This window comes from Sciurus vulgaris (genome assembly GCF_902686455.1).
Source record: "Sciurus vulgaris genome assembly, chromosome: 17".
NCBI classification, from domain to species: Eukaryota; Metazoa; Chordata; class Mammalia; order Rodentia; family Sciuridae; genus Sciurus; species Sciurus vulgaris.
The window spans coordinates 28,609,328-28,896,008 of NC_136478.1; the positions used below are offsets into that span (position 1 = coordinate 28,609,328).

At 46.9% G+C, this 286,681-nt stretch overlaps 5 protein-coding genes across 14 annotated transcripts; 4 read left to right on the forward strand and 1 right to left on the reverse strand.

Moving 5' to 3' along the window:
- The first annotated feature begins 3,830 nt into the window (after positions 1–3,830).
- Positions 3,831–30,991, forward strand: LOC306649065 (carboxylesterase 1D-like). Of its 2 annotated transcripts, none has more exons than XM_079119697.1 (14): positions 3,831–3,950; positions 7,809–8,016; positions 11,150–11,294; positions 13,865–13,998; positions 16,112–16,265; positions 17,992–18,096; positions 18,768–18,872; positions 21,338–21,376; positions 23,302–23,442; positions 24,459–24,539; positions 24,782–24,929; positions 28,969–29,100; positions 30,277–30,349; positions 30,624–30,991. In XM_079119697.1, exons 1-14 carry the CDS (start codon positions 3,842–3,844, stop codon positions 30,793–30,795), a joined length of 1,746 nt encoding a protein of 581 aa, XP_078975823.1. In that variant the 5' UTR covers positions 3,831–3,841; the 3' UTR covers positions 30,796–30,991. The 2 variants fall into 2 exon arrangements, with proteins under 2 accessions (XP_078975823.1, XP_078975824.1); XM_079119698.1 differs by having other exon boundaries at positions 7,812–8,016.
- Positions 30,992–55,429: 24,438 nt separating this feature from the next.
- Positions 55,430–217,964, forward strand: LOC306649067 (liver carboxylesterase 1-like). 6 transcript variants are annotated; one of them, XM_079119702.1, is made up of 14 exons: positions 55,444–55,594; positions 59,832–60,036; positions 62,278–62,422; positions 65,263–65,396; positions 66,938–67,091; positions 68,613–68,717; positions 69,486–69,590; positions 72,175–72,213; positions 75,082–75,222; positions 76,730–76,810; positions 77,039–77,186; positions 86,252–86,383; positions 87,305–87,377; positions 87,640–88,011. In XM_079119702.1, the coding sequence occupies exons 1-14, from the start codon at positions 55,543–55,545 to the stop codon at positions 87,821–87,823; spliced, it is 1,698 nt and encodes a 565-aa protein (XP_078975828.1). In that variant the 5' UTR covers positions 55,444–55,542; the 3' UTR covers positions 87,824–88,011. The 6 variants fall into 6 exon arrangements, with proteins under 6 accessions (XP_078975830.1, XP_078975828.1, XP_078975827.1 ...); XM_079119701.1 differs by having other exon boundaries at positions 55,453–55,594; positions 59,829–60,036; XM_079119706.1 differs by lacking the exons at positions 55,444–55,594; positions 59,832–60,036; positions 62,278–62,422; ... (9 more) ...; positions 87,305–87,377; positions 87,640–88,011 and adding exons at positions 143,198–143,393; positions 171,567–171,774; positions 174,326–174,470; ... (9 more) ...; positions 217,301–217,373; positions 217,617–217,964.
- Positions 96,629–125,771, forward strand: LOC306649064 (liver carboxylesterase 1-like). 3 transcript variants are annotated; one of them, XM_079119694.1, is made up of 14 exons: positions 96,629–96,770; positions 100,646–100,853; positions 103,769–103,913; positions 104,613–104,746; positions 107,142–107,295; positions 108,791–108,895; positions 109,582–109,686; positions 111,637–111,675; positions 114,662–114,802; positions 115,453–115,533; positions 115,756–115,903; positions 122,544–122,675; positions 123,920–123,992; positions 124,269–125,771. In XM_079119694.1, exons 1-14 carry the CDS (start codon positions 96,719–96,721, stop codon positions 124,450–124,452), a joined length of 1,701 nt encoding a protein of 566 aa, XP_078975820.1. In that variant the 5' UTR covers positions 96,629–96,718; the 3' UTR covers positions 124,453–125,771. The 3 variants fall into 3 exon arrangements, with proteins under 3 accessions (XP_078975820.1, XP_078975821.1, XP_078975822.1); XM_079119696.1 differs by having other exon boundaries at positions 96,655–96,770; positions 100,649–100,853; XM_079119695.1 differs by lacking the exon at positions 111,637–111,675.
- On the forward strand, positions 179,570–197,821 carry LOC306647668 (liver carboxylesterase-like; the record flags this gene model as incomplete). The annotated part of the gene is made up of 10 exons (XM_079117181.1): positions 179,570–179,640; positions 179,719–179,872; positions 181,305–181,409; positions 183,489–183,593; positions 185,207–185,245; positions 190,548–190,688; positions 192,284–192,364; positions 192,613–192,760; positions 196,320–196,451; positions 197,754–197,821. The coding sequence occupies exons 1-10, from the start codon at positions 179,606–179,608 to the stop codon at positions 197,819–197,821; spliced, it is 1,008 nt and encodes a 335-aa protein (XP_078973307.1). The 5' UTR covers positions 179,570–179,605.
- Positions 217,965–235,624: 17,660 nt separating the features above from the next.
- Positions 235,625–279,417, reverse strand: SLC6A2 (solute carrier family 6 member 2). Of its 2 annotated transcripts, none has more exons than XM_079119692.1 (15): positions 279,231–279,417; positions 277,858–278,180; positions 267,990–268,121; positions 265,927–266,164; positions 256,915–257,053; positions 249,288–249,422; positions 247,530–247,633; positions 246,267–246,391; positions 244,563–244,675; positions 243,551–243,679; positions 242,975–243,074; positions 241,870–241,970; positions 241,367–241,534; positions 239,834–239,905; positions 235,625–239,213 (listed from the first exon to the last, which is right to left on the reverse strand). In XM_079119692.1, exons 2-15 carry the CDS (start codon positions 278,126–278,128, stop codon positions 239,190–239,192), a joined length of 1,851 nt encoding a protein of 616 aa, XP_078975818.1. In that variant the 5' UTR covers positions 278,129–278,180; positions 279,231–279,417; the 3' UTR covers positions 235,625–239,189. The 2 variants fall into 2 exon arrangements, with proteins under 2 accessions (XP_078975818.1, XP_078975819.1); XM_079119693.1 differs by lacking the exon at positions 279,231–279,417 and adding an exon at positions 278,676–278,932.
- Between the last annotated feature and the right edge of the window lie 7,264 nt (positions 279,418–286,681).

Below are 286,681 nucleotides of genomic sequence, written 5' to 3' on the forward strand. Positions count from 1 at the left end.
TAAGTCCTCTTGGTGTCTGCCTGTGTGCCGAGTCTCCTCTTCATATGAGGACACCACACATATTAGATTAGGGTCCACCTTAATGGCTTCATTTTAGTGGCATCTGCTTTTAAAGACTCTCTCTCCAAATAGAGTCACATTCTGAGGTACTGGAGGTTAGAGTTTCACTAATGAAATTCAGTCCATTACAGCATACGCTCAGTGCATGGCCTGGACGTGGGTCATTTGGAAGCAGACTCGAGATAAGGATTCAAGAGCAGGTAGTTGATTTGGGGAGATGTGGGAAATAGCGATGGGGTGAGAGCGTGAGGTGGAGAAGGGAGAGCTGCTCATAAGGTGTCCTACTGCTGCCACTTCTCACTGTGGCTCACTGGAGCTCAAGACGAGGGGGAAACTGTGGGGGAAGAACATGGTTTTGAAAGTTAGTCTGTCCGAAAGGTGAGGGCGCTGGGTGATTTATACACCAAGTGCATTCAGCTGTCAACTGAGAGCCACTCCAGGGACAGGAGGGTCCTTAGGTCCCTGGAACGGCTGGCCTGCCATGCTTTGCTTCACTTCAGGAGATCCTTGAAGCAGAAAGGAGCTTCCTGCAGGAGGAAGTCATTGGATGCCATCTGAGGCTCCTGAGCTGTGCCGTGAGGCCCAAGGGGAACGGCGTCTACTGCGCATTGTTCTGAAGGCCACGCTCAGGTCTGGGCGAGTGTGTGCACGCCTGCTTGGGAAGGAATAGAGATGCGATTGGCAAAGTCCCTCTGTCACTGATCATGAGATTTTGCGATCTTCCTGCCTCTGCCAGGGTTGGCTACCCAAAGCTGCACAGGGGCTCAGACGCGATGGAGATGTTTTCTTGCCCACATGATGCCCAGGACACTGTCGTAGATCAGGGAGCAGCTGTCATCCAAGTACGAATCACAGTCGGGTACCTTCCTGGTCCCCGAGGGCCTCGGAGCCATGCCTCCAGCTGGCTGCAGCGGGGGAGCCAGTGTGGAGAAGGCCCAGCTGCTTCCACGCTATGCTGGCCGGGACACAACCCTGCCTTATGTGCCCCTGGGCCGCTGGCCTCAGCCAATCTCATGACTGTGGCTGAATACCAGGGGGACCGGGCCACGCAGTCATTCCTGGCTGGGCAGTGCTGTTGCAGCAGGAAGTCCCCAGTGGGGAAGGGAGATCATGGAGTCTGAATGGTTGGCCAGCACCACGGGCTCCTCCATGAACCCTGGGGCTCCTGCTTCCAGCTACCTGCCACCTTCAGAATAGTGCACAATCTGCCAGTGTCCATCCTCCCTGGCACCCCAGAAAATCCAGAGGGATCAGCAGGAAGTTTTGAGCACTTTAAAGGGGTCGAAATGAAGAAGATCCTGGAGAGACAGGCCACACCATATCTCCCACAGGCTCGGCAAATGTGTGCTTGGTGTCCACAAAGTTGGTTTGTCAAAAGCATTTGGCGCCACGCCAGAGTGGTTAAGAGCAAGGGCTGGGTCGGCACCGGGTTTTGTCTGGTGCTCAGCTCTTCTCTGGGTGATGCATGAGCCTGCCCCACCTCCTCAACCACACCGAGCCTCAGTGACACCGACAGTTCCATTCTTGTCCCCAGAGCCCATCTAATAACAAGGACAAGATTTTGAGAAAAAGGAAAATGAAGTGTTACTGATTTGCTAGCAAAGGAGAACCCAGTGGACTCGGGTCTCAAAGTGTGTGATTCTCACTGCCCCGGGAACACAGGGTTTTCACAAGAGGAATGCAAAGGCTGGGATCCGGATATTATCAGTAGATAGAATTAATTAATGACCAGCTGGTGTCCTTGAGCAAGCCATTGCTTCAGTTTCCAGGTTTGCAGTTTTTATTCTTGTGGGCGGTGAAGGACAAGATAGATTGGCCTGGCTTGGGAAAAGGGTTAGTCTTTTCTTCCTGCTGTTAGGGAGGGGAAGAGCGGAAGGAGTTTTAAGACAAGCCACCTGACGCTGAGCAGCAAGGTTTGTACGAAAAGTGTAAAGTAGACCCCAGTTACATCAGGAGCTCTGAGGATGCACCACTGTGCACACAGCCACCTGAGCCCTCTGTGCCCCACAGTAAGTGCTCAAGAAATGTTGGTCAAATGATTGTGTCAGTAAATATAAGTGGAAAATACTAGCTACTAAACACTCACTATCACAGTCAAGAAATTGCTCTTGTAATACCAATTAGATGTCAATTTTCCAATGCAAATAAAGATGTATATTATTACTAAAATTGGATCACTTTATACAGAACTGGACTTAAAATTCTTATTTTATTGAATGACATTAACTACTGAATGAAAAAAATAAAAGCTGGTCTATCCTCATCATGGAGTGCTGTTCCCCAGAAGAACGACTCGTGGGCTGTCATGCATGAGGCCCTGCGTTTCCTCCTCAGCACCGCAAAAAAACAAACAAAGGAACAATCACCAACAGAAGAACGGCATGCTGCAGTGTAGATACAGCATAAAAACAGTGCGCGCAATGAAAGAAGCCAGGCATAAAAAGCCGCAGGTTGGATGATTCTATTTATGTGAAATTTCCAGAGAAGGCAAAATCTACAAATACAAAAAAAGATTCATGATCACTAGGGAGCAGGGGAGAGGGAACAAGGAGACAGGGAATGTGAAGAGGTTTCCTTCTGGAGCCATGAAATGTTCTAGGACTGGAGAGTGGCCATGTTTGCACGGCTTTTTAGCACACTCAAAACTGCTGAGCGGTAATTTTAGCCCATATTTTCCATTTTCTTGGGTGCATACCTAGGATTTCTATCCCTGGGCCACGTGGGAAGTCTGTTTAACTGTAGGAGAAACTGGCAAATGGTCTCTGAAGCAGCCTTCAGTTTTATAATGTGTGCTTTCTCCCTTCACCATGTATTCTGACATCTTTTCATGTCACCACACAGAGCTGTGCATCCCACTTTGCTGGCATATGAAGCATTTCCTTAGCCAGCTGTAACAGAGTGCATTTACATAAATTCCTACGTTGGGCATTCAGTGATCCAAGAAAGAGGCCTTGAACATGTTCCTTGTGTCCTCAGCGATTTCTAAACAACTTTCCCAGGTGCACCCGAAGCCTTCTGTATCCTCCTGACTCAGTGTTTCCACAAGTGTCCCCGCCCCACACCTGTCTTGTCTGCTACCTGGCCAAAAGGTAGACCAAGGGTTCATTTGACACCTCGGCAAGGGCCAGGCATTTTAGCAAATGTTAGAAGAGTGAAAAAAAAAAACAAGCAAACCAATGGATTTATGATAAGAATATTCTGCCCCAAATCCTTGCTCTGAAAGGTAGTGAATTCCCTGGTCTTGGTTGTATGTGACAGGAGGCTGGGCTACTTGGCAGAAATATTGTAAGCTAATTTAAGCATCAGAAAGAGATTGGATGAAGTGTTGGGCCACTTCCAAACTTGAAAGCCTAGAACTCTAGGAAATACAAGCCCAGCAAAGCCAAAGCCAAGAGTTCTGTGCCGATTTCCCAGCTGAGCGGATTTGGGGCCGTGAGTTGCTCTAAAATGTCGCAGCTTGTTTTGAAGACCCCAGACCAAAGCTTTGCCCTGTCTGAAGACCTCTACCTGCTGTGTCTGACCATGGGAACATCCTAGTACACTGAGGTTAGAAGTCTATAAGGGAGAAATTCTCATGTGAGAGATCATTGGACAAATTATTGCTCTTTGTAATCTGAGGGAGTGTTAGATAAGAGAGGATAAACTCCAGGTGGGAGTGGCTGGGAGGTCTGACTGGATGTCCCAAGAGCTTTTAGAAACAGTTTTTTTTGTCATTTTCGATTATGCAATTGGGCTGGGTAGGCGGGACTTGGGGTGGGTCTCAAGCTGTGGGCTGGGACTAATGTGTTGCCTGCAAACAGTGCAGAGACTTCCTTGGCCCCAGAGCTGTCCTTCCACGATGTGGCTCTATACTCTGGTGTTGACCTTTTTATCTGCTTGCACAGCTTGGGGTGAGTCCTTCTGAAATACAGACACCAGGGGCCACCTTTGGAAATCCCTCACCTGCACGGAAGTGGGTGGAGATACGTTTGGGAAAAGGCATGGTCGCTCCTGTCCCTCACTCTGGATGTGGAGCAGTTGAGCCCAGCCAGCCTGGGTGGGCCAGGTGCATGGGAGGATCAACACCCTGAGACCCCAGGTGCAGACATCAGGCAAGGGGAGGCAATGGGAAACCAACCTCGGGCCTCACACATGAGGAATGAAGAGAGCTGTTTCCCTTTACCTGGATCATTAGTCCAGATCTGGGGAGACCATGAAGGATGATGCCTTTGCATAGTATTAAAAGCATCAACTCAGGGATGAAGTCAGGGTCGGAATCCCAGCCCAGCACTTCCAAGCCGGGTGTCCTTGTGCCAGGTACTGTACTTAGTTGTGCCTGGTTACCCAGTCTCTAAAATATGAATGAAATCATCTCTACCTCCTCAGGCTGTAGTGAGGATGAAATGGATGTTTCTTTCTAAAGCACTTAGATGGTGCCTGGTCCAGAGAAGTACAGAAAAGGGATTGATAAATAGAGGGGATGGTTTGAAATGCAGTGTGTTAATAGGAAATTGGACAGAGGGTAAAAATCAGACCAGGAGTCCTTGACCATTGAAAAGATAGTTTGTCACTCACAGTTCCCAGGAGGTTGGTCACACCACTGAACTCAGTCAGGAGGCAGAGGGAGAGTGGGGACTGTGGGTGAGGCCTTTGCTGTTATTTCCTGGAAAAAAGGAGGTGAGGCCGGGTAAGCAGGTTGGTTCTTGAGGGTTTTGGGGGAACTTGAACACAGGGACTATCTCTGGTAATCTGGAACTTGGCTCTGGGTGATTGGGCAGATGGATCCTAGCTCAATTACAGGAGGTGATTGAGGTTGGGTTCTGGATTGGTTGGACCCTTAAAGTGACAGTTCCTCTAGGATTAGCAAGGTCCCTCCTTAAAGGCATCAGGTACAAAACATAAATCCATGGTTTATACAGGGGTTCAGTGAGGTACCTCGACATACGTCAGTGCCATTTTATGGACAAAGAAATCAAGATTCAGAGGGAATCGTACTTTCCCAAGTTCACCGGGAAAAGCATACACTGATCTAACTCTGGCTCCTGAATCCAGGGTTAGTGCTCTGGACATCAGTGCCTTTGACAGTCCAGGTATATCTGAATTTTATCTTCTCCCTCCCGGGACTGAGTGTAAGGCAGAGTGAAAAAGGAACCAAATTTGAAATAGAATATTCCTTTATGCTGGTTAAGTATTTCCATCTTTAGAAGTTCACACAGGCCACTCTCAAATCCTGTTTACACGTCTGTTTAGTGAGCATATAAACACTTACCTAGCAAGACTTTTTTTTTTTTTTTTTGAGGAGTAATGTAAAGGAACTGGAATGTACATCTGGAACACAGTAAGTGCTCACTATGTGTATTCTGTAGGTAACAGTAACTGCCATTGTTAGCCTCTTGTTTATACCTTCCATCCCATCTGCTCATATTTCCATCATGTACAATCTGGCTTCTACCCACTATATCTGGGTTGAAGGTCATCATTGAGATAACAGGCCACACACAGTGATTTCTGCTCAGACTTCACCCTCCTCCATGTCCTTAAAGTACTCAGCACTCAGCCAGCCCCTCCCTCTCCTCCCTGGGCTCCTGAGGCTCTGCCCTCCTCCTGCCACCTCTCTGGAGGGTGCTCCCAATCTCAGCTGAAGCTGCCTCTGTGCTTCCCTCTCAGCTCCTGCTCTCCTGTCACCCTGGCCCCTGCAGTGAGTCACACATATCCATGGTGTGCACCCTCACCTTCCGGTGGACGACCCCCTGTCCCCTCACAGAGCTCCTTCCCATCTGGAGGTGCCCTGGTCCTGTGGCCTCTTGCCAGGATATCTCACTGACTTCCCCAGTGACCCTGCCTAACACAGAGCCAGGTTCACACGCTTGCTCTTCAGTCTGCTTTCCTTCACAAACAGTCCCATCTGGTTAACAACCAAGTCCTCTTACAAATTCCTCATTTATCTCCATTAAAACTTTCTCCTAATTATAAAAAAGCAATCTATATTCAGTGTAGAAATCTTAGAATGCACCAAGATGAAAGCAACCTGTGCTGCCTGCATCCATGGACATCTCCATGGACAAGCTTCCCTGGAAAGACAGCTTGCTAGCAATTAGTCATCTGCCAAAGGAAACAAGTATGGGGTAAGCTGTTAATGGCATGAGGTGTGGACATGGTTGTGTAACCTGGTTTCCACGAGAGTGCCCAGTGGTTTGGGCTGCTCCTCTTGATGCCCAGGTGCTCCTACACTTAAGGGGAGGGGTTATGTTCTGATAAGCTTATGATCTTAAATGTAAAAGAATCACAAGTCAAAATGTTGTAAGTTGGGGGCTAAATGTCCACGTCCTCACAAATTTCACCTTGGTGCTATTTTTTTTTTTTTTTTTTTGAGAGAGTCTCATTTTTTTTTTTTAATTTTAAAATTTTATTTGTTCTAATTAGTTGTACATGACAGTAGAATGCATTTATACATTTTGATAGATCATATATAAATAAAGTGTAATCTCTCATTTTTCTGACTATACATAGTGCAGGATCACGTAATTCGCTACAAAAACAAAAACAGCCTCCATGTGCACATATGAAACTATGAGACATGCATACTGTTTTGGAAATTGACTTCCCATGAAGATTTTCCAAGGCCATTGATTCTGCTTCTGTTAGAACAAGTCTGGATTCTTCTTCTTTCCTGTCCACACACTTTGAGGAGAATGTGGACAAATTGACTTTATGCAAAGAGGAGCATTGTGGAGGACAGAAGGGTAGTAACCGGGTCCCGTGATGGGTGCTCTGAGAACCTGAGGTCATTGAGGCCAGACAGGAGAGGACTCCAGGGGTGGCCATGGTCGAGTGTCTGAAATCCACCTGCCACAGCTTAGCTCCCTCTGGTCAGGTGAGAAAGTTGCAGGGAGGTGAGGAACACTTACATCCTCCACAAGAATGGAGGGAATGGAGCAGACAGGAACCTGATGCCCAGTCTCTATCCACTAATATGTGGCTCTGCTTAGAGCTAGCGGAATATTCTAGAAGAGTCTTATTTCCTTTACTGTATAATTGCTCCTGCTGCTTGTTTGTCCACTAAGTGAAACCCGATGCCTTAGCCTGGCACTTGAGGCCCTTCCTGACCAGCACCTGCTCATTCCAGAGTGTTAGCTCCCCTCCACCTGGACTCCCCCTGTCTCCACAGCCCATCACCAGTTCCCAGCCAGGCCCTGTGTCTCCCTGTCTCTGATTATCTGGACTCTGCACTCTCTCTTATTCCTGTTTAGCCCCCTTTCCATCTCCCTCATTCTCCCCTACACTCTGCAAGTCCCAGCTCCCTGTGATCAGAAGGCCTTGCTCCCTCTTCTCCCTCCTGCAGCCCCTCGCTGGTCCCCCCACCAGAACATGCCTCCTTCTTCCCAGCATCAAATCAAGTATGTCTTCTCCCCAGAAGGTCAGCCCTCCTGAGAACAGGGCCCCCTCATGGTCATCTCCTCAACCAGCATGCAGCTCTGCACCAGGAGCCTAGTGGGTCCATGCCTCTAGAAGCTTCTATGAGGGAAACAAAGGCCTTGTTCATTCCCAGAAGCCCTCCTTTTTTCATTGACTTTTGTCTGGACACATTTGTACCTTAATCCTCAGTTCTTCACTAAACCCTTTTAGTTGGGCTGGATATTTTCCTTATCCTAAGGCCTAGAGGGTATAGATGACTTTTTCAATGTCACATGCCTAGAATGTGGCAAAACCCACCTGGAGCCCAGGACTAGCCTTTCCCCTCTAATGTCCTCATTTGCACCCATGTCCAGCAGGACACCCTTCCTCGCCACCCGTGGTGGACACCGTGTATGGCAAAGTCCTGGGGAAGTACGTCAGCCTGGAGGGATCTGCCCAGCCTGTGGCCGTTTTCCTGGGGGTCCCTTTTGCCAAGCCCCCTCTAGGATCCCTGAGGTTCGCTCCACCACAGCCTGCAGAGCCCTGGAGCTCCGTGAAGAACACCACCTCCTACCCTCCTATGTAAGTGGGTGGCCTGTCTGGGGGGTGGTCTCTCAGTGCTGCAGGAAGGGGTGGAGGCCGTCCTCTGCTTGGCTCTGCCTCCTTCTGGAATGCTCGGGAACACTGTGGAGCCCTGAGACAGCCCAGACCTCTCGGGATGTCAAGAGCCCTTCATCCAGCACGTGGTTCTTGAGTATTCTGTGTCACCCTGTTCTCAGTTCTTAGAATCCATCAGTGAGCCAAAGAAAGATCCTCCCTCCATGGAGCTTACGTTCCTGGAGGGGAAGGGAGTGGGATAGTAGAAAATACTCCAGGTAAAAAGTGAAGTGTGCGATGTGCTAGAATCTGCTTAGTGGTCAGTACTTTGGAAAAAGAGCTGTTGAGCAGGTGCGAGAGCTAAGAAGTCGTGACCTCATCTTTTTTGTATTGAACTTGGCAGGCTGGGAGTGGGGTGGTTGAAGCTGTGTGCTGGGGTGCATTGGAGGGCCACTGTGGCAAGTTCTCAATGCCCAGGGGGTGTCTAACTGGAGCCACGGACGAAGCAAAGGTTTTAGTGCCCTGGAACCCTGGCCAGTGGGGTACAAGCCCAAGATTCCAGACATCCTCACGACTACCCCGGAGCACCTCAGACACCTGCAAGGGTCAGAGCTGACGTGGGGCTTCTTTTCCTCCTCATGGTACTTCTGGGAACGTCCAGGCTCCCACCTTCGGCTGCTGTCTTTCCCTCCTTTCTTCCGAAAGTTAGTTTTCAGTCTTTTAAATTCCCGGCTGCAAGTGTCATGCATGCATATTGCAAATAACTAGGAAATCGAGAGAAGCAAAGGTAAGAAAATGAAAATCCACACTTGGAATGGACCCACCTTTTGACCCAGCTATCCCACCCCTCGGTTTATACCCAAAGGACCTAAAATCAGCAAACTACAGTAACACAGCCACGTCAATGTTTATAGCAGCTCAGTTCACAATAGCTAGATTGTGGAACCAACCTAGATGCCCAACCTAGATGAATGGATAAAGAAACTCTGGTGTATATACACAATGGAATACTATTCAGCCATAAAGAAGAATAATATTATGGCATTTGCAAATAAATGGATGGAATTGGAGAATATCATGCTAAGTGAAATAAGCCAAGCCCCCAAAACCAAAGGCTGAATGTTTTCCCTGATAAGTGGAGAATAATATATAATGGGGGTGGGGGTGGGGAATGAGAGAAGAATGGGGGAACTTTAGAATATGTAGAAGGAAATGAGAGGGAGGGGGGTATGAAAAATGGTGGAATGAGACAGACATCATTATCCTATGTACATGTATGATTACACAAATGGTATGAATCTACATTGTGCACAACCATAGAAACGAAATGATAGACCCATTTGTGTAAAATGAATCAAAATGCAATCTGAAAAAAATTAAAAGCTAAATAAAAAAACTAATAATAATAATAATAAAAAAATGAAAATCCCATGCAGTCCCACTATCCAGGAAGACTGCTGTTAATCTTGGAGATCCTGTCTCCCCCGTTGCATCCTTTCTGGCTGGAAACATATCAGCAGTTGGAATGATGGCCTTTCTCATCCACCAGTATATCATCAACTTTCTGTGCCTTTAGAGATCCCAACCTGGCATTAAATGGCTGCATTAAATTTGGCATTGAGATGCAATTGATTTACTGCATCTCTTGTTTGAAGTCATGAAGTTGGTCTTGATGTTTTTGACATTATCAGCAACACTCTTTGGAACATCATGTAGCTAAATCATGACACCTATTTATGGATAGTTTAGAGTAAGTTCCAAGAAATGGAATTTCTGAGTCAAAGACTGTGCACCTTTTGTTAAATTTCCCTCAAGAAATAACCTATGAATGTTCCTACCACTGATATTTGAAAACATCCATGCAGCAGACCCTTAGCAATGCTTGATTTATTAACAGAATGCTTTTGGACAATTAGGGAAACAAAGTAGTAATAGATTCATCATGATGACGATGCATATCATTTTGGTCTTTATTTCGCATACCTTGCAGCTGGTCTTTATTTTGCATTACTCATAGAGTTGAACGCTTTTCCTTTTGACATTTGAGTTTCTATCTTTTTGAGTCATATTACTGTTGCACTTGGAGATCTGGAAACAACTCCCGAGAGTTCTTTTCTGGCTCCATTTCTGCCACTTGACAGTTGTGTCCTCCTGGCACCCATGTGCCTCAGTGACCTCTTCTACACACGAGGGACTGCAGTGCCTGTCTTCTGGGTTCATTGTGATCCAGAAATGGTGCTTAGAATGCACTTGGAAATATAAACATTACATCGCATGGCTCTTTTTGGTTCTGTGACCTTGGGCAAGTTGTGTAACCTCTCTGTGACTCAGTTTTCTGATCTGTAAAATGGGAATAATAACAGGCTCTCATACCTTCGGGCTGATTGAAACTTAAAGGAACTAGTACATGAAAATAATTCGAATCAGGGCCTGGCACATTGAGAGAACTCAATAATGTTATCAATTCCATTCTAAGTTGGGTCTTGGAGACTGCTTCTCAGGGCAGCCAGCAGTGATTGCCTGGCATAGGTCCATGATAGAATCTTAACATGCCATGGCTCCAAGATCCTTAGGGAAAGCACTCCCATCATTTAGACTTGGTACATTGGAACCCAGAGCAGGATAGCAATTCATCCAAGGTCACCCAGCACATGGGACTGAAACAGGACTAGACTGTGGTTTTGCTGAGGTTGTCCCACCAGGATGTCACCCCTAGCCAGTTTCAGGATAGATGTATTCTATCTTGGTTGCTGGAAGTCTCCCATGGTTACCTGCTGGAGGAATGCAGTCATCCTGCAGCCCCCAAATTAGTGGGGACCATATCCTGGCACTGCCGGAAATGTCATTTCCAGGCCAGGTCAGCGCAGGGGCAGCCTCCGTTCCTTGGCCCAGGCCATCCCACAAGCTCTGGAAAGGGAAAAATGGCTAAGTCCATCTCACTCTGCATGATCTTGGAAGACGCAAAAGAACCCCGTGGCTCCCACCAAACCCCCAGTGAGCGTCTCACCTACTTCAGTGTCTCAAGTCCAGTCCACTTAAAAGCTTAAGGTCTGGCCCCAGGTGACACTTCAGTCTCCATCTGCTTGAACCTCAAAGCCCCTTCTTTCTCCCCTCCCAGGTGCTCCCAAGATGCAGTTGCAGGGCAGAGGGTCTCAGATCTCCTTACCAACAGAAAGGAGAACGTTCCCCTCAAGTTCTCTGAGGACTGCCTGTACCTAAATATTTACACTCCCGCAGACTTGACAAAGAGAAGCAGGCTGCCGGTAAGCATGGGCCCCCCTTGTCAACACTTATGAGTTTCAGTGTCTGGGATCTGTGGGTGCAGACAGGAAGGGGATGAAGGCAGCTTGGGTGAAAGGCGCCAAGGGCCACCGTGACTCAGGACCCAGAGGTCCTGTAACCACACTCAGGAAAAACAGGAGGTTCTTACCTGAGTTCCCCCTGGCCACCTCAGCCGCTGGGGGAGAATAGAGCAATATCTGGAATGCACATTTCAATTTTTTCAACTTCTCTCACAATAACAGAAGGACAAGAACGTTACTATTAGTTTCTAGATTAAGAATCTGATCTTCAGAGCAGATAGTTTCAAATAAGTTAGAGCTGGAAGAAATCTTAGAGGAAATCCACTCTTCCTTTTTCTCAGGTAGAGAAACTGAGACCCTGATAGGGGAGGGAGGCCACACAGAAGGGTGACAGGTCAGGAGCTCGGACTCCTCATCTTTAAACCAACGTCCCTGAGCACAGACTGGGAAGTGCAGCACGTGGTCACCTTTCCACCTCAAACCCGTGACCACTTCCACTGTCCCCTGGACACTGTCACTGTCCCTTGACAGAGGTATAGGTGGGCAGGAGCGGAGACTGGAATGACCCCAGAAGCACTGTCCTTGCTTTGGCCAAGCATCTGGGGTTTTATTGGAGCTCATTTTCCTCACTAGTTCCCTTTGGCTCAGGCTGACATCAGGTGAGTCAGCGTTTTCCAAGAAGGAAGGGCCAGGGGTGCGGGGCCGGCTGCCAGGTGCAGGCTGGAGGGAGAGGGGTCTGCTGGAAAAGACGTCATCCCTGAGTTGGAAAAAAGAGGGGTGTCAACTCAGCTCCCAGCCAGGCCAGTCTCCCCGGAACACTCTGGCATGGTTCCCAGGAGCTGGGGCGGAGGTTTGAACTTGGGACTTTTGAAGCTGGTCCCACGTGAGCTTGTTAGACACAGGAGGCGGGATGGGTTCCCTCATTCACACACTTTTTCACTCATGCTGCTGTTATGTGCTCTGTGGCCCCATCTGCACAACTGACCTTTGGGCTTGGAGAGAGCAGGAGATGGCGCCTTTCCCAGCAGCCCCTGCCCTCCAGATCTTGCCCTCTGGTGCACACAGGCCCTGACTTCTTCAGCCTGTCTCTGCTGACCTGCCCTTGGGCTCAGCCTTCACTCAGATGACCCCGACTCAATCCCTCCCTGGAGGAAGCAGGGATCAGAGGTGCAGGAGAAACGGGCTCTGGGAGCTGGAGGCAGGAGACCCTCCAGCTGTGGACACAGGTTCTAGAACTCCAAGGTCTGGGTTTAGATCCTGGACCTGCATTGGCCTGGCTGAGAGTCTTGGGCAAGATCTGGACTTCCCTCAGCCTCTGCTTCCTCTAGCGGGAAGAATCCCGTGAGAGTATCTGATGCTGATGGTCAGGCTGCACCTCAGGGCTGGCTGAGTGCGCAGAGGGAGCCTCCTGGAACACGGCTCAGAGCTGCGGCAGGACCTTCCTCCTGCCCTCCAGAGGACTCAAGTGCTGGGGCTGTGGCCAGGGGCTGCAGGAAGTTGGGCAACTCGACACGTGGACTCTGGGGCCAGTCAGTCTGGTTCAACCACTTATTAGCTGTGGGACTTTGGGCAGGGGAATCCTCACATTTCCTGTCCAATGAAACAAAATTAGTCAATATTAGTGTTTACCGTAGAAAGTTTATTTCAAAGTATTTAGAACAGTACTTGCTACATAGTTCATGTTATGAGTTCTTTTCTTATCATAAGTATTATTATAATGTCCATTCTCTTTTCTTCCTTGCTGTATGAACTCTTTAAATGCAAGAGTTATGAACTATGAGTTATAATGCCCACTCTTACCCTCCAGCCTTATCACAGTCCCTGGCCCCCAGCGAGCTTTTGAATAATGTTGGTCAAGTGACTGAAGACTTCCTGGAGTAGGTGGATGCGAGGTGTTCTTAGGGGAGGGGTGACATCTGGATGTGCAGGGGAGGCAGAGGCAGGCACATAGGAAGGGTCACCAGGCGGGTGGGGTTGTGATGTCTGAGATCATCGTTCTTGCACAGGGAAGTTTAATGCCTCACTGGAGTTAGCTGAGATGAAGCTCAGGTACAAGTGCAGCCCCTTGCTTATGTCCAGCTGGTTGGATGGTCCAGGTGCAAGGACCATGGAAGTACCGGGGAGAACTCGGTGTTCTTGGTCGTTGCAGTTCCGGTGATGACATTGCATTTCCTTCTCATGGGAAAGGAAGCAAGGTCAGCGCCACAGGGGAGCTCAGGGAAGGCTGTGCTGGCAGCTGGCAGCGGGCCATGCCCCCAGGCTGTTCATTGCACACAGGGGCTCACGTGACTTTTAAGGGAGGGCATGGCACATGGGTCTGGCACAAGGGCAGGTGCACGGAGTCGGGTGGTCCCTGGGCCTGAGCTGGGGGAGTTGGGGAGGAGAGATACTGCCTTTTGCAACCTTGCTGGACTCTGGCGGATCTTGCTGTTGGTCTCCATGAGTCACAGCCAAGATGTAGGTGACAAATCTCTGAGGTCTTCTGCAATTCTGCTTCCTATAACTAGTATGGCTGTGTCCCTGTCGTCCAGGTGATGGTGTGGATCCACGGAGGTGGACTGGTGGTGGGTGGGGCATCCACCTATGATGGACTGGTCCTCTCTGCCCTCGAAAATGTGGTGGTGGTGACCATCCAGTACCGCCTGGGCATCTGGGGGTTCTTCAGGTAAGGCACTGGACTCTCCTCTCTGTGCAAGGGCCCCTGCATTGATCTGCCTTCTGTTGATAGAACAAAATAGCTAGGGTGGGTATAAAGAAAAGAGGCTCGTCTCACTCGCGGTTTTAAGGGCCTTCATTGGATTGACCTCTGTAGAAGGCCCTGTTATACTGTGTCACAACACGGGAGAGGGACATAAAGGGACTCTGAGGGACTCTGTACATCAGAACTCACCAGTGAGCTGGGGAGCCAGAAAGGGGGGCATGGAGCAGCCTTGCTGTTTTTGTAACAACTCACTCTCTCCAGAACTAACCGGGTCCTGTGAGCTCTGTTACTCCCTCTAAGAGTGGCACCCCAATGACCCAATCACCTTCCACCAGACCTCCTCTGTTAGAGGTTCCATAACTGCTTGACACTGACACAAAAAGGAGCAGAAGCTGTAGCACATGATCCCCTGGGAGACAAACCACAACCAAACCACAGAAGCCACCAAAGCACAGAAGCGAGGACTCAATTCTAGTCATGTCATTGCTCATGGTGTCCTTGGCTAAGTCCCTTCATTATTGGACCCCACCTACCCTCTCACTCCCCAGCACACTTGACCACTTGCTCCCAGGCTTTGGCACGTGCAGTTCCCTCTGCCTGGCGTGGCTGCGCTAGCCGCCTAGTCATCCTGCAAGGCCCAGGCCTCGTGCTGGGGTGTCTCTGGAATGCTCGCGCTCTTTACCTGCGCTGCTCCAGCACGCACGGTTCTCTGCTGTCAGTGAGCTTGCAGCCCAGTGGTTCAGGGCCACGCACTGCTCACGGGAAAGGAAGAAGGGGCTCACTGAAGGCCGCGCTGGCAGGATTGCGGGCCCTGCCCCAGGCTGCTCTGGAGGAGGCCAGTCGTTACCACAGGGGCTCAGTGCAGGCGGTGACCTCTCGGCAGCAGCCACAGCGTATCACTCACACTCACACACTGTCACCGCCACCTCCCAGCTGGCTGCTCCTTCCCAGCTCCTCCAAGGCCCCCCGCTGCTCCCCATGCTCAGGCGCCTGCGTCTCCCTCTCCACTGACTCCCTGAGTGACCCAGCAGCACTTCCCAGCTCCCTGCTGTGGCCCATCCCTGGAACCCAGTGGCCTCCTTTAGCTGCCTCCTCCCCCTCGCCTGGTGTGCACAGGGCACCTCCCCTGCACAGGGACAGAGGCCCTCCACACCACGCCCTCCCCAGCTCGGGCTTTCCTGCTTCCCCACGAGGCCCCTGTGCTGCTGCTGGCAGCTCCGTCCTCCTGGACGCTCAGGATGAAGGGCCGGACGGCCCAGAGCCTCCTCTGTTCTCACCCCCGTCCGTGGGCCAGCCGATCCTCATGGCTCCTGCTTTTAAAATATGCTCAAAAGTCCAACTACTTCTCACCTCTATCTCGCTTCCACCCTAATCGAAGTTCCACATTTCTGGTCAGAAATGTAATGCAAGCCACTTACTTTTGAACCCTGGTACTTTTGGATGGTAATGCTCCACACAGTAGGCAGGGTGATCGTGTGAGTCGGTGACCAAATCATGTCATGTCACTACAGACGTCCCCTCCAAGGCCCCACGTGCCCTCTAAGCTGCCTCTCACACCAGCTACCCTCACACTTCCATTCCCTTGGCCCTGGGGCCTTTGCACCTGCTGCTTCTCCTCCCCAGAATTCCCTTCTCTGGACATTAGAAGACCTGTGCTCATTTCGTGTTGGTCTCAACCAACACCAACGCCCCACAGAGGCCTTCCCTGGTCCTGAGACCTGAAATGTCACCCCACTGCCCCACCCCTGCTCTGTCCTTACCTCACATCACCTTCACTGGCGAACATTACACTCTCATTTCATCTGTCTGAGGTCTGGAGTGTGAGCTGAGTGGGGTCAGACTTTGCCTGCTTTGTTCCCAGGTGTGCGCTCACTCTTAGGCCAGTGTAGGGCACATAGTAGGTGCTCACTCAGTACATCATTACTGGAGAATGAATGTAGACTCCATGCAGAACAATGCAGCAGGGATGAGAGGCAGGCGGAGACCCCTGTGTCATGGATGCAGAGCCCCAGCTCACCTCTGGTCCTGTAGCCCTGCCATGACACCTCTGTCCCCACCTCACCCTGCTCTCTCGCAGCACTGGGGATGAGCACTGCCCAGGGAACTGGGGCCACCTGGACCAGGTGGCTGCTCTGCGCTGGGTCCAGGACAACATCGCCAACTTTGGAGGGAACCCGGGCTCTGTGACCATCTTTGGAGAGTCAGCAGGAGGAGAAAGCGTCTCTGTTCTTGTAAGTGCTCCTGGCTCCTGCCCTCCCCAGGCTGCTGAGGCTGCTGCTGGGACCTCTTGGAGACCAGCCGATCCAGCCACAGGCCCCTTGGCACAAGACTGGATTCAGCACTGACTTTGCTCACCACCAACTTCAGATGGTGGGGAGCCCAGGCCCAGACTCTCCTTGGCCTCCAGGAAACTGAGCTCAGTTTTATGTCCAAGTCAGAAGCATTTCCAGCCCAGCCTGTAACAGTGACTTTTCTCCTCCTCTGATTTAATGGAGTTCTCGCAGCACTGGGGATGAGCACTGCCCAGGGAACTGGGGCCACCTGGACCAGGTGGCTGCTCTGCGCTGGGTCCAGGATTAAGTCCTCTTCTTAATCACTGTGACATTAGGGCTCACCTCACTTCTCTTGGGAAATAGGGGTGGGTATAAGTTACAAGGAGAAGGACCAAAGATATCCTTTAGATAAAGGATCCTTGGCTCCAAGGCAGATGTCTATGTTGAGAGGACTGGAGCACCGAGGGCAGCGGGACCTTCTCCTAAGGTGGCCTGGTGACATGCCCAAGCCCAAGAGGGAGGGCAGCAATCTCTGGGACTCTGGAACAATTTGCACTGGGGAAGGTAGGTGAGAGGACACAGGGGTGGGAGATGACAGGGGACGGATGGAGCATGGATGTGGGTCACAGACATAACCTGGGTTCTGAGATTTCCTGCTGGTGAGGGGACTAGGGCTTGGGGACGCTGGGGGAAGATATAGGTGGTGCTGGGAGGTGTGAGAAACCCTCTAGTACCTCAAGGTGAGCAGAACATAGTCAGGTTACTGGATTTTACAAACGTGTAGTTTTCATAGTTGAATAATCACAGGAAAAACTTTATATGTTTTTTTAAGGAAGAGGATAAGGAAACATTGATAAAAATAAGAAGAAAAGAGTCACCTACAACCCCACAACCCAAAGATAGTGACTGTGGGCATTGTGACATGTATTTTTCCACAGTGTTATCTATCTGTCTGTCTATCCATCTGTCCATCTATCCATCCATCATCTTTACCCATCCTCTCTTTCTGTTCTCTGTCCAGGTTGCTTTTTTTTTTTTAACAAAAATTTCCCTTAACATATTAGCATAACATGAATATTTCCCTTAATATTAATCATTCTTATGTAATATTATTTTTTATAATCATAAAACATTCTATCATAAGAACATTTACCCAATTTCACAATCCTGGACTTTGGGTTGCTTCCATTTTTTTTGCCATGTTAATAAGCATGAACATCTGTAGATATCTCTGTGTACCTCCGTGATCTTTTTTTTTTTTTGCAATGGGCTTGGCAGGCACGTGCACTGCCATTGAGTTACACGCCCAGCTCTTCCTTCTGTGATCACTTTTCTGAGGCTGAATTTTGAGTAGTGGAAATCTACAACGTAAAGTGGCTAGGAGTTGCCCAGCTGGTTCCCCAGTACTTTGATGTCATGATGAGCGTGTGTCAGACACTTGCTGTCGCACTCCTAACTCTGGGATCTGGCCTCTTCCTGTTGAGTTTCCCTTAGGAAAGGGGGGCCCATGTGGAGCCTGGGAAACAGGCCAGCATAGGGGAGGAAGTGTCACGTCCAAGGAGTGCCAGAGTCTTCGAGTGAATGGGCCCAGGCAGAGGGGCAGTCGGAGGGAGCCTGAAAGACACATGAGTCACTGACCTTCACCTTGTGAACATGAACCTCTTCCTCTCCACTCCCCTGCCAGGTGTTGTCTCCCCTGGCCAAGAACCTCTTCCACAGGGCCATTTCTGAGAGTGGCGTGGCCCTCACTCCTGGTCTGGTCGGGAAGGACATCAAGCCCGTGGCTGAGGTAAGTCTCACCCCAGACAGCTCCCAAGCCCTTTCTTGTGTTCTCCTGGAATCCTCAGGGGTCCTTTATCTTGTAGAACTCAGCTGTCATGCTCACAGGCTACCATACCCGTGATTGGCTTAGTGAGAGCAGCTCCTTTAGGGCCACATTTAAAAAACATTGTGCGCTCTCTGAAGGGCCAAGTGTCTTATGCAGGCCTTTGACAATTCTGCACAAGCTTTAGTGTGTGGGGACATGGCACACTTTTAAGCCTGTCATATACATTAATTCTTCTCATTAGACAAGTGTGACCATTAGCCTTAGCTTTGGGTGGGAAAACCGAGTCCAAATGATGAGTAAGTGGTGGAGCTGGGAGTTAATCTCTGAGTGGTGTTCTGGATTCCGTGCTCCTTACCACCGCTCCACTCAGACTCTCTTCAGACATAACTTTGAGAACATCACACCCATTTTAACAAGGATAAGGTAGTGGAGACACAGATAGATAACTGCTTCATGTCACAATTCCAGTTAGTAACAGAGGCAGCACTCTATGGAGAGCAGAACCCACACCAGCTGTTCTAGAGTGTTTTCAGCAGCTCCCGGTCACCTTCAGAAGTCGACCTGCCATGGAACTCTTCTGTCTGTATTGGGACATGGCTCTTGAACTCTGCTGTTACCTGTGATCTCTGCAGAAAATTGCCATTACTGCTGGGTGTAAAACCACCACGTCAGCAGTCATGGTTCACTGCCTGCGCCAGAAGACCGAGGAAGAGCTCTTGGAGACCACCCTGAAAATGGTAGGTGCCTCCATGCTGGTGCCCCTCCGCTGTGCACTGGACCCTGGGCTTCACTGGATGAGCTGCCCCCTGACCAGGGAAAATGAACTGGGATAGTTTCTCCCACCCATCATGATCCAAGTTGGGAATTTCATTTTTTTTTCTATTTTATTATGAAAGACTTCAAACGTTAAAAAAAAAAAAAAAAAAGTTTGATAATAACAAGATAATGATAATCCATAAGTTCTTTCAAAACTTAATATTTCACCATAGGTGTTTCAGATGTGTATTAATAAATAATACAAGTAACAACCACACTGAATTTGGGGGGTTTTCAGAAAGGAGTCACAATTTTTCTTGGTTGATTTAGAAGCTGTTTTAATTATAACACAGTAGTAGTCAAGATTTCTAGATTTTCTGAGACTCTGTTTCATTTAGTATTCAAGACAATCACCTGTCATCTATCCATCCATCCATCTATCCATCTATCCATCCATCCATCCATCCATCCATCCATCCATCCATCCATCCATCTATCCATCCATCCATCCATTTATCCATATATTGATATTATTTCATTAGTCTAGTGTTGACCCATCCTTACCTTTTTCATCTATTTTTAATCTGTCTGTCATCCACGAATCATCTGTCCAACATACGTCTTACACTTCATCATCCAGTCCTCCAAAAGCAATGATCCACCTATCTATCATCTATTTGGCGATTTTCACCTTTCATCCATGTGTCCATCCAAATTACCAAGAGTGCTTGTATTAACCAACTCACTTCCTCATTCTCTGCCTCCCTCCCTCCCTCCATGCTAAGTGTGCGGGAGAGCAGCATCAGGAGAGGTGATGCAGACATAAATTGAACATTGTTCCTGCTCAAAAGGGACAATACAAGGAGAAATGCAGCCATATCTTTAGTGATTTGATGTGGCGGAAGTATAGAGAGGAGACACATTCTTTACAGTCATTATGAGTGCTTCTCAGGGAAAGTGACATTTGAGGATTGATGGATCATCATGACAGTCTGTCATCACAGAGAACTTAGTAGGACAAACATCCAGAGGCACTATTCCCTAAGGAGGGGAAGGTGTGACTGTGAGCTCAAGAGGCACTTGAGCCCCTGGTCTCTCCATCTTGACCTTGGACACTGGACAATACTTCTGAACCCACAGGATAGGCTGCTAGCACAGTGCTTTAAAGTTTTCAAAAAATTAAGACATAGCTGTTTTATAGTACCTGGAAAGAAGCAAATAGTATAGCCATCCTCTATGGGGCACAAAGGAACAAGGTTATATGGAAAGAGATGGTGACCTTGGAGAAACGAAGAGACCTAAAATCCTGGAATCCCAGGACATCCTTCTGAGGTCTTCTGAAATTTTGTGAAACTGTTTACATGACTAACTATTGGCCCAGTACACACGTGCACACACACGTACACACGTACACACACACACACACACACACACACACACACACACACCCCACTTCTGGCTGGTAGGGCTACAGCTTGTAATGAAGGAACCCCAGTGGACCCTCCACATGTAGGGCAGGCCAGTCGGTGTGGTGTGACCTTTCCATCACCACGATCTTCCTGAACACAGCAAAGGAAACGTGTTGGAATGTGCTTCTATGAGCTTGCTCAAATGGTAGTTTTCTACTGCATGATGAGAAAACGCATTTCAGGGTGACTTGAACTGCAACAACAACAGAATACATATCGTAAGGGAATCTCCAGGTAAGTGAAGAGTTCACCAGCAGATGGCTTAAGGCATGGCTGGGTCCAGGTGCTCTGAAGATAGTGTTGAGAATCTGCCTGTCTGTATCCCTCAGCTTGCCAGTCTTCCTTGTTGGCTTCTCTCTGAAGTAGACTTGTACCTGGGGAAGGATAAGACAATAGCATTCTAGACATGTGTCCTATATGTTTAGAGACTGTCTCCAAAGCTTCAGCAATAAGTTTGGGGTAAACTCTGATGGGCCGACACAGGTTTGTACCCATCCTTGTGTATGTTCAGGGACTTGGAGCACCAAGTTACCCCAGGTAACATTTACATTTCTGAAGTCATGGGAGGAAGTGGGGAAGAGGGAGTAATGCCCTCTCCCACTGGTTCATCCTGCTCTGGAACTACCTCATCCACACCAGTGCCCATGGACCAATGCATATGTTTCCCCCAGGGGACAACAGGGGTTTCAATGCCAGTAAGAACAAGTAGGGGAAAGGATAAAGAGGAGGCAGCACTGAATGTAGAAGTCCTCCCCAGAGCTCCGGGGACCCTGACTCTTGTTCCCAGTCTCTCCTTCCCTTGCTGGTCCCTGCCCCTCCCACATCTTACTGTTCTGCCCTGTGCTCATGCCCAGTGGAGTCTGTGTAGTGTCCTCTTCTTCTGGGTGGTAGATCCTCACAGCTCAGGGGCACAGTTCAAAGGATCAGCTTTTATACGAGGAAGCTTCTCACTCATATCCTCTCCTTTACCTTCACAGAAATTTGTTACTATTGATTTGCTTGGAGACACCAGACAGGTAAGGACCTTCAGCTTCTTAATTACAGGTTCAAATCTTATTAGTGCATTTAAGCTCCAATTTGCTATGAATGAAAGTATTCTCCTTTGTGGACTCACATTGCTGAGGTCCAGAGAGTGGAAATCACTTGACAGAGTAACATAGCCCAGAGGAGAGGAGGCCGGATTGGGACCCACTCCTATGACTCTCAGTGCAGTGTTCCCAGTCACACATTATATATCTGCAGGGATGAGCTACCCTCTTCTCATTTACATTTCCTGTGGGAAAAGTCTACTCTAGAACACTCTCAGGATGCAGAAATGAATGGATTGGGGGCTTAGAAGCCTTCCTTATGGAGGACAGATGTTCTAGGAGGTCACAGGGCAAATTTGCTGTGCAGGAGGGACATCTAAGATTTCAGGCCTTAGGACACCACCTTCCTCCCAGGATCCAGGAAACCTCAAAGGTCTCCTCCCATCTCCTTCCTCCTCCCCTCTCACCTCTCAACAGTTGCCAGGGTCTGGAGAACTTAGCTTGGCGCCATCTTGCGATTCTTGTTCTCTCCTCCCTCCCTGGGGATCCTAGCACTTTTCTTGATCTTATGAGGATGAAACGACATCTATTCAGACGTTCATTAAAGTGTTAAGAAGCACTTAATCTGTTGAAGGAAATGATTTAGCAACAGGGACATGGCAGTGACACAGACAAGATTCCCTGCCTTCCTGGAGTCTTCCATTCTGGTGCGGGGAGATTGCAATAGAAAAATCAATAAACTAGGTGGTGTGTTGGAGGATGGTCAGAGTTAAGATAAAAAAAGAAATTGGGAAACAGGAACCGAGTCAGCCAATGGTTTGCATATAAACATCAGGTTTGCATATGCTCATCAGTGGGTGGCCTGATGAGCAGGTGACCTAGGAGGTGAGCTCTGATGGAGGGAAGGAAGCCACCTGTCAGGAAAACTGGAGGAGGAGGAGTGTTCCTGGGAGAGGGAACAATCACGGCAAAGACCCTGATGCTCTGTGCGTGCAGAGCAGCAAGAAGTTGAGTTGCATGAGTTCATGTTCCTTTCAGGTCAATCAGACCAAGGGTGTTTCTAGGCATAGGAAGCTGTGTCCTTGGAGAGAAAATACATGTGACAGATAAACTTTGTTCAGGCTGGGTTATGATACTCTTGGCCATGAATTCAGTATTAATGAATCAAGAATATAGTACATCCAATGAAGAAGTGGAGGTTTGCCTGTCTGTAAGTGAGGTCAGTCTAGAAAGTTGTCATATAATATCTTTAGTGTGAGACACAACCGTGGAAAAGATGGAGAAGCAGCTGCATTTTAAAAAAACAGAGTGGACAGCCGTGTTGTGAGGCAGAAGCAATTTGCAGTTATGTTACCGAAGACTGAGGAAATGTTAAGTGAATCCCAGCTGGTGTTTTATTATAGATGGATTCTGCATGTGACAAATTCTTTGTAAGGGGCCTGTATCTTATGACATGTCTAAACAGGCACCCACGTGAAAACAAGAGTGATGAGAAGGTTGTGGCCAGGGGCTCAGGGGGCCTCAATTCTGGAGTTCCCTGAGGACCAATGGCCCAGTCATTTAGTAATTCAGCACTCATTGCAATTTGACAAACAGGACTACTAGTGTGAGAAATGACTGAGTGTGTATTTCAAATTGAAATAGATATTATAATTATTTAATGCACTATATACTTTGGGTGAGGATTTCCCCTTTCCCTGCCACTATCATGTTACTTTCCCTGGCTTTCTAGTAGAACTTCTGCCCTCGGTGTGTCACAGACTTAGGTCTCTTGCTAGGATTCTGAGTTTTGTGGGCCCTGCCCACAGTCATGGAAGTCTATGGTGCTGGCCGAGTCCTCAGGCAGGCAGAGAGGGATGTGGAGTCTCCTGTGGAGGAAGAACCTCATTCATCTCTCTGCTCTTTTTTCCCAGAGCACGCCCTTTGTGCCCTCTGTGATTGATGGAGTTGTGCTGCCCAGGGCACCAGAAGAGATTCTGGCTGAGAAGACTTTCAACACTGTCCCCTACATTGTGGGAATCAACAAGCAAGAGTTCGGCTGGGTTTTGCCCATGGTGAGAATGTTCACACCTCTCAGACGGACACACCCCCATCCCCGCCTTCCCTCTGACATCTGGACCAGAATGACTTTTTTCTCCAAGGCCACTCTGAGTCTGGGGAAGCTTAGCCCTTGGTCTGAGTGGACCTGGGACATTTCTTTGTAAATCTTCTCTGGGATGGTATAGCTCTGTCTTGCGTGGTACAGCCCTGGGGACCCTTCTCCCCAAACACTCTGTGATTGTCTTCCTATTAAAGAATCCTGAAATGTCCAGGATGGGAGGATGGAAATGATAATTGTGCAGAAGGAAAAACGGGGAAGTAGGAAGGTTAAATCTGGGGCGCAGCAACTTCCTCCTTGGGCTCGGATTCATGGGCCCTAGAGATCCCCACAGGTGCTCTTGGGTGCTTCTCTGGAAAGAGTCAGAAGAAGTTGCTTGTGCCTGAGTTAAAACTGATTCCTAAAAGACAGGTTTTGGCTGCAGAAAATCCTGTTTTGACTTGAAAGCATGGAGATTTCTCAGGTAGGCGTTTTAGGGGGCCTAGGTCATCCTAGGCAATGGCCTTAGGCTGGAAAAGCCAGGTTAGGGTTGGGTCAAGTCTCTGAGTGCAGAGGTTGAACAGGATCTTCACAGGTTAAGAGTTCTGCAGTTCTCCCTTCAGAAGGATTTCAGAGGTTATGCCAAAGGAAAAAAATTCTTCACGATGGGTTTCGGCTTTTGAGAATCTGTGTGCGTGGTGTGTGGTCTGTGCTCTCTGTTCCTGGACTCTCTGCTTCAGCACTACCCTAGCCTCAATTTCCCTCACCACCTGGATGACCATTGTGCTCCCCAGCCTTGTATATGTATAAAGCCATTCCCTTTGTACGCCTTGAATTTCTATATACAAGCCCATTTATTTGATTTTTTTTTTCAAACTAACGAATCAACCATGCACATCAAGACCCCCAAAAGAATCTTCACAGGCATTGGCTTGCTTGGTTCTTCTTGTTAATTCCAGATGATTCACAAATGCTTCACCCCCTTTTTAATAGATGTTTGGATTTCCCATCTCTGAAGGCAAGCTGGACCGGAAGACAGCCACCTCACTCATGCACAAGATCTGCCCTTTTCTAGTAAGGAGTCGAAAGAGTCATGGGAATAGGCTGAGAAGCAACGAACAGCTGGGTCCTCGCCCGAGTCCCAGACCAACTCAGTGGCAGAAAAAGTCTGAGACCTGGTTCCAGCCCCATGTTTCTGCCTTTCCCTGCTCAACACCCCAGGAGGGATTTGCCCAGGGACTGGGGGGTTCACATCAAGCGAGCCTTCTGCATTGCTCTCCAGACGGGGTGGGGGCCTCTTTCTTGATGCATTTCAGGAGATTCCTGAGGAACTGACTCAAGTGATCACTGAGAAGTTCTTTCGAGGGACAGACGACCCTGTCCAAATCAAAGACCTGTTCCTGGAGTTGATGGCAGATGTGATATTTTGTATCCCATCTGTGACTTTGGCCCGTGGCCACAGAGGTGAGTCACAGAGGTGGCATAGGAGAGGGACACTGCCACCTGCCAACATTCAGTCACCTAAGGGCAAAGAGAGTGGAGGGTGAGCAAGTATAGTACACTAAGCTGATCAGGGGGCTGGGGGACACATTCATGTGACTTTTTAAAATCACAAATTGACAACACGTGTACTCATTTGTATGAGTGCAGTGTGGTTAAGATGTTTGAATACGTGCTTCAATCACTCCATCGTACTGGCTAACTGATCCATCTCCTCAAAGCCTTGCTGTTTTTTTGCATTGAGAACACTTGACATTTCCTTTCAGTAGCAATTCAATGCCAAATACTCTATTAACTGTGTTCTCCATACTGTGAAACAGAGGAAAAAAGAAAAGAAAAAGAAAAAGGTTTCCCCAGATATTTCTTACTCTACCATTACCCTCCTTTCCTCCTCTCTCACCTGTTACCACTGTTTTGTTCTTTCTTTCACGAGTTCTGCTCGAGCTGTAAGTGGTCACCTATGGTGCTTGTCTTTCTGAGCCTTATGTCCCTCAGCATATTGGTCCCCATTTGCATGCATGTTGTTCCAGAATGGCATTTTTCTTTTCATTTTTAGGACCAAATAGTCTTCCATTATGTATCTCTACCATATTTTCATCTGTTGATAGACATAGTTAATTTCATAATTTGGCTTTTGTGAGTGGTTCTTCAGTGAACGTGGGGTTGTAGACATCTCTTCAACAAACTCCTTTCAAATCTTTTGGGTAAACACCCAGAAGTGGGTTTCCTGGATTGCAAGGTAATTCCGTTTTTAGTTTTTCAACAGCCCCCATCTTCTTCAACATCTATACCAACAGTATCAAAGTGTTCCCTTTTCTTTTCATTCTTGTTCATCTTTTTTCTTTATTCTTTTTTGGTACCTGGAATTGAACCAGAGGTGCTCCGCCACTGAGCTACAACCTAGACCTTTTTATTTTGAGACAGGGCCTCGCTAAGTTGCTGAGGCTGGCTTTGAACTTGCAATCCTCCTACCTCAGCCTCCTGAGCTGCTGGGATTACAGGTGTGCACCACTGTGCCAGGCCAACCTTTTTCCTCTTCCATTCTTTTTAATAAAAGTCATTGGGACTGGAGTGGGATGATATCTCATGGTGATTATAATTTTTTTTCTAGTGATTAGTGATGTTGAACATGTTTTCATCTATCTGTTGTCCTTTTATGCATCTTCTTTTGAGAAACATCTATACGGGTCCCTTTCCCACTATTTAATTGGGTGTTCTGTTTTCTTGCTCTTGTCTGAAAGCCCTACATAACTTGTATTTAACTCTTTAATGCATGTATGGCTTGCAAACATTTTCTCCCCGTTTGCAGATTGATTCTGCCCACTGTTACTTGTTTTCCTTACTTGAAGAAGCTGTACAGTTTGATGAAATCTCATTTGTGAATTTTCACTTGTGTTGCCCCCAATTTTGAAATCAAATTCAGAGTCATTGCCTAGACTAATGTCATAGGATTTTTCCTGTTTTCTTCTATCAGTCTTTGAATTTCTGATATTAAATTTGTCTTTAATTTTTTAGTGATTTTTGTTCACGGTGTGAGATAAGTTCAATTTCATATTTCTGCAGGTCAAAATCCAGTTTCCCTATATTATTTATCAAAGAGACTGTCTTTTCCCATTTTTGTATTCTTAACACCTTTGTCAAAAATCAGTTGCCTGTGTGTGCCTGGGTTCATATCTGGGCTCTCTATTCTGTTCCATTGGTCAATGTGTAGACTTTTTTTCCATTTCTTCCAATACCATACTATCTTAGCTATCATAGTTTTTAGCGTACTTTGAAATCAACCAGTGTTATATCTCCAGCTTTGCTCTTTTCACTCGTGATTACCTTGATTCAGTTTTTTTGTTTGCTTTCTATGAATTTTACCTTTTTTTCTATCTCTCTGAAGAATGATGTTGAGATTTTGATAGCAATCGCATGGAACCAGTAGATCACTTTGTGTAGCATGGTTATTTTAACAATCTTGCTTTTTCCAAACCCTGAACATTCAGTATCTTTTTTTGCATTTGTGTTTTCTTCAGTTTCCTTCATTAATGTCTTACAGATTTCAGTGTACAGAAAACAGTACTTCAGTTAAGTTTATTCCCATTGGTGTTATGTAACTACTATACGTGGGATTGTTTTCTTGATTTCTTTTTTTGGATAGTTCATTGCGAGTGTATAGAGATGCTACTGAATTTTGCGTGTTGATTTTGTATCCTGCAATTTTGCCATATGTATTTGCTAGTTCTAACCATCTTTCAGGGGAATCTGTAGGGTTTTCTACACATAAGATCATGTCATCATTGAACAGAAACGATTTCATATCTGTCTTTCCTGGTAGGATGTCTCTTTTTTCTAGGTTTTTATTTGAAGTCTGTTTTCTGATGTAATGAGAGCTGCCTCTACTCTCTTTTGGTTTTTGTTCCATATCTATTTCCATCCCTTCACCTTAAGGCTACATACATCTTTATTTTATTTATTTATTTATTTATTTATTTATTTTTTATTGCAAACAAATGGGATACATGTTGTTTCTCTGTTTGTACATGGCGTAAAGGCATACCATTTGTGTAATCATTAATTTACATAGGGTAATGTTGTTTGATTCATTCTGTTATTTTTTCCCTTCCCCCACCCCTCCCACCCCTCTTTTCCCTCTATACAGTACTTTCTTCCTCCATACTTGCCCCCCTCCCTAACCCTAACTCTAACCCTAACACTAACCCTTCCCTCCCCCCCATTATGTGTCATCCTCCACTTATTAGTGATATCATTTGTCCTTTGGCTTTTTGAGATTGGCTTATCTCACTTAGCATGATATTCTCCAATTTCATCCATTTGCCTGCAAATGCCATAATTTTGTCATTCTTTACTACATACATCTTTAAAGCTGAGGTGAGTCTCCTGTGGGAAACATATATATGTTCCTGTATTTTAATCCAGTCCCTGACCTTTTTGTAGGAAAATTTAATCCATTTATATTCGAGGCAATTAACGATAGGGAGGGATTTACTCAGTCCATTTTGTTAGTTGTTTTTATGGTTGTTTTTAAAATACCCTGTTCTTTTTTCCTCCTCCCACTGTCTTCCTTTATTCCTTGAGGATTTTCCATTGTGGTTTGCTTTGAATTCTTTCTATTTCTGTTTTGTGCTTCTATTAAAGATTTTTGCTTTGTGGTTACCCTAAAACTTATTTATAACATCTTACACTTACACCAGCCTATTTTAAGATAACTTTTATCACATATAACAATTCTGTACTTTATCCCCACGTTATATTTTGATATCAGAATTCATATATGAATTTTATGTTTGAATTTGTCATATAATTTATTTAACTTATCATTTTATTTATATCATTGACTTTTGTACTTTCATATATTTAGTTTTAATAGTGTCTTTGTTTCAGTTTAAAGAACTATTTTGTACACAACCTATAGAGTGTATCCAGAGGTGATGAACTCCATAAGCTTTTATGTGGAAAAATTGTTCTTTCTCTCTCATTTCTGAAAGACAACTTTCTTGGACACAGTATTCCTGAGATGCAAGAAATGGAATATTGCATTTCTGCATATATTTTCATTTAAATATCCTCATTTTTAGATAAGCAGCCTGGATTTGCTTCACTCTTCTCTCAGTGGGAGAGAACAACCCTGGAAATGCTCAAAATGGAGCTGAAGAGAAGACACCTACCAGGTTGTCTTGAAATGAATGAGCTCTAGTGTATTTTCAGTGAACTCACCTAGTGTCTTTAGTTGATACATTATGTACTTCCATTATGTAAAACAACAGACAAAAATTTTTAGCAGAAATGCAAAGTAAAAATTACAAAGACTTCAAAGCATACCCCTACAGAAACATCTGACCCAAATTCCATCTCTGCAGCCCTAAGTAAGTCACTGTGCTTTCCTGAAACTGTTTCTCTCCCACACTGATACCCAGGGGTTTCCTGCACAGCCAGAGACCTTGAACCCTCCAGTTTGTGTCTGGTGATGTGAACTGTGCACAAATCCATGTTTTCTCAGATGCTGGAGCCCCCACCTACATGTATGAGTTTGAGTATCGCCCGAGCTTTACATCAGACATAAAACCCAAGACGGTGATAGGAGACCATGGAGATGAAGTCTACTCCGTCTTTGGGGCCCCATTTTTAAAAGGTAACAGCTCTGTGCTGGCTGTGAGCTTGCAGTCAGGAGGATGGGTTCCAGTCTTGCTTTGGTGGCCTTGAGCAAGTTTTCCCGTTGTCCCAGGCTTCACTTCTGACTCACTGTAACAGGGCTGAGCTACGCAGGGCAGTTCCCAGTTTTTCTCCTGCTACTGTGGAAGTAGGAGGGATATTCATGTACTCTAAGCCAGAGTCACTCTCAGAATCCTGACCTGTGACATCAATAACAGAGGTGGTGGGCCACCTGCAGGGCACTGTTCTAGGTCAAGAACACCACTCCTTGGTTTTCCACTCAAAGAAGCATATTAGAATGTGAGTAGGGCTAAGGTCAGAACTGTGCTCGATTTGAATCCAGTGCCATATGTATCTGTCAGTAAGTCTTAATATATCCAATTGTGTACATTATTACCTATATTTGATAGTATAACACCTTTTCAACACTTCACAAGTGTCTTAAGTAAATGAACGCTCAGCAGCTGCACATGACTTTTGAGCCACCTCATGACTGTTTATGGCACACCTGCACCTTTGGGTGTCCCCCAGTTGGGTGTCTCTTTAGCATCATTGCAGTCTGATCTTTCTCAGATTCCATGAAAATGTGAGTGTGTTTTGAAAACTGAGAAAATACCCGAGAGCTAGCCATCCTTCAAAGTAGAGGCATTTGGACACTGAGTGGGGAGTGACAGGGCAGGCGGGCACAGAAGATGGTCAGCTTACAGATGGACTGCATGCCTGTGGCCGAGTCCCAGACTAGCTGTTCTTAAGCTGAAAGTGCACTCCAGGTGACGGGGTCTTCCTGAAATACAGACTGACTCAGGAGGCAAAGAACCTTCCTTTGTTCGTTCGTTCGTTCGTTCGTTCGTTCCTTCCTTCCTTCCTTCCTTCCTTCCTTCCTTCCTTCCTTCCTTCCTCTCTTATTACCTCCCCCCTTCTCTCCCCCCTTTCTTTCTTTCTTTCTCATTATACTCATATATAATGGTGGGATGCATTATGCCATATCTGTGTAGGAACATAACATCATTCGATTAATCTCATTCTCTAGTACCTCCCCCCCGCCACCCCTTCTTCTAAGAGTCTGTATTTCCTATAAGCTCCTAGGTAATGCTGCTGCTGCTAGCCCATGAAGCTCGCTTGAAATAGCAAAGAGTTTTTCCCTTCTTTCCCTCAGAGGTAGCCTCAGAAGAGGAGACCAACCTCAGCAAGATGGTGATGAGATTCTGGGCCAACTTTGCTCGCAATGGGTGAGACTGGGGGCCAAGAGGGAGCAGGGTTGGGGGGTGGGGTGGCCTGTAGTGGGGCCTACTTATTGGGAAAGAGTGAGTTTTAAAGTTTGACTGACCAAATCCCTGACCCTGTGACCACAGCTTGGTGACAGTGCACAGGCTGCTCCAAGAGATAGAGAGCTGTCTGTCCCTGGAGGTGCCTGTGCCTCTTGGCAGAAGATCCAGGCAAGTCTCAGAGTATTGTTGGGACCACTAACAACTTTGTGTGATTTCTGTTTGATTCCATTTCTAGGAACCCAAATGGGGAGGGGTTACCCCATTGGCCACAATATGACCAGAGGGAAGGGTACCTACAGATTGGTGCCACCACCCAAGCAGCCCAGGGGCTAAAAGACAAGGAAATGGCTTACTGGACTGAGCTCAGGGCCCAGAAGCCTCCTCAGAGAGGACACATGGAACTGTGAATGGAGGCAGAGCCAGCCTTGGAAGACCAGAGGAGCACAACAGGGGTATTTTGCAGGAGGTGTGTGTAGATCTAAGAGACATCTTATTGTGCATCCTGGAGGATTGTGTGGTGTAAGCGAGGAGAGTCTGGGAGGGGAAATTTTTGTGCTTGTGGCCTTGATTTGGAGAATAAATGTTCATTTGGAGACCAAAACAGAGACTGTCTTGAACTGGAGATGAGTCCATCCTCTCAGATGTCATCATACATGTGAGAAGAATCACCGTCAAATATTTAGTCCAGTGCTGAAGGCCAAATGTGGACTAATATGAGAATATAAAATCATAGGAAGCCACAGTCCTACAGGGGAGCTCACTCCCACAGACTCCTCTCCAAGGACATCTCCAGGGGCTCTTAAGAAGGACTGGGGACAGATTGTAAAACGAGAGATGGCTTATCTCTGGGGTGGAGATGTGAAGTCCTGCTCAGACCACCCTGCCTTCCATGTCCTAAGTCCTATAACCATTAGAGAGAAAAACTATGAACTTTCCTTCAAGATTCCTGTGATTCTATTGAGACCGAAGAAAAGGAAAATTTAAAAAATCTGTATCTGGAGGAAAACCAGCAGGAAACTGTCCTGGGTTGGATCGTTATTGATCTTTTCCTGCCCAGAAGGGTCAGCATCACTGAGAACAGCCCATCTCCACATCTCCACATCTGAGGATCACAGGGTCCCTGGGCCTGGAGCCACTCCAGAATGTACCTTGAGTCAGCAGATACAAGGTACCAAGTACCAGAAATCTGCTGGGGGAGAGCAGAAGTGTGGAGGCCCCCCTATGAAGGGCAGGTGCACAAGGTGGGCCTGATGCTGTAGTTGGGACAGGATATTAAAAACAAACAAACAGAAACCCTTCCTCACACTAGTGCTCTAGAACAAGTAGAGTGCAAGGTCACACCAGGAGAGTTGAAGCAGGTGGTGCACTTAAGTTATCCAAGGCGATAGCAAAACCCAAGCCCTGCTCATCTCCTGTTCTAGTTTGATTCAACTCCTCCAACACACATGCACGCGCACACACATATCTTACACACACACACACACACACACACACACACGCGCGCGCGCATTCACCAATTTAACTCACACTCCAATTCTTAATATCACGTATTTCATATTATGACACATGGCATTATGTCAAGTAATAAATAAAAAATTACAAACTCATAGAAAAAGCAAGAGAAAACCATTCCCAAGAGACAAAGTAATCAGCAGAGCTACATTCAGAGATGACCTAGGTGTCAGAACTAACAGACCGGGAATTTAAAATGACTATGTGGGAAATGTATACCAACACATGGACATTTGCAGCAGAGACAGAAAAACTACAAGCAAGTCCAAATGTTAGAATTTAAGAACAATAGAAACAGGTGGTAACTTCTTTTAAGGTAGTTAGTTATCAATATACTTTCTGTGGCTTGGTAAGAATGAGTGAACCATAAGATAAGTAAAGGTAAATATTAGTCAATGTAAATTACTCAATTTAAATAAAAGGAGGAACAGGAGTGGAAAGAGGATCAATGAGCTGTGGGATAATATCTAAATGTCTAACTTATTTGTAACTTGCATCTCAGAAAGAAAACAGAAAAAAGGGGCAGAAAAAAATTTTGTTGAAAGGATAATGACAGAGAATGTTCTGAAATGAATGAAAGACATCAAAGCATAGATCCAAGAAGATCAGAATGCTGAGTAGGAGTTAAAAACCAAGAATAGCATACATGTCCAGACAGCCAGTGAGAAAACACTGAAGACAGCTTGAGAGAAAAAAAATACCTACAGAAAAAGAAAGAAAAGTATTACAGCTGACAAAGATTTTTTTTAAATTTTCCTTTATTCTACTAGTATGGTATATTACAGTAATTGTTTTTGAAACTTTAATGAGATCTAATTGATTTTGTATGTTGTCAGGTCTAGTTTTCTAGTATTATATTGAGGATTTCTTCTGTCTGGCATAGTGGTATGGACTGGGAAGTGTTCTTGTCTTTTCTATTTACTAACAGTTTTGAATGTTTGTGAAGGACAGGTGTTACTTTCCATCAAAGGTTGGCTAAATATTTCAGTGATGCCCAAAGGTACTGGAGTATTCTTTACATGAAGATTTCTAATCAATTTAATCTCTTTACTTGTCATTATTATCTATTAACATATTCTATTTCTTCCTTAGTTTGTTTTGAGAATTTTTATTTTATTTGAACTAGTTTATAACTTGTAGTAGTCCATATTGTCATCAAGCACTCTCTAAAGCAAAATGATACCAATGAGCTGCAGGTTTGGAGCATATGTAAGGGCAAAATTACACTGAAATAGTGCAGGGGTTTCAAGATGGAAATTTAAACCCACTGTTTTAAGGTTCTTATACTTGTAGCTGAGATGGTTGTTTGAAGGTACAGTGTGATTGTGCAAAGATGAATATTGAATAATCATTCAAGGATGAATATTGAATAATACACAGGATAACTGCTGCAGACTTTCCCAAAGAGATCTGAATAATAACCTGATAGTTGAGAAAAAATGGGATTATAAAAATCTTTAATCCAAAAACAAGAAGGAAAGTTCTGCTAAGATGACCGAGCTTAATCCAACCACGTCACTAATTATAATAAATAAAAATAATTGACACAATAATTAAGAAATTGGCAGATTGCATTAAAAAAGCAAAACCCAACCATGTGCTGTATCATAAGGTGTCTGACTCTCCTTTCTGGTATTTGCCTGTTGATAGCTTCTAAGCCACCTGCCTCTCCCAACCCTTCTTGCCCTTATCTGGAAAAGCTGATAAGCAAGACTGGGTGCAGGTGCTGTTGTTTTTTTCTTGGTCTATGCTTGTGTGCCAAAAGAATATTTAAATCTCATAAAGCTTGTGATGGCCCCCATCCCTGACCACACCCTCACAAGGCTCCCGAGCCAGTGTCCTTTCCTTGCTCTCTTGGTCCACGTTGGACTTTCTTAGGAGGCCCATCCTAGCCCCGCAGAGACCTTGGTTTAGACAGTGTTTAGGTGGCTGTGACCCAAACATCCAATAAGAACAACTTGGGGAGGGGGGAATTTTGTTTGGGGCTCATGGTCTCAGAGGTCTTAGTTCACAGATGGTGACTCCATTGCTCTGGGCCCAAGGTGGGGCAGCACATCATGGGGAAAGGGTCCAGCAGAGGAAAGCTGCTCAGCTCATGGCAATGTTGGGAAGAGGGGTTCGGGAGACAGGGAACAGATCCCAGGGAAGATTCACCCTTCCAGGGAACACCCCAGTGACCCGCCTCTTCCAGTTACATCCCGCCTGCCTACAGTTGCCACTTAGTCATTTGGTTCAAACTAGGAAGGGTGATTAAGTTACAGTCTCACTACCAATTACTTTACCTCTGAACATTCCTGCACCAACACAGGAACACTTTGGAGGTCGCCTCACATCCAAACCATAACATTCTGCCTCTGGCCCTCATGTCCATCTCACAGTGCAAAATGCAGGTAGTCCATCTCTGAGTCCCATAGTCTCAACAGTTTACATATTGCCCAAAAGTCCAAGTTCAAATTTACCTGAGACTAAGGTAAACTCAAGACTGTGGGTCCCTGTAAAAATCAAAAGCAAGTTAGATATATCCCATACACAATGGCACAGAATAAACATTCCCTTTCCACAAAGGAGGGATAGGGGCATAGAAAGAAGGTGTGCAACCAAAAAAAGAGAAAGGGACCAAACCCAGCCAGGCAAACAGGTTCTGGAACTCCCACTCCAGCTTCTAGGACACTTGGCTGTGATGTTATTGTCAAAGGATGTGGGCAGCCCTGCCCCTTTGGCTCTGTTGGTTACCGTGCAAAAGGCCTCTCTTCCAGTTTGGCTCTCTCGGCAATCAGCAGTTTTTCTTGGTGGACAGACCACGTTACTGGCATCTCTTAATTCCTAGGGTCTTGTTTCTCTCCGAAACCTCACGAGCACAGTCTGCGTTCCTATCAGCATTCTGTTCTTCTGAACTCCCGCCAGAACCACTCATTAAGCTCTGCTTAGAACATTCTGGAGTGTTTCCAGCCTGCACCTCTAAACTCTTCACAATTCCTTCCACAAACCAGGTCCAAATTCTTCTGAACCACACAGTCAAATCAGACATAGCAGTGACCTCACTTCTTGGTACTGACTTCTGTTTTAGTTATCTTTGGTGTTTCTGTGACCAAAATTCCTGATGAGAACAACTTAGAGGAAGAAAAGTGTATTTGGGGCTCACTGTTTCAGAGGTCTCAGTCCAAAGAGGGCCACCTCCATTGCTCTGGGCCCAACGTGAGGCAGCACGTCACGGGTAAATGATCCAGTGGAGGAAAGCTGCTCATATCATGGCAGGGTCAGGGAGCAGAGGTCGGGGAAAGACCACAGGGACGATGCACCTCTCTGGGGCCTGCCCCAGTGACCCACCCTCCTCCAGTCATGTCCCACCTGCTGATGCCACCACACAGTCATTCGAACTAGGATGGACTGACTGGATTACAGCTCTCAAGATCCAGCTACTTTACCTCTGAATATTCCTGCATTGACAGGAGCATTTGTAGGGACACCTCACACCAGACATAACAAGCCATGACAGACCTCAATCATGCAAGTAACCAAACTCATTCTTACTTAAGGGCTGAGGAGTAGCAGCATCAGCCCAGACTTCCAAGGTAAACTTTGAGTGGAATTGTAAATGTAAGGACATAAAGAGGCTAAAAATAAAAGGAAGAAACAGATCACCACATAGATGTTCAAAAGGAAAGCTGGGTGTCTCTAGTACTAGCACGAGGTGAATATTAGATAAAAAGGCCCTTCAGGTAATGACAAAGGGGTCAGTTCACTGAGAAGACGTGACTATTCTCAATGAAGACACACCTAAGGAGAGGTTCTTGGGTTTTATACACCCAAGAACAGGCGCTGGGAGAATTTGAGCACAGCCACTTTCAGGGGGAAGGTGACCCCAGGAAGCATTCAGAGCAGAAAGGAGAAGAGAGACAGGCAGGGAGCCAGCAGCTGCAGTGTGCTGTGAGCAGGTTCCTAGTGGACACTTGGGACTATGTCCCAGTGGGGACCCACGGGAGACTATCTAAAATCAACCCAGAGCTGTTCGGTAGAGAGTGGAGAAAGGTGGATCTCGATACACCAATTCCATCTGTCATTGACCAAGGGCTGCTTTACTGCCCCAGGAAGTGGAGCCATGACAGGTGCACACTGGTAGGAACTCTGTGGCTTCCGATGTTGAGCAGGCTAACTTCCACATTGATACTTAGGAAGTAACGGAAATCATCAGTCAACCCATTTTAAAAATGACATTACACACATTGTGTATGTATGGCTCACGTTCCAGGACCCTTGAATATGCTTGCAATTCTAGCAGGTATCTTGCCAGGCGGAACCCATTTCCAGAGGGCCTTCTTCCCTCCCTCCTCCTGTCTACAGGTAACCAGATGTTTCAGAGTTACAGTTGGCATGTAAATGAATACAGTGTTTGCTTTTTGTTTTTCATTTAAATCAAGATTTTCCATCAGGGGTTTATATAGAGTCATTGCTTAAAGGGCTTTCCCCAAATTCCAACGGTCAGACCACACCCCAGTCCAACTGAAGCAGGATGTTCTTGGATGGGACCCAGACATCCATACTTTCAGCCTGTGGTCATTCTGATGCACACATGGCTAAGAGCCACGATCTCTGGACAGTGTGGCCTATGTATTCTCCATGTTGTTAGGTGCTCTAAAGAAATAAATAAAATCTTCCTAAATATTGTGGCATTTAAGGACATACTTTAATGAAACTTTGAGAATGAGTACTTTCATTTTTAATTTACTTTAACTTACAAAAATACAGAAGTTATACATATTAATGGAGTACCACATATGTGTAATGTCCCATACACATATACATTACATAATGTTTATTTTTTTAATTTTTTTTTTTTGGTTTTTTAAAAGTATAATTGTGATAAGTACCCTTTAGTTTGACATTCTTTTTTTTTTTTTCTTTTTTTTTTTATTGTAAACAAATGGGATACATGTTGTTTCTCTGTTTGTACATGGCGTAAAGGCATACCATTTGTGTAATCATAAATTTACATAGAGCAATGTTGTTTGATTCATTGTTATTTTTTCCCTTCCCCCCACCCCTCCCACCCCTCTTTACCCTCTATACAGTAGTTCCTTCCTCCATTCTTGCCCCCCTCCCTAACCCTAACTCTAACCCTTCCCTCCCCCCCCATTATGTGTCATCCTCCACTTATTAGCGATATCATTCGTCCTTTGGCTTTTTGAGATCGGCCTATCTCACTTAGCATGATATTCTCCAATTTCATCCATTTGCCTGCAAATGTCATAATTTTATCATTCTTTATGGCTGAGTAATATTCCATTGTATATATATACCACAGTTTCTTTATCCACTCATCAATTGAAGGGCATCTAGGTTGGTTCCACAGTCTGGCTATTGTGAATTGAGCAGCTATGAACATTGATGTGGCTGTATTTCTGTAGTATGCAGATTTTAAGTCCTTTGGGTATAGGCCAAGGAGTGGGATAGCTGGGTCAAATGGTGGTTACATTCCAAGTTTTCTAAGGAATCTCCACACTGCTTTCCATAGTGGCTGCACTAATTTGCAGCCCCACCAGCAGTGTATGAGTGTACCTTTCTCCCCACATCCTCGCCAACACCTGTTGTTGCTCGTATTCTTGATAATCGCCATTCTAATTGGGGTGAGATGGAATCTTAGGGTGGTTTTGATTTGCATTTCTCTTATTACTAGAGATGTTGAACATTTTTTCCATATGTTTGTTGATTGCTTATAGATCTTCTTCTGTGAAGTGTCTATTCATTTCCTTAGCCCATTTGTTGACTGGACTATTTGAATTCTTGGAGTAGAGTTTTTTGAGTTCTTTATAGATTCTGGAGATTAGTGCTCTATCTGAAGTATGATTGGCAAAGATATTCTCCCACTCTGTAGGCTCTTTCTTCGCATTGCTGATAGTTTCCTTTGCTGAGAGAAAGCTTTTTAGTTTGAATCTATCCCAGTGGTTGATTCTAGCTTTTATTTCTTGTGCTATGGGAGTCCTGTTAAGGAAGTCTGGTCCTAGACCAACAAGGTGAAGATTTGGACCTACTTTTTCTTCTATAATCTGCAGGGTCTCTGGTCTGATTCCGAGGTCCTTAATCCATTTTGAGTTTAGTTTCGTGCATGGTGAGAGATATGGGTTTAGTTTCATTCTGTTGCATATGGATTTCCAATTCTCCCAGCACCATTTGTTGAAGAGGCTATCTTTTCTCCATTGCATATTTTTGGCCCCTTTGTCTAGTATGAGAAAATTGTATTTATTTGGGTTTGTGTCCGTGTCCTCTATTCTGTACCATTGATCTACCTTTCTATTTTGGTACCAATACCATGCCGTTTTTGTTACTATTGCTTTGTAGTAGAGTTGAAGATCTGGTATTGCAATACCCCCTGTTTCACTCTTCCTGCTAAGGATTGCTTTAGCTATTCTGGGTTTCTTATTCTTCTAGATGAATTTCATAATTGCCTGCTCTATTTCTGTAAGGTACGTCATTGGGATTTTAATTGGAATTGCATTGAATTTGTATAGCACTTTAGGTAGTATGGCCATTTTGACAATATTAATTCTTCCTATCCAAGAACATGGAAGATCTTTCCATCTTCTAAGGTGTTCTTTAATTTCTTTCTTTAGTGTTGTATAGTTCTCATTGTAGAGGTCTTTCACCTCTTTTGTGAGATTGATTCCCAAGTATTTTATTTTTTTCGAGGCTATTGTGAATGGGGTAGTTTTCCTAATTTCTCTTTCTGAAGATTCATCACTTATGTATAAAAATGCGTTGGATTTATGGGCATTGATCTTGTAACCTGCTACTTTACTGAAATCACTTATGAGTTCTAAGAGTTTTCTGGTGGAATTTCCAGGTTCCTCTAATATATAATCATGTCATCAGCGAACAGGGATAGTTTGAGTTCTTCTTTTCCAATTCGTATCCCTTTAATTTCTTTGGTTTGTCTAATTGCTCTGGCCAGAGTCTCAAGAACGATGTTGAATAGAAGTGGTGAAAGAGGGCATCCCTGCCTTGTTCCAGTTTTTAGGGGGAATGCTTTCAGTTTTTCACCATTTAGAATGATATTAGCCATGGGCTTAGCATAAATGGCCTTTACAATGTTAAGGAATGTTCCCACTATCCCTATTTTTTCTAGTGTTTTGAGCATGAAGGGGTGCTGTATTTTATCAAATGCTTTTTCTGCATCTATTGAAATAATCATGTGATTCTTGACTTTAAGTCTATTAATATGGTGAATTACGTTTATTGATTTCCTGATGTTGAACCAACCTTGCATCCCTGGGATGAAACCCACTTGATCATGGTGCACTATCTTTTTAATATGTTTTTGTATGCGATTTGCTAAAATTTTGTTGAGAATTTTTGCGTCGATGTTCATTAAGGATATTGGTCTGAAATTTTCTTTCCTTGATGAGTCTCTGTCTGGTTTAGGTATCAGTGTGATATTGGCTTCACAGAATGAGTTTGGGAGGGTTCCCTCCTCTTCTATTTTATGGAATACTTTGAGAAGTATTGGAATGAGCTCTTCCTTAAAGGTTTTGTAGAACTCGGCTGAGAACCCATCTGGTCCCGGACTTTTCTTTGTTGGTAGGCTTTTGATGATTTCTTCTATTTCAGTACTTGAAATTGGTCTATTTAAATTGTTTATGTCCTCCTCATTCAGTTTAGGCAATTCATATGTCTCTAGAAACCTGTTGATGTCTTCGAAATTTTCTATTTTGTTGGAGTATAGATTTTCAAAATAGCTTCTAATTATGTTTTGTATTTCCATCCTGTCTGTTGTGATATTTCCTTGTTCATTCCGAATTTTAGTGATTTGGGTTTTCTCTCGTCTTCTCTTTGTTAGTGTGGCTAAGGTTTATCAATTTTGTTTATTTTTTCGAAGAACCAACTATTTATTTTGTCAATTTTTTGTATTGTTTCTTTTGTTTCAATTTCATTGATTTCAGCTCTGAGTTTAACTATTTCCTGTCTTCTACTACTTTTGGTGCTGTTGTGTTCTTCTTTTTCTAAGGCTTTGAGCTGTAGTGTTAGGTTGTTTATTTGTTGAGTTTTACTTCTTTTATTAAATGCGCTCCATGAAATAAATTTCCCTCTAAGTACTGCTTTCATAGTGTCCCAGAGATTTTGATATGATATTTCTTTGTTCTCATTTACCTCTAAGAATTTTTTAATTTCCTTCCTAATATCTTCTGTTATCCATTCATCATATAATAGCATATTGTTTAATCTCCAGATGTTGGAATAGTTTCTGTGTTTTACTCTTTCATTTATTCTAACTTCAATCCATTATGATCTGATAGAATACATGCTAGTGTCTCTATCTTCTTGTATTTGCTAACATTAGCTTTGTGGCATAATATATGGTCTATTTTAGAGAAGGATCCATGTGCTGCTGAGAAGAAAGTGTATTCACTCTTGGTTGGATGGTATATTCTATAAATGTCCGTTAAGTCTAAATTATTGATTGTGTTGTTGAGATCTATGGTTTCTTTGTTCAATTTTTGTCTGGAAGATCTGTCCAGTGGTGAGAGCGGCGTGTTAAAATCACCTAGTATTATTGTGTTGTGGTCTATTTGGTTTCTGAAATTGAGAAGGATTTGTTTGACATACATAGATGAGCCACTGTTTGGGGCATAGATGTTTATGATTGTTATATCTTGCTGATTTATGCTTCCCTTAAGCAGTATGAAATGACCTTCTTTATCCCTTCTGACTAACTTTGGCTTGAAGTCCACATTATCGGAAATGAGGATGGATACTCCAGCTTTTTTGCTGAGTCCATGTGCATGGTATGTTTTTTCCCCATCCTTTCACCTTTAATCTATGGGTATCTTTTTCTATGAGGTGAGTCTCTTGCAGGCAACATATTGTTGGATCTTTCTTTTTAATCCAGTCTGCCAGTCTATGTCTTTTGATTGATGAATTCAGGCCATTAACATTCAGGGTTATTATAGAGAAATGATTTGGTTTTCCCGGTCATTTGGTTCATTTTTAAAATTTTGTTTATTTATTTGTTTGACACAACTTGTTTCCTCCTTTATTTGACAATTCCTTTAGGATAATTCCTCCCTTTGCTGATTTGCTTCTTTGTTTTTCATCTCTTCCTCATGGAATATTTTGTTGAGAATGTTCTGTAATGCTGGCTTTCTTTTTGTAAATTCTTTTAGCTTTTGTTTATCATGGAAGGATTTTATTTCATCGTCAAATTTGAAGGTAAGTTTTGCTGGGTATAAGATTCTTGGTTGGCATCCATTTTCTTTCAGGGCTTGAAAAATGTTGTTCCAGGACCTTCTAGCTTTTAGGGTCTGGATTGAAAAATCTGCTGATATGCGTATTGGTTTCCCCCTGAATGTAATTTGGTTCTTTTCTCTCACAGCCTTTAAAATTCTGTCTTTATTTTGTATGTTAGGTATTTTCATTATAATGTGCCTTGGTGTGGGTCTGTTGTAATTTTGTGTATTTGGAGTCCTGTAAGCCTCTTGAACTTGATTTTCCATTTCATTCTTCAGATTTGGGAAATTTTCTGATATTATTTCATTGAATAGGTTGTTCATTCCTTTGGCTTGTTTCTCTAGACCTTCCTCAATCCCAATAATTCTTAAATTTGGCCTTTTCATGATATCCCATAGTTCTTGTAGATTCTGTTCATGATTTCTTACCATCTTCTCTGTTTGTTCAACTTTGTTTTCAAGGTTAAATATTTTGTCTTCAATGTCTGAGGTTCTGTCTTCCAGGTGTTCTATCCTATTGGATATGCTTTCTATGGAGTTCTTAATTTGGTTTATTGTTTCCTTCATGTCAAGGATTTCTGTTTGGTTTTTTTTCAATATCTCTAACTCTTTATTGAAATGATCTTTTGCTTCCTGTATTTGCTCTTTTAACTGTCGATTGGTGCGATCATTCAATGCTTGCATTTGCTCTTTCATCTCATCGTTTGCTTCTCTGATCATTTTAATTATGTACATTCTGAACTCCTTTTCTGTCATTTCTTCTGCCATGCTGTCATTGGGTTTTATTGATGTAACATCTAGATTTGTTTGCAGCATTTTCTTTCCTTGTTTTCTCATATTGTTCAGATATCAGTGGACCGCTGAGATATTGCAGATTTCCTCTGTTGATTTACAATGACCCTGAAGATTTCTATATATATCCCCTCTTAGCCTTCAGTAGGCTGAAGTCTTGGAGGAAGTTGATAATGCGGTGCTCCACAAGGAAGCTGCCTCTCTAGGAGTGGTGGCCTTCAGGTGGGGTATATTCCCTGCTAGTGGGCAGAGGTGCCTCCACTTGTTGACCAATGGTCATCCAAAGGGGACCTAGGCTGTGGGCTGAGGCAAGGCCTGTTTGGGCCTGTGTCTCTGGTTTTACCGTCCTTGTGGGGAAACCTCACCAGGCAGGGAAGACTCACCCGATGGGGAGGTCTCGCTGGTCAGTTTCCTCCTAGAGGTTCCCCTCAATTTACAGCTACTGCCTGGGCTGGGCTGCCTTCCTCTGCAAGTTTCCAGGGGCCCGGCCCTACCTCCTGGGCCTGGGAGCCTCACCCTTCGCAGATGAATCTCCTTAGGCTGCCCCTCCTCAGAGAATTTGCCCATAGGCCTGGAACCTTCGCTCCGCCCTAAGCCTGTCTCTGTGCGGCTCTTCCACCCAGAAGCCTCCTAGATCCTGGGACCCTGTTCTGCACCTAATCGCCTGGCTGCGTGGCCCCTCCTCTGAGCAGCCACCTGTGGCCCCGAACAATCGCTCTGAGTCCCAGAGACCCGCCACAGGCCTCTTCCTCCAGACAGCCGCCCAGTATGCCGGTGCGGTCACTAGGAGTCCAAGAAACTCACTTCGTGCCTCCTCCTCCCACCAACCACCCGTAGCCCGGGGCAATCAATCACTCCGAGTCGAAGTGACCCTCCCCATTCCTCCTCCTTCTCCAGATAACCCCCCGGGTGTTCAGGAGCAGTCCCTCTGAGTGGCTCTGAATCCACGTGACCCGCTGCACGGGTCCTCTGGGCACCACCCGGAGCTCTGGTGCGGCCACTCAAGACCAAGCGTCCCACCACGCTTCTCCTCCAGGCAGCCCCCCTGTGTTCAGGAGCTGTCACTTTAAGACCAAACAACTCACCACTCGCCTTCTCCTCTGAGCAGCCGCCTGGAGCGCTAATGCAGTCACTGCGAGTCCAAAGGACCCGCCGCGCTCCTCCTCCTCCTTCTCCTACTCCTCCGGGCAGGCCCCGGGGTTCAGAAGTGGTCAGAGTCCAAACAGCTCGCCACACAGCCCCTTCTCTGGCAACCGCCTGTAGCTCTGGTGTAGTCACCCGAATCCAAGCGGCCGCTCCTCTTCCTCCTCGTCCTCAGGGCAGGCCCCGGTGTTCAGAAGCGTCGTTCTGATTCCAAACAGCTCGCCGCGCAGCTTCTCCTCTGGCAACCGCCTGCAGCTCTGGTGCAGTCTCTCCGAATCCATGTGGCCACGCTCCTCTCCTCCTCCTCAGGGCAGGCCCTGGTGTCCTGAGTCCACACAGTTCTCCCCGCCACTCCTCCCCCGGGCAGCCGCCGGAGCCCCAGTGGCTGCTCCGAGTCCCAGCGCTGTGCCCAGCGGCCTCCTCTATGGCACTCCCAGCTGTCCGAGTTTACTGCTCCAGCGGGGGGAGGGGCGTCTCGCCGGCAGTTCTACTTCACAAAGTTTCCTGCGTTCCGGGACCCCCGTCCCATCCGGGATGCCCCCCCATGGGGTGAGAGTCACCTGGCTGCTTTGAGTTGGTCCCAAGCGTCCCAATATCTCCTCTCTTGAATCCTGAGTCCTGGAGCAACACGAAATGCAGCCACCCTCTAGGCCGCCATCTTGAAAACCCCCTACATAATGTTTAAATCAGGTTAAGCACATTTAATTCCTCAAACATTTATCTAAGGTGAAATTTTTCAAAATCTTTTCTTCCAACTTTTTGAAATGTACCATATATTATTGTTATCTATACTTATCATACCATACAAGAGTACCCTGACATTTCTTGTCTCTTTATATTGCTTTTGATTTATAACCTGTTTTCTGCTATTCTAGTATAACTACTTCTGCTTCTGTTTGGATTTGCATGGATACCTTATTGCATCTTTTCACTTCAGTCTCTCTGTGTCCTTGAAGGTAGTTTCTTGTAAGCAATATAGAGTTGGGTTTTAGTTTTTTTTTTTTTTTTTAATTTTTTTAATCCATTCAGTTGCTCTATGTTTTTTAATTGGAGAATTTAATACAGTCACACTTAAGATAATTATTGATAGGTAAGGTCTTACTATAGGGATTATGTAATTTGTTCTCTAGTTTTGTTATAATTCCTTTCTATATTCCTTGGTGGTTGAATGAATTATTCTAGTAGAGTGTTTTGATTCCTCATTTGTTATTATTTTTGTCTATTATAGATTTTTGCCTGTGGTTACCATAAAGTTTTAAAAGCATCTTTTGACTATAGCAATCTATTTCAAAATAATAGCAACTTAACATAATACAATAAGAACAGAAACAAACAAAAGAACAAGAAAATAGAGTAATAAGTAACAAGTAATAAGAAAGTTCTCCAGTTATGTTTTTGAATTTTGCATTTTTGATATTCCATTTTACAACTTTCTAATTACCTATTGCTGAACATATCAATGTAGTTACTATTATTTTAACTATTTTGCTTTTAATGTTCATAGTAAAGAAATTGGATGTGAAGTGTCCCCCAAAAGCTCATGTGTGAGACAATTCAAGAAGAGGAGAAATGATTGGGTTATGAGAGCCTTAACCCAATCAGTGAATCAGTCCCCTGACAAGTTTAATTGAGTGGTAACTGAAGGTGGGTAGGGTGTGACTGGAGGAGGTGGGTCCCTGGGGGAATCTATACCTCAAATGTATATATTTTGTATAAGGCAGGTGGAGTCTCTCTGCTTTCTGATCATCATGTGAACTGCTTCCCTCCACCACACTCTTCCACCATGATGGTCTGCCTTACCTCAAGCTCCAGGGAATGGAGCCAGCTATTTACGGATTTTGGAACTATGAGTCCCCAAAATAAACTTTTCCTCTTCTAAAATTGTGTTTTTCAGATATTTTAATCAGTGATCTTTTACTTTCCTGAACTGGAATATTTGTGTCTTTCTCAAAGTTTGGCAAATTTTCTGATGTTATTTCTTTGCATAAGTTTCCCACCATTTTGGCATTTTCAAGTTCTTCTTGAACCCCAATAACCCAAATATTAACTCTTTTAATACTATCCTAGAGTTCCCATAAACTTTCTTCATTCTTCTTCCTTCATTTTCTCTCATGGTTGTATATTTTCAAATAGTCTCTTTGATCTATCCTGATATTGATACTTTCTTCTTGCCAAGTGTGTTTTCAGTTTGAGGATTCCTGTTTGATTTTGTAAATTGCTTCTCATTGTTAAATTTCTCTGTTAGAGTATTGAAATAGTTCTCTTCCCACCCCATGCTTATTGGGTTTCCTTAAAACAAATCATCTTAAATTGTGAGAGTTATTCCATATTAATTACTGCCTGGTCAGTTTGGGGCACCTGAAAGCTTTTGATACTTTTCGATATGCAACATCATCTGAGTATTGAAGATTAGGTATTTATTCTAGTCTTCCTTATATGACTTATTTGTGCCTGACTTTTCAGAAATTTTCTTGGGTTTACTTCTCTGAGCCTGTGGTCATTTATTCTATTTCAGCACTAGATGAGGTCCCTGTCCAGATTTGCTGGGAGTTTGCTTTTGATGTGTTGTCACTGTTTCAATACTAGATGGTGGTCCAAGGCCAGGTTTGTCCCAAATAGACTGTTGTAATATTGGTCAGAAAGAAACAGGAGAGTACTTAGAAAGAGAGTCTGTCCTCGCAAGCCTTTCTCTAGGGCTAGGGTAGTCCTAGATGTCTTATCTACAGTTATCAACCTGTGGTTTAACACTGTAGGATTCTGCTGGATCTGGGCAGAGTCACTGGGTGGACCAGCCCCAGAATCCTATGTCATGCCTATGAGCACCAATGCACCAAACTATGTCACATGCCGAGTTCACAGCCTATCAAGATCTGCATAACATTGTGTCAAGACCAAGGCCTATGCTTCTGTGGGCTGCCTATCTCTGAGGTGGACTCATGGCCAAGAGTGCTTTAACCAGTCACAAGTGATAACACCTAGAATAGAAATTCAGTAGACAGGGCTATAGGATATTCTCGTTAGGTTTCATCAGTGCAGTACTAAGTTTCCAGACAAACTATTGTGCCTGCTACCCTGTCTTATCCCCATGAAATAGGTTCTTGCACCACACTATGCTGCCTGAGGTTGGGGTAAAATCGGCGAAGATGGTCCCTTGGCTCTCTAGGCTGGTGCTAAGTTGGGTCATACTTGAATCTCACAACTGCAAGAACCTCCACATTCTCAAGGATACATTGGGTTTATATAAGCATCCCTTCTCTCACCCTCACCATGCCCTAGCTGGTGGTGGGACAGGCCAAAATATGAGTCTGTCCCATTGACACACAGGTCTCTGCCTGGTGCCAAGGGAGTTCTAGAACACTATCTGCAAGCACTGGCCTGGCGATAGCTGTTGCCCAATGCTGGGCAACAGTCTATTGGCCATAATGTCTGGATCTCAGCTGGGTTATGCCTGTGTCTCACAGCTGTGGGAGCCTGTGCAGTCTTGGGAGGAGGGCAGTGTGCCCCAGGCCCACACAGAGGCTGGAACTGATGTGGTCAAAGTGTGGGTCTGGGGCACAGGTCTCCACCTGATGCTAGAACCAGTCTAGAGGCTCTGTGAGCTCTGTCCTGTGTATGGACTTTGCTTTCTGCAGGGTGAAAGGCCTAGAATTGGGCTCCAAGACAAGCTCTGGGCTAGCTTTTGTGCCCTACTCCATGCTCTGCCCTCAAGATTAGAGGAGGGGCAAAGGACATGAGAAAGACTAGAAAGTTCAAATCTTCCTTAAAGTGTGTTTTCTGATATTACTTTGTTCATGCTTTCTGTATATATGTTAATGCTTTTTTAACTCTTGGCTGAAGCTGCCTGGGGCTGAGGGAATGGGTATTAGTGTGCTGGTCTGCTCAGTTGATACCTGACAGCCTTCACAACCCCCCTCAACATCCAGGCACTTGAATGCAGTTCCTACCCTGAAGCACAGTCAGGCAACTGCTTCTTTAGCAGTCCAGCCATGCTGCTATCACAACAGATATGGCCCCATCACATGCTCCATAAATGTTCTGGGAGACTTTGCTTTGGCTGCAGTAGTTTCAGAGGCTCTAAAACTTCTCTGAATGATTCTTCCCCTCCGTAGCTCATTCAGATGTCTCCACTTGGGTCTGTGAGGAGCATCTCCCCCACCGAGGACAACCAGGGCAGGTGGATCCAATACATCTGGAAAGACTGGCATGACTGCAAAACTTCTGAAGTTAGCAGACAGGAGACTGAATGCATGAGCCTACACTTTTGGTCTGTAAAGTATCCCTCTTCTCACCCTCATCAGATTGGTCTGTGTAAACCTCCCTCCCATGTATTGCTCCCTTAATGCTGCAGCATTAAGTCCAAATAAAGTCTTTTTCATATGGTTTTACTTTTTCTGTAATTTCTATCTCAAGCAGAGCAAGGTGAGTGGGTCACATTAACAGCTGGTAACACTAAGAGGTGGTAGACTTGGGAATGGTTACAAGCCAGAGAGCTGCAAAGAGCTACAGGAAAGCTGTGAGGAAGCTGCTTGTCTTGACTAGAAGACAAACTAGAGAGCTGTTAGCGCTGGTTGCTAGGAGAACTACAAGAATTGCTATCAACTCTGGCTGTAACAAGATCAGCAGTAAGAGTTCCTAGCATTAAGAGTTGAGAGCTGCTAGGCCCTCAACACTTAGAGCCGTCAACATTTTGGGAGCTTCACTTTGCCTATTTGTGATTTTTTTTTTTTTTATGAATTTAAGCAAAGTACCCTTAGTTGATTGGTTGCAGAGTCAATAAATCACTTGGATGAATAGCTTTGGAAGTTCAATCTGTGGGTTTCAGCCCAGTGATAGGAGTTGTGGGGCTTGGCCCACTGCCAAATTTCACAATGGAAGAACTGGTCCTGTGCGTCTAGACTCCTCCAAATGGGAGCCGCCTCTCTCCACACCAGGCTACTTGGAGATGGGAAAAGGTGATGCTGGTAGCATAATCCTTCTTGTTTTTTTAATGTATTTTCATTTTCTTATACAGTAAGTAGGCACTATGATATTTCACCCAATTTTCTTGGCTTTTGGAGGAGGCACAAATAACTATTCAACTTGGTGTGCCTCTGAGAAGAGATTGCCCATCTTAGCTGAGAATTTTAGCTACCATCTTACTTGACAATTTTTAAATATTAGTTATGGAATCAAGATTTTTCAGAAGAAAATGGAGTTGGATTAAATCCAGGTCTGATGACTGGGAGGCCTGGCCCAGAGAACCAGGCCCAGCCCAGCCAGGCCCCAGCTTGCTGTCTAGCACCCATGCTGCAGTTAACCATCTGTCAACATGTGGAGGTTCCTTTGCCCACCAGCAGGAATTATATCCCACCTAGAGCCACCATCCCTAGAGGGGCAGCACCCTTCTTGGGTCACCACATTATCAATTTTCTCCCAGGCATCAGGCTACTGAAGACTAGGAGGTTTGAATAGTACTGTATAATTTTATTGAAGATTTTTTTTATTAGTAGTAACATTACAATTATTCCTATTATACCTACTATTATTCCTACTTTTCTTTTATTAGTATTTTTCTCATCCTCTCTATTTTCCTCTTATCTATCTGTCTCCTTGGAGACTCTTTTTCCCTTTTCACATGCTAACAATTTCTTTTGATTCCACTTTCACTACTCCTATGACATAGTACCTCTATAGATGCACTTCTTATCTTAATAACATTATATCCTACACCCCTCCCTATCCTCTTTGTCCACCATTAGAAATTGTGGTCTTTATTGAAAACCTGTTGGCTAAGCTGTAGATAATAATTGAACTCATAATCTCTGTTTATTAAGACAATATGGTTAATATCTTAAAAGGGGCTATTTGAGTTAAGGATGCACATTTGTATGGTGTGTTGCTAATATGGATCTCACACTTCAAGGTGAGGTACTGGAAACCTGCAGGGACACTATAAGTCTATAGAGGGGAAACTGCACTACCTCAGATTTGCACTCCTAGAGGGGAAGATACGTGAACAATATGAGAAAACAAGGGAAGAAAGTGTCCCAAACAAACCTAGGCGCTACATCAATAAAATCCAATGACAGCATGGCAGAAGAAATGTCAGAAAGGGAGTTCAGAATGTACATAAGTAAAATGATCAGAGAAGCAAATGATGAGATAAGGGAGCAAATGCACCAATCAACAGTTAAAAGAGCAAATGCAGGGCTGGGGATATAGCTCAGTTGATAGAGTGCGTGCCTTGCAAGCACAAGGCCCAGGGTTCAATCCCCAGCACCGCAAAAAAAAAAAAAAAAAAAAAAAAAAAAAGAGCAAATGCAGGAAACAAAAGATCATTTCAATAAAGAGATAGAGATTCTGAAAAAATAAATAACCAAACAAATCCTTGAAATGAAGGAAACAATAAACCAAATTAAAAACTCCATAGAAAGCATAACCAATAGGTTAGATCGCTTGGAAGACAGAACCTCAGACATTGAAGACAAAATATTTAATCTTGAAAACAAAATTGACCAACTAGAGAAGATGGAAAGAAATCATGAACGGGGCCTCCAAGAATTATGGGATATTATGACAAGATCAAATTTAAGAATTATTGGGATTAAGGAAGGCTACAAACCAAAGGAATGAACAATCTATTCAATGAAATAATATCAGAAAGTTTCCTAAATCTGAAGAATGAAATGGAAAATCAAATACGAGAGGCTTAGAGGACACCAAATGTACAAAATTATAGCAACTCCACTTTAAGGCACAGTATAATGAAAATACCTAACATACCAAATAAAGACAGAAGTTTAAAGGCTGCGAGAGAAAAGAATCAAATTACATTCAGGGGGAAACCTATACGGATATCAGCAGATTTTTCAACCCAGACCCTAAAAGCTAGAAGGGGCTGGAACAACATATTTCAAGCTCTGAAAGAAAATGTATGCCAACCAAGAATCTTATACCCAGCAAAACTTATCTTCAGATTTAATGATGAAATAAAATCCTTCCATGATAAACAAAAGCTAAAAGAATTTACAACTAGAAAGCCATCACCACAGAACATTCTCAGCAAAATATTCCATGAGGAAGAGATGAAAAACAACCATGTAAGTCAGCATAGGGAGGAACTACCCTAAAGGAACAGCCAAATAAAGGAGAAACCAAGTTGTGTTAAAAAAACAAAAATAAGCCAAATGACCAGGAATACAAATCATATCTCAATAATAACCCTGAATGTTAATGACCTAAACTCATCAGTCAAAAGACATAAACTGGCAGAATGGATTAAAAAGAAAGACCCAACAATTTGCTGCCTGCATGAGACTCATCTCATAGAAATAGATACCCACAGACTAGAAGTGAAAGGACGGGAAAAAACATACCACACACACATGGACTAAGTAAAAAAGCGGGAGTATCCATCCTCATATCAGATAAAGCAGACTTCAAACCAAAATTAGTTATAAGGGATAAAGAAGGACATTTCATACTGCTTAAGGGAAGCATAAATCAGCAAGACATAATAATCATAAATATTTATGCCCCAAACAATGGCTCATCCATGTACGTCAAACAAATCCTTCTCAATTCCAGGAACCAAATAGACTATAACACAATAATACTAGGTGACTTTAACATACCTCTCTCACCACTGGACAGATCTTCCAAACAAAAATTGAACAAAGAAACCATAGATCTCAATAACACAATCAATAATTTAGACTTAACAGACATATATAGAATATTCCATCATCAATAAGTGAATACACTTTCTTCTCAGCAGCACATGGATCCTTTTCTAAAATAGACCATATGTTATGCCACAAAGCAGCCCTTAGTAAATACAAAAAAATAGAGATACTGCCTTGTGTTCTATCAGATCATAAAGGAGTGAAATTAAAAATCAAAGACAAAATAAAAACCAGAAACTACTCCAACACTTGGAGATTAAATAATACGCTATTGAATGATGCATGGATAACAGAAGACATCAGGGGGGAAATAAAAAAATTCTTAGAGGTAAATGAGAACAAAGATACAACATATCAAAATCTCTGGGACTCCATGAAAGCAGTACTAAGAGGAAAATTCATAGCATGGAGCACATTCAATAAAAGATAAACAACCTAACACTACAGCTCAAAGCCCTAGAAAAAGAAGAACAGATCAACACCAAAAGTAGTAGAAGACAGGAAATAGTTAAAATCAGAGCTGAAATCAATGAAATGGAAACAAAAGAAACAATCAAAAAATAGACAAAATTAAAAGTTGGTTCTTTGAAAAAATAAACAAAAAATTGATAAACCCTTAGTTACACTAACAAATAAAAAGAGAGAGTAAACACAAATTACTAAAATTCGGAATGAAAAAGGAAATATCCTGAAAGATACTATTGAAATACAAAACATAATTAGAAGCTATTTTGAAAATGTATACTCCAGCAGTAGAAAATCTTGAAGACATCAACAGGTTTCTAGAAACATATGATCCACCCAAACTGAATCAGGAGGACACACAGAATTTAAATAGATCAATTGCAAGCAATGGAATAGAAGTCCTCAAAAGTCTACCAAGAAAGTAAAGTTTGGGACCAGATGAATTCTCAACTGAGTTCTACAAGACCTTCAAAGATGAACTAATTCAAATACTTCTCAAAGTATTCCAGGAAATAGAAGAGGAGGGAACCCTCCCAAACTCATTCTATGAAGCTAACATCGCCCTGATACCCAAACCAGACAGAGACACATCGAGGAAAGAAAACTTCAGACCAATATCCTTAATGAACATAGATGCAAAAATTCTTAACAAAACTTTAGCAAATTGCATACAAAAACATATTAAAAAGATAGTGCACCACGATCAAGTAGATTTCATCCCAGGGATGAAAGTTTGGTTCAACATCTGGAAATCAATAAAGGTAATTCACCACATCAACAGACTTGAAGAATCACATGATTATTTCAATAGATGCAGAAAAAGCATTTGATAAAATACAGCATCCCTTCATGCTCAAAACACTAGAAAAAATAGGGATAGTAAGAACATTCCTCAATATTGTAAAGGCCATTTATGCTAAGCCCATGGCCAACATCATTCTAAATGAAGAAAAACTGAAAGCAATCCCCCTAAAAACTGGAACAAGGCAGGGATGCCCTCTTTCACCACTTCTATTCAACATTGTCCTTGAAACTCTAGTTAGAGCAAATAGACAGACCAAAGAAATTAAAGGGATACAAATAGGAAAAGAAGAACTCAAACTATCCCTATTTGCCTATTTGCCGATGACATGATTCTATAATTAGAGGAGCTGAAAAATTCCACCAGAAAACTTCTAGAACTCATAAATGAATTTGATAAAGTAGCGAATATAAAATCAATGCTCATAAATCTAATGCATTTTTATTCATAAGTGATGAATCCTCTGAAAGAGAAATTAGGAAAACTATTCTATTCACTATAGCCTCAAAAAAAAAAATACTTGGGAATCAATCTAACAAAAGAGGTGAAATACCTCTACAATGAGAACTACAGAACACTAAAGAAAGAAATTAAAGAAAACCTTAGAGGATAGAAAGATCTCCCATGTTCTTGGATAGGCAGAATTAATATTGTCAAAATGGTCATACTACCAAAAGTGCAATACAAATTCAATGCAATTCCAATTAAAATCCCAATGACATACCTCATAGAAATAGAGCAAGCAATCATGAAATTCATTTGGAAGAATAAGAAACCCAGAATAGCTAAAGCAATTCTTAGCAGAAAGAGTGAAGTAGGAGATTTCACAATACCAGAACTTAAACTATATTACAGAGCAATAGTAACAAAAATGGCATGATATTGTCACCAAAATAGACAGATAGATCAATGGTACAGAATAGAGGACACAGAGACAAACCCACATAAATACAGTTTTCTCATACTAGACAAAGTTGCTAAAAACATACAATGGAGAAAAGATAGCCTCTTCAACAAATGGTGCTGGGAAAACTGGAGATCTATATGCAGCAAAATGAAACTAAACCCCTATCTCTCACCCTGTACAAAACTCAACTCAAAATGGATCAAGGACCTCAGAATTAGACCAGAGACCCTGCACCTAATAGAAGACAAAGTAGGTCCAAATTATCATGTCGACTTAGGACCAGACTTCCTTAACATTTCCCCCAAGGCACAATAAATAAAAGCAGGCATCAATAATTGGGATAGATTCAAACTAAAAAACTTTCAGCAAAGGAAACAATCAATAACGTGAAGAGAGAGCCTACAGAGTAGGATAAAATCTTAGTACTTCAGATAGAGTACTAATTTCCAGAATCTACAAAGAACTCAGAAAACTTTACACCAAGAATACCAATAACCCAGTCAACAAATGGGCTGAGGATATGAACAGATGCGTCACAGAAGAAGATCTACAAGCAATCAACAAACATATGAAAAAATGTTCACCATCTTTATTAATAAGAGAAATGCAAATCAAAACTACCCTAAGATTCCATCTCACCCCAATTAGAATGGCGATTATCAAGAATACAAGCAACAACAGGTGTTGGCGAGGATGTGGGGAAAAAGGTACACTCACACATTGCTGGTTGCAGCCACTCTGGAAAGCAGTGTGGAGATTCCTTAGAAAACTTGGAATGGAACCACCATTTGACTCAGTTATCGCACTCCTTGGTTTATACCGAAAGGACTTAAAATCAGCATACTACAGAGATACAGCCACATCAATGTTCATAGCTGCTCAATTCACAATAGCCAGATTGTGGAATCAACCTTGATGTCCTTCAATAGATGAGTGGATAAAGAAACTGTAGTATATATATATACAATGGAATATTACTCAGTCATAAAGAAGAAGAAAATTATGGCATTTGCAGGTAAATGGATGGAGTTGGAGAGTAACACACTAAGTGAGATAAGCCAATCCCAAAAAACCAAAGGTCAAATGATCTCTCTGATAAACAGATGATGATACATATGGGGGGAGGATGGGAGGGAGGCAAGAATGGAGGAAGGATGGATTGTATGGAGGAAAAATAGGGGTGGGGAAGGGGTGGGGGGGAGGAAAAATAGCAGAATGAGACAGACATCGTTTTGCCCTATATACATGTATGATTATACAAATGGTGGGACTCTGCTTTGTGTACAACTGGAGAAACAACAGTTGTAACCCCATTTGTGTACAATGAATCAAAATAAATAAGTTTTAAAAATAAATAAATCCAGGTCCTTTTTAAATTACTTTTTTAATGTTCTATCTATAAATTCACTGCACTAAAGAGCCACGTCACTTCAGACGCATCAGTAATGCAAGTACGTGTCACAGTTCAAAGTCGGCTCTGCTTTTCCATTAATGTAATAACCTCAAACATTTTATCATTACTTTCATTGTAAACAATTTAAGATTTTTCAGAGAGTGTCTTTCCTGCCCCTAATCTTTGATCGGATTCATTAAATTAAATCAGCAAAAAACTTTAGGGACAAACCAGACTAATCTTCACCTGTGTCATTTACCGATGTCCAGCAGGGGGCAGCACTGTAACAGGGATAACGAGCTGCTCTCCACTCAGGCACTGGAGCGGCTGGTGAAGAGATCAGGTAGATTTCAGACAGACAGAAACCAGTATTTTATATGTCGTCCTTTTCCTCTGTAACTTCTGTAATCGGGGAAAGCAGCCATGACCTGCAAAGGCTAAAGTTTCTCACAGAGCAGAGGGTGGAGCCTGAAGGTTTTGCTTTCCTACTTTCTGTACTTACCTGTACTTACCAGGTAGGTGGGTTAATGTTTGAAGAAGGAATGGATAAAATGAATGGCTGCAGGATGAGAGCCAAGGATTTGAGGTATATGGAGTTAATTTCCTGGAAGAATATTTTACCCAAAAGTTGCTGCACCGAATGGTAGTGAGTTTCCTGACCACGGTTGTGGGTGATGGACGCCTGGATCACCATGCAGAAACACTGCAAAGCTAATTTAGACACCAGAAGAGGACTGGATGAAGTGTAAGATCCCTTCCAAATGTCTGAGCCTGGAGCTAGGAGACAGCAGCCCAGGGAGGCGAGGAGATGGTGTCCCGATCTCCCAGCTGAGCCGCTCTGGAGCTGGGCGTTGCTCTAAAGTGTCCCAGCTTGTTCTGAGGTCCCCAGACCTAAAGTTTGCCTTGCTTCAGGGTGCAGTTTGCTGGAGCCTCCTTTGGGAAGCTCAAAGTGCACGGAGGTTAGAGTTCTACCAGGGAGAAGGTCTTATGTAAGAAGTTGTTGGACGAGTCTGTGGCCATCTGTAATCTGAGAGTTTGGTACGGACTGTTCAGAAACAAGAGGGTAGCTCTGGGAAGGCGTGACTTAGAGGTCCCAAGGGATGGCAGAGGGAGGGAGAGCTTTTCTGTCATTTTAGGTTATGCAACTGGCCTGGGCGGGCTGGATTCAGGGGCAGGTCCTGAGCTTGGGGTGGTTTCAGTTTATTGCCTCCAAGCAGCACAGAGACTGCACTGGCCTCAGAGCTGCTGTCCTTCCAAGATGTGGCTCTGTGCTCTGGTCTTGGCCGCTCTCTCTGCTTGCACGGCGTGGGGTGAGTTCCTCTGAATTATGAATACCAGGGGGCACTTTTGGAAATCCTTGTCCTGGGTGGAGATACATAAAGGTCCAAGGCATGCGGCTTCAGTTCCACAGCCTTGCTCTCCCTCTAGTCTTGGACTTGGACCTGGACTTGAAAATAGACTTGGAGTAGCGCAGCCCAGCCAGCCTTGGCCACAACAAGACTCAGGGGAGGATAAACACCCTGACCCACCTGCTGCATGCATCAGGGTCAGGAGGGCAATAAGATAAACTCGAAACTTCACACACGAGGAATTAAGAGAGCACAGGTTTTCCCCTCGATTATGAGTGCAGGTCTGGCCCATGGAGAGTGGCTTAGCAGAATATTAAAAGCATCAACTCAGGAACCCGACTAAGTGAATCCCAGCACTTCCAAGCTGGGCATCCTTGAGCCAGATACTTAACTTAGCTGTGCCTGGGTTACCCTGTCTCTAAAATAGGCATGAAACAGGACCCACCTTATCAGGCTGCAGTGGGGATGAAGTGGGTGGTGCTTTCTGAGCACTTAGAACGGTGTCTGGCCTAGAGAAAGCAGAAAAAGGATAAAAGGGTTGATTTAAAATGGAGCGTGTTATTAGGAAATTTGACATATGGTAATATCAGACCGGAAGCCTTTGACCTTTGGAAAGATAGTTCATCACTCACAGTTCCCAGGAGGTTGGGCACACCACTGGGATGGGAGGAGACACAAAGGACCCACTGAGTTCAGTCAGGAGGTGGAGGGAGAGTGGGCCACTGTGTATAAAGCTGTGGTTTTGTCTGGAAGGAAGAGACAGAGGAAGCTGGTACGGGTTGGCTGGTGGGAATTATTTTAGTGGACTTTGGGGCAAAGGGATTGTTCTATCTGTCTGTTTCCTGGTTCTGGGTGATTTGAGCAGGAGGATACTGGCCCAGGGTGTGAGACCATGATAAAGGAGGTGACTGGGGTGGGGACCCCGAGAGCAGTAGTTCCACAAGGACCATCAAGGTCTCACAAATCAAAGCATTAGATACCGAAAACATGCATGGCTGACACAGTGGTTCAGCAATGGACCCCAGCATACGTCTGAGTCATTTTATGGACAGAGAAACTGAGTTTCAGAGAAATGTACTCTCCCAAGTTCACCTGGAAAATCTTGTGCTGGCCTTTTTCTGGCTCTGACATCCAGAACCAGAGCTCTGGATATCAGTGCCTTGGCAACTGAGGCCCGTCTGTGTATTCTCTTCTCTCTGGCTGTGTGACATTTAGCAGGACTAGGAAATGAGTGTTCGGCAGAGGAGGAAAAGATCCAAAGTTGGAGTGGAACATTTCTTTTTTTCGTATACATTTTATTTTTTATTTGAATTTTTATTTGTTCTAATTAGTTATACATGACAGTAAAATACATTTATGCATTTTGATAAATCATACGTAAATGGAGTATGATTTCTCATTTTGCTGACTGTACACGTTGTAGGGTCACATGGTCATGCAGTCATACGTGTACATGAGGTAATAATGTCTGTTTCACTCTACTGTCCTTCAGATCCCCATACCCCTTCCTCTCCCTTCTCTCCTCTCTACCTAATCTAAAGTAACTCTATTCTTCCCTAGTCTACTCCCCATTGGGAATTAGCATCCACATGTCAGAGAAAACACTCAGCCTTTGTTTTGGGGGGATTGGCTTATTTCACTTAGCATGATATTCTCCAACTCCATCCATTTACCAACAAATGCCACAATTTCATTCTTCTTTAAAGATGAGTAATATTCCATTGCATATGCACACCACATTTTCTTTATCCATTCATCTGTTGAAGGTACAGTACCTAGGTTGGTTTCATAGTTTAGCTATTATGTTGGTTACCCCAGCAAATGCCACCCCCTTTCCATCTAGGAAGTTAATATAGGCCTTCTAAATCCTGTTTGCTCATCTGTTCAGTGGGCATTGTAACACCTGGTGACACTTCTTTAAGGAATGATGTGAAGCAGCTGAAATGCACATCTGGTACACAGTACCAGTATGTGCATATTCCATATGACATAAGAGGTGCCTGCTGGTGTTACTACTTGTTTATGCCTCCCACCCCGTCTGCCCATATTTCCATCCTGGACAATCTGGCTTCTACCCACTTCATCTGGGTTGAATGTGGTCACTGAGCTAACACAGACCAAGTCCAGAGATTTCTGCTCAGCCTTCACCCTCCTTCACCTCACTGAAGCACCCACCCAGCCCCTCCCCCTCCTCCCTGGGCTCCCGAGGCTCCGCCCTCCTCCTGCCACCTCTCTGGAGGGTGCTCCCAATCTCAGCTGAAGCTGCCTCTGTGCTTCCTTCTCAGCTCCTGCCCTCCTGTCACCCTGGCCCCTGCAGTGAGTCACACGCATCCATGGTGTGCACCCTCACCTTCAGGGGGACGACCCCCTGCCCCCTCACCAACCTCCTTCCAGTCTGGAGGTGCCTGGTCCTGTGGCCTCTTGCCAGGGTATCTCACTGACTTCCCCAGGGACCCTGCCTAACACCGAGCCAGGTTCACATGCCTGCTCTTCAGTCTTCTCCCTCCATGGCCCCCATAATCTGGTCTTGGCAGCTACCAAGTCCTCCATCAAAAGTCCTCATATGTGTCTCCATATTTCTTTATAGTTTTTCTCCTCCTAAATATAAAAAAGGAATCTATCTTCAGTCTAGAAATCTGGCTGTGCGCCAAGAAAAAAGCAACCTGCACTGTCTGTATCCATAGACACCTCACCGAATAAGCTTCCCTAGAAGGACATCTCGGTGTCATTGGTAATAATTAGTTACATGTGAAAAGGAAAAAGTGTAGGCTTTGCTCTTTACAACATGAGACATTCACGTGGTTTCGTATCCTGATTTCCATCAAGTTTCCCAGTGCTCTTAGTTATTCATCTTGATATATAAGAAAACCCATAATCTTAACATTTTTAAAAATCCTAAGTTAAGACGTTGTAGATTGTACATCCATGCCTCCAGAACGCTCATCCTGGTGTTATGTGTACAACAAAAATTACAGTATGAAACTGGCTATTGATGCTATTGTAAGTGGATTTCCCATAAAAGACTTCCATTAATTTTTCTTCTGTTAGAACAAGTCTGGATTCTTCTTCTTTTCTGGCCACACATTTGAGGGGAATGTTGACACATCTGTATGCAAAGAGGAGTATTGTGGAGGACAGGAGGGTAGTAACCGTGTCCCGTGATGGGTGCTCTGAGAACCTGAGGTCATTGAGGCCAGACAGGAGAGGACTCCAGGGGTGGCCATGGTCGAGTGTCTGAAATTCACCTGCCACAGCTTAGCTCCCTCTGGTCCCACAGCAGGTGGAACCAGGTCAGGTGAGGAGGCTGCAGAGAGATGAGGAACACTTATCTCCTGTACAAGAAAGGAGGGAATGGACAAGACAACCTGATACCTAGTCTTTCTCTCTTTACAAATGGCCCATCTTAGAACTCATAGAATATTCTAGAAGTTCTTGTGTCCTTCATTTCAAAAGTATTTCTAATGTTTATTTGTCTACTAAGTGAAACCCGATGCCTTAGCCTGGCACTTGAGGCCCTTCCTGACCAGCCCCTGCTCATTCCAGAGTGTTAGCTCCCCTCCACCTGGACTCCCCCTGTCTCCACAGCCCATCACCAGTTCCCAGCCAGGCCCTGTGTCTCCCTGTCTCTGATTATCTGGACTCTGCACTCTCTTTTATTCCTGTTTAGCCCCCCTTCCATCTCCCTCATTCTCCCCTACACTCTGCAAGTCCCAGCTCCCTGTGATCAGAAGGCCTTGCTCCCTCTTCTCCCTCCTGCAGCCCCTCGCTGGTTCCCTCACCAGAACATGCCTCCTTCTTCCCAGCATCAAATCAAGTATGTCTGGGGCTCCTTCTCCCCAGAAGGTCAGCCCTCCTGAGAACAGGGCCCCCTCATGGTCATCTCTTCAACCAGCATGCAGCTCTGCACCAGGAGCCTAGTGGCTCCATGCCTCTAGAAGCTTCTATGAGGGAAACAAAGGCCTTGTTCATTCCCAGAAGCCCTCCTTTTTTCATTGACTTTTGTCTGGACACATTTGTACTTGAATCCTCAGTTCTTCACTAAACCCTTTTAGTTGGGCTGGATATTTTCCTTATCCTAAGGCCTAGAGGGTATAGATGACTTTTTCAATGTCACATGCCTAGAATGTGGCAAAACCCACCTGGAGCCCAGGACTAGCCTTTCCCCTCTAATGTCCTCATTTGCACCCATGTCCAGCAGGACACCCTTCCTCGCCACCCGTGGTGGACACCGTGTATGGCAAAGTCCTGGGGAAGTACATCAGCCTGGAGGGATCTGCCCAGCCTGTGGCCGTTTTCCTGGGGGTCCCTTTTGCCAAGCCCCCTCTGGGATCCCTGAGGTTTGCTCCACCACAGCCTGCAGAGCCCTGGAGCTCCGTGAAGAACACCACCTCCTACCCTCCTATGTAAGTGGGTGGCCTGTCTCGGGGGGTGGTCTCTCAGTGCTGCAGAAAGGGGTGGAGCCGTCCTCTGCTTGGCTCTGCCTTCTTCTGGAATGCTCGGGAACACTGCAGAGTCCTGAGACAGCCCAGACCTCTCGGGGATGTCAAGAGCCCTTCATCCAGCACGTGGTTCTTGAGTATTCTGTGTCACCCTGTTCTCAGTTCTTAGAATCCATTTGTGGACGGAAGATCCCTGTCTTGGTGAAGCTTTCATTCCAGAAAGGAGAGACAGCTAATAAACAATGTGCAAAGTAAAAAATATATCATGTGCTATGTTAGAATGTGATTAGTGCTTTGTAAAAGGAATTATTGAGCCAGTGAGGGAGATCTGAAGTCTATTTCTTCTTGGTTTGGTGGGGACATGGGGTGGGCAGAGGTGCTTGCAGGCAGCACTGACCTGACACCTTCTCAACTCCTAGGTTGATCTAGAGACCTAGTCATGACAGAGCAGTGGTTGGTCTGCCCAGTCACTCTGGCTACCTGGGCACAGAAGTTCCAAGGTTTCCAATGGCCTCCCAGACACCCCCAGAGCACTTAGACCCTCAGCCAAATATTTCCGAGGGTGTCCAGTTTCCCTCTTCCAGGCACCTTCTTCCCTTATCTTTCTTTACAAAATAATATGCACTGTTTTTACTTCCTGGTTGTAAGGGTGCTACATACACATTCCAGATAAGTTAGAGAAGAACTTAGAGAAGCAAGGGCAGAAGCAGGAAATTCACGTATAATTTCACCAGCCAGGGAGAATTGCTCCCAACACGGTTGGTCGTGTTTCCAGTCTGTCACCGGATGTATCCTTCCTCCCTTGGAAACGGATCCTACGTACACACAGTGGGAATCACCACCTTGCTCATGAATCATGAAGATCACTTTGCGCCCTTAAGTATCTCAGCCTGACGTTAAATAGCTGCATAAAATTGGGTATTGAAATGTAATTGATTAAATTAACATTTGATTTGGATTCATCAAGTTGTTTTCAATGTTCTTGACATTATAAATACCACCACAATGAACATGTTGTAACTAAATCATCACATGCATTCATGGATATTTTAGGAAAAGTCCCAAGAAGTGACATTTCTGAGTCAAAGCATCTGCACATTTTGGTAATCCCCCCCCCCCAACTGCAAGATATTCCAACTGTGTACACACCTTACACTGACATATGGAAACCTTCATTCAGGAGACCCTGGCCAAATGCCTGGGTTTATAAAAGAATGCCTTTTGGCTCTTGGGTAAACAAAATAATAACATGTAATAACAATGATAAATATAATGTTGGTCTTTATTTTACATTTATCTAGATATTAGTGATTTCTCTCCTTTGACATTTGAATTTCAATCTTTGCAAATCCTATGTCCATTGCTTTTGGAGATCTAGGAAAATATTCCTGAGGATGGAAATCTGAAAGTTACTTTTGCTGGTTCCGCTTCTGCCAGTTGACAGCTGTGTCCTCCTGAGTGGCTCAGTTACCTCTTCTCACAGGGGGTAGAAACACTTGCCTTCTGATCCTTTGAGATTGGGAGATGTTGCTTAGAACGTACTTGGAAATATAAGTCCTATGTAGAGTGGATGTTGTTGGCTACCTGACCTCAGGCAGGTTGTGTAACCTCCCTGTGACTCAAATTTCTCTTCTGTCAAATGTAATGATAGAATCCATGTCCAAAGCTGATCTGAGGCTTCAAGGAGTTGGTAGATCAGAAGAACTTTAGGTCGGAAGAACTTCAGTCAGTGCTTGGCAACTGGGAGAATTCAGCAAATGTCACCAACTTCATTCAATGTTGGATTCTAGAGATCTCTTAACAGGATGTTTGCTTGGGATAGGTTGATGACAGAACCTTAGAAGTCCAGGGTTGCAGGATCCTTAGAGAAAGCGTTCCCCTCATTTACTCTGAGCAGGTAGGGACACAGAGCAGGATAGCAATTCACCCAAGGTCACAGAGCACATCAGTGGCTGAAGCAGGCAACCGCAACGTCCTACAGGATCCAGGAAGAGGAGAAATGCCAGGCCCCCCTCACTCTGCACCATCTCAGGAGACTCAAGGGGGTCCCATGAGTCCCACCAAACCGCCAGTGAGCCTCTCACCCACTCCAGTGCCTCAGGTGCAGTGACAGCAGCTCCACTGAGAGGCTTAAACCCCAGTGCCCAGGTGCACTTCCTGCCTCCACCTCACTGAATCTCTGAGCCCTCCTTTCTCCCCTCCCAGGTGCTCCCAAGATGCAGTGGCGGGGCAGGTGCTCTCCGAGCTCTTTACCAACAGAAAGGAGAACATTCCGCTCACCTTCTCTGAAGACTGCCTTTACCTGAATATTTACACTCCTGCAGACCTGAGAGGGAGAAGCAGGCTGCCGGTAAGTGTGGCCCCTCGCCAGGACTTCTGAGCCCCAGCACTGGGGAGCCACTAGTGCGGGCAGGACAGGGATGAAGGCCTGGGGTGAGGGGCACCCCAGGCCGTGATGAGTCAGGGGTCCCGAGCTTCCTTCACTACAGGAAAGACAAGTTGTCTTCACCTTGGTTTCCCCTGGCGACCTCAGCGTCTGGGGGAGAGTGCCGCACATCAGGAATGCACATCTCCATGTTCTCTCACACTCACAGAAAGACAAGAATGGCTACTCTTCGTCACTAGATTAAGACTCTGAACCTCAGGGCAGATAAGACCATTTCAAATAAGTCAGAGCTTCAGGACCTTGGAGAAAACTCAAACAACCCAGCCCTCCTCTTCAGGTAGAGAAAGTGACGCCCGGATGGGGGAGGGAGGCCACACAGAAGGGTGGCAGGACCGGAGCTTGGGCTCCTCATCTTTAAACCAATGTGCCTGAGCACAGACTGGGAAGTGCAGCACATGGGTCACCTTTTCACAGCAAAACCCCTGTGACCACTTCCCTGTCCCCTGAGAGGGGCATGGGCAGCAGAGCCTGGGACCGTCTCGGAAGCCCATTCCTTGCCTTTGGCCAAACATCTGGAAGGCCCCTGTAGCTCATTCCCTTCCTGATTGTCCAATGCCCATGAGTCAGCATTTCCCCAGCAAAGGGAGGGCCAGAAATGGGGCAGGCTGCCAGGTGCAGGCTGGCAGGCAGAGAGGACCTGCTGGAAAAGAAGCCACACCTGGGACAGAAAAAGGAGGGGCATCAGCACCCAGCCAGGCCCCCAGGAACCCCCCAGCATGGTTCCCAGGAGTGGTGGAGGAGGTTGGAACTTGGGGATGAAAGTTGGTCTTACAGGAGCTTTGTAAGTCACAAGAAGGTGGGGACAGTGATTCCCTCGTTCGTTCATTCATTCATTCTTCTATATGGACTCGGTTAGACTTGGGGTCAGGGAAAGTAGGGGCATGGAACCATTCCCACACAGCCCCTGCCTTCCAGGGTCTTGCCATCTGCTCTGCACAGGAGCACTATAGCTTCTCCACGATGTCACTGCCAGCCAGTCCTTGGGCTCAGCCTTCACTCATGGATGAACTTGACTCAGTCCAGCCCCTGGAGGCAGGAGACCCTCCAGTTGAGGACACAGGTTCTAGAACACCAGGGTCTGGGCTTAGATCCTGGGTCTGCCTTGGCCTGGTTGAGTGTCTTGGGCAAGTTTTCAACTTCCCTCAGCCTCTGCTTCCTCTAGTGGCAAGAATCCCGTGAGAGTATCTGATGCTGATGGTCAGGCTGCACCTCAGGGCTGGCTGAGTGTGCAGGGCGAGCCTCCTGGAACACGGCTCAGAGCTGCAGCGAGACCTTCCTCCTGCCCTAACAGCTCAGCATGTGGCCTCTGGGAACAGGTGGTCTGGTTCAAGTAGCACTTGCACTTATCAGCTGCAGAGTCTCAGGCAGGTGAAGTGACCCAGCTTTCCTGTCAAATAGCACAGCATTAACACATTCTGCATGGATAAGTTATTTTTAGGACTTAGGACAGTTTCTCTTGCCCACTTGCCATTATGCGCACTTGCTTCTTGTTAGCAGTATTATGACAACATCACTGTGTCCACTCTCATTTCTTCCCTGTCAGGTGAGCTCTTTAAAGTCAGGAACCATGAATTAAGAACTGTACTATCCACTCTCTTCTTTAAGTCTCATCATAGTCCCTGGCCCATGGTGGATCCTCAGGTAATGTTAGTGGCATGGTCAAAGGCTTCCTGGAGGAGGTGGATGTGAGGTGGGATTAGGAGGTTGGGGTGCCTTTGAGGTTGCAGAAGAGGCACAGGGAGTCACATCAGGAAGGTGTACCATTGGGGCTGCATGGGATTTCCACAATGACCATTCCTGCCTTGAGAAGTTCACTACCCACAGCCCAAGTCGGGCCAGGCCAGTGGGATAGGTTGCTGAGATCAAAGGAGACCCCCAGAGAAGGGAGGTAAGATATAAGGTTTCCTGAAAAAACACTTCCTGGGAAGGTCCTGTTGGGTATATACTTTTCTAGAAATTCCAGTGGCCATGGACTGGACTGGTGCTTACTCTGCTTCTCTAGAAAGGAGCATCTGAGTTCATGGTGACCTTTTGTTCAGTGATGGCCAGCTGGACAAGCACTCTGTTCTTCCTTAGTCACCACAGGGAGGGGGCTCTGCAGGTTAAGGTTCAGAGCAAGTTAGTTGAGCTTACGTTGTACCATTGTATGACCAGCATCCCGAGGAACTTGGCGTGCCTGCAAGAAAGCAGCTCTCCACAGATGACACGAACCCGCTGGCGTGTGTGAGAACAAGCCAGTGCCCTTCAAGACAGCGCTTATCTAGGCGTCTGGCCCAGGCCAGCTCTCATCGTCCCCTGGACTTGGCAGGGTTCTGGGAACAAAATTGGGCATTTTAGGTACATGATGTTTGACTGTTCTCCTAGAAGCCAAGGATGACCCATGCAGAAGTTTAATTCCTCACAAAATGTTATCCAAGATGATGCTGAAATGCAAGTGCTGCCCACGGTCATGTGAAGCAACAGGACTGCGGGGTGTCGGGGAGGATACAGCATCCTTGCCCCATGCTGTTGACATTTCAGTTTTCAGCACCTCAGGAGGGACAGGGCACATAGGTCTGGAGAAAAGGCAGGTGCGCTGGGTGGAGCAGTGGTCCATTTTGCAACCTTGCTGGGTTCTGCAAGAATTTGAATAATGGCCTCCACAAGTCACAGCCAAGATGTAGGTGACCGAATCAGACACCCTCTGGAGTCCTTCCCAATTCTGTTTCCTATCACATGTATGGCTGCACTGTTTTTTTCCCCAGGTGATGGTGTGGATCCACGGAGGTGGACTGGTGGTGGGCGGGGCATCCACCTATGATGGACTGGCCCTCTCTGCCCATGAGAATGTGGTGGTGGTGACCATCCAGTACCGCCTGGGCATCTGGGGGTTCTTCAGGTAAGATGCTGGACTCTCCTCTCTGCACAGGGGCCCCTGCATTGATTTGTTTTCTATTGATATAATAAAGTACATGAGGCTGGATAAATATAAAGAACATAAATTTATTCAGCCCAATTCAAGGTTGGTGGTCTCAGTAGATGGGCCTCTGGTGTGGGTCCTTGGGCTCTACATGGGGGGGAAACGGAAAGGGAATCCACAGGGTACAGAAGAGGTCATGTGGTGGGAAAGGAGAGGAGATATCACAATCTTTTTTCCACAGCTCCCTCTCTCCAGAACTGAGCAGGGGTCTGTAGCTCTATGTTAGTCCTTCCAAGGACTGCACCTCAGTGAGCTGGTCACTCTCCACTAGGCTGCATCTTTTAAAGCCTCAGACACCTCCTAATACTGCCACACGAGGGACGGAGGCTGTCACACATGAGCCCTGAGGCAAACCACATCCAAACTAGACCCAGCTCTGTCATGTCCACACCCATGGCATCTTTCTTTAGCTGCCTCCTCCCCCTCGCCTGGTGTGCACAGGGCACCTCCCCTGCACAGGGACAGACGCGCCCTTGACACCACACCCTTGACACCTCCCCTGCACAGGGACAGACGCGCCCTCGACACCACGCCCTCCCCAGCTCAGGCTCTCCCCTTCCCCACGAGGCCCCTGTGCCCCTGCTGGCAGCTCCGTCCTCCTGGGCGCTCAGGATGAAGGGCCGGGCAGCCCGGAGCCTCCTCTGTTCTCACCCCTGTTCGTGGGCCAGCTGATCCCCATGGCTCCTGCCCCATGTGCTCAGAATCCGGCTGCTTCTCACCACTCCCACGTCGCTGCCCATGTCTCTGGCCTGGATCACGGTTATGATCGTATTCACAAACCTGTGACCGAACATGGTGGCTGTTCCACGGTGGCCAGAGAGATCACGGGAGGCACAGGTTGAGGTCACCCTGCCTCTGCTGAGGGCTCCCAGGTTACACAGGATGGGACACAGAAGTCCCCTCCAAGGCCCCACGTGCCCTGTAAGCTGCCTCTCACACCAGCTACCCTCACACTTCCATTCCCTTGGCCCTGGGGCCTTTGCACCTGCTGCTTCTCCTCCCCAGAATTCCCTTCTCTGGACATTAGAAGACCTGTGCTCATTTCATGTTGGTCTCAACCAACACCAACGCCCCACAGAGGCCTTCCCTGGTCCTGAGACCTGAAATGTCACCCCACTGCCCCACCCCTGCTCTGTCCTTACCTCACATCACCTTCACTGGCGAACATTACACTCTCATTTCATCTGTCTGAGGTCTGGAGTGTGAGCTGAGTGGGGTCAGACTTTGCCTGCTTTGTTCCCAGGTATGTGCTCACTCTTAGGCCAGTGTAGGGCACATAGTAGGTGCTCACTCAGTTCATCGTTGCTGGAGAATGAATGTAGACTCCATGCAGAACAATGCAGCAGGGATGAGAGGCAGGTGGAGACCCCTGTGTCATGGATGCAGAGCCCCCAGCTCACCTCTGGTCCTGTAGCCCTGCCATGACACCTCTGTCCCCACCTCACCCTGCTCTCTCGCAGCACTGGGGATGAGCACTGCCCAGGGAACTGGGGCCACCTGGACCAGGTGGCTGCTCTGCGCTGGGTCCAGGACAACATCGCCAACTTTGGAGGGAACCCGGGCTCTGTGACCATCTTTGGAGAGTCAGCAGGAGGAGAAAGCGTCTCTGTTCTTGTAAGTGCTCCTGGCTCCTGCCCTCCCCAGGCTGCTGAGGCTGCTGCTGGGACCTCTTGGAGCCGACTCCGTCATCGGCACCTTTAGTTACAAGATCTGGATTCAGGGCTGACTCTGCTCACTGCCTGGCCTCAGATGGTGGGGAGCCCAGGCCCAGACCCTCCCTGGCCTCCAGGAAGCTGAGCTCAGCTCTCTGTCCTGGGCCAGCAGCACCTCCAGCTGGATCTGTGATAGTGACCTTCCTCCTCCTCTGGTTTGATGGAGTTCTCTTTCCCTTCCTGATCGTTTTAACCTCAGGACCCAGCTCACTTCTGTCGGGAAGCAGGGTGGGTATAAATGACAGTGAGAAGAGGCGAGGATGGGAGTTTGTTTGGCTCCAGGGCAGGATCTACACATTGAGGGGGCTTGTTAGCCAAGAGAGGGCAGGGCTTCTTCTGAGATTTTCTTATGTCTTGTCCCTGCCCAAGAAGTAGGGCAGAATTTGAAATGGAATGGGGAGGGATCACACCTGGGATGTGTGTAGGGACAGAACCCAGGGATGGAGGATGTCTTGGTAGTGTTGGCAAAGAGACCGTGTGGACCCAGAAGCTACAGAAGGTGCAGGGTCCAAAGAAACCTTCCTTCCCCTCTCAGCTAAGCCGAGTGTCAGCCCAATCTCTGCAGTTTTCAAGCATATATTGGTTTCCTAGTTGAATGAATATTCAGGGGAAAATGTCTACATATTTTTTAAAGTAGAGAAAAAGAAAAAATACACATAAGCCCAAAGAAAATAGTTTATAATCCTCCTACCCAGGGGCAATTACTGTTGAAATTTTGACACGTATATCTGTTTTTTTTTTTTTAACCACAGTTTTCTATCTCTTTCCGTCTCCGTCTCTTTCATCCATCCATCAACTCTCACTTTCTTTCTTTCTGTCATCTATCTGTTGTTTTTTACCCCCCAAATTTTTATAATCTCTAGTGTAACATCAAGATTTAGCTTAATATTAGACATCTTACATAGTATTATCTTTAATTAATAATTTAATAATTGTTTAGTATTCCATGATAAAGAATAAAAATTATGTATTTATCTGATCTCATCATATTAAAACATATTTTGGATTATTTCCAATTGTCACTATGATAATCCGTGTGGGCATTCCGAGAAACGTTGGTGAGCTCCCACGATCCTTTTTCTTCAGACACATTCTGAGTAACAGAAATGTCAAAAGAGAGTTTGTGGGTAGGAAGGCCCAGCTGTCTTCCAACTGTTTTGATAGTCACGATGAGCCTGTGCCACACACTTCCTGTTCTGTGCCTCTCTCTGTGCTCTGGTTTCATGCTGCAGAGGTTCTCTTAGGAAAGCTGGCCCCAGGGCAGGCCTGGTTAGCAGGCTGGGATAGGTGAGGAGCTGTTTCCTCACCCCCAGACTCTCCAGGTGAATGGTCAGGGCAGAGGAAGAAGTAGAGGGAACCTGAAAGAGCAGGTGAATTGTTGACCCTGTGAACATGAACCTTCTCCTCTCCACTGTCCTGCCAGGTGTTGTCTCCCCTGGCCAAGAACCTCTTCCACAGGGCCATTTCTGAGAGTGGAGTGGCCCTCACTGCTGCTTTGATCAGGAAGGACATCAAGCCGGTGGCTGAGGTGGGTCTCATCCTGGACATCTCCCGGAATTTTCTTCTGCTCTATTAAATTCCTTGGGGAACTTTCCTGTGGTGCTCACCAGAAATGCTCCAAGCATCAGTAAAGCAAGAATGACTGAGTAGCAAGGCCTCCTTTAGAATTCATATTTAAATCACCTTGCACATGTTTTGAAGCCTCTTCATGGGGATTGTCCTATCTAGAGTTCCTACAATTATACCTGAGCTCTAGCATGCAGGAGACATGGTACAAATGTCAGCATGTCACATGTATGAACTCTTCTTACTAGATTAGTGTAATCATTACCATCATTTATGGGTGGGGGAAATGAGGCACACAGAGACTGAATGGCTTGCATGAGGCCAAGTAGCAAGTTAAGGGAGGAGGTGGATTTGACAGTGGAATTTCCTATTTCAAGTTCCTAATCCCCAACCACACAGTCTCTTTTGAGGCATTGAACTTTGAGCGCATAGTGCCTGATTTATTTAGTTATTTATTCACTTTTATGGTGCTGGGAATGGATATTGTGTTCATTTTAATAGTGATAAGTGGAAGATACTGAGATGTTATGCAAGAGTCTTATGCCACCAATCCAATTACTAATAGAGATAACATTCATGGGACCCAGAACCCACACCTACAGGTCTAAGGTATTTTTGGCTGCCCGTTACCTCCTTAAAGAAGTTGACAGTGGCATGAAACTCCTCTGCCTAGGTTGTGGGAGGGAAGGTACACGCCTCTTCAACTTGCTGTTACCTGTGATCTCTGCAGAAAATTGCCATTACTGCTGGGTGTAAAACCACCACGTCAGCAGTCATGGTTCACTGCCTGCGCCAGAAGACCGAGGAAGAGCTCTTGGAGACCACCCTGAAAATGGTAGGTGCCTCCATTCTGGTGGCTCCTCCCCTGTGCACTTGGCTCTGAGTTTCACTGGCTGAGCTGTTCCCTGCCCAGGACAAACTACCTGGACAGTGTGTTACATCTCAGCAACAGTGTCAGCTGCCTAATCCAAATTGAGAAATGTATTTTTCCACTTTTATTGTGAAATACCTCAAATGTCAAAAATGTCCAACAATAATATGATGAAAATTGCATAATGTCCTCCAGATCTTTTAACATTTAACATTTTGCCATTCTTCTCTTCACATGTATTTTAAGAAACTGAAAAATTCATATATCCACATGTAACTGTCATCCTAAATTTTAGGGATGAGACTATTAACTGAAAAGAATTTTAGAACGATGTCATAATTTTCCTTGGTTGATTGAGAAACTTCATATATTAAAACACAGTAATAGACCAGTTTTCTAGATTTGATGAGACTCAGCCTCAATTAGGACTCCAGAATAGCCCATCCATTCATCTGTCAGCTATCCATTTACCCACTTCACTAATATCCTCTTATCAACCTAGTGTCAATCCATCCATAGCTTTTCATTTTCAACCTGTCCATTATCCATGAGTCATTTAGTCAACATATGTCTATACTACATCATCCCGTCCTCCAGAAGCAATGTACTACCCATCACCAATCTGCTGGCTTTCATCCATTTTCTCATATATGCATCCAGTTCAACTATAGTGCTTATATTGACCACCATCACCCATCCATCCATCTATCCATCCATCTATCCATCCATTCATCCATCCATCCATCCATCTACCCAAAGAATATGGAGAGCTGGTGTCAGGAGAGGTGATGCAGATGTAAATTGAACATAGTGCCTGCTCAGAAGAATTATCCAAGGAGAAACACAGCCACATATTTAATGGGAAAAGTGTAGTGGAAAGACAGAGAAGGGAAACATTCTTTGTAACCAACAGGGGTTCTTCCCAGGGAGAGTGACATTTGAGGATTGATGGATGATCATGGCAGTCTGTCATCACAGAGAAGTTCTGCAGGACAGTATCCAGATAAAACTCTAATTAGGAGCAAGGAGAACTATTCCCTTAAGTGGGGGGAGGTATGACTATGAGCTCAAGAGTTATCTGAGCCCCTGGCTTGTTTGTCTGGACTTCGGACATGGAGGATACTTCTGGACCTGCAGGGCAGGCTGCTAGGACTGTGTTCTGAATAGGTATCTGTGTATCAAGTCCAGTGTGGTTCCAGGGCTTGGGTTCTGATTCATTAGGCTCAAATGAGGTAACCAAAGTATTTCAAGGATTAAGATAAAGCTGTTTTCTAATACCTGGAAAGAGGCAAATAGTCCACTCATTTTCAGTCCAGCACAAAGCAGCAAGTTAATATGGGAATTGATAGTGACTTCAGGAAAATCTAGAGAACCTAAGATCTGAGGACTTCTTTTGTAGATTGTTGGATCATTGAATTCCTTGTAGACATGCTTCCATGATTATTGGCTACTCGTGGTGTATACACACACACACACACACACACACACACACACACACACACACTCATCCCTTCCTGGAGGGCTACAAACCATGATGGAGAAATCCCTAGTGCTCCCTTCCCACATGTATGTCAGACCCAAGAGGTCTAGCACAGCTTTTCAATTGCTGCAATGTTGGTGAACATAGCAAAGACAAATATAGCCTGACATGAGTTTCAAGCTTGTTTGAATCAAATTTTCTCACCCACGATGGGAAAACCCACTTTGAGATCCCTTGGTGGGGAAGAAAAAAAATATTTATTTATATAGTAGCAGTGTCTTCAGGTACGTGAAGAGCTCATGAGCAGATGGCTCCAGCTGCTCTGAAGGTAGTGTGGAGGGTCAGTTGCCTCTATGCCTCAGTCTCCCATTCTTCTTTGTTGGCTTTTCTCTGAGGTAGACTTGTTTCCTGGGGAGCTTAACGATTATAAGTACCTTGGACTCATATCCCATCTTCTTAGAAACTGCCTAGCTGAACAATTTCGGGTGTGGTTGGGTGTAAACTCTTGGGCTGGCACTGGCTTGTACCATCCTGGTACTCTGTATGTTCAGGGACACAGAGCACCCCAGGTCACATTTAGAGACCTGAATGCATGCAGAGGAAGTAGGGAAGTGGGAATTGGGGTGGGAGGTGAGAGGAGGGGACTCTCCCAGGGGCCCACTGCACCTCCAGCCCCATCTCCCACTGAGGCTGACCCATGTCTGTCAAGGCTGCCATCTTGTTTATATGTTTCTGTCAGAGGAAAACTGGGGTGTCGTTGCCAGTCAGAACAAGTAGGGGAAAGGATGAAGAGGAGGATGGCAGTGACAGCAGAGGTCCTCCCAGAGCCCCAGGGACCCTGACTCTGGTTCCCAGGTCTCTCCTTCCCTGGCTGGTGCCTGCTCCCCTCCCCCAACAACGCTACCTGTGGGCATGCCTGTGCCACATTGCAGTGTCCACTGCCTCCCAGCCCAGCCAAAGAGGCACCAGGTGGGAGAACCTGATATCTGTGGGGCACAGCTCACAGGATCAACTTTTGTGCCAGGGAGACTTCTCTCTCAACCATATTCTCTACTTTTGTCTCCACAGAATTTTTTTAGCCTTGATTTATTTGGAGACCCCAGAGAGGTAAGGCTCCTTGATTACAGGTTTTGAGTCTTAAGCCCTTTAAACTCCAATTCATTATGAATGAAAGAATTCTCCTTTGTGGAATCCCAGCCACTCCTTGTGTGTATATTGCTGAGGCCCAGAGAGGGGAGGTCCCTTGCCAGGGTAACACAGCCAGGTGGACCACAGGCAGGACTGGAACCCATTCCCCTGACTCCCAGTCCAGTCTGTACCTCTGAGTCCCTGGACCAAGCTTTCCCCTTCATGTTTACATTTGCTGCTTCCAAAAAGGCCCTGTGGGAAGACCAGCACCAGCCCTTCCATGCTCATGATGCAGAGGTAACAGGAAAAGGGGCAGAGGAGGCTTCAGGACAGATCTCCTGGGAGGCCACAAGTTTGATCAGCTGTGCAGGGAGTGATGTGTTGATGGTGATCAGAATTAAGGTCAAACAATAAATTAGGGACTGGGGACAGAAAGGCCAGTGTTTGAAAATAAATATCAGATTCACAGGATGGCTTGGTGAGCAGGTGAACTTGGAGGAGGGAAGGAAGCCAGCCGTCAGGACAACAGGATGAGGAGTGTTCCTGGGGGAGGGAACAGCAGCTGCAGAGGCCCCTGTGTGTGGAGTGGAGGCTGTGGGGCTGAGAGAGCAGGCTGGAGGCCAAGGAGGTCATGGAGGTGGGGTGGGGTGATCCCTGGAAGGACTTGATTGGCAGGAGTTGGGAGGGGCTCAGAGGGCTGGAACAGAGCAGTGAGCTGATTGTAGACTTTCCCAAGGTCTGTTTCACTGAGAGGCACGGAGAGACCATCTGGGAGGACAATGCACTCCAACTCCCCAGGCAAGGAATCCTGGTGGCTTAGTCCAGAGCCAGAGCAGGGTGGTGAGAAGGGGTTAGAGTCTGGACGTTTTTGAAGGAACAGTGACAGGACTTGCCATGGACAGCAAGGTGTGAGAAGAGTGGAGTGGAGGATGCTCCTGGGTTCTCTGAACCAGGCCTGGCAGGCAGTGCACACGGCCCTCACAGGGCAGCCCGTAGAACCCCCTCGGTGCACAGAGGCAGTTACTATGGTCCTGGCAATTGCCGATGCCACTCCTCCCCTCCCAGGGGCTGTCCTTCCCAGGCCCTCATCTATCTTCTGGATTCCTATCCTGTCCTGTCTCTTCTTTCTCTTCCCTCTTCTATGTCCCATGACAGATGTGCCCTCTGAACCCAAGGAAGAAGGTGTCCTCTCCTTTCTTAACAGCCTGACTTTGCTTCCAAGGCAAATCCGCCTGCCCCCCTGGAGTTGGTTCTTCCAAACACACCTGAGTGCCAGGGATGGGTCAGATATAGTGCAGAAAATGTTCCACGACCGCATCTCACAATCTCTTTGAGGCTCCTGGGTTAGGCCTGCCTACTGACACGATCATGTGATCAAGCCCTTCCTGCTGTGCGACATTCCCAGCCTTTTCTTCGCTGGTCTAGAACGTTGGCTCCCGGAGTCCAGGCAGACGGCCAGCCCTGGTCCGGGGGACTGGCAGGAACCCTCCTTCAGAGGAGCGCTCCTCTGCTGGCTCCCCGCACAGCCCTCTGATCGCACAGCCTTCCCGAGGCAGCAGTAGGGTCACCCCCATCCTGCTCTCTGCTGTCAGCTGTTGAAGGAGGATTGGCTCTTATCTTGTATTTCCCTCCAATTGGGGCTCCAGCCTTAGTGCAGGCCCCTGGAGTGGTGAGGTCAATGCCTCCTTAAAGCTGACCTCTTCCCCGAGACAGCTCATGTTTAAATGTAGACAGGCGTATGCCCTTGGCCTTCATCCATCAAGATCTCTGTGCTTGTGAATTTGTTGACTTGCTAAAATGTACTTGCAACCACCAAATCAACACTGGTGGCACGCTCGTGGCCATTTGCAACACACGCACACAGCAGTGAGGCATTTGAGTCCCGCCATGCCCTCGTTCCCCTCCAAGGCCAAACAAGGAAATGCTCTCCTTGCATCATCTCTCCTCTTGACACATGTCCCTTCTGTGAGGTGTTTGTTGCCACATCTTTTGCACTATTTGCTTTCGTTGGTGATTTTTCCATTTATAATGACTCTCGAGTGTAGTAAAGAAGTGCTGCCTGGTGTCGCTAAGCACGGGAGGCTGGGCTGGGCCTAGGGGAGAAAATGCATGTGGTGGATGGTGCTCTTGGCCATGAGTTCAGAGTCAATGAGTCAGCAACACAGTCCATCCAGAGAGGAAGTGGAGATGTGCCTATCGTAGGTGAGGCCATGCTCAAAAGTGCTGATACGACATTGATGGTGTATGATACAGCTGTGGAAAAGATGGAAAAGCAGGGAACTGTGTGCATCCATGAGATACTGAATTTTGAAAAAAGCATAGTGGACAGCAGATTTGTGAGACAGAGGCTATAGAAATGTCAGTTACACCCTGCAGGATCGAGAAGATGTTAAGCACTCCTTAGCTGGTGTCTTACAATAAATAGTACCTGTAACTAATTCCTTGTAAGAAATCTGTATTACATAAAGCTCTTTAAATAGAAACCTACACACACAATCAGGGTGATGAAGATGTTATGATCAGAGACTCCTGAGACCTTCACTAAGGAACAATCCTTGGGAGGTTTGGTATCCACTCATTCGGGCTTCATGGAGCGTGACAGGTAACTGCTGTGAGCCAGAATCACATTTATATGTGTATAAAACCCACACTTATCACTAAAGCTCCCCAGTTAGACTCTCCTCTCTGTGTCTCATAGACTCAGACTTTCTTGTTAGGACCCTAAGATTCTGTGGTCACTGCTCAGAGCCACGAGGGTCTAAGTGCTGGCCAAGTTCCCACACAGGCAGAGGACCGCAGGTGTCCCGGGAGCAGAGTGACAACACACGCTGTCCGCTCTCTCCCTAGAGCTATCCTTTCCTCCCCACCGTCATTGATGGAAAGCTGCTGCCCAAGACACCACAAGAGCTTTTGGCTGATAAGAAGTTCAACAGGGTCCCCTATATGGTGGGAATCAACAAGCAAGAGTTCGGCTGGCTCATTCCGATGGTGAGAGATAACTGTGCATATGGAAAGCTTTCTGGAAAGGGGGTGCTGAGGAGTTCAGGACAGTTAGATCTGGGGTGCAATAGCTTTCACCTGGGGCATGAGCTCATGGGTCCCACGCTCAGGCACCTGATGGAAAGATTCAGCAGGATTTGCTTCTTCTTGAGTTGAAACTGGCTTACATATATAAACTATTGCAAACCCACAGCAAGAGTCAAAGCTGGACAGTGGTCAAAGAAACAGGACAGGCTTTATTCAGTAACAGGACTGCAATAGCAAAAAGATCCAAGCATGACCTGAACTCAGATCCCTGACAGCAAAGGCTGGAGACATCTCAAGACTGGGGTGTGCTTGAGGAGGCACCTTGGGTGTGAAGGGTGGGTCCACCTGTCTCGACCACAGCATTTCACGATCCATGCTCATCTGCAGGAGAAACAGACTTCTCTTCATGAGAGGAAAGAGAGGTGTTAACTGAAGTTAGGCCTTCATCCTGCCACCAGGATTGGAAAGGAGATTAAGAGTTATCTCCCTCAGCCAGGTACACTGGCACATACATATAATCCCAGCAACTTGGGAGGCTGAGGCAGGAGGATTCCAAGTTCAAGGCCAGCCTCTGCAACTTAGTGAGATGCTCTCAAAATAAAAAATAAAAAGGGCTGGGGGAGGTAGTTTAGTAGTAGAGTGCCCCAAGTTCATCCCCAGTACTGCACAAAAATAAAAAAATAAATAAGCAAAAGGAGTCATCTCCTTAAATGTATACATTTCAAAAAATTTCTTAAAAATTGTTTTAATGGCTCTCTGATTCTCAAGGAAACAGTTTGTGATAAGAAGCCTTCATCACAAAGGAAAAGAGAAACTATTGATAATTGCAGGCTTTCTAAAGTAACTGCTCTAAGAAGGGTTCATGGACCTGTGTGCCCATCACCAGGTTTGGGCTGGAGAAAACCATATTTAGTCATGAGCATTGTGCCTTCACAGGAAGGCATTTTAGGGAACAGGGGTCATTCTGGGTCATGCTCTTAAGCCACTAGAAGCCAGGCTGAAGTTGGGTCGAGTCCTGAGTGCAGAGGTTGAGAGTCGTCAACATGTGGAGAGTTTTGCTATTCTCACTTCAGAGGATTTCAGAGGTTATGACAAAGGACCAGACCATAATGGTGGACTGTCTTCCTTGGCCATTGAGGCTGTGGGGTCCAGTCTGTGCCTTGTCATGAGCCCTCTGCTTCAACACTACCCTGGTCTCAGTTTTCCTTACTGCCTGGATGACCACTATGTCCCCTTGCCTGATAAACATATTTATTTAAGGCTTCGTCTTTCTATTCTTCGAGTTTCTGTGTATAAGTTCTTTTTGTGTGTGTGTGTGTGTGTGTGATTTTTTAAAAACTCATGAAAGACCCATGAACATCTCAAGCCAACGAAGAGCCTTCATTCTTTATCGTTTTTTGGCTGGTTTTTTGTTTGGTTCTTTCTGATAATCCTGATGATTCACAATGCTTAAATCATCTTTTCACAGATGATGGGTTATCCTCTCTCTGAAGGCAAGCTGGACCAGCAGACGGCCACGGCCCTCTTGTGGAAGTCCTACCCCCTTGTTGTAAGACTTGAGGGAATCGTGGGAATCGTGGGAAACAGTGGGATGGGCGCTTGCCCCAAATTACAGACCAATTCAATGCAGAAGAAAGCCTAGGACCCGGGTTTGCATCCCGTGTTCCTGCCTTTCCCTCCTCGCCACCCAGGAGGATCCCATGGAGGAAGCCTTCTTAACTGGCTGGGTAGCTGTGCTGCTCACTGGACAGGTGTGTCTCTTTCTTGATGATTTCAGAACCTCTCTGAGGAACTGATTCCAGTGGCCATTGAGAAGTATTTAGGAGGGACAGACGACCCTGTCAGAAAGAAAGACCTGTTCCTGGATCTGATTGCTGATGTGGTATTTGGTGTCCCATCTGTGATGATAGCACGTGGCCACAGAGGTGAGTCCCAGAGGTTGGACAGTAGCGGGACTAGCCCACCAACTTCAGTGCTCAACCTGCCACCTCCCAGCATGGACAGATGTGGAAACTGCTGAAGGTCAGCACAGGGCCTTGGGTGGGTTCTGTCTGATTTTCCACAGGGCCTGGGAAGGGGTTCTGACCAGAGCATCAGACTCTGAGAAGAGGATCCTAATGCAGGTAGTTAATATGGGAGCTGAGCCCAGCAGACACCAGATGAGAAACTGAGGCAGAAGAGATGGAAGCCATCAATGAGGCACTGCAGTACCCATGTCCACTGTGGACAAGTGGGGCTGGGAGCTCTGGGAAACAAGCAGACAGACACCTCGGGAGCGTCCTGTTGATGGACAAGAGCTGGGCGCTTGTCTCCAATAAACAGTTGGCATTGGTTGGAGGCTGTTCCATGGGTTAATTCTGGGGTGCTATGAGCTCCTGAAAACATGGGCAGAGTATTTCTAATGGCAGGAGAAAAACATGAGCAAAGAGCTATAGATGCTGGAGGAGGAAGTCAGGGCAGCCTGCCCCGGAACAGGCTGAGTGAGGCACTGGCAGCGTCTGTGGCAGGGCTCCTTCCCTGACTTCTGGTGGGATGTGGGACTAGAGGGTGAATGTCGGAGGATGGATCTTGGAAGATTCTCAAGGTCAAGCTTGTTCTGAACTAGGGTTAACCAGTGGAGGTGGGGTAACAGTAGGCTTCAGGTATAGGATCAGGAAGGTGTCCAGGAACAAGAGGACAAAAGAAAGGGTCAGTAGGAAGAGCAGGGGAGGGGTGGTGATTTTCAATGTCTGTGCTGGCTTTTGCCTACCTTGGGCTGTGCCGTGGGGGCTAGCCCAGGGCCTTCCAACATGGACTCAAGGCTGCGGGTGGTGTGAGGTCAGGGATGCGTGAGCTCAGTCTGGGGGTGTCCCCTTTTGATTGCCCACTCTCACTGTTTCTCTGCAGTTGCAGTTATCTGAGAGCAACCACAAATAAGAAGGTCAAGTACGGTGAAGAGGGTGCAGGGTGTTTAGAGAGAGAGAAAGAGAGGGGACCCTCACAGAACTTTAAAATCAAAACAACAAAATATATTTGTGTGAATTCACAGGGCACGGGTGGCACTGCAGTCCATGAATCCAGTGTAGCATGATTACATCAAGTTGATTGACATACCAGGTCCTCAAGTCCTAACGCTTCTCACACTGAGAAGACTTGAAATTTCCTCTCTTAGCAATTTTGAATGGATGGTCCTTTATTATCAACTGTACTCACCACACTGCACGATAGAATGCAAAAAGAGTGCATTAGCCTGACATTTTGTACCCTTTCCCGTCATCTCCCTCTTCCCCTCACCAATCTAACTGCTCTTTTTCTCATGCTTTTATGATTCAGTTGCTTTAGATTTCATACACGAGTGATAAAACGTGATTTTTATCTTTCTGTATCTGACATTTCATGTTATCCAATTTTACCCACATTGTCACAAATGAATTTTTTCTTTTTTAAAAATTTTTTATTTGTTCTAATTAGTTATACATGACAGTAGAATGTTTATGCATTTTATTAAATCTTACATAAATGGAGTATAATTTCTCTTTTTTCTGATTATACATATTGCAGAACTACATCAGTCATGCAGTCATCTGTACATGAGGTAATCTTGTCTGTTTCACTCTACCATCTTTCTGACCTCTATACCCCTTCCCCTCCCTTCGTTCCCTCTACCTAATATAAACTAATATAAAGTAACTCTATTCTTCCCTATCCACCCACTTATTGTGAATTAGCATCTGCCTATCAAAGAAAACATTTGGCCTTTGGTTTTTTGGGATTGGCTTATTTTGCTTAGCATTGATATTCTCCAACTCCATTCATTTGCCATAATTTCATTCTTCTTTAAAGCTGAGTAATATTCCATTGTATATGTATTTATAAGTGTATATATATATATTTTTTTCTTTATCCATTCATCTGTTGAAGGAACTCTAAAGCCCAAGATGTTAAATCAATAATCAATAAATGTAATGAATTCAAACTAAAAAACTTCTTCTCAGCAAAAAGAAATAATCTATAATGTGAAGAGAGAGCTCACAGATTGGGAGAAAATCTTTACCACATGTACCTCAGATAAAGCATTAATCTCTAGAATATATAAAGAAGGTAAAAAACTTAACACCCAAAATACAAATAACCCAATCAATAAACAGGCTAAGGAACTGAACAGACACTTCACAGAAGAAAAACAATTCATCAACAAATATATGAAAAAAAGTTCAACATCTCTAACAATGAGAGAAATGCAAATCAAAACTACTCTAAGATTCCATCTCACTCTAATCAGAATGGCAATTATCTAGATTTTCTTCTTTTTAAGGCTGATTGCATCTATAATATCACATTTTCCTTGTCCATTCATTGGTTGATGGACACTCGGGTTGATTCCTCCACTTGACTCTATTGTGACTGCAGTGAATGTCGGGGTGCAGACAACCCTTCAACACACCCACTTTAAGTATTTGGAGTAAAAATTCAGTAGTGGGATTTCTGAATCATATGACAATCGAATCTTTCATTCTGCAAGGAAACTGCTTTCTTTTACCTTCACACTGATGGTGTAGAAGGATGCCTTTCTCCTTGTCCTTGTTTTCATTCTTTGATGAGAGCCATCCTGAGCAGTGTGAGACGCTATCTCGCTGTGATTTCAGTTTGCATTTTTGCAATCAGTAGCGACATTGAGCATTTGTTAATATATCTGTGGTCCATTTGTACGGGGCATACTATCAGTTTTGAGAAATGTCTATTCAAATCCCTTATCAATTCTTTAACCGGCTGGTTCTCTTGCTGGTGAATTATTCAAATTCCTTCTACATTTTGTCTTATAACTTCTTATCACAGTAGGATGGCAAATATTTTCTCCCAACCTGCAGGTCGTCTCTGCACAGTGTTAGTCATTTTCCTTGCTTTGCTGAAGCTTGTTAGTCTGATATAATTCCAGTTGTCTATTTTCACGTGTACTGCCTGCAGTTTGGCAGTTTTTAAGTCCAAAAAGTCATTGACTCAGATCAATGTCATGTAATTTTTCCTCTATGTTTTCTTCTAGGAGAGTTCTGATCTTACATTTAAGTCTTTAATTCATTTTTATTTGATTTTTTTACAGTGTGAGATAGGGTGCAGTTTCATTTTTAGGCTTGTGGATATCCAGTCTTCTCAACACAACTTATTGAAGAGGCTATTTTATTCCCATTGTGTAGTGTATTCTTGGCAATTCTTTTTTCTTCTTTTGGTACCAGGGATTGAACCCAGAGACACTCAACCACTGAGTCACATCCCCAGTCCTTTTTAAATTTTTTATTTAGAGACAGGGTCTTGCTAAATTTCTTAGGGCCTCGCTTAGTTGCAGAGACTGACTTTAAACTTGGGATCCTCCTGCCTCAGTTTTCTGTGCTGCTGGGATTACAGGCATGTGCCACCACACTCGGCTATTCTTGGCAACTTTGTTGAATGTCAGTTGATTGTATATGCCTGGGTTCATTTTATGAGTTCTCAATTCTGTATAAATTGGTTAGTGTGTGTGTGTGTGTGTGTGTGTGTGTGTGTGTGTTTGTGTGTGTCCCCCCAATTCTATGCTGTTTTAATTACCATAGTTTTGTAATATAGTTGGAAAGCAGGTTATGTAATATCTCCAGTTTTATTCTTTTTGCTCATAATTACCTAGATGAGTCAGGATTCTTTTTTTGTTTGTTTGTTTTTACAGACCGCATTTTGATTCATTGTACACAAATAGGTACAACTTTTCATTTCTGTGATTATACATGTGACTCAGGATTTTTTGTGGTTTCAAATTAATTTAAGATTGTTTTTCTATTTCTATGAAGAATGTCATTGAACTTTGGATAGGAATTGCATTGAAACAGTAGATCTCTGGGTAGTATGAACATCATAATATTAATGTTCCCAGTCCATGAGCATTCTATTTACTTGTTGTCTTCTTCAATTTCTTTTATCTTTATTTTACAGCTTTCATTGTAAATGTATTAAACCTATGTCTTGGTTAAATTTGTTACTAGATATTTCACATTTTTGTGCTAGTAAAAATGGGGTTGTTCTCTTGATTTCTTTTTTGATAGATCAATGTTAGTGCATTGAAATGCTACTAATTATTGTGTTAATTTTGTATCCTGCAACTGTACTCCCTAACTATCAGTGGTTAAGTCTGTAGGATGTTCTGTATAAAATACTATGTTGACCCCCAAACAATGACAACATCATATCTATGTTCCCTATTTAGATGCCTTTTATTTCTTTCTCTTGCCTAATTACTTTGGCAAGGACTTCCACTTCTGTGTTGAATTTAATGGTCATAAGATTAGACATCTTGTTTTATTCCAGATTTTATAGGAAAGATTTTCAATGTTTCAAGACTGAGTTTAATATTAACTGGGGGCTTCTCATCTGGTTTTTCTTGTGTCAAGGAATATTCCTTTTATCTTTAATTTGATAAAATCTTTTATCATGAAAGAATGTTGATTTGATCAAACACTTTTTCTATATCAAATAAGATGATCAATTTTGTCCTTCAATCTACGATGTGAATGTATCACATTTATTTATTTGCATTTGTTCAATCATTTTTGCATCCTAGGAATAAGTCCTACTTGATCATGGTGGAGTATTCTTTTAATGTGCTGTTGAATTCAGTTTTGCTAGTATTTTATTGGAGATTTTTGCATTTATGTTCTTGAAGGACATTGGTCTGTGATTTTCTTATAATGTCCTTGTATTAGTTTAGTGTCAGGTATGCTGTCTTTATAAAAAAATATTTGAAAGCATTCTTTGATTTTTGAAGGAATTTGAGAAGAATTTGAGAAGGAATAATATTAGTTCTTCTTTAAATGTTTTGTGTAATTCATCAGTGAAGTCATCTGGTCTTGAGTTTCTCTTTAATTGATGACTTTTTATCCCTCATTCAGTCTTCTTACTCATTACTGATCTGTTCAGACTATCTATTTCATTTTGATTCAGTCTCGTTTGGTTGTACTGTATTAGGAATTCATTCATTTCTTCTAATTTGATTTCTAGTTTCATTCATTGTTGTCATGAAAGATAATTTTCTTAAAGTTGTAATTATTAATGCCTATTAATTGTCCAAATTCATAGCTTTTAAGGCAACATTTCCATACATGCATACATGTATATATCATGCTTTGATCATACCCTCCCTTTCTACCCTCTCTTACCCTGCCTTCTCTTTTCCCTCTTCCGTTCCTCTTCCCTTTCCACAATAGTTCCTTTTCTACTTTCAGGTCTTTTTTGTTTGTTTGTTTCCACAGATAAGAAAAAGCATCTGATGCTTTCTCTTCTGTCTCTGGATTATTTAATTTGCCATGATGTCCTCCAGTTTGACCCAATTTCCATAAAATGACATGATTTCATTCTTCTTTATGACTGAATCATTCCTCTTTGTGTACACAGACCATATATCTTCATCAGTTCATCTGTTGATGAATCGATCCTGTTTCCATATCTTGGGTTTTGTGACACTACAGTAAATGTGGGTATGCAGGAATCAAAGTTGTGTGCTGACTTCAGTTCCTGTGGATACATACCCAAAAGTGGTGTAACCAGATCATATGGTATGTTCTATTTTCAGCTTTCTAAGGAAGCTCCACATTGTTTTCCACATTCCCGTCAATAGTGTGTGAGAGTTCCTTTCCCTCCAAATCCTCACCAGGATTGCATTTGGGTTTGTTGGTTTTGTTGTTGTTGTTGTTATACAAATTCTGTCTAGGAAGGAGATGGACTCTTCATGTAGTTTTGATTTGCATTTCCATGGTGGCTAATGATGTTGAGCATTTTTTCATGTATTTATTGGCCATTTTCACTTCTTTGGAGAAGTGTCTGATCAGAAATTTTTTGGATTGGATTACTTGTTCATTGTTTTTATTTGAGTTCTTCATATATTCTGGATATTGTCCTGTGTCAGATAAAATGTTGGCAAAGAATTCCTCCCTCTATGAGTCATCTCTACCCTCAGTTGATTATTTCCTTTGCTGTGCAGAAGCTTCCTAACTTGATGTAATCCCACTTGTCAATTCTTGGTTTTGTTTTCTGAGCTATTGGAGTTCTATTCAAGAATTCACTGCCTGTGCCAAGATCTTGCAGCATTCCCCCTGTTCTCCTCTAGTAGTTTAAAAGTTTCAGGCTTTACAATAAGGTCTTTGATCCGTTTTTGTTGATTTTTGTATCAACAACAACAAAAAATAAATAAATAAATAAAAGAATGGATCTACTTTCAGTCTTTTACACATATATACCCAGTTTTCCCAGCACCATTTGTTGAAGAAGCTGTCTTTTTGCCAGTGTAGAATTTTGTAAGCTTTGTCAAGTATCAGAAGGCTGTAGATGCATGAGTTTATTTCTGGGTCCTTTATTATAGTCCATTGGTCTACACATCTATCTTTAAGCCAATATCTGCTCTTTTGTTCTTATGTTTCTATAATATATTTTGAAATCAGGTATTGTGGTGCTTCTGACATTACTCTTCTTCTCAGGATTGCTTTGGCTCTTTGGGGTTTATTTGTGATTCCATATAAATTTTAGGATCATTTTTTTGTTCTCTGAATAATGACATTGGTAATTTGAAAGGGATTGCATTGAATCTGTAGATTGCTTTTGATATCTTGGCTGTTTAAATTATACTGATTCTCAATCCAGAACATAGGAGTTCTTTCTTTCTTCTGATGTATTATTCAATTTTTTCAGTGTTTTAAAATTTTCATTGTAGAGATCTTTCACCTCCTTGGTTGGGTTTATTCCTAGGAATTATTTATGCAATGGCTAATGGGATTATTTTCCTGATTTCTTTATCAGCAAGTTCATTATTGGTATATAGAAAAACTACTAAGTTTGGTATGCTGACTATGTATCCTACTACTTTGCTAAAGTTTTAAGAGTTTCTGCTTAGAAATCTACTGTTATTCTGACAGGGTTGCCTTTAAATATGACTTGGTACATCTTCCTTGCAAACTTTAACATTTTTTCTTTGTTTCTTACTTTTGGCAGTTTAACTATATGCTGTGGAGAGGTTCTTTTCTGTCCTGTTCATTTGGGATTCTAAAACCCTTCTGTATCTGGATGTCCATGTCTTTCCCAAGCTTTGGGAAATTTTCTTCTATTCTTTCACTAAAGAGGTTTTCTATACCTTCAGTCTGTGACTCTTCACCCTCATCTATTCCAACTTTTTTTATTTCTCCCTTATTTCTGAAACACATTTTTACTGGGTAAGGTATTCTATGTTGGTATTTTTTTCCCATCAGTCTCCTCTGATCACAGAATTTCTTCTAAGAAATGTGCTGATGTTGTTTTGGCATATCTGCGTATGTGACCTGTTTCTCATCTCTTCATGCTCTTGGAATATTTTTTGTCTTTGATTTTTGATTGTTTGATCATTTTGTGCATTGGTTCAAGTTGAGTGGAGACGTCTATGCTTTCCATATCTAGGTTTTGGCATCTATCCCAGATTTGAGTTTTAAGTCATTTCTTGAAACATGCTTTCTGGGCCCTTTCCCCGCTCTTCTCCTTCTACAACCCCTCTAAGGCAAATCTGTGGCCTCTTGATAGTGTTCCATTGTCTTTGCTTCTCTTGTTGCTCCTAATGGTAATTTCCCAAACCAATTTTCCTTTGAAGACTTACATTGTGATTATAGGAATTTTATACACATCAGTGTTTTTAGGCAAAAAGCTTTAAAATATTTCTTAGTATGCTTCCTAAGGTAAATTCTCTCATTCACAAAAGTTCATTCATTTCTGGTTAAGCTCTGAATTCCTGTCTAAAATGATCAAATGACCGAGACAAGGTTACGCTTCCTTTCAGCAAGCTCTGTTTGACCTTGAAGTAGATGTTCATTAAATGGATTGGAGAGTCATAGAATAATGCTTCTTCTAAGCAGTACTTCTTGATGAACCAAGGGTGCAGTGGTGCAGACTAAGAGTGATGATTAAGTAACTTATTCTTCATCTTTATATAGTGACAGCATCTATTGTTAAATACATTTGGTGATGAATATTTAATAATAGGAAGTAATGATTATGTCATATTACAAAATAACATATAATATTACACAATTAGGTATATGTGTTAAAATACAGAAGCAGCTTTGTCTGAGTGATGGGATTATAAGTATTGTTTTCCTTTTTTACTTTTTCTGCATTTTTTGATTTTCCTACTGTATCCATGGGGGCATGGAGTTATAAAATTTCTCCAACAGCCTGATTTGGGGCCTAATTCTCCCTCTCCCTGAGTCACTCCTCTGTGAGAAATTATGACCAATGCATCAAGGTTTTCAGGCTAGGGGTCCCTGAATAAGTCTGCAGAAGCAGGGATCAGTGGGTTGGATGATCCAGTCAGCAGGAAAAGTGGCGTCTTCTTGGGACTTGGACAGGGTGGCTTTAGTAGAGCCTGGTTAGGAAGAGGAGGAGCAGAGAGGTGAGGAGAGGCAAGTTTGCCCTCTCTCACCCCTTCCAAGTTTTGAAATTGCCTTATCAATTTAATGCCTTAACACTTTATGGGTTGAAGCAGGAAGCAGGATAGGCAAGGTAACTGAAATATGACTCTGAATTTTGTTGTTTCCTGAAGCACGAGAGACAAGAGCATATTCCATCTCTGCATCTATATTTGTATTTAAGCATCTTCATTTTCAGACAAGCAGCTTGGATTTACCCAATTCTTCTCTGAATGATTGAGAATAACACTGGAAATCATTAGGCTGAAATAGAAAACACCTATTATACTGTAGATATCCTTGAAATGAATGTGCAATTGTGTGTTATCAATGAATACATTCAGTATATCTATTGGGTGCATTGTTTTCATTCACTGAATCATTCAATACAAATATGGCTGAAATTCCACTTCCTCATCAGCTCTGCAGCACTGAGTTGGGGAACTTTCCAAAAACTCTGATCCTCTCCCATGCTGATACCCAGGGGTTTCCTGCACAGCCAGAGCCCTTGAGACCATTCAACTGTGTGTCTGATAACAGGAACTGTGCACAAATCCATGTCTTCTCAGATGCTGGAGCCCCCACCTACATGTATGAATTTCAGTATCGCCCGAGCTTCGCATCAGACACGAGACCCAAGACAGTGATAGGAGACCATGGGGATGAGCTCTTCTCAGTATTTGGGTCTCCATTTTTAAAAGGTAATGGCTTTTTCTGACTATGAGCTTCGAGTTGGGAGGAGTGGGTTCCCATCTTGGTTTGGTGGCCTGGAGCTCATTTGTCCTTCCCTTCTGATCTTAGTTTTCTGACTCACTATATCAGGGTTGAGCTCCATGCTCCTTTTTTCTGCTCTAACATGCATGAAAGATGATGTGTATTCATGTGCCCTGAGCCATAGTCACATTCAGAATCCTGGTCTGTGGCAGCAATAAGAGAGGTTGTATGTCACCTTCAGGACCCTACTCAATGGCAAAAATAGTCCTGCTTGATTTCTACTCAGAAGAGCAGATTAGAATGTGAGGAGGAGGTTAGAATTGTTGCTAACCTGGAATCCAGTGCCATGAGTCTTCATCTATTGATATGTCTAAAATCCACATATTTTTGTCTAGAATATATTTAACAATATAATGTTTAAATAAAACCTCTCACAAATTGTCTTTAATAAATTAACTCTCACCAGTTGCACATGACTCTTGAGCTTTCTCATGACTGTTCAACATGACACACCAGTACCTCTGGACATTGCCCAGTTGGATGATTCCTTAGAACATTGAAAATTCTGATATTTTTCAGAACTATGTAGGATATTGAGAGAAGAAAAGAAGCTAAGAGCCAACAATCCTTCAAGATAGAGGAAACTCCAGGGTGTAGCATAGCAACCCTGAATGGGAAGGAGTAGACAGGTGGGTAGGGAAGACAGAGGCAACTCACCCATTGCTGAGTCCCAGCCCAGCCGTTCTCAAGCTGAAAGAGCACACCAGGTGACAGGGTCTTCTCCACTCAGTAGGTATGGGGTCAGGGTCAGGATTCTGCATTTCATAGAAGCTCCCAGCTGCTGCTGTTGCTGCTGGCCCAGGAAGCACACTTTGAATAATGAAGGATGTTTTTCTTCTTCCCCGTAGAGGGTGCCTCAGAAGCAGAGACCAACCTCAGCAAGATGGTCATGAAATTCTGGGCCGACTTTGCTCGCAATGGGTGAGGCTGGTGGCAAAGAGGGAGCAGGGTTAGTGGGGTTGAGTGCGGTAGGGCCTATTTAATGGAAAGTGATCAAATCCCAAATCTTTTCACTAGAGCCCTCTGACAAGGAATATACAGGCTGCACCAGGAAATGAGGAAATAGTCATCTCTGTATGTGTTTGTGTCTTTGGAAGAGATAAGCCAGGGATTCCTGTAAATCTCAGAGAAATGTGGCGACCAATAGCAGATTTGGGGAATTTATATTTGATTCTGTCCCCAGGAACCCCAATGGAAAGGGACTGCCCCACTGGCCAGAGTACGACCAGAAGGAAGGGTACCTGCAGATCGGCACCACCACCCAGGCAGCCCAGGGGCTGAAAGACAAGGAAGTGACTTTCTGGACTGAGCTCAGGGCCAAGGAGACATCAAAGAAACCTCCCACTAGAGAGCATGTGGAGCTGTGAATGGGTGGCTGAGCCAACCTCAGGAGACTGGCGTCACCAGGCAGTGCATTCCACCAAAACCATCCAGAAAGGCATCTTCTGGGCAGCTGGAGAATTGTGCAGGGGAGTGGGCAGAGGCCAGGGAGCAGGGATGTTGGTACCTGTGGCTTCATTATGGAGAATAAATATTCTTTTGGAGGCCAAAACCATGTCTGTGTCTTGGACTGGAGATGAGTCCATCCTCTCGGAGAGAGGAGGATGAAGAGGGAGGTTCTCCTGGGCAGGGGTGGCTTGGTGAATGATTAACTGCGGAAAATCTAGGCCTCCTAAAGCCTACAGTGTCCCTTACCCTAACCACATCACCCCGGGACCAGTGTCCTTCCACTGCTCTCTGAAGCCACGTTGGAGCTGCTGCAGAGGCCTGCCCTGGCCCCACAGAAACCTCAACAATGCATGTAACAAAGCTCACACTTTTTTGGGGGTCCTATGGAATCATCAGTCTTGACTTCCAAAACAAACTTTGGTGGAAATACATGTAAATGTAAGGACACAGGTAGGTTGGGAGAAGGAAAAAGACACACCACACAGATCTCAAAAGGAAAGTTGGGAGGCTATGTTAATAAAGAGCAAAAAGAAAAATAAGGAAAACAAAGTGGTCAATTCATCATAAATAGGTGACGATCTTCAATGTGGACACACCTCATAATAGTGTCACAGAGGCCCAGCATAATGGGCCTCTACACAAGAGTAGACCCCAAGATAAGGATTTGAGTGTTGTTGTTTCTGGGAGGTGATTTCAGGAAGCACTGAGGAAGGAGTGAAAGGAGGAAGGGCATGTGGGAGTCCATGGATGCAGGAGTGACATGCAGGTTCCTAGAGGAAGAATGAGGTCAGCCCACCTCAAGAGATGATAGAAAACCAACATCAGAGACACTGCAGAGAAGGGAGGAAGGCAGGTGCGTATATACCAGCTCTCATCTGTGACTGCTCAAGGGCAGCTCCGTGGCCCTAGGGAGAGGACCAGGACACAGGCAGGCAAACTGGGAATTCCACAGCCTCTGCTACTACAGAAGGCTTCGTTGATACTGGGAAACGTGAACAACTAGGAAATGGAACTCACCTCATTTAAAAGGATACTATCATATTAAGTGATATTTTGTACATCATTTATATACTGCTAGCAGTTCCAGCATCCTCAAATATGGTTCTAATGTTGGTCCTCTGGTGTCATTTCTCTTCATAGGGACATCAATTCCACTTGATTCAGACACATTCTTAGGACTCATTTAACCTTAATTATCTCCATAAATGCTTTATCTTCAAATACAGTCAGTCATGTTGGAATCTTCAGCATAGGAATTTGAGGAGGATACATAATTAGCTTATAGTCTCTAGTTGGAGGTTATTACAAACAAATCGTGGCCATAATTATTCTAGAGCACGATTTCAAATGAGAATATACATGTATTATTTCCCTTAGATAAATACCTAAGAGTAGCCTTACTGGGTCAGAGTTGCTCCATACATTAACTCTGGCAGAGACCACCCCCCAAATTCTCCTAAAGGATTTGCAACAATATTCCCTCTACCAGCAAAGTAAGAATCATTTGATAAGGCTGTCAATACTTGGTGTTCTCAGAATAACTGCTGCCCTTTGATTCTTTTTTATACTGTAGATCTCCTTGATTAATGTTATTGTATGAAACAATTAATTTACAGAAGTGCATGCCCCTAAATAGGTCACTTACTTAGAAAAGAGGATCACAGATGGTTGGTTGGTAATTTAAGAATCAGGACACCCTTGTCCATCATCATGACCACCACCAAGGTGACCAGGCATGAACTTCATCAAGAATCATCGTTACTGCGGCCCATGTCCTTGAACTTCAGGAAACTTCTTTATTTTGAAACTCAGATATCTGGACAGAAATCACATTAGATTGACCCCTACTGAGGATTACTGATGCTTGGACATAATTAGATGGTTAGAGTTTCAAAAGCCTGTTCTGGGACTGGGGAGCAGAGAGCCTGAGGGGCTTTGCCCTGGTGGTAGATCTCAACAGTGTGTGGGTGTTACTTGCACCCCCATTTATACGGGTCCCTATTACCTTGCAATCCAGAGAGTCCTTTGCTGTCTCCATTCTACATTTGTATTTGCTGGTGGTCTTCCTCCTTCCCACTCACTGACTTTCACCTTCTCTGCTCTAGCCTGGTTGCTCCATTGACCTTCCAGCTTCCAAAATGCTGTCATGGTCTCCTCATTGTTTGTCCGGATGGGTTTGTACTTTTAAAAACTTTACTGTCTTGGGACAGAAATCTACAGATACCCCTTCTTTCACAGGAAATGGTGACTTGTGTTCTTAACATAATATCTCAAAACAATGTTTCTTTGCACTTTTGACAGCTACATTGCAGCCTGGAGTGTGAATACTCAACAAGTTATCCCATCATTTACTGTGGTTGGTCATTGAGAACAGTTCAGATTATTTGCTACTGTCAATCTCCTTCGTGTGAACATCTCACACATCACTGGACTCACTCAGAATTATTCTTCTCAATAGTGTTTTGAAATATAGGTTTAATTATTTTGTAGACATGGCAAGACCATGAAGATACTGCTGTTGAACAGAGTTCGTTACTCTTGGTTCCCAAGTCAAGTGGCACTCTGTGCACGTGGGGGGGGGGGCACATGGGAAAGCAATGGGGTCGTACAGCAGGTGGAAGACCTGTCAACCAGAGGCCTTATTGTGAGAGAGGGAGAGGTTAGGTGAGGAAAGTAGGCTTAGGATTTGTTAGACTGAATAATTCCAGTGGGTTCTGGGACATAGAGGCTGTTCCATCCAGTATCTACCCCAATAGTGATTAAGGCAGGCAGTGGTCCAGAGGATGAGAGCTTAATAAAAAGATGAAGGCCCTGGATTGGATAGTTTGTACAGAAAAGGAATGCTTGGAGGTGAGAGGTTCTCTGTCTTTAGGAATTAGCCAACTCTTGGTCAGCAAGCAGTTTGATATTAAAACATTAGAAGAGAGAAATAAAGAACATAGTTAATATAGTTATCTTGCATAAAGAAGATGCCCCTTTACCAAATTGCCCCCTCAAAAGTATGTTTCTCCATACTCTTGTCAATACTTGGCACCAGGACTGACAGAGTAGTGGAAAAAAATCCTTGCCAGTTCAGTAGGTGCAATTTGAGTAACTGGTTTGAATTTGTACAACTTGGTTTGTATGCTAGTGGCTGGTCAAAGTGACATTTTGTCTGGGTCCAGCAATACCTGCCTGCAGTTCTAGCTACTTAGGAGGCTGAAGCAGGAGGATCACTTGAGCCTAGAAGCTCAAGGTCAGCCTTGGCAGCATAGTGAGATCCCATCTCAAAAAAAAAAAAAAAAATGTACGTGAGTAACTTGAAGACCCTTGAGGACCTTCCGTGTTGGACAGAATGCAGTAAGAGAGTGTAGCGACCACCGTTCCCCTCAACCACCCTATACCTACACAGAGGTGCTCATGGCCTGTGTCCATAGAAGACAAAGTGGGGACAGACAGCACATTAGAGAATCTAGGAAGGGTTGCATTCTCTCTCAACTGTCAATCAGCCCGCAAAATGTCCTGGAGATTTCATCACCCCTGTGACCTTCCAAAGTGAAAAGAGATCAGCACCAATGGATCCCAGGATTAGGCACTTTTGTGCACTTTAACTTAGTAGAAGAGAATGCCACTTATTCTTGTTGAGTCTTGTGCAAGCCGAAAGTGAAGCTTTCCCACGCAGAGGACTTAACCATGTTTGAAAAGGAGGGCTCATCTTCCCCCTTCCAGTGAGTGTCTAGTGTTCCTCTGCTGGTGCTTCCAAAAGTCTTGCCCACTTCTGTCAGATGCTGCCTTTGGAAACACCCTTTTTCATCTTGTAGATCCCTGAATTAAAGCCATTCAATGTTCCCCTATTGTCTGGGCATGAAGTCTTTTCATAGGCTGGCATTCAAGATCTCTCATCTTTCCAGTCCAACTGGCCCCCCAGGAAGTGCCCAAGGCTGCCTGCACCACTGCTAATGTCCTCTCATCTCTACTCCTCCCAAATCCTTCCCATCTCTCCCATCCCTTCCCCCCCAGTACCCTCAGGTGACATCATGGACAGTTTTGAGCATTAACAGATATAAACGCAGATGAATTACTAGGGCAAGAAAACACACAAAACATTTTTCTATTTCGAGAACACTTTTGACCCAGATGTTTATAATATATAGTCAACTTTTATGGAACCCTTTATGGGTTACAATTCAATCCTGGTTTGTATAGATCTAAATTTTTGCATGTCTTGCTCAATTATCTTTTTTTTTTTTTCCTTTTGTATTAAAAGGCTAAAGAAAACCTTGAGAGAGTAACCCTAGCAACTCTGGTTTTACAATCAGGTTCTGGTGATTTGATTCAAACAAATAGAAAATTCATTGTCTATTAAAGTGCAGTGCCTTTATTCCTGGAGTTTGGCAGGGTCTTTCTGATGGTGTACAGACTAAATATAAGGGATATGCATTTATTTTGTTGTGTATTAGAAAAACAATTCCTAATATGAAATCCATCATTTAATGTATATTTGTGGCAAGGATTCCTGGGAGTTCACTAAATCTGTCCCGATTTCTTTAGCCACATACAGACCACACTTCCCAGCCTCCCTTGTGATGGGTCCCTCCCATGGGATGTGATTGGCAGGCCAGAGAGCCTCATTCAGGCCGGACCCTGGAGCCCCCAAGGTCGCTCCTCCATGTTCCTCTGCTTCCAGCTGACTGCAGTGACCACCCATGACAATGGAGGAAACGACAAGTTAAAGATGCAAAGTCACTAGAGTTGAGATTGGAGTCAGCAAACTGCAACTCAAGGGCCAAATCTGGCCCAGTGTCTATTTATAAAAACACAGCTGTATGGAAACACACCCTGCCCATGTGCTAGCATGCTCTCTAGGGCTGCTCCCACTTCAGCAGCAGAGCTGGGGAGTGGCCCTCAAAACCTCCATATTTACCACCCTCCCTTTACAGGAAGCCTGCCAGCACCCGGGTCACAATCCATGAAGACCACGTGGGGGGTGCCACAGCACTCTAGCTCTTCACGTAGGCCAAAGAGGCCACTGAAATTTGGGCCTATTTGCTACTGTAGCTGACCCTCCTCTCGCTCATAACTTCTTCTCACTGAATGCCAGGAGCTTGTGTCCTTCAGGGTGTTATAAGGAGTGCAGCTCCCCCTCCTCCTATAGGCCCAAATTTCTCTCAGACACTCTGACACAATCTTAGAACTGGATTGAGCCCAGGGAGTCTGACCCGCTTTTTATAACGCAGCATCAAGAGCATTGGAAGGTGGAAATGCCGTATAGTTTCAGTCTGATGATCTGAATGTCATCCCTGAAGCTCCAGGAAATGACTGCTGTGATGAGACCCCTCAACAAAACCAGGCGTGTCACCTAGTGTGTCACCATGATGGTGGTCAAGGTTGTTGTAATGTATAAAGCTGCTCCCCTACCCACCAGGTACAGCCATTTTGCCCGCCTCCCAACCACTTGTCAATCTGTGAACATCCTGGCTAGCTACTGGTTCATCAGTCAGCTTGCAAGTATCCTTCTCCGATATTGGTCCCCTGTTAGCCCGGCAGAATTCAACTGCTTACTATAGCTTCCCCGCCATCTTTTTTCCATTCTGTCTATCCTACAACACTTTTCTCTATCTTCCTGGCTTTCCACTCTCTCTAGTGTGCGCCCTTTCTTTTCCTTTCTCTGTTCCTCTCATTTTCCCTCTTACCCTGCAGGGAGACATTGTTTGCTTAATAAATTCCCTTATGTGATTTCCCGTGTCTGGCGTGGTTCCGTGGAAATTCCTTACGGTTGTCACCGTCTATGTTAATAAATGACCAAAGTTCCCTTTTCATACTGAGTGACTTATTTTCAGATCTACATTTCTGTAAACTAAATATATCATTACTTATAATTCCTTACTTACCTTTAATTTTACCATGATTTTATTTAAAAAAAATTCTTTTCCATGCTGACCTTTAATTTATTGCAAGCAATAGAGATCTTCCACCTACAGAAATGGTGTAAAAGACCCTTGCTAAAATAAAGTAAAAATGAAAACCTGTCTTAGAAACTACTAGCCATACCACAGACAATACACTGACATGGTGTCATCGTTTGAATAAACAGAGAGTGAGACTCTTAAATGGATAACATGTACTTGGCACAAGCGGGTGCAGTGCAGTGGGAGCCAGCACCACGTGGAGAGGGTGGCGCATGGAGGCTGGTGGGGGGAGACTCAGGGCAACGTGAGGAGGGTCGCACAAGCTCTCTGGAAGCACTGGTCTTTGGCCACAGCATGAGCAACAGAGGTTTCATGGCCAATGTCAAGGGTGGCACCAGGGCAGGGCTGGGCAGACAGCAGCAGGCTGGGATCCTACAGCACATTCTGTGCCTGAGGTTGTGGTGGCCTTTGGGCAGCCTTGTGGTTCTGGAAGAGTTTTTCCTGTTAGCCCTCATCGTTGGGCACACAGGCGTGAGATCCTCCCTTTCACAATTCCTCAGCTATTCTATTTTCTTTCCTTTCCTTTTCTATTATAATTTTATTTTACTTTATTTTATTTTGTCGAGACTTGAGATGAGTGACTCCATTTAGAATCTGGCAACTTGCACGATGGCAAACAAATGTGACATTAGTGTGAGGAGAATGCAGGTTCCGGAAACACGGCCTGTGTCTCCTGGGCTCCCCAGGGAAACGCTCTGGGATTCTAGCTTCGCAGCGCTCCAGCCATGGTGTAAGGTGTGCGTGAAAGCAGCGTGTGCAGAGCTACCCTCCCCTGAGCTCCTGCTTAGAAAGGATCCCCAAGTGTCACCTGGTGGGTTCCCAGTCTTCTGGTCTCCCAGTGCAGGGTCCTCCAGCACAGTCCCCAACTCATTGACTCCATGACTAGCAGGAGGGCTGGGTGAAGGGCCCAGGAGGACATGGCTTTGCTCTTGTCCGATGCCTGTTCTCCATGTTTGTCTGTTGAGTAAATTAATGGATGTGGGAAGATATGGGGGGTTAATTTGGAACCTGGAGAAGCAAATATTTTCCAAAGTCTTCCTCAACAGTTTAGGACGTTAGGACTATTCCTAGAAGGTTGTTCTCCCAGTCAGATTGTTCCACCTGGGAGAGCTCAGAGATCCCCCAAAGGAAAAGCACGGACCCCAGCCAACTGCAACTTCACACAGGGACGAGTCACCTGTAGCTCAAGTGACTCAGGGGAATTAGGCCTGTTGAGGGACCGTGAGAGCTGGCGTGAGTCTTGGGAGGCTCCCGCTCAGCCCTCATTTCAGCAGAGTCATCATGAGCCAGCCAGAGCATCGGGCTGCAGCCAGGGCAGGCGAGGGCGAGGAGAGGCTGCCTGTGTGTGCTTGAACCACCAGCAGGCCTGCCATTCAGCAGGAGATTGGGAGAGTAATCCAGTCCTGCCTTTGATGTTTCCTAGGAAAGCACCATACAGTGTTCACAGGCTGAGGGTCAGGGCTGCTTGCCAGATTCCAAAGGGCAGCTGGCTAGAGAGAAAGTAGGATGGTAAATGCGTGTATGTGTGTGTGTGTGTAAAAGGTAGGATGGTAAATGCGTGTGTGTGTGTGTGTGTGTTTGTGTGTGTGTGTTGTGCTCAGGAATTGGAAACAGCCTTGTTTTCTACTTACAAGGACCCATCATATCACCCCAAGTGGACAGGAATGGGGAGCTTTTGATTAGGATTTTTTAATGAATTATGCCTCTTTCCCAGATAAAAGTAAGGGAGGAACCCCTACCCAGATTAACCTCTGTAAGAGTCAGTCACTTCTGGGGACACATCCTAGTGTCCCAAAGCCCTCCCCCCCGAGAGGGCTTCCCCACCTCCTGCCACAGGGGTGGAATGAGCATCTCTATTTGAATCTGGGTCTCCAGAAACTTTGTTTCAGCCTGGCCTGTGGTGTTGGGCAGGAGCCCAGGAGCTGATTTGGGGCTGGTGTGTGCTTTCTGATTGTTGGTTACCCAGTGCCTCTTATGTCAATATTGGTCTGCCCTGGGCAACGGTGGGCTTGCTAAGTGACCTCTGCCTAGGCCCTGTCACCTACTCTGGCCTTTTGTAAACTTTCAACCCTGCCCACCTTATCCTGGGCCAATGAACTGATAATGCCACTCTGTACAAAATCCAAGTATTTTGCCTTGTGATTAGGCTGTGAGTTTGAACAGCTCCCTGGTGCATTAAACCTGAGAAGTAGTTACTGGCCCCCAGCCAGTAGAAGTGAAAGGCCTGAGCTCTCGTCCTGACTTTCACATTGAGTTACTGTGTGAACTGAGGCAACCTTACTCCTCTCTGGACCTGAGATTCCTCTGAGCAAGAAGAGAAGAGTTGGGTTGGGATCATACTGCAGTCTGCTTTTGCTGCCATAGCAACATGCCACAGACTAAGTGATTTAAATCACCAGAATTTATTTTCTCAGGGTTCTGGAGGCTGGAGTGCAAGATCAAGGTGCCGGCAGGGTGGTTTTCTCGGAGGGTTTCTTCCTTGGCTTGTGGAAATCTCTCCCCTGTTGCCACTACCCATGGTGAGTCCTGTGTGCACAGGGAAGCTCCCAGTGCACTGAGGTTAGAGTTCTTCAAGGAAGAAACCCATGTGTAATAAGTTGTTGGAAAAATTTGTGGCCATCTATAATCTGAGAGTTAGGTAGGGACTCTTGAGATAAAAAAGGACAAACTGCTTGGGTGTGGCTTAGCAGTCACAATTGGAGAAAGGGGAGCTCTTTTAAAGAGGGAGGCCTATCATTTCAGATTATGCAGTTGGGCTGGATGGGCAAGATTCAGGGTGGGTCTCCAGCCCTGGGGTGGGGCCAATGCACAACTTCTGGGTCACATGGAGTTCTTGTTGCTCTCAGAAGCTGCTGCCTTTCCAGGATGTGCCTCTGTTTTGTGTTCTTGGCCTCTCTTTTTGCTTGCACTGCTTGGGGTGAGTCTATCTGAAATACAAATATCTGTGGGGTAGGGCAGGGGAGGTCAGATATGAAAATCCTTGTCCTGGGCCCAAGTGGGCAGAGATGCATGTAGAGCAAAGGGCATGAGTGTTTGGTCCTACAGCTCTTCCTTTGGAGTTGGACTTGGGAGCAGCCAAACCCAGCCAGCTCTGGTTGTGCTGAGATGCAGTGGAGGGACTGATAAACATTGGGAGACCCCATTTACAGGTGTCAGATGCAGGAGAACATAGAGAAAATTTCATGCTTTGCACATGGGAAATTAATGAGTTCAGTTTCTTTTACCTTGGATGGTCAGTCTCGATCTGGCCAGAGCTGGGTGTCACTGGGTGAGGTAGTTAACTTTACTGTGCCTGAGTTACCCCACCTCTAAATAACCTCACTCATTGGGCTATAGGGAAGATAAAATGGATGCTTCTTTCTAAAGCACTTAGAACATGCTTGGTCTGGAGGAGGTGAAAAGGGGTAAAGATATTGATCTAAAATTCAGTGTTTTATTAGGAAATTTGACATATATCAGACCAGGAGCCCTTGGCCATTGAAAAGATAGTTTTCCACTCACATTTCCAAAGACCACTGGGGTGAGGGTGCACAAGGAGATGTACCAAGGTCAGGCTGGAGGGAGAGAGAGAAGGGGCAGTGGGGGAGGGCCTCTGTTGTGGTTTTTCCTGAAAGGAAGAGGTGAGACAGGAGATTTGGCTAGTTGGGGTTATTTGGGGCACAAGGACTTCTCTGGGTGTCTGTACCTGGTGTAAGCAGGTGGTGTAAGCAGGTGGATACAGGCCCAAGGTATGAGAACCAGATAGAGGTGTGTGAGCTCTTTAGTGTTTGGACCCTGGAGAGACAGTTCCTTCAGGATGAGCAAAGACTTATAGATCAAAGCATTATATACAGAAAATAAATCAGTGTTTGATACACTGGTGCAGCAAGGGACCACGGCATACATCTGTGCCTTTTCATGGGCAGAGGAATTGAGACCCAGAGGGAAATACATTCTCCCAAGTTCAGCTGGCAAATCGTGCCCCAATTTTCTTTAATCCAGAACCAGCTCTGGCCATGGTGGTCTGACAGTCCAGGTCCGGTCTGGACTTTATCTTCTTTCTGACTACACGACACTGTGAGAGGTCTGGAGCTGAGGGCAAGGCAGAGTAAGAAAGGAACCTAATTTGGAGAACATTCCCTCAGTGCTGTTTACCCATGGGAATGCCACCTCATTTCCATATTTAGGAAGTCCCTACTGGCTGCTTCCAAATCCTGTCTGCTCATCTGTTAATTAGGAATATTAACACTTACCTAGCAAGATGTTTTGAGGAATAACGTGAAAGAACTAGAGTCCACATCTGGCACACCATACCAAAAGTGCTCAGTGTATGCACATTCCACAAGATGTTCGAGGTAACCACGGTTGCTTATTTATGCCAGTCCACCTACCCATATTTCCACTCTGGGCAATCTGGCTTCTACCCAGTACATTTGGATAAAAGATTATCACCGAGCTAACTCAGGCCACACCCAGTGATTTCTGCTCAGACTTCACCCTCCTCCACGTCTTTAAAGCACTCAGCACCCACCCAGCCCCTCCTCCTTCTCCCTGGGCTCCCGAGGCTCTGCCCTCCTCCTGCCACCTCTCTGGAGGGTGCTCCCAATCTCAGCTGAAGCTGCCTCTGTGCTTCCTTCTCAGCTCCTGCCCTCCTGTCACCCTGGCCCCTACAGTGAGTCACACACAGCCATGGTGTGCACCCTCACCTTCAGGGGGATGATCCCCTGCCCCCTCACCAACCTCCTTCCAGTCTGGAGGTGCCTGGTCCTGTGGCCTCTTGCCAGGGTATCTCACTGACTTCCCCAGTGACCCTGCCTAACAAGGTTGCTCTTCAGTGTTCTTTCCCTTACTCTGCCCTCATAATCTGGTCAGCTCCCAAGTCCTCCTCAAATTCCTCAGCTATATCTCCATAAAAATATTCTCCTAATTATAAAAAAGAAATGTATCTTCGGCGCAGAAATCTTTGCATGCACAAATTTAAAAAGCAATGGCATCTGCATATAACATAATTATGCATATGTATATATATATTTGTTGTCAGAAATAATTTTTTTTTTTTTTTTTTTTGCGGTGCTGGGGATTGAACCCAGGGCCTTGTGCATGCAAGGCAAGCACTCTACCAACTGAGCTATCTCTCCATCCCCTGTTGTCAGAAATAATAAAAATTAAAAAAAGAAATAATAAAAATTTTAAACAGCGATGTGCACTCCCACCAGCCATAGACATTTAGATATGCTTGATTCCCAGAAAGCATATCTTGACGTTGTTGGTAATACTTAACCACAACAACAAAAGGAAACAATCATGAGGTTCGCTCTTTATCACATGAGGCATGGAAATGGTTTCATAACTTGGCATTCCATATAGCATTTCCTGTGTATTTGCCATTTCTCTTGATTTTCAAGTGCTCCTCCCTTAAGGTGCTGTTATGCCTCGACAAGCACATGATTATAAAACCAAAACAGCCCATAAGTCAGAACATTTTAAGTTGGCGATCATATGTCTATGTCTGCAGAAAGCTCATCCTGGTGTTTTTTGTAATAATTAGCCTCAAGAACAAAGTTAAATGTCCATAGAGTGGAACTGGTCGCTGATACCACGAGACATGGACACTATTTTGTAAACTGGCTTCCCATAAAAACTTTCCCAGACCAATGACTCTTTGGTTAGGCCAAATCTGGATTAAGAATTTTTCTTTTCTGGCCATTCCCTTTATGGGAAGTGTTGACATATTGTCTGTATCTAAAGGGAATTAATTAGGAGGACAAGAGGAAGGTCACCATGTCTGTGATGGGTACGCTGACAAATTCAGGTTATTGAGGCCAGACAAGAGGCGACTTCAGGGGTGACCATGATAGAATGATGGAAATCTACCTGCCTTGGGAAAGATCAGGTGAGTCCACAGCAGATGGAACCAGGTCTGGGAGAAGGTGCAGGGAGATGAGGACCAATGATCTCTTCCACAAGAACAGAGAGAACAGAGCAGACACAAACTGATGCCCAGTCTCTCTCCCCTTTGGTGACCCTGCCAGATCCTCCAAAACAATGTTCTAGAAACTTATTGAGTCCTTTACTCCAGAATTGCTCCTGCTGCTTGTTTGTCCACTAAGTGAAACCCGATGCCTTAGCCTGGCACTTGAGGCCCTTCCTGACCAGCCCCTGCTCATTCCAGAGTTAGCTCCCCTCCACCTGGACTCCCCCTGTCTCCACAGCCCATCACCAGTTCCCAGCCAGGCCCTGTGTCTCCCTGTCTCTGATTATCTGGACTCTGCACTCTCTCTTATTCCTGTTTAGCCCCGCTTCCATCTCCCTCATTCTCCCCTACACTCTGCAAGTCCCAGCTCCCTGTGATCAGAAGGCCTTGCTCCCTCTTCTCCCTCCTGCAGCCCCTCGCTGGTCCCCTCACCAGAACATGCCTCCTTCTTCCCAGCACCAAATCAAGTATGTCTTCTCCCCAGAAGGTCAGCCCTCCTGAGAACAGGGCCCCCTCGTGGTCATCTCCTCAACCAGCATGCAGCTCTGCACCAGGACCCTAGTGGGTCCATGCTTCCAGAAGCTTCTATGAGGGAAACAAAGGCCTTGTTCATTCCCAGAAGCCCTCCTTTTTTCATTGACTTTTGTCTGGACACATTTGTACCTTAATCCTCAGTTCTTCACTAAACCCTTTTAGTTGGGCTGGATATTTTCCTTATCCTAAGGCCTAGAGGGTATAGATGACTTTTTCAATGTCACATGCCTAGAATGTGGCAAAACCCACCTGGAGCCCAGGACTAGCCTTTCCCCTCTAATGTCCTCATTTGCACCCATGTCCAGCAGGACACCCTTCCTCGCCACCCGTGGTGGACACCGTGTATGGCAAAGTCCTGGGGAAGTACGTCAGCCTGGAGGGATCTGCCCAGCCTGTGGCCGTTTTCCTGGGGGTCCCTTTTGCCAAGCCCCCTCTGGGATCCCTGAGGTTCGCTCCACCACAGCCTGCAGAGCCCTGGAGCTCCGTGAAGAACACCACCTCCTACCCTCCTATGTAAGTGGGTGGCCTGTCTGGGGGGTGGTCTCTCAGTGCTGCAGGAAGGGGTGGAGGCCGTCCTCTGCTTGGCTCTGCCTCCTTCTGGAATGCTCGGGAACACTGCGGAGCCCTGAGACAGCCCAGACCTCTCCGGATGTCAAGAGCCCTTCATCCAGCACGTGGTTCTTGAGCAGCCATCGCCTCCCAGGCATGTTGAGGGTTCTTAGAATCCAGTAGTGAACAAGACAAAGATCTCTGCCTCCGTGGGGCTTACATTCCTAGAGGGGGAGAGAGATAATAAATAATATACAAGGCAATAAATGAATTAGGTCATATGTTAGAGTATGAGTAGTGCTTTGATAAAAAGGGAGTTGGGTAGGTGAGGGAGATAAGAAGTTGTCATCTCATCCACATTGTGCCGTGATTGGGGAGCAGACTAGGAAAACATACGTGTTGGGGGCACTGTGCTTTGGAGGGTTGACATGGCAATTTCAGATATCAGAGACGGACTGAGCAAATGCTGGTAAGTCTTGGCACCCTGGCCACCTGGGTACAAACCCAATCCTTCCTGATGATGACAGTCACCCAGGAACTCGCAGACATGTGCAAGTGTCAGTCCTGACATGATTCATCTCCTCAGCAAGGTACTTCTGAGGATGTCCAGGATATCCCACTTCTGACTGCATTCTTTCTTTGCCTTTCTTAAAAGATGCACTGTTCTTACTTCCTGATTGTGTGTGTGTGTGTGTGTGTTTCAGAAAGGTTAGGAAATACAGGGAAGCAAAGTAAGAAAACTACAATTGTGTACTTCTACCACCCAGAGAATATTCCTCTTCCTACTGGAGATTGTTTTAATCAGCTTTTTTATGGCTGTGACCAAGCTACATGTGACAAAAACAACTTAGAGGAGGGCGAGATCATTTGGGGTTTCTGTTTTCAGAGGTTTCAGTCTATGGATGGCCAGCTCCATTGCTCGGCCCCAAGGTGAGGCAACACATCATGGCAGAAGGGTGGGGCAGCCAGGAAGCAGAGGAAGACTGAAGGGGAAAGGGCCATGGGGAAGATGCACCCTTCCAGAGTGGCCCCCAGTGACCCACCTCCTCCAGCCAGGCCTGCCCACAGTTACCACCCAGTCAGTCCATTCAACCTAGGATGGACTGATGAGGTTACAGCCCTCACCATCCAGTCGTTTCACCTCTGAGTGTGCAAAGCATCTGCACAGGAGCTCTGGGGCCACCTCGTATCCACACCATCATGGATCATATTTCCAGTCTTTCTCCTTTGCCTACGCCCCCCCCCCCATTGACAGTAGATCACACATAGAGATGACATGCGTGACTGCTGTGCTCATTGATCAGTACATCATCAACCTCATTCTGCACCCTTAATATCCCTGTCTGACTTTAAATAGCTGTGTTTAATTGGGTATTGAAAGCAATCAATTTACTAATCTCTTATGTAGGATCATTAAGTTGTTTTCATGTTCCTGACATTATAATTAACACTGATCATCATGGTGTAAATAAATCATCACACATATTCATGGATATTTTAAGATAATTTCTAAGAAATCAAGAAGATGCACATTTTGGCAATTTCCCCTCCAGAAATATTTCCAGAAATGTTTCACTCCTCCTTCTACTGATATATGAAAACCTCCAGGCAGCAGACCCAGTCTTGGGTTCACTCAATGAATGCTTTTTGACTATTGGTTATGCAAAACAGGAATATAATAATCATTATAAGCTAATCATAATTTCAGTCTTTCTTTGGTATCTACCTAAATACTAGTGAAGTTGGATGACTCCTTTTATGTCTTAATTTTGAATTTCTGTCATTATGACTCTTATCTCCTTTGCTCTTGGGGGTCTAGGAACAATTTCCAAGGATGGAATTCTAGAAGGCATCTTTTTGGGGTCCATTCTGCTACTTGACAACTATGTCCTTCTGGCACCGGAGTGCCTCAGTCACTTCTGCATACTGGGAACCATTGAGATGCCTGCCTTTTGAGTCCACTGAGATCCAAGAATGTTGCCTATAATCTTTGAAATACATATACTACATAGCATGTAAATTCCTGGCTATGAGACTTTGGGCAGCTTGTATAATGCCTTCATGGCTGTTTTCTGATCTGCAATTGGGGTATAATAATACAACCCAGGCCCTAGGAATAATCTGAGGCCAAAAGAAGTGAGTACCTGAGAAGAATTCATCTCAGGACCTGGCACATCGAGAGAACTCTCTAATGTTACCAATTCCATTCTAAGTTGAATCTTGGAGACCTCCTCTCAGGGCAGCCAAAAATGACTGCCTGGGATAAGCTGAAGTTGGAACCTTAGCATACTAGGTTTGCAAGAGCTCAGAGAAAACACTCGCCTCACTTAGATATGACTGACTGGAACTGAGAGCAGGACAGGAATTTACCCACGGTCACCCAGCATTTCAGTGACTGAGGCAGGAGAAGATTACTCTTCTGCTGAGGTTGTCCAACAACAGTGCCACTCCCCACCTTCTGTGGGCTGAATGTCTGCCACCTAAGGGAGGTCTTCTAGTTGATGAAAGTTTGCCTGGTGGAGAAACAAAGTAGCCCTGAAACCCAGCAGAGAATGTACCCAAGTCCCAGGAGTGCAGGAAATGTCATCTCTCAGGGTAGGTGAGTTTATGGACAGCCCCCTTTTCTTAGCCCAGAGGATCCCATAGGCTCAGGATGGGAAGAGGTCCCAAGTCCCTCTCTGCATGGTCTGGGGAGACTTAAGAGAGTCTCATGGTCCCCACCAAACCCCCAGTGAGCTTCTCACCCACTCCAGTGTCTCAAGTCCAGTGATAGCAGCTCCACTTAGAGGTTTAACCCTGCAGTGCCAGGTCTGGTCTCAGGTGACACTTTCTGCCTCCATCTCCTTGAATCTCTGAGCCCTCCTTTCTTCCCTTCCCAGGTGTTCCCAAGATGCAGTGGCAGGGCAGATCACCTCAGATCTCCTTACCAATGGAAAGGAGAATGTTCCCCTCAAGTTCTCTGAGGACTGCCTTTACCTAAATATTTACACTCCCGCAGACTTGACAAAGAGAAGCAGGCTGCCGGTAAGCATGGGCCCCAAAGATTTGTTTCAATATCTGGGATCTCTGGGTATAGATGGGAAGGAGATGAAGGCAGCTTGGGTGAGGGGCATCCCAGGCCATGATGAGTCCACCTGACTTTGCCAAGACTACTGAGAAGGCAAAGAAGTAGCCAGGATACTCCTTCAGGAAATCATTCCCAAATTTGGTACCCCAATGATAATTATCAATGGGGCAATGAAGCAGACCAGGAAGCCCCACCCAAAAGACACTTGCCGTAATGAAGCTTACTTTCTTGTCAGATCAGCAGTGTGGCTTGTGCTTTGAAGTTTCCTCTTCCTTGTAAATGCCAGGTTTGCACACGAAAGGTGTGGTAAATTAGTCTGCAAGCTTGTTGTGCAAAAGCTGGTTGAATTACTCAGGTGTGAGTACTGTGGGAACTCAATAGCCTTGGTCTTTGCTGCTCCCATGATGACATCCTCCATTTTAAGGACCCTGGGGGGACATGGCGCAAGGGTACAGGTAGAACGGCAGGTGCATCGGTGGAGTGGTGGTCTGGGCTCTCCCAGCTGGGAAGGAAAGAGACTGCCTTTTGTAACCTTGCTGGAGCTTGGGCAATGACCTTCACACAGCATGGTCAAGATGTTGGTGACCAAACCAGACTACTCATGACTTTCCCAATTCTGCTTTTTAAAACCACTGTGTTTTTCCCTTCTTGTCCAGGTGATGGTGTGGATCCATGGAGGTGGACTGGTGGTAGGTGGGGCATCCACCTATGATGGACTGGTCCTCTCTGCCCAAGAAAATGTGGTGGTAGTGACCATCCAGTACCGCCTGGGCATCTGGGGGTTCTTCAGGTAAGGCGCTGGACTCTCCTCTCTGCACCTTTGCACATTAGTCCATGTGTTGGTCTGTTTCCTGTTGGTATTATGAAGTTCCTTAGGCTGGATAAGTACAAAGCAGATAAATGTATTCAGCTCAGCCCCAGATTGGGTGGTACCATCAGGGCAGCCTCTGGTAAAGGCCCATAGAGAAAGAGAAAGGGAATGACAGGTTCAGAGGAGGTCACCCAACAAGACGGGAGGCGGAGCAGGTGGAGGAGGGGCCGTGTTCCTCTTTTGGAAACAACTTCTCCAGAGCTGACGAGGGTCCCATGAGCTCTATGTTAATCACTTCAGGGCGTCAACCCAATGACAAAATAACCTTCCACCAGACCTCATCTTTGAAGAGTTTATTCGAGGAAGATACACTGCCAGGGTGCAGTAGGGACATGGCAAAGACATGTGCCTGCAGCCTCAGACGGGGTCTGGGCTTATCTGCACTCCTGAGTTCTCTGACTGCCTTTGTTCTTTGCCTTATGCTAAATGAGGGATGATTACAGATTTCTGTGCCTTGCTCATAATGCTTATTGCCCATGCACCAAATGCTCATTCTCAGGATTTACACTGGAAACATGAGATGCATGTAATATGTATGAGGCCTTAAGCAGGGAATTCTCCCTTCTAGGTTACTATAGGCCAAACTTGGGGTCTTTGCACATGCTTATTGGGATGTCCCTTAATCACTTTGCAAAACAGGATCTTGCTGTTTACACTTCAGGGAAGTTTGCTTTTTTGATAACTGTAAAGGGCAGGTTGAAAGGCAGGTCCTTAGCCTCACATCAGCTCTGTTCATCAAGGTGGGGAGGTGCCTGGGACTAGGTCCTAATCTCCCTGGCCTTAGACCTACCTTCTCACTCCCAGCCACACTTGTCCACTTGCTTCTGGGCTTTGGCATGTGCTGTTCCCTCTTCCTGTCCAATCCTATGTCCCTGCGAGACCCCACCCTCCAGTTACCACCCGACACACTCTGCTCCTTCCTCCTGCGCTGCCCCGGCACACGCAGTCCTCCCTGTTGACAGTGAGCACGCAGCTGCCGAGTCCAGGGCCACACACTGCTCACGGGAAAGGAAGGAGGGGCTCACCGAAGGCTGCGCTGGCAGGATTGCGGGCCCTGCCCCAGGCTGCTCTGGAGGAGGCCAGTCGTTACCACAGGGGCTCAGCTCAGGCGGTGACCTCTCGGCTGCAGCCACAGCGCATCACTCATACTCACACCACATGGCCCCTGCTCACCGCCACCTCCCAGCTGGCTGCTTCTTCCCAGCTCCTCCGAGGCCCCTGCTGCTCCCCATGCTCAGGCGCCTTCATTTCCCTCTCCACTGACTCCCTGAGTGACCCAGCAGCACTTCCCAGCTCCCTGCTGTGGCCCATCCCTGGAACCCAGCGACCCCCTTTAGCTGCCTCCTCCCCCTCGCCTGGTGTGCACAGGGCACCTCCCCTGCACAGGGACAGACGCCCTCCACAAAACGCCCTCCCCAGCTCAGGCTCTCCCCTTCCCCACGAGGCCCCTGTGCTGCTGCTGGCAGCTCCGTCCTCCTGGGCACTCAGGATGAAGGGCCGGGCGGCCCAGAGCCTCCTCTGTTCTCACCCCCGTCCGTGGGCCAGCTGATCCTCATGGCTCCTGCTTTTAAAATATGCTCAAAAGTCCAACTACTTCTCACCTCTATCTCGCTTCCACCCTAATCGAAGTTCCACATTTCTGGTCAGAAATGTAATGCAAGCCACTTACTTTTGAACCTGTTACTTTTGGATGGTAATGCTCCACACAGTAGTAGGCAGGGTGATCGTGTGAGTCGATGACCAAATCATGTCATGTCACTACAGAAGTCCCCTCCAAGGCCCCACGTGCCCTCTAAGCTGCCTCTCACACCAGCTACCCTCACACTGGGGCCTCCACACCTGCTGCTTCTCCTACCCCAAAATTCTCTTCTCTGGATGTTAAAAGACCTGTGCTCATTTCATGCTGGTCTCAACCAACACCACCACCCCACAGAGGCCTTCCCTGGTCCTGAGACCTGAAATGTCACCCCACTGCCCCACCCCTGCTCTGTCCTTACCTCACATCACCTTCACTGGCGAACATTACACTCTCATTTCATCTGTCTGAGGTCTGGAGTGTGAGCTGAGTGGGGTCAGACTTTGCCTGCTTTGTTCCCAGGTGTGCGCTCACTCTTAGGCCAGTGTAGGGCACACAGTAGGTGCTCACTCAGTACATCATTGCTGGAGAATGAACGTAGACTCCATGCAGAACAATCAGCAGGAATGAGAGGCAGGCGGAGACCCCTGTGTCATGGATGCAGAGCCCCCAGCTCACCTCTGGTCCTGTAGCCCTGCCATGACACCTCTGTCCCCACCTCACCCTGCTCTCTCGCAGCACTGGGGATGAGCACTGCCCAGGGAACTGGGGCCACCTGGACCAGGTGGCTGCTCTGCGCTGGGTTCAGGACAACATCGCCAACTTTGGAGGGAACCCGGGCTCTGTGACCATCTTTGGAGAGTCAGCAGGAGGAGAAAGCGTCTCTGTTCTTGTAAGTGCTCCTGGCTCCTGCCCTCCCCAGGCTGCTGAGGCTGCTGCTGGGACCTCTTGGAGTCGACTCCGTCATCGGCACCTTTAGTTACAAGATCTGGATTCAGGGCTGACTCTGCTCACTGCCTGGCCTCAGATGGTGGGGAGCCCAGGCCCAAACCCTCCCTGGCCTCCAGGAAGCTGAGCTCAGCTCTCTGTCCTGGGCCAGCAGCACCTCCAGCTGGATCTGTGATAGTGACCTTCCTCCTCCTCTGGTTTGATGGAGTTCTCTTTCCCTTCCTGATCGTTTTAACCTCAGGACCCAGCTCAGGACCCAGGGTGGGTATAAATGACAGTGAGAAGAGGTGAGGACGGGAGTTGTGTTTGGCTCCAGGGCAAATCCACACATTGGGGGGACTTGCGTACCAACGGGAGGCCAGGTTTTCCTCTGAGTTTCTCTGATGCCTTGCGCCTGACCAAGAGGAAGGACCACAGTCTCTGGGAATGGGGGGGCACTTGGGCTGGGGGAGGAGGGTGAAAGGGGCAGGGATAGGATGTGGAATGGGGAGGGATGGCACATGGGATGTGGGTCACAGACCCACCCTGGGTGTGAGAAGCCTTGCTAGTGTGGGGACTGGGCCGGGGGCCATGGGGGAAGCTATTGGAGGTGTGGAAGCTGTCAGAAGTCCTCCATCTTCCTCAGAGCTGGGCAGAGAGTCAATTAGATTACTGTACTTTTCAAACATCAACTGATTTTATAGTTGAATACCCAGAGGAAAATGCTTATCTACATATTTTTAGAGAAAAAGGAAAACAATAGAGGAACTGAAGGAAGAAAAGTCATCTCCATTTCCACCACCCAAGGGTAGTCACTGTGGACCTTTGGATATTTATTTGTCTAGTCTTTGCCTTACGTTTTGTCTGTCATCTTTCTCTCTCATCTACTCTATTTTTAATACAAAAACATTCCTCTAATATTGCAGTATAACATCAATATTTCTCTCTAAACGTGAAGTGTTTTTACATAACACTATTTTTTAAGGGTGTCTAGTATTCCCTGGTAAGAAGGAAAAATCTTTTATTTAATCCTTTTAGATAATTAATTCTATTAGATAATCATATTAGAAATGTGGGTTATTTTCAAATTTTACTATTATAAACTGTGTGGGCATTCTTAGAAATTTTTATGGGCTCCATGATCACTTTTCTCATGAAGACTTTTGAGTAATGGAAAGACTAGTACAGAATTTGTGGGTGTCTTCCATGGTGCTGATAGTCATGGTGAGCCCCTGCCACATGCTTCCTGTTCTGTCCCCGTCTCTGTGTTCTGGCTTCTTCCTGCTGAGTTCCCTGGGGAGCAGGGATCCAGGCAGAGGCTGGTGAGAGTCCAGGGCAGGTGAGGAGCTGGCATGAGCCCTCACCCCCAGACGCTCCAGGTGAGTGGTCAGGGAGGGGAGCAGGCGAGTTGCCGACCCGCCCCACGAACATGAACCTCCTCCTCTCCACTCCCCTGCTAGGTGTTGTCTCCCCTGGCCAAGAACCTCTTCCACAGGGCCATTTCAGAGAGTGGCGTGGCCCTCACTCCTGGGCTGCTCAGGAAGGACAACAAGCTTGTGGCTGAGGTAGGTCTCTCCCTGGACAGCTTCTGTGCCCCTTCCTGAGCTCTGCTGGAATCCTTGGGGATCTTTTCTTGTGGTCAGATTTGACAGAGAAGCTCAATGGTCACTAAAGTCAGAAGGGCTGCTTTAGGGTCCTGTTTAAGCCACATTCCACTAGGATCCCTGTAATTCTGCACAAGTTCTAGTATGTGGGAGGCTTGGTAAACACCTCATGTCTTCACAAATCGGAACATTTTTTTTCCCTAAGATAAGTGTAATCATTGTTCTCATCTATGGTTTGGGGAAGCCAAGATACAAAGAGATTAAATGGCTTTCCCAAGGCCAAATAACTACAAAAGGCAGGAGGTGAGATTTAAAAGCAAAGGAATGCTCTTAACACCTACTTCAAATGACTGTCCCAAGGCATTCAACCTTGAAATTATTGTGCCACATTTTTGGGTGTGTATGTGGTTCTAGATGGACACCTGCCAATTGTAACAGAGATAAGCGAATAGAGACAGATGCGGTGGAACTGGCTCAGGCCACAGTTCCAGTCAGTAGGAGGCTACTCTGTGCAACCCTGAACCCCACCTTCTGGTCTAGGGGACTTGGGGCAGCCCCCTGCTACCTTCAGAATTGCCCACCTCTGCCCACTTCGTTGGAGGGAAGGGACCTTGCTCTTGAACTGCTAGTTCCTATGCTCTCTGCAGCAAATCGCTCTGACTGCTGGGTGCAAAACCACCACGTCAGCGGTCATGGTTCACTGCCTGCGCCAGAAGACAGAGGAGGAGCTCCTGGAGACCTCAGTGAAAATGGTAGGTGTCCCCGTTCCAGTGGGTCTCCTCTGTGAACTTGGCCCTGGGTTTCAGCAGTTCAATTGACCTCCTGCCCAAGAGAAAATACCTGGATACGCTCTGACCTCTGCCGAGCAGTGTCAACCTAGGGACCCTGGGGTGAAATTGGGAATTTCATTTCTCCTTCTTTATTGTGAAATACCTCAAATGTCAAAAATGTCCAAGAGCATTGTGAAAAATCAACCCTCTTTCAAAACTTAACACTTTGCTCTTCTCATTTTCAGATGTATTTTAGGAAAGTAAGCATCCCATGAATTCCCAAGTAAGGACCATCCTTAATTAGGTGGATGGGAGTAATAAGCAGTTCTTCAGAATGGTACTACGACTTAGCTTGGTTGACTTGAAGATTTATGAATTTCAACCACAACAGTAGCCCGGTTTTCCAGATTTTCAAGACTGGCTCAGTTATGATTCTAGTGTAGCTGTACATCTACTGATCCATTCACCAATCGGTACCATTCACATATCCATCATTCCATCCATCTAATTCATGAGCATCTTTTCATCCATTTGGTATCAATTCATCCATAAATTTGCATTTATGTCCCTCATCTGTCCCTCACCTGTCTGTCATTCAGCCAGCATGTATCTACACTCCATCACCCAGTCCTCCAAAAACAATGATTCATCCATCACTTAACCCCCAGATTTCACCCATTTATCCTGCACCCATGCAGGTCCCCAGTAGGGCTTGTACGAACCAATCCCACCCACCCATGGATGCGTGCTAAGTGTGTGGAAGGAGGTGGTACCTAGTCTGCCATATACTTAGTGAGTGAAGTGTGGTGGGAGGACTGAGAGGGATCCCATTCACTGTAGTATCAGGGATGCTTCTCGGGGAAAGTGACATTTGAGGATTGATGGATGCTCATAGTAGTCCAGTCTGACATTCCAGAGAAACCCTGCATGACAAACTTCCAGAAAGCACACACACATACATACACACACGTGCATATGCACACACACACACACACACACACACACACAACCAATGGGAACAATTCCCTAATTGGGGAAAGGTGTGACTGTGAGCTCAGGCATTGCCTGAGTCCCGGGCCTCTCTTTCTGGACCTTGGACACGGAGCACACTTCTGGACTAACAGGGAAGGCCCCAAGCACTGTGTTCTGCCCGTATCTCCATGGGTTGAGTCTAATTAGGCCTTGGGGCTTTTGTCCTGGTTTACTCATCAGAATCAAATTAGGTGACCAAGGTATTCCAAGAATCAAGACATAATTGTTTTCTAATACCTGGAAAAAGGTAAATATTTTAGTCATTCTCTATACGCTGCACAGGACCAAGTTTATCTGGAAACAGTAGTCCTATCTGCTGAGGCACCGTCTACCTTGTAAACTTCAGTAGTACACTTGGGGTGAACTCTGTCAGGCTGGCACTGCCTTACATCCATCCCTGCACTAACACCTGTGTGCAGGGACGGGAGCACCCTGGTCACCTGCAGATGCCTGAACCTATGAGGTGTGAGGAGAGAAGAGGGAAACCCAGGCAGGGGAGTGTCTTCCTCCCATTGCCCATCCCACCTCCTGTCCCTCTCCTTGGGAGCTGCCACAGCCCATCACCCCAATCACCATGTTGCCCTTTCCAAAATGAAGTGTGGCGGATGTTACCAGAAGGAAAGAGCTGACAGGACTGGAGCGGAGGATGGTCTGACAGCAGAGGTCCTCCCAGAGCCCCAGGGCCCTGACTCTGGTTCCCCTGAGTCTCCTTCCCTGGCTGGTGCCTGGCCCTCCCCCATCCCACAACTGCACCCTCTGCTCCTGCCAGTGGAATCCATGTTCCCTGGGTCCAGCCAAGGAGGCGCCAGGTGGGAGGACCTGATAGCTACGGGGCACAGGTCAGAGGAGCCGTTTTATACCAGGAAGCTTCTCACCCACATCCTGTCTTTATCTTCACAGAAACATTCTAGTTTTAATTTACATGAAGATCCCAGAGAGGTAAGGCCCTTTGGCTCCTTGATTACAGGTCTTGAGTCTTAAGCCCTTTAAGCTCCAATTCACTATGAATGAAAGAATTCTCCTTTGTGGAACTCCAGCCACTCCTGTGTGCATATTGCTGAGGCCCAGAGAGGGGAGGCCCCTTGCCAGGGTAACACAGCCAGTGGGCCAGAGGCAGGACTGGAACCCGCTCCCCTGCCTCCCAGTGCACTGCTCCCATCTGCACCTGTGTCCCCTGGACCAAGCTCTCCCCTTCATGTTTACATGTGCTGCTTCCCAAAAGGCCCCATGGGAGGACCAGCACCAGCCCTTCCACCCTCAGGATGCAGAGCGAACAGGAAAAGGGGCAGAGGAGGTTTCACTAGGAGGACAGGTTTGATCAGCTGAGCAGGGAGGGACCTGAGGGTCTCAGTCCTGAGGACCCCTCCTCCTCCCAGCCCCAGGGACACTGCCAGGGTGCTCTCACATCTCCCGCTCCCCTTCCCCTCCCAACCTGTGCCAGGGGCTGGTGACATTAGCTGTGCAGCATCTTAGAATCCTGTCCTCTCTCTTCCTCCTGGAGATCCTAGCCCTGCCCTTAAAGGTCTTGGGAGGAGGAAAAGAGATCTATTTGGCCCTTCACCCAAGTGATAGGGAGCACTTCCCGTGTGGCAGACCTGGTTCAGCAGCTGGGATGCAGCAGTGACACAGCCGAGATTCCCTGCATGCTTGGAAGCTTCCACTCCAGCGGGGGAGAGCGCAGCGAAGCATAAACAGGTCCCTCGTGGTGCGTGGAGATGGTCAGCGTTGAGGAAAAATAAACTGGGAAGTGGGAGAGACGGCCAGTGGTCTGAAAGTAATGTCAGCGGAGGCCTGATGAGCAGGTGACCTGGGGGTCGCACTCCGATGGAGGGAAGGAAGCCAGCTGTCAGGACCGCTGGAGGAGGAGTGTTCCTGGGGAGGGAACAGCCACTGCCAGGTCGAGTCAGGAGTCCTATGTGTGGAGTGGAGGTAATGAGCGAGGCAGGAGGTGGAGGCTGAGGAGGTCCCGCCGGTGGGGGAGGGGTGGTCTGGAAGGACTTGGACTGTGGCTCCACAGGGGTCTGGAGGTGCTCAGAGGGCTCTGAACGTCCTTTGAAGGAGTGCCTGCTGGCCTTGGTGGTGGACCGACCATGTCTGAGGTGTAAGGGAAAGGGAGGCAAGACGCCCCCAGGGCCTTCGTCTCGAGCACCGCAAAGCACCTGGCCCTCAGCACAGTCAGCCAGGGTCACCCGCTGTGTGGAGGGCAGCAGCTACTGTCCTTCTGGTTCTGCTGAGGACACTCTCCCCACATGGCCCTCCCTGTCCGTCTCCTGGACTCTTACTATTTCCTGCCTGCACTTTCCCTCCTCACTCCCACGACCCATGGTGTCACAAGACTTGCCCTTCCAGAGTGTGTCACCTCCTTTCTTAATGCTGACCTTGCTTACAACAAAACACACCTGAGTGCCAGCGCTGTGCTGCATGTTCTACAGAAAATGCACCCCTGCCTCTTGCTCCCCCAACCCCAGGCATTGCTCCAAGCCCAGGGCTCTGACATTCCTGTGATTAGCCCTGCATACCTTTGTCCCTTGGCTCCTGCCATTCCCCATTTGTCCTGAAAGCCCACGCAGATGGTCAGCATCTGCTCCACAGGGCCTGCAGAACCTTCCTTCAGATGAGTTGCCCCTCCTGCTGGCTTCTGGGCGGCACTCTCTGAGCTGCACAGCCTTGCTAAGGCGGCAGTACATGCACCCAGATCCTGTCCCCCGCTGTCAGCCCATTGGAGCAGGATTTGGCCCCTGTCTTGATCTTTTAGACCCCTCAAATAGGGAATCAAGCCTCAATTTAGGAACCTTGAGTGCTGAACCCAGTACCTCCTCAAAGCTAAAAGTTTAAAAGAGCTTAAATATAAACAGATGCAGTGGACCCTCAGTAATCGCAGATTCTGTGCTTATGAATTCAATTACTTGGTAAAATGATTTGAACCACCCAATCAATAGCTGCAATGTCTCCGTGGTCAGTTATACACACAGAGCAGTGGGAAGTTTGAGTCATTCTGCCGGGTCCCCTCTGAGCTCAGAGGAGGTGAGACTGCATCTCTTGCTCCTGTGTTCCTCAGCCCGAGGAGGCCGAGATGTGCCCGGTGGAAGAAGAAACATGTGATAGATAAGCTTCGTTTAGGCTTAGGTGACAGTGGCCCTGGCTGTGAGTTCAGTGCTAAGGGGTCCTAAATACTGTACATCCAAAAACAGAAGAGGGGATTTGCCTCAGTGTGGGTGAGGCTGTAAGGTCACCTCTGTGGTGTGTGATACAGCTGTGGAAAAGATGGAAAGGAAGCTGAGCTCATGCATCCATGGGTGATGGATTTTCAAAAAGCTTAGTGAACTATTGTTGTGGAGCAGAAGTCAGAGAAATTTACTACTATGTTACTCAGGGTCGGGACAAAAACAAATCCTTCCCAGCTGGTGTTTTATTCTCAATCAATATTCCATGTAACTAATCCTTGTAAGAAAGATATATCACATGATGTGTCTTTCAGTAGGAAGTCGCACATTAGAAAAAGGGAATCAAAGTGTGTGTCCTGAAGTCCCACAAGGACCTGACTCTAGAATAACCCTGGAGCGAGGACTCAGTATCCACTGATTCAGTGTTCATTGCAACTTTACAGGCATAACTACTCTGAATAACCAGGATGTATTCAATATGCGAAGTCAGTTCTGCTCATTCACAGTAGTTATGTAAAATTTGGGTGAGAATTTGCTTCCCCACTTGCCAACCACCATCACCTTATTACCACCAGCTCCCCAAAGTCCTGTCCTCTGTGTCTCAAGACTTAGAACCTATTGTTAGGACCCTGGGTTTTTGTGCCCAGAGTCACATGGATCTTTGTACCGTCCAATCCCTCAGACAGGCAGGCAGGCAGGCAGGGACATGAATGTTATCTGTGGAGATAAAATCAAACAAATTATCCTGCTTTCTTCACTAGAGCTATCATTCCCTCTGCACTGTAGTTGATGGCGTGGTGCTGCCAAAGATGCCTCAAGAGATTCTGGCTGAAAAGAATTTCAACACTGTCCCCTACGTGGTGGGCATCAACAAGCAAGAGTTTGGCTGGATCCTTCCAACGGTGAGAATATGCACGCATGTTAGACAGAGGTCTCCTCTCAAACTCAGCCATCTTTCCTCTGATTTCCGCTCCCATGAATTCTTCCTTCTCCAAGCCTCCTCTGAGGAAGACAGTATTCCACCCGAAAGCATTGAGCTTTTTCAGGAAGCATTATAAGGACTTTAGAGTCATCCTGGGACATTCTAGAACTTAAGCTACTAGAGGAAAGGGTAGAGTTGGGTCAGGTCTTGAGTGTGGGGTTTGGACAGGGTCATCATACACTGAAAATTTTGCACTTCTCATTTTAGAGGACTTTGGGTTATACCAAAGGAACAAATCATAATGGTGAATTTCAGTTTCCTCGTGCAACTGAGTCTGTGGGGTATCCTCTGTTCTCTCTTTCCCTGAGCCCTTTACTTCCACACTACTCTGGCCTAAATTTCCCTCACTGCCTGAATGACCAATGTGCCTCTAGCCTGTATATTTAAGAAATCCTTTTTCCATTTCTTAGATTCTGAATTTAAGTCCATTCAATTCAAACTCATGAAAAACTAACCACCAAGGTCCAAAGAGAACCTGCATGTATTGGATTGGTTGGTTGGCCAGTTGGGTTCTTTCTCTTAATTCCTGATGATTCACAAATGCTTAATCATTTTTTTTTTTTTTCACAGATGATGGGCTTTCCACTCTCTGAAGGCAAGCTGGACCAGAAGACGGCCACGTCACTCTTGTGGAAGTACTACCGCCTTGTTGTAAGAATATAGGGAGTCAAGAAAGTTGGTTGAGACTAATGGAATGGCAGAACAAAGACTGGGATGAGGAGTCTGTTCCCATTTTTCTGTCTTTCCCACTTCACCACCCCGGGAGGGATTTGCACCAGACTCAGGATGTTCGTGATCAACAAAACCTTCTGAACTTTTAGGGGCAACTGCATTGCTCACCAGGTGGGGGGTAACTTTCTTGATGCATTTCAGGAAATCCCTGAGGAACTGACTTCAGTGGCCACTGAGAAGTATTTAGGAGGAACAGATGATCCTGCCAGAAAGAAAGACCTTTTTCTGGACTTGATGGGAGATGTCATGTTTGCTGTCCCTTCTGTGATGGTGGCCCGTGGGCACAGAGGTGAGTTCCAGTGGTTGGATGTTAGAAGGACTTTGATCCACCAGGTTTGGTGTCTCAACTGACAACTCCAGGCATAGATGGATGTAAAAATTACTGAGAGTCAGGCCTCAAAGGCTGATTCCAAAAGGAATGTGTAGTTTTTCTTCTAGTAGTTTTAGAGTTTCTGTCTTTAACCCATTCTTAGTTGATTTTAATATGGTGTAAGATAAGGATTTATTTTAATTCTTATGCATGTAGAAATACATTTTTCTTGGTACCATTTATAAAAAAGATTGGTGCATATTTTTGGCACCTTTGTTGAAAATAAGTTGAATGTACATTTTTGGGTTCATTACTGAGCTCTCTAGTCTGTCTTATTGGTCATTGTGTGTGTGTGTGTGTGTGTGTGTGTGTGTGTTTGAACAAACATGTGCATGTACACACATGAACCTGTGTGGTGTGTTTATATAGCAAACACCACACCATGTTCTTTAGTTACTATAACTTTGTCATATAATTTGAAATCAAGTAGTGTGATACCTACGGCTTTGTTCTTTTCACTCATAATTGTTGTGATCAAATGGGAATTTTTTAGTTTCATATGAATCTTAGGACTTTTCCTATTGCTATAAAGAATGACATTGGAATATGGATAGGGACTCCATTGATTTGACATATCACTTTGGGTAGTGCGGACATTTTAACAATATTAAGGGTTCCATCCTAAACATGAGATGGATTTCCATTTATTTGTGTCTTCTTCTGTTTCCTTCACCAATGCTTTATAGTTTTCAGTGTACCAATAATATATTTTTGGGGTTAGATTTATTCCTATATATGTAGTATTTTTGCAGCTAGTATAAATGGGGTTTTTTGAATAGTTAATTGTTAGTGTATATAAATGCTTCTGATTTTCCTATGTTCTTTTAACATCCTTCAGCTTTACTGTATTCATTTATTACTTTTAATCTATTTTTTGGTGAGATCTGGAACGTTTTCTATAAGACCGGGTCATAAGCAGATGGTGGTAGTTTAATGTCTGCCTTTCCTCTTTGGATGCCTGTGTTCTCTCTGTTTCTGCATGATTGCTTTGGCAAGGACTTCCAGTACTATGTTGAAAGAAGTGGTAGAAGTGGGTATCTTGTGTTATTGCACATTTTATGGGAAAGGCTTTCAATTTTTCACCACTGAGAGTAATGTTAGCTTTTGGCTTTTTGTATATGATTATTATGATGAGGTACATTCCTTTTATCCTGGATTCAATGACTTTTTTAATCATGGTGATTTTATCATATGCTTTACCAAATGCTTTTTCTGCACCCCTTGTGATGACTATATCTATTTTGCCCAATAAATGTCATGTCTCACATTTATTGCTTTGACTTTGTTCAACCATTTTTTTGCCTCTGAGGGATAAATCCTGCTCATTGAGGGTGAATTATCCTGTTAAAGTGTGGTTGAATTTGGTTTGCTAGTATTTTCTTGAAGAGTTTTGCAACTATGTTCTTGAAGGATATTGGCCTGTGATTTTTCTCTTCTTATAACATCCTTGTCCTATTTTAGTGTCAGGGTAATGCAGTCCTCATAAAGGAAGTACTCTCTCTGATTTTGGAAGAAATTTTGGAAGAATTTGGGAGGGGTTGATATTAGATCTCTTTAAATGTTTGATATAATTCATTGGTGAGGCCATTGGGTCCTGGACTTCTCTTTGATGGGAGAAGTTTGCCCCTGATTCCATTGCCTTACTCACTATTGATCTGTTCACATGGTCTATTTCATCTTGATTCAGTCTTGTCAAGTTGTGATGGATTAGGGATTTATCCATTTCTTCTGGATTATCCAGTCTGTGCATGTATCATTACCCTATGTCCTGTGCTCCTTTGCATTTCCATGGTATCATTTGAAAAGACTCCTTTTTTATCTGCTGGGAACTCTTTTCTCTTGGTTAGTCTACTGAAAAATTTGTCAGTTTTGTTTATCTTTTAAAAATATTGACTCTTGGTTTTGTTGATCTTTTGTATTTTTATACTCTCAACTCATCTATCACCTGCTATTTTTATTGCATTCCTTCTGACTTTGGACTTAGTTTGTTCTCCTTGTTCCCTGAGATTTAACCCTGGGTTGTTTATTTGAGACATTCTTGAAGATGTTGATATTTACTGGCATAACATTTCCTCTTACAATTGCTTTAGTTGTGTGCCACAAATTTTGTTGTGCTGTGTTTCTATTTTTGTTTGTCTAAACATGTTTTTAAATTTCTATTTAATTTCTTCATTGACTCATTGATTATTTAGGGGCCTACTGTTTAATTTTCATGAATTTGCCAATTTTCCAAAATTCATCCTGTTATTGATTTCTGAATTCATTCCAATTATGGTCAGAAAAGATATTTTCCTTAAACTAATAAACATGAATACATATTAATTGTCCCTATGAATGGATTTCACCAAAGATTCCTATGCATGCACATTTCATGCTGCGATCATATCCAATCTCCCTTCCATTTTCTCTTACTTTTCCCTCACTACCCCTTTCTGGTCCCATTTTCTCCTTCACCACTAGTCCATCTTCTACTTTCTCCAAATCATCATCCTTTTAATGGTGAAAGAAATTTTTTAAGGGAAATTTGTCATACTTGTTTTTCTGTGTTTCGCTTCTTTCAATTAACATGGCATTATTCAATTCCATCCATTTTCCTGAAAAATGAAATGATCTTATTCTTCTTTATGACTGAATAATATTCTATTGTCCATATATTCTGTATTTTCTTTATTCATTCACCTGTTGATGGGCATCTAGGCTAATACCATATCTTCACTGTTGTAAATAGTGCTGTGATAAGATTGGAAATGCAGATATCTCCTTGTATGCTGACTTAACTTTTTTTTGGATGTAGAACCAAGAACGGTGTTGCTAGCTCACAATGTGGTTCTATTTTCAGTTTACTAAAGGAACTTCCATACTGTTTTCCATAGTGGCTATACTAATTTACATTCCCAAAGTGTGTTTGGGAAAGGAACTGGGTTCTTTTCTCTCCATAACTTTGCCAGCATTTGCTTTTATTATTTTGTTATAATGGTCATTCTTTCTGGGGTGAGATGGAATCTCCATGTAGTTTTGATTTGCATTTTCCTGATGGCTAAATATGTTGAGCCCTTTTTTATGTTTATTGGCCATTTCTACTTAGTCCTTTGAGATGTGTCTGTTCAGATCATTTGCCCATTTTTGATTGGGTTGTTTGTTATTAATTCATTTGAATTCTTTATATGTCCTGGATATTAATCCTCCATCAGATGAATGACTAGCAAGGATATTCTCCCATTCTCTGGACTGTCTCTTCACTCTGTTGATTGTTTTCTTTGGTGCAGAAGCTGTTTAACTTGTAATGTCATTCGTCCATTCTTGCTTTGGTTTCCTGGCTATTAGTGTCCTATTCAGAAATGCGATGCCTGTGCCAATATCTTACAGTGTTTCCCCAATGTTAACCTCTAATAGTTTTAAGGTATCTGGTTACATAAAAGTTCTTCAATCCATTTAAAGTTGATTGTGGTATAGGATGAGAGATAGGGGTCTAGCATCAACATAGTTTAGGCAGTAGGTGAACTAAGCCAAGTGTGCATACGTTCAGCCCGGCGGTTTAGTCTGTGTGTCCTTGGGATAAATGTCCAAGCTGTGGCTTGTCCCTGGAAAGCTTCTGAGGATGTATGTAGGAGGCCAAGCAAACCTCAGAGTTCTGTGCTGTACAGGAGGTTGCAGGGCTCAAGTGCTTTGCTAGCCTTGGTCCTAGTGCCTTCAGATCCAGCCCCAAGTGGAACCCCCTGCAGCTGGTGGTGCTTCTCCTCACAATGGACAGGGTCACTGACAGCTGCGCCCTCCATTCCCTTCCCCAGCACAGCCCCCTACCAGCTCCCTGCTGCATAAATCTCCCAGCAGGTGTGTGTCAGACACTGCCCCAAGCTACGACTGTGTCTTGTAGCCATCTTCCACCCAGTCTATGGGGCAGGGCATCCACAGGGACCCTGACTTTTGATCATGCCAGGTTTCTGATCCCGAGCGGTTTAGGCCTTAACCATAGGCGCTTCTCAAGGAGCCTGGCCGGAGCCCCATGAGAGTCGCTGAGTGATGGACTCGGGTTTACAGCACTAGCTTGTTGGGCAGGAGGGGTCGCTCTCAGACTGAACTCCTGCACTGTGTTCGAGCTCGTCAGAATGGGGCGTTTCCTCTGCAGTGGGGACGCCAGGCATGTTCACACTTCCCAGCTTACCTCTGTGTTGGCTTCTAGGCCCTACTGGGGGAGCCAGGGTAGAAGGCATGAATGGCTTTGTGCTCTTCTCTGGCTGCCTTTCTGATTCTCCATTCTCAGTGCTGTCTAGGTTTCTATCACTTGGTTACTATTTCCTAAGGTCCTTCCTCTCTTTCCTGCCTTGGAATTTAGTCCCCGCTTTCTGTCTCATGAGTCATGTGAAGGGTGCTTCTATTCCACCATCTTGGCTACTGCTTCCATCCAGGAAAGATAACTGATAAAATTTGAGTCTTCTTAAATTAGTTGAGGCTTGTTTTGTTCCCTAACATGTGACCTTTTCTGGAGAATGTTGTGTGTGACCTTGAGAAGAACATGTATTCTATTGGCATAGTAAGGAATATTCTCTATATTTCTGTTAGGTCTGTTAGGTCCAAAGTGGTGTAAAAGTTCAATGTTTCCTTATGAGTTTTCTATCAGAGTGATGTCCCCCTTGTTAAAGATAGGATATTGAAGTCCCCTACTACTATTTTGTAGCAATCTATCTTTCCTTTTGAATTCTCTAATATTTGTTTTATGAATTTAGGTGCTTTGATATTGGGTGCATATATTTTTACAATTCTCATAATTAATTGACCTTTTGTCAATATGTCTTTGTCTTTTTTCAGAGTATTTGATCTAAAGTCTATTGTCTGATATAACTATAACTACCTCTACTCTCTCTTGGTTTCCATTTGTGTATGATTTTTATTTCTGTCCCTTTGCTTGCAGTCTGTGTGTCTTTAAAGGTGTAGAGAATCTCTTGGAGGCAGCATACATACTGAGCTCTTGTAAAAGCCCTTTGTTTCTTTTCATTGTCCAATTGAATCCACTTATATTCAAAGCAATTATTAATAGGCAAGGACTTCTTAATGCCATCTTGTTACTTTTTTTCTGGTTGTTTTTGTAATTCTTCCTCTCTTGAAGTCTTCCCTTAAAGCTTGATGGTTTTCTGTGTGGTTTGCTTTGATTTCTTCCTAATTTTATGTTGTGCTTCTAAAAATTTTTGCTTTGTGGTTACCATAAAGCTTATATATAACGAATTTTACACTTACACAAGCCTATTTTAAACTGACAACAACTTAACATTGATTGTATTTTACCAACTGTGTGCTTTTGTCTTCCCACAAACATTTTATATTTTTGATATCAAAATTTATATCATTTAGTAACAACAAATAATTTTAGCTATAGGTGTGTTAGTCAGCTTTTCATTTATTGTGACCACAATACCTGACTAAAACAACTTAGAGGAGGGAAAGTTTATTTAGGGCTTATGGTTTCAGAGATTCAGTTCATGGTCAGCTGATTCCAGTTGACTTGGGTCTGAGGTTTGGTTGAACATCAAAGGAAAAGCATGTGTTCCCCTCATGGTAGCCAGGAAGCAGACAGAGAGAGAGAGAGAGAGAGAGAGAGAGAGAGAGAGGTGTGAGGGACAAAATATGAACCCAATAATATACTCCCAATGGCCTATTTCCTCTGGCTGCACCCTACCTGCCTAGCTATCCATAGACTAATCCACTCACTAGGCTACAGCTCTCATGATCTACTCGTGAGCTTTCTGGGCACACCTCATATCTAAACCATAATAATAGGTGATTATCTAAACCATAATAATAGGTGATTATCTAAACCATAATAATAGGTGATTATTTATATTAGCTTATTTGTTAGTAGTAGTTTTGTCTTTCGACCTTCATATTGGAGATAAAATTGCCTTGTTCATTACCATTACATTCCTAGAGTATTCCGAATACTGTTCTGTCTTATTTATGTCATTGACATTGTGCTTTTGTGTGTTTCATGTCACTAGTGTCTTTTCATTTCATTTTAAAGACATCTCCTTTGCAATTCTTACAAGACAGGTACAGAGGAGAAATTCCATAAGCTTTGGTTTAACACAAGACATAGATTGCTCTGTTTCTACATAGATCTTTATTTAAGTAGCCTCACTTGCAGAGAAGCAGCTTGCATTTACTTCACTCTTCTCTGAATGGTTGAAGCCAGCACTGGAAATGTTCAAAAATGGACCAAAGAGAAGACACCTACCAGGCTATAGACAAACTTGAAATGAAGGGATGCCAATGTGTTCTTAATGAAACACACCTAGTGCATTTGTTTGATAGATTATATTAATTCATTCTGTTGAGCAGCAGGCAAAAATATTGAGTAAAAGCACAAAATAAAAATAGAAAGGATTAAAAGCATACCACGAAAAAAACATCTGACTGAAATCTCACTTCCAACAGCCAGCTATGAAGCTTATTAGTCACTGGGCTTTCCTGAAACTATTTCTCTCCTGTGCTGATACCAAAGACCTGGGTACCATCCAGCTGTTGTCTCTGGTAATGTGAACTGTGGTACAAACCCCTGTCTTCTCAGATGCCGGAGCCCCCACCTACATGTACGAGTTTCAGTATCGCCCGAGCTTCGCCTCAGACCTGAGGCCTCAGACGGTGCTAGGAGACCATGGGGATGAAGTCTTCTCGGTATTTGGTGCTCCATTTTTAAAAGGTAACAACTCTCTTCATATATGAGCTTGGAGCTAGGAGGAATGGGTCCCAGCCTTGTTTTGGAGTCCTTGAACAAGTGTTTCTTTTTCTCCTGACTTAATTGCTCCTGACTTAACTGCTTAATTGTAGGGGTGAACTACACTGGGCAGTTCCCAGAATGTGTCCTGCCTTCTGTGCATGAAGGAGAATGAGTATTCATGTGTCCCGAGTCACAGACACTCTCTGAGTCCTGCTCTGTGACCTCAGTAGAAGGTGGTGGGTCACCTTCAGGACCCGCTCTAGGGCAGGATGGTCACTGCTTGATTCCTGATCTTAAGAGCATATGAGAGGCTGGGTGTGGTGGCACATACCTGTAATCCCAGTGGCTCAGGAGGCTGAGGCAGGAGGATCATAAGTTCAAAGTCAGCCTCAGCAACAGCCAGGTGCTAAGAAACTCAGTGAGACCCTGTCTCTAAATAAAATACAAAAAAGGACTGGCAATGTGGTTCAGTGGTCGAGTGTCCCTGAGTTCAATCACTAATAACTGCTCCCAAAAGAGAGCATATGAGATTGTGAGTCAGGGAATGGTCAGGAGAGGTGTTAACCTTGACTGGAATGCTCAAATGTTATACAAACCCCAACTGTAAGCATGTGAATGTGTGTGTATACATATATAATACACATAATATATACTGTACACATACAATATATAACATATGTATATGTAACATAAATAATCCATAAGATATTCAATGACATGACATTGAAAGAAAACGTTCACAAATGTCTTCAATACTTAAACTCTCACCAGTTTCATATAACTTGTGATCTACCTCAGAACCATTCATGAATTACTAGTGCCTCTGGGTATCTCCCAGTTGGGTAACTTCTTAGAAGCATTGCAGTTCTGATGTTTTACAGATATGAAAATGTGGGCACGTGTTGCCTATTCAGAAAGACTCAAGAGTCAGCAATCCTGCTAAGTAGAGGGAACCCTAGGTGTGGCCTTAGGACCCTGAGTGGGGAGGTACAGGGCAGGTGGGCATGGAAGATAAAGGCCGTCAGCTTTGGAGGCACTGCCGGCCACCCCTGGGCACTAGAGCAGCCGTTCTCCAGCTGGAGGAGTTCACCAAGAGGAATGCAGACTTGGACCCGGCAGCTGGGTCAGGGCCAAGGTCTGCATGTCCTAGGAGCTCCCAGGGGATCCCCTGCTGCTGGCCCAGGAAGCACAGCTTGAGTAGCCAAGCATTTCCTTCTTACCCTCAGAGGGAGCCTCAGAGGAGGAGACCAACCTCAGCAGGATGGTGATGAAATTCTGGGCCAACTTTGCTCGCAATGGGTGAGGCTGGTGGCCAAGAGGGAGCAGGGTGGGTGGGTGGGTGGCATGGGGTGGGGCCCACCTTTGGGGAGGGGTAGCATCCAAAGTGTGAGTGACAAACCCCCAGCCTGTGGCCCTGGTCCCCTGAGAGCATACAGTTGACCCCAGAGATGGAGAACTTCCCGAGTCTGCATGAGGATGGGTCCTGTGGAAGAGATAAGCCAGGGGATCCCTGCAGATCTCAGGAATTGGGGACGACTAGTGGATTTGGGAGTTTCCATTTGGTTCTGTTCACAGGAACCCCAACGGAGACGGGCTGCCCCACTGGCCAGAGTACGACCAGAAGGAAGGGTACCTGCAGATCGGTGCCACCACCCAGGCAGCCGCGGGGCTGAAGGACAAGGAAGTGGCTTTCTGGACTGAGATCAGGGCCAGGGAGGCAGGAGAGAAACGCCCCCAGAGTGACCACATGGAGCTGTGACCGGGGAGGCTGAGCCAGCCTCGGGAGATGGGAGCAGCAGGACAGGGCTGTTTGTAGGTCCCGGAAGAGTCTCACTGTGGAGGCTGGAGAACTGAGCCGTGCGGGTGGCAGAGGCCTGGGTGGGGAATGTTGGTACCTGTGGCCTCAATGGGGTGAATAAATGAAATTTTCGAGACCAAATCAGCATCTGGCGCTTGTCCATCATCTCAGAAAGAGAGAGACGAAGACAGCAGCATCGTGGTCACTGTTTACTTTTTAACTGCTGAGGGGTCACCTGTTGAAGACCTCAGAAGCTCATATGGCCACATAAAATGACCACGCCACCCCTTTTGCTCCTAAGTCCACATTGGATCTGCTGCAGAGGCCCACCCAGCCCCACCCGAAGACTGAGACCTCAGCAATGCTTGTTACAAAGTCACACTTTCCTGTGTGGCCGAGGGGGACATTGTGTGGCATCATCAGTGTCAACACCTAAGCAAATTTTGGAAGTGCACTGTAAACGTAAGGATAAGGACAGGTTGAGTGTAGAAAGAGAAACGTACACCAAACAGGTCTTCCAAGAAAAGAAAATAAATTGGGTGGCTTTATTCATATTGGATGGATGAATATAAAAAAGCAAAAGAGGTGCATTACACAATACCAAAGGGGCACCTTAGCAGGAGAACAGGACCTTTCTCAGTGTGTGCACACGTATGAGCAGTCACATTGGTCTGGCATGCCTTGGACTTGGGTCCCCAGGAGCAGGCCCTGAGCATGGATTTGAGTGACCTCCTTTGGGGCAGGTGATTTCTGGGCTCCTGGGGGAAGTGGAGAGGGGAACAAGGAGGGGCATCAGCAGATGCAAGTGGGCTGTGCTCAGGTTCCTGGGCGGAAGTGGTCAGTCCACTGGGGACCCAAAGTTGCTGGTAGAAAGCCAACTTCAGAGGCCCTGCAGAGAAGAGAGGAACGTGGGTGTGTCCACACCAGCTCTCTGGGACTGCTCAAGGGCTGCTCCGTGGCCCTAGGGAGGGGACCAGGACACAGGCAGGCAATCTGGAAATTCCTTGGCTTCTGTGGCTGCAGCCTGCCAATTTCTACATTGATATTTGGGGAAATGAACAGCTAGAGAATATCCTTGAAATTGTTTTTAACAATACTATCACATGAACTGGCCCCGCTGGCCCATGACTGTATTCCAGGAACTCGAGAGACTGAGGCAGGAAGGTTAAAGTTTGAGGACAGCCTCAACCACTTAATGAGAACCTGTCTCAAAATAAAAATAAGAGGGCTGGGAATGTGGCTGAGTGGTAAAGTGCCCCTGGATTAAAACCCTGTTCCAAAAAGTAAATTCATAAATAAAAACTAAAGGTCATGCTAAATAATGTTGCTCACATCATTTTAGTGTCGCAGGCGGGCCTGGCACCTGCACACGTGTTTCTAATTCTGCCTGGTGTCTTCCTAGGGGAGCATGTGTGTAAGTCACCAGACAGAGGGCCCTTCCCACCTGTTTCTTGTCATCATGCAATTAGTTGATTTATGGAGTTAATATATGAATGACACATGTCATTCGTATCCCCCCCCCCCTTTTTTTTTAATTAAAGCTCTACTACTGGAACGTAAGTCGAAGACTCACTGGCAGTGATTTTCAAATTCCAATGGCCAACTTCCCAGTGCCACTGAAGCACAGTCTCCCTGGGAGACCAGGACACCTGTGCTCAGGTGTAGGTGTTCTGATGGCCACCTTTGATTCACACCCACTGCATCTGAGCAGTGCCCATGTGTATTTTCCACATTTCTAGAATCTCTCAAAACAGTGTATTTTAATATCCTGGACATTCATGGACATCACTTGATGAAAATCTTTGGGAAGGACTGAACATATTTTTTAGTATAATTCATGGCACTCAGATATGGAGAGGATGGACTGAGTCAGAGGCAAGCACATTTTTTAGGGCCTTAGGGTTACATAGTCTTTGGGCATATTTTGCCAAAATCATAATGGACAGATTTTGATTTCAATCTGCACTCCCTCCTCTTTATCTCGCTCCTTCCTGCCCTTATTCTCCCTCCTCTGTTTTACTGAATTTCCTTTTGCACATTTATTTATTTGTTTTTGATTGGCACTTTCTATGTATACATGAAGAAATTCCCTTTGGTACATTTATACATGCATACATGATTTTGTCATGGAATCATCCCAGATGCCCCTCAATAGATGAATTGTTAAAAAAAAATGTGCTATGCATACATGATGGAGTTTTACTCAGTCAGAGAAAAGAAGGAAACAATGACATTCGCTGGTAAATGGATGGAACTGGACAACATCCTTTAACGGGAAATAACCAGACTCAGAAAACCCAGGGTCAAATATCTTCTCTGAGATGTGGACGGTAGAGCAAATTGGGAAAAGAAGGCAAGGACCTTTTAACGTGACTCTTCTGTGCTCTGCAAATTTCCTTCCCTAAAGAGCCACACCTCTTCATGGTCATCAGCAAGCTGAGGACATACCCTAGGTCTGCTTTTCCATGAGAGTCAACACAAAAAAATATGCAATCACTTTCCAATTGCAAAATAATTGACTTTTAAAAATATAAAGCCTCTTTTTCTCCTCCAAAACTTTGTACCTGGTTCATGAAATCAAAGCAGAACTACCTTAGGGACAAACCACACATCCTGGCCTGTGTCAGAGGGAAACATGCTTCTCTCCTTCGGAGGCCCCCGGGCGGTGGGTGATCAGATGCTATGGAATTTGGACTGGTAGAAATGATCCCAAATACTTGAATCAGGAACCAGTGCATACACTGCCTTCCATTTTCTAACGCTTAAAAGGGGAAAAGATACCATCCATGCCTTGATGAGACTAAACTCCCAGGCAGGCCTGAGGCGGGCCTGGATGTCTACCTGACTCATCTTTGCTCCTCCTGTGCAAGAGTCACAGGAGCTCAGATAATGGCACAAAGCAGTCCCTCCTCCTGGGCTCCTGAGCCTTCTCCTCCTAGAGGGCCCTTTCCACTCTGGACCTTTTGCCCATTCCCAAAGCCCACTTCTGTCTCTGGTTGTAGCTGGAAGTCACCACTTCCATCCAGGATCCCAGGGGCAGAGGTGGGGAGAGGGACATGCATAGGCCTTGCACTGGGGAGGGGCCCCACCTGAGAAGGTGGGCAAGGGGAGAAGAGCCAGGCTTGACACTGGACTGTGTCCAATACACGGGGATTCACTGAAGAAGCACTTGCTGTGCTCCATGGGGATGGGAGGGTGGAGCTCAGTGCTGGACGTAAGGGGTGGGCAGGACAGGGGATGGCCAGCAACAGTGACATGGAACCATGGCTATGGAAGTGCAGGGTGCTGAGGGTTCAGCCCACCTGGCAGCAGGGTGCACATGACAAGGTGGCTGCAGCACATCATGGGGATCTAGGGGACAGCTTTTATACCTCGACCTGCAGGAAACACTGATTTCTTTTTGTACTGGGGATGATGTTAGTCCATTTCTTTTTGTTGTTGTTGCTCTAGCAAAACATCCGATGCTGGGACTTTAAAAGAAAGGAAGTTTATATAATTTGATATTCTGGTATTAGCTCTTGGGAGTTAATATCAGTATCTTCCTGGCTGTGGTGCAAACATCACAGCAGATGGCATCACAATAGTGGATGCATGTGCAGCAGAGATGGCATAGCATAGGAAGCTAGCAATATGGGTAGGGCGCAGCTCACTTTTTAAGAACAACCTGTGATCCAAGATGGCAGACTAGAGGGTGACTGCATCTCCCATCGCTCCAGAACTCAGGATTCAAGAAAGGGAGGCATTGAGAGACTTGGACTAACATAGAGCCTCGGGGTGAGTCTCTCCCACCAGGTGAAGCACAGCCCGGGTGGCAGGCCTGGACGGGGCAGCTTCTCAGAGCAGGGAAGGGCAGGTAGAAACTTCCCCAAGCAGCCCTGCTCCCTCCGGAGGCAGGCTCCTTCCACAGCCATCTTCTTGGAGCAGGCCAGCCCAGTGAGAGCCTTTCCACACAGAACCAGCCCCCAGCCCTGGAACCAGTAGTGGGCTAGGGGCAACTTTCTTCGGAAGCACTGCATTATCAAGTTCCTCCAAGACTTCAGGCTACTGAAGGCTGGGAGGTGATATACTGGAAATCGACAGGCACACTATAAGCCAAAGAGGAAATAGGCAGTATCTCAGAGTCCCACTGATATCTGACCAATATGAGAAAACAATGGAAGAAAATGTCCAAACAAACCTAGATTCTATATCAATAAAACCCAATGACAGCACAGCAGAAGAAATGTCAGAAGGGAGTTCAGAATGTACATAACTAAAACAATCAGGGAAGCAAATGAGGAGATGAAAGAGCAAATGCAGACATTGAAGGAGGAGATGAAAGAGTAAATGCAGGCATTAAATGATTGCACCAATCAACAGTTAAAAGAGCAAATACGGGAAGCAAGAGATCGTTTCAATAAAGAGTTAGAGATTCTGAAAAAAAAAAAAAAAAAACAGAAATCCTTGAAATGAAGGAAACAATCAACCAAGTTAAAAACTCCATAGAAAGCATAACGAATAGAATAGAACACCTGGAAGACAGAAGCTCAGACATTGAAGACAAAATATTTAATCTTAAAACAACGTTGGCCAAACAGAGAAGATGGTAAGAAATCATGAACAGAATCTACAAGAATTATGGGATATCATGAAAGGCCAAACTTAAGAATTATTGGGATTGAGGAAGGCTTAGAGAAACAAACCAAAGGAATGAACAATCTATTCAATGAAATAATATCAGAAAATTTCCCACATCTGAAGAATGAAATGGAAAACCAGGTACAAGAGACTTATAGGACTCCAAATATACAAAATTACAACAGACCCAAATCAAGGCACATTATGATGAAAATACCTAACATACAAAATAAAGACAGAATTTTAACGGCCACGAGAGAAAAGAATCAAATTACATTCATGGGGAAACCAATAAGAATATCAGCAGATTTTTCAACCCAGACCCTAAGAGCTAGAAGGGCCTGAAACAACAATTACCAAGCCCAGATGCCAACCAAGAAACTTATACCCAGCAAAACTTACTTTCAGATTTGATGATGAAATAAGATCCTTCCATGTTAAGCAAAAGCTAAAAGAATTTACAAAAAGAAAGCCGGCATTACAGAACATTCTCAGCAAAATATTCCATGAGGAAGAGATGAAAAACAAAGATGCAAATCAGCAATGGGAGGAACTAGCCTAAAGGAATAGCCAAATAAAGGAGATACCAAATCATGTCAAAAAACAAAAATGAGTCAAATGACTGAGAATACAAATCATATCACAATAATAACCCTGAATGTTAATGGCCTGAATTCATCAATCAAAAGACAAAGATTGACAGAATGGATTAAAAAGAAAAATCCAACAATATGCTGCCTGCAAGAGACTCATCTCATAGAAAGAGATACCCATAGACTAAAGGTGAAAGGATGGGAAAAACATACCATGCACATGGACACAGCAAAAAAGCTTGAGTATCCATCCTCATATCAAATAATGTGGACATCAAGCTAAAACTAGTCAGAAGGGATAAAGAAGGACATTACATACTGCTTAAGGGAAGCATAAATCAGCAAGACATAACAACCATAAATATCTATACCCAGAACATTGGCTCATCCATGTACATCAAACAAATCCTTCTCAATTCCAGAAATCAAATAGACCACAACACAATACTACTAGGCGATTTTAACACACCTCTCTCACCACTGGATAGATCTTCCACACAAAAATTGAATAAAGAAACCATAGATCTCAATAACACAATCAACAATTTGGACTTAATGGACATATATAGATATACCATCCAACAAAGAACGAATACACTTTCTTCTCAGCAGCACATGGATCCTTCTCTAAAATAGACCATATTTTATGCCACGAAGCTACTGATAGCAAATACAAGAAGATAGAGATACTACCTTGTACTCCATCAGATCATAATGGATTGAAATTAGAAATAAATGACAGAATAAAACCCAGAAACTTCTCCGATACCTGGAGATTAAATAATACGCTATTATATGATGAATGGATAACAGAAGACATCAGGAGGGAAATAAAAAAATTTTTAGAAGTAAACGAGAACAAAGAAACAACATATCAAAATCTCTGGGACACTATAAAAGCCAGTACTTAGAGGAAGATTATTTCATGGGGCGCATTCAAAAAAGAAAGTAAAAATCAACAAATAAACGACTTAACACAACAGCTCAAGCCCTAGAAAAAGAAGAGCAGACCAACACCAAAAGTAGTAGAAGAGAGGAAATAGTTAAAATCAGTTAAAATAGTTTAAAATAGTTAAAATAGCCGAATCAATGAAAATTGAAACAAAAGAAACAATCGAAAAATTAACAAAATAAATAGTTGGTTCTTTGAAAAAATAAACAAAACTGATAAACCCTTAGCCACACTAACAAAGAGAAAGAGGGAGAAAACTCAAATTACTAAAATTCAGAATGAACAAGGAATATCACAACAGACATGAGTGAAATACAAACATAATTAGAAGCTATTTTGAAAATCTATATTCCAACATAACAGAAAACCTTGAAGACATCAACAAGTTTTTAGAGATATATGAATTACCTAAACTGAACGAGGAGGACATACACAACTTAAATAAATGAATTTCAAGCAATGAAATAGAAGAGGTCATCAAAAGCCTATCAAGAAAAGTCGGGGACCAGATGGGTTCTCAGCCGAGTTCTACAAGACCTTTAAGGAAGAGCTCATTCCAGTACTCCTCAAAGTATTCCATAAAATAGAAGAGGAGGGAACCCTCCCAAACTCATTCTATGAAGCCAATATCACCCTGATACCTAAACCAGACAGAGACACATCGAGGAAAGAAAATTTCAGACCAATATCCTTAATGAACATCGAAGCAAAAATTCTCAACAAATTTTAGCAAATCGCACCCAAAAATATATTAAAAGATAGTGCACCATGATCAAGTGGGTTTATCCCAGGGATGCAGGGTTGGTTCAACATCCAGAAATCAATAATGTCATTCACCATATCAACAGACTTAAAGTTAAGAATCACATGATTATTTCGATAGATGCAGAAAAAGCATTCGATAAAATACAGCATCCTTTCATGCTCAAAACACTAGAAAAAATAGGGATACTGGGAACATTCCTTAGCATTGTAAAGACCATCTACGCTAAGCCCATGGCCAATATCATTCTAAATGGTAAAACACTGAAAGCATTCCCCCTAAAAACTGGAACAAGGCAGGGATGCCCTCTTTCACCACTTCTATTCAACATTGTCCTTGAAACTCTAGCCAGAGCAATTAGACAAACCAAAGAAATTAAAGCGATACAAATAGGAAAGAAGAACTCAAACTATCCCTGTTCGTTGACGACATGATTTATATTTAGAGGAACCTGGAAATTCCACCAGGAAACTTTTAGAACTCATAAATGAATTCCATAAAGTAGCAGGTTACAAGATCAATGCTCATAAATCCAATGCATTTTTTATACATAAGTGATGAATCTTCAGAAAGAGAAGTTGGGAAACTACCCCATTCACAATAGCCTTGAAGAAAAAAAAATACTTGGGAATCAATCTCAAAAAAGAGGTGAAAGACCTCTACAATGAGAACTACAGAACACTAAAGAAAGAAATTAAAGAAAACCTTATAAGATGGAAAGATCTCCCATGTTCATGGATAGGCAGAATTAAAATTGTCAAAATGGCCATACTACCAAAAGTGCTATACAGATTCAATGCAATTCCAATTAAAATTCCAATGACGGATCTTAAAGAAACAGAGCAAGCAATTATGAAATTCATCTGGAAGAATAAGAAACCCAGAATAGCTAACGCAATCCTCAATAGAAAGAGCGAAGCAGGGGGTATCGCAATACCAGATCTTCGACTGTACTACAAAGCAATAGTAACAAAAATGGCATGGTGTTGGTACCAAAATTGACAGGTAGATCAATGGTACAGAATAGAGGACATGGACAAAAACCCAAATAAATACAATTTTCTCATACTAGACAAAGGTGCCAAAAATATGCAATGGAGAAAAGATAGCCTCTTCAACAAATGGTGCTGGGAAAACCATATGCAACAGAATGAAATGAAACCCCTATCTCTCACCCTGCACAAAACTCAACTCACAATGGATCAAGGACCTGGGAATCAGACCAGAGACCCTGCATCTTATAGAAGAAAAAGTAGGTACAAATCTTCAACATGTCGGCTTAGGATCAGACTTCCTTAACAGGACTCCCATAGCACAAGAAATAAAAGCAAGAATCAACCACTGGTATAGATTCAAACTAAAAAGCTTTCTCTCAGCAAAGGAAACTATCAGTAATATGAAGAGAGAACCTACAGAGTGGGAGAAAATCTTTGCCACTCATATTTCAGATAGAGTGCTAATTTCCAGAATCTATAAAGAACTCAAAAAACTCTACACCAAGAATACAAATAATCCAATCAACAAATGGACTAAGGAAATGAACAGACACTTCACAGAAGAAGATGTACAAGCAAACGACATATATATGAAAAAATGTTCAACATTTCTAGTAATAAGAGAAATGCAAATCAAAACTACCCTAAGATTCCATCTGACCCCAATTAGAATGGCTATTATCAAGAACACAAGCAACAACAATAGGTATTGGCAAGGATGTGGGGAAAATGTACACTCATACATTGCTGGTGGGGTTGCAAATTAGCGCAGCCACTCTGGAAAGCAGTATGGAGATTCCTCAGAAAGCTTGGAATGGAACCACCATTTGACCCAGCTAGCCCACTCCTTGGCCTATACCCAAAGGACTTAAAATCAGCATACTACAGAGACACAGTCACATCAATATTTATAGCTGCTCAATTCACCATAGCCAGATTGTGGAACCAACCTAGATGTCCTTCAATTGATGAATGGGTAAGAAACTGTGGCATATATATACAATGGAATATTACTCCATTCATAAAGAATAATAAATTATGGCATTTGCAGGCAAATGGATGAAATTGGAGAATATCATGCTAAGTGATATAAAGCCAATCTCAAAAAACCAAAAGATGAATGATCTCGCTGATAAGCAGTGATGACACATAATGGGGGGTGGGATGGGTTAGTGTTAGGGTTAGAGTTAGGGTTAGGTCGGGGGGGCAAGAATGGAGCAAGGAAGGACTGTATAGAGGGAAAAAAGGGGTGGGAGGGGTGAGGGGGAAGGGAAAAATTGCAAAATGAATCAAACAACATTACCTATGTAAATTTATGATTACACAAATGGTATGCCTTTACTCCATGTACAAACAGAGAAACAACATGTATCCCATTTGTTTACAATAAAAAAAAAAGAACAATCTGCTCTTATAGGAATGACCCCAATTCTGCAAGAACTATACAAATGTCTTCTGAAAATAAGCCCCCCCCAATGAGTTCATTATCTCCCACTGGGACCACCTCTCAAAAGTGTCACCAACTCTCCACAAAGCTACACTGGGTTTTTGGCACATGAACCTGTGGGGAACATGCTCAAACCCTGTCTACACCAAAGTATAACCGTGATGATAGGTGAAAGGTCATCTGTCCATCTGTCTCCTTGACTCTCTCTCTGTGGCCTTTCCTACAATTGAACCTGAAGCTCTGATCACCTCTTGGAACTTTCATAAAGGAGAGGCAATTTATTCAACCGATGTTTTAGGTAAACTTAAACGGGGTGTCTGTTGGTACCCACAGTGCAACGTATAACTGTGCATGTGCATACATGCAATCCACACGGTCATGTGTACTGTGTTTTTGCAAACTGACCACATTTGTGATCAGCAGGTCAAGAAGTGGAATGGCATGGGCATCCCAGAGGGCCTCCAGAGCTCAGCCCAGGCCCTCCCCTCTCCCTGCCCATCCTTCTTCAGTGGTCACCACTGTCCTGACTCTAGCAGCATAGGTCATTTTTCTGAGTTCTGTGTCTTCTGTTAACAGAACCATGGGCTCTTACCATGGGCTCTTATCTACCTCGGGATCTGGAAGAGTCACCTTCTTGTCCTCTGTGGGTGTGACCTGCTCCCTCTCAGTGCTGTAAGTCGTTCATTGGGTGAACGTGCCCTGGTTGGTCCAGTCTGCTCGTGTTGGTCCTGGGAAGGATGTGATAACCTAGTGAGATTGCCGTCACCAAGAACTAGAGTCTGGGCAACTTAATCAACAAAAACTTATTTAGCCTAGTTCTGGGGACTGGAGGATCCAGATGCAAGTGCTGGCTGACTCCTTTGCTGGTGAGGGAGCTCTTCCTGGCTTGTGGACAGCTGCTTCCTCACTGTGTCCCAACCTGGTTTTCCTTCTGGGTGTGTGGTGTTGGTGGGGTAGAACGGTCTGGTGTCTCTTCTTATAAGGACACCGATTTCCCTGACTAGCACCTGACCCTTATGACCTATTTAACCTTAGTGCCTCCATGATGGTGCATCTCCAAACAGGCACAGTGGAGGTGGGGAATTCAAGAGAAGAAGTTTGGTGGGGTTGCGAGTCACTTTTTCATCACTGTGACCAAAATACCCGACGAGGACAACTTAGAGGGTGAAAAGTTTGTTTGGACTGATGCTTTCCAAAGCTCAGTCCATGGCAGGTCAACTTCATTGCTGGGCCCAAGTGAGGCAGAAGATCATGGCAGAAGGGTGTGGTGGAGGAGTGCTTCTTCATTCATGGAAGCAGAGAGAGGGCAGGGCCACAGAAAAGATGAACCCCCCCGTGGAACTCCCCAGTGACCCACCCCCTCCGGCAATGCCCCCTCCTGCCTAAGTCACCACCCAGCTAGTCCATTTAAACTAGGATGGACCGACTCAGTTACAGCTGTCATAATCTGATTATTGCACATCTGAAAATTTCCATGTTAGACAGGAGGTTTCAGGGGACACCTGGTATACAGTCACAATGGGGGACATAATTCAGCTTATTAGAAAAGCTTTTTTTAAAGGATATCTTTTTTTACTTTCACAGACTGTATTTTGATTAATTCAACAGTGCAACTTTTCATTTCAATGGTAGTACACATGTAGATTCACACCCTTCATGCAATCATACATGTACATAGGGTAATGATGTCTGTCTCATTCCACCCTCTTTCATACTCCCATTCCCTCCCCACTCCCATTTCCCTCTACATAATACAAAGATCCTTCACTCTTCTCTTACCATACCCCCCATCCCCATTATGTATCATCATCCACTTTTGAGAGAAAGCATTTAGCCTTTGTTTTTTTGGGATTGGCTTAGTTCACTTAGCATGATATTCTCCAATTCCATCCTGACCTCCATATGCCATAATTTTATTCTTTTTTATGACGGAATAATATTCCATTGTGTGGGTATATATGGCATATATATATATATATATATATATATATATATATATATCACACTTTCTTTATCCATTCATTTATTGAATTTCATGTAGGTTGATTCCACAATCTAGCTATTGTGAATTGAGCTGCTATAAACATTGATGTGTCTGTGTTACCATAATCTGCTGATTTTTAAGTCCTTTATGTATAAACCAAGGAGTGAGATAATTGGGTCAAAAGTGGGTCGATTTCAATTTTTCTGAGTAATGTCTGTACTATTTTCCAGAGTGGCTGCACCAATTTTCAACTTCACCAGCAACGAACAAGTGTGCCTTTTTCCCCATATCCATACCAACCTCTCTTATTGCTTGTGTTCTTGGATAACAGAAACTCTATTGAAGTAAGATGAAATCTTAGGGTGGTTTTAAGTTGCATTTCTCTAATTACTAGAAAGGATGAGCACTTTTTCATATAATTTGTTAATTGCTGGTCTACTTCTTCTTTAAAGTGTCTGTCCAGTTCCTTACCCATTTGTTGATTGGGTTCTTTGTATTTTGGATGTAAAGTTTTGTAAGTTCTTTATGAATTTTGGATCCGAAGTATGTGTGGAAAAGATTTCCTCCCAGTCTGTAGGCTCTCTTTTCACATTATTGATTGTATCTTTGCTGAGGAAAAGCTTTTGAATCCATTCCATTTCTTGATCCTTGCTTTCAATTCTTCTGTTTCAGGAGTCCTGTTAAGGAAGTCTGGTCCTAAGCCAACACAATGAAGATTCAGGCGTACTTTTCCTTCTATTTTGTGCAGGGACTCTGGTCTAATTCCTAGTTTCTTGATCCATTTTGGGTTGAGTTTTGTGCAGGGTGAGAGATAGAGGTTTAATTTCATTTACTGCATATGGATTTCTAGTTTTCCCAGCAGCATTTGTTGAACAGGCTATCTTTTCTCCATTGTATGTTTTTGGCACATTTGTCTAGTATGAGGTAATGATAATCATGTGGGTTTGTCTCTGTGTCTTCTATTCTGTACCATTAGTCTACCTGTCTATTTCGGTGACAATGCCATGCCATTTTTGTTACTATTGTTCGGTAGCATGGTTTAAGTTCTGGTATTGGGATACCTCCTACTTCACTCTTCCTGTTCAGGATTGCTTTGGCTCTTTGAGGTCTCGTATTCTTCCAAATGAATTTCATGATTGCTTTCTCTATTTCGCTGAGAAACATCATTGGGATTTTAACTAGAATTGCATTGAATCTGTGTAGTGCCCTTGGTAGCATGGCCATTTTGTCATTATTAATTCTGCCTGTCCAAGAACATGGGAGATCTTTCCATCTGCTAAGGTCTTCTTCAATTTCTTTCTTTCGTGTTCTGTAGTTTTCATTGTAGAGGTCTGTCACATCTTTAGTTAGATTAGTTCCCAAGTACTTTATTTTATTTTATTGAGGCTATTGTGAATAGAGTGGTTTTCCTAATTTTGCTTTCAGAGGATTCATCATATATGAATAGAAATGCATTAGATTAATGTGTATTGATTTTATATCCTGCTACTTTACTGATTTCATTTATTACTTCTAGAAGTTTTCTGGTGGAGGTTTTTGGATCTGCTAAATATAGAATCATGTCATTGGCAAATGGGGTAGTTTGAGTTCTTCTTTTTCCTATTCATATCCCTTTAATTTCTTTGGTCTGTCTGATTGCTCTGGCTAGTGTTTCAAGGACAATATTGAATAGAAGTGGTGAAAGAGGGCATCCCTGCCTTATTCCGGTTATTAGAGGGAATGCTTTCAGTCTTTCTCCATTTAGATTGATGTTGGCCATGGGCTTAACTTAGATAACCTTTACTATGTTGAGGTATGTTCCTAGTATCCCTATATTTTGTAGTGTTTTGAGCATGAAGGGGTGCTGCATTTTATCAAACACTGTCTCAGCATCTATTGAAATAATCATATGATTCTTAACTTTAAGTCTATTGATGTGATGAATTATGTTTATTGATTTCTAGATATTGAACCAAAGTTGCATCCCTGGGATAAAACCCACCTGATCGTGGTGCACTATCTTTTTTATATGCTTTTCTATGTGATTTGCCAGAATTGTCTTAAGGAACTTTGTGTCCATGTTCATTAGGGATATTGGTTTAAATTTTTCTTTCCTTGATGGGTCATTGTCTGGTATTGGTATCAGAGTGATACTACCTTCATAGAATGAATTTGGAAAGGTTCCCTCCTTTTCTATTTCATGGAATACTTTGAGGAGCTTGGTATTACTTCTTCTTTGAAGGTCTTGTAGAACTTGGCTGAGAATCCATCTGGTCCTGAGCTTTTCTTGATTGGTAGGCTTTTGATGGCTTCGTGTATTTCAGTGTTTGAAACCGATCCATTTAAATTGTGTATGTCCTCCTGATTCAGTTTGGGAGGCTCCTATGTCTCTAAAATTTGTCAATGTCTTCAATATTTTCTGTTTGGTTGGAGTATAGCTTTTCGCTTCTAATTATGTATTTCAATGGTGTCTGTCATGATCTTTCCTTTTTCATCACGAATTCTAGTAATTTGAGTTTTCTCTCTCCTCTTCATTACTGTGGCTAAGGGTGTAACAATTTTGTTTACATTTTCAAGGAATCAACTTTTTGTTTTGTCAATGTTTTGAATTGTTTCTTTTGCTCAATTTCATTGATTTAAGCTCAGATTTTAATTATTTCCTGTCTTCTATTCATTTTGGTGTTGATCTGTTCTTTTTCCAGGCCTTTGAAATGTAATGTTCGGTCATTTAGTAGTTGAGTTTTTCTTCTTTTAATGTATGAGCTCAATGCAATGAACTTTCCTCTGAGTACCACTTTCAGAGTGTCCCAGAGATTTTGATATGATGTGTCATTGTTTTATCTCCTCCCTGATGTCTTCTGTTACCATTGCATCATTCACTAGCATACGATTTAGTCTGCAGATGTTGGAGTACTTTCTGTTTTTAATTTTATCATTGATTTCTAATTTCATTCCATTATGATCTGATAGAATTCAAGGTAGAATCTCTATTTTTTTTTTATGTACTAATGGCTTCTTTGTGGCATAGCATATGATCTGTTTTAGCGAAGGATCAATGAGCTGCTGAGAAGAAAGTGTATTTGCTGGATGATGAATGAAATGCTCTCTATATATCTCTTAAGGTTAAACTATTGATTGTATCATTTAATTCTATATTTTAGTTGTTCAGGTTTTGAATGGAGGATCTATGCAGTGATGAGAGTGGTGTGTTAAGGTCACCCAGTACTATTGTGTTCTTGTCTATTTGTTCCCTGGAATTGAGAAGAATTTGTTTAACATAAATTGATGTGCCATTGTTTGAAGCATAAATATTTAAAATTGATATGTCTTGCTGGTTTACAGTTCTCTGGAGCAGCATGCTATGTCCTCCTTTATCCTTTCTGACGATCTTAGGCTTGAAGTCCACTTTACCTGATATGAGGATGGAGACCCCCTCTCTTTCATTGAGCCTGTGTGCATGGTATGTTTTTAACCATCCTTTCAGCTTTAGTGTGTGGATGTCTTTTTCTATGAGATGAGTCTCTCTCATATATGAGGCAACATATAGTTGGGTCTTTCTTTTTAATCCAATCTGCCTGTCTATGTCTTTTCATTAATGAGTTTAGGCCATTAACATTCAGAGTTATTATTGAGATATGATTTGTAATCCTGGTCATTGTGGCTTGCTTTTGGTTTTTAACTTGACTTGGTTTCTCCTTTGCTTGACTTTTCCTTTAGGGTAGTTTTATTGTTTGTTGAGTTGCATTGTTGTTTTTCACATTCTCCCCATGGAAAGTTTTGCTGAGAATGCCCTGTAGTGCAGGCTTTCCATTTGTAAATTCTTTTACCTTTTGTTTATCATGGAAGGATTTTATTTCATCATCAGATCTGAAGTTTACTTTTGCAGGTTACATGAATCTTGGTTGGCATCCATGTTGTTTCAGAGCTTGAAATATATTGTTCAAGGCTTCTAACTTTTAGAGTCTGGGCCAAGAAATCTGCTGATATCTGTATTGGTTTCCACTTAGCTATAATTTGTTGCTTTTCTCTTGCAGACTTTAAACTCCTATGTTTTTTTTGTACATTAGGCATTTTCATTATAATGTGCCTTGTCATTTTGTGCACTTGGTGTTCTTTATGCCTCTTGTACTTCATTTTCCATTTCATTCTTCAGGTTTGGGAAATTTTCTTATATTATTTTGTTGAACAGGTTGTTGAATCCTATTGTGTGTTTCTCTGTGCCCTTCTAAATCCCAATAATTCTGTAATTTGGTGTTTTAGTGACATCCCATAATTCTTCAAGGTTCTGTTCATGATTTCTTATGATCTTCTCATTTTAGTCAGCTTTATTTTCAAGATTAAATATTTTGTTTTTGTTTTCTGAGATTTTGTCTTCCAAGTGACCTATTCTATTGGTGATGCTTTCTATTGAGTTTTTAATTTGGTTTACTGTTTCCTTCATTTCAAGTATGTCTGTTTTTTTTTTTTTTTTTTTCAGAATCCTCTATCTCTTTATTCAAATGCTCTTTTGCTTCCTGCATTTGCTCTTTTAACTCTATTGGAGTGATCATACATTGCCTGCATTTGCTCTCTTATCTCATCCTTTGCTTCAGGGATCATTTTAATTATGCACATTATAAACTCCTTTTCTGACATTTCTACTGCCATGCTGTCATTGGATTCTATGAAAATAGCATCTCGGTTTGTATGGGACACTTTTTTCCCCTGTTTTTTTCATGTTTTTCCTGTTTCTTCCCCTCTAGCAGTGAGAATCTGAGGTATTGCATTTTCCTCCTGTAGGCTGATGGTGACCCTGTAGGTCTCCACTAACTCTTCTTTAAGGGGGAGATCAAATTAGCAGCACCAATACAAAAATACACAGTCCTAAAATAGATGGCCTGTATGAAGACATTAACAATATTGTAATAAACACGTAGCATGAGTTTGATTATTATCTACAGAATTCCAATAGGAATTCCATGAACTCTACAATTATTAGTGGTGGACAAAGAAGATGGGGAGGGGTGTAGGGTGTAATGTTAATGGATAAGAAGTGAGTATAAACAGGTTCTAGATCATGGGAAGTATGAGAGTGGGACCAAAAGAAGTTGGTTTTTAGCATGAGAAAAGGGAGAAAGAGATTCAGGGAAACAGGTAAATAAAAGGAAAATAGAATGAGAAAAAATGAAGAGGTACAAAATTAAAATTAAAAAATAGTCCAGGGTCTAACAATCATTTACTGTTCAAACCTCCCAGTCTTCTGAATCCTGATGCAAGAGAGTTATCTGACAAAGAGCTTCCAGTCTCCAGCAGTTGCCCCACCCTAAGATGGTGGCATTCCCTTCAGGGACAATCCAAGATGGCAGCACGAGCTTCCAATCATGTTGGTAGATGGGGACTTGCAGCATGGCCACTGAGTCTCAGTTGGGCATAGGCAGGCCAGGGTCTGGAAGCCTGGTGTGGACTTGGTTGGACCAGTGTACAGATGCTGTGGACAGTCTTGGGCAGGCCCTCACTTACACTTAATCCACATCCTATATTAAAATTGTTCTTTAAAAAGACATTACTATTCCCAATTTTTCTTCTAGATGATTTCCCAGTCTATTTATTTCATAGATTCAAACACACTTCCATCCACACTCCCATTGGCCCAGTTACCTATAAATAGTTTTAATGAATATTCTTGGACACGTCTTCTAATGAGAATATCCATGCATTTCTCCTTGATGTGTATTCCAATTTGTTCTCCTGCCAGTAGAATAAGGATTGTTCTGTATTGTTGTCAATACTTGATATTCTCAGAATAACTGCTGCATGTGATCATTTTTTTGCTCATGTGATCATTTTTTATACTGTCGATCTCCTTGGTTTATTTTCTTGTATGAAACAATTGCTTGAAAGGAGTACATGTGCCAAAACAGGTCACTGATGGTTGGTTGGTAACTTAAGATCCAGGACACCCTAGTCCATCATCATGATCACTAATAGGGTGACCAGGCATGGACTTCATCAGGGGTCATCATTATTGCAGTCATATCCTCAAGTCTCAGGAAATGTCACTGTTTTGAAACTCAGATCTCTGGACAGAAATCACATTATGCTGACCCTTGCTAAGGAGCTTCTGTTGTTCAAGTGTAAATAAGTGTTCAGAGTCCCAAGAGCCAGTTGTAGGATTAGAAATGCTGAGAGCCCATGGGAAAATTAGTTTGGGTGCTGATCTACAAGAGTGGACTGCACTTCTTATCTCTGTATGTGTGGGTTACTTGCACCCCCATTTATATGGGTCCCTATTACCTTGCATTCCAGAGAGACCTTTGCAGTCTCCATTCCACTTTTGTGTTTGCTGGGGTCTTCCTCCTTCCTGCTCACTGACTTTCATATTCTCAGTTCTACTTCTGGTTGCTCTGTTGACCTTCCAGTTTCCAAAATGCTGTCATTGCCTCTGCATGTGTTTGTCCAGATGCGTTTATACTTTTGAAAACTGTAGTTTGCTCTCTTTCTGAAGAATTTGGGATTGAAGAGAAATTGCCAGATCTCTTTCTCTCACAGGAAAATGGTGAATTTTTAAAACTAACTATTTCAAAGTAATATCTCCACATTTTTGATACCTACATTGCATCCCAGAGGATAAATGCTAAATTATCTAAGCATTTCCTGATTGAGGCCATTCAGATATTTTACACATTTGGACTCTTATCCCCTTTAAAGAAGTGAACATCTGAGGTGCATACCTCTGGAATTACTCCTGGACAACAAAGATTTTATATATAGGTTTTATTATTATTACTTCAGCCCGGAAAAGTCAGGGCCATACACTCAGGAGATGACTGCTGTTACAGAGAGTTTGGTACTTAAGGTTCCCAAGTCTAGGGACACTTTGTGCATGTGGGTCACATGGGAAATCACTGAGATCATACAGTCAAGGGGGAATGTGAACAAGAGGCTTTATTTTGGTTTTCATGGGAGGGAGTGGGAGATGGGGGAAGCAGAGTTTAGACGGTTAGTTTGAGTCATTTCAATGTGCTCTGGGGCATAGGGACTATTCCATCTGCTCTCTGGTCCAGGAGTGATTTGGACCCAGGGAAGCTGAGAGATATGTTCTTACCCAACTGAGCAGCTCTGGGGGTGAGAGCTGATCAAAAATTACCCAGCTTGTTTTCAAGACTCCAGAACAAACCTTGGCCTTGCTTGAAGGTTCAACTTGCTGGAGCCTTCTTAGGGAAGGTCACAGGGCAAAGTTTGGACTCCTGCGAGGAAGAAGGTCTTATGCAAGAAGTTGTTGGGTGCCTTTGTGTCCATCTGTACTCTGAGAGTTGCGTAGGGACAGTTTAGATAAGAGGGTGAACACTAGGTAGGCACGGCCTTCCCAATCAATGCCTGATAAACTCTTTAGAACAGAGAGAGTATTTCTGTCACTGTAGTTTTTGCAACATGAAAGAGTGGGCGGATTCTGGGCAGGCCTTCAGTTCTGGAGCATGAACTGAACCTTGCCTCTTAGCAGCACAGAGTCTTCATTGTCCCGGAGCTGCTGCCCATCCAGGATGTGGCTCTATTCTGTGGTCTTGGCCTCTCTCTCTGCTTGCACTGCTTGGGGTGAGTTCTTCCGAAATGCATCCATCATGGAGCACATATGAAACACTTCCACGGGTCAAGTTGGGTCGAGTTATGTGCAGGGCAGAGGCATGCAGGTCTATTTCTGCAGTGGTTCTCCCACTCTGGACTTAGCATTGGACTTGGAGCATCCAGCTCAGACAGTGCAGGGAGGATAAACATGCTGAGACCTCAGCTGCAGTCACCAGGCTCAGGAGCTGACTGAGACAATCTCATGCCTCACACAAATGGAGTTCAAAGCATGTTTTGTAAGCTGGTTTCTCTAGGCGATTCCAGTGGTTTGGTTGCTCTTCTTGATGTTCATGTAGTTCTGCATTAACAGGGGGGTTATTCCTGATGAACTCAGTGTTTTATGACGATGTGGGACAGATAAGACTGGACACTCGAGAAATGCTCAGGAAGCAGGTTTATTGGCTGCAGGGTCCAGAGGGTCTCTATCTAGAAAGTCCTCTGGATGAAGTATCTGGAAATTCTTTGAGGGGTTTGAAGGTTTACATGAGAAGTGCTTTTTGTTCTATTTTTTAGACTAGACAGACATTTTACAAGTTTTTTTTTCTTTCTGCAAACCTGCCATTTACAAAAAGTAGAAAGTATCAACCACAATGCCCTCTGTAGAAGCTTTTGTTCCTAGCCTGTGAAAAAAGCTTTCTGACAAGAAGAGGAACTTATTTTTCCGAAATATAGTCGGGGGCTCTGCTTAATATTGGTAAGGGTCTTCGGGTGGGGGTCTCTGGTCTGCATCAATGATTTTTCCATCATAAATCAAAACACTGTAATTTGCGAACCATATTTCCATATTCATCCTGGTGTTATTTGTAATAATTAACCACAAGAACAAAAAACAACCTCTCTGTTCACACTATGGAACTGATTATTGGTGCTATGAGACATGGATATTATTTCATAAATTGGTTTCTAAGACATTTCATATTCTTCTGCTAGAACAAATCTTTTCTTTCCTCTCCACACACTTTGAGGAGAATGTGGACAAATTGACTTTATGCAAAGAGGAGCATCGTGGAGGACAGGAGGGTAGTAACCGTGTCCCATGATGGGTGCTCTGAGAACCTGAGGTCATTGAGGCCAGACAGGAGAGGACTCCAGGGGTGGCCATGGTCGAGTGTCTGAAATCCACCTGCCATAGCTTAGCTCCCTCTGGTCCCACAGCAGGTGGAAGCAGGTCAGGCGAGAAGCTGCAGGGAGATGAGGAGCACTTGTCTCCTCCACAAGAATGGAGGGAATGGAGCAGACAGGAACCTGATGCCTGGTCTACCTCCTTCTTAATGGCTCCTGCTTAGAGCTACCAGAGCATGTTTTAGAAGCTGATTGTGTGGTTTAATCGAGAATGTTCCTGCCTGTTAATTTGTCCAGTGAATAAAATCTAAAATCCCTGACCTAACATCCAAGGCCCTTACTGACGTGCACCTGTTCATTCCAGAATTGTCTTCTACTCCCTAGGGACTCCGTGTCCTGGTAGTCAAGGAACACACACCCTTTCTCAGCCGGGGCTGTGTGTTCCTGTTGCCAATCCTTGACATTTCCTCTTATTGCTCCTTTATTTCCCCATTCCATCTTCCTCATTCTCTTCTCCCCTTGCAAATCCCAGCTCCACATGATCAGAAGACCTTGCTCCCTCTTCTCCTGCCTGTAGCCTCTCCCTGGTCTCCTGACCAGGACATGGCCTCTCTCTTCCCAGAATCATGTCAAGTATGTCTGGACCTCTTCTCCCTAGAAGGTCAGCCCTCCTGAGAACAGGGCCGACTTGTGTCCATCCCCTCAACCAGCATGCACCTCTGCACCAGGATCCTAGTGGATACATGTTTCCAGAAACTTCTATGAGGGAAACAAAGGCTGTGTTCATGCCCAGAACTTCTCCTTTTATCATTGTCATCTGGCCAGATGCATTTGTATCTCAATTCCAATTGACCTCTTCTATCAGAGCTTTCAGTGAGGTAGGACACTTTCCTCATCCCTATTTTACTTAAAAAGGATCAGAGGTCTAGAGGTTTGCGGTCGCTTATTCAATGTCACATGCCTAGAGAGTGGCAAAACCCACCTGGGACCAGGACTAGCCTTTCCCCTCTCATGTCCTCATTTGCCCCCATGTCCAGCAGGACACCCGTCCTCGCCACCCATGGTGGACACCGTTCATGGCAAAGTCCTGGGGAAGTACGTCAGCCTGGAGGGATCTGCCCAGCCTGTGGCCATTTTCCTGGGGGTCCCTTTTGCCAAGCCCCCTCTGGGATCCCTGAGGTTTGCTCCACCGCAGCCTGCAGAGCCCTGGAGCTCCGTGAAGAACACCACCTCCTACCCTCCTATGTAAGTGGGTGGCCTGTTTTGGGGGGTGGTCACCCAGTGCTGCAGGAAGGGGTGGAGGCCGTCCTCTGCTTGGCTCTGCCTTCTTCTGGAATGCTCGAGTACACTGCGGAGCCCTGAGACAGCCCAGACCTCTCGGGGATGTCAAGAGCCCTTCATTCTGCACATGGTTCTTGACCATCAATTGCATCCCAGGCAAGTTGTGGTTCTTAGAGTCCATTAGTGAACAAAAGAAAGATCTCTGCCTCTGTGGGGCTTCCTCCAGGGATGAGAGACTTAATTAACAATATATAAGGTAATCCATGAATCATGTGACATCTTGGATTATGATGAGTGCCTTGGGGGAGAGTCAGTTGAGCAGGAGATGGAGGAAAGGAGATCTTCCTTCCTTTGTGTGTGCACATGCACCTTGACGGGCTTCCGGAGTGTGCTGGATGGAGTCGCCTGTGTGGGGTGCCCTGGACGTGTGACTTGACCTCATCTCAACTCCCAGGTGTGTCTAGATCCCTCTCGTCCCGGGCAGAGCAAGTGTGGTGTCCAGTCACCCTGCCACCTGGACACAGAAGTCCAAGTTTCCAGTGAGGCTCATGGCCACCCCCAGAGCACTCTCGACACCTGCAGGTGTCATTCCATCCCTTATTCCTGTCCTTGGCAAGGTGCTTCTGATGTCCAGGATCCCACTTCTGGCTGTGTTCTTTTTTTCTTTAAAAAAAAAAAAAGAATAGCATTCACTGTTTTTACTTCATGATCAGAAGAAAAGTTAGGAAAAGCTGAGAAGCAAAGTTAAGAGGGCAAAAATCACCTGCAATTCTCCTGCCCCGGGAGCACTGCTGTCAATATTGGAAGTCTCATTTCCAGATTTTCATTGGCTGCCCACTCCTCCTTGGGAATGGATTATTCAGACAGATGGTTTGGGTGACCAACTTGCTCTTTGATCAGTATGACAACTTTATTCTCTTCCATTTAATGTCCCCATCTGACACTTAAGAGACACATTGAATTAGGTATTAAACAGAAATTGATATCCAGGCACTCTCAGGAGGCTGAGGTAGGAGGGCTGCAAATTCAAAGCCAGCCTCAGCAAGACCCTGTCTTAAATAAAGATTATTTCAAAAGCGCTTGGGAGGTGGCTCAGTAACTAAGCAACCTAGGGTCAATCCCTATTCAAAAAAAAAAAAAAAAAATGTACTGCATGTACTTCATCTCTCCTCTTGGGTTCATTAAGGTGGTTTACAAGTTCTTGGCATCATAAATGACACTATAATTATGCTAAAGGTAAATCCTTCTACATATTCCTGGATATGTGTGGTCTAGGAGAACTTCTCCAGGATGGAAATCTGGAAGCAGTTTTCCTGGGTCCACTTCTGTTAACTGACATCTGTGTCCTCCTGGCACCTGACTCCTCAGCTACCTCTTCTGCATTCCAGGGACAGTGTTTCTGCGCTTCTGGTTTGAGTTTGGGAAATACGGTTTATAAGGTACTGGAAACATGAGCACTGCATGGCATGGATGTTCCTGGGTATGGGACCTTTGAAAAGGTCTCCAACCTTTTTGTGCCTTGGTGTTTGGATCTGAAAAGTGGAGATAATCACAGAACCCATGCCCTGTGGATGATCCGAGGCTTGGAGGAGTCAGCACATCAGAATTTACATTAGGGCCCGGTAACTGGGGGAACTCAGCAACCCTGACCAGATCCGTTCTGCATTGGGTTTTGGAGACCTCTTGTCAGGGTAGCCAACTGTGATTTCATGGGATAGCTGGCCCCAGAGAATCTTAGGATGTCAGGCTTTCTGGATCCATAGGAAAGACTCCTGTCACTGTCACCTGGAAGAGTAAAGCCCAGAGCAGGAAAGAAATTCACCCCATGTCACCCAGCACATTAGTGGCAAGACTAGAATGCAGTTCTTCTGGGGTGGTCTCATGTTGATGGCACCACTACCTTGCTCACAGCTGAATGTCTGTCATTGAGAGTCTGGTTGAAGGAAGTCCCACAGACTTAACATACTTACCAGGTGGGCGGAATGCAGCAGCCCACCATACAAAGCCCAGCAGAGACATGGCCCTGTCCTGGGAGTGTAGGAAATGTCATGTCTCAGGGCAGGTCAGCATAGGGGCAGCCTCCCTGCCTTGGCCTAGGCCACCCCTCAGTATCCAGAAAGGGACTCCATTCCAAGTCCTTGTCACTTACATATCCCAGGGAGATTCTAGAGAGTCCTGGGCTTCTCAGCAGGGCCCTCAGAGACCCTTCTGCCCATTCTGGTTTCTCAAGTCATATGACAAAACTCCATTGAGAGACTTGACACTCCCAGAGCAAGGTCTGCCCCAGGGACACCCTGAGCCTCCATCAGGTAGATCTTCAGAGCTCCTCTTTGCTTCCCCAGGTGCTCCCAAGATGTGGAGATGGCGCAGGTGCTCTCCGAGCTCTTTACCTTCAGAAAGGAGAACATTCTGCTCACCTTCTCTGAAGACTGCCTTTACCTGAATATTTACACTCCTGCAGACCTGAGAGGGAGAAGCAGGCTGCCGGTAAGCGTGGCTCCTCGCCAGAACTTGTGAGCCCCAGCATCAGGGAGATGGCTGTGCAGAAGGAAGGGGCTAAGGCAGCCTGGAGCAGGGCACTCAGGGCCATAGTGACTCGGGGCCCAGGGGTTCCTTCCACCACAGGAAATAGCTGTCTTCCTTATCTTAGTTCCACTAGTGACCTCAAGCATCTGAGAGAGGTTGCTGTACACCAAGAATGCACATCTTAACGTTTTCAAGCTCTTTCACAATAAACAATGGACAAAAAGATTATTCTGAGTTATTAGATTAAGACTTTGATTCCCAGAGAAGCTAAGACATAATTTCAAATATATTAGAGCTGAAAACAAAAAAAACTTAAAGTGCAATTTCACCCTTTTTTGTAGGTAGAGAAATTGAGATGGGGGAAGGGACAGTACAGGAGCTCAGATCTCATCTTTAGACCAGCGTATCTGAGCACAGACTAGGAAATGGAGCACGTGGGTCATGTTTCTGCAGCCCACCACCAGTGACCACTTCCACTGTCCCCTTGAAGTCCATGTCCTCTCTCCCTAGAGAGAGGTGTGGAGGTAGAGCCCAGGACAATCTCAGAAGCACTTTCCTTGCCTTTGGCCAAATGTCTGAAATGCTCCTGTAGCCCCTCTCCCTGCCTAACTGCCTTGGGCACAGGCTGATGACCAGGAGTCAGTATTTCCCTAACAAAGGGAAGGTCAGAGGGAAGGTCAGAGTTTGGGTGGGCTGCCAGGACCAGGAAGAAGAGGGTCTAGTGGAAAAAGAGACCATACGGGGTGAGGGGTAGAAGAGGGGGGACCCAGGAACAGCCTGGAAGACTAGCCAGGTGCTGGGAAGGTGGTGTGACCTTGGGGCTGGAAGGTGGTCCAAGACCACCTCCCTCTACTTTGTCAAATACAATGAGGTGAGGAAAAATCCCCTCCTCATTCCCTTGTGCTGCTGTTAGGCGCTCCGTGACGCCATTTGCAAAACTGACCTTTGGGCATAGGCAGAGCAGGAGCCTAAGGCCTTTCCCAGCAGCCCCTGCCCTCCAGATCTTGCCATCTGGTGCAGACATGCCCTGACTTCTTCAGCCTGTCTCTGTTGACCTGCCCTTGGGCTCAGCTTCCACTCAGATGACACTGCCTTAGTCCCTCCCTGGAGGAAGCAGGGATCAGAGGTGCAGGAGAAACAGGGGATCCAGGAGCCTGGAGGCAGGAGACTCTCCAGCTATGGACACACTTCCTAAAACTGCAGGGTCTGGGCTTAGATCCTGGGTCTGCCATGGACTGGTGGAGCATGTTGGGCAAGTTCTCAACTTCCCTCAGCCTCTGCTTCCTCTAGTGGGAAGAATCCCGAGTGAGTGTCTGATGCTGATGGTCAGGCTGCACCTCAGGGCTCGCTGAGTGCGCAGGGCGAGCCTCCTGGAACATGAGTCAGAGCTTCAGTGGGCCCTTCCTCCTGCCCTAAGGGCTGACTCACTGTGCTGTCCAATGTGCTGCAGAAGTTGGGCAGCTCAGCACGTGGCCCTATTGACAGACAGCCTGGATCCAATCTTACTTCTGCCACTTATTAATTAATTGCAAGCTCTTGGGTCCATGGATGCTCTGCTTTCCTGTGAAATGAATAAGTTGTGTTTAATGTTGCAAAGAATTCTCAGTGCATAGTTTATGAGTTCTTGGTTGTTATCAGCAGTATTATTACAAATTATTTGATCCACTCCCATTTCTTCCCCGCTGTGTGAGCTTTTGCAAACAAGAACCATGCATTTCGTGGGGAACACGGTGTCCTTGGTCTTTGCTCTTCCTGTGATGATCCTCTCAGTTTTACAGGCCTTAGAAGGATGTGGCACATGGACGTGGGGAGAAAGTCAGGCGCCCTGAGCAGCAAGATGGCCTGGGCCCCAGCAGGGAGAGTGGAGGAGGAGACATACTGCCTTTAGGAACCATACTGAGCACAGGTGGACTTGATTCACAGCCAAGATGTCAGCAGGGAATCCAATCACCCTCAGTCATCCTTCTCTATTCTACTGTCTATAAGTAGTTTGGCTGCATCTGTTTTCTCCAGGTGATGGTGTGGATCCATGGAGGTGGACTGGTGGTGGGCGGGGCATCCACCTATGATGGACTGGCCCTCTCTGCCCATGAGAATGTGGTGGTGGTGACCATCCAGTACCGACTGGGCATGTGGGGGTTCTTCAGGTAAGGCGCTGAACTCTCCTCTCTGCACGTGCACTTCTCATTGACCTAATTCCAACTGACATAACCATCTGCCCAAAGCTGGATAAAGAGACAAAAAGTTATAAATCAAATTATAAAGAAAAGGCATGTACTCTGCTCAGTGCCAGATTGGGGAGCTTCATCAGTTGGGCCTCTGGCAAGGACTACCGTTCGCTCATGTCCAGCTGGTCGAATGGTCCAGGTATAAGGATAATGGCAGTTCCAGGGAGAACATGACCTCCTTGACCTTTGCTGTTCTCAGGACAACATTCTCAGGAAAGGCATCTGCAGGAGGAAGAGCTCTCGTGTCGAGAGGGAGCTAAGGGGTGCAGGCGGGGAGTCTCGCTGTCTTCATAACAGCTCCCTCTCTCAACTAACCAGGGTTCCAGGAGCTCTTCCTTAATCCCCTACAGGGGTGGCACCCCAATGACATACTCGCCTTCCACTTCACCTGGCATTTTACAGGTTCTGTCCCCTCTTGATACCGCCACATCCTGGACCAGACTGCAGCACAGGAGCCCTTGGGAGACAAACTGCATCCAAACCATTCAGCCACCGAAGCAAAGATACTTGAGGGACAGCTGTGATCAATATAGCAATTTTGGTTGGTCATTATTTTCTTTCAGGACTCAGAATACCTTATTTCAAGTCCTCCTGGCTTTTAGAGTTTGTGTTGAGAAAACAGTTCTGATGAGCATACCTCTAAATGTGAACTGACATTTTTCTCTTGAAGCCTTTGCTATTCTTTGTTTTCCATGTTCAATGTTTTAATTATGATGTGCCACAGGGAGGGGCTTTTTTTCTATTCTATTTGGGGTTTTGAATACTTCCTATATTAATATATCTATACCATTCCCAACATTTGGAAATTTTCTGCTAGTATTTCACTGAAAAGTTTATCCAGTCAAGTGTCATGGCACATGCCAGCAATTCCAGTGGCTGGGGAGGCTAAGGCAGGAGGATCGCCAGTTCAAAGCCAGTTTAAGCAACATAGCAAAATCCTAAGCAACTCAGTGAGAACTTGTCTCAAAATAAAACATAAAAACATAAATATTAAAAAAGGGCAGGGGATGTTGCTCAGTAGTTAAATGCGCTGGGTTCAGTCCCTGGTAACAGCAACAACAACAAAAATTATCCACATCCTCAACTTTTGTCTCAGGATTCTCTCACATCACAGTGGTTCTTATGATTGGTATCTGAATGTGGGCACCAATTTCCTGAGTATTCTGACCATAGTCTTTTTGTATTTGATTTATTGAGACTTTGATATCCAACACTTCTCATTGGTTCTTTCTCATAATATTTACTGAAATGATCTTTCACCTCCTGTAATTTCTCAGTTAGTTCATTCCTTAGATCTTCTTTTAGTCTGTTGGTCACTTTAACTCTCAAATTTCTGATTCTAGTCCAGGATTTCATCCACTTTGATCTTTGCAGATTCAGTTGTGGGGGAGTTATCACCATTTGGAGGTGATGTGTTTCCTTGTTTTCCTATGTTGTCTGTATTTTTATATTGAGGTTTGCCCATCTGTTGGAAGGGGTCTCCCCAACTGTGGTGTGGAGTATGCTTTAGTAGGCTTTTTCCATTATCCCATGTCCCAAACCAGGAGAATATCTCCTTATAGAAGAACCCACTCAATATACCACAGTGCTTTGATCAATTGCTTACACCATTTTGAGGAGGAGCGGGAGTCACTTGTAAAGGCAATTATAGTTACTGGCTTTCAGAGTGCCTAGTGTTCTAATTATGGATCTTCTAGCACCCACAGGCCAAAGGGTGACAGATAATGCAGGAGAGTAACACAGGCCTTCAGATAGAGGAAGGGGAGTCCAGAGATGGATTGCAAGAATGGCAGGCTCCAAAGGCAAAGGTCCCCTGCCTCTTCTTTTACCCAGTTTTATTCTCCTCAAATCACTTTCCTTAACTGCCATGTTCTCTTTCCATCTGTTTACTTGTCACCCTTAGTGTGATCTGGGTGCCATAGATATTGCCTATTTTCTTCCCAGATGTGCACTAGCTCCTGGTCCAGTGTAGGTGCTGAGTAAACCCTTTCTGGAAGAATGCATGCAGACCTCACACTAACAGTGGTACAGGAAGGAGTGACAGGAGAAGATTCCTGTGTCAAGGATGCAGTGTCCAGCCTTGTTCTGGAAGGTTCAGTGAGGGCCCCAGTTCAACTCTGAACTTGAGAACCTTACCATGACATCTTTGTCTCCATCCCACTCTGTTCTCTTGCAGCACAGGGGATGAGCACAGTCGGGGGAACTGGGGTCACCTGGACCAGGTGGCTGCTCTGCACTGGGTCCAGGACAACATTGCCAACTTTGGAGGGAACCCAGACTCTGTGACCATCTTTGGAGAGTCAGCAGGAGGTCAAAGTGTGTCTGTTCTTGTAAGTGGTCCTGGTACTAGGCGCCCTCCCCAGGCTTGAAGAGGCTGCTGATGGGACTTCTTGGAGACCAGTCAATTCAGCCACAGGCAGCGTTACCTGTGAGACTAGGATTCAGGACTGGCTCTGCTCAGGGAGCATATTAGATGGTGGAGTGTCAAGGCATAAACTCTTCTTGGCATCTGGGTTCAAAGTCATGTGCTGGGGCCACAAGCATCTCCAAGAGCCTATAGCAATGACTTTCCCCCTACTCCTATTTGACTGCATTCTCTTCTTCCTACCTAACATTTTAACTTTAAGATTACCTCACTTCTCTTGGTAAGTATGGGTGGGCATAAGTTACAATAAGAAGAGTCAAAGACTTGATTTGGATAAGAAGTTATTGTTTAGCTCCCAGGCAGGTCAATGCTTTGAGGGAACATGGTCCCCAAGAGCCAGCATGGCCTTGTTTGCAGTGGTGTTAGCTCTCTGTGCCTAGAGAGGAGGGTGCTTTCTCTGGGGCTGAGGGACAAGTTGGGCTGGGAGGTGGAGGAAAAGAGCAGGGATGGAAGTTGGAATTGTTGATGGAAGGAACACTGAATGTGGTGACAGAGACAGCCTGGGGCGTGAGGTGTCCTAGTTAGTGGTGTAGGAAACAGGGCTGGGAGATCCTGAGGGAACTCATGGAACATGACTGGACCATGGTCATTCCTCCGAGACCTCAGAGTTGAGCAGAAGGTTGGCCTAGTCACTCTATTCTGGAAGCGTGTGGGTTTCATAGTCTACACAGAGGAAAATGTTCATGTTTTTAAAGTAAGGAATAAAAGGAAAAATACACCAAAGTTTAAAGCAGAAGAAGTCATCCATAGTGCCCTAACCGAAGGACAGTGTCTGAGAGCAAGAGTTGACATGAACTTCTCTAGTCTTTTTGCCACAGTTTTATCTATCGCTCTATCATCCAATCTCTCTCTCTCTCTCTCTCTGTGTCTCTGTCTTTCTCTCTCTCTCTCTCTCTCTGTCTGTCATCTACATATGTGCTGGGTAAATTTTTACAAAAATAATTACCTTTCTAATAGACCATAATATAACATTAATATTTTACTAAATGTTAAACAAACTTACATAATATTATCCTTAATAATTGTAGAATACTTCATGGTAAGAATGAAAATTATCTAATCTCATATTAGAACTTATGTTGTTTCAAATTTTTACTATTATAAGCAACATGTATATTTCTAGAAATTTTAAGATCCTCTATAATCACATTTTTAGAATGAATTCTGAGTAATGGATACTGAACAACGTAATTTGTGGCTTCGACAGGGGAGAAGGTGTAGCTAGGACAGATCTGGACAGGGGAGGCAGATTTCATGTTCACTGACCCCAAACTCTTCAGGTGATTGGCCAGAGAAGAGGAGCAGGCTGACAGGACCTGAAAGCAGGGTTCTGACCACCTCCCCATGAGCATAATCGTCCTCCTCTCCACTCCCCTGCCAGGTGCTGTCTCCCCTGGCCCAGAACCTCTTCCACAGAGCCATCTCACAGAGTGCAGTGGTCCTCTCTGCTGCCTTGGTCACAAGGAGCATCAAGCCTGTGGCTGAGGTAGGTCTTGCCCTGGACAGCTCCTGTAGCATTTCCTCTGATCTTCAATCTTTGGGGGACTTTCTTCTTGTGGGATTCAGATGCGGTCCTCAAGGGATCTCTGCAGAGGGAACAGTTGGGCAAAAAGGTCTTCTGGGGACTCACACTTAAATCTTATTCCATACTTTCTGAAGTGTACATGAGGGAATAATCTTACCCAGTTCTCCGTCCCTCTGCAGAGGTTCTAGTGAGTGGGAAACATGGTACATATCTCAGCCCTTCCTCTAAGAAAGGTGTAATCATTACCCTCTTGTACGTGGGGGAAATCAAGGCACATGTAAATCGAGCGGCTTGTTGGAGATCAAATAACTAGTAAGGAGAGGAGAAGGATTTGAAAGCTCTTAATAATGACTCCAAAGAGCCTCCCTTGAATTCAACTTTGGGAACATTGTTCCCAGCTTACTTATTATTTATTTATGGTGCTGGGGATGAACACTGCATCATTTTAACAGAGATAAGCTAGTCCATGCTACAGTTCCAGTTAGCAACACAGGTAACACTCTGCAACCCAGAACCCTCACCTGGTGGTCTAGGGGGTTTTCTGCTGCCCTCAGAAGCTGGCCATGAGATACAGGGCTTCTTTCTACATTAATAGAGAGAAGGGACATTTCTCTTATCCTATTGCCTGTGATCTGTGCAGCAAATTGCTATTGCTGCTGGGTGTAAAACCACCACGTCGGCAATCATCGTTCACTGCATGCGCCAGAAGACAGAAGAAGAGCTCTTGGAGATTACAATGAGAATGGTAGGTGCCTCATTTCAGTAGGCCCCATCCTATGTACTTAATCCCAGGTTTCATTGATTCAGTCTTCCTGAATCACACTATCACATAGAACTGCCATTCTTGAATTTGGGGGCTGGGATACTCAGTTCCACGTTTTCAGGTTGTTGGCACAATTTATCTTGGTTGTTTTAGAAACTCTAAGTTTTAATGTTAGTAGCCATGTTCTCTAGATTTTTGTGAGACTGTGACTTAATTAGGATTCTAAGATAGGCATTTTCCTATCCATTCATTCATCTCTCATCTATTCCTCCATCCATTCCTCCATCCATCCAATTCATTCACTTCCTTTCATCAGTCTAGTTGTCAATCCATCTATAATTTTTCATTCATCTATTTTCAATCTGTCCATCATTTGTGAGTCAGTCATCCAACATATATCTGTACTTTGTTTCTCAACCCTCCAGAATCAATGATGCATTTGTTACTGTCTGTTAGTAACCAACTGTGTATTCACATATTCCTCCAATTCATCAATAGTACTAGTAATGGCCGACTCCAACCATCCATCCATCCCTCCATCCCTCCATCCATTCATCCATCCTTCCTTCCATCCATCCATCCATCCATCCATCCATCCATCCATCCTTCCATCCCTCCATCCATCCTTCCCTCCCTCCATCCATCCATCCCTCCATCCATCCATCCATTCATCCATCCATCCATCCATCTATCCATTCAAAGAATAACGAAGGGTGGTGTCAGGGCAGAAAATCCAGACGTAAATTGAACAAAGCCTCTGCTCACCAAGGGCTATCCACGAGAAACACAGCCACACATGGTGAGTTAATTGTGGCAGATCAGAGAGTGGATGCATCCGTTTTAATCATCAGGAGTGCTTTTCAGGGAGGGTGACATTTGAGAATTGATGGATGGTCATGACAGTCTCTCATCAAAGGGAAGTTCAGCCAGAAAACATGCAGGAAAACAGAACAACAGCATGCAGGACCAATGGGAACTAGTCTCCCAGTGAGGAAAGTTTAATGTGGACTCAGGGACTCCTGGCCTCTCTGTCTAGGTTGGACACTAGAGGCTATTGGGGGAACATATCTCTGTGTCCTACCTATAATTCTATGGAGTGCATCCACTGGGGCCTTGGGGCTTGGATTCTGGTTCATCAGGATCAAATAAGATGATCATGATGTTGCAAGAATTAAGACACAGCAGTTTCATAATACCCAGAAAAAGGCAAATATTCTAGTCATTCTCTGTGTGGCACAAGAGGACCCAGTTTATATGAAAATAACCGATGAAGTCAAAGAACCTAAGATTCCAGGACATTGAGATTTTCTGAGTTCTGGAAGTATTTCCATGATTATGGACTGTCCTTGGTGCATACACACATGTACACACACACACACACATCACACAACATTCTTTGCTGGAGGAGCTACAATTCATGATGCAGGGATTTCTAGTGGTCCTTTACTACATGTAGGTCAGATCTGTTACCTGACGTATGCCACGCAATCATTGTGGCCTTGGCACACGTGACAAAGGGAAAGTGTGGAGTTGGAATGTGTTTCTGTGAGTTTATGTGAGGGTTTTTCTAATGCAAGATGTGAAAATTCAATGTACTTTGAGCAGGCAAAACACTGTATTGTCACAAAATCCCCAGGTAAGTGCAAGGTTCATAAGCAAATGGTGTAGGGCATGGCTGGAGCCAGGTACACTGGAAAGATGATAGAGAATCACCCTGGGTTTAACCCTGGCTCTCCACTCTTAGTTGGCTTTTGTGAAGATTTGTTCCCTGGGGAGGATAAAGACAACAGCAGCGTAGACTCTCATCCTATCTTCTCAGAAACCTTCTATTCCCAAAATTCCAACAGTAGGTTTGGGGTGAACCCTGTCGAGCAGACACTGCCTTGCATCCATCAATACACTAATACCTGTGTGCAGGGACCGGGAAGATCCTAGGTCACATGTGAATTCCTGAACCCATGAGGTGTGAGTAGGGATGAGGGGATGGGGAGGAGCGAGTGTCTTCTTCACAGGCTAATCCTGCCTCCAGCCCCATCTCCCATCAATCCTGCCACCACAGTCACCATGATGTCACTTTTCCTAGTGGGAATGTGGTAGTTACTACCAGAAGGAAAGAGCTGACAGGACTGGAGCGGAGGATGGTCTGACAGCAGAGGTCCTCCCAAAGCCCCAGGGCCCTGACTCTGGTTCCCCTGAGTCTCCTTCCCTGGCTGGTGCCTGGCCCTCCCCCATCCCACAACTGCACCCTCTGCTCCTGCCAGTGGAATCCATGTTCCCTGAGTCCAGTCAAGGAGGCGCCAGGTGGGAGGACCTGATAGCAACGGGGCACAGGTCAGAGGAGTCGTTTTATACCAGGAAGCTTCTCACCCACATCCTGTCTTTATCTTCACAGAGACACCTTCTAGGCTTAATTTACATAGAGATCAAAGAGAAGCAAGGCCCTTTGGCTCCTTGATTACAGGTCTTGAGTCTTAAGCCCTTTAAGCTCCAATTCACTATGAATGAACGAATTCTCCTTTGTGGAATTCCAGCCACTCCTCTGTGCATATGGCTGAGGCCCAGAGAGGGGAGGTCCCTTGCAGGGTAACACAGCCAGGTGGGCCAGAGGCAGGACTGGAACCCGCTCCCCTGCCTCCCAGTGCACTGCTCCCATCTGCACCTGTGTCCCCTGGACCAAGCTCTCCCCTTCATGTTTACATGTGCTGCTTCCCAAAAGGCCCCGTGGGAGGACCAGCACCAGTTCTTCCACGCTCAGGAAGCAGAGCGAACAGGAAAAGGGGCAGAGGAGGCTTCACTAGGAGGACAGGTCTCCTGGGAGGCCACAGGTTTGATCAGCTGAGCAGGGAGGGACCTGAGGGTCTCAGTCCTGAGGACACCTCCTCCTCCCAGCCCCAGGGACACTGCCAGGGTGCTCTCACATCTCCCGCTCCCCTCCCCCTCCCAACCTGTGCCAGGGGCTGGTGACATTAGCTGTGCAGCATCTTAGAATCCTGTCCTCTCTCTTCCCTGGAGATCCTCGCTCAGCATTCACTGACTCAGCGCTCGCTGCCACTCTACAGGTGACCAGACTCACACGCACGTGGACAGACTGCACGCTGCCCATTAAAGTACAACCATCCCTGGTGCCGATCTTAATGTGGTTGTGGATTCCACTCCTCCATCTTGGCCACCATCATCTTATCACTGCTACATCCCCAAGTTCTTCTGTCTGTGTCTCACAGTCTTAGTCCCGTTGTTAGGCCCCTGAGTGAGATTCTGTGAGCCCTGTCCTCACCACAGGGGTCTGGTGCCGGCCAAGCCCTCAGACAGTCAGAGGGACCCTGGGTGCTTCACAGGCGTGGTGGTAACCCACTCTGTCCACTCTCTTACCTAGAGCAGACCTTCCATGCTCACTGTCATTGACGGAGTGCTGCTGCCAAAGACACCGGAAGAGATTTTGGCTGATAAGAATTTCAACACCGTCCCCTACATGGTGGGAATCAACAAGCAAGAGTTCGGCTGGCTCATTCCCGAGGTGAGGGCGCAGGCCCCTTAGACAGAGGAACCACTGCGGCCTCACCAGCTTCCCTCCTGCTCTGCCCCCATGGCTTCCTGCATCTCCAGCTCCTCTGAGTCCCATGGGGACCAACTGACATTTTCTTGGAAACCTCCAGGAGGACAGAACCCTCTCCTGAGTAGAGTGACCCTGGGAAGCCCTTTCCCCAAACACTCCTCGATTGGATTTCTAGTCAAGAATCCTGAAATGCACAGGAGGGAGGCCCAGCCGGAGGATAATCGTGAAGGTGGAGAACCAAGTGTTTCTGGAGGGGGAGGAGCTGGAAAGCTCAGGGGACTCAGAGCCCACGCACGACAGCGTCCACCTTGGGCACGGACTCCTAGGTCCCCACATCCCCAGCCCCGTTCTCATCGCAAGGATTCAGAAACCTTGCTTCTCCTTGAGTTCATTCTGTCTTCTAAAAGGGAAGAGGAGATTTTTTTTTCTCTCAAGTTATACAAAAGCGGACCCCAGTTAAAGCCATGGGGATACAGTAATACAGGAGCCGCTGGGCTAAGATCAGGACGACCTGAACTCAGATTTCCACCAGCAAACCTGGAGAGGGCTCGAGGCCGGGGAGTGCCCAGGGGGGCACTGAGGGGTGAGGGGTGGAGCCACAGGCTTAGGCCATGGGATTCCTTGATCCAGGATCAGCTGCAGGACAAACAGACTTCATGGGAGGAAGCGCAGGGCTTAGTTGAAGTAAGTCCTTCCCAGAAGTTACACCTTTATCACAGGCAGGCATTTGGGAAGTTCTGGGTCAGGAGCTCAAACCTCTAGAAGCCATGCTAGATGGGGGTCAATCTCTGAGTGCAGAGGTTGGAGGGGGTTAGTCACACGTGGAGAATTGTGCAGTTCTCACTTCAGAACGGTTTCAGAGGTTGTGCCCAGGGACAATCCATCATGGCGGATTTTGGCTCCCTGGGTTACCTGAGTGTGCTGGGTGTGGTCTGTGGTTCCCTGAGCTGGTCTCACTTCCCTCACGTGCTCAATGACCACTGTGTCTCGGGAATGAGAAATAAATTGATTTAAGACTTCCTCTTTCGATCCCTTGAGCTACTGTGCATGAGTCCATTTGATTTATTGATTCTTTTCAAACTCATGAAGCACCTATGAACATGGAGACCCCAAAAGACCCTTCTTTCTGCCTTTGTGTTTGGACCAGCTGATTGAGTTCTTCCTGTTGATTCCTGAGGGATTACACATGCACACCCCTGTTTTCTTTTTAAATAGGTATTGATGGGCTATCCACTCTCCGAAGGCAACCTGGACCAGAAGATGGCCACATCACTCTTGAGGAAGTCCTACCCGATGGTCGTAAGGGTTGAGGGAATGATTTGAGAAACAAAGAAGGGCTGAGGTCCCCCCAGTCACAGACCATCTCCAGAGCAGAAAAACCCTGAGACCCGGGTTCCCTCCCCGGGTTTCTGCCTTTCCCTCCTCGCCACCCCAGAGGTTCAGAGCCAGGGAGCCTTCTGCATTGCCCTCCACTGGGGGTGTCTCTTCCTTGATGATTTCAGAACCTCTCTGAGGAGCTGACTCCAGTGGCCATTGAGAAGTATTTAGGAGGGACAGACAACCCTGTCAAAAAGAAAGAGCTTTTCCTGGACTTGATGGGAGATGTGATTTTTGGTGTCCCTTCTGTGATTGTGGCCCGTAACCACAGAGGTGAGTGTCAGAGGTTGGACGTGGGAGAGGTGCTCTGACCCACCAGCAGTGGTATCGGACTGGCCCTCTCCTGGCATAGACAGCTGTGGACACTGCGGAGGGACAGGTCTTGGAGTCTGATTCCACATGTCCTCGGGTGGGGCACTGTCCTGTCTTGTTTCTGCCACTAGCAGACAGAGGAAAGAATCTAATGGCAGGTATTGAATTGTATTCAACTAGAATGGAGATGAGGAGGTGGCCCAGGAAGAGAAGGAAGCCAATCATTATGCAGGGCCAAACACATGTCCCCTGCATTTGTTCCCAACTGGGAACTGTGGGAAACAAATAACAAACACACCCCAGGGTTGTCCCACAGAGCAGCAGGGAGCTAGTTATTTCTCCACTGTGTCCTCTGTCACGGGTTGAAGTCTGTTCCCTGGGTTGCTTAATCTGCAGCATTTTGACCTCTGCAAACAAGGGCAAAGTAGATCCTAGTGACCTGATAAAGGGCTGAGTCCAGGTCTATAGATGATGGAGGAGGACGTCCGGGTGGCCTGCCCAGACACAGGGACGTGAACAAGGAACAGGCAGTGCACACTACAGGGCTCCTGCCCTGGGGCCCTGGGACTGGAAGGCAAGCACTGGAAGATGTGTCTTGGAAAGTTTTCAAGGTCAAAGCTCTCACTAAAGTGGTCAACTAGTAGAGGTGGGTAACTGGGTTATAGGATCAGGAGGACAAAGGAAGAAGGTTGCAGAAGGCATGGGGAGGAGCAGCATCCAGCGTGGATGCTGGTTTGCTTTCTTGGTATGTGCTGCTGTGGGTCAGCCGAGCACAACACTGGGGTCTGTTATAGGACCATCCAACAGGGACCCTGGGCTGTGTGGTCCAAGGGCATCTTTAGAGATAGGTGAGCTCACCTAGGTGGGAGGCGTTTCATATTCTAGGGACCGTTTGGAGAGGCTCCCAAGACCCTTCTTTTGTTACCAGTCCTATTAATTAGTGTCAAACCAGGAAATCATTATCTGGTCCAGACTTCTCACCCTAATGTGCTAAAGGAGTTTTGAAGTGCAGGACGTTATAAGTATGACAAACACCAGCCAGAATAATCCCCTTCCCCTGTTTTAGCTTTTGCAGTTCTGGTTACCTGCTATGAGTGCAGGTGACCAAAGGAAGGGCAAGCAGAGGAAAAGGAGATATTCTGAGAGGTGACGCTCACATCACCCACAATTACAAATTAGCAAACGGTATTTGAACACATTTGTGGGTAGAAAGTCATGAAAAGTAGCTTTGGCCGCCTGCTGCTTCAACTCGGTCCTCTGACTCACAAGAGTCCGTTCCTCTCTGACTAGGTTCTGAGCCCCTGCCTAAGGACTGCCTGCAGACACCAGGTGAAACCCTGTGACTTGAGTTCTGCCCAAGCTGCAGCAGGTGCCTAACACGTGACTCGAGTCACAGAGGGACTCCTCTCCACCGGCACTGCTTGATGAACCAAGGGGCAGCAATGCAGGCTGAGGGGGACGGTCCAGAGACTTCCGCTTTGTTCCCCTGCAGTGAAGACTGATGTTGTTAAATGCATTCTGGTGAATGTCTGAGGCGGGCAGCAGTGATTATCCCAGATCCCTCAGTGACAGAGCATGATGCCATTGTAGAGACCTAAATGTCCTATTTCCTAAACTCTTCAAGATTCTCTGAACCATGGGATTATGAGTGCTATTTGTTTTTTCTTATTCTGCATTTCGCAACTTTCCTACTGTACCTACGGGAAGGGTGGTTTTGGAAATTTCTCCACCAGCCTGATCTGGGGCCTGACTCTTCTACTCCAGGAGCCACTCTGATGTGCGTATTGTGACGAATGAAAAAACGGTGCGGTCCCCAGTCTGGGGGTCCCTGAGTTAGTCCTGAAGGAGTAGGGAATTGGGGGCCCAGTGAGCTCATGGGGGGGAAGGTGGCATCTTTGTAGGACTTGGGCAGGAGTGTCTGGTGCAGAGAGAGCCTGGCATCACCTAACCCTTAACAGTCCCCGGGCCGAGCAGGAAGCAGGATGTGCAAGAGACTGAAATGGAAATCCGTGAGATTTGTGCTTTCTTGAACCAAAAGAGGCAGATTGCTCTGTCTGTGTGAATATTTGTCTTCAAATATCTTCATGTTCAGAGGGGCAGCTTGGATTTGCTTCTCTCTTCACTAGTGGTTGAGAACAACACTGGAAATGCGCAAAATGAGATGAATAAGAGGCCCCTAGTGGGTCGTGGAAATTTGTGAAGGGAAGGAGGACTCGTGCATTCTCAGCAACACACGTCCAGTGTGTTGATTTGATTCATTTAATCCCTTTATTCTGTCCTTCAATAAATATCTGGCTCAATTTCCAATTCCACCTCAACTAACTCTGCAGCCCCGAGCTAGTCACTGCACTTTCTGGAACTCAGTTCCTCCACCATGCTGTCGCCCAGGGGTTTGCTGCACAGCCAGAGCCCTTGAGACCGTGCAGCTGGGTCTGATAACATGCACTGTGCCCAAATCCCTGTCTCCTCAGATGCTGGAGCCCCCACCTACATGTATGAGTTTGAGTATCGCCCGTGCTTCGCATCACACAGGAGACGTGCGACAGTGGTAGGAGACCACGGTGATGAGCTCTTCTCAGTCTTTGGATCCCCATTTTTAAAAGGTAACTGCTCCTTGCTGGCTGTTAGTTAGGAGGCCTGGGTTCCAGTCTTGCTCTAGTGGCCTTGAGCAAGCGTCTCCTGCTCTCAGATTGCTAATTTCCCACCTCATGGTGACAGGGCGGAGCAGCCCTGGGGTCCTCTGTACGTCCTCCATAAGAGGAAGGATGTGTATTCACATCCCAGAGTCACAGAGTCTCAGAGTCCTGCCCTGGGAGCTGGAGGGTCACCTGCAGAGTCTGCCGGGGGTCACTGCTTGCCACTGCGAGATTCTCTACTCACAACAGAATGCCAGCAAGAGGGGAAAGTTAGATTAGGTGCTAACCTTGAACTGAATGTCACATATATCAGTCTATAAAACTTAAATTCATATATTTTGTCTGTTGTTTCTTAGTAACATCATACTTCAAGAAAAGCTTTCACAATATCTTTGATATGTTAACTCAGCAGTTGCAGATGACTTGTGTCCCACCCATGAATATTTGGGACACACCAGGTGCCCCCCACTTGGGTGACTCCCTAGGATGGTGGCAGGTCTGATATTTTTCAGACTCTCTAAAAATGTGGAATCATGTAGCAGATTAAGAAAAGGTCCAAGAGTCAGCAATCCTGCTAAGTAGAGGGAACCCTAGGTGTGGCCTTAGGACCCTGAGTGGGGAGGTACAGGGCAGGTGGGCACGGAAGACAAAGGACATCAGCTTTGGAGGCACCGCAGGCCACCCCTGGGCACTAGAGCAGCCATTCTCCAGCTGGAGGAGCTCACCAAGAGGAATGCAGACTTGGACCCGGCAGCTGGGTCAGGGCCAAGGTCTGCATGTCCTAGGAGCTCCCAGGGGATCCCCTGCTGCTGGCCCAGGGAGCACAGCTTGAGTAGCCAAGCATTTTTTGCTTCTTCCCCTCAGAGGGAGCCTCAGAGGAGGAGACCAACCTCAGCAGGATGGTGATGAAATTCTGGGCCAACTTTGCTCGCAATGGGTGAGGCTGGTGGCCAAGAGGGAGCAGGGTGGGTGGGTGGGTGGCATGGGGTGGGGCCCACCTTTGGGGAGGGGTAGCATCCAAAGTGTGAGTGATAAACCCCCCGCCTGTGAACCTGGTCTCCTGGGAGCATACCGTTGTCCCCAGAGATGGAGAGCTCCCCGACTCTGCATGAGGATGGGTCCTGTGGAAGAGATAAGCCAGGGCATCCCTGCAGATCTCAGGAATTGGGGACGACTAGTGGATTTGGGAGTTTCCATTTGGTTCTGTTCACAGGAACCCCAACGGAGACGGGCTGCCCCACTGGCCAGAGTACGACCAGAAGGAAGGGTACCTGCAGATCGGTGCCACCACCCAGGCAGCTGCGGGGCTGAAGGACAAGGAAGTGGCTTTCTGGACTGAGCTCAGGGCCAGGGAGGCAGGAGAGAAACGCCCCCAGAGCGACCACACGGAGCTGTGACCGGGAGGCTGAGCCAGCCTCAGGAGACGGGAGCAGGACAGGGCTGTTTGTAGGTCCCAGAGGAGTCTCACTGTGGAGGCTGGAGAACTGAGCGGTGCGGGTGGCAGAGGCCTGGGTGGGGAATGTTGGCACCTGTGGCCTCTGTTGGAAGAATAAATGACATTTTGGAGACAAAATCAGCATCTGTGTCTTGGGCTGGAGATGTGTCCATCCTCTCAGACAGAGAAGGTTGAAGAGAGGCGGTTTCGGGAGACTGCCTGGCAGGCTGGTCTGCTGGCTACTGGGCGTGTCCTCTGATGGAGACAGGCCTGCTGAGGGAGAGGTGCCACAGGACACTGGCTCACATGGCGGTGGAAGGTGTCATCATACATGTGTTGTCAGTGGACAGTGCTCAAGGCCACGTGTGGGCCAGGGGAAGAGTGTAAAAGCCCCAAGGGGAAGATCACACCCACACAGACTCTAATCCATGGATGTCTCTCAGGTGCTTATGGGAGATTCTAGAGGCAGGTGGAAAAGTGGAGAAAGTCTGGGTCCAGGAGTGCAGGTACCAAGCCCCGTGCAGACCATTTTCCACAAAATCCTACAACCACTGGGGAAAGAGCAGCAAACCTGACCTCCCTCAGGGCCCTGGTGACCTACTGAGACCAAGGCAAAGGAAAATTCGAAACTCTCTCTTTCCGTGTGGGACAGGAAAGCGTCCTGGGTGAAGATCGTCAGCCGTCTGTTACTGCTGGAGAGGGGCAGCATCAGTGAGGTTGCATCTGCAAGACAGGAACACAGGGTTCCCCTCAGATGGAAGCTGGAGCCGGACCCGAGAGCTACAGGGCACCCGGCCAGCAGGCCCAGGTGCCAAGCCCCAGATATCTACTGCCAAGGTCAGATGGCGGTGTGGAGAGGGGCAGGTGAAGGGCAGTGGCCAGCAAACACCACAGCAATCGCATAAACGATGGGACAGGATGATTCTAAACCCACCATCACAAGGGGTTTAAAACTTCATGGAACTGGTATGATTTGAAGATACAACATGATCACCCCAAGATGTCTACTGCCTACCTAGTACAACCACTGAAGATTTTTTTAAGAGATCTGCGACGTAATCCAATGGTGGAGATAAAATGGAATCCTAAAACTGCTTCGGTCTCAAACCAAGCAGACAGGAGAAAAGGAACATGTGAACAAGTTCAATCTAAGATGCCTGAATTCAATCCAACCACTTAATGACCCTATTCAATAAAAATAACTTAAACACATTGATAAAAAGAGAGTCTCAGATGGCATTTAGAAAGCAAGACCAACTCTGTGGTGCCTAGTGAGGGGCCTGGCTCCACTCCTTGACACTTGCCCCCCCCCCACTGCTTTGAAGCCCCTCCCCTCCCCCACCCACCGTGCCCCTCCCCCACCCATCTTGCCCCTTATCTGGAAAAGCGGATAAGCAAGGCTGGGTGCTTCCTCCTTTAGTGCCAGTGAAAGATCCAAGCCTCATAAGGCTCACCACTGTCCCAACCCCTAACCACATAAAGCCCCTGAGCCAGTGTCCTGGCTGACAGCAACCACCATGCACTTGAGGGGAGGGGTGGCTCATCAGTCTCATCTCCCGAGCAAACTTGGATGGGAATGCACTGTAAACCTAAGATTCTAGAGGTGGAAAGTAGAGGGACAAGATACACTACAGAGATGCACGTAAAGGTGGGTGGCTGTGTTAATGTTGGAGGGGTGAACGTTCCCAGGGAGAGCGAGGCGCGTCAGGTAATGACAAAGGGGGCGATTCAACAAGAAGACGTGGCAGTCACAGGGGCTTAGTGACCCCAAGGTGAAGCTGTGAGTGCAGTTGTTCTGGGCAGGTGTCCTGGGAGAGGAGGGCAGATGAGGCACGACCAGGGGAGTCAGCAGACGCCGGTGTTCTGTGCACAGGTCCCTGGTGGAACAATGGGGCCGGTCCCACGGGGCACCCACAGGCCACAGCAGAAAACAAACACTGGAGGCCCTGCAGAGAAGAGAGGAAGGCGGGTACTTGTGTACCAGCTCTCATCTGTGACTGCGCAGCCACTCCGTGGCCCTAGGGAGAAGACCAGGCCACACGCGGGCCATCTGGAAATTCCCTGGTTTCTGCGCCTGCAGCAGACTAATTTCAACATTGATATTTGGAGAAATTAACAACTAGGAAATAACACTCAGCTCATTTTTTAAAATGTCATCTTATTAAATGACATTACACACATCCCTATGTGCTGCGGGCAGTCTCAGCATCCTTAACTATGGTTCTAATTTTGGAGGTGTCTTGACAGGTGGAGTGTATTTCCAAGTCACCCAGACTCGGGCCTCTCCCTTTCTTCTGCCTCCAGTTTACATGCAGTCAGATGTTTTATGGAGTTAAAGTTGACATAGAAATGACACTTGGTATCCATTTTTTTTTTCTACTTGATTAAAGATTTTCTATCATGAGTTTAATTAGAAGAATCACCAGCCATTCCCCAGTCCAACCAAAATAGAAGCTTCTTAGATAGGATCTGGACAACTAATTTTTTTCTCACAGTATTCCAACATATAAGAACCGCTGCATCTGAATAGTTTGCCACTTGTATTTCTCCAAGTTATTTGAGTATCTCCAAAAAAAATCTGCTTTAATATCCTTGACATTTATGGACATAATTTGACCAATGTTAGAAATAAGTATTTTCATTTTTTAGTATTATTTATGGCATCAAGATTATCAAGAGATGATGAACTGGATACAGAGTCAGGCCCTACAAGTTCACTATTCTAGAGTCCCATCACTTTATTATGCAAGACTTGGTCACATTTCAGTCACTCTGCCTTTCTATCATTATAAAAATACAAAATATTCAAATAATTTCTAGTTGTAATATTATGATTTTATTTTAACATAAAGTCTGTCCCTAATCCCAAACAGTCCTTGAGGTGATTCATTAAATCGGACCAAAGTCAAATTGAGAAACAAATGTCTTCACCTGTGAAGCTCCCAGAGTCCAGCAGAGGGCAGCACCGAGACAGGGAAAATGTGCTTCTTTCCCCTGGAGGATCCTGGGAGGCTGGTGATGGATAAGATGTTGTAGAACTTGGACGGATTGAAATTATAACAAATAGTTAAATTGGAAACCAATATCCTGCTCTGTTATCCTTTTTCTATGTTACATCATAAGAGGAAAAAGTTGTCATCCATGACCTAAAGACTGAACTCACAGAGTTTGAGGTTTGTAGTTTTCTTCTTTACCTGTTTTTTACATTTCTATCAAGAGCCAGGCATTTGGATAAATGTTTTAAGGAGGAATGAACAAACATGTGGATTTTTGCTGAGAACCAAGGATTTTGGAGAGATGGAGTTCACTTACTGTACGAATATTCTGCCCCAAAATCCCTGCTCCAAAATGTAGTGAATTCCCTGTTCCTGGAGGTGTGGGGCAGCAGGCTGGGCCACTTGGCTGGAATATTACGAAGTTAATGTAGGCATCAGAAGGGGACGGAATGAAGTGTAAGATCACTTTCAAACGTAAGAGCCTGGAACTCTAGGAGATGACAGCCCAGGGAAGCTAAAGGTGTGTCCTGATTTCCCAGCTGAGCAGCTCCAGGCTCTGAGTTGCTCTAAAATTTTCCATCTTGATCTGGGGACTCCAGACCAAAGTCTCATCTTCTTGAAGGCTCAGCTAGCAGGTGCCTGCTTCGGAACTCTCCCAGTGCACTGAGGGTTCATCCAGGGAGAAATCCGTATGCCAAAAGTTGCTGGGCGAGTTCGTGGTCATCTGTAATCTGAGAGCTGAGGAGCAGGATCTAGATAAAGAGGTTGAACTCAGACGAGGTCTGGCTTCCAGGTCCTGCCAGTCCCCCAGGAGAAGCTCTGTGGAAGGAAAGAGCTTTGGTCATCTCCCATTCAGATAATCAGGCTGCAGGTCCAAGGGTGTGGGGACCTCAGGTTCTGGGTTGGGACCCTTCAGAGAGACACGAAGATTTTGCAGAGAGTGGCTGTCCTTCCATCATGTGGCTCTATGCTCTGGTCCTGGCTTCTCTCGCCACAGGCACAGCATGGGGTGAGTTCTAAAATAAAAGTACTAAGGGGTACATTTGAGGACCCTAGACCTGGGCAGAGGGGGGCTGAGATGTCCACAGGACAAGCTTTGCAGGTCTGGTTCTACAATAGTGTTCATCCGCTGAACCAGGACTTGGCATAGCCCAGCTCAGCCTGCCCAGCCTCCCAGAGACTCGGGGAAGAATAAGCTCCCTGAGATGCTGCCGCAGGTGTCAGGTGCAGGAGGCAATGAGATGACCTCATGCCTCACCTACGAGGAGGCAAGAGCTTAGTTTACTGTTTCCTTGATCATTGGCACAGATCTGTCCAGGTTACCGAGAGTGTCTTAGTAGAATGTTATAGTATCAACTCAGGGACCAAGAGCAGGTCTGAATCCTAGCTGAGCAGTGCTGAGCTGGGTGTCCTTGGGCAAGGAACTTATCTTTGTCGTGCCTGGGTTATCCCACCCCTAAAATAAGAATGCCCGCAGCCCCCACCTCACTGGGCTGTCCTGAGGATGAAATGGGTGGTTCCTTCTAAAGCATTTAGGATGGTGCCTGTTCTAGAGAAGGTGCTGGTAAGGAATGGGTAAATAAAGGAGTGGATTTAAAATACAGTATGTTAATAGGAAGTTTGAAGTAGCATAAGGCCAACATATCAAGAGCCAATGCTACTGAAAAAATAAGTTGTTATCTTATCTTTTCAGTAGTTCTCAAGAAGAGACTTACCTCTGGGGTTGGGGACACAAGAGGAAGCACCAGGGTCAGTCAGGAAGCCCAAAGGTTGGGGACTGTGGGCAAGGACCTTTGTCAGGGTTTCCACTGGAAGGAAGAGATGAAACACGGTAAGTAGTTGTAGGACTGACTGGTTGAATCGTTTCAGGGAACTCTTGGGAGTAGGGACTGTCCCTGGTTGTGTGGTACCGGCTCTGGGTGATTAGGGCAGGTGGATACCAACCCAGGGTGTGAGAACTAGCTGTAGGAGGTAGACAGTGGTGAGCTCTGGATGGGTTGGAACCTAGAAGGGAGAGTTCCTACAGAATCAGCAAGTCCAAAGCGTCAGATACAGAAAATTATGTTCTTAGTTATTGCAGGGCTATAACAAGGGCCCTTTGTATGTATTTGTGCCATTTTACCAATTGAGAAATGGAGACACAGAGGGAGGTTGTTTTAGTTAGCATTTTATCAGTGTGACCAAAATACCCAACAAGAACAATTTGGAGGAGGAAAAGTCTATTTGGGGCTCATGGTTTCAGAGGTCTCAGTCCATAAATGGCCAACTCCATTACTCTGGACCCAAGGTGAGGCAGCATATCATGGCGGAAGGGCTTAGAGGAGGGAAGTTGCTCTGATCATGATGATGTCAGGAAGCAGGGGCGGAGGAGAAGGGGCCCCAGGGAAGACGCACACTTCCGGGCACACCCTCAGTGACCCACCTCCTCCAGTCATATCCACCTACTATAGTTACCACCCAATTAGCCCACTCAGACTAGGATGGACTGATTAGGTTAAAGTCTCAGTCTAATCATTTCACCTCTGAATATCCCTGCACTAATGGGGGAATAGCTCATAGCCAAACCATGACAGACACATACTCTCCCAAAGTCACCTGGGAAATCATGTCTGGCCTTCCTCTGGCTCCTGAATCCAGGCTGTGCTTTGCACATCAGCACCCTGACAGCCCAGGTCCCACCTGGATTTCACTTCTCCTTGGTCATGTGACACTGTGAGAGTCCTGGAACTGAGCATGAGACAGAGGAAAAAAATGGAGACCAAAATATGAGTGGGACATTCCTTTACTGATAGTTCCCCCTGGCTACCTGATTTTCATCTTTAGGGAGTCCATACAGGTTGCTTCTAATTTCCCAGTTTCCTCATCTGCAACATGGCCATGACTACCTAGCTACAATTTGTTTGCTTGTTTGTTTGTTTTAGAATTAACTTCATGGAACAGGAACACAGTAAGTGCTCAATAAGTGCACATACCATGTAACATCAATGGTAACTGCTGTTATTCCCATTCTTTTTTAAGCCTCTCACTCCATCCAACCAGGTTTTCACCCTGGATCATGTGGCTTCTATCCACTTCATCTGGGTTGAAAGTCCTCCTTGACCCAACTCACATCCAGTGATTTCTGCTCAGACTTCACCCTCCTTCACCTCCTTGAAGCACCCACCCAGCCCCTCCTCTTCTCCCTGGGCTCCTGAGGCTCCGCCCTCCTCCTGCCACCTCTCTGGAGGGTGCTCCCAATCTCAGCTGAAGCTGCCGCTATGCTTCCTTCTCAGCTCCTGCTCTCCTCTCACCCTGGCCCTTGCAGTGAGTCACTTTGAAGTAAATGGATGGTGTGCACCTTTACTTCAGAGGGACGATCCCCTGCCCTTTCACTGGCCTCCTTCCAGCCCTAAGACGCCCGTGTCACTTGGCATATTATTAACTGGACAGCTCACTCTCTTCCCCAAATGAGCCAGGACCACACACCCACTCTTCCATCTCCTTTCCCTCACATGGTACCCCATCATTGACCATGGGAAAATCGTTTTCTTCAGAATTTCTTGTACACATTACTGTATTTGTAAAATGGTTCTTCTGATTCTCTAAAGATGCCTAAGTTCAGTGTAGGAGATTTGGAAAGAAGAAAGAAAAAGTTCACCTCCACTGTCACCCCTGTGGACATGTCGCTGTGCACTAACTCTTAAGACAGGGTTATGTATTGATAATCTCAAGATCAAAAGTCAAAAAATTGTAAGTCAAAACACCAGAAGTGTAAACAATGGAGGTTTGGAACTGTCTGTAGATGTGTCCCAGGAAATATATCTTGGCATTATTTGTGGTACTTAGCAACAACAACAACCTAAGTGTTCATAGCATGGAACTGACGGTTAAGGCCACCAGGCATTGATGCTGCTTTGTAACCTGGCTGAGGCCTAGAGGGTATAGATGACTTTTTCAATGTCACATGCCTAGAATGTGGCAAAACCCACCTGAAGCCCAGGACTAACCTTTCCCCTCTCATGTCCTCATTTGCCCCCATGTCCAGCAGGACACCCTTCCTCGCCACCTGTGGTGGACACCGTGTATGGCAAAGTCCTGGGGAAGTACGTCAGCCTGGAGGGATCTGCCCAGCCTGTGGCCATTTTCCTGGGGGTCCCTTTTGCTAAGCCCCCTCTGGGATCCCTGAGGTTTGCTCCACCGCAGCCTGCAGAGCCCTGGAGCTCCGTGAAGAACACCACCTCCTACCCTCCTATGTAAGTGGGTGGCCTGTCTGGGGGGTGGTCTCTCAGTGCTGCAGGAAGGGGTGGAGGCCGTCCTCTGCTTGGCTCTGCCTCCTTCTGGAATGCTCGGGAACACTGCAGAGCCCTGAGACAGCCCAGACCTCTCGGGATGTCAAGAGCCCTTCATCCAGCACGTGGTTCTTGAGCAGCCATCGCCTCCCAGGCATGTTGAGGGTTCTTAGGATCCATTAATGAACAAGACAAAGATCTCTGCCTCCATGGGGCTTCCATTCCTAGAGGGGGAGAGAGATAATAAATAATGTGCAAGGCAATAGGTCATATGGGAGATTATGATCAATGATTTGTGCTTTGGAAAAAGAACAGTTGAGCGAGAGAAGAAGCAAGTGGTTATCTGTCTCTTCTCTCTTGAACCTCATGTGCCTGGAGAGTGGGTTCCTGAGTGAGGGGTGGTGCACTGATGGGTATATTGATGCAGTAGCTTGTCAGCTCCCAGGTGCATCTAGATACCTAGTAAGGGACAGGACAGAGGCCTGGGTGCCAGGTACCCTGGCCAGCTGGGCTCAGACAGCCAACGTTCCCTACTGTCCTCACTAATCAAACATCTAGCTTTGGTAGATTTCCTTCCTCCCTTCTCCCTTTCTTGCTCTCTCCCTTTGTGGTTACCTGGTTTTCTCTAGTAGTATCTTTTGATCTCTTGCTTTTCCTTTTGGGTGTATCTATTATAGGTTTTTGCTTTTTGTTTACTATCAGGTTCAGGTTTAAAATAAATAGCCTATAGTTATAATATTTTAAACTGATAATAACGTAACTTTAAGCACAAAGAAAACAAACCAAAAAAATTCTACATTTTGACTCTGTTTCCATTTTCAATTTTTGGTGTCACCTGTGATAGGTTTTTTCCTTGCTTATTATTAACAAATTAGTGATTATTATTTTGAATAGTTTTATCTTTTTAAAGATATAGGTGCCTTACATGGCATCACTACGGTATTAAAATAATTATAATTGTATATTCACTTTCAACAGTGATATTTTCTTCTTACACATTAGCATCCTTTTCTTTCAATGTGAAGAACTCCCTTTAGCATGTCTTCTAGGACAGTTCTGGTAGCAATGAATTCCCTCAGTTTTGTTTCTCCGAGAAAGGCATACTGGAACTCCCTTGTCTGCTATTTGTTGCTTGCAAGGTCCTCTCTTTGTCTCTGACCTTCGAGAGTTTGATTAGAATGTCTTAGTGTGTATTATTGGGTGGAATCAGATGCATGACCTTTGGCCTTGCTGTACCGGGAAGTTAACATCTTTCTCCAGATTTGGAACATTCTCTGTTAGTGCCTCTGGAATTTGGCTCTCTTACCTCCCTCCAGAACTCCAATGCCCTGACTATTCGGTCTTTTGAAGCTGTGCCCTAGATCTCATACACTTTCTTCATGCCTTTTCATTCTCTTTTCTCCTCTGTGTGTTTCCAACAGTCTGCCTTGGAGCTCAGTGACTCTTTCCTCTGTTGGATGAAGTCAGCTGTCGATACATGTAATGTATTTCTCATGTTTTTCACTGTATTTTTCAGCTTTAGGATTTCTGTTGGATTTTTTAAAATTTCAATCTCCTTGTTAAATGTCTCTGATGAATTTATGAAGTGTTTCTCAGCATTTTCTTGAAGTTTATCAAGCCTCTGTAAGACAAATAAACAAACAAAATCTCGGCTGTTTGGAATGATTTCTCTGAGAGATGACACATCTTCATCACTTCCAGGTTGACCTTTGCAGCTGTACTTTGTCCATTTGTCAGGGTCCTATTTCCCTGAATGTTAAGAATGCTGCAGATCATGTTATAATGTCTACACATTGAAGGATTCCCATCTTCACAGTATGGCTTTGTTGGTGCCAGTCCATCTTCATTGAGACTTCTAGAGATTTTAGGTAGATTGATTGTTGTGTTCCCTGAGCCTGTGACAACTGCAACCATCTGAGCAATATGGAACACTCAGTCCAGGTTTGCCACGAGTCTCAGGAGGGCTGCAAAGTTGCTGTGACTTTCCAGTTCAAATGGAGGGTATGCAGACTGTGAGGGAAAGCTGGCCAAGTCTGGAAGCCTGTCCCAGTGGCCAAATAGGCAAACACCCCAGCACGTCTTTGCACAGGACAGCAGCCTGACTATAGCATGAGCATCTGGAGCCTAGAATGGGCCACTATAGGGTCTGCCATGATGCAGATGCTGGTAAGCCTCTTATTAGATCACATGGGTGCCCATCCCCCATCAGTGCCCTGAACAGGCACAATAGTTGCTTGACAGCATCAAGAAAGGCCAGAGCTGAGACGAGTCCTGCTTAGGATGTGCTGTTTGATGGGAGCGAGGTGCCAAGTTCTTCCCACTCTGCAGAGTCTTCGAGACCCTACCCATGGTTCCCGCCAGGACCCTCAGAGTCTCTCCCCAGCCAGTGTCTCAAGTCTGGTAATAACAACTCAATTTACAGGCTTAAACCATCCAGTTGAAGGTCCTTTTCAGACTCAGGATAGTCTTGGTCAGATGTACGGATCTCAGGGACTCTTTCTTCTGTTCTCCGCAGGTGTTCCCAAATCACAGGAGCAGGGCCTGTGCTGTCCCAGGTCTTCACCAACAGACTGGAAGGCATCCCTCTGGAGTATTCTGAAGACTGTCTTTACCTGAATATTTACTCCCCTGTTGACCTGATGACCAAAAGCCGGCTGCCAGTAAGCAAGGGTCACCACGTGGGAGTGCCAACAACCCATCTGCCCAGTGTGGACCAGAAAGGGGTGGAGGCCACTCTCAGCCAGGCCTCTGCTCCCCAGGGTCACCAGGCATTGGATGGAAGTTGCTGTAATTGCACTTCTTAATTTTTCCAGTTTTCCTGACAATCATAGAGCGATCACTCTAAGTGGCTAGATGGAGAGCAACTAAGACATAATTTTCAATAAAATTAAAGTGGAAAAAATCTTAGGGAAAAGACAACAACCCAAAACACTTTCCTTGCAGATAGAGAAACTCAGGCCTGGATGGGGGAAGGGAGGGTTGACAGGAAAAGAGCTGGGGTCTTCTGATCTTTAAACCAATGTCTTTGAACAGGGGCTAGAAAATCAACAAGTATATGCCCTTTCTCCAGCACTCCAAGATCCACATGGGAAAAACTGTCACTGAGCCATGCAGGAGGCAGAGCCTGGACAACCCCAGAAACACTTTCCTTCCCTTAGCTCAAACATCTGGACTTTATCCTAGCTCCTCTCCCTCTCTAACCTTTGGTACAGACTGATGTCCAGACTGATGTCCAGTGAGTCAGCATTTCCCAACAGAGGAAGGGCCAGGGGTGGGGCAGGCTCACCAGAGGGTGAGGGGTCTGCTGGAAAAGAACCACACCTGGGGTGGAAGAAAGAGTAGTGTCAGCACCCAGCCAGTCCCCCAGGGACACTCTGGCATGGTTACCAGGTGTGGTGGAGAAGGTTGTAAACTGGGGACTAGAAGTCAGTCTTATGCAAGTTACAAGGTGGTGGGGACCTCACTCATTCATTGCTTCCTCTGTTAGGATCTTGATGTCCCCAAACAGGTAGTTAGACTTGGGCTTAGGTAGGGCAGGAGCCTGGGGACTTTCCCAGCAGCCCCTGCCCTCCAGATCTTGCCCTCTGGTGCACATAGGCCCTGACTTCTTCAGCCTGTCTCTGCTGACCTGCCCTTGGGCTCAGCCTTCACTCAGATGACCCCGACTCAGTCCCTCCCTGGAGGAAGCAGGGATCAGAGGTGCAGGAGAAATGGGCTCTGGGAGCTGGAGTCAGGAGACCCTCCAGCTGTGGACACAGGTTCTAGAACTCCAAGGTCTGGGTTTAGATCCTGGACCTGCATTGGCCTGGCTGAGAGTCTTGGGCAAGATCTGGACTTCCCTCGGCCTCTGCTTCCTCTAGCGGGAAGAATCCTGAGTGAGTGTCTGATGCTGATGGTCAGGCTGCACCTCAGGGCTGGCTGAGTGTGCAGAGCGAGCCTCCTGGAACACGGCTCAGAGCTGCAGCGGGACCTTCCTCCTGCCCTAAGGGCTGACTCACTGTGCTGTCCAGTGTGCTGCAGGAGTCAGGCAGCTCAGCACGTGGCTGCCTGGGCCAAGTCCACTTCTGTCACTTATTCCCTGTAGTGTCTTTAGGCAGGTGAAGTGCCTCATTTTTACTGTCAAATAGGATGATGTTAGGACTTAGTGGATAGTTCATTTTAAAATCTCTTGTGCACATGATGGGTTCTTTTTTACTAACAATATTATATTACTTTACTCACTCTCGTTTCTTCCCTGCTACCTGAGCTCTTTAAGGCAACAACCATGAAGTTTGAATTGTGTCCACACTCAATTCTTGGCACAGTCACTGGTCCATAGTAGGTTCTCAGCTAATGTTAGTCAGGTGACTGAAGACTTCCTGGAGGAGGAGAATGTGAGGCTGGGCTTGACGGGGGGTCGGTAGCTTTGGACATGCAGAGGATTCTGAGGGGGCACATTAGAAAAGGGCACGTGCCTGCTTCCTAAGGCAAGCCTCCCTGCAGAGCGGAGCTTAATCCCCGCTAGAGTCAACTGAGATGGAGCTGAAGTATGATTGCTGCCCGTTGCTTATGTCCAGCTGGTTGACTGGTCCAGGACTAGGGTGACAGCACTGTTGGGAAGGACATCACTGGCCTTTGTGTTCCCATGACACTTTCTCTGTTTGAAGAGCCTCGGCAGGACATGGCACTTGGAGCTGGAGAGAGAGGCAGGGCAGCCAGGTGGCATTGAGAGGGGTGGTCCCTGGGCCCACAACCTTGCTGTGCACTGGTGGACTCGGGTGACAGCCTTCTGTTGTGGCCAAGTGGTCATCACACCAGACTCCCCTCTTCCCTCTCTGCTTCCCTATGTGCAAGCTTGTTTCCTCCCTGCCCAGGTGATGGTGTGGATCCATGGAGGTGGCTTACTGTCGGGCGGGGCGTCCACCTTTGACGGGCTGGTCCTCTCTACCCATGAGAACGTGGTGGTGGTGACCATCCAGTACCGCCTGGGCATCTGGGGGTTCTTCAGGTAAGGTGTGGACAAAGCATCCCTGTTTCTCTGTGTTCGCACCCCAGCACCCACCTTCTCATGCCCCAGCCAAACTTGTCCTCTTGGCACGTGCTGTTCCCTTTGCCTGGGGTGCCTGCTCCACCTCTCAAGCGCCTGTTCATCCTGCAAGGCCCGGTCCTCCTATTATCACCTCTGACACACTCTCCCCTCTCCCCAGTGCTGCCCAGCACCTGCGTCCTCCGTGCAGGCAGTTAGCATGAAGCTGAGCAGCCAATGTTGCACATTTCCTCCCAAAAGGGCGAAGGAGCGACTTCAGCGAGCGCTGGGGGTGGGGGAAACCAGGGTGGCTGGAGGTGGGACGTCACCAGAGCATGTGATCCAGGGATCCATGCTCCCTGAAGAAGTCTGGGATCAACTCAACCATGTCCTTCTTAGCATCTGGCACATGTTGCAATCAGGGCTAGAGTCTTCTGCATCAAGTCTCTGTGGGGACAGGAACCAGGTTTTCTGCAGTGTGCAGTGACTGTGAGCCTTTTCTGACCGCTGACCCTGAGGTGGTTGCTAGGTGTTCTGGAGCAGGTTCTGATCGCCACTGGGAAGACGCCCGAGCTGGAGGAGGGGTTCAGGTCTGCCTGTCCATGGGTTGCCCCAGGCCCTCGTGCCCAGGATGCGTGGCCTTCACAGGGAGCCTCTTCTCTTCCTTTCTGGACTGTTTCTGCTTCCTGTTCCGGTAAAACTGCCACAAGATCTCTCCAGCTCCTTCTGCCCCGTCCATCCTCTACCCATGCAGGTAGGTTTTCACCTGTCCAGGTCTCCTGTCTATGCTTGTCCAGGTCACCGATGACCTCAACCCCTCTTGGCACTTCGTGTGACCTCTCAGCAGTGGCCACAGATGACCACTCACAGCTCTTGGAGATGCCTCCTTCTCTTGGCCCTGCATGCTGTCACCCTCTGGCTGCTCCTCAGACCTTTGATGGCCACTCTTCCTTCTGCATCCTCAGGCCTCCGAGTGTCTCTCTCGTTCCCTCCACTGTCTCCCTGAGTGATCCCAGCAGCACTCTCACAGCTTCTGTTTGGAGCCCCCACCTCTCCTTGCCCCCAGGTTCCGTCTTTAAGTACATCTCCTCCCTGAACATCAACAGAGCACCCGCTACTTCAAGGGACAGACTGAACCCAACTCCTCTGAGCCCCAACAAAAACTCTCTTCTTCCCACCAAGTCACCCACACAGCTGGCAGCTCCCTCCTCCAGGTTGCTCAGGATAAAGGCCTGTGGACAGCTCAGATGCTCTTCTTTATCTTCTCTTCACACCAAGGGGACCAGCAAATCCTTGTGGCTCCACCTTTCAAATCTATTCAGAATCCAATTACTTCTCCCCTTCCTTTCTTCTACCCTATTCAAAGTTGTCTGTCTCTCATCTGGATTCTTGTAAAAACCACTTCTTTTATAATTCTGCTTCTTTTGTGGGTGATTGATCCGCTCGGTAGCCAGAGTGCTCGTGTGAGACAGACTGAGCCATGGCCTGCTGGAGCAGGGGGCTCCCGCCTTCTCTGCAAAGACCGCTGCTGTTGGCTATGGACCAGGGAGCAGGTCTGGAGGTGGCCCTGGGCAGGAAGCACGTGGACAGTGCCTGCAGCTATTCCCTTGATATCTATGCGTCTTGGAAGGTCTCTGGCCTGGGATGGCAACGGAGGCTTTGAGGACTTCTGGGATGTGTGGGCCCCTTCCCAGTGGTCGGAATGAGGAGCATCCCTGCTGGCCTCTCTCTCAAGGGTTCACTCAGCTCCACCCCTGCGTACTTTTTATTTGCTCCTTCAGTATCCAGATTGCAAAATTTCCATATCTTTCCACTCTGCTTCCCTTTGCTCTCCAGCCTCGTCATTCCGGCCAAAAGCAGCCAATAACATACCCGTGCCATAATCTGAATGCTTTGCTGCTTAGAACTTTCTTCCACCAAATAAACTCTTCTGTCATTCTTATTCACGGACTTAGTTCATCCAAGCTCCCTGCAGTGGTATGACAAGGGTGGTCTTTACCCCAATCAGTCACTTCCCTCTGAGTCACTTCCATGACCTCCTTGTCATCTGAGCCCTCACCAGAGTCAACCGTAAGTCACCACTTACAGCATTTTAGGCTTTTTCAAGCCTAAAACTCCAAACTCTTCCAACCTTTTTCCAAAGTCTTCCACATTTTCAGGTATAGCTATTTCAAAGATCCCATTTTTTTAAGGGATGGGTAATGGTGGTTGAACCCAGGGTCACTTTACCACTGAGTCGTATTTCCAGTCCTTTTTATTTTTTATTTTGAGACAGCCTCACTAAGTTGCTGAGGGTCTTGCTAAGTTACCGAGGTGTGGCCTCAACCTTCTGATCCTCCTGCCTCAGGCTCCTGAGTCACTGGGATTACAGTGTGGGCACCACCACATGTAGCAGTACCAATTTCCTGTATTAGTTCATTTTCCATTGCTATAATAAAATTCCTGAGGCTGGGTACTTCATAAGAGAAGGGGGTTATTTAACTCACAGTTTAACAACATGGAACCATCTGGGGGAAGGGCTTCTTGGCTGTGTCACATTATGGTGGATGGCAGGGTGGCAGCCCGTGTGAGGGTGAAAGCTGACATGAGACAGGAAGCCAGAGAGCAGGGAGGAGCCATCTTTGTTCCTTTATAACAAACCTCTTTCAAGAGATAACCAGAGCTCCATGAGAACTGTCGTGATCCTTCCTGTGAGCAGCACCTCAATGACCTCATCACCTAGCTCTGGGCCCCTGTCTTGAAAGTTGATGTCTTCCCACATCACCACCCTGGGAACCAAGTGTCCCACACATGAACCTCTGTGAGAAAACCCATGTCAAGCCACAGTAAGCCCCCAGCCCATCTCCAGTCCTGAGATCCTTATCCTGATATCTTTTCCTTGATCTCACCCTGCTCTCTTGCAGCACAGGAGACAAACACAGCCCAGGGAACTGGGGTCACCTGGACCAGGTGGCTGCTCTGCGCTGGGTCCAAGACAACATTGCCAACTTCGGAGGGAACCCGGGCTCTGTGACCATCTTTGGAGAGTCAGCAGGAGGAGAAAGCGTCTCTGTTCTTGTAAGTTCTCCTGGCTCCTGCCCCACCCCTGGACCTCTTGGAGACCAGCCAATCCAGCCTCAGGATCCTTTGGTTGTAAGACCTGGATTCAGGGTTGACTCTGCTCACTGCCCAGCATGAGGTGATGAGGAGCCAAGGCCCAGACCCTCCTTGGCCTCCAGGAAGCTCGGAGCTTGGCTTTATGTCCTGGGACCAGAAGCATCTCCAGCCCAGTCTGCAATAGTGACTTTTCTCCTCTTCTACCTTGGTTGACTTTTTTCTCTCCTTCCTAATCATTTTAATATTTTGGACAGAAGGTTAATTTTTCAGTAGAAGCCAGATCTACATGCTGAGAGATGTGATCACCAAGACAGGCAGGGGCTTCCTCTGGGATATGGGATGGTCTGATGGCTTGTCCGTGTCCAACAGGGAGGGTAGCAGACTTGAACTGAAAGATACTGTGTCGGGGGGTGAGGTCAATGACAGAGAGGAGGGATGGAGGAGCGGGAGGGGCAGGGCACACAGACACAACCTTGAGACGTGAAATGCCTTGTTGACGTGGGAGATGGTGCTGGGTGGGGGACACTAGGGAAGATAAAGGAGGTTCAGGGAGCCAATGAAAACCCTCCTGATACCTCAACATTGAACAGAGGCTCAATCTGATTACTGTATTCTTCAAACTTTGTTTCATAGTTGAATACTTGAAAGAAAATGTTGATATACATTTGTTAAAGTAGAGAAGGAAAGTAGCAGATAATCCCAAAGAAGAAAAAAGTATGCACATTCCTCAGTCTTTATGCATTCCTCAGTCTTTTTTCTTAGACTTTATCTTTCACCCACCTCTCCATCATTGATCTATTATCTTTCACTTTACCCACGTCTCACCCATCTTGGGTGGTCTATATATCATCTTTCTAAAGAAAATACTTTCCTCAATATTATAGGGTATCATAAATGCTGCCCTAAAGTTTCTTCTGTAATATTTTGTTTGATAATTGGATAGTATTCATGATAAGACTAAAAAAAGATTTATTTACCCAACTTCATAATATTTAGAACCTTGGATGATTTCCAGTTTTTACAATTCTAAACCAGCATACAGCCTTTGTGTCCATTAATGCTACTTAATGGAAGGGCTGGGCCAGAATTGGTGGCTAGGAATTGCCCAGCCATCTCTCCAATACTTCTGATGGTCATGATGGGCACAGGCCACTTCCAGTTCTATCTCTCCTTCCAAGCTCTGGTGTCACCCTGCTGAGAGTCTCTTGGGGAAGGCAGGCCCAGGAAGCAGGTCAGGCCAGGCCGGGTGCTGAGCTGTCACATCCACTGACTGACTGTCAATCTCCAGGGCAACAGGCCAGGGCAGAGTTGGCTTGGAGGAAGGCTTGCAGGACAGATGTGTCTCTGACCCTTCCCTGTGAGCATAAACTCTCCTCCTCTCCACCCCTGCCAGGTGTTGTCTCCCCTGGCCAAGAACCTTTTCCACCGGGCCATCTCCGAGAGCGGCGTGGTTCTCACCCCGTGCCTGTTCAGGAAGGACACCAGGCCTGGGGCTGAGGTAGGGCTCACCTGGGACAGCTCCTGCACACTTCACTCAGATCTCCAGGAATCCACAGGGGTCTTTCTTTTTGTGGGATCCAAGAGACATTCTCCAAGAGTCCCTGGAGTGAGAATGGCTGAGTGAGCAGGAAATGGGGACAGCTTGTCCATCCTGAGATTTGTAGCCAGGACACTGGGGTGGAACATGGAAATGGCTCACTGGGTTCAGCAAATGATCAGGGCAGAGCTTTGATTCAAACTCCTGAAACTTGACTGCCAGCCAAGCGCAGGGTCCACCCTCCCCAGTCTCTCAAAGTGCAGTGGACGGTGGCAGTGGCTTGGGATTATGTCATGTCTCTGTCATGGTCTGAGTGCTGGTGGTCCCATGTGCATGACATGGGTCTGGACTGATTCTTCACTGAGTACCTTGTGACCAGGGTTGGTTTCTGGAGAATTCATTCACTGATTCATTCGAATACTCCACAAATAATTTTTGATATATCCATATACCTTGCATCCGCTCAAAGCATCCATTCCAAATGAGGAGATAGATTAAGGAGATGAATGATTATATAGTCATGGAAATGACAAGATTTCAACCATGACAAGATAATTAAAGGAAAGACAACAGACTATGTCTGGTGACGCATGCGTGGCAACTTGGGAGGCTGAAGGATGAGGATGGCAAAATTCCAGGCCAGCCTCAGCCACATAATGAGATACTGTCTCAAAATAAAAATGCTGGGGATGCAGCCTGGTATTGGAGTGTCCCTGGTTCACACAGAGACACACAGAGACAGAGACAGAGACAGAGACAGAGAACAGAATCTGATCTAATAATTGAACCCAAAAGGAACATTAGTCTAGGTGTAGGGGGAGATTACTGGGAAACATCTCCTGAAAAAATATTGAGTCAGAACCAGAAAGATAAGCAATACTCGACTTGATGAGGAAAGACTGTTTCAGGAAGAAGAAACGGCAAGTGCAAAAAGCCTTTGGCAAGAGGAAGCGTCCTAGGTGTGGGAGAGTGAGGGAGACTGGTGAGGCCAGAGCTGGGAGAACAGGGGACCTTGGAGGCAGCTGAGGGGTGGGCACAGGGCAGTGCTTCCTAGGACCCTGGGGAGACTTTTGTTTTTATCTGGGGCAACGGGAAGCTCAGGAATGGGTCATCAACAGGGTTAGTTCTGAGGATCGCCCATTGGTGCTCCTGATGTGGATTTGGTTTTGGTGGAGAGGTGGCTGGAGAGCATCTGGATGCACAGGGACTGATAAGCAGGAGGGGAGGAACTGGAGCCACAAAGAATTTGTAGAATTTTTGAGATTTTGTTCAGAGTTCTTTGGTCATAAGCAACAGACGCCCAGATGCCCAGGTTCCATTCAGGAAGGAGGAATTTTTTTTTTTTTTTTTTTTTAAGGAAATTAAGATGGCAGAGATGAGGCTCAACAAAAATAAATCAGAAATTTTAGAGCAGAGGGAATCCAAGAACTCTTACTCTTGCTCTTTCTCCAAGCACCGATTCTGTAGCAGACCCTGTATGAGGCTCCGGGGAGCCCACACCCACCTACCCACCATGGCCCCACTGCCGTGGAGCCTGCTCTACCCATCTATGACTTCTCCAGAAAAAGTTTTCTTCCAGTCTTTATGACTACCCCTGGGATTAGGAGCTCCGCTTTGGTTCCAGACAACGGAAGCTTTCACCTCTGTTTCAGAAAGTGAGTGGTACACTTTAACAGCTTTCTGCAACAACGGAATTGGAAACCAGACAGTGGAATTTGGGGTTCCATGCTTGTGACCACCACTCCACACCGTCGTTCTTGACACATTCAGCTTTCAGGTAGACCCTCACGGCCATTTCAGCAGAGATAAGCTAACCGAGACACAGATGTGTAACCAGCTCATGCCACAGCGTCAGTTAGTTAACAGAAGCAACGCTAAGTGGGGCCTGGAACCCAGGCCTGCTGGTCTAGGGGATCTTCAGCTACCCACCGTCTCCCCTGCAGCCTTCAGAAGTTGGGCACAGGCTAGAACCCCTCTGTCTGCACCATGGAGGGAAGGGACATTGCTCTTGAACTCTGCTGTGGCCTGTGGTCTCTGCAGCAAGTTGCTGTTGCGACTGGGTGTGAGACCACCAGCTCAGCCACCATGGTTCAGTGCCTTCGCCAGAAGACAGAGGAGGAGCTCTTGGAGACCACCCTGAAAATGGTAGGTGCTCCATTCCCGCGGCCCCCACCCTGTTTACTGGGCCCCTGATTTGCTTTCTGCTTGTCCTGGTCAAACAGCCTGAGACAGATTCCCACCTCTCCTGATCCAAAGTGGTAATTTTGGTTTTCCCTTTTATTATAAAGTACCTCAAATGTCAACAGTCCAAAAATGACATGATGAAAAATTGCCTAACAATTCCTCAGCTTCATCAGAACTTAATATTTGGTCATTGCTGTATACAGATGTATTTTTAAGAAATTGAACATTTTATATCCACAGAAGTAACCCCCATCTTGGATTTTGGAGTTGAGCGTAGTAAGATTTTCTGAAAGGTGTTACAATTTGTCTAATGTTGATTCAGAAATTATAACCTAGTAGTGGCCCAATCCTGAGATTCTGCCCTAACTGTGATTCTAAGATGACCATCCATTCACCCATTCATTCATTCACCTGTCGTTCACCCATCCATTCACCTGTCGTTCACCCATCCATTCATCCTCCCATCCATTCATCGAGCCACCATTTAATTGTCCATCTGTCCAGCCACTGATCCATTCAATCCATCGATATCCTTCCATAAATCCAATATCCATCCATAATGTTTCTTTTAACCATTTTCAATCATTTTAACATGCATCTCCCGGCACCATGTATCTAAACTCCATCATCCATTCCAACAAAAGCATCGATCCAGCCTGTGTGCTAGCTGCCATCCTCTATCCGTGCATTCATCCAATTGGTCCATACTCCATGCACAACTCCATCCGCTGCCACCATTCATGGGAAGTGCGGGGAGGAGGGCACCAAGGGAGTGATGCAGTATGACCTGAGCCGAGCCCTTGCTCCCGAGGGACCATCCAGAGGGAAACACACCTATGAATGTAGTGTGTTAAATGAGGTAAGAGTACACAGAGATGACACATTCATTTAGCCAGCCGGGTACTTTCCAGATGACTGATGGGTGATCATGGTGGTTTGTCACCACAGAGAAGCTTACCCAGCAGGACAAACACCCAGAAAACACAGCACTCAGGCCAAGGGGAACTACTCCCTTGGTGGGGAGGTGTGAGTTGGAGCTCAGAAGCAGCTGGAACACTTGGCTTCTTTATCTTGACTCTGGGCAATACTCCTGGGCCCCACGGTAGGACACAGCACTGGGTACTGCCTATGTCTGTGGGGTGAGTCCAATGTGAGCTTGGTACTGAGGTCCTGGCTCTTCCAGTCCACATAGGAAGCAAGGTTTTCTGTGAATCAGAGCAACTCTGCTTCCTAATGCCTTGAAAGAGGCCAATGTTTCATCCACTCTGTGTTGGCACAAGAGGACCCAGCGCATAAGGAGAGGAAGGCACACCACAGACGTCCTCTCTGGAGCTCCAGTGGCCTCATTCTAGGCCTGGGGGCCTGTCCTTCCCTTGCTGGCACCTGCCCCTCCCCTCTCCTACGCCTCCACTCTGCACCCATGCCCAGCACAACCCCTGTCCTGCCCGCTTCCTCTGGACCCAGCCAAAGAGGCTCTGGGTGAGAGAACCTGATACCTCTGAGGCAGAGCTCATGAAAATCGGATTTTCCCACAGGAAGCCTTCTCACCACAACCTCTGCTTTTGTCTTTACAGAAGTTCTTTAGTCTTGATTTATTTGAAGACCCCAGAAAGGTAAGGCCCTTTGGCTTCTTGATGACAGGTTTTGTGTCTTAAGAACTTTAGGCTCCAATTCACAATGAATGAAAGAATTCTCCTTGGTGGGAGCACAGCCACTCCCTGTGTGTATCTTGCTGAGGCCCAGAGAGGGGAGGTCACTTGTTCGGGTAACACAGCCAGGTGGACCAGAGGCAGGACTTGAACCTGCTCCCCTGACTCCAGGCCAGGTGCTCCCAGTCAGCAACTCTATGTCCTCTGGACTCAGCTACCAATTTTGCATTTATATTTCTGCTTCCAAAAAGGCCCAAGGGGAGAAGACTGCATTAGAACACTCTCCGGAGGAAGAGGTAACCAGATGAGGGACTCAGGATTCTTTAATGAGGAGGACACACCTCCTGGAAGGCCCAGGGTGATTAGCTTTGCAGGGAGGGAGGGAAACAGGCCACAGGATCTGTCTTGAGGACAGGGCCCTCCTCCCAGTGCTAGGAAACCCCAACAGGATCCCCATTTTCTCCTTCTTCTTTCCCTCCCACTTGCCAGTAAGTTTCCAGGGTCTGGTGACATTAGCCGTGCAGCACCTTAAGAGCCCGGCCTCTGCTCCCTCCCAGGAGACCCCCGTACTTCTCTCAAGTCTTGTCAGGATGAGTTGAGGTCTACTCAGACATTCATCCTACTACGTTGCAGGATGTGGTTTGGCAGCTGGGATGTGACAGTGACACAGGCAAGATTCCCTGCTTTCCTGAGCCTTCCATTCCAGGGGGAGGAGAGCTCAGTAGAAAAAATAAAACCACAGGCAGTATGTGCTGTGCTCGGTCAGAGTTGAGGTCAAAAGGGATCAGGAAGTGGGGCAGTGGTGCCCGCCTGTGATCCCAGCGACTCAGGAGGGTCACAAGTTCCAGCCAGCCTCAGCCACTCAGTGAGACCCTGCCTTGAAAGAATAAAGAGAACTGACCAGTGGTTTCTATCTAAACAGAGGGGTCAGGGGGTGGCTTGATGAGCAGGTGACCTTCGAGTCGAGCTCTGGAGGAGGGAAGGAAACCAGCAGTCAGGGCAACTGGAGGAGGAGTGTTCCTGGGGGAGGGAATAGCCACTGCAGAGGCCCAAGAAGCCTCTACGTTTGAGGGAGGGAGCGAGGGGGAGGCTGGGGTCTTGGAGCTGGGGGTGGGGTGGTCCCTGGAAGACCTGGGCTATGACTCGGCATGAGCTGGGAGGTGCTCAGAGGGCTCTGAACAGAGCAGCGATGTGGTCTTAGATTTTCTGAAGGTCCATTTCGCCACGAGGTAGAAGCAGTGGAGGAGAGGGCAGAGCAGACGCAGGAAGGTCAGCTGAGAGGCGGCCCCTGGCCCGCAAGGGAGCCTCGTGGCTTGGACCAGGCTCAGAGCAGTGGGGTGGAGAGAAGTGGCTGGAGTCTGGGTATTTTTGAAGGAAGAGCTGTCAGCCCTTGCTGATGGACAGCTGATGGACAGCTCGGAGAGAAAGAGGGAAGATGGGAGCCCCGAGTTCTCCGGCCCAAGCACAGCAAAGTGGCCTCACAGGGAACCAGCAGCAGCCATGAGCAGACAGTTGCAATGACCGTGGTTCCCTCTGTGGCTGAGCAGGCCGTCCCAGGGAGGCTGCCACCTCTGCCTTCTGGATTCGTACCATCTCCTATTCCTCTTTCGGTCCCGGCTCTCACGTCCCCTGGGGTCACCAGGCTTGCCTTTCTAAAGCATGCCCTCTCCCTTCTTAAAAGCCTGGCCTCGTTGGCAAGACAAACTGGCTTCCTTCCATCAGTTGAACCTCACGTCATATCTGAGTGCCTGTGAAGAGCCCGACAGTGTGCAGAGGCCGTGCCCTACCCGGCGGCCCTCTGTCTGACCTGCCCAGGGCATTGCTCTGAGCTCAGGGCTCTTCAACATGCTGACCTGTCCCTTCATTCAGGCCATGTCTATGGTGTGGCAGAGCCCTGCTCCAGGTGGCCTGCCACGTACCTTCTTCTAAATAAGCCACTTCCCTTCCCGGCCTCCTCTGGCCACCCTTTCTGAACGGTAAGCTTCTGAGGAGCAGGTGTTGCTCTCAGAGTCTTTCTATTGTCAGCCAGGTTGGATTAGGATCTGGGCCCCTGGTGCTGCATCTAGTTCAGGTTATCAGACTTCCTGTGGACAGCCAGCCCCAGCCGTCATTCACTGGTCTTAGCAGAGTAGACACGAGTCTTGGAAACCATAGTGTCTCAAAGCTCCAGAATTGTTCAGTTCCATCTGCTCTCCAAGGAGGGAAATAGGGCCCATGGAGTACAGAGCTGGAGGTAGGCACTTGAGACTGGAGTCTATGTGGGGATCTGTAATAATCCTGCTCATCAATAATATCCAATGTTAATGGAGCCTTTTCTGGGTTCCAAGCACCGGAGCATTGCTTGTATCTGTCCTTTGCTTCCTAAGGGTTCACAGATGAGAAAACCAAGGCCTTAGGGGAAATTGCCTTTCCAAGTTACCAGCTAATAAGTAGAAGAGCCAGGATTCACATCCGGGTAGTTCAGCTTCAAGACACATGATCTTCACAGCTACACCATTGTGACTGAGCATGACATAACTATACCCAGAACCAGCTTCCCAGGTGGTGACATGTGAACCCACTTATTCTGTGACCCTGTATTTTGCATTGGAAGTAAAAAGTAAATTTGGGAAATTTATCAACATAATATCAGCTCAGATTCTTTTATTCATGTATTCCATTCAGTTGAGGCATCGTGAAGGTGAGGGGTTCTGTTCCTTCCAAAGCAAACCTTTTATCAGTGAAAACTCATGTTTAAGTATAGATGGATAATTCCCCAAGGCATAGAAAAAATGCTTGTTTAATATTGTCAATTACACAGCAAGAAAGCAATCACTGTACAAACTATTCATAATAAGCTTTTACAAAGAAATACTTTTTAAAGATGTAGATAGATAGACAGGGCTGGAGATGTAGCTCAGGGGTGGAGTACTTGCCTAGCCTGTGCGCAGCCCTGGGTTCCATCCCCAGTACAGCAAAATAAGTAGAGAGAAAGAGACAGACAGACAGACAGAGAGGGAGTCAATCCTCCTTAACCACAAATCCTATGATTTGATTTCTGAAAAATCAAACATACAGCACTCTTGTGGTTATTCACGGATAGGAGCAAAGTGGTAAAAGTTTGAGTCACTTGATACATTCCCATCCCAAATCAGACAAAACAATTCTGTCTTCTTGTTTCATCTTCTGTACAAAGAAGTGTTCTTTTTGTGGTCTATTTAGTGCCAGTTTTGTTGTTTTAGTGCCAGTTCTTTGTTGTCTGTCTTGGGGTTACTTTGCATGTGTGTGTGCATGTTGGTGCTTTTTGTTGGTAATCTCTCTATTTTAAATGCCCACCCAGCACAGCGCAGAAGTGGTGCTCCTTAGCAGGAAAACACCTGTGACAGAGGAGCTTGGTTCAGCCGGGGGTTGAGGTGCTCTTGGTCACTCCCAGGGTTAAGGAACAGCACATCCAGGGAGCAGGAGACTGCCTAGCTGTGAGTGAGGCCACCCTGCACAGTGCTAATATAGCATCTGTTGTGTGTGCTTCAGCTGTGGAAAAGATGGGAAAAAAATAAATTTGGGAATTCTTGAAATGAGGAGGAATGTTAAAAGCATGTAGTGGACAGCAGGGTTGTGAAACTGAAGACAAAGACATTTGCTCTTATGTGACCCAGGGCTGGGATAATGTTAACCCCTTCCTGTCCGGTGTATTATTGGTAGTTGGTACTACACATAGCTAATTCTTTGTGAGAAATCTATGTAATATAAAGTGTCTAAAAAAAGAACTTACACATCAAACAAAGTTGATGGGGCTTGTAAGTATCTCGCTCTTCATCCTGTGGAGCATTGGCTCAGTATTCACTGATCCAGTATTCACGCAATTTACAGAACATAACGACCGTGAATAACAAGAATCAACTACAGAAGGTGTGACTGGTCCACAGCCCAGCTGTCCTAGGGTATTGGGCTAGGTTACCAAGGGACAAAGAAAATACCCAATGATGCGTGCAGGACAGGAATCTTATTGAAAACCCTTGGGGATGGCCCAGTGGTGACACCATGGACAGGGCATCTCCACCCCTCATGGTGCTTTGTCCAGTGGTGGATGAGCACCTTTGCTCTGCTGTGCTTCAGTTGCTTCGAGGAGAGGGCTTCCATAGGTTGGGCTACAGAGCAATGACATCATTAACTTGACTTGTCCCTTAGATGACTAGTATCCCACGGAACGGGGCGTGCATGTGAGTAAGCAGCTTTCAGCAGATAACACTAACATGCCCTGAGTCCTAGCATGTGTGGCAGCAAGTCAGTGCCCTTCAAGATAATATGATCTAGGCATCCGACACAGGCCCGCTGTCATTGTTCCCTGGACTTGGCTGAGTTCTTGGGAACAGAGAAGCATTTCAGGGACATGATATTTTACTGTCCTCCTTTTCTCAAAGAATGATGCAGATCAACAGAGAGATAGAAAGACAGACAGATACATAGAGAAATAGGCACATTTCAAATAGAATGATAGATAGGTTTAAGTGTGTATATGTATTTATCTCTGTGTCATAGATCTCTCTTTGTCTGATAGGTTTAGCATCCCGAATCTAAAACTATGAATCCAAAATACTCCAAAATGTTTTGAGGGCTGTAATGATACCGTGTATAGAAAATTCACACATGACCTCATGTGACAAGCCCTAGTGTAATCCCAGGTACATTAAAAATGGTGTGTTCAGACTTGAGTACCATCCCTGAGACATCTAATTATGTTTATGCAATATTCCAAAAATCAAAAAGAAATCTCTAAAATCAGGAAGACTTCTGGTCGCAAGCATCTTAGATAAAGAATACTCAACCTTCTGGGCACGATGGCAATCCCAATGACTTGGGAGGCTGAGCCAGGAGAATCGCAGGTTCAAAGTCAGCCTCAGCAACTTAGCAAGGTACTAGGCAACGTAGTGAGACTCTGTTTCAAAATAAAACATTAAAAAGGGCTGGGATGTGGCTCAGTGGTTAAGTGCCCTGGGTTCAACCTCTAGTACAAAAACAAGGAATACTCAACTTGTATATATTTCAGTTTGGTAAATATTTATGCTCCCTCAAAGCGTTGTCACCTTACCAATGCTAGCCCTGGTTCAATTTCTGTCCTCTGAAGTCTCAGAGACTTTGTCATCTTGTTAGAACCCTGAGTCTGTTGCCACTGCCCATGGCCATACATAGGGTCCATGATGCTAGGCTCACCCTCAGACAGGCAGAGGGGGACTGGAGTGTTTCCTGGGGAAGGAGAATCATAGAACGAGCCTGCTCTCTTCCCTAGAGGTACCCCGTCCTCACAACTGTAGTTGACGGAGTTGTGCTGCCCAAGGCCCCTGAAGAGATTCTGGCTGAGAAGAATTTCAACACGGTCCCCTACATCTTGGGCATCAACAAGCAAGAGTTCGGCTGGTATATTCCAACGGTGAGAACGCGCAAGCCACTTGACAGATGGCCCCCTGACCCGCTCCTCTGCCCTCCGACTTCTGGCCCCATGGGTTCTTCAGCCTCAAAGCCCTTCCTCTGAATTCAGTGCAGCTGTCCCCAGTATTTCCTGGGATGACCCACTGTCCCTGGGGTACCAGGGCCCTGGGAACCCCTCCCTCCAAACACTCGTTGTTTTTCTGTTAAAGGATCTTTCTTGTCCAGGTGTGAGAGCCAGTAGAGACAATAACGATGCAAAACGGAAAACCAAGGCTGTTTAGGAAGTGGCAGGAGCAGGGAGTACAGGAGAGTGAGGTCTGGCAGCACCCTCCACCCTGGGCTGGGACTTGTGAGCCCCACAGATCCCCACCTGCGCTCCCCGCACCCGCCCCAGGACAGAGTCAGAGAAAGTTGCTTCTCCTCGAGTTGAAACTGGCTTCTGAAAGGGAAGAAGACCTTTTCTTCTCTTAAAGAAGAACCAGTTGAAAGCCACGGAACAGGTTTTCTTCAGTAGTAAGTTTGCAGTGGGGAAAATCCCCCCACGGCAAAGGCTGGAGCCCTCTCAAAGCTGGGGAGCTGGGGGGCACTGTGGGTGGAGTAGCGGGGAGTCGCTTGGCTCACCCGCGGCATTGGTTGACCCGTGCTCAGCTGTGGGAGAAACAGACTCCTCTTCAGGCCAAGAAGCACAGGCATGGTGGAAGGAAGGCCCCTAATGAAGTTAGGCTTTGTACTTGGACCAGGCCTGGAAGGATGCTCAAGATTTATGCCCCAAATAGTTTACCTTTCAAGGAGGCTTCAATTTTTTTTTTTTTTTTTTTTAAATGCTCTCAGGTCCTTGAGGAATTAGTTCTGGATGGGGGTGTTTATATTTCAAAGGACAGAGAAAAGATTGATAATGGCAAACTTTCTAAGATAAATGCCCTCAGAGAGAGTCCAGGGTCTGCTTGCCCAACACAAGGTTTTGGCTGGAGAAAACAGTATTTCCACCTGGAAGAACTGAGTTTTTTCAGGCAGTCATTTTAAGAGCCTGAGGTCCTCCTAGGATGTGGCCTTAAGTCACTGGCAGCCAGGCTAGAGTGAGGTTGGACAGGATCGTCACCTGCTGGGAGCTATACCGTTCTCCCTTCAGAAGGATTTCAGAGGTTATGCTGAGAGGACAAATCCTCATGGTGGATTTTGGCTTGCTGGGTCATCTAAGTCTGTGGGGGTGTGGTTTCTTCCCTTGGTCCCTAAGTCCTCCACGTCGACATTAGCCTGGCTGACACCTTCCTTCTCTGGACTGGCCATTGTGTGGGTTCTGGCTGACAGATAGAGTTAGACATAAAGATACACTTATATAGCAAGGACAGCTTCCACTAAACATTTGTTTATCTTCTTTGCACTCCTCGAGTTTCTGATATAAGTTATTTGATTCATTAATTTTGTTTAATGCATCAAAGACCCATGCCCATTGACGACGGGCCAAAGTGCCCTCACTCTGCCCTGGTTTGTTGGTTGGCCTGCCCTGGGTTGTTGGTTGGCCTGCCCTGGTTTGTTGGTTGGGTTCTTTCTCTTAATTTCCTGATGACTCACAAATGCTAAACCTTTTTTTCACAGATGATGGGCTTTCCACTCTCTGAAGACACACTAGACCAGCAGACGGCCACGGCCCTCTTGTGGAAGTCCTACCCACTCATCGTAAGAATCTAGGGAATCAAGGAAACCGATTAAGAAAGAAGGGCTGGGAGCTTGCCCCACAAAACAGATCAATTCAAAGAGAGAACAAAGGTTGGGATCTGGTGCCCTGATTTTCTGCCTTCCCACTTCACCACCCCAGAAAAGACTTGCTCCAGTCTAGGAGGGCCATGATCAATAGATCCTTCATAGGTGGCTGGGCAGCTGCCTTTCTCACCATAGGGGGCTGGTCACTTTGTTGATGATTTCAGAACATCTCTGAGGAGTTGACAACAGAGGCCACCGAGGAGTACTTAGGACGGACGGACGACCCTGTCAAAAAGAAAGAACTGTTCCTGGACTTGATGGGAGATGTCATGTTTTGTGTCCCTTCTGTGATTGTGGCCCGTGGCCACAGAGGTGAGTCCCAGAGGTTGAATGGAAGAGGAAATTGACTCACCAGCCTGATGTGGGATCTGCCCGGCTCCAGCATAGACAGATGTGGGATCTGCTGATGTTTAGGCCCGAGAGGCTGATTCCGCATGGCCTGGGTTGTGGTGGGCGTCCTGTTTTGTCTCTGTTAGTAGCAGACCGAAAACAGGATTCAAGTGCAAGGAGTTCGTTTAGGAAGTGACCCCAGAAACACCAATGTTTCTGAGGGGAGGTGAGGAAGCGATGCAGGAAAGAGGTAAGAGTTGGCATAGATCATATTTGAATGTCCCCCAGAGTCCTATGTGTTGGGGGCTTGGTCACAGCCAATGGTGCCATTGGGACATTGGGGAACTTTTAGGAGGGACAGCCTCGTTGAATGAAGTTAGGTCCTAGGGTGCTTGTCCTTGAAGGAGATACTGGAACCTCAGCCTTTCTCTCTTTGCTTCCTGACTGCTATGAGGTGAACAGGCCTCCTCTGTCACCTGATGGCATGATGTCCCCCTGCTGCCACCGTTCCCAAAGCAACAAAACCAAATGACTGTGACTGTAACCATGAGCAACATGAGGCCTTCCTCCTTATAGGCTTGATGTCTCAGGTGTTTGGTTTAGCAATGCAAAGGAGACTAACACAGAAGCTGATGGAGGAGGCACTGCCCAGCGGTGCCCCAATGGACACCTGGAGCCGGGGAGCTCTGGGGAACAGGGGCCATTTCCAGGTGCAACCTAGGAGACCCACAGGACCTTTTGTTATCGACCAGTCTTCATCCACCTAATCTGCAAGCCAGGAAATGCTTCCCTGGTCTTGACTTCTCTAAGCATGCCGCAAGGGTTTTAAAATTCAGTACTTTATAAGCATAATTAAAAACAAAAAGCTGGCTACAGCAAGGTTAGCATCTGTCCAAAAAACCCCTCGATACAGGTGCCAATACCACTTTCGCCTCCCGAGGTGCCCCATGAGACCCTGCTCCCCTTCCATAAACCTGGATGTGTCTGCTACTGGGTCTGATCTGTGATGTCCCCACCTGCGTGTCATGGGGTCCACTCATGTTGGACTTGAGTCTTTGATCTGAGATTTCATGATGTTTGAGTTCAAGGTCTTTATTTTTGCATGGATTTTATCAACTTTTCATTTATTGTATTTGTCTCACTGTTACTTGATCAGCGAGCTTTTCTGAATATAGAATTAATATAATTGTAGAAAGTTTGAAAATAGGAAACAAAGAGGAAACCAGATATCACTCAGAATTCCTCTACTCAGTCACCTGCTATAATTTTTTTCTGTATTATCTTCTAATAAGTTTTCTACAGCTTACATAGTTTTTAAAATTCATTTATATGACTATTTTGTTCAGAAAGCAGTACATTTGGAGGATTTCCTCAATGTCAATAAAAACCCATAAAAATGTCTATTATCAGGTACATAAAATCTACTCTTCTTATCTTTATGACTGCTTAATTGTGATGCTACAAATAACATTATGCAGACCCTTATGTGCATAAATAATTAATCATATCTCTTCTTTTTTTTTAAGATTGGGGTTTAGAAAGGAGGTTACTAAGCTGGATCACAGGAACATTTTAAAGCTCTTGATACATATTGCAAAACTGCTTTCCATTATATTTAAACGTGGATTTCTTTTCTTCTTCTTTTTGTCCTGGTGTGCTAACAATTAATCCATGGAGGACTCTATCAGTGAGCCAACATCCCAAGCCCTTTTCAGCTTTTATTTTGAGACAGGGTCTCACTAAGTTGCTTAGTGCCTTGCTAAGTTGCTGAGGCTGGCTTTGAACTTGCAATCCTTCTGCCTCAGTCTTGCCAAACTACTGACATGTGCTACCACCAAACCCCTTGAAGACTATGGACTTCTTAACTCTTTTTATCACTTGGAATACTGAGGTTGAAAAATGAAAACAGGGACTGGGTTGTGGCTCAGTGGCAGAGTGCTTGACTAGCACATGTGAGGCACTGGTTTCGATCCTCAGCACCGCGTAAAATAAATAAGTAAAACAAAGGTATTGTGTCTATTTACAACTAAAAAATATTAAAAATAAAATAAAAATAAAAATGGTGCTACAAATTCCACAAGCCTTCCCTACAGAGAGAGAGAGAGGAGAGGAGAGAGGAGAGAAGAGAGAGAGAGAGAGACTCTCTGGGCAGCATACTGCCTAAAATAATTATCTCATCCACCAAACTTTCCTCTATGCTTGGTCCTGAGATCCTTTCTTAAGCATGTGAGTGGCAGAGGCAAAATTAAACTCTCCTTTTAACAAGCCCAACTTGACCTTGACACTGTTTTGTAAGAGGATTACAGAGCCACAGAAATGCTTGTTCCAAAGGTCATTCTTGCTAAACCTCAGCTGCGCTGACGGGGGTGGAAAGGGCTGTTAAATAAATTATTCTACATCCTTGTGTTGAGATAACATCTATTGTGAAATCATTTTGTGGATGAATATTTAATGATGTGAAGAAATGATTACTGTGTATTACAGAATAGCATAGACAATATTATTCCCAGTTTATACACATAAAGGAAATATACCAAAATACCAAAAGAGGTTTTTTCTATGAGTGGTGGAATTATGAGTGATCTTTTTGTTCAGTGTACTTTTTTTGGCATTTTCCAAGATTCTTGCTGTCTCCAAGGAGGGAAAAGGCTTCACATTTCTCTACCAGCCTAACTTGGGGCCTCAACCTTCCCTTCTTAGAGTGACCAATGCAATCTGGGGACATTGGGACCAATGCAATCTGCTGAGGTCCCCAGGCTGCAGGATCCTGAGTTAGTCCTGTAGGACCAGGGATTGGTGGCTTGGATGACCCAAGAGAAGGAGAACTGGAATCTTCTTGGGGCTTGGACAGGAAGCTTTGGTGGTAGATAGAAAGGCAGAGGAGATGGAGGTCAAGATAGAAGCAGGTCACCCTTCCTGGCCCCTTCTCTTCTCTGCCACCACCTTATCACCTTAGTGCACCCCAGGTGAAGAGAAAGTGAGGTATCTGAGGAGATGGAAGTATGAATGAAACCTCCACTTTGCAATTTCCTGAGTCACAAGAGATGCCCACTCCCTTTCCGCCTGTGTTTGTGTTTAAATATCCTCTTTCAGAAGACCCACTTGGTTTTGCTTCATTCTTCTCAGGATAGGTGAGAAAACCACTGGAAATGCTCAAAACTAGGCTGAACAGGAGACGCCTATGAGGTTATAGAATTTCTTAAAACAAACGAGCACTAGTGTGTTTTCAGTGAAGCAGTGTAAACTGGGTCCATAAAGATGTTTTGTGGGTGAATGTGTCAGGGGCCAAGGGGTTTTGTGAACCAAGCCGGTAGCCCTGTGCTGAGACTTTAAGTGGATCGACCCAGGTGTCAACATTCACTCCTTCAAGCAACATCTGGCCCACATCCTCCTCAACCAGCTCTGCAGCAGGCCAGTCCCGGGGTGTTCCTATAACTCTGTTCCTCTCCCAACTCAGGGGTTTCCTGCACAGCCAGAGACCCTGAGACCATCCACTGTGGGTCTGATGACACAAACTGTGCCCAAACCCCTGTCTTCCCAGGTGCCGGAGCCCCCACCTACATGTACGAGTTTCAGTATCGCCCGAGCTTCGCATCGGACACGAGACCCAAGACGGTGATAGCAGACCATGGGGACGATGTCTACTCTGTTTTTGGGATCCCATTTTTAAAAGGTAACAGCTCTGTGCTGGCCGTGAGCTTACAGTCAGGAGGCCTGGGTTCCAGTCTTGCTTTGGTGGCCTTGAGCAAGTTCTGCTATCCTAGGCTTCACTTCGGACTCACTGTAACAGGGCTGAGGCACAGGCCGTTCCTGGCCTCTCTCCTGCTACCATGCAAGGAGGAGGGGTATTCATGTGCCCTGAGCCAGAGTCACTCAGAATCCTGAGCTGCGACATCAGTGAGAGAGGTGGTGGGCCACCCACAGGGCCCTCTATAGTAAAAATGATGCTGCTTGATTTCTACTTTAAAAGCCGTGCTAGAATGAGTAAGGGTGAAGTCAGAACTGGCGATGACTTCGAATCCAGTGTCGTATGTAACCATCCTCTATGGATGTATCTAAAACTCATATATTTTACCTATATTAATAATGTAATTTTTTAAAAAACGTTTCCACAAATGTCTTTGATATGCTAACTCTCAGCAGTTGCAGATGACTTGTGACCCCCAAAAGGAGGGCGAAGGAGCGACTTCAGCGAGTGCTGGGGGTGGGGGAAACCAGGGTGGGGAGGTGGGACGTCACCAGAGCATGTGATCCAGGGATCCATGCTCCCTGAAGAAGTCTGGGATCAACTCAACCATGTCCTTCTTAGCATCTGGCACATGTTGCAATCAGGGCTAGAGTCTTCTGCATCAAGTCTCTGTGGGGACAGGAACCAGGTTTTCTGCAGTGTGCAGTGACTGTGAGCCTTTTCTGACCGCTGACCCTGAGGTGGTTGCTAGGTGTTCTGGGCAGGTTCTGATCGCCACTGGGAAGACGCCCGAGCTGGAGGAGGGGTTCAGGTCTGCCTGTCCATGGGTTGCCCCAGGCCCTCGTGCCCAGGATGCGTGGCCTTCACAGGGAGCCTCTTCTCTTCCTTTCTGGACTGTTTCTGCTTCCTGTTCCGGTAAAACTGCCACAAGATCTCTCCAGCTCCTTCTGCCCCGTCCATCCTCTACCCATGCAGGTAGGTTTTCACCTGTCCAGGTCTCCTGTCTATGCTTGTCCAGGTCACCGATGACCTCAACCCCTCTTGGCACTTCGTGTGACCTCTCAGCAGTGGCCACAGATGACCACTCACAGCTCTTGGAGATGCCTCCTTCTCTTGGCCCTGCATGCTCTCACCCTCTGGCTGCTCCTCAGACCTTTGATGGCCACTCTTCCTTCTGCATCCTCAGGCCTCCGAGTGTCTCTCTCGTTCCCTCCACTGTCTCCCTGAGTGATCCCAGCAGCACTCTCACAGCTTCTGTTTGGAGCCCCCACCTCTCCTTGCCCCCAGGTTCCGTCTTTAAGTACATCTCCTCCCTGAACATCAACAGAGCACCCCCACTTCAAGGGACAGACTGAACCCAACTCCTCTGAGCCCCAACAAAAACTCTCTTCTTCCCACCAAGTCACCCACACAGCTGGCAGCTCCCTCCTCCAGGTTGCTCAGGATAAAGGCCTGTGGCAGCTCAGATGCTCTTCTTTATCTTCTCTTCACACCAAGGGGACCAGCAAATCCTTGTGGCTCCACCTTTCAAATCTATTCAGAATCCAATTACTTCTCCCCTTCCTTTCTTCTACCCTATTCAAAGTTGTCTGTCTCTCATCTGGATTCTTGTAAAAACCACTTCTTTTATAATTCTGCTTCTTTTGTGGGTGATTGATCCGCTCGGTAGCCAGAGTGCTCGTGTGAGACAGACTGAGCCATGGCCTGCTGGAGCAGGGGCTCCCGCCTTCTCTGCAAAGACCGCTGCTGTTGGCTATGGACCAGGGAGCAGGTCTGGAGGTGGCCCTGGGCAGGAAGCACGTGGACAGTGCCTGCAGCTATTCCCTTGATATCTATGCGTCTTGGAAGGTCTCTGGCCTGGGATGGCAACGGAGGCTTTGAGGACTTCTGGGATGTGTGGGCCCCTTCCCAGTGGTCGGAATGAGGAGCATCCCTGCTGGCCTCTCTCTCAAGGGTTCACTCAGCTCCACCCCTGCGTACTTTTTATTTGCTCCTTCAGTATCCAGATTGCAAAATTTCCATATCTTTCCACTCTGCTTCCCTTTGCTCTCCAGCCTCGTCATTCCGGCCAAAAGCAGCCAATAACATACCCGTGCCATAATCTGAATGCTTTGCTGCTTAGAACTTTCTTCCACCAAATAAACTCTTCTGTCATTCTTATTCACGGACTTAGTTCATCCAAGCTCCCTGCAGTGGTATGACAAGGGTGGTCTTTACCCCAATCAGTCACTTCCCTCTGAGTCACTTCCATGACCTCCTTGTCATCTGAGCCCTCACCAGAGTCAACCGTAAGTCACCACTTACAGCATTTTAGGCTTTTTCAAGCCTAAAACTCCAAACTCTTCCAACCTTTTTCCAAAGTCTTCCACATTTTCAGGTATAGCTATTTCAAAGATCCCATTTTTTTAAGGGATGGGTAATGGTGGTTGAACCCAGGGTCACTTTACCACTGAGTCGTATTTCCAGTCCTTTTTATTTTTTATTTTGAGACAGCCTCACTAAGTTGCTGAGGGTCTTGCTAAGTTACCGAGGTGTGGCCTCAACCTTCTGATCCTCCTGCCTCAGGCTCCTGAGTCACTGGGATTACAGTGTGGGCACCACCACATGTAGCAGTACCAATTTCCTGTATTAGTTCATTTTCCATTGCTATAATAAAATTCCTGAGGCTGGGTACTTCATAAGAGAAGGGGGTTATTTAACTCACAGTTTAACAACATGGAACCATCTGGGGGAAGGGCTTCTTGGCTGTGTCACATTATGGTGGATGGCAGGGTGGCAGCCCGTGTGAGGGTGAAAGCTACATGAGACAGGAAGCCAGAGAGCAGGGAGGAGCCATCTTTGTCCTTTATAACAAACCTCTTTCAAGAGATAACCAGAGCTCCATGAGAACTGTCGTGATCCTTCCTGTGAGCAGCACCTCAATGACCTCATCACCTAGCTCTGGGCCCCTCTCTTGAAAGTTGATGTCTTCCCACATCACCACCCTGGGAACCAAGTGTCCCACACATGAACCTCTGTGAGAAAACCCATGTCAAGCCACAGTAAGCCCCCAGCCCATCTCCAGTCCTGAGATCCTTATCCTGATATCTTTTCCTTGATCTCACCCTGCTCTCTTGCAGCACAGGAGACAAACACAGCCCAGGGAACTGGGGTCACCTGGACCAGGTGGCTGCTCTGCGCTGGGTCCAAGACAACATTGCCAACTTCGGAGGGAACCCGGGCTCTGTGACCATCTTTGGAGAGTCAGCAGGAGGAGAAAGCGTCTCTGTTCTTGTAAGTTCTCCTGGCTCCTGCCCCCCCCTGGACCTCTTGGAGACCAGCCAATCCAGCCTCAGGATCCTTTGGTTGTAAGACCTGGATTCAGGGTTGACTCTGCTCACTGCCCAGCATGAGGTGATGAGGAGCCAAGGCCCAGACCCTCCTTGGCCTCCAGGAAGCTCGGAGCTTGGCTTTATGTCCTGGGACCAGAAGCATCTCCAGCCCAGTCTGCAATAGTGACTTTTCTCCTCTTCTACTCTTGGTTGACTTTTTTCTCTCCTTCCTAATCATTTTAATATTTGGACAGAAGGTTAATTTTTCAGTAGAAGCCAGATCTACATGCTGAGAGATGTGATCACCAAGACAGGCAGGGGCTTCCTCTGGGATATGGGATGGTCTGATGGCTTGTCCGTGTCCAACAGGGAGGGTAGCAGACTTGAACTGAAAGATACTGTGTCGGGGGGTGAGGTCAATGACAGAGAGGAGGGATGGAGGAGCGGGAGGGGCAGGGCACACAGACACAACCTTGAGACGTGAAATGCCTTGTTGACGTGGGAGATGGTGCTGGGTGGGGGACACTAGGGAAGATAAAGGAGGTTCAGGGAACCAATGAAAACCCTCCTGATCCTCAACATTGAACAGAGGCTCAATCTGATTACTGTATTCTTCAAACTTTGTTTCATAGTTGAATACTTGAAAGAAAATGTTGATATCATTTGTTAAAGTAGAGAAGGAAAGTAGCAGATAATCCCAAAGAAGAAAAAAGTATGCACATTCCTCAGTCTTTATGCATTCCTCAGTCTTTTTTCTTAGACTTTATCTTTCACCCACCTCTCCATCATTGATCTATTATCTTTCACTTTACCCATGTCTCACCCATCTTGGGTGGTCTAGATATCATCTTTCTAAAGAAAATACTTTCCTCAATATTATAGGGTATCATAAATGCTTCCCTAAAGTTTCTTCTGTAATATTTTGTTTGATAATTGGATAGTATTCATGATAAGACTAAAAAAAGATTTATTTACCCAACTTCATAATATTTAGAACCTTGGATGATTTCCAGTTTTTACAATTCTAAACAGCATACAGCCTTGTGTCCATTAATGCTACTTAATGGAAGGGCTGGGCCAGAATTGGTGGCTAGGAATTGCCCAGCCATCTCTCCAATACTTCTGATGGTCATGATGGGCACAGGACACTTCCAGTTCTATCTCTCCTTCCAAGCTCTGGTGTCACCCTGCTGAGAGTCTCTTGGGGAAGGCAGGCCCAGGAAGCAGGTCAGGCCAGGCCGGGTGCTGAGCTGTCACATCCACTGACTGACTGTCAATCTCCAGGGCAACAGGCCAGGGCAGAGTTGGCTTGGAGGAAGGCTTGCAGGACAGATGTGTCTCTGACCCTTCCCTGTGAGCATAAACTCTCCTCCTCTCCACCCCTGCCAGGTGTTGTCTCCCCTGGCCAAGAACCTTTTCCACCGGGCCATCTCCGAGAGCGGCGTGGTTCTCACCCCGTGCCTGTTCAGGAAGGACACCAGGCCTGGGGCTGAGGTAGGGCTCACCTGGGACAGCTCCTGCACACTTCGCTCAAATCTCCAGGAATCCACAGGGGTCTTTCTTTTTGTGGGATCCAAGAGACATTCTCCAAGAGTCCCTGGAGTGAGAATGGCTGAGTGAGCAGGAAATGGGGACAGCTTGTCATCCTGAGATTTGTAGCCAGGACACTGGGGTGGAACATGGAAATGGCTCACTGGGTTCAGCAAATGATCAGGGCAGAGCTTTGATTCAAACTCCTGAAACTTGACTGCCAGCCAAGCGCAGGGTCCACCCTCCCCAGTCTCTCAAAGTGCAGTGGACGGTGGCAGTTGGCTTGGGATTATGTCATGTCTCTGTCATGGTCTGAGTGCTGGTGGTCCCATGTGCACTGACATGGGTCTGGACTGATTCTCACTGAGTACCTTGTGACCAGGGTTGGTTTCTGGAGAATTCACTTCACTGATTCATTCGAATACTCCACAAATAATTTTTGATATATCTCAATACCTTGCATCCGCTCAAAGCATCCATTCCAAATGAGGAGATAGATTAAGGAGATGAATGTTATATAGTCAGGGAAATGACAAGATTTCAACCATGACAAGATATTAAAGGAAAGCCAACAGACTATGTCTGGTGACGCATGCGTGGCAAACTTGGGAGGCTGAAGGATGAGGATGGCAAAATTCCAGGCCAGCCTCAGCCACATAATGAGATACTGTCTCAAATAAAAATGCTGGGGATGCAGCCTGGTATTGGAGTGTCCCTGGTTCACACAGAGACACACAGAGACAGAGACAGAGACAGAGACAGAGAACGAATCTGACTCAATAATTGAAACCCAAAAAGGAACATTAGTCTAGGTGTAGGGGGGAGAATTACTGGAACATCTCCTGAAAAAATATTGAGTCAGAACCAGAAAGATAAGCAATCTCGACTTGATGAGGAAAGACTGTTTCAGGAAGAAGAAACGGCAAGTGCAAAAAGCCTTTGGCAAGAGGAAGCGTCCTAGGTGTGGGAGAGTGAGGGAGACTGGTGAGGCCAGAGCTGGGAAGAACAGGGGACCTTGGAGGCAGCTGAGGGGTGGCACAGGGCAGTGCCTTCCTAGGACCCTGGGGAGACTTTTGTTTTTATCTGGGGCAACGGGAAGCTCAGGAATGGGTCATCAACAGGGTTAGTTCTGAGGATCGCCCCATTGGTTGCTCCTGATGTGGATTTGGTTTTGGTGGAGAGGTGGCTGGAGAGCATCTGGATGCACAGGGGACTGATAAGCAGGAGGGGAGGAAACTGGAGCCACAAAGAATTTGTAGAATTTTTGAGATTTTGTTCAGAGTTCTTTGGTCATAAGCAACAGACGCCCAGATGCCCAGGTTCCATTCAGGAAGGAGGAATTTTTTTTTTTTTTTTTTTTAAGGAATTAAGAATGGCAGAGATGAGGCTCAACAAAAATAAATCAGAAATTTTAGAGCAGAGGGAATCCAAGAACTCTTACTCTTGCTCTTTCTCCAAGCACCGATTCTGTAGCAGACCCTGTATGAGGCTCCGGGGAGCCCACACCCACCTACCCACCATGGCCCCACTGCCGTGGAGCCTGCTCTACCCATCTATGACTTCTCCAGAAAAGTTTCTTCCAGTCTTTATGACTACCCCTGGGATTAGGAGCTCCGCTTTGGTTCCAGACACGGAAGCTTTCACCTCTGTTTCAGAAAGTGAGTGGTACACTTTAACAGCTTTCTGCAACAACGGAATTGGAAACCAGACAGTGGAATTTGGGGTTCCATGCTTGTGACCACCACTCCACACCGTCGTCTTCTTGACACATTCAGCTTTCAGGTAGACCCTCACGGCCATTTCAGCAGAGATAAGCTAACCGAGACACAGATGTGTAACCAGCTCATGCCACAGCGTCAGTTAGTTAACAGAAGCAACGCTAAGTGGGCCTGGAACCCAGGCCTGCTGGTCTAGGGGATCTTTCAGCTACCCACCGTCTCCCCTGCAGCCTTCAGAAGTTGGGCACAGGCTATGAACCCCTCTGTCTGCACCATGGAGGGAAGGGACATTGCTCTTGAACTCTGCTGTGGCCTGTGGTCTCTGCAGCAAGTTGCTGTTGCGACTGGGTGTGAGACCACCAGCTCAGCCACCATGGTTCAGTGCCTTCGCCAGAAGACAGAGGAGGAGCTCTTGGAGACCACCCTGAAAATGGTAGGTGCTCCATTCCCCGCGGCCCCACCCTGTTTACTGGGCCCCTGATTTGCTTTCTGCTTGTCCTGGTCAAACAGCCTGAGACAGATTCCCACCTCTCCTGATCCAAAGTGGTAATTTTGGTTTCCCTTTTATTATAAAGTACCTCAAATGTCAACAGTCCAAAATGACATGATGAAAAATTGCCTAACAATTCCTCAGCTTCATCAGAACTTAATATTTGGTCATTGCTGTATACAGATGTATTTTTAAGAAATTGAACATTTTATATCCACAGAAGTAACCCCCATCTTGGATTTTGGAGTTGAGCGTAGTAAGATTTTCTGAAAGGTGTTACAATTTGTCTAATGTTGATCAGAATTATAACCTAGTAGTGGCCCCAATCCTGAGATTCTGCCCTAACTGTGATTCTAAGATGACCATCATTCCACCATTCATTCATTCACCTGTCGTTCACCCATCCCATTCACCTGTCGTCACCCATCCATTCATCCTCCCTCCATTCATCGGCCACCATTAATTGTCCATCTGTCCAGCCACTGATCCATTCAATCCATCGATATCCTTCCATAAATCCAATATCCATCCAATAATGTTTCTTTTAACCATTTTCAATCATTTTAACATGCATCTCCCGGCACCATGTATCTAAACTCCATCATCCATTCCAACAAAAGCATCGATCCAGCCTGTGTGCTAGCTGCCATCCTCTATCCGTGCATTCATCCAATTGGTCCATACTCCATGCACAACTCCATCCGCTGCCACCATTCATGGGAAGTGCGGGGAGGAGGGCACCAAGGGAGTGATGCAGTATGACCTGAGCCGAGCCCTTGCTCCCGAGGGACCCATCAGAGGGAAACACACCTATGAATGTAGTGTGTTAAATGAGGTAAGAGTACACAGAGATGACACATTCATTTAGCCAGCCGGGTTACTTTCCAGATGACTGATGGGTGATCATGTGGTTTGTCACCACAGAGAAGCTTACCCAGCAGGACAAACACCCAGAAAACCAGCACTCAGGCCAAGGGGAAACTACTCCTTGGTGGGGAGGTGTGAGTGGAGCTCAGAAGCAGCTGGAACAACTTGGCTTCTTTATCTTGACTCTGGGCAATAATCCTGGGCCCCACGGATAGGACACAGCACTGGGTACTGCCTATGTCTGTGGGGTGAGTCCAATGTGAGCTTGGTACTGAGGTCCTGGCTCTTCCAGTCCACATAGGAAGCAAGGTTTTCTGTGAATCAGAGCAACTCTGCTTCCTAATGCCTTGAAAGAGGCCAATGTTTCATCCACGTCTGTGTTGGCACAAGAGGACCCAGCGCATAAGGAGAGGAAGGCACACCACAGACGTCCTCTCTGGAGCTCCAGTGGCCTCATTCTAGGCCTGGGGGCTGTCCTTCCCTTGCTGGCACCTGCCCCTCCCCTCTCCTACGCCTCCACTCTGCACCATGCCCAGCACAACCCCTGTCCTGCCCGCTTCCTCTGGACCCAGCCAAAGAGGCTCTGGGTGAGAGAACCTGATACCTCTGAGGCAGAGCTCATGAAAATCGGATTTTCCCACAGGAAGCCTTCTCACCACAACCTCTGCTTTTGTCTTTACAGAAGTTCTTTAGTCTTGATTTATTTGAAGACCCCAGAAAGGTAAGGCCCTTGGCTTCTTGATGACAGGTTTTGTGTCTTAAGAACTTTAGGCTCCAATTCACAATGAATGAAAGAATTCTCCTTGGTGGGAGCACAGCCACTCCATGTGTGTATCTTGCTGAGGCCCAGAGAGGGGAGGTCACTTGTTCGGGTAACACAGCCAGGTGGACCAGAGGCAGGACTTGAACCTGCTTCCCCTGACTCCAGGCCAGGTGCTCCCAGGTCAGCAACTCTATGTCCTCTGGACTCAGCTACCAATTTTGCATTTATATTTCTGCTTCCAAAAAGGCCCAAGGGGAGAAGGACTGCATTAGAACACTCTCCGGAGGAAGAGGTAACCAGATGAGGGACTCAGGATTCTTTAATGAGGAGGACACACCTCCTGGAAGGCCCAGGGTGATTAGCTTTGCAGGGAGGGAGGGAAACAGGCCACAGGATCTGTCTTGAGGACAGGGCCCTCCTCCCAGTGCTAGGAAACCCCAACAGGATCCCCATTTTCTCCTTCTTCTTCCCTCCCACTTGCCAGTAAGTTTCCAGGGTCTGGTGACATTAGCCGTGCAGCACCTTAAGAGCCCGGCCTCTGCTCCCTCCCAGGAGACCCCCGTACTTCTCTCAAGTCTTGTCAGGATGAGTTGAGGTCTACTCAGACATTCATCCTACTACGTTGCAGGATGTGGTTTGGCAGCTGGGATGTGACAGTGACACAGGCAAGATTCCCTGCTTTCCTGAGCCTTCCATTCCAGGGGGAGGAGAGCTCAGTAGAAAAAATAAAACCACAGGCAGTATGTGCTGTGCTCGGTCAGAGTTGAGGTCAAAAGGGATCAGGAAGTGGGGCAGTGGTGCCCGCCTGTGATCCCAGCGACTCAGGAGGGTCACAAGTTCCAGCCAGCCTCAGCCACTCAGTGAGACCCTGCCTTGAAAGAATAAAGAGAACTGACCAGTGGTTTCTATCTAAACAGAGGGGTCAGGGGTGGCTTGATGAGCAGGTGACCTTCGAGTCGAGCTCTGGAGGAGGGAAGGAAACCAGCAGTCAGGGCAACTGGAGGAGGAGTGTTCCTGGGGGAGGGAATAGCCACTGCAGAGGCCCAAGAAGCCTCTACGTTTTGAGGGAGGGAGCGAGGGGGAGGCTGGGGTCTTGGAGCTGGGGGTGGGGTGGTCCCTGGAAGACCTGGGCTATGACTCGGCATGAGCTGGGAGGTGCTCAGAGGGCTCTGAACAGAGCAGCGATGTGGTCTTAGATTTTCTGAAGGTCCATTTCGCCACGAGGTAGAAGCAGTGGAGGAGAGGGCAGAGCAGACGCAGGAAGGTCAGCTGAGAGGCGGCCCCTGGCCCGCAAGGGAGCCTCGTGGCTTGGACCAGGCTCAGAGCAGTGGGGTGGAGAGAAGTGGCTGGAGTCTGGGTATTTTTGAAGGAAGAGCTGTCAGCCCTTGCTGATGGACAGCTGATGGACAGCTCGGAGAGAAAGAGGGAAGATGGGAGCCCCGAGTTCTCCGGCCCAAGCACAGCAAAGTGGCCTCACAGGGAACCAGCAGCAGCCATGAGCAGACAGTTGCAATGACCGTGGTTCCCTCTGTGGCTGAGCAGGCCGTCCCAGGGAGGCTGCCACCTCTGCCTTCTGGATTCGTACCATCTCCTATTCCTCTTTCGGTCCCGGCTCTCACGTCCCTGGGGTCACCAGGCTTGCCTTTCTAAAGCATGCCCTCTCCCTTCTTAAAAGCCTGGCCTCGTTGGCAAGACAAACTGGCTTCCTTCCATCAGTTGAACCTCACGTCATATCTGAGTGCCTGTGAAGAGCCCGACAGTGTGCAGAGGCCGTGCCCTACCCGGCGGCCCTCTGTCTGACCTGCCCAGGGCATTGCTCTGAGCTCAGGGCTCTTCAACATGCTGACCTGTCCCTTCATTCAGGCCATGTCTATGGTGTGGCAGAGCCCCTGCTCCAGGTGGCCTGCCACGTACCTTCTTCTAAATAAGCCACTTCCCTTCCCGGCCTCCTCTGGCCACCCTTTCTGAACGGTAAGCTTCTGAGGAGCAGGTGTTGCTCTCAGAGTCTTTCTATTGTCAGCCAGGTTGGATTAGGATCTGGGCCCCTGGTGCTGCATCTAGTTCAGGTTATCAGACTTCCTGTGGACAGCCAGCCCCAGCCGTCATTCACTGGTCTTAGCAGAGTAGACACGAGTCTTGGAAACCATAGTGTCTCAAAGCTCCAGAATTGTTCAGTTCCATCTGCTCTCCAAGGAGGGAAATAGGGCCCATGGAGTACAGAGCTGGAGGTAGGCACTTGAGACTGGAGTCTATGTGGGGATCTGTAATAATCCTGCTCATCAATAATATCCAATGTTAATGGAGCCTTTCTGGGTTCCAAGCACCGGAGCATTGCTTGTATCTGTCCTTTTGCTTCCTAAGGGTTCACAGATGAGAAAACCAAGGCCTTAGGGGAAATTGCCTTTCCAAGTTACCAGCTAATAAGTAGAAGAGCCAGGATTCACATCCGGGTAGTTCAGCTTCAAGACACATGATCTTCACAGCTACACCATTGTGACTGAGCATGACATAACTATACCCAGAACCAGCTTCCCAGGTGGTGACATGTGAACCCACTTATTCTGTGACCCTGTATTTTGCATTGGAAGTAAAAAGTAAATTGGGAAATTTATCAACATAATATCAGCTCAGATTCTTTATTCATGTATCCATTCAGTTGAGGCATCGTGAAGGTGAGGGGTTCTGTTCCTTCCAAAGCAAACCTTTTATCAGTGAAAACTCATGTTTAAGTATAGATGGATAATTCCCCCAAGGCATAGAAAAAATGCTTGTTTAATATTGTCAATTACACAGCAAGAAAGCAATCACTGTACAAACTATTCATAATAAGCTTTTACAAAGAAATACTTTTTAAAGATGTAGATAGATAGACAGGGCTGGAGATGTAGCTCAGGGGTGGAGTACTTGCCTAGCCTGTGCGCAGCCCTGGGTTCCATCCCCAGTACAGCAAAATAAGTAGAGAGAAAGAGACAGACAGACAGACAGAGAGGAGTCAATCCTCCTTAACCACAAATCCTATGATTTGATTTCTGAAAAATCAAACATACAGCACTCTTGTGGTTATTCACGGATAGGAGCAAAGTGGTAAAAGTTTGAGTCACTTGATACATTCCCATCCCAAATCAGACAAAACAATTCTGTCTTCTTGTTTCATCTTCTGTACAAAGAAGTGTTCTTTTTGTGGTCTATTTAGTGCCAGTTTTGTTGTTTTAGTGCCAGTTCTTTGTTGTCTGTCTTGGGGTTACTTTGCATGTGTGTGTGCATGTTGGTGCTTTTTGTTGGTAATCTCTCTATTTTAAATGCCCACCCAGCACAGCGCAGAAGTGGTGCTCCTTAGCAGGAAAACACCTGTGACAGAGGAGCTTGGTTCAGCCGGGGGTTGAGGTGCTCTTGGTCACTCCCAGGGTTTAAGGAACAGCACATCCAGGGAGCAGGAGACTGCCTAGCTGTGAGTGAGGCCACCCTGCACAGTGCTAATATAGCATCTGTTGTGTGTGCTTCAGCTGTGGAAAAAGATGGGAAAAAATAAATTTGGGAATTCTTGAAATGAGGAGGAATGTTAAAAGCATGTAGTGGACAGCAGGGTTGTGAAACTGAAGACAAAGACATTTGCTCTTATGTGACCCAGGGCTGGGATAATGTTAACCCCTTCCTGTCCGGTGTATTATTGGTAGTTGGTACTACACATAGCTAATTCTTTGTGAGAAATCTATGTAATATAAAGTGTCTAAAAAAGAACTTACACATCAAACAAAGTTGATGGGGCTTGTAAGTATCTCGCTCTTCATCCTGTGGAGCATTGGCTCAGTATTCACTGATCCAGTATTCACGCAATTTACAGAACATAACGACCGTGAATAACAAGAATCAACTACAGAAGGTGTGACTGGTCCACAGCCCAGCTGTCCTAGGGTATTGGGCTAGGTTACCAAGGGACAAAGAAAATACCCAATGATGCGTGCAGGACAGGAATCTTATGAAAACCCTTGGGGATGGCCCAGTGGTGACACCATGGACAGGGCATCTCCACCCCTCATGGTGCTTTGTCCAGTGGTGGATGAGCACCTTGCTCTGCTGTGCTTCAGTTGCTTCGAGGAGAGGGCTTCCATAGGTTGGGCTACAGAGCAATGACATCATTAACTTGACTTGTCCCTTAGATGACTAGTATCCCACGGAACGGGGCGTGCATGTGAGTAAGCAGCTTTCAGCAGATAACACTAACATGCCCTGAGTCCTAGCATGTGTGGCAGCAAGTCAGTGCCCTTCAAGATAATATGATCTAGGCATCCGACACAGGCCCGCTGTCATTGTTCCCTGGACTTGGCTGAGTTCTTGGGAACAGAGAAGCATTTCAGGGACATGATATTTTACTGTCCTCCTTTTCTCAAAGAATGATGCAGATCAACAGAGAGATAGAAAGACAGACAGATACATAGAGAAACTAGGCACATTTCAAATAGAATGATAGATAGGTTTAAGTGTGTATATGTATTTATCTCTGTGTCATAGATCTCTCTTTGTCTGATAGGTTTAGCATCCCGAATCTAAACTATGAATCCAAAATACTCCAAATGTTTTGAGGGCTGTAATGATACCGTGTATAGAAAATTCACCACATGACCTCATGTGACAAGCCCTAGTGTAATCCCAGGTACATTAAAAATGGTGTGTTCAGACTTGAGTACCATCCCTGAGACATCTAATTATGTTTATGCAATATTCCAAAATCAAAAAGAAATCTCTAAAATCAGGAAGACTTCTGGTCGCAAGCATCTTAGATAAAGAATACTCAACCTTCTGGGCACGATGGCAATCCCAATGACTTGGGAGGCTGAGCCAGGAGAATCGCAGGTTCAAAGTCAGCCTCAGCAACTTAGCAAGGTACTAGGCAACGTAGTGAGACTCTGTTTCAAAATAAAACATTAAAAAGGGCTGGGATGTGGCTCAGTGGTTAAGTGCCCTGGGTTCAACCTCTAGTACAAAAACAAGGAATACTCAACTTGTATATATTTCAGTTTGGTAAATATTTATGCTCCCTCAAAGCGTTGTCACCTTACCAATGCTAGCCCTGGTTCAATTTCTGTCCTCTGAAGTCTCAGAGACTTTGTCATCTTGTTAGAACCCTGAGTCTGTTGCCACTGCCCATGGCCATACATAGGGTCCATGATGCTAGGCTCACCCTCAGACAGGCAGAGGGGGACTGGAGTGTTTCCTGGGGAAGGAGAATCATAGAACGAGCCTGCTCTCTTCCCTAGAGGTACCCCGTCCTCACAACTGTAGTTGACGGAGTTGTGCTGCCCAAGGCCCCTGAAGAGATTCTGGCTGAGAAGAATTTCAACACGGTCCCCTACATCTTGGGCATCAACAAGCAAGAGTTCGGCTGGTATATTCCAACGGTGAGAACGCGCAAGCCACTTGACAGATGGCCCCCTGACCCGCTCCTTCTGCCCTCCGACTTCTGGCCCCATGGGTTCTTCAGCCTCAAAGCCCTTCCTCTGAATTCAGTGCAGCTGTCCCCAGTATTTCCTGGGATGACCCACTGTCCCTGGGGTACCAGGGCCCTGGGAACCCCTCCCTCCAAACACTCGTTGTTTTTCTGTTAAAGGATCTTTCTTGTCCAGGTGTGAGAGCCAGTAGAGACAATAACGATGCAAAACGGAAAACCAAGGCTGTTTAGGAAGTGGCAGGAGCAGGGAGTACAGGAGAGTGAGGTCTGGCAGCACCCTCCACCCTGGGCTGGGACTTGTGAGCCCCACAGATCCCCACCTGCGCTCCCCGCACCCGCCCAGGACAGAGTCAGAGAAAGTTGCTTCTCCTCGAGTTGAAACTGGCTTCTGAAAGGGAAGAAGACCTTTTCTTCTCTTAAAGAAGAACCAGTTGAAAGCCACGGAACAGGTTTTCTTCAGTAGTAAGTTTGCAGTGGGGAAAATCCCCCCACGGCAAAGGCTGGAGCCCTCTCAAAGCTGGGGAGCTGGGGGGCACTGTGGGTGGAGTAGCGGGGAGTCGCTTGGCTCACCCGCGGCATTGGTTGACCCGTGCTCAGCTGTGGGAGAAACAGACTCCTCTTCAGGCCAAGAAGCACAGGCATGGTGGAAGGAAGGCCCCTAATGAAGTTAGGCTTTGTACTTGGACCAGGCCTGGAAGGATGCTCAAGATTTATGCCCCAAATAGTTTACCTTTCAAGGAGGCTTCAATTTTTTTTTTTTTTTTTTAAATGCTCTCAGGTCCTTGAGGAAACAGTTCTGGATGGGGTGTTTATATTTCAAAGGACAGAGAAAAGATTGATAATGGCAAACTTTCTAAGATAAATGCCCTCAGAGAGAGTCCAGGGTCTGCTTGCCCAACACAAGGTTTTGGCTGGAGAAAACAGTATTTCCACCTGGAAGAACTGAGTTTTTTCAGGCAGTCATTTTAAGAGCCTGAGGTCCTCCTAGGATGTGGCCTTAAGTCACTGGCAGCCAGGCTAGAGTGAGGTTGGACAGGATCGTCACCTGCTGGGAGCTATACCGTTCTCCCTTCAGAAGGATTTCAGAGGTTATGCTGAGAGGACAAATCCTCATGGTGGATTTTGGCTTGCTGGGTCATCTAAGTCTGTGGGGTGTGGTTTTCTTCCCTTGGTCCCTAAGTCCTCCACGTCGACATTAGCCTGGCTGACACCTTCCTTCTCTGGACTGGCCATTGTGTGGGTTCTGGCTGACAGATAGAGTTAGACATAAAGATACACTTATATAGCAAGGACAGCTTCCACTAAACATTTGTTTATCTTCTTTGCACTCCTCGAGTTTCTTGATATAAGTTTATTTGATTCATTAATTTTGTTTAATGCATCAAAGACCCATGCCCATTGACGACGGGCCAAAGTGCCCTCACTCTGCCCTGGTTTGTTGGTTGGCCTGCCCTGGTTTGTTGGTTGGCCTGCCCTGGTTTGTTGGTTGGGTTCTTTCTCTTAATTCCTGATGACTCACAAATGCTAAACCTTTTTTTCACAGATGATGGGCTTTCCACTCTCTGAAGACACACTAGACCAGCAGACGGCCACGGCCCTCTTGTGGAAGTCCTACCCACTCATCGTAAGAATCTAGGGAATCAAGGAAACCGATTAAGAAAGAAGGGCTGGGAGCTTGCCCCACAAAACAGATCAATTCAAAGAGAGAACAAAGGTTGGGATCTGGTGCCCTGATTTTCTGCCTTCCCACTTCACCACCCCAGAAAAGACTTGCTCCAGTCTAGGAGGGCCATGATCAATAGATCCTTCATAGGTGGCTGGGCAGCTGCCTTTCTCACCATAGGGGCTGGTCACTTTGTTGATGATTTCAGAACATCTCTGAGGAGTTGACAACAGAGGCCACCGAGGAGTACTTAGGACGGACGGACGACCCTGTCAAAAAGAAAGAACTGTTCCTGGACTTGATGGGAGATGTCATGTTTTGTGTCCCTTCTGTGATTGTGGCCCGTGGCCACAGAGGTGAGTCCCAGAGGTTGAATGGGAAGAGGAAATTGACTCACCAGCCTGATGTGGGATCTGCCCGGCTCCAGCATAGACAGATGTGGGATCTGCTGATGTTTAGGCCCGAGAGGCTGATTCCGCATGGCCTGGGTTGTGGGGGGCGTCCTGTTTTGTCTCTGTTAGTAGCAGACCGAAAACAGGATTCAAGTGCAAGGAGTTCGTTTAGGAAGTGACCCCAGAAACACCAATGTTTCTGAGGGAGGTGAGGAAGCGATGCAGGAAAGAGGTAAGAGTTGGCATAGATCATATTTGAATGTCCCCAGAGTCCTATGTGTTGGGGGCTTGGTCACAGCCAATGGTGCCATTGGGACATTGGGGAACTTTTAGGAGGGACAGCCTCGTTGAATGAAGTTAGGTCCTAGGGTGCTTGTCCTTGAAGGAGATACTGGAACCTCAGCCTTTCTCTCTTTGCTTCCTGACTGCTATGAGGTGAACAGGCCTCCTCTGTCACCTGATGGCATGATGTCCCCTGCTGCCACCGTTCCAAAGCAACAAAACCAAATGACTGTGACTGTAACCATGAGCCAACATGAGGCCTTCCTCCTTATAGGCTGATTGTCTCAGGTGTTTGGTTTAGCAATGCAAAGGAGACTAACACAGAAGCTGATGGAGGAGGCACTGCCCAGCGGTGCCCCAATGGACACCTGGAGCCGGGGAGCTCTGGGGAACAGGGGCCATTTCCAGGTGCAACCTAGGAGACCCACAGGACCTTTTGTTATCGACCAGTCTTCATCCACCTAATCTGCAAGCCAGGAAATGCTTCCCTGGTCTTGACTTCTCTAAGCATGCCGCAAGGGTTTTAAAATTCAGTACTTTATAAGCATAATTAAAAACAAAAAGCTGGCTACAGCAAGGTTAGCATCTGTCCAAAAACCCCTCGATACAGGTGCCAAATACCACTTTCGCCTCCCGAGGTGCCCCATGAGACCCTGCTCCCCTTCCATAAACCTGGATGTGTCTGCTACTGGGTCTGATCTGTGATGTCCCCACCTGCGTGTCATGGGGTCCACTCATGTTGGACTTGAGTCTTTGATCTGAGATTTCATGATGTTTGAGTTCAAGGTCTTTATTTTTGCATGGATTTTATCAACTTTCATTTATTGTATTTGTCTCACTGTTCTTGATCAGCGAGCTTTTCTGAATATAGAATTAATATAATTGTAGAAAGTTTTGAAAATAGGAAACAAAGAGGAAACCAGATATCACTCAGAATTCCTCTACTCAGTCACCTGCTATAATTTTTTTCTGTATTATCTTCTAATAAGTTTTCTACAGCTTACATAGTTTAAAATTCATTTATATGACTATTTTGTTCAGAAAGCAGTACATTTGGAGGATTTCCTCAATGTCAATAAAAACCCATAAAAATGTCTATTATCAGGTACATAAAATCTACTCTTCTTATCTTTATGACTGCTTATATTGTGATGCTACAAATAACATTATGCAGACCCTTATGTGCATAAATAATTAATCATATCTCTTCTTTTTTTTTAAGATTGGGGTTTAGAAAGGAGGTTACTAAGCTGGATCACAGGAACATTTTAAAGCTCTTGATACATATTGCAAAACTGCTTTCCATTATATTTAAACGTGGATTTCTTTTCTTCTTCTTTTTGTCCTGGTGCTAACAATTAATCCATGGAGGACTCTATCAGTGAGCCACATCCCAAGCCCTTTTCAGCTTTTATTTTGAGACAGGGTCTCACTAAGTTGCTTAGTGCCTTGCTAAGTTGCTGAGGCTGGCTTTGAACTTGCAATCCTTCTGCCTCAGTCTTCCAAACTACTGACATGTGCTACCACCAAACCCCTTGAAGACTATGGACTTCTTAACTCTTTTTATCACTTGGAATACTGAGGTTGAAAAATGAAAACAGGGACTGGGTTGTGGCTCAGTGGCAGAGTGCTTGACTAGCACATGTGAGGCACTGGTTTCGATCCTCAGCACCGCGTAAAAATAAATAAGTAAAACAAAGGTATTGTGTCTATTTACAACTAAAAAATATTAAAAATAAAATAAAAATAAAAATGGTGCTACAAATTCCACAAGCCTTCCCTACAGAGAGAGAGAGAGAGAGAGAGAGAGAGAGAAGAGAGAGAGAGAGAGACTCTCTGGGCAGCATACTGCCTAAAATAATTATCTCATCCACCAAACTTTCCTCTATGCTTGGATCCTGAGATCCTTTCTTAAGCATGTGAGTGGCAGAGGCAAAATTAAACTCTCCTTTTAACAAGCCCAACTTGACCTTGACACTGTTTTGTAAGAGGATTACAGAGCCACAGAAATGCTTGTTCCAAAGGTCACTTCTTGCTAAACCTCAGCTGCGCTGACGGGGGTGGAAAGGGCTGTTAAATAAATTATTCTACATCCTTGTGTTGAGATAACATCTATTGTGAAATCATTTTGTGGATGAATATTTAATGATGTGAAGAAATGATTACTGTGTATTACAGAATAGCATAGACAATATTATTCCCAGTTTATACACATAAAAGGAAATATACCAAAATACCAAAAGAGGTTTTCTATGAGTGGTGGAATTATGAGTGATCTTTTTGTTCAGTGTACTTTTTTTCGGCATTTTCCAAGATTCTTGCTGTCTCCAAGGAGGGAAAAGGCTTCACATTTCTCTACCAGCCTAACTTGGGGCCTCAACCTTCCCTTCTTAGAGTGACCAATGCAATCTGGGGACATTGGGACCAATGCAATCTGCTGAGGTCCCCAGGCTGCAGGATCCTGAGTTAGTCCTGTAGGACCAGGGATTGGTGGCTTGGATGACCCAAGAGAAGGAGAACTGGAATCTTCTTGGGGCTTGGACAGGAAGCTTTGGTGGTAGATAGAAAGGCAGAGGAGATGGAGGTCAAGATAGAAGCAGGTCACCCTTCCCTGGCCCCTTCTCTTCTCTGCCACCACCTTATCACCTTAGTGCACCCCAGGTGAAGAAGAAAGTGAGGTATCTGAGGAGATGGAAGTATGAATGAAACCTCCACTTTGCAATTTCCTGAGTCACAAGAGATGCCCACTCCCTTTCCGCCTGTGTTTGTGTTTAAATATCCTCTTTCAGAAGACCCACTTGGTTTTGCTTCATTCTTCTCAGGATAGGTGAGAAAACCACTGGAAATGCTCAAAACTAGGCTGAACAGGAGACGCCTATGAGGTTATAGAATTTCTTAAAACAAACGAGCACTAGTGTGTTTTCAGTGAAGCAGTGTAAACTGGGTCCATAAAGATGTTTTGTGGGTGAATGTGTCAGGGGCCAAGGGGTTTTGTGAACCAAGCCGGTAGCCCTGTGCTGAGACTTTAAGTGGATCGACCCAGGTGTCAACATTCACTCCTTCAAGCAACATCTGGCCCACATCCTCCTCAACCAGCTCTGCAGCAGGCCAGTCCCGGGGTGTTCCTATAACTCTGTTCCTCTCCCAACTCAGGGGTTTCCTGCACAGCCAGAGACCCTGAGACCATCCACTGTGGGTCTGATGACACAAACTGTGCCCAAACCCCTGTCTTCCCAGGTGCCGGAGCCCCCACCTACATGTACGAGTTTCAGTATCGCCCGAGCTTCGCATCGGACACGAGACCCAAGACGGTGATAGCAGACCATGGGGACGATGTCTACTCTGTTTTTGGGATCCCATTTTTAAAAGGTAACAGCTCTGTGCTGGCCGTGAGCTTACAGTCAGGAGGCCTGGGTTCCAGTCTTGCTTTGGTGGCCTTGAGCAAGTTCTGCTATCCTAGGCTTCACTTCGGACTCACTGTAACAGGGCTGAGGCACAGGCCGTTCCTGGCCTCTCTCCTGCTACCATGCAAGGAGGAGGGGTATTCATGTGCCCTGAGCCAGAGTCACTCAGAATCCTGAGCTGCGACATCAGTGAGAGAGGTGGTGGGCCACCCACAGGGCCCTGCTCTATAGTAAAAAATGATGCTGCTTGATTTCTACTTTAAAAGCCGTGCTAGAATGAGTAAGGGTGAAGTCAGAACTGGCGATGACTTCGAATCCAGTGTCGTATGTAACCATCCTCTATGGATGTATCTAAAACTCATATATTTTACCTATACTTAATAATGTAATTTTTTAAAAAACGTTTCCACAAATGTCTTTGATATGCTAACTCTCAGCAGTTGCAGATGACTTGTGACCCACCTCATGACACACCAGGTGTCTCCCAGTCAGGTGACTCCTTCGGGCCTTAGCAGGTCTCATATTTTTCAAGCTCTCTGAAAATGTGAATGCACGTAGGAGATTAAGAAATGACTCAAGAACTAGAAACCATACAAAATAGAGGAAACCCCAGGTGTGGCCTTTGGACCCTGAATGGGGAGAGAGAGGCAGCCAGATTCCTGATGAAATCTCATGCCCATGTGTATATGTGTGTGTGTGTGTGTGTGTGAGTGTGTGTGAGAGTGCGCGCACCAGGGATTGAACCCAGGGACACTTGACCATAGAGCCACATCCCCAGCCCTTTTAAAATTTTATGTTGAGACAGGGTCTTGCTAAGTTGCTGAGGCCCTCGCTGGTTGCTGAGGCTGGCTCTGAACTCACGATCCTCCTGCCTCAGATGCGTGTCCTAGGGGCTCCCAGGGGCTCCCTGCTGCTGGCCCAGGGAGCACAGCTTGAGTAGCCAAGCGTTTTTTCCGTCTTCCCCTCAGAGGGAGCCTCAGAGGAGGAGACCAACCTCAGCAGGATGGTGATGAGATTCTGGGCCAACTTTGCTCGCAAGGGGTGAGGCTGGTGGCCAAGAGGGAGCAGGGTGGGTGGGTGGCATGGGGTGGAGTAGCTTCTAAAGTGTGAGTGACCAACACCCAACCTGTGACCCTAGTCCTCTGAGAGCATACAGGCTGTCCCAACAGACGGAGGGCTCCCCATCTCTGGAGAGCAGACAAAAGTCAGGGCTCCCTGAAAACTAGAGAACTGTGTGGACCGCTAAGTAGCTTTGGGGGAGTTTCCATTTGGTTCTGTTCACAGGAACCCCAACGGAGACGGGCTGCCCCACTGGCCAGAGTACGACCAGAAGGAAGGGTACCTGCAGATCGGCGCCCCCACCCAGGCAGCCACGGGGCTGAAGGACAAGGAAGTGGCTTTCTGGACTGAGCTCAGGGCCGGGGGGGCAGGAGAGAAACCTCCCCAAGGAGAAGACGTGCAGCAGTGACCGGGAGGCTGCGCCAGCCTCAGGAGACGGGAGCAGCTGAGACGGGGGTGTTCTGCAGAAGGTGTCTGCGGGCCTCAGAGGCATCCTATTTGGGAGGCCTATTGTGGTGGACTGGGCAAAGACCAGGGAGGCCTCGTGGCCTCAATTTGTGAAATAAACGCTCTTCCTGTGATCAAATCGGTGTCTGTGACCGGAGCTGGTCTCATCAGACCTTCCTCCTCGGAGAGAGTTGGAAGAGAGAGGCGCCATCAGTGGGTAGGAAGGCTTCACCTCCGTGGGGGTAGTGCACCCTCTGGACGTGCACAGTCCAGCAGTATGGGACTCTGGACCTGCTCCAAATATTGGCTATTTTCTTTCTTGGCCCTTTTATGTCCTTAACTTTAATCTCCAAGTTTCAGTCTTAAACATCCAGCAAGCCAGTTTCACCAGCCCTAAAGGGGCAGCAGTGATACCCATGATGAGAATCAGGGCCGAGTCCCGCCTCCCTGATGTCGAGGTTCAGCACCCGAGAAACACCCAGGCGAGAGCAGAAAGCAAGTTTTGTTGAAAGGATAGAACAGAAATAGACGCCTCCGAAGAGAAGGGGCCCCAGGGCTGGGTGTCTGAGGAAGTGGGGGTGTCCTGCTCCTGCCCCTTTTATAGATTTTAGATTTCCTTCCTTCACATGCCCTCTCCTCCCCCATGTGACTAGTGACCAAAAGGTGGGCCTAAAGATGGAGCTGCCCAAGGGTACAGGCGGGAAAGGAGACCCAGGGGCATTCATTAACAGCTCCTTGAAGGGAGGCTCTATCCCCTGGAGGCAGATCACCTCGCCAACAAGTTGGGTGGGGGGCTTTGGAGATACTGGCATTTTGTTTCCTTTCCTCTTGAATCAGCCCCATCTTTCTGATTAGACTCTATTATTTTTTACCTCCGTTGACTGTCCTTCCCTCAGCCCCCAGCCTCAGAAGCACAGAGTGCTCGTGGCTTCTGTGGGTGTGCCGGCCTCCAGGAACCTCCACCAGTTCAGCTACGCCGAAGCTGTCCAAACCCTGTTCTTTCAGATGTTTCCGGGGTCTTCCTTGCGTAGGCATAATTGATGAAACCATTAGAGGCTGGGGATCAGCTCAGCCTTCAGTCCCTCTCTCCTTGGGGTAGGGTGGGGTGGGTCTTTAAGTCCCTGCCCTCTTATCCTGCCTCTGTTTTTCCAGAGACCTGTACCCCCTGGGAAGCTACCGGAGGGATGCCAGGAATCAGAAAAATAATTAGCATAAAAAGACACTTCGCTTTAGAGATGCCAAGATTTAAGAGTCATGTGCCGGGAACAGGCCTGGCATCCAGAAATGCAACGTCACCAAACCACAGACCCAAGGGCAAGGTTATCCTTCTGAAAAACTCTTCTCCTCGGACCTCTGTGTGGTGCTCATGAGAAAGCCTGAGGGCAGGTTGTAAGGCTAAAGAAAACCTGCTTCCAGGGGTGCAGGCAAGAGGCTCTGCTCAGGTTCTTCCACCATTGTTATGGTTTGGATGTGAGGTGTCCCCCAGAAGCTCACATGTGAGACAGTGCAGGAGGGTTCAGAGGAGAAATGATTGGGTTGTAAGAGTCTTCACCCAATCAGTGAATTAATCCCTGATGGGATTAATTGAAGTGGTGGGTGTGGGTGGTGGAGGTGGGGATTGGGGTGTGGCTATGAGGTATATATTTTGTATCTGCAGAGTGGATGTCTGTCTCTCCCTCCCTCTTCCTCCCTCTCCCTCTCCCCCTTCTTCTCCCCTTGTCCCCTCTCATCCCTGATGAGCTGCTTCCTTCTGCCTCTCTTCTTCCCTCTGCCCCACTCTTCCGCCATGATGTTCTGCCTCACCTTGAGCCCTTCGAGGAGGAATGGAGCCAGCCTTCCATGGACTAAGACCTCTGAAACCGTGAGCCCTCAAGTAGACTTACCAGAGAGCAGCCAATCAGACCCCTCCTAAGGACCTGGCTTCAGCTCTGTTCGAGGCCTGTATTGAGGCCAACAAAAGGAAAAATGTTAAATTCTGTGCCTCATGATATGGGACACAATCCTGTCCTGAGTCAAGATCATTAGAGAACTTTCACTTATGGTGAGAAGAAGGATCACTGAGCAAGTCCCATCTTCCAGACTGAGGAACACAGGCTTCCCTCAGGTTGAGTCTGGACCAGGACAAGAGAAACAGTTCCCAGATGCCTCCTTCTGTAACTGAAAGCTCCTCATCCGCACCACCAATCCGATCACCAAGACAAGGTCTTGAGACAAAGGAAAATGTTTTATTGTTTTGCTAGCAGAGGAGAAACCCAGGGGACTCCTGTCCCAGAACCTGTGATTCTTTCCATCAGCAGGAACAGGTGGTGTGTGGGGTCCGGTTATTGATGCATAGTGAGACCACCAGAAACTAAGATAGGAAAAAAATTTATTTTGGGGAAAGAGAAAAAAACCAGACTGACATGTCAGGACTGCCACTCCAAGTCGGAAGGAGCAGCAGCGTCAGTGACTTCGGCAAGCTGGTTTTTTAAAGTGAAAAATCATACACACAAAAAAATCTTGGCAGCCTCACAATAGGGGGGTCTTTCTTTTTTTCTTCCTCTCATGGAATACAAACAGCAAGCTTTAGTTTATCTATTTTAGGCTGCACCTGGCGGGTAAGCAGGGAGGGCGAGGCAGGGGAGCTAGACTATCCAGATCTGAAACCGGCAGCTTCTGGGGCTTCCAGAGGGATGGGCTGCTTCACAGAAATAGTCACGATGTCCTTAACTCATGGCCACATTGTTTTATCTTGGGTACTGTCCTTGTATTGCCCACAGTCAGCCCAACTCAATGATTTTATTCACACCCATTTTGGTTTGGTCAATCTTAACTAGGTATATTTGTTTTATATCAGAAGGTCTCTACCTTTTTCTTTTTATAAGGGGGTCTCTTTCACAGTGGCTTTTAAAGAGGTGATCAGAGAAAATAAGATTTCAAAGCTTACAGGGGATATAGTCAAAGCAAGAAGAGAACCCCTGTTATACTTCAAGTCTACAAATACCAAGTCCCAGGACTCTGCTGTTAGGGAGAGTGAAAGTCTAGAGAGAGACCTTCTCTGAAGGGTAGGTGCACAAGGCAGGTCTGGAGCTGAGGGTGGGACAAGAGCTTTTTATAAACGCATTTCAGAAACCACCCCTCACACAGGGAAAATAGAACAGAGCTTAATGTCACACTAGAAGAATTTGAAGCTGTGGTACACTTAGGATATCCAAGGCAACAGTGTGCACATGTGCGTACATTCACACGTGCGCGCACACACACACGCACACACGATCAACCAGGAGGAAAAGACATTGCCTGTTTTTTCTCATAAATACCCTCAGTTTCTACTTTCCCACACTTGATGTAAAGCATTGAATTCAAAAAATTGTAAACACACACAAAAGCGAGAAAACACCCATTAATAAGTGATAAAGCAAACAACAGACTCAGAGTCAGAGATAACCTAGATGTTAAAACTAATAGACTGGGGATTTGAAGTAACCTTATGGAAAACTTACATGGATGGATGGGTCATGGTTTAGATAGAGATATCCCTAAGGCTCATGTTTGAGACAAAGCAAGAAGGTTCAGAGGCAAAAGGATTAGGTTATAAGAGGTGTAACCTAATCAATGGCTTAATCCACTGATATGGATTAATTGAGTGGTAATGGTAGGCAGGTAGGGTGTGGCTAAAGGTTGGAGGTCACTGAAGGTGTGCCTTTGGGATATATATTTTGTCCCTGGTGAGCAGAATGCCCTCTCAGCTTCCTGATTGCCATGTACTAAGCTGCTTTCCTCTGCCACACCCTTCTGCCATGATGTTCTGCCTCACCTTGAGCCCCAAAGAATGGAGTTGGCCATCCATGGACTGAGACCTCTGAATCCGTGAGCCCTCAAATAAACTTTTCCTCCTCTAAATTTGTTCTCGTCAGGTCTTTTGGTCACAGCAGTGAAAAGGCTGACTAAAACAGACAAATCTGGTGCAGGAAATTCCAAGGCAGCACAGCATTCAGGCAGTGGCATGGATGTGGCTTGTAGCTTTTAGCTAAGTTCACTACGATAATCAGGAGCAGAAAGTGAATCAGAAAGATTTGAGAAACTTGCATTTTGGCCAGAAAACTGCAAGTAAAATGGGCTAAAGAAATTGTGGTTGTTAAAGACAATAGGCCACCAAAAAATGGTAAATTCTTTATCCAGAGACAGTTGGAAAGATGGCATCTAAGGGATTGGCAAGACCATGCCCATCTCAGGCTCTAGATGCAAAGGTAAGAATTTCTTTGAGAAGAGACCCTACTTTCCTGGGGGTGCCTAGGAAGTTGTTTCACCATGCTCAGTCACCCAGGCACTCAGAGGCTGCTGTGGCCATGGTCCCTGGAGGCCCAAATGCTGCTCAAGATGGCAGCAGACCTTGGCGTCAACCATGTGGTGCTGGTTCTGCAGAGATGCAGGATGCTGGAGTTAGGGGGTCACGGAGGCTTCCACCAAGATTTCAGAGGAAGGCCTGGCAGACAAGGCAGTTTTGCAAGGTCAGAGTCCCCGAGGGCTCTGAGTCCCGGAGAGGGCCATGCATGAAGAAGTGAGAGTGAAGCCAAAGCTGCAGTGGAGGCCCCTGGCATTAAGAAATGCCCGTGCTGTGGACCACCCGCTAAGGAAAGCTGCAGAAATCAGACTCACACAAGCCAAAAGAGAGGCCAGCTGGGCTTCAACCAACAAGGCCACAGGGGCGCAGCTACACAAGCTCTTTGGAGAGTACCCCAAATCCTGAACGTGGAGCTATGGGACTTGTCTGTGCAGCTGAATTTCGGTCTTGCTTTGATCCCATCCCTTCTTTCTAGTCCCCTATTTCTCCCTTATGGAATGCAGGAATGCATATACCTGTATATGTTGGAGATATATATAACTTGCTTTTGATATTTACAGGGGCTCGTTGTTAAGAGTTTGTCTTGAGTCTCAAATGAGATTTGGACTTGGACTTTTGAGAGATGCTAGAACTGTTAAGCCTACTGGGGACTCTTGGAAAGAGACTAAACATATTTTGCATTGTGAGATGGGTTTGAGTTTTTGGCAGTATAGGGATGAATATTATGGTTTGGATATGTGACGTCGCCCCAAATCTCATGTGTGAGATGATGTAAGAGGGTTCAGGGGTGAAATTATTTAGATCATGAGAGCTAAGCTAATCAGTGTGTTAATTCACTTGAATGGATTAACTGAGTGGTAACTGTCAGCAGGTAGGGTGTGACTGAAGAAGTAGGTCACTGGGGTTGTGCCTGTGGGGTTTATATTTTGTCCCTGGTGAGTGGCGCTCTCTCCACTCCCTGACCCTCATGAGCTGAGCAGCCTTTCTCCACTGGGCCCCTCCCCGTCATGTGCTGCCTCACCTTGAGCCCAGAGCAATGGAGTCGCCATTCATGAACTGAGACCTCGGAAACTATGAACCCCAAGACATTTTCCCTCCTCTAAGTTGCTCTTGTTAGGTAATTTGGTCACAGAAATACAAAAGCTGACTAAAACACAAGACAAAAACGTAAACACCAAAGATGTGAAGATTGATCTACAAAAATTTTAAAATAAATGTGAGAGTAATTTTTCCTGCGGTGCTGGGGAATGAACCCAGGACCTTGTGCTTCGGAGGCAAACACTCAACCAACTGAGCTATCTCTCCAGCCCAGAATTTTTTCTTATTATGAATCATTATCAAAACCAAAACTACTATCAATGAGCTATGGGTTTAATATGCATCATAAAAATAGCACAAAAGACGGGAGATGGGAATTTAAAGCATGCTGCTGTAAAGTTCCTACGCATCACACGATTGGTACTATACACAAGGTCATTAAGCAAAGGTGTGGGTTGTATACCCAGCACAGTCACGGAAGACTTTTTAAAGATGTACAAATTACAGCCCAGCTGGGAGCAGTGACATCCCAGCCACTTGGGAGGCTGAGGCAGGAGGATTGCAAGTTCGAAGTCAGACTCAGAAACTTAGAGAGGTCCTAAGCAACTTAGCAAGACCCTCAGCAACTCAGTGAGACCCTGTTTCAAAATTTAAAAAAAAAAAAAAAATTAAAAGGTCTGGGGATGTAACTCAGTGGCAAAATGCCCCCAGATTCAATCCCTCGTACACACACAGACACACACAAACCACACACAAAAAAAAAAAAAGAAAGAAGGAAGAAATAACAGCCAATAGTAGAGAAAAAAATTGAAGTATTAAAAAATGCTCAATCCAAACGCAAGCAATAAAATTGGAAAAAAAAGAACAAAGACCTCACAGAAAAGCCTGGTAAGAAGACAGATTTTAATCCAGCCATACCAATAATCATGTGAAATAAAAATGTTTCAAGCCCCTCAATTGAAAGAGACTGTTAGGTTTGATTTAAAAAGCAAGACCAGCTCAGTGGTGCCTAATGGGGGGGCCTGCCTCGCTCCTCCACACTCACTGCCCACAGCTGAAGCCTCGCCCCTGGGAAAACTGAGGAGGCCGGGTGCTTCCTCCCCGGTGCCAGCGGAAGATCCAGTCCTCCCGAAGCTCACCACGGCCCCCTCCCCTACCAGAGAGAGCCCCTGGCCAATGTCCTTCCCTTACTCTCAGGCCATGCTGGACCTGCCTTGCGGAGACCTCCACCGTGCAGGGAGCACAACTCCCCGGCTTCCTGTGAGTGGTGAGGAGCGGCCTCAGCGTTCTGGCCACACCTTGCGTGGAACTGTAGATGTAAGGACGTAAATAGGTTGAAAGTAAAGGGAAGAAGCCAATGCCCCACACAGATGCCCACAGGGACAGTTGGTTCCACAGGGACATGACATGAGTGAATGTTACATGGGAAAGGGAGTTCTGTTAAGCGGTGACGAAGGGGTCCGTTCACTGTGAAGACACGACCCTCCAACACCCAACAACAGAGTCACAAAGGCCCAGCGTGATGTCTCGGGTTTGGTCCACTCAAGAGCAGGCCCCGGGACAAGGACTTGGGTGTGGCCATTTTCAGGGAGAAAGTGACCCCAGAAAGCACTCAGAGAGGAGAGAAGAGAGACAGGCGAGGAGCCAGCAGCTGCAGTGTGCTGTGAGCAGGTTCCTAGTGGACAGCTGGGCTCTGTCCCACGGGGGACCCATGGAAGAAGGACCAACACAAATCCCAGAGCTGCTCCTATGGAAGAGAAAGGACACCAAACCCGTCACTGCTCCAGAGGGGCTCCCTCCTGGCTCTGTGACCTGTCCCATGGAGAAGCCCCAGGCAGGGTTACTAGTGCTGGTTGAGGAAGCCACCCAGCCTATAGGAACAGCAAGCAGAGTTGACTGGACGGGCACAACGGAGTCTATTAGGTCACAGAGAAAGAACAGAGCGAGGCCCAGAGAGGGACCTGGCTCAAAGCCCCCAGAAGTCAGTAACAAAGCCACTGGAGCCAAACCAGTGTCCCCTTGCTCTGACACAGGGTTCTTTCACCCACTCCACCTGGATCCCCAGGCTGACCCCTCTCCACATGGGTATGACCCTGCCTCTTGACCACACTCAGCGCCTGTCCCTCTGCATCTGCTCAGGGTTGCTCCCCTCTCCACATAGCTCCAGGGTGTGACAGGGACTGTCAGACACCCATTTCCCCTACCCAGGATAGCCCTAGGCACCCGGGGCTCTGTTGACAGACAGGTCCCTTGCAAAAACAATGCCCATCAGAACCTCAAGGGAATGAGTGGCAGGAACTGTGCCCTCGCCCTCCTCAACACCAAGCTGCGACCAAAAGCAAAGAACAAAGGCAACCCAACCAGACGAAAGGGAGGGAGGGAGAGAGGGAAAGGAAGGTAAGAAAATGCAGAAAGGACTTAAGAGGCAAAACCTGCAGAAGCAGGAAGAAATCCTGGAGCCAGGTCCCCCCACCCCCGCCCCCGCCCCAGCTGCTCATTAGTGTCACCTGATTAGCTTTTAAGAAGTGTCATTGTCTGTGTTCCATTCTGATTCTGATTTCTGTGGCCCAGGGAGGGACCTGGACATTAGTATTTTTGCATTTTTGTTTTAAGTTCATTTCTAGATTAAAAGGAAAAATCATGCTGGTTTTCTTTTTCACCCCCAGTCTCGGGAGACTGTAAGACTGAGGACGACCAGGAGTTGATTCCGCAGGGAGGAAGGGCTGGTGCCAGTGCTGGGAAAGAGCCTCCTTCCTTTGCATCAGCCCAGCCTTCCTCCTGGAGCGGGGAGTGTGAGCAGGAGAGGGGAAGGAGGGGACCCTCCGTCTGGCAGCCATAATCAGCTCCCATGCAGCTCTTGGTGACACAAGCGGCCTTATCCACAGCCAGGACTTCCTCTTAATCTTCTGATCTCCTTGGAGCAAGGGGTGGTTATTTTTATTGGTCTGTGTCTCCGGATGATCTGTCCAGGTTACACAGTAGGGGCAAAGAAGCAGAAACACGGCTCATTGTGGTCCTTGTGGTCATCTGCTCACCTGTATTCATCAACACAAATAAGAACCAAGGTAAGTCAGCTAGTGACCAGAGGCTTTCCTGTTAGACTGTGAGCCTGCGGTGCAGACCAAGGTCAGATTCATCTTCGTCTTCTCCAAGCAAGTGGCTGGCCGTGGGACTAGATGGATGGACTGACAAACTGCCAGCCAGATGGTTCTGTACACAGAGAAGTGGACATTAGCCTTTATGATCTATCAATGGTACCTTTGAACCCGAGAATAATAATAACGGTAACTAAAAGTGATCGACTATCTATTATATATTTTCATTATAATTTTCATATTAATCCATATAATCTGATCCAGAGTAATCTATGCAGTTAATACTTGGAACCACTCCCATGAAAATCAGCATGAGACCCAAAAAAACTCAGCTAGTAAGTGACAGGCAGTACCAACTCCATAATTTGCTGTGCATAAATAAAAATGTAGGACTCCTTATTTTGAAACTTAGGCAGAAAATACAGAGAATTTTAACAACCATGGAGACCTTTGGAGAGCTGGGCCCTGTGACTTCAAGGTCTCTTGACCAGGAAGCCATCCCCGGAGACAGAAGGGGGATGAACCTGGGGCCTAGTCCTTAAGTGCCAAGCAATCTTGCCTTCCAACACAGGATCTTGTTCAAAAACCTTTATCTGGGCTTGTTTGGATCTGTCTGATCTCCAATTTCAGAGACCTGATTCAGAGCGCACCGGCTTGGCTGATAGTTCTCTGCTGCCCTCTTGTGGGAAGTTTCCATAGGGCCGCACGTGGTTCAGGGAACTAGTACCACAGACCGGCTAAGACTCCAGGTAACACCACCAGTATTGTCATTATGCCTGTGCTACCAACAGAGACACATGGGGGCTGGTTTCAAGTCCATTTCAGCACCTAGGGTCCTAATCATGCAGACGCCTGTGAATGAGAATTCCCCAAATCCATTTCTCCTTCAAACTTCACATTTACACCAGCAAATAATGAAACATTTAGGGATGAATCAAACTAAAAATGTGAAAGACTTGTATTTTGAATACTCCAAAGCAATGTGGGAAGAACTTTAAAACACCAAGAAATGAAAAGACATTTTTTCTCATGGATTGGAAGTCTGAATATTGTTAAAATGTCTCTATTATCCAAAGCAATCTGTAGATTCAATGTGTTTCTATAAATGTACCAGTGACATTTTTTAATAGAACAAAACAACTCAAAAGACCAGAAAAGACTATGAACAGCCAAATCAATCTTGATAAAAAGTGAAGTTAAGGCATAATATTCCTGATTCTAAAAATATTTAACAAAGATACAAACTGATACTAAAGCCTTCTGGCCCAGTGGCCTTCAAGACAGAACTAATCTAGTTCTGGGCACCTCCAAGTTGCTCAGGAAACTCTCCATCACATTGCAAAGGAGCACTTCTCTCTCTTTGGACTGGTCCTGAATGAGGAAAAGTCAACTGTTTTCTTCTCTCAAACTCACTCTCAATAACTCACTTCAGACAACAGATGTGTTTCCCCACATGCCAATGCTCCACCTGAGGGTCCTGCAGTTCAGTTCAATTCTGACCCTATCTACCAAGAGGGAGGTAGTGTCAGATCCCACAAATTCGGGGCTCAGTCCCAAAAGACCGTCCCATGTCAGATGCCAGACATGAATCCCAGGCCTCAACTGTGAAGCAGGTTCATTGTGCACTGGATGCCAACGTGTCTGAGTCTGGTGGACAGACACCCTGATGCAGCCAGTTTTATGAGGCAGGTCTGGCACTTACAGACAGGCAGCAAGGGCCAAGAGAAGCCAAGGACTTACTGCAAGCCACTCCCCAGCACAGCTGCCTGGGGCACCAGAGTCCTATCTGTGTGAAGGACCAGAAAGCAGCCTGCCCTGGGCCTTATGCACCTGGCATCATGACACACAGGGCTAAGCTGCTAATGGGCATCAGTTCTGGAGGGGACTGGACCAGGGCCCAGGCAGATCTGGCCAGAAAACCCTACCACATCTCAAGATATGGCTTCTGGCACATTCCAGTCGTTACTGAGAACTACGAGTGAGAAAGAAGCAGGGAGCTGAGTGGTCCACGGTCTCCTGGCCAACCTGTGCCTGCAGCAGTGCTCTAACTGGCCGTGAGCTGTTGGTGCTTCTGTGACCCCTTCCTTAGGGCTGATCGTTTGTTAGAGTGGCTCTCAGAACCAAGGGAAACACTTGTGCTTCCCAGTTTGTTTTAAAGGACAGCACAAAGGATACAGATGAGGGAAGGATAGAAGGGCAGAGCAGCCAGATGAGGGAAGGATGGATGGGGAGGGGTGGGGGACTTCCGTGACCTCCCCATGAAGCCTGCCTGGCTGGTGCCCCCCCACCCCGTGTTCAGGAACCCTGAAACTCCCTTGTCCTTTGGGGTTTTCCCAGAGGCTTTCTTAAGTAGGCGTGATCGGCTCAATCCGTGGTAAGCTCTCTCCTCCCCGGAGGTCCAGGGCTGAGGCTGAAACTTCCTGCCCCCTAAATACATGACTGTAGCCCCTACTCTGGGAGCACCCTGTTATCAGTCCTCTCATTAGCAGTTAAAAAAGAGATTGCAAGGATTTTAGGAGCTGTGTGCCTTTTTGATGACTTTCTTAAGCAGCTCCAGAGCCATCCTGAGCTCTGGCCCCTGCCCAGCAGGAGGTCTTGCTAAAATCCTTCTTTCTGACCCCTTCTTCTCACCCAACCCTCTGCTGCCTGCCTCTCCCTGACCCATGGCCTGCATGTCACGAGGGAGCAGAAACCCTCGCTTGTGAAGAAATCATAGTCAGGTTTCTGTTGTGGACAGTCACGTGTCATCCTAATGTGCTGTGGGAGCAGTGGTTTTGCTTTCTGATGGTGAGCCCAGCCCAGCCTGTGCCAGGCATAAAGAACCCGAGGGCACAGGGCTGGGGCACGTGAAGAATGCCAGTAGGGAATTTCCCAGGAAAGGGGAAGAGGGAGGCAGAAATCAAATGTATCTCTTACTACGTCCCAGTCCACCCTGCGCCACTGACTAGAGACCCCATATGGATAAACAATACTCAACTCAAAACACACAGGCACATTACTAGACTTTCTTTGGTCATTTATTAGTCCAGTCCATCATCATATCATAGGCAAATGTCGTACCAGCTGAGCCTGATTCAGTTCAGAACCCCCCAGGTGGCCCACAGATGCATCAACTAAACACATGGTTGTCGGTTTGTTATGCAGAGATCGCTGGTGGATACACTCTGCAAATCTAAATTCCTCAGTGACTTCCTCCTGCCTCCTTATTATAGCATAGGACGGCCCTCTTCTTCTGGATTTTACTTTCTTTTTCCATTCGAACCCCAGAATGGCTGCTCTTGTGCTTCCTGAAGTGCTTCTTACCTCTTCATTGATACCTTTCCTATTCCTACTTGGAATATTAAGACTCACCTGTCATGGGGGACCCTCTGATCTCCCCAGGTGGAGCTCTGTCTGATTGTGGTACAAGCTTATTATATGGCCTGGTCTCTCTTATCACCATACGACCTAATCACCCACCACCGTTTTAATGAATGACCAGGATAGGCTTCAGTCTATGCTGCTTCCCAGGGTCCCCCTAATGCTCAGATGCCGGCAGTCACAGGGAGGAAGGCAATGGTCACGTCCTTCCTGTGTTCATCTCATCCTCTCCCTATGAGAACCGTGGTTCTGTGCAGGGCAACAATATGCCCAGCTAAAAATTACCTGCCTAGACTCTCTTACAGGTAAGGTTGTCACGTGACCCAGATCTGGCCAATGGGACCCAGGCAGACATCCAGGTGGGGTCCAGGGAGGCTATTCTTCTCCAGAGCGCCAGGAGAAAGACCCTCCTGGCCTGTCTCCTGCCATTTCTCTTTATTTCTCTTCTTCCTGCCTGAAAGGTGGGCCAGATGTCTTCAGGTAGATGAGCCACCTTTTCCCCACAGAAGCCACGTGCTGTGGATATCAGCCCAGGAAGCTAACAGGAGCCCAGACACTTTTTGATGACTCTCTTAAGCAGCTCCAGAGCCGTCCTGAGCTCTGGCCCCTGCCCAGGAGGCCTGGCTAAAATCCTTCTCTCTGACCCCTTCTTCTCACCCAACCCTCTGCTGCCTGCCTCTCCCTGACCCATGGCCTGCATGTCACGAGAGAGCGGAAACCCTCGCTTGTGAAGAAATCATAGTCAGATTTCTGTTGTGGACAGTCACATGTCATCCTAATGTGCTGTGGGAGCAGTGGTTTTGCTTTCTGATGGTGAGCCCAGCCCTGCCTGTGCCAGGCATAAAGAACCCGAGGGCACAGGGCTGGGGCACATGAAGAATGCCAGTAGGGAATTTCCCAAGGGAAACCAGAGACCTCAGATGGAACCCCCTGCCTCTATGTGACCCAGCTGTTATGGTTCAGATATTAGGTGTTCCCCAAAAGTTCGCATTCAAAGGTGAAATGATTGGGTTATGAGAGCCTTAACCCAATCAGTGGATTAATCCCCTGATGGGATTAATTGAGTGGTGACTGAAGGCAGGTGGGATGTGGCTGGAGGAGGTGGACTTCGGGGGTGTGGCTTTGGGGTGTATATTTGTATCTGGTGAGTGGAATCTCTCACTCTTTCTGATCATCATGTGAGTTGCTTCCTTCCATCACGTCTGCCTTGATGTTCTGCCTCACCTCGAGCCCCAAGGAATGAAACCTGCTGTCTATGAATTGAGACCCCTGAAACCATGAGCCCCCAAAGAAACTTTTCCTCCTCCTAAATTGTTCTTGTCCAGTAGTTTAGTCACAGGAGCATAAAAGCTGACTAAACACTAGCATAAGTCATTTGCTCCTTAGCATATTGTAGGCACTTAGATATATACATGTGCGTGTTTTTTTTTAAATCTGCATGTAAATTATCTCTACGTATAAATCACATAGCATTACAAGTTACGTATATGTGCAACTTACATACATGTATACATATGAATAAACTTATTTATTATGGTGCATTACTTATTCATTACTGAGGAGGGTTTGAAACTCTGGGGGTCCAAGGAAGATGAATGTCAAAGCAATTAAAGGCACAGACTTGGATCCACACATCCTGGATTCAAACCCTAGTTTGAACAACCCCTAAATTATCTCATCTCCTTGGGTCTCAGTTTCTGCACTTGAACACAGGAAGCCTTCCTACCTTGCGGAGCTCTTGGGAAGAGTCAGCATGTTGGTGTTGGCTGAGCCGTAAGAGCAGTACCTGAACAGGAGGAGCCAACCCTCTGCTGACAGCACAGTCTCTGGCCTTGTCCAAGGTGCTGATGGCCCTAAGGCCTCTGTCCTCCTGGGAATCTGAGGTGTGCGCGGCTGGGGTTTGGCCCTCCTCTGCCAATGCAGTGTTTTCATGAAGCCAGACATGCCTTGGGCCATGTTTGCTTTGCAATTCCAAAACCTACCATGGATGGCGGGGGAGGGGGAGGGCTCCGTGAATGCTGTGGTGGAGCCATGGACCCCTCGTCTCCGACCTGAATCTGCAGCTCCTTTGACAGGCCGGCCTTGCAATGTCCTTGAAGAACCTCATCCACGCCCTGTCACTCCTTCCAAGGGATAGGACTGGGTTACTGTCAAGTGACCAGAGGTGTGGACTGGGCTCAATGACAGCTCCAGAGCTCTTCAGGGGCTGTGTTGCAAGAAGAGAAATTTAGTGGGGTCCTGGGAACAGGCTCAGGGTGGGCAGCGGGCAGGAGTCCTGTTGCTGGGTGGACCACGGTTGTACTGGGGCTGCTCTGGGCCTCCCCTCAGCTGGCTCTGAGTCTGCTGCCCCGGGCTGGGGCTCTGGACCAGAGCCTGAGGGTCAGAGATCAGGGGTGCTCTTGAGCTAGCAGCCTTGCTCTCCTGCAGAGTCAAAGGATCTGTGGCTCCTGAATGCCAAGACCAACGCCCTTGCAGGGACCATCTCTGGGGGCAGGGAATGACTCTGGATTTCCCGTATTCCAAGCCATACCCTCAGGGCTTGCTCTTCTGGCCTAGCACAGCCTCTCCCAAGCCTGGGGCCGACAGAGCCAGTAGCTGACAAGCAGGACAGCAGAACCAGAGGCAGTTGCTGCTGTTTGAGGAGTCGCTGGCCACATGTGTCTACCTCTTCCTCCTCTGGGCTGCAGATGAGGTCAGGGCCAGCACAGGGCAGCATCTCCCTCACCAGCACTAGGGGGTCTGATGATGGCAGGCAAGAGGCAAGACCCGGGAAGCCGCATCTCCTGAAGGTTGAGCCTCCACAGGGGGTCACGGGCACTCAGACCCAGTGAGACTTGGATTTGGCTCCCTAGACCCAAAAGCAAGCCTCAACAGCACCATCCAGGGAGGGAACAGACGCTGTTCTGGCCATATGGAACACAGCAGTCACCCTTGAAATGGGCAGAGTTGGGCAAGAGGAAAACCATCATGGCGTGGCTGATCTGGACTGAGCACATGATAACTGGCTGGGCATCAGGTCCCTTTCTGGACACAACAGCGACTCTTGATCCTCCCATGGCCCCATCAGGAGGTCTCTCCTGTCACTCCTATTTGTCCATAAAAAATTGAGCAAAGGGATGCTCAGTAACTTGCCCAAGGCTTCACACTACAGAGTGGCCGCACTAGGGTTTGGATCCAGGCACAGTGGCCCCAGAGAGCTTGCTCCTAGGCGCTCTTGACCTCTTTCATCTGCTACGGGGATCTCAGGCCCACCCTTCTGAAACAAGAAGGCCTCCGAAGTTTTAGATAAGTTGTCCGAGATTCCACAGCAATAAGGAGAGCCGAGGGCTGGCGGGAGCTCAGTGATGGAGGGCTTGCCTGGCACCAGAGGAAGAAAGGAAGGAAGGGATAGAGGGAGGATGGCACAGATAGAGAGCTGGAATTCAAAGCCAGTTCTGGTCTAATTCCAAACCCTTCACCTTTTCTATTAAACCAAAGACCTGAGAACCACAGACTAGAGCCCTAATCATTCCATCACCTGTTCCATGAGAAGTGGCCTTCATGTTATAACAGCAGAGTTCTCACCGAGAGATGAGCACAGGAAAAGTTTTTGACTCCCACACTAACCTATAGGATGAATAAGGGGCAGCCACTTCCACCTTGGCCAATCTGTCTGACTAAAAAAGCAGTCATTCTCATCTTAGGATAAATTAGCCCATCAGCTCTGAGCAGTTCCATTAGAGTTTCATAGAGTCCGAAACAGGACTTCAGAGACTCACCTAGACCAACATTCTTATTTGACAGATCCAAAAACCAGGCCTGAATGATGAGTTGCACAATGTGACTCAACCATAAAGTCAGAGTAGCTGTTTTCAAACAGGCACTGGGAGTCTCAAACCTTCCCATGGCCTTGACCCCTTACCTCACAGATCCATGCACACCTCCCTGGACTGTCCTATTTGGGGCTACTTGACAACGTGGTCTTCCCAGTGCCCTGCAACAAGCCCCCATAGATGGATTGGTCCTGATAACCCTGCTGCTCTTTCTTGCAGGTCCAGGGCTCCTGTCAGGACTCACCTGCTCCCCAGCCCCACTTTGTGTCCAGAGGGAGCAGAACACGAGGACAGTGCAGTGGAGTGACTTCAGCCCCGGCCCTAGGGTGGGCACGTTGCTCAGGGACACCCTTGAGGCCCGGGTGGGGTGGGCAGAGATGAATACGCAACTTGACCCTGGTGACGGGGCTCACATAGGGCAGTGGACATTTGCCTTTAGTAAGGGGTCATCAGAAGAGAGCCCAAAGGTGACACGGCTGTCCCTTGTGTCCTTGGGGGATCGGTTCCGGAATGCCCAGGAGCACCAAGATCAGCAGATGCTCAAGTCCCTGATGATTCTCTCAGAGATTCCTCACACCCCTGAATGCTTCAATCGTCTCCCGATTGCTTATCACACCTCCTACGACGCACAGGCCGTGTGAGGGGGCCACTATACTGTATTGCTCAGGACATGGTGACAAGGGAGGAAGTCTGCCCGAGTTCAGAGCAGACATCTTCTTTTTCTAGCATTTCGATCCACAGATGGTTGAATCTGTAGGTGCTGGACCTGCGGAGGAGGGCTGACTGCATAGACTTGAGGACCCGGTGATCATAGAGATCGTTTCCTTAGAAAGCTGGACATGAGCTCCTCCAAACAGAAATTTGCATTTGATTCCAGGAGGTGCTGACTTTGGAGGCCCACCCACGAATGAGCCTTTGGTTTGGGTGACTCTGGATCCATTGTGCAGATGAACCAACTGAGGCCGAGAAGGACCATGTGTCTCTTCCTCTGGGAATGCTCACAATGAATCTGCATGATGTCCTCAAAGAGGACAGGGTGGAATTCAATCTGAGAGAATTCAAAAGCCCATATAGGGGCCCAAACGGACTCCTGACTCCCCATGCTGTGTTGCCTCCCCCCAAACTCATCAGGCTAAGGGACAGGGTTGTGGCTTCCAGAAGGGCCCACAGGGACCCCTGCTCACTGCCGTTTGCTCCATATGCAGGCTACCTGGGACCAAGTGACCAGAACCATCACGGTATCTCTGGGAGCCAGGCTCCTCGCCCTGGGCCCCTTGGCAGAGTGACCTTGCCTCTCCTGAGGCCGCTGCACGGCCTGTGCTTATGGCTGTCAGAAAAGAACCCAGAAGCTTCAAACAGCAGGGCTTAGAGGTTATGCAGTCTCCTGCTCCACCTTCCCTCACAGTGTCCCCCCTACCAGGTCCCAGGAGACACTGCCTGCTCTCTGCTGCTCGTCTCTAGTGCTGGGGAGCTCACCCCTTCCGGCACCAGCCCACCCTCCCCTCTGGAGCTGTCTTCTGGAACTTCCTACCATTGACCTCAACTCAGCCCCGGGCCCAGCCGCCTGCTCTGGTGGCCTTCGCATCTTTGAAAGCACAGATTGTTTTGCTATTGACAACTCCTCCTCCAGACTAGAGTCCTCCTCGTTGAAAACAAGTATGTGTGCGATCAGGTCCTCCCACGCAAAGACAGTACTCAGCTCTAAGGACCTAAGTGGGAATAAAGCCTTCTTCCCAGAAAATTTGACACACAAGTTGTGCATTAATTCAATCCAACTGGAAAGTCCAGCTAGAAGCAAAAAGCAAAACTAGATAGCTAAACCTGCTGTTTCTTGGTATCTGCTTTTTATTTAAATAAAAATGTAAGTTGGAATGAGGGTGTAGCTCAGTAGCACAGAATGTACTCAGTGTGTTTGAGGCCCCAGTTTTGATTCCCAGGGCCAAAAAAGTAAAATGTACATTAATCTCTGAGCTAAGATGACAGATTTAACCCCTTCTGGTCTCCTGTTCCATGGGTTATAAAGAGAATTATTTGGGCAAACGGTGGGCCACTATGACCAAAAACTCTTCTTCACCAGCTGGAGGCTGGTCACAGACAAACCCACTTGCCTTACATAATTTGCAACATTTTGCCTTCATGACAGAAAGCATTTGGAACTCCATCACCAGATACATGGCACAGGAAATATTCTTTATTATTCTGTACATTTATTTTTCTATGAAGATAACAACTTTTAAAATAAAGTTAAACCAGAGACATAGTTGCATGATACTGGAACAGTCCGTGATTCAAAGAGGACACTATTGAAACAGTCCTTATTTACACAGAAGCAGAGACAGAGGGACGATGGCAGGCACCCCCGGAACAACTTCACATTCACCAGCAAGCCCATGCAGCTGACTGGCTGGGCTGCAGTCCTGGGACTCCATGGCCAGCCTCCAATTCTGTAAAACAGCCCTCAAGACAAAGGGTCAGACTTCCCTTTTTTCAAACAGAAAGTGTTTCTGGCATTGGCTGAAGAAATATCTGAGAAATAGAAACTCTGAAATGTCTAGAAAAATCAAACTTCTGGAGGCTGGAAATTTGATCTTTCTAAGCTCAATAGGTCTTTGGTTATAGGATGGCTTTGGGAAGCCCTGCAGTAGGGACATGCGGTCTTCACTGTAAATTTAGCACAAGAATATTGTCACGGAGACATGCAGGGGTTTCTAAAAAATTTATTTTAAGCGAAAAGGACCTTTGATTATCTGATCTAATCCCAGATTTTTATCCACAAGGACCTTAAAACCCAAAGATGTGAAGCCACTCTCCTTTGGCCACCCAGCTAGTCGGTCACAGACCCAGGTCTGTGCAACTCTAAATGCTGTGTTGTTTTCACAACACCACACACCCTCTCTGTTCTTTTCCATTCTGTAACTTTCAAAAGAAATAAATAAGCATATAGAGTGAATCCAGTGGAATTCTTTTAGGAAATTCCTAAAGGAAATGACTTCTTTGGTCTGACATCATCAGACTGGAAAATAAATTATGTGGCAGGAGATTGACTCCTACCTGGGCAAAAAAAATAAAAAAATAAAAATAAAAATCCCTCTGAGAATTAAGGCAGTTTGGGGACTTTTGTTCAGCAGGATATTTGGCAAGAGTTGGCAGCTCCCCTTCTCCTTGGTCTCATTTGCATCTAGGATGAAGACTAACAGGTAGATGCTCAATAACAGACACCGGGTAGATGTCAGCAGGATGGCTTAAAACAATGTCTTCTATTTCATGAAAAATAATAATTCTTTAAAAACCTGGTAAAATATCAAAAGTGTCAAGTGTCATATACAGTACACAGGAGCACCCTGGTCCGGGGCGACCTCTGCTATTAAAAAAAGGTCACGAAAAGAAGTCAAGCGTTACTTATGATAAAGCACTCCATCCCCCACCCTCAGCGCCACGGCCAGGTGAACCCAGAGGGTCTCCCGGCTCCTTCATGGGAACCCCCGAGGGCTTTCTGGGGACCCTGCCCTCCCCGGGGGCCTAAGCATGGCGCCAGGCCCTCCCGGCCCCCACCCCAGACTCGGGAGCCAACGGGAGGCAGCACCATGGCGTCGGCTGGGTGTTCATCTGGCCAGCACCTCGTCCCCGATTTGCCCCTGGGACACACGTCTGCAGGCAGAAGGACCTTGTGCAGATGGTAGAGAGTCAGACGCCTTTCCGACTGTGCACTCTCGCCGGCCAAGGCGACCGGGCCTCTCAGTGGCCCTGTTCCGGGTGACTGCTCTCCTCTAGAGACGACAGCCCCTGACTTCCTCTCTGGCAGCCGGCCAGGTGAGAGTGACCAACCGCCTTGGCCGCTCATAGTGTGCTTCTCTGTTCGGGTCAGCTCTGGGTGGGGAGCCCCACTGCCCAGGCCATGGCCCACTCAACCCCTTACCAGCCCAGACCCTGAACATGAGCAACTGAAATGCTCGGCCTTAGTTGCTCACGGGGGAAATCGGGCGACGGAGCTGGGAGGCAATTGTGGGTGAAAGTGCTGATGAAAAATAAATCAATGCCCACACCTAGGAGGACCGCCACCCACGGGAGGAGCCGAGGTGGCTGCTGGAGCCAGGGCCATACCCGCTGGCTCCCCTGGGCTGGAGCAGGGCATGTCCCACCTTCACAGGGCCAGGACCCTTGCCACTCGGGCTCGAGCTGGCCTTTAAATGGGAAGACCAGAAGTCTCCTGGTTTCCCTGACTCAGCAGGGCTATCCTGAGGCCCTCAGGGACAAACCTGGCTCCTGGCACCCACCAGCTCCACCCAGCAGACGCAGAAGCACCCCAGTCTCAGACCCAGCACCTTCTCCACGTGCCCCCCACTCCTCCACCCAACAGAGCCGCCACTTTTATTTTGCCCAAAATTCCGCAAAGGGGCTCTACTCTGCCCCCCGTCAAAACAGTAGTGTGCGAGCTCTATTTCCAGAGGGAAGAGACTCAGACCATAAACGAAAATCCAGCCAGAGCCCTGTTCAACACGCCACCGTTCCCTCTCACTGAACCCAAACGAGCCACCACCAGAGGGCTCCGCTTGCCCGTTAGTGTCAAAGGTGAATCCGGAAGCTCTCTAAAGCCACCCACGTGCACTTGGTCGGGGTGCTGGGTGCTTGGTCCCACCCAGCCCTCCAAGGTGCCAAGTCCAGTCTCTGAAGAGACCCAAAGGGAGTGCGCAGGGCCAGTTCCCCCTTGCTCGACAGCCCTGTGCCGGGGAAGGCTTTGCAGGTAGACAGTAATCATGGCACCTGTCAGGTTGCCCCTGGGCACCCTCCTGGCCCCATGGGATAGTAGAGGGTCCTGTGATGGAGACACACACCTGGCTTCACTGGATGCCTCCCTGCCCTGTTAACCCAGGAAGGTCCAAGGAAGCACAGATGGTTTCCTGGGCTCCTGACAGAACAAGGCAGGTCTTGAGGCCTCTAGGGTTTGTCTAGTGCAGATCCCTCTGTGGAACCTGCTCACTGTGGTTCATCCACCTTTGTCCCCTGACATCCATGGCCCTGGACGACCTGAACACCAGAAATCAGTGGAACATTCTAGAACACACACACATATCAAACTCCGATTAGCCAGAGGGAAAACGATGAAAGCTTCTGCCCAAGATCCTCTAAAATATCTAGCTGCTGACTTCATTTTAGGGGCAAATAAATCCAAACTCCCAAACTGAGCTTCAGACACCAGCATGCTACCTGGGGTGGGTAAGAGTCAGAGAACCTACGAAACCCTTTCCCCACACCAAACTCAGCTGGGCTTCTGGTTGGGTGTTTTTGTTTTTGTTTTTGTTTTTTAATCTCACCAAAAGACCATCCTCTTTCAGTTTTGGTGAACTGAGGATTTCTTCGTGACCCAAAGTACAAGCAAATGTGGTAGAAGATTCTGCGTGCGTCATGGACCTCAGATCTGGGGGGCTTCCAAAGAGGTAAGTCTGCCCCCCAAAATTCAGGGGTTCCGGAAGTCACTGTCCTATTTCCTCCTCTCTTCCTCTCCCCTGAGGCTTACCAATCCTCCACACTCACGGCCCACAGGCCAGATGAACAGAAGCAGAACAAAAACCAGAGCCACTAAATTCTTTGTAACTGGGAAAAGTAGAAGACGGGGGTCAGAAAGGGCATCTTCCTGGAGAGGATCCCCAAGACGGCGTCCGGGACAGCGCGAAGCCTCTGGCCTGGACCGTGCAGGGTGGGTTCCTCCTCCTCGGGGTCGGGTTCAGATGGCCAGCCAGTGTTTCAGCTGCAGGGGAAGACAGTGAGACCCTTATGCCAGGGCAGGCAGTCAGGGACCAAGAGCACCCAGGGGCAGCAGGACGGGGCGGCAGCAAGCAAAGAGGAGGCAGAAAAAAACAGGGGGCCCTTAAGTGCCCTCGGGGGACAGGCAGGTTGATGCCGGACTTATATTACTGAGGCCCGGAAAGCACAAAGTCACCTTCCCGGAGACGGAGGTGTGGCGTAGGCCCTGCCTACTCACCAGGACCCCCCTGGATATCTCAGTCCAGAGGCTTTTAAGGGGAAAGAATAGGACTTAAGTCAGAAATGTGTTACTGATGTCCCTGCAGCTCTTTCTTCAAGATAAGACATTCTCACCTAGTTTGGGGACACTCCATGGTGACAACTCATGGAAAGAAAATAGAGTCGTAGGCAAATTTGGCATTGGGCATCCTGAGTCCAAGGACCAGAGGGGCAGGGGGAGGCTGGTGGAGGCAGAGGGCGGGCCTCCTCCTCCGCCCATCGCTACGGTCCCAGGGGCCATGGCCCACTGACACTGAGCTTCTGGCTGTGAGTTCCTGCCAAGGCTGCACAGCTGGGAAGAGCTGGGCCCACGCCACCCTAGCCCAGGCTCCAGGTCGCATCTACCTGGAACTGCCGGACGTCCCTCTCCGCCACCAGGTGGTGCTCATTCTCCGGTGTGATGCCATAGGCCAGTCTCTGCGGAGATGGAGAAGGAAGGAGGCCTCAGGTTTTTGGCCCAGGGACACCCTCCCAGCCGCTTGGCTGGCACCCTCTGGACCTGAAGCCCCACTTGGATCTATAAAGTCACCCTCACACTTGCTGTGGAGCTGGTCGGTTCACCCTGAGTCATTCATCCATGGAACACTGAGTCATTCATCCAGGGAACACTTATCGAGCTGCTTCCTGTGTTCACATGCCGGGGAGGCCTGTGGATCGGAGCTGAAGGAGCCCTGCATGGTCTCTGTGGGAGCTGACAGCCCGTTAGGGGCTGGCGTTGAGCAAACACAGGTCACTCGGACTGGGCTTGAAGTGAGTGGACCGTGCGAGCGGGCAGGAGGCGCCTGGGCCTGTGTGGGATCAGGGAGGCCTCCCGAGAGGGACACTGCAGGGACTCAGGAGGGAGTCCGAATCAATGACTGATGCCTCGGTGATGGGAGGTGCCTCCCACTCCCCAGGTGGGAGGAAGGAAGGTATCCGTCCTGGCTCCCACATCCGGGGTGAGCTGGCTCAACATGGGTCCTCCCCAAAAGACAGACAGCGGCTCTCTGACTTTGGGATTTCACGGACAGGGGACACATGGCAAGATCTGGGGGCAAAGGGCACAAGGGCCTGCCAGTGACCCTCTCTCCGGCCTCCTCATTTTGCTTATCCATGTCCTCGCCAGGATGTGAGCATCGTAAGGGGTTTTTAAATCTGGTTCCTGGAACAGTGTCTGGCACACACCAGATTCTTAATAAATACCTGTCCCGTGAGCAGATCAAGGAGGGAAGGAATGGAATCTTTGTTTTACAAAGTGAGGACCTGAAAGAAAGGCGACTGGCATCGGTTTATAGGGGAAAGGGAATTTTCACAGTTAGATCATGGGAATGGCCTGATTTCAGAACATGGCACCATGTCCCAAATATTCACAGGTCTGTGCACGTGGGCTTGCACATACCATGGATGCACGTGGAAGAAGAACACACGACAGACGTCTTTGGTTTAGGGCTCAGATCATTATGATCAGGAAGGAAGCCCGTAAGAGCAAGATGACAGATCACAGTGGGTTTGGGGAGGGAGAGTTGGGACACCTGGGGACGTGACAAACTTTAGAAGGGGACCCTGAAGTGGGCCCAATTAAGGCAGTCTGGCTAATGGATCCTTCCTGACCCAGGGCTGAGCCTCACCTTCCTGCAGACTCCATGGCAGGAACAGCCATGGCGATAGCAGGTCACATACACAGACCCTCCCATGGACCAGGCCCTGTGCTAAGGGCGTCCTTTCTCCTTTCAAGGTGCACAATATTATCCTCAGGTACAGAGGTGGACACAGAGGCTCAGGGAGATAAATAGCTTGGCGGACCAGGTGGGTTTGTCTGACCCCGGCAGCCCTGTCCTTCTGCCTCACCTCCACCACCATGCCACCCATCCCAGCCGCCATGACCGACCCAGAGCTCACCTCCCACAGGGAGCCCGGCGTGCTGAGGAACTTGTAGATGACGTAGGCAGGAACCAGGACCATGGAGGAGAGGGCGATGCCCCAGCCCACCCAGTTGGCCCAGAGCGGGAAGACGTATTCGTCATAGGTGAGCGGCTTGAAGTTGATGATGCTGACCACCACCACGAACTGCAGGAGGGCGGAGCCGAGAGCCGGGGAGCAGGTGGAGGAGACAAGCCAGGACCCGACCCGTGAGGCAGGTGTGAGGGCCGGGAGGGAGATGGGCCAGGAAAAGGAGGGAGAGAGGAAGGAGAGAGAGGAGGAATCCGAGAAGCAGATGTCAACACAAAAGCGAGCGGTGAAGGCGGAAGCCCACCTTGGTCCGCAGGCTGAGCACCCGGGGGGTCTGTCTGCCTGGATGGCTTCCAGTCCCAGTGCCCCCTCCCCTAGAGCAAATGTCTCCACCTCACCCCCACCCCGGACACGCCACCTGGCCACTGGGCGCCCGGCCACACGCTACGCACCAGGAGGAAGGCAGGGCTGAAGAACTTCCAGCATAGTCTCCAGTACAGGCCAGGTTTAAACCCCATCATCTGCTGGATGTCGTCGCTGAACCTGTCCACACCTGTGTGCACGAGGGCAAGCCCGTCACGGCAGCCCCTCTGGCTGGCAGGCTGGGCCCAGAGAGCCCTGGGCATCCCCTAGGCCCCCCACCAGAAAGTTCTGGCTCCAAGTAGACGGCAGGACAGGGGAGCCAGAGACTGAACCACTGGGGCTTGAGAGACCTGGAGAGGCACTTTGCTAATGCAGAGCAAGGGAGAGGACAAACTCAGGGACAGTGGCACCTTTTATATGTCACCCTGATTAGTTTGTAAGAGGAAAGTCAGAGCTTAGGCAGGGGAGAGGACTTGTCCCTGGCTCCAGAGCCCAGCTCTTTCCTCTTACTTCTTTTTTTCTGAAAATAACAACTATGCACGCACAGATGTTGCATGCATAGGTATCTATTTATGCGTGTCCCTGGCTGCAATCCAAAAGAACAGGTCAGGCTCCTAATTGCAGTCTCTTCCCAAGAAAAAGTAAGTACAAGACTAACACTGGGTGTCTCGTACAGGGGAAAGATAGCAATTAGCATCTGACAACTTGTGAAATGTTTTCTCGGGCTCTAGAATAAGGTTACCAGATAAAATACAGGACACCCAGTTAAGTTGGAATCACACATACAGTATGAAAAGGAATAGTATAAGTATGTCCCTGTAGCATTTGGGACATACTTATACTAAAAGACAAAAAAGAAAGAAAGAAATCATTGTTTATCCGAAACTCAAGATTAACTGGGCATCTTGTGTTTTGTTTGCTAAATCTGACAACCCCACGTGAGAATGAATTCCATCGCTGGGGTCGGCAACTCCTATGGGCTCTTTAGACACTGACCCTGGTGCCTTCAGGGGCCACCTGTTGAAGGGAGTTTGTCCTAAGATGAGCTGAGGTCGGGGAGACTTGTTCCCGACACGGGGCCTGCTCAGCTCTGCAGACTCCGGTGGCTGCTCGTGAATGGAAGGGCCTTCCGCGTCTCAGGGGAAAGGGCGCCGGGAGCCCCGGGGACCAGAGCTCTTCCACGCACTGTCATACCATAGAACCAGGACACTCCGATGGCCTCCATGAGCACAGCGAAGAGGATGGAGGTGCCGGCCGCGAAGGCGTCCAGCAGAGTCAGCACGTAAATTCCACCCTGGGGCACAGAGAGAATAGGCCTGGGCCATCTTTGGCTAGAAAAGGCCACCACTATTGCATCCATCATGTCTCCATTGTGTTCATCAAATCTTACCTGTCCCCTGTCCCACTTGCTCAGAACCCCGGGAGAGAACGCGGGGGACAGGGTTGTGGCAGGACATATGACATATGCTATTTGCATTCTACCCAAGGCCTCTGGGAGCCACTGACCCTACGGGTGGGCACTTCAGTCAGTCCACGGGAGATGGACTTCAAAGGACTTTTTCTGCCCCTAAATCAATAAGCAGCAGGGTTGCCTGGAAATCCTCAGGGCAGAGGTGGGAGGTAACGGAGAGGAGGGAGCCGCAGGGTTGAGGAGGATGCTGGTCCTGCGAAGGTTCTCCCTGGGCTCGGCCCCACCCTGCTCACCCCAGCCTCAAGGCTGAAATGCAGTCCCAGAAGCTCCCAGAGACCCAGAGTCCAGCCCCTCCTCACCTTGGTTATGCAGAACAGAGCCAGGAGGAAAGTGCCCACTGTGACGCCAAACGTGAAGAGTTTCCGGTTTCGCTTCAGGACCTGGAAGTCATCAGCCAGGCCCGTGATGACGGCCTCCATGCCTCCCATCTGGAGAGAACAAGGTAGGTGTGAAGCAGGTGTGGCCTCAGCTGGGGCCCCAGGTATCCCGGGGTTTCCAAGGCCTGGGACTCAGGCGCCCTCAGGGCTGGCCTCTCAGTGATTCAGTGTTCGGTCCTCCCTCCCTCCTCATCCTCTCATCTCTTTTCTGCCTGGGTGTCAATCAAAGTCAGAAACTATGTCAGAGGGTAGAGAGTGAACTCCATTCTGCCCATTTTCAGCTACTACCTGAGAGAGTGAAGGGGGTAAAGTGCATTCCCCAGGATACTTTTGCATATGAAAAGGTCTTTCTAGAAACATCCACCAGAGAAGAGCTTCTAGTATGGGGAAATTCAAGCAGCAGTTTTTGACAAGGACTGTCGGCTGTCTTTCTAATTTATCCAGTGGTCACCTCGAACTCCAGACTCTGAGGCCGAAAGGTCCTCATATCCCGTTGCTATGGGCACATGCTTTCCTTACGAGCCACTGCTGAAGGTGCAGGCCTCTGTGCTCCTCGCCTCTTGGCAGACGTTGTCAATCAAAATCAGTATTCTTCCCTAGGACTCCTTCCCAACACCCTGCTCCTGGTTGATCTATCAGCTAATGGAAGGGCAGTCAGAGGAAGCTACCCGTCAACCACACGCACCTCAGACACCATGTGCGAGGGGTGGTTTGCAGACATAAAAAGATGTCAGGAAATCCAATCCTGCCTGTGGGTCACATAAAAGGCTCTAAGACACCAATGAGGTTCAGAATGATTCGTTGGTTGTCGATGATGAAATAGAATAAATGGGAAAGTGCTAGGTTATCTCAGAAGGTTCTACCACGTCCTCTCTGAGTTGGGGTGACCCTTAGGGGTGAGGTGCAGGGGTGGATCCTGAACAGGGCCACTCACTGAGCTGTCAAGGCCCAGAGCCAGGAGCATGATGAAAAACAAGATAGCCCAGAACGTCGATCCCGACAGGGTGGAAATGGCTTCCGGATACAGGATGAACACGAGGCCAGCCCCTGTAACAGACATCAAGGTCCTTATCAATGGCTGGGACTATTGATCAGAACTTCAGGTAGCCAGGGAGCATCTGGAGGCCCAATCAGCTCAAGTTCAGCCCCAAGACACTTGGTCAGTCATGTGTAGTGGGCAGTGTGCACCAAAGATCTGGAGATGACATGTCCAAACCTGCAGTTCACCTGTGCAATCATAGGAATCTTTAATGTCCCCTCAAGGCCCTTGTGTGACAGCATAGTCCCCTGCTTGGTGCTATTGGGAGGTGCTGGAAATTTAAAGAGGTGGAACCTACTGGGAGGCCTTCCAGTCATTGAGGGAAGGTCCCTGAAGGGGTACTGGGACTCTGGCACCTCTTCTCTCCCTCTCATTTGTATCCCAGCCATGAGAGGAACAGTTTGCTCTACCATATGTTTCACACCATGATATGCTGCCTTGATAGAGGACCAAAAGCAACAGGGTCCCCAACCATGGACTAAAACCTCCAAAATCTGGTTCAGAACAAAACTTTCCTCTTTATAAGTTGATTTTCTCAGGTATTTTATTACAGTAATGCACAGCTGGCTAACACAACCAGTGCATCAAGGAAATTGACCTGTAACATCCAGGCAAAGAGCAGTGCCTTCGCCTAGACAGCCATAAGCTGCAAACCCATCTCCTACATGCCATAAGGGATCCACTGGTATTTTCAAAAGAGTCTATTAGAAGGAGCCCTTACCCAGGTCTCAGCTTCTTTGTGGTGATAAGAATATAAGAAGCAGTGGAGAAGGACACAGCTCCAAAGTCAGACTGATGAATGTTGGCATCATTGCTCACCAAAGGGGTAACCTTGGGCCTCATGCTTTGTCAGTCTTGCTTTGGTTATCTTTAAAGTGAATCTATTAACACTTACCTCTCAGTCTTGTGAGAACTAAATGGAATTAAGTTCCTATGGTTTGAACAGAGATTGTCCCCACCAAAACTCATATGGAGGCCCAGTCCCCAATGCAGCAATGTCAAGAGCTGTTGGGGACCTAAAGGGGTTATTAGGTTGTTAAGATCAACACTTCTCTTGCGGGAATGGATTTTGCTTTCTAGGGACTGGATTGGTTACTGGGAGAGCAGATTATTTAAAGTGAGGTCGTGCTCTGTGCCTAGCCCATCGCCATGCAGTCATTGCCCCTTCTACTTTGTAGTGAATTGAAAAGCATGTGGTCCTCACCAGAAGCTACTGTCATACTCTTGGAGCTCTAGAACTGGGAACTCATTGAATTTCTTTTACATATAAGTCACACTGTCTCTAGTATTTTGTTATCACCACAGAAAATGGACTTAGGCAAATGTCAAGTGCTTAGCACAGGAGTTGGTCCAGAGTGAGCACCTCAAAATGTGTTCCTCCTAGCCAACTCGGAAGTTTCTGTTACCTTCCTAAGAGCCAGCATTGCCTGGAGTTCCCACTGACAGCCTCGAGGGAAAGGCCATCCCGTGGATGGTTTGGAAACCTCCATGGCCAGCCCTCTCAGTCCTAACGCCAGGGGAGAGCTGTGCAGCCAGGAATGAGGTGGCTTTCTTGGCCCCTCCTCCTTTGGCTGGAGCCGAAGTGGTCTGCACACCCACCTTCAGTGGCAACGTCCTCAATGTTGACCTTGTGCTCGTGCGCCATGTAACCGAGGATGGAGAAGATGGCAAACCCAGAGATAAAGCTGGTGACACAGTTGATGGTGCTGGTCAGCAGGGCATCCCTGGGGGAAAGAAGTGCTGCTAGTTCAAGTCCCCCTGACTCTCACCCTCCACCCATGCCCACAGACCTCTGCCCATTTGTGGAATCTGCAGCCTCAAATGCCATACCCAGCTGCCGCATAGATCCCCAGTGACCTTCACTGGGTCAGTAGCCGCTGGAAGAGGGAGTAGATGAATAGCCGTGGAGGGAATAGCTCTACGCTAGACTCTGGATTGAACTCTTGTTGGGGAATCAAGTCGTGAGGATTCTTCTTCCAAACTTTCCATGGTTCCCCAAGATCTCCCAACTGCTCACCTTGGCATTCAATTGCTAAGATGACCCAACCTTCCTTTTAGGGTAATTTCCCATGACTCCCAATATGTACTCTTTAAACAAAGCAAACCAGTCACCTTGCTGGTCCCCACACACACCACCTCCCTGCCCATGTTCGTGCTGTTCCTCACACGTTCCTTCCATTTCAGGTTTGCTGGTCATAATCCCAACCACCCGCCCAGGCGCAGCTCACATTCCCATCCAGGTTGTCACTTGTAGTCTTTCGAAGGGGCGATCACCACACCCTTCCTTCCCCTTCCTGAAGCTAGTGCTGCTGACACATATGCATCCTACTCTTTCTTGTACCAAAAGACACTGTGATTCTGTCTAAGCCGCAGATGGAGCAATGAAGGAGGGCTCTCCTCTGTGCCCATCTCTGAAGTCCTCACAGCACTGGGCCTGCAGAGGCAGCATTGAGAATTTACTTACAAGCTGGAGCAGGTATGACTCACTCTCTTCCCTCCAGTCTTACCTCTGACCCAGCCAGGCCTTATCAGTCTGGCCATTCCACCCCTGCCTGCCTGGTCATCTGATGGACAGAGCTAGGCAGCATTGCCTGCTCTGAAAGTCGCGGGATGCTCCTCTGTCCCACGTCCATGATCTCCTGATCCTACTGACCTCAACGTTCCCTGATGGGCACCCCACATCTGTTTAAGAGGCATCCTGGAGTGAAATATGTTCATCGCGACCCCATTGAGCAATTCTGATTCACAGCATGCCCAGGATGGCCACAAGGAAGTTTGGGTTGCCAAGAACATTTGGACCAGAGCCCCCTCTTCCGTCCCCATGAAGGTCTGAGCTTTCCATAGCTCTGAGAAGGAGCTTACCTGTAACAGTTGTTGTCAAATTTATTGTAACTGGCAAATGCAATCAAGACTCCAAATCCAGCCCCCAAGGAAAAAAATATCTGAGTTGCAGCATCAATCCATACCTGAAACCAGCAGACAAAGCCATCACCCTCTGCCACCTACAGAATTGAACTGCCTCACAGCTCAAGAATGGACAGAAAGCCCTGAGGGTCCTCTGGGACCAAGGAATAGCCCCCCTCCCAGAGACAGGCTGGGGTCTCCCTAGCACCTCCCAGCCTTGGGTAGTCATGGACAAACTCAGCTTGGAGGAACTCACTGCATCAGCTAATGCCCTTATTTTCAAAGAAAGTTGATCGACATTCTAGTTCTAAGCCAGGATATTAACAGGGTAAGAGCAGAGGGTTCTGACCACTGTATGGAGATGACATCCACAGCAAGGGATTAATGAGTCCTACTGGACTTATCCTGCCCCAGGACAATGGTGATGAGTGGGGGCCTTGGGAAGCAATGGGGTCCACTTATTCCATCTTTGGGGTAATGAGTGCGCACAGCTGCTGGGAGCCTCTTGCCAACCTCCCTGCCAGGTTCAGCCCAGGCCAACCTCACCTCTCTAAGACCTTCACCACCTCCTCTGCACAGTGGGGATCATTATACCTAGCCCAGCCACACTAAGCTGTGATTCAGATCTGAACGGGGAGATTTCTGTCATCCCGCCATTGCTATCCTGCGCATCTCCAACTTTGCAAATGGAGCATAACGAGGGGCAATCTCATGGCGGGAGGTAGGTCTGCTCCTCAGACTGCATTAAGGGCTTGGCCTCCACACATCTGAATGACTGGGGAGAGCTAAACAGTTGCAGAAAAAAATAGAGATCAGATGTGTTTCACAATTAATAAGGCAGATTCGTGTCTTATGTTTGGTTATATTTCTGGTGGTTGCTAATTAAATGGGTTGTTTCTTGGTCATCGGGCTATAGCATCGTGATGCGCTGTCATATTGAATGGGCAGGGAGCACATCGGGATGCATCTCTCCTGATTCAACAGTGCTGCTGCCTTCTGGGATCTCTGTGGGTTCAAATAAAATGTGAAGAAGCCCCTGAGAACTGTGAGAAGAGTTGTTGAGGTTTTCTCATAGATGGGAACCTGGGGGAAGAGGCTGGAAATGATCTCGGCTGATATTTAAAGATGCTCAAGGCACTGGGTCCCTCCAAGATGGCCTCTACACCCATCCTCACTCCACTGCTCTGGACTTCATTACCAAGTTCACCGCTTCTTCATTGCAGTTTGGGATTTTAGGCAGCACGGTGAGCTGGAGGAGGCTGTTGGGGGAGAGAGGTGGCAGGTCCAGGTCTCCCTGGAGGCTAAGGCTGCTCCTTTTGCTGACATGACAGGATGGTGGTAAAGGCCATGGTTGGGGACTAGAGAGTAGATATAGGTGGGGGCGGCTGGGATGGACTAGGGTGCCATGGAGACAGGACAGGAGTAAGCCCAGAGGACATCACGTTCCCTTCACAAGGTCTGGCCCACCTGCCAAGAATGATCGATGAAGGCCACTAAGTGAATCACAGAAACCCAGACCATCAGAGCCGGACAGGCTCATGCAGACCCTTGGGGGCTCATCTGCATTTATCTAATAAAGAAGCTGCCACTCAGAGCAGGTAGGATCCTGTTCGCGGCTACACAGCAAGTCTGTGGCAGAACCGGTCCAGTTTTTCCCCTCACCATCTGTTCCCGAGAACCCTCCCTCTCCCAGCCCAAGTCTGGGTGGTCACTGACCGTGGCCTCTTTTAGGCGGTAGAAGTCGATGTGCAGGTAGGCGTTGATGCCGTCGGAGGCGCCGGGCAGCGTGATGCCGTGGACCAGGAGCACGAAGAGCACGAGGTAAGGCAGCGTGGCCGTGATCCACACCACCTGGGCAGCGGGCGAGTTGGCCGTGAGCACCTCGCTCTGCCACCCGCCCAGGGGTCCTCTCTCAGAGGGTCCTCTCCCAAGAGCCGGTCAAGCCCTGACCCCTTCACCCAACACACGTGCCCCCAGCTCCACTCCGGGTCAGGCCCCGAGCCAGACTTCAGGGAGACTGAACAGACGTGCACCCAGAGAAGCTCGGAACCAAGTGCGTCCACCACTGGGGGAATAGTGCTGGGACGGACACCGAGGTCGTCACCTCCCTCCACAGAGCCCCTTCAAGTGGCCTGAGGTAGAACTAAGCATACTTAGTGTTTTTGGTCGACTTTTCCTGCCAGTCCTGCGTCCATCATACCATAGGTGGATCTAGACTCATCTTACAGGCAGGGCTTTAGGACTCTTAATCCCTTTCTCTCCTCCTCCTCCTCTCCCTTCTTTTTCTCCCACTCTGTTGCTTCTCCCTCTTTGCCTTTACCCTCATTTAAGCATACCCTCCTAAGCCCACTGCCCAAGAAGGTATGTGACTGGGCAGAAAGCAAAATATCTGGCCCTTCTCCATGTTAGTTGGAGCAGATCTGGGACAAAGTATGTTGCTCAGAAACACAAAGGGGAAGAGATCATCCCCAGACTAAAATAAGACACCTCACCCTCTTGCCCAGCTTGGAGGAAAAGATTGTGGAAAGTGGGCACGGAAGGGCTGTGTGGGCTTCTCCGCTGTTCCTTGGTGCCCTTGGTTACAAGTTCGAGTACCCTGGGGAAGCTATAGATAAGAATGCTGAAGCTCAGTTCTCAGACTTAGACTTTCTGATCTAATTGGTCTGAGGTGATGCCTGAACCCAGATTGTACTTCAGTATATTTCAAAAACTCCCCAAGTAACATCAATTTCAAGGTGAAAAATCCCGGCGATAGGCAAATGCAGCTGTGGGCAGGCTTGTGGGAAAAGGACTATATGCTGCACAGAAAAACAAGCCAGGGCCAGGGCCATCAGACCCACAGAAAACTCAGAAAGGACATGAGAGGACACATGACTTAAAGTCCAGATGGTTTCTCCCCTCAAAAGTTCTGGCGCTATGCAGTCTCAAGGGTCTTTGCATGTCCCTTGGAAGAAAATGGAATTCCTGGTACATGACTGAGAGTAAAGTTCTTTGTCCACCTAGAAAAATATGGACTCAAAACAAAAGTCAAGACATAGAAAATAAAGTCATATGTTTTCCATACCTATGCTTAAAGACTGGAATTTATTCTCTTTGTTTATTTGTCTGTTCTTGGGCTGGGGTTGTGGCTCAGTGGTTGAGCTCTTGCCTTGCATGTGTGAGGTACTGGGTTCGGTCCTCAGCACCACATGAAAATAAATAAAGGTATTTGTCTGTTCTTCCCGCTTGACTGTGACCCCTTAGAAACAAATTTTTCGAAAAATTATCCCCAGCACCTGGCTTGCATGGGTCCTTTAAAGCTATTTGTTGGATGAATGATTGGACAGTTATATAGATGAATGGTTGGACTATTAGATGGATGGATGGATGGTTGAATGGTTAGATGATGAATGAATGGAAGGATTTATGGATGAAGTGATGGTTAAGTGAATGGATGGATGGATGGACGAATGGATGGATGGACAGGTGGATGGATGGATGGATAGATGGATGAACTGGTGAAAGGATGGAAGGATAGATGGATGGATGGATGGTTGAGTGGATGCCTGGCAGGTTGGATGGATAGATGGATGACTAAATATAAGGATGGATAGGTGGGTAGATGGTCAAGTGACTAAATGGACAAATGGACGAAAGGATAGTTGGATGAATGGGTAGAAGGGTGGATGGTTGAGTGAATGGATGTATGTATGTATGGATGGAATTAGATGGGTAGATGGTTGAGTGGCTAGTGGACAAATGGGTGGAAGGATAGATGGATGGATGGATGGATGGATGGATGGATGGATGGATGGATGGATGGATGAATGGATGGTTGAGTGAATGGGTGAATGGATGAACAGATAAATGCTAAGATGGACAGTTAGGTACCGATGGTTTAGTGGATGGATGGACAGATGGATGAGCAGATGAGTGATAAATCAGAGGGTTAGTGGATGACTAAATCAAAGAGTGACTGAAACCATGAGAAAGTGAGTGGATGAGCAAATGAGTCAGTGCAAGAGAGTGGACACAGTGGTGTTCACACATGGGCTCAGAAGGAATTAGAGAAGGGTCCCTGTTTCACAGTGGTATTCAGTTGTCCCTCCCTCACTCCCCTGTTATGAAGGTATTCATGAATATGGGCTTCTGGCTTCTCCCATGGGGAGCAGAAACAAGAAGGACAAACTGCCAATAACAACTGGGGAGATAGATAAGCATGGCCTGGAAAGGGAAGCTGTTGCATCTGGGTGGCCTCACTCAATGGTCTTGGATTTGATCTCCCCAACTGGGACAAGTGCAACCTTAACATAAAACCCAGGGAAGCATCCTCACATACCTTTGTGGGGGGGTCCTATCTACTATGGGTCCCTACAGTTCATGCCTGTAGCTGAAGCCCAAGCTGCACTGCCCATCCCAGCAGGTTAGAGGTGACCACACAACTGCCATCAAAAAAAGAAAAAAATAAATCTTGCATTTTAACTCCAAAGAATCTCCCCTTGGACCTGGAGGTGGCCCTGCATTGCCACGTGTGTAGTTCCAACATGGATTCAGCTTCCCTCAAGGAACACTTCAGAGCATGACTGAGTTGACCATGGCAACAGTCAAGCACAGAGAAAGGGCAGCTTACTTTGCCCATGCACATGTACTCGAACTAAACCATACAAGTCTTGTCGAAGGTTCTCAGAACTGATGTCTCATGGGAGGTCAGTTGCCTAAGACTTTGTGTCAAAAGGGAGGTTCCTGGATCCTTAGGCAATAGCTCGCCCTTGCTCACGTGTGCCCTGTATGCACCTTGGGCAAACAGAAGGGACATTTGGGTTCTGTCTCCATCCGAGGTCTCTCAGCTCTCAGAATTTCAACTTACAATGCATCTACGGCCATGAGAAACCAAACTCATATTAAAAGTTTAACTTTGAGTTCAAGTTTAACTTGAGCATGACATAAAGACGACAGCAAACAGCCCATTGGTCTTAGAGAGTGTTCTTAGCCCCCAAGGAATGCCACTTCTTTCTATCACATGCAATGTCTTGCCCACCTCATGTTTCTGTGGATAATTTGTGATGTTCTGGGGTACTAAACTCAAACCAATTGCTTATCATCAAAATGAGGACCTGGGCTCCAAGAAAGGAAGATTTGAATAATAGAGCTCTCTAATGGAAAAGAGCTGCCCAGGAGAACAGTGAGGTAAGTATACCTCACTTGAAGGTATCCAAGACTTACTATAAATCCAGGCCTTGCAGAAAGAATTGCCTAGACTAAGGTGGAGTCTGTGGACCAGCAACATTAGCATCAGCAGCCCCAAGAGTTCCCAGACTCTAAGAAAGGACCAGGAATTTAAGTTTTAACAAACCCTCCAAGTGATCCTTACATACACTCAAGTTGAAGAACCTCTGTTTGACCTACTCTAAGGTCTAACAAAGATCAAAAATGTCCACACTGTCACTGTGAAAGAGTATTAATTTAACCTTTACTGACTTTAAATTTTTGGTCCTCTGAACTGAATCTCAGGGACATTTTCACAAATAATGAGGCCCAGTTTCTTAAAGTTTTTGGGGAATATGCTATGCACTGATGTTACTCAAGAAAACACTGAGCTACATGCTTTTTGGTATATGATGGCTCATATGCAAATGATGCTGTTCATTACAACTGGGTCCAAACAACTTACCAAGGCAAGCCAGAACCAGCCTGTATCGACACAGTAGTGGGAAGACTTGGCTCGACTTGACTTGAATATGAAAGTAGCAGGACTATCTTTTTATTTAAATATTCTAGAGCTGAGGTTTCCTTTGAATTGATCTGGCTTCGTATCTCCCCAATGGCATCATCTCTGCTAGAATTCAGGAGGTGATCCATCTGGTCCCAGCCCCCTGAGAGTCCAAAGGTTGGCAGTGAAGTGGGGAGAGTGGTACTGATCCCAGCCAACTCTGACGGCTCGGTTTTTCTCCCGTGAAGGAGAGTCTGAAGTTTGAGTCCAATGTTCACGGAGTAGGCAGGGTGCGGGATCCAGAAGGTGGGCGGGGCTCCAGCATGGCAAGTCCTGGGGCAGGCCTCACCTTCTACCCTGAGGTGCCCCACGGGCCAACTAGTCATCACAGGGTGTATGGCCTGGGGTCACGCCTGTCCATCACTAAGAGCCACCCCAACCATCTCAGGGGCCCTGGAGTGAGCATCTTCTGAAGCCCCGTCTTCACTTGCCAAGATGGGAAGTGTGTGCAGTCTTGAGTCCCTGCAGGCAGGCTCTGTAGCCATGGAGGCCTGCTATGAAAAGCTGGGTCCTGTTCCCGATGTAGTCCCAGAAGAAATCGGAAACATTCTTGGTTTTCTCATGAGCCACTTTATAAAAACAATTAAAAATGGGGCACAGGAATGTCCTAAGCGAAGTTCCTCATTCTAAAAATCCTCCCCACGGACTGCTTGGGGCCTCTGCCTGCTCAGCTGCCAGAACACCGGAGACTTACGCAAAATGTGGGTTGTGGCTTCAGCGGACACATGCAGGGGGGCTCCTGTGGCTCACTCCTCCTGTTTCCACATGGGGGGATTTCCTGGTGTGATACAACTGTCCCACCCTTCATTACACATCCTCCTCCTCACCTCTGAAGATGCATTTGGCAAAAGGAAATGAGCTTGCTCTGCTCAGCTCCTCCTGGCCTCTCTGCAGCTTCCGCTGGCTGCCTGTGGAGAGCTTATGCTCTGTTCTGGCCGAGTACTAAGCTCAATGGGGTGGGCTCTACCCCTTTGGCAGTGGTTGTGGGGAACTCCATCTTGGCCGGCCCTATTATAAGCCTGTGGTGACCCCACACATCAGCCAGTAGAGCGTACTTCTGTCATTCACAGAATAGATCGTGACTCCCCTGGGAGCTTCTGCGGGGGCTGGGAGAGTCCCCGTAGCTAGGAGAGTTACAGAAAGCACTGAACTAGGCAGGGCTGGGGCACCTCTGTGGCCTTGTCCATGTAAAGAGCCTCTTCCTGCCTCCTTATTTCTCCCATTCCTGTCTTTACAGACCCAGCACAAAGGCCACCTTTTCCACAATCTCTGCAGACTCTCTGGGTTCAAAGAGCTCCCTTCCCCTTCTAATGCAGCATCTCAGGCTTTTTGACCATGACCTTTGATAAGGAAGACTTTCTATGTCAAGTCAAACTATAAATCAACATACAGGTTGCCTTCACTGAAACAGCTCTTCCTCTCCTCCGTGCAATGCCCTCTGATTATCCAGCTTATCTCATGTTAACAACATGTGGCAACTCACTCCGTTGACTTCATGACCGCTTAAAAACCCACTGTTTGTATTTCTATTAAGGTATGACCTGAACACATAATGTGAAATTATCTCCAAGGCAAAATTAACTTTAAAATATAAAGCAAGAAGAGCTGGGGTGTGCTTAGTGGTAGAGTGCTTGCCTGGCCCACATGAGGCCCTGGGTTCCACCCCACCACCACAAAATAAATAAATATATAAATAAGCAAGATATATAATAGCATATATAGATTGTAACCATTGTTAGTGTAAGGGGAGACACCCATGGATAGAGACCCAAGACTATGACATTGGTTGGTCCACGATCCGTCTGTAATATGTATAGACTATAAGAATTTGAAGAAAGCATTTGTCTTACTTATTCTTGCATCACCAGTACTAGCATCAAGCCAAGCTTACAGTAGGTGTCCACAGTAAGTTGGATAGTTTGATAAGTTGAACTGAATTCAAAAGAATACTTAATAAAGTTCCCCAAACTTACTTACCCACCCATTCCTCAGTCCTTTAACATATATTTACTGAAGACCTACTGTGTGCCAGGTGTTGGGATGGTAGTGGACCTGACTGGTTTTGCTCTATACACCAGAATTCCTTCCAACCCTGATCTGCATTTCATGTTAGTCCTTCCTTAGGGAAAACACTGAATCCCCAATATGCTGATAGGAAATTCCACCTCCAGTTTTTAACAGATTACATTCCCAAAGACTGTTGGTCCCCTGTGCCCGTCCTTGCTCTCAAAGGCATAAGGAAGAACTTCAAAGAGCCAGACAGAATCTTGATGCACCCTGCTTTCCAAAACCAGTTACTGAATGAAGTGTCTTCCAAATTCATCCCTATCTGATCTTGGCAGACTTGCCTGGTGACCCCCACCACTCCAATAACTGGTGTCTGTGTGTAATCCCCTCCCACATGAACTCCAGTCTCTATCACAGGCTTGCTCTGGCCATTGGACAATAGCTGGCATCATGCAAGCAGAGACTGGAAGAGCTATTGCACATCAGGGCTTGTCTGCTTGGAACATGATCTGGAAACACAGCCACCATGCTGTGAGATACCCAAGCAACACAGAGAAGCCAGGTAGAATCACTCCCAGGCGCTCCGACCGACAGCTCCAACTCAACCCCCAGTCAGTACCAACTACCAGCAACATGTACACACCATCTAGGATGCTCAGGCCGGTCAAGACCCCTGATATGTGGCCCAGACGACATCACTCGGAGTAGAACCATCCCGACTCATCCCAGTCAACTCCCAGAATCATGAGATAATCAAATATTTGCTATTTGAAATCACTGCATTTCAGAGTGGCTCCTTACACACCCATTGCTAAGAACTTTCCCAGCTGGAAAGAACTTCCCCAGCTCTGTCCTCCTTAATACAGTCAAGTTCTGGAGCCCATAGGGATTGGTGGTCCCCCGGTTGTTCCTCAGGTTAATTAAGCATCAGTGCAGGCCATTCTTCAAGTGTACTCCACTTTTACAGGCCGACCACAGGGGGCAGTGTCACCCAAGCTGACAATACCACGTCCGGACGGGGCTTTGATGACCATCTAATCCTGTGTCCTTCCTTCCAAAGCACCTAGACCCCTGGAGGCACTCAGCACACAAAACACAAAGCCACCCCATACATCTAGATATCCTCAGGAGCATTCTCTTTTACTCAAAAATTCAGAGGGGTGGGGATTTTATAGTAAAGCAAATGATTATATTCCATTATGTTCCAAATGATTATGTTCCATGAAACATTTGTATGCAGTTTTAGGTCAGCATTCAAGATATAGCAAAGCAAATCAGGTCAAAAGTTGTTTTAGGTTTTGTCCCAAGGTCTTTGGGAGTGACCCAGTGCCTGATCTCTGCTGTCAGGGGAGCTTTAGTTGGAGAGCATGAGGGCCTCCAATCTACTTGCACCCCTTCACTCTGCTGTTGGGATGGCTGAGGCTTGGGGAAAGAAGGGATCCATCCAAACAGTGCAGAGCCAAAAGCGAACCCGGCTCGGTCCTTAGAGCTATCATGTCTTTTCATCAATCACGTGATTATAGCTAGAAAAATAAATATTTTTCCCCAAGACCAACCTCTCGGCTGAAAGAAAAACAGAGACACTACCTTTCCTGACGTCTTCACGCCTTTCCAGAGGCTGAAATACAGGGTGATGACGACGGACAGGAGGCAGAGGAGGAGCTGCCACTGGGGGAGGCCAATGTCGTGGATCCCGCTGCTCTCATGAAGATGCAGGACGCCACGCCTGCGCGGAGAGAGGTGGGGACCGGGGAAACTGCATCAGGGACGATGACCCGGGCCAGGCCAGGGCCCTGTCCCAAGTGCACACTGACAGAGACAGGACTCAGCCACTCGCCCTGACTTGGAAGCACTGGTCCCTGCATGCATCACATGGACTGGCTCTGGTCAGCCATGGCCTGCACCCAGGATGGCTCTCTGAAGTACCTGCTGCACGGCTGGCACTGGGGACACAGTGAAAAGACAGGGAAGGTGCCTGCTCTCTAGAGCTCACCCTCTGGAGCAGAGTTCCCTAGAGGAGGAAGAGCTGATCTTGCACCGCAGAGCATATTTGGCAATGCCTGAGGTGCTTTCTATTGACATGACCTGAAAGGACCTAAAGCTACTGGGATCTTGATGATAGGAGACCATAGTGCTGCTAAATATCCTAAATGCCCAGGTCGGTCTCCAATAACAAAGAATTACCCCATCCAAAATGTTCGTCTTGCTGAACCTGAGAATCTCTTGTCCAGAGTCTAAGTCAGGAATAAACAAGCCTCCTATCTAAGAATATCTGCTAAAATTAAAGTTATGCATACTCTGTGCCTTAACAATTCCACTTGTAGGTATTTATCCAATAGAATTTGTACATACATTTATGAGAAAATAGGTTCTAGAAAGTTCACAGCAGCCTTGAACATAATAACCCCAAATTGTAAAATACTCAAATATCCATCAACAATAGAATGAATAAATTATGCTATATTCATAAAGTGGAATATTATACAGCATCTCCCACCATGTGGGTGAAACACTCACACATAATGTGTGGTCAAATAAGACCAACTGATAATAGAGTACAGCAGGCTCCATGGGAGGGAGGTTACTCCAGTAACTGTACACCTTCGCAAGACACAGCAGCAGGCCTGGGGACATCTGGGTGTGGCATCTGTTCTGCACCCACATCATGCATTCCTCACTGTGGGCCTGCAGTTAGCTGGCCCACCAGGGCCTCACACACCCTCAGGAAACTGCTGGCACACAGTCCCTGCCTTGGTGGACTCCTATTCTAACATGAGAGGTAGCATTAAATACAAAATCATAGGTCAGCAATAAAGTGTGGCAAGTGTTGGGAGGGTCCAGGGGGCTGCGGGGGGGGGGGGGGGGCCCAGAATGGGTCTCTGCCCATCGTCCTGTGAGTCTGATGCTCACAGGCTGTAGCCTACTGCCAACTGCTGGATACCTAGCCAGGCCCAACCCCAATGTCACCTCCTCCTGGAGGGCTCCCTCATTTCCCCTGATCCTAATCTTTAATCCTTTCAGTTTCTGTGTTTCTTGGCTCATTTGCCAGCCATGTTTGTGCCCCTGCAACATAAAGTCTGAGAGATTTGTCCCTCGGTATCCACAGATAGCAAAATCCATGGATTCTCAGGTCTCTTACATATAATGGTATCATCCTTGCATACACCCTACACACATACTTCTGAATACTTTTAATAATCTCTAGCTTCCTTATAATACCTAATACAACTAAATGCTGTGTAGCTGCTATACTTGCTTAATCAAAAATAAATGTGGTGCAAATAACTATTATACTGGTTCATTTAAGGGAAAATGACAAAGAACCAAAGTTTGTACATGTTCAGTACAGATGCAAATGCTTTTTCAAATTTTTTTGCAATCCACCATTGGCTGAATCCTTGGAGGCCTACCCTTTTAAAACTCACTGATGTCAAAATTGAAAAAAAATTTTATAAACCTTTTATGTCATAAAATATTACTATCTGGGCCCTGTTCTCAACCAATTAATTCATAAATCTTTGAGCAATGGAACCTGGGCACCGGTGTCACCCCTGCTGATGCCAGCTGGCAACCAAAGCTTGGACCCACTGAGTCAGAGGATCACCCAAATTATAGGCTTCTTTGAGCCTTCCAGAAACTTTTACTTTCCTGGCAAAATAGAGTTGGCTTTCTAAACTTGAGGAAAAGACGACTCGGGAAGTCTCCTAAGAAAGAGGCTTGTAACTATTTTGGGAGCCTGGGTAGTCAGAGGAGTCCACAGATGAGAGGCAGCTGACAGTCTTTGCTGGAAGCAGAGAGAAGGACATGGGAGAACTCACTGCAGGATTATGAGCAACAACGATACCCCGAGTCTGGAACTCACCCGGCTTACCTTTGGGTGGGAATTAAAGTTTGCTTCTGGGACTGGAGACCATGACTGATGTTGTGTATGCTTGCTTTGTTCGTTCGTTCGTTCGTTCGTTCATTCATTCATTCATTCATTCATTCATTCATTCATTCATTCATTCAAACAGATGTCTAATATTTGCAAGAACTTGAAGGAAAAGAGAAGAATATTGTACAGAAATTATCCAGGCTTTGGGGTGAGACTGAGACAGGCCTGGCTCCCATCCTGGCCCTGTCCTCGGATCCTGTGTGAGCTGAACCCTTTCACTGATTTCACGGACTTTCTGCACCTCTGCTCTGTGCCCGCTGTGACGCAGGTAATGACACAGCTATGGCCAAACAGGTGCGAATTCCAACCCTGCTGGAACTAACAGGCAGGGGGACAAACGTTCCTATCTCTGAGCCTTTTTCTTCTTCAGTAACATGACTCCCCAGTGAGGATTAAATTACAGAATGTGAGACACTGCGGGGACCCCAGGAAATATGCCACGAACAGCAATTGTAATCCTCACCGTGAGTGGGTCCAGCAGGCAGGGCGAAGAGTTAGGGAGTGCCCAAGAAAGCTCAGCCAGGGAGACAGCCGACTGGCTCCATGGAGGAGGTGGCCAGCAGCTCTTTGCTAGTCAGTGGAGCAGCACGGTGGGTTGACAGGGTGCACAAGGGATGGGGGAGGGGTGCAGGCAAGCATGGATGAAGCAGCAGAGCTCTGAGAGCAAGCGCAGCCCATAGATCCACACCCCGCCCAGGCTGACGCCCATCCCCAGCCCCAGGTCAGGTGCTGTGGCTTTAAGCTGCTCACCCTCCTCATCTCCCCTGTGAAAATAGTCACTGTGCCTGGTTCCTCCTCATCTGTCCTTTGGCCTGCTCTCCCCAGCCGCATCCTTGCTGGCCCTGTCTCAGGCCAGAAGCACATTCTCTCCCTCTTGGACTATTGAAACGCGCCCCCACCTCTCCCCAGCCCTGCTAGCTCCAGCTTCTGCCAGCCCCTTAACCTGTTGCCTCTGCTACTATGCAATGATCCCTGAGGTGTCGTGGCTGCAGGCCTCGGGACCTTCTGTTTCTGCATCCTAGAACACACTTCCTAGCCCGATTTGTCAGCCTGGCAAAACTAGTTCTGCTGGTCTCAACTCAGAAAAAATAGAAATGATCCCCTGACTTAGGATGTTTTCCTATTGAGAGAGAGAAAGAGTGAAGAGGGAAGAGGACAAAAGAGTAGCTGGGCACATCCAAAGGCAGAGTGTCCTGACCCTGCCTGATGCTCAATCGGGTTTCTTCCCACGCTTTTGTGGGCAGTGTTGAATGGTGTCCCTCACCATTTCACTGATTTACTGTTAAAATCATGGAAAGGCAGTGGTCCACATGCGCTTGCCCTGAATCTTGCTAAAAGGCCTCTAGTGTCCACTGCAAGAGCCGAAACGAGCCCTGTGTGCACTTGAAGGCCACTTTTGGGGTGGTCATGGCTTCTAGATGTTTCATTAGTAAAATGAACCAGACTCCAGGGCTGATTTCCAAGAAAAGAAATGAGACTCTAGCTTCCTCTGCTCTGCAGGCCCCAAGCTGTGGGGTGTTGGTCAAGTAACTTGGGTTTGGTTTAGTTTTCCAGCAGTTGATGAAAGTGAATCATCGTGAAGGGTACTGTCCAGGCTTTCCAAAGTCTATGGGCCAAAAAGACTCAATTTTTCACTTGACATTTAAAAGTTCAGAGGGTTAGGTTAGGATTGGGGTAGAGGGAGATTTCCTCTCAGGAGCCGGCATGGGACACAACTTTCCTATTGCTGAACACGTGTTCATCAAGAGTGTACCTTAACAGATAAAGGTAGAGCTTCAGAGTTTCTTTTAGCCATGGGGCCAGTTGGCTTCAGGCCTGGAGCCTGGGAAGAAGAGCAGTTTTGTTCTTTTAAATGATAGATTCAATTCATTTGCCTAAATGAGCACAAGATGGCGGCAGCATTGGTCAGGAGTCCTGGGGGAAAGAGAAAAAATTATCTAATCTCTTTAGTATTGCCACTGGGAACCCCACTTGCTGGCTCCCTAGACTGTGCTGAGTTGTTTTAAAGTAGAAGCCTTTAGATAAAAAGTTCACCTGCCATGGAAAATCCAGAAGCAGTCTGTGGCCTAGCGCTGTGCTCTCTGCAGCCCACAGGCAGGGAGGTGAGAAAGGCATGCCCCGGAAGGGGTCCCACCTACCCTGCATTCCAATCCTGAGCACATCCCCACCAGAGACTAACTGGACAGAGAAGAAGGACAGACAAGAGAGGCTGTATATGGGGTGGCGTCCTGGATCAGATAACTTGGGCTCAGATAACTCTACCAGGTCCCTAAAACTGAGCTGCTTTCTCGTCTGTAGAGTGGGGTAATTTCCACCCCATGAACTGAGAAGATGAAATGGGATTTGGATATGAAGAGATGCTCATACCTGGTTCAGGCTAGCTATGAGGGTTTGCAGTGGGTGGGTTAAGGAGAGAAGAGGGGAGATCTGCATCCCTCTTTCACAACCTTTCTCCAAGTCCTGCACATGGGAATGTCACCTTGCACTATGTTCTGCTCGTAGCGAGGCCTGGAGGAAGTGGATGGCTGCATGAAAAGAACTATGATCTCCAAATCCTCCGCGGGGTGCCACCGCAGGGGCAGACATGCTGGCCATGAAGACATTGGTCTAGTAATCCGATACCAACCAGACTGGAGACAACCAGGCTATCGGTTTCCACCTTGATTAATAAGAACTGGAGCCAAGAGCTAAAGAAAGATCATGCTTTTTCCTCCCTGAGAAAATAAGATGGGGGAAGCTTGAGACCAATGACATGGATCAGAAACCCTCTCACCCCGCAGCCCTTACTGCTCTCCCTGTCCAAACCACACTCAAAATGGGGAGACCTAAAACTTCCACCGGCAAGCTCTTTAAACATTCTGGGGTCTTCTGAGGTTGCATTCCTCAAGAAGAGAGTGAGGGAGATCCTAGTTTTTCCATGACATGTCAAGATGTCAGCCTGATTCCCACAGGTATCTCGTTCTAAGACAGGGGGTGCAGGGGCGAGGTGTTAGAATCACGGAAGCAGCTGTTAATAAATACTCATATGCGTTGGAAGTACCGCACACTAGTGAAACTCAAGTCCCTGGATACGGGAACCAGCAGCAGCATGTTTTAAAACTCTCTGGGTGATTGCCACATGCAGCCGAAGTTTAGAACCATTGAGCTCAGAGCTCAGGCTTTGGGACACAACAGCCTGGGTTCAAACTCACTTTCAGTGTCACTTTTAAGTTGGATAAGCTTGGACACTTACTGTTTGTGCCTATTTCCTCATTCATAATAAAATAAGGACAATTTTGACAATTAAGACAGTGATCAGGAGTAAAAGATAATGGAGAAAAGGCACTTTTCATAATAACTGGGACACCATCTAATCTGGATAAATAAGAGTCAGGATTAGGGCAACATCTCTGAATGATAACAGTCTTTTATAAAGGCTGGAGCCCAGCACAACACACAGGTTAAGGGACAGACTCTGTGATTTCACTGCCTGCCAGGGCTGGGGCATGCATGAGGACAATCAGGTTCCTGGGTACACAAGGGAAGGAGGAGCCTGCTCTTGAGGGCTTGCAAGTGTAGGCTCCTGGGTCCAAATCGTGGCTTTGCATAGTGCCACCTGCGTGGTTGTGAGCTCCGCCGTCCGGTCTGTGCACAGTGAGGACAAGAGTAACAAGAACTTATGTCAATGAGCGTGAGGCTTAAATCAAGATGATGCTCAGGAAAAGTTGGCAGAGGACCTGGTACACATGGTGAGTGATGAGCTGTTAGTGTGCGAGTGAGGGAGACAGGGACAGGGCTGTCACTTAGAGCAGATGCTCACTTTAAATAACGGCAGTATTTCAGGTCCTTTGGGGAGCTTTGGAAGTATCCGAGGACAGTTATGGACCCACAGAATTTTGCACATGCCTGCTGGAAGTCCATAGAAATCACAGGGGAGGCAGTGAGTGTTCAGGTACAGGACCCTCGGCAAATTCTCTGCAATGGTCCACGCCCGAGGGTAGTTACTAGGTCCTGAGGCTCATCCTGGGCCTATTGTGCAAAGGTGGCGGGAATGGAAATGGTCTTAGAATAACTCCAATCTCCAAAACACCAGGACTCACTCCCAGGTCTTTGACTTGGGCAATCCGCTCTGAAAGGGAGCGACACTAAAGTTTTCTTGTTTGTCAATTGGTCTTTCTCGTGCTCTAGACTTGCACTGCCAGTGGTAACCACTGGCCACATGTGACAATTAGAAGGTAATGAATTAAAGTAAAATTAAAACTTGAATTTAATTAGTATGACCTCAGTCATATACCAGCTACATTTCAACTGCTTGGAACCACACATGGTGAGTAACCCCTGCATAGGACCAAGCTGGTATAGAACATTTCTATCATGTATCACTGTGGAAAATTTTTCTGGGAAAAATTGTTCTAGATGAGGAAGCAGCAATCATGGCCCCTGGGTAAATCTGTGTGCTGGCCTATTTAGATATGACCTGTGAGATAAGGCTTTAGCTTTTTAAGCATCAAATTAAACATAGGGTATGCAACAGGTACATACATGACCTACATGATTAAAATCATGTTCTCCCTGTTTCTTTATAGCTAAGTGCAGGGACCTCTACTCTAGGTCAGGTGTACCCTGAGGATAGAGGTCCACGGGATTCATCTGCCCTGCCCCATGGCTGGTAACCCATGCTTGTGCTTAACTGCTCACGTGGGCAGAGGGATTGCTCAGATGAGTCTCACCTAGGCCTGAGGGGCCAGGACAACGGATGCTACGTTCTGAGGACCACACCAGGCAAACATCCTAAATTAGGTGGTTGAAAATGAGTCAGCCATCCCCCTCCTCAAGGATGTAAAAGGACAAAGTAGCAGTTGAGAGGATTCAGAGGAACACATGAAAGAAGGATGGTTGTGGATTAAACCACACAACAAAATAAACATCCAGGAGCCCCTACTGATATAAATGAATAATGGAACAAATAAACAATTGGAGAGCTGAGTGCAGTGGCTCATGCCTGTAATCCAGCGGCTCCGGAGGCGGGGACAGGGGGATCCAGAGTTCAAAGCCAGCCTCAGCAAAAGCAAGGTGCTAAGCAACTCAGTGAGACCTTGTCTCTAAATAAAATACAAAATAGGGCTGGCATTGTGGCTCAGTGGTAAAGTGCCCCTGAGTTCAATCCCTGGTACCCAAATAAATAAATATATAATATTTATATAATTAATATAATTATATAATTATTAATTATATAAATATATAATATTTATATAATTGGAGACAGGGGACAACTCATCTTTCCATAATTCCCATAATTGATCTAGAAGATCACAGAAGATGGCCACAGAACATCACAATTAGACAAATACCACAGTGATGAGCTTTGCTTGTAGGAATCATCTATGGATTGCTAAGAAATGTGACAAAAGTGTTGAGAAACAAGACACTGACATAGCCATAGGGATCTCCCCCAAAGATATTAACTGATTGCAAAAGGAAAAAATACTTCTTTGCACAGGAGAAAGCTGGGGCCTCCACCTTCACCAAGCGTTCAAGATTGACATCATCAGTAGTGACTGACAGGGCGTGCCCCTGACAGGGTGCCTTGACGAGGGCATCTCTGAGATATTCTTGCCCCAAATTCACACCTGCAATCTAATGATGAGAGACCAACCAACCAACCAAATGGAAGCCTATTTCACAGAATTAACTGACTGGTACTCTTCAAAAGTGTCAAGGTCATGAAACTCAAGGAAAGACCAGAGAACTCACACGGATTAGGGAAGACTAAGGAGATGTGACAACTAAATACCAGGAAATGACATTAGCAGGGAAACTGGGGAAACTCACATGAGGCTCAAGGACTGCAGCAGACCAGCTAATAATACATGAATGTTAATCTTCTGGTTCCTATTTCTGCACCACGGTGACATAAGGTGTCAACGATAGGGCAAGTCAGGTGACAGGTATGTATGTTATTTTTACAAATTTTCTATGTATAAAATCTTTCCAACATAAAAAGTTTCCTTCCTTCCTTCTTTCCTTCCTTCCTTGCTTCCTTCCTTTCTTTTTCTTTTCTTTTTTAACAATGGTCTGTCTTCTGCCATTAGCCAGAGCCTCTCATGCACCCAAGATCCAAATAATCTCCCTGAGTTGCATGGAGCCAGCCTGCTTCCCACTTCCGGAAATTCATTCATAAGCTCCAGAGACTTGTCCCCATGGATGCCCCTGACACACTGCAGCACCAGATGGGTCAGTTGGCAGCCTCAGGATTTGAAGTCCAACCACACACATCTCCACAGCCTGCTAGATGAACCCCTAGATGTTTTTATGGTCACGTCATCAATTCTTGTGTCACATGGCCCGCCCCAGCTAGGTTCCTTTGCTTCCCCTCATCAGCCTCTCCCACAGACCTGGCAATCTCTCCAAAGTGCCTTTTATGTCCTAAAGCACTAACAGCTCCTCACGTCCTCCTCTGTTTCCTGGCATTGGCTCCCCCACTCTGCTCTCCTGCCCCACACCAAAAGCCCCCCAGGAAGCTACAGACAGGGCTGCATCCTCAGCTCCCAGCTCAGCTGCAGGCCTGTCACATGCTCAGTGCTGACAGGCATGCCCTGTCCCACCCCACCTGTGGTTTTCCTTGGAGTTTGGCTCAGATCCTGCCCCAGCCTCAGGAAGCCCAGGACGAGGCATCTACGACTTACTCATAAAACTCTGCTGCTGGCGTGAACTTGTACTTGGAGTACTTGGTGTGGTTGCCCAGCACGGAGCCATTGAGGAGCTTGGGGTCGGTGCAGTTGGGGCTGTTCCAGGCATGGCCACAGTCGGTCCAGGGCAGGTTGAAGGTGAAAGAGGCGAAGAGGTAGTACAGTGACCAGGCGATGATGACGTTGTAATAGAAGCCAACGTAGAGGGCGATGAGGATCACAGCGTAGCCGACTCCTGGGTGGGCACACAGAGGTCAGGCTTCCCTAGCCCAGGCCAGAGCCAGCCCTGTGGGGATTTGGCACCCACCACCCCCATCCCCGACCCCTGCCTCTCTCTTGTTTTGTAGCAGATGGCCGTTCCCACCCATTTTACTTGGGTACCGACCTGAGAGATCTCCCTTGCCACTGTAGCCCTCCCTGCTGCTGATCAGATGGCCCGGGAGCAGCCACTTTGGGACTTGGAGTGTAAGTACCCGCTCCCTCAGCCCTTGGACAGGATTGTGAGGAGGTCGGTGGGTTTCACACCCTCTCTGCTCACCCTCGGTGGACTTGACCTGATGACACCACTTTAGGGGGCTGTCTCCCCTAGCCTGTCCCCAACTGGCACTTCCTGGGACCACCTCCCTGCTTTACACTAAAATCCTTGCCTCAGGATCTGCTTCGGGGAGAATTCCCAAGCAAGCACTCCCTGATCGGAATTAGCCCACTGAGTTTTCTGGCTCCTGTTCTCAACCACCTGCTTCCCGTGCCAACACTTCATCTTCCAGAACATATCCAACACACGTTTAAGGCCACTTCTACAGTTTTGCCTACAGCAGAAATTATTTTTGCCTGCCCAGCACTGCTTTAAGGATTATCCTTAAGTAACTCAGCCTGTGAGGTGTGGGTAAAGGTAATCCTCCACTTCCTTGATCTGATCATGGGCATGGGAGGAAGCCTGGCCAGTCAGAGTACTGCTTTCCCATAACCACAGTGATTGATCAGTACACTGGCAAACTGCTCAAATCTAGCCAATGAGAGTCTTCTTAAGGAACATTAATGAAGACACAAATATATAAAGGTGTTTTGTTTGTTCACTTGTTTGCTTGTTTGCTTTTGGTCACAGTTAAACTTGGCAGGCTTTAAGCCTGGAGTTGCTGACAGTCACCTTTGTTAGCATTTGAGGCAAATGTACCTGGAATGATGCGAACACAAAAGAAAACAGACTTGGGACACTCAGATTCTCAACAATACAATTTGAGCACCTGGATCAAACCATACCTGAGTAGACCAATCAAAAAAATGTCTTTTATATTAAAGCCAGTTTGAGTCATATTTCTAGCAAGTAAAGAGAAAAGATGCTAATACACACGCAAGACTCTTGTATCAGTCTGGACCTACCACAGGACTGAGTAAACAGAAGTTAATCCAGGGACACTTGCCAGCTGAGAAGTGGCTCTTGGGAGTCACACTTGTCCTTATTGCCCTGGTTCTCTGACCAGTGTTTGGGCAATACTAACTCTTGCTCCACACCCTTCTGCCAGACATCTGGAGGCCAAGGGATGCCAGCTGTCATGGCTACTTTCTGCAGATGTGCTCTCAGTCCCAAATGCAAACAGGCTCCATCGAATCCCATCTGCAATCAATTGCATTAGGGATTGTAAGGCACCTTTCTGGCTGAGTTTGAGAAGATCCACAATCAATTTATCATGTCTGCCATGGGAGCAAGCGGAGAGGGAACGGAGGTGCTAGGTTTCTGACATTTCTGTATTTCCCATACATGAAAATAGACTCTCTCTGGTCACTCAGCTGGTGGAGCCTGGATTGGAACTCAGGTTTCCAGACTCTGTGTGTTACTGTTCCTGACATGGCAATTGTTCTCTGTGTACTTTGAATGGTGGACACTCTTGACCTTGTTGATACCTAAGAATCCCACAGATAGTTGATTCATCTCAGATCTCATCTTTAGAGCACATTCCCTAGAAGGGATAGTTAATCTATCTCAGATCTCATCTTTGCAGTGCATTTCCCAAAGAAGGCTTTGGGAAAAACCTTTGACTTCCCCCAGGCTCCTTCTTTACCTTTGAAGAAAGGACAGATCTTCCAGACTGTGGCTGCGCCTTCCCGGTTGTACTGCCCGAGAGCCAGCTCCATGTAGAACAGGGGCATCCCAGCGATGATAAGGAACAGAGTGTATGGAATCAGGAAGGCACCTGGAGGACACAGAGGAAGAGTGTGACACCCTAGATCCCTGCCCCTCACAGTGCTTGGATCAGTGTCTGCAAGAGCGGCCAGTGTCCCTCATCTGCTCCATCACCTGGCCATTTCCCAAGGAGTGTTGTGCGGCAGGTAAAGGGAGTTATGCAGAGAAGTTAATAACAATAAATGGGAATAGTAGTAATCATGATTGCAATATGAGGGTCTATGGCCAAGCTGGTAACATCTGCAGGTTTCTCTGAGCCTCTGCTACATACACAACACAGGTTACGAAGCACCACTAGGAGAATCCTAGGTGTGGCTTCCACCAAATTCACTTAAACGTAGAATCTTTCTATCATGGATCATCATTCCAGGAAGGTCAATATAACCCAACCCCTCCTTTTACAGGTAAGAAAATCGAGGCCAGAGAGGGAGAGACAGTGCATAAAGGTACCCAACTGGGTTTCTGACTTTTCTCATAGGGGTCATTTTAAGGTCACACATGGTTTTCCTAAACACTAGCTCACTGGATTCTTTGCAGACCTTATGAAGCCCATAGACCCAATATACGATCAGTGTCATTTTGAGCCCTGAGAGACAGAGAAGGGAGCTGACTGTTCCTGTTGGCACTGCTGGTGAGTGACAGAAGCAGGACTTGTATTCAGGTCATCGAGTCTGTTGGGCTCACCTGTTACAGTGGCTGAAGGCAAAGCCGAGAGTAACAGAGCCAAAGGCTCAGATCTCTGACCAGGGAAGATGCCCACCCAGAGCACAGCAGAAACTCCAGGGGGTCCTAGGCAATGAGCAGTAACTGACAGGGAGTCCCTGGTGAAGTTGGACACATCTGAGTTCCAGAGCCAATGCTCAGGTGCCCCGGTGGCCTGGAGTGAGCTTTGTGGGCTCTGGCACTGGGAGGTGACTCACTAGGATGCATGCCACCTCAGCCAGGGCTGCCAAGTGTGACCCAAGGAAAATGCCGGTTCCTTTTCCTGATGCAGCCAGAGCTGGCCAGGCCAGATCCAAACTCCTCTTGCCACTGACTTTTGACTGAGATGCTGTAACCTTGGAAACCAAATACTCTGAACTGCCCACACCAGAAAAGTGGGGAAACTGGGAAATATTAAAAGACAGTTCCGTGAGATTTTAACATCAGATACCAGCAGCTCCCACTGGCTGAGCCCCTACTGAGTTCCAGGCCCTTTCCACACAATGTCACAATGACTCTACAAAGCAAAGAGTATTACTACCCCCACTTTGCAAAGGTGGAAACTGGGGCTTTAAGTTTAGAAAGAACAGAGGCAACCAGGGGCAAACTCACCCCAGGCCTCTGCCTTCTTCAGGAAGCCCGGGGCTCTCAAAGATGAAGGGCATAGTGTCGGCCTACATGCTGCCAGACCGAGGCCCTTCCCAGCAGGACAGGGGCCAGCAGGTGGGGAATAGGGAAAACTACAGGAAATGAACACCTCCTCTGTATCCAGTTGGGCCAAACATTGGATAACTAAGATCCCATTTACAACATCCAGAACCTTCTGAGGAAACAACTGTGGTGCCCCCCAGGAAGCCGAGGCTTAGAGAACTAAGTGACTTTACCAAGGTCATCCAGCTGCTAAATGACAGATCTGGGATTTGGGCCCAGGCCTGCTTGGTTCCCAAGTTCTAGAGCTGTTCCCAACATACCCTGAAAATTCCAGAACATTCCATTTTAGATGAAGGACATGAAGGTGAATGGGATGTGGGAGAAGGAGATGCTCTGGGGGTTTGGGACCAGCCAAGCCACCTATTCTGTTGGTTATAGGCTGATCCATGCTCCGGTCCCTGCTCCAGGTTGGAGTTCTTTGAAATGCCATGTGCCAAGTTCTCATTTCTTCCACTTACTCCCTGCCTGTCCTTCCCCCTCCCGCACAGAGAGGGCTGGTCTGGCACTGGAACCGACACCTGTCCACTTGGTTAACAGTGGTGGTGGTGGTAGAGGCGATAGGCAGTGAAGGTGGTGAAGTAACAAGTATCATTCATTGAGCACCTTTTATATACCAAGCCACAGGCAGGATTTTAGGTAAATATTCATTTAAAACCACACCTAAGAGATAATTACCACTGATTCCATTTTACACAGGAGAAAACGGAGACTTAGGAAAGTCCAGTTGCTCATCCTGACTAGTAAGTTTGCTGCTTGCTTCTCAAACCTGGTCTGTCTGAGTCCCACTCTGCCTGTGGCCACCTGCTACCTCTCTTGGACACCTGGAGCAGGGGACAGAGCTGGGGCAGAGTGGGAAATAAAATATTAAATGGTTCAGCCAGCCCAAGGAGTGAAACCAGCGGCACAAGGGAACAGGAAGAAGGAAAGGCTGGGAGTTCTGGTTCAGGTCCCGGTGCTGCGGTTTGCAGTTGGCGACTCTGTTCCTCCCAGGGCCAACAGAGGGAAAGAACAGCCTCCACCAATGAACCAGGCGTTGTTTTGGCCCGTGTCCTCAACTCTAGACCTCTGGGTGGCACTGCCAGCCAGCAGGTAGCCAGCCCAGTTAAGATCTAGCTCCTCTCCTGCTGGCTGAGTCACAGCGAAGGAAGCGGGGATGATGAAACAGCTGCATGCAGATAAAAAGCAGAACGCTGTCCCAGGGCCAGGGCCTTTTCCTGAAAGAGGATGTGGACCAGCTGGCTGGCTCAAGCCCCCTGTGGAAGGGAACCAGAGCAGGACTCAAGAGTCAGAAACGGGCTTCAAGGGCAGCCGAGGTCAGCCGAGGCTGCCTGTTCTAAAGGGCCCTGGAGCGGCTCCTTGGAAGCTGAGGCTTATTGCAAACCCCCTAGACGTCACTGCCCGGCAAGACCATAACTGCCACATTCTTGTGGCCCTGCTCCGTCTCCAGTGTGGCCGTGCTGGCTGCGACCAGCCTCGCATCGAGCCTGTGAGTCTCAGGGGCCATGAGCCCAGCATCCTGGGCTCATACCTCGTGAGGGGCTCAGCCACTGGGGGTACCCCAAAGTACATAAATTCACACCTGTGCACACTCATGCAACAGTACACACCTAGACTTCTGCACACCAATGCACTCACACAGCCTCATAAGGAAAGAGAAGCATCCACGGTGGTAGGGTCTCCGGCCAGGGCCCTTTGGACAAATTTAGTTTAAAAAAACAAAACAAAAAAATTGTCTCATGAGTGCAATGGATGCTGCCAGACACTAAGCCACTAGAGGCCACCCTGCTGTGCAAGCGCCAAGCCCTCAGGAAGGGAAGCCCAGTGGTTACTAAGGATACTAGGTGGTCACCAAGGCAGGTAAGGAGAACCTCTGGAAAGAGGAGGGGGTAGGAGTGGACTCAGCAAGGAATGGAGTAGCCCAGGGCTGGAGGGGAGCTGGGGGAAGAATAGTCGGGAGGAGCTGCAGGAAGGGGAGGTGGAGGTGGGTGCCTGAGACCCTCCTGCTGAGAACGGGATTCCTCAAACTGTGAATTCTGACTACGCTCAGACGGACCCAAGGAACGAAGCTCACAGTGGTCCCCTTGATACTGCCGCCCAACTGCAGGCTGTCGCTGCCTCACCCAAGGCCATCCCCTGTACCCATTCAATGACAAATCACCCCGGAGCATGGAGTCCCAGCCCCTCACCCCCACTCTGGACCGGTTAGAGGAGCCATCCAGTTTCAGAGTTTCTCCTGAGGTCAGCTGAGACTTCGCGTGACCACCTGGGTGGCCAGCCTCTTCCTCTGGCCAAAGTTCCCACCCTGTAGCCTCCACCCTCTGCCTCCCTCTTATGCTCCACTCTGTCCTTCCATCTGTGGACAACAAGACAAAGTCTTTTCTAAAAAGCAATTTTTGTGCCTTTGGTGTCAAATGTAGGGTCCCCCTCAGAGTCTTTGCCAGTCAAATGGCTGGCTTCCTGTGGCCATTTCTGCAGGAAAACACTCTATTCCTATGATAAACCATGCCCACATCATTCGAGTCTGGCAACTGAGACCCTCCACTGGGGTGGGGCAACTGAGACGTGGTACCAGCTCCAGCCTTCTCCCCAAAACAGCTTCTCCTCAAGGTCCTGAGGGCCCTGCCCGCTGGCTTCAGGGTCTCTCTGTCCTCAGTCCAAGTAGGTCCTGCATCTCTTTGCTCCTTTCCCTGAACTTCACTGACAGGCCAGGAGCATCTACACAAGCTACTTGGCTGCATCAATTTCTGGTGCTACACAAGCAAATTCTACGTGAAAGGATGAGAACTGGCTTTTCTGGCCCCAAGAGGGTTCATTTCCTTATCTTCACCCTGGGTCCCTCCAGTTGACCTCTGGCCTCACCTCTGAGACCCAGGAAGAGCCCCAGAGGAGAGGCATACCCACTCCACGGATAGATTAAACCCAGCTCCAGTGGAGGACCATGCGGCTGGAATTGAGGTGGAGTTACTTCTCCTTATGTGGCTGTCCCGTCTGGACTTGATTTTTACTAACAAAGCTGTGACTTCATTAAAAGATCTTTGAAGATTATGGTTTCCTGCCTCTTCCCATCTTGGTCTTTTTAAGAGGAACAAATTAGAAGGTGTTTGGGGGTGCTCAGAACTACAATACAGAGGGAAATAAGAGCCACAAAGAACTGGGAGGACTTCACCTTTCTCATTTGGGATATCATACCTTAGATTATAGAATCTAAAATGGCTGTTGGGCCCAGTGGCTCATGCCTGTAATCCCAGTGGCTTGGCAGCCTGCTGAGTTCAAAGCCAGTCTCAGTGACTTAGCGAGGCCCTGACTCTCAATAAAAAAATAAAAAAGACAAGGGGTGTGGCTCAGTGGTTAAGTGCTCCTGGGTTCAATCCCTGAACCAGTAAATAAAAAAGTAAAATGGCATTAACTTTTGGGATATCTCCAAGAGACCGGGAGCCCCCTAAAGGCAGGGATTTTCTTTCATTCTCCTCCATGTTCCTGGCATCTGGTAGGCATTTAGTAAGTGATTTTTGGTTAAATAAACAGGTTTCAGCAATGAATCACATTGAGAATGAAGTTAATGACAGCCCCAGGTCTTTCTCTACTTGTGCCGTGGCTTAATCCTTACTTAGGCAGTTAAGCTGGGACCTGAGGGCAGAACATAACATTTTTCCTTATCAATTTCCATCTCAGTGGGAACGGTTCCTCCAGATCCTTTTCCAGCTCAGAGTCGTGGGACAATCGATGTTGGTGACCCCAGGTCAAAGGTCCTGGATGAGATCCTCATTCCTACAAAGGGGTGGGCACACTCATCAGCCTGGTGTCACACCAGCTGGCCGGTTGATTGTGCAGCTGAGCTAAACTGTCAGGGTCAGACTGGCCAGTTCAGGGTGTGGACAGACGCCCCTGCTGTCAGGCTGGGTGTGAAGACACTGAGTTTGGAAAACCCCAGTCCTCTATACCAGCCACCACCTCATACTTGGTTTTGAGACTCCCAAGGATTTTAGCCAGGAGGATTTCCAAAGGCCCATGTGTGCCTGAGACCCTGTGCTTTTTTGGAGAGAGCTGAGAAGCCCACTGGGGACTCAGAACCTCAGCATCTTGGGAGACCCTCATGGACCACCTGCAGGAAGGTCAATCCCCATTTCCCAGGAGAAAAATCTAGAGTGAGACAAGGTTAAGCTGTCAGGAATTGGAACAAAGCCTAACTCTTGATTCTTAAGTCTTTCTACCACGTCAGGGCCCCAGGTCAGTACCTATTTACCTTCAGCTGTTTCTTCTCAGAAAAAATTCTGCCCCCTGCAAAATCAGGAACTCATTTGACTTCTGGATCTAGCATTCAGCTGACGTCATCAAAAAATAGCAAAAGAGTAGCATCTATATTTATTGAGCCCTGATTATGTGACACCATTTCAGGTTCTTTGCATATATGGTTGGATGTCATCCCACATAGCACTGTGGGACAGTGCTATGGTTATTTAGCTTTTCTGCACAAGAAAACTGAACTCAGATCAGAGAAGGTGTGTGACTTGTCCAAGGCCACATTCTAGCAAATGTGGCCAGGTCTGTTCAAACCTGAAAGCCACAGAGTCACCACAAGGCACAGTGCAGAGCAGTCAGCATGCTGTGTCTCAAACGGAAGCAGCCACATGCAGAGGATAATCACGGTGGCCTCTTTCCTGGCAGGGAGCCAGACATGGGCACCCAGTCCATCTTCCTTCCCCTCCCCAAGGACCTGTGCACACCAAGATCATGGGTTCAGAGGGAAACTTCAGACCCTGGAGATAGTCTCTCTGCTTACTGCTGCCTCTGGATTGAGACTAACTGTCCAAGAGGGTCTGAACAAAGCCCCAAAACTTCTGAGAGTGGCTTTCCCCTCCCACAAGCCACCCACAGCTTGTCATCCCAGCAGCTGGCCTTTGGGAAGATGTTCAGACAGGTTGATCTTCCCCGGTAATTCATTCAGAAAATATTAGCCAGGGGCCTAAACTATTGGCACCTTCATCATTTCAAAACATCCTCCAAGCTGGGCCAGTGTGAACAGCAAGCCTCTGAGAGTTTCTGTGTTAATGTTGGCACCAGAAGGGCACATAGACCAGAGGCTGGTAGAGAGCAGGGTGGTGAGGCGTGGCTGGGGTACAGCCGGAAGCCAGGGCACTGCAGATGGATGGATCTTGAGCATCATCTAAACTCATGTCCCTCTATGCTAGGGAACTTGGGCTGAGCGATGCCTGGGGTCACTTAGTGAGTGGCAGAACTGGGATTCAAACTCAGTTTCTTTGGATCGTTTCCACTTGCTCATCTCTGGGACTGACTTCAGAATTACTGGGTGGGACTTGATCCACAGGGGCAGCCAACCCGCAGGTCTCAGCAGAGATCAAGCCCACAGGGGACCAACTGAGCACACCCTGGGGTGGTAAGCTAGAAAAGGAGCTGCTGCCTACTCTGAGGTAAGCCCGAGCCACTCCTGCATGCCAACTAGAATTCGCTGGCTTACTCCCCCACCCCCTAACCTAGCAGTCTAGGCCTCCGTAGCCCAGCCCCAACTTGCTTCTCCATCCTTATCTCTCCTGACTTGCCCTTCAGCCAGCCTGCCCTCCTCTTCTGAGATGGCTGTGGAATTGTGCAGGGCTGGAGATTGCCCCTGCCCCTTCTATCCTGGGCAGCCGAATTCTAAGCACAGCCTGCCTCTCCTGAGCCTTTCCTAAGCAACTCCTTAAACCTTCACAGCATGTGGCACCTCTCCCCTCCATGTCACTCGTCATCACCATGACACTTAAAAAAAAAAAGTAGTCACCTTTGCTAAGTCACACTCTAAGCCAGGCTGCCCTGAATTTGGTCCACACTCCAGGCTGAACACCAGTGCTTCCATTTGACAGAGGAGGCAACAGAGGCTTGGAGAGTTGCCCAAAGCCACCTGGCTAGAAACTGAAACCCTGGACTCCACAGTCAGGTCTCCCCTGTCCAGGCCGACGGCCTCTGCACATGAAGCTCTGTTTCCTTAGTTACTATTGCTTCTCTGGTGCTTTCTGGATTGACAGCAGGTCTCTGAGCGCCCGGACCATTTCATTAATTTGTCTGTTCCATAGGAGTTTGTTGAGTGCTTCACAACAAAACTCTTCACATTTGCAGAGTCTAGGCCTTATCTGGGGCATTAGAAGTCCAGAGATAAAAGAAAAAGAGAACAGTCACAGGCTCTGCCCTCCTGCTTGGGAGACAAGACCCACAGAGAGACAAATTACTGAGAAACTTGGGATGAGCCATTACCATTACGGGGCTGGCTAGACCAGACAGGCAGCTTCTGGCCAACTTCACCTCATATTTGAAACCTGGGACACATTTGCTCCATTTTGTCCCCTAGGCACCTGGGCTACTGTCCTGCACACAGCAGGTGTTCTGTCTGCACTGGTGGCAATGGCAGAGTGAACACAGTGTCAATAAAGCCCTAGAGTATTTATCTAGCTCACGAGTCAAATGGCCATTGGGGTAGTTTAGTTTCAACAAAACATGTAACAAGGAAAAGGACTTGTCGCAGCATGACAATAAGGACCTTCCGAGTTTCAAGCTCCTGGCAGGCAGAAGTTGTGGTTCATTCATCGAGGTGACCCCACAGAGTGAAGAACTGTGCCCTAACTGAGGGGACCCAGATAAATACTGCTGATTGATGACAGGGCCTTTTGCTGTCTGGAGACAAGTTGTCTCGGACGGTCACTGAGGACGAGCTGGCTGGCATGTCCTATGGTCTCCCAATCTGTCTTTCATTCATCATCTCCCTACCTGCTAAAAATATTGAGAGGCTGCATCTTCTTCCTCCTCGGGTCCCAAGGGACAGAATGCTCAAACCTGCCCCGAAAGCCCTGAGAAACTCCTGTAGGCGAATGTGGAGCAGTTTCACCTCTGGACTGCATTTCCCTTTTTTACCTATCTCTTCTGCCCACACTGTCCTAGGGTCAGACACAAGTGCTGAGCCTGCAGAGCAGAGAGGGCCCCCAGACCGCGGCTGCTCCTGAAGCTGAGGACTGCTGTCCCAGCTACCTGACAGTGACAGACTCATCTCAGGAAGTGCTTGAGGAGATCAGGGACACAAACCCTCATCTGTTGGCTCCAACTCTGGATTAACTTTTTCAGAGAGGGGCAAATTGTTTCTGTCCACAGCATCCTCTGCTCACAGACACTTGCTCTCTGTGGTGACCAGCCCCTCGCTGCAAACACTGATCCTTGCCCGTCCCAAAAAAATGTCTGAAGTATACATGGAAGCCAGGAACTGTGAGTCCTAGGCCCTGTGGGACAAAGTCATGAGTTTTCCCTTTACCCGGCTCCCTCCCACTGACCTCCTCAGGACCTCCAGGTCCTGAGCCACAGCCAGGACCTGCAAGGATGGCCCAGGGGGTCGAGAACTTTCCAGAACTGGACAAATTTCTTCCTCTTATTTTCCTGAGAGCTCTGCAGGGCATCCTATAGCTCATCCTAGTACAAATGATAGGACTGGAATGACTTGGATACCTGAGGAGCAAGGACCCTCGGGAAGGAGCTAGGCCTTAAGGGCACAGCATCCTGACCCCCGGATGCTTCCAAATGCTCTACCTTTTCTTACCTGAGGGGGCTGGTGGTGACCTCCAGGCTCCCATTCCAGGGCAAGTGGCAATCTATCTACCCAGCAGCAGGAGGGGGAGAGAACTCCACTCTCTTCTCCAGGCCCCTCTCCCACTCCACCCTGCAAGGTGCCCAGGACCTGTGGAGCGAGAGACTTCTCCCCAATCACCCAGGCCTCCTATCTCAAGGACCAGGTCAGCTTTTGGCACCTCCTGACCCAATCCTATGGATGGGGTACACACTGACCCTAAAGTGAAACAACTGCCAAATTGAGAGGGATGCTCTCTCAGATGCCGGCATCTCTTACAGGCTTCTCTCAGCTCGTGTCTGTTCCAGAGTCTCTATCCTCAAGGACCTCTCCAGGTGCCTCCCGGGCATCCAAATCCTCTATCCTCTCTGGACCCAGGAGTCCCTGCCCCCAGGCTCCAAGTGCTGCACTCCTAAATCACCTTGCACTGCAGGCACTTCTAGGGGCCCTTCAAGAACTCTCCAAATCTCCAGCTCCCTTCCAGGGGACCATCAAAGGGTCAGAGCTCCTCACTCAACAGGTGCCCCAGATTCAGGGTCCCAGGTCTTGCCTCAATTTCTTTCTTCCCTTAGGGTAATTCTTTTTCCCTGAGCCCTGTCCGGTCCCTTCCTATGTCCTAGACTTGTCCGTGTGTCTCCTCCTTCCCCCACGTGTGTCCTTTCTTCCCTGCCGGCCACGGCTACGGGACAGGTAGCCTCCGGAGATTAAAGCCTCAGCCCCACCCGGTGCTCACCGCCACCATTCTTGTAGCACAGGTAGGGGAAGCGCCACACGTTGGCCAGGTCCACCGCAAAGCCGACCACCGACAGCAAGAAGTCGATCTTCTTGCCCCAGGTCTCACGCGGCTGCGCATCGCTGTCACGGGGCGCCAGGAGGCACTGGACGCCGTTTCGCTCCTTCACCACGAGCAGATCCGCAGTTTTGCAAGCCGGCAAGGGCTCCGGTTCAGGATCCTCCGCGCTGTTCTTCGGCTGCACCTGCGGGTTCATTCGCGCCAGAAGCATGGGTGCGGCTGGTGAGAGGGACTTTCAGCGGTACCGGGGACACACCGAAGCTCTGCTCGTATCAAAGGAAAAGAAGTGGTCACTTGGTGAGGGCGGGGGTTCCTTCCTGCCTGTGCCAACAGAGACCACCCGGGAGATGGAGATCAGCGCGCGGTGAACCTACTCATGGTTCGCAGAAAAGGGAGTGCGTCTGTTGGAAAAATTTGGATATAGAGCTTGTGACGCGCACCATTGGGACAGAACTCAGAAATGGAGACCGCCTCTGACCTCCCTGTGAGTCCGGCTGAAGACCCCGCAGAGCTTTCGCCGGTTCACTGCCTCGCTCGCTCTTGCCCTCAAACAGCGGGGTCTGGACATACCAAGGCTGAAGTTTCCCGTGGTGATTGTGCCCGGTGCAGCCTGCCGTCCCCCTCCCCACCGCGGGTCTCGGCCACCTCCAACAGCCCCAGGAGCATCTGCACTCAAACTTGTGGGCACTCCACTTCGTGAAGCTCAGCCTGGGTCTCCCCGCACACCTAGCCCAGTCCCGCGCGCAAGGCGCACTCACGTGTGGGCAGCAAGGGGACCGGGTGCCCTACGGTCTGCCCGGCTCTGGGGCGCGAGCCGGGGTTGGGCTCCGCCGCGTGGCACTCGGGCGCTGCCAGAGGAGCGCTGGAGTCCGGGGCGGCCGGCAGGACGTGGGCTGGCTGGTTCTGGCGGCGCTGGGCGGGGGCCGAGCTGGTAATGTAGCCTGCGCCCCAGGTAACGCGCCGATTGCATTAGCCCAGCGCCCAGCCCGCTCTGTCTGGAGCCTGTTAGCACTAATGGAGACTGACAGCGCGGCCGGGATGGGCAGGGGCGGGGGCTCGGGCGGCGGGAGCGGGCTACCCGAGGACTCAGGGGACCCGGGAGCGCAATTCTCTATCCTGCGCTGCAGCAGCGCACACTACTCCCACGGACACCAGACTCTGAACTCTGACCAGGAGTCAACGCCAGGCTCCCAGAACTGGGATCTGAGTCGGGTCAAAGAAGGCCCAGGAAAGGGGACCGGGTCAAGGACGAGGGCGACCTGTGCAGAGCTAGCGCTGCCATCAGCGAAGTGGCAACAGGCCACTTAAACTACCTGCTCAGGGTTTCTTCGTCAACAAAATGGGGACGAATATTCTGCTCGCTGTCGGGGACTCAAACTGGTAGCCTGCGGCCCGTTGGGTGGCTTGACTGGCTCGGTGTGCAGCAAGGTCACTGTCATGGGCAGTGACCTTTGAAGGTTGTGACCCCTGTTTTATAAGGCTAAGGACTGATATCCATCTATTTACTCACCCTTCCACTCATTGGTTCTTACACTTGACTCTTCCTTGCTTCTCGAGGCCCATTGGTGGACAACACCGCAAAGGTTCTTGATGACATGGAGTTGACATTTAGTCCGGGGAGACAGGGGAAAACAGAAAACACAACAAACACATTATGTAGTAGGGAAGAAGGGAAGACTTGCTATGGTGGAAAAGTACAGCAAGGGAGGGGAATGCTGGGGGAGGAGCGGGGTCAGAAAATTCAAGAAGGTCGTGCTTAGAGTCAGTCACTTGGAACTGGTGGTCTTTCACTTACTCATTCACTAGTCAGGTGATTAATTAATTCATTCATAAGACACCTGATTCACCATCAGATGACCTCAACAGAGCAGACTGGAGGAGCTAAGGAGAGTTCCTGCTGACAGGGAGTTCCCAGCCCAGTGTGTAAAGAGTGGGTCACAGCCCAGTATAGTGGGGACTGGTTGTGACCATGGAAGTGTCCAAGTTTGGTAAAGCTGAGTCAGCAAGTAAGGGGTGGGATGGGTAGAAGTTTGGATAAGGCCAGCCACATGGATCTCTCTCTATTTTCAGCATCCAAAGATAAAACCCACCCCAGGATCTTACACTTGCCTGCTTCCTCTGCCTGAGTTACTCAGGTCCCTTTCCAACCTCTCGAATCCAAAATACATCCTCAACCTCTAACATACCACCCTATTTTGTTCCCTTCATTACAACACAATCCAAATTATTTATTTGACAACTGGGTGTCATATGAGCTCTTGAGAGCAGAGACTTCTGGTACACCACTGAATTCCTCGCACCTGGAACGTACTACGATGCAGCATCAGCTAGTATGTGAAGTGGATGACTGAATGAATGGTGTGCCTGTGGCAGTCACACCTGTGGGACCAGCGTGACAGATGTGCTCTGGGCCCGATGCAGAGAGGAGAGGAAGGGAAACCTAGAAGGGATTAGGTCTGCCCTGGTCTTTGGAGACCGAAGGCAGGAGGCAAGAGACCAGGGGAAGCATGGCGCAGAGGTTTTAGGATGAGATCTGGGAACTGAGGTTCCCACCCATCAGGGCTACTTACCCCCTTGTACTATGTACCATGTGACAAGCCTGGAAGGAAGAAGGCACAGAATCGTCTTTCCATTTTTCAGGTCAGGACGCTGTGACTTTGAGGGTATAAGCTATCCGTCTGAGTTCCCACAGTTCGGAAGTGACAGAATTGAAATAAGAGCCCCAGTCACCTGGCTCCCAGCCTCTGTCTCCTTATCATTGGAGACACTCAGATGCCTCCTTCCCTCTATCCCAGGCCCCACCCATCTGGTCACCAAGTTCTGAGAGTCCCACCTCCTAAAAGCCTTGCAAAGCCCCCCACTCCTACAGCAGCCCAGCAGAGAGTCCCCATCACTGTTCCCCACAGCAGCCTCCTGGCTGGTCACCCCACGTCCAGTATCTTTCCAGCCACATGATCATCACCAGCTGCCAAGATTCTTCCTACAACTCAAGTCTGACCCTCTTATTCCTCTGCCTAAAACTCCTCCGAGACACACCAAGACATCAACGTGATTTAATTAACTTGGATTCAAGGTAATTTTATTTTCTTCTTCATGCTTCTTTGTTGCTGCCAACGTCTCTACAATAAGCAGTTGATATTTACACAATCAGAAAAAGATAACCCACAATTTTCAAAAATCCTTTCATCTTTCCAAGACAATATTTAAACAAGTTCGTCAGTGTAGGCAAGATTCCACTTGTCTGTGTAACCATATCTTCTGCTACTCGAATTCCTCCCTTTCCCTAAACCTTTTGCCACCCTGAAACATGCAACATGAAAAAGACTCCACTACTAGTAGTTCCCTGAACTTAGGCTTATGCTCTGATGCATTGCTGAATTTTTAAGTATGCTGTTTCCATCTTATTTTCTATATGGAAAACTCCTATTCATCCTCCAAAACCTCTTGTGTCACTACACTCTGAGCCTTCCCTGATAACCATCTCTCACAACAGAGTCAAATACTTTTTGATTGCTTTTATACTGCTGTATTAGATATTTGTGTCTTACAGTTACATGCATGACTTCCCTACCGGGGACAAGGACGATGTTTAATCTATCCTATTACATAGCTAGTATCCAGAAAAGGCTTAAAAAAAAAAAAAAAAAGAACTAGAAGAGAACTCATTCTTTGATTGGGTTGAGTGTCTTTGATATTGGATTCTTCTAGAAGCAGACCCTGAAGCAAAGATTCAAATTCAAGTAGTTTATTTAGGAGGTAGTTGCTAGAAGCATTGGGAGAGAATTTGGGCAGTGTGACAGGAAAGGGAAGGAAACCCCCAACAGAGGGTAGAAGGAGGGGGAATGCTAGTTTTAGATGCAGTTAGCGCTGTGGTCAACTGGTGTGCATGCTGCTGGGACCTTGGAGACATAGATTATGGCCTGGAGCTGTCTCATCTAGGAGCAAGGAAGCTGGCATGTTGATCCACCTGGGTGGCACCTGAGGACTGACTGCCCCACATTTCCAGCCCACCTGATATGGGGTAATCTTGCTTCTGCTGCCAAAGAAAGGCTTCCCACAGAGTCCCAGATACTGGCGGCAGGAAGCTGTAGGGTCCGGTCTGCGCTGGCAGGTGCAGCCAATGAGGAGGGGTGTGGGCAGGGCCCTGAAAGCACTCCCCCAGGGCCAGCGGGAGGCACTTCCCCACATGCACACCCTCACAGGGCCAATCAGCAAGCCCGGAGAGTTCCTCCTGTGGTTTCAGAGACCTCTGGGGGTACAGCAGCGAGAGCACAGGCTGAGGCTGAGCAGAAGGGGAAGGCGTCTCCTACATCTCCGGCCCAGACTCCCTGCTCACAGCTCCAAAAGCCACGGGGCCATGTGGCTTCTCCTGGTGCCCTGCATCCTGCCCCCAGGTGGCCTGAGGGCCAAGGGCGTGGACAGGAGGCTGGCGCATTATCCGACGCTAACACGGTCTCTGGGGAGGCGTCACTTCCACTTACTATGGCCCTTGGTGACACAGGCCATGGGATGCAAGGCAATGGCTGGCACTGTCAGTCCAGCTGGCCATCTCCCGGCAGACACCAAGGACTTGGCACACAGGGCTGGTCCTTAGGCACAGTCAGCCTTCACCTCCGCTGCACCAAAGGGGAAACCGAGGGGAAGGGGGAAGAGGAGGCTGCCTCCTGCCTCCCTCCACCCCGTCCCCCCTTCTCTAGGGACATTAGATCTGTTTCATTGCAGTAACTTTCCCTGGGGTCACTGGTCACTTATCCAAATTGTGCTCTATTCACAAATAGCATGAAAGGCTCCTCAATATAAGACCCCCCTGAGCTGAAACTGGTCTCCCTCGGGGTACTGTGACTAAAGCCCGTTGGGGAAACTTGAGACTTCCATCCCATCCAGATGTGGCTCCATCCCTGGAGTCTTCTTCCTAAAGTTCTTAACCCAACTGACCCCAACGCACTGCTGTGTACCCCATGATTGACCTTCACGTGTGCCCTCTGCCTGTGTTTCCCCCCACCCCCTCCAAATTCCACACGCCTTTATCCAGTGAGAGACATTGACGTGGATAATGCAAGGCCCTTGAAACTGCCCATGTCCAGAACAGAGTCCTGGACATCCCTCCCTGCCTCACACACAGGCCGCTTCTCCACACTGCTCCCCCATTACAAAGGATGCCATCTTCCTTCTGGTCCCTCAGGCCAAACCCTGGAATCAGCCTTGACTCCTCTTTCCTTTACCACCACGTGCGCCACTGCAGCAAACGCTGTGGGCTCCAAATTGTACCACATCTCTGCGTTCCTGTGCAGTGGTGACTTTCCTGTTCCGAGCCACACCATCTCCTGCTGGAATGGCTGGGATGGTCTCTAAGTCACCCCCCCAATTTCTCCCCTTTGTCCTTTGAAGCTTGAGCCCTACACAGTTGCAGAAAGACCTTTTAGAAATGAGCCTGGATCCTGTCTCCCTCTCTCTCCCTCTCTCTCCTCTCTGTCTTATTCAGAATAAAAACCAAGTCCTTCATGGCTGATATGAATGAATGAGGACATGCACCCTTCTGTGGACTTGCCAACGCACGGGAAGCCAGATCAAGCAAGGACAGTGTGCTGGGGGAGGAGGACAGGAGTGCAGGTGGTGTGGCGGAAAGGACTCTGGGCTGGGAGCCGTCACCCAACTCTGTCATGTGATGGTCAAGTCTACCAGCAAGATGGGCCGGACCATGGAAAGAGGAAAGACAGACAATGCAGGTGTCAGGAGAAGAGCCCCAGAGGGAGAAAGGAAAGGTGTCCAGGATAGGCGCTCAGTGTCCTGGAGGAAAGGAGGACCAGACACACCCTTTGACCATGATCATGAGGGTTGGGGGACAGAGTCTCGCGCCTGTTTCATGATACTCTCCAAGGCAGAGCGGGTTGTCGGTGCTTAACAGGGATGATCAGCCTGCAATGAGGCCTCTGTCCCTCCAGGAATCGCAGAATAGGACAGAATCTCAGAAATTTCAGCCCTGTTGACCAGGTATTCCAAAGATAATCAGTGAAACATGGGCTCTCCCAGAGGTGTGCAATGTTCAGCATTTTTAAATTTAGTATGAAATTGATCATACATGAGAAAATGTATACAGCACAGGTGTGAACAGTTTACATTATATTATTATATATAATATTATAATATATTATATTATATTATATATAATTAATATATCATATTATATTATAACATATTAATATATTATATTATGATTATTATAATAATAATATAATTATTATTATAGGAACATACAAGAATTCACACGGTCCTCCAGTTTAAGCAGGAGAATACCTCCAATCCCGCAGGTGGCCCTGTGTCCCTCCCTCAGCAGTGTCCTTTGCCCCCTTCCCTCCACAGAGAGGTCACTCCTGTCCTGAATTTGGCTACCCGGTTCCTTCTTTTCCTTTAGAGTATTACCACCTATGAATGCACTTCTAAACAGTACGCTGTTTAGTGTTGTTCTTTCGTGAACTTCACACGAAAGCCCTTATGGTGTAGATGCTGCCCTTGAGTTCTTTGGCTGACTATAATATTTCTGATATTTATTCATGAGCATGGGGCTGGCCGTAGTGGACTTATCTTCATTGCTGTACATATTCACTCTGTTGTATGAAAAATTGCAATTGATTTACTTGTTCTATGTGAAGGACTTTGGAATTTGTCTTATTTGTAGTTATTTTTTAAAATTTCGAACTAGGTTGTGTCTATCATTGAAATGTCTCCTCCGTATACCTGTGCAAAAATCTCTCCGGGCTTTCTTCATAGAAAGTCCATTGCTAGTTCATAGCCTCCATGTTTGCACAGCTTTATCAAGTAATGTTAAACTGTTCTCCAAAGTGCTTATACCCCTTGCACCCTCTAGCGATGCATCAATTCCTCACTTCCAATTTCTTCCCCATCCTCCACTAACCTGGAGTACTACTATGTAGGCTTTTAACTTTTGACCACCTTTTAGTTTGAAATGGTGTTTTACTGGAGTTTTCATTTGCATTTCCCTGACTTCTAAAGACACTCAGTGTCTTCTACTATGCTATGGCTCCTTTGGGTTTCTTTTCCTCTTGTGAAATGCACATTTTTTTTTTCCATAAAACATTCTGGGTACTACTAAGTTTTCCTATCATGTTGCAAACATCTTCACTTGGTTTGTGTTTCTAGGCTGTTTTGTTCTACCGAGGGTGATTTTGTAGAGATTATTATTTTTGCAGTAATTAAATTGTTCTTTAAATATTTATGTCTAGTTTTAAAAGTCCTTCCCTGGATGTATTTTCCTAAATTATATTTTATTTTATTTTCCCTAAATTATATTTTTAAAATTTGAGAGCTTTTGCCCTTTATATTATGTCTTTAGTCAGGATCAAGAGTTCATTTTTGTGTAGGGTGTGAGGTAGGGATTCCAGTTCATTGTTTTTATGCAAAAAACTGATAACACATTGTCCTCATTCAGTCATTAAGTAGTTAACATCTCTGCTCTGATGAGCAGAGAGTTCTCCATCTTTAACCAAGTTTCCTTGTGTGATTGGACTTTTCCTGGGCTCTGTCTTCCTCTATTTATCTGTGCTTGAGCAATACCACACTGGCTTAATTAACATTATTTATAATAAGCTATCCTGTCTGATGGAGCAAGACTCTCCAGTTCTTTTTCTTTGGAAGTGCCTTGGCAATGCTCTTCCCTACGAATTTCAAATCAACTCAGAGTTTTTTGAAAGATTTCATTGCAATTAACCATGATTGCATTGAATCTATAGATCAATTGGGGGAAAATGGATGTCTTTACAATATTCAGTTTTTCTCATCCAAAAACAGAGGACACGTTTCCATGTATTTCTTCCTTAATGTATACACATTTTAATTGCAGTTTTGAGGATTATAATGCACCAATAAAATATGGAAAAAATACAGTTTGGGGGTGATTTTCAGGACTCCCACATGAAATCTATCTCAGAATCCCTTAAAATCACTACCCTCAAGTGTCTATGCTCACTGTTTTTCCTCCAGAAACACTAATCTGTAGCTTCACCAGTAATGCATTTGAGCCACACAATTCTTACAACTACCTCCGACCCCTTCCACTTGTGTCTGTTCCTGGGAATCTTAGCAGGTTAGCTTTTTCTGCAGCCTGGAGAGACAGAAAGGTGCAGACACTAGAAGCATGGACTTGGGAGCCACTTGGCCTGAATTTTTAGTCCTACCATCCCCATTAAATATCCATGAAATCTTGACCTAGTTCCCTTTTTTCTCTCTGTCTCAGTTTCCTCACCTGTGGAAATGGGAAAGACCAACGATGATGAATGATAGTACTTACCTCACAGGATGGTTGGGAAGATTAAATGAATAAGTACACAGGAAGCTACTCTTTGGCACATGGGTCATAAGTTAGTGTTACTGAAAATTTTTAATTCCTGGTGTCTGTGGGAGGCAGAGACCTTCCCCATGATTTTAAGTTAGGTTTATCTGACTTTCAATTTCAAGACCAGGTTGAAAGAGCAGATGTGGACTCATCCAATAATCATGAGTGTGGTCTTTGGAGCTATTTTTTTTTTTTTTTTAAATAAAAGCTTGGTTTAAAGCCTTGTGTTTGTTGAACTTCTACTTCTGAGCCTCAGTTTCCCCACCTATAAAATGGGGATAACCACACCTGTTAGGATAATCACATTTATCAAGGCTCCATGATGCTGGCAGCAGTCACGTCCTCAAAAGTTGCTGCTTTTCCTAGACGTATTTTTGCCTTTTTGCCACTTTTCATGCCAATCTAGAAGATTAT

What these genes read in the sequence shown, in the direction of transcription:
- LOC306649065 (XM_079119697.1), top strand. Translation starts at nt 3,842, where the DNA reads ATGTGTTGCCTGCAAACAGTGCAGAGACTTCCTTGGCCCCAGAGCTGT. An exon ending in ACCACCTCCTACCCTCCTAT is followed by an intron (nt 8,017 to 11,149) that starts GTAAGTGGGTGG and finishes CTCCCCTCCCAG; the next exon opens with GTGCTCCCAAGATGCAGTTG. An exon ending in GGCATCTGGGGGTTCTTCAG is followed by an intron (nt 13,999 to 16,111) that starts GTAAGGCACTGG and finishes GCTCTCTCGCAG; the next exon opens with CACTGGGGATGAGCACTGCC.
- LOC306649067 (XM_079119701.1), top strand. Translation starts at nt 55,543, where the DNA reads ATGTGGCTCTGTGCTCTGGTCTTGGCCGCTCTCTCTGCTTGCACGGCG. An exon ending in CTCTGCTTGCACGGCGTGGG is followed by an intron (nt 55,595 to 59,828) that starts GTGAGTTCCTCT and finishes ACCCATGTCCAG; the next exon opens with CAGGACACCCTTCCTCGCCA. An exon ending in GCCGACTTTGCTCGCAATGG is followed by an intron (nt 87,378 to 87,639) that starts GTGAGGCTGGTG and finishes TTCTGTCCCCAG; the next exon opens with GAACCCCAATGGAAAGGGAC.
- LOC306649064 (XM_079119694.1), top strand. Translation starts at nt 96,719, where the DNA reads ATGTGCCTCTGTTTTGTGTTCTTGGCCTCTCTTTTTGCTTGCACTGCT. An exon ending in TTTTGCTTGCACTGCTTGGG is followed by an intron (nt 96,771 to 100,645) that starts GTGAGTCTATCT and finishes ACCCATGTCCAG; the next exon opens with CAGGACACCCTTCCTCGCCA. An exon ending in TTGGCTGGATCCTTCCAACG is followed by an intron (nt 114,803 to 115,452) that starts GTGAGAATATGC and finishes TTTTTTTCACAG; the next exon opens with ATGATGGGCTTTCCACTCTC.
- SLC6A2 (XM_079119692.1), bottom strand. Translation starts at nt 278,128, where the DNA reads ATGCTTCTGGCGCGAATGAACCCGCAGGTGCAGCCGAAGAACAGCGCG. An exon ending in CTCTGGGCCTTGACAGCTCA is followed by an intron (nt 243,680 to 244,562) that starts GTGAGTGGCCCT and finishes TGTTCTCTCCAG; the next exon opens with ATGGGAGGCATGGAGGCCGT. An exon ending in CTCTGTTCTGCATAACCAAG is followed by an intron (nt 243,075 to 243,550) that starts GTGAGGAGGGGC and finishes TCTGTGCCCCAG; the next exon opens with GGTGGAATTTACGTGCTGAC.